At 45.0% G+C, this 288,358-nt stretch overlaps 4 protein-coding genes and 1 non-coding gene across 7 annotated transcripts; 1 reads left to right on the forward strand and 4 right to left on the reverse strand.

The window, feature by feature from the left end:
• Positions 1 to 11,646: 11,646 nt before the first annotated feature.
• On the reverse strand, positions 11,647 to 21,522 carry LOC143961413 (uncharacterized). The gene is made up of 3 exons (XM_077470695.1): positions 21,437 to 21,522; positions 16,799 to 17,307; positions 11,647 to 12,990 (listed from the first exon to the last, which is right to left on the reverse strand). The coding sequence occupies exons 1-3, from the start codon at positions 21,459 to 21,461 to the stop codon at positions 11,740 to 11,742; spliced, it is 1,785 nt and encodes a 594-aa protein (XP_077326821.1). The 5' UTR covers positions 21,462 to 21,522; the 3' UTR covers positions 11,647 to 11,739.
• A 41,151-nt stretch (positions 21,523 to 62,673) lies between these two features.
• LOC143961416 (acetylcholine receptor subunit epsilon-like) lies at positions 62,674 to 156,168 on the forward strand. 2 transcript variants are annotated; one of them, XM_077470697.1, is made up of 12 exons: positions 62,674 to 62,877; positions 75,122 to 75,258; positions 85,607 to 85,651; positions 101,637 to 101,746; positions 136,773 to 136,928; positions 142,389 to 142,489; positions 142,609 to 142,809; positions 147,144 to 147,258; positions 147,653 to 147,767; positions 149,382 to 149,640; positions 153,516 to 153,649; positions 155,456 to 156,168. In XM_077470697.1, the coding sequence occupies exons 1-12, from the start codon at positions 62,832 to 62,834 to the stop codon at positions 155,633 to 155,635; spliced, it is 1,599 nt and encodes a 532-aa protein (XP_077326823.1). In that variant the 5' UTR covers positions 62,674 to 62,831; the 3' UTR covers positions 155,636 to 156,168. The 2 variants fall into 2 exon arrangements, with proteins under 2 accessions (XP_077326823.1, XP_077326824.1); XM_077470698.1 differs by having other exon boundaries at positions 62,675 to 62,877; positions 149,382 to 149,586.
• LOC143961417 (eukaryotic translation initiation factor 4E type 2-like) lies at positions 155,774 to 174,233 on the reverse strand. 2 transcript variants are annotated; one of them, XM_077470699.1, is made up of 6 exons: positions 174,010 to 174,233; positions 170,688 to 170,822; positions 168,904 to 169,008; positions 164,753 to 164,905; positions 161,103 to 161,239; positions 155,774 to 156,134 (listed from the first exon to the last, which is right to left on the reverse strand). In XM_077470699.1, exons 1-6 carry the CDS (start codon positions 174,091 to 174,093, stop codon positions 156,095 to 156,097), a joined length of 654 nt encoding a protein of 217 aa, XP_077326825.1. In that variant the 5' UTR covers positions 174,094 to 174,233; the 3' UTR covers positions 155,774 to 156,094. The 2 variants fall into 2 exon arrangements, with proteins under 2 accessions (XP_077326825.1, XP_077326826.1); XM_077470700.1 differs by having other exon boundaries at positions 174,031 to 174,232.
• A 10,034-nt stretch (positions 174,234 to 184,267) lies between these two features.
• Positions 184,268 to 184,341, reverse strand: TRNAT-AGU (transfer RNA threonine (anticodon AGU)). Its single transcript has one exon. It is a non-coding gene; the product is annotated as a tRNA-Thr (tRNA).
• A 12,708-nt stretch (positions 184,342 to 197,049) lies between these two features.
• LOC143961418 (very-long-chain 3-oxoacyl-CoA reductase-like) lies at positions 197,050 to 283,278 on the reverse strand. The gene is made up of 11 exons (XM_077470701.1): positions 283,077 to 283,278; positions 234,422 to 234,468; positions 234,268 to 234,343; positions 230,297 to 230,407; positions 228,441 to 228,505; positions 227,058 to 227,102; positions 225,974 to 226,008; positions 224,535 to 224,616; positions 205,778 to 205,843; positions 199,416 to 199,565; positions 197,050 to 197,205 (listed from the first exon to the last, which is right to left on the reverse strand). Exons 1-11 carry the CDS (start codon positions 283,234 to 283,236, stop codon positions 197,095 to 197,097), a joined length of 948 nt encoding a protein of 315 aa, XP_077326827.1. The 5' UTR covers positions 283,237 to 283,278; the 3' UTR covers positions 197,050 to 197,094.
• Positions 283,279 to 288,358: the final 5,080 nt, after the last annotated feature.

The following is a 288,358-nucleotide window of genomic DNA, read 5'->3' on the forward strand; positions in this document are numbered from 1 at the left end:
TGGTGATGAATACAAATGAGTAAAATGTCTCACAGAGTGTATGTAAAATATCAAAACAAAACTCAATAATAGTGAATCACTCAGTGCAATTCAAAATAGATAAGTCTCTTAAACTGCAGAATAAATTAAAGGTGACATAGGATCCATAAAGTGCTTCTCGTAGTAACAGGTGCAACAAAACGCAAACGGTGCACACTCTGGTGTCTCTTCAGTGTCCCGCACCTAACAGTTAGGGTGGCCCCTTACCTTACTGCTGTAAGGTAAACAGCATATGGAGACCAGGGTCTCAGATGGTAAAAGCGGTGTACCCTTAATTCCAAATGGGAGGTCTTATCCCCACATCAAGGTGTCACAATGGCAGGATCTCACAGAGAGGGAAACAGGAGGGCTCCAAATAGTGAAGTATGTATACACTCTTTATTAATACAAATCAATCAAAGTGGAGAGGTACTCACAAACAATCAGTTAAACAAGCGCAAGATATGCAGCTGAGTATTCCATTCGTTTCTCAGACGTGACTTCCGGTATCCACAAACGCTTCCTATTCCGACGCGTGTCGTCATGTGTCACATGACTTCATCAGGGAAACTTCCTGCAGTCCCGGCTCAGCGGGGACGACGGAGCGATCCCCACTGAGCGAGTGGATCATCACAGGCGGATCATTACTGATCCGTCCTGTGTGAAAGGGGCCTTAACTGACCCGATAATCGCTCAAGAAATCTCATCTCACCTTGAGCAGTACTTCACACTCAACATGGCACCAGACATGCCACCCACAACTTTATGGATGGCTCATAAGGCGGTCAAGAGAGGCCATTTGATAAATATTGCCTCAACCAAAAACAAATCTAAACTCGCTGATATAAGATCTCTGTCAAGAGATCTAGATCTCTTGTATCATAGGAACAACCAAAACCCCTCTAGCGATCTTTTCAAACAAATTCAAGAAAAACGCACAGCCTTAGACTCATTACTTACCTTCAGGGCCGTCTTTAAGGCAGGGCAAAAGGAGCAGCTGCCCTGGCCCTGTTATTGTTGTGGGGCTCAAAGCAGCTGCCTCATACTTGCCAACTATCCCAGTTTAAATTCCCTTGTCTTCTGAAGTTTTAGTCATGTGCTGTGTCCTTAATGCCTTATTGTTGTGTACAGGAGACTCATCTGCAGACCCTGTGTTTACATGTAAATAACCAGCATTCATATGTAAATAGCAGCGGCATTGATAAATAAATAGCTGCGGCTGACAGTATTGATATGTAAATAAAGGTGGCATTCATATGTAGATCATGCCCCCCTGCACTGATGTGCTGTAACCTCTAGCAACCAATCAGTGAGCAGTAATACTGTACAGTAATCTCTAGCAACCAATTAACAAGCAGAAATCATTTGCTGTAACCTCTAGCAACTAATCAGTGAACCGTAATGTGTAATATGTGCTGTAACCTCTACCAACCAGTCAGTAAGCAGTAATGATATGCTATAACCGCTGGCAACCAATTGCTGCCTGATCTGATACAGTAAACTGACTTTAAGTCTAGCTGCTATTTATTGTATGTCTCAGGGCATGTGGAGAGCGAAACTGCATGGGGGGGGGGGGGGCAAGAAAAGTTTTTGCCCAGGGTCCAATCAATATTAAAGATGGCCCTGCTTACAATAGATACAGAAAAAGCCCTCAGATGGTCTAAAGCTAGATTTTTTCTCAATAGCAATTCTTACTCAACCATGTTCGCCAGAAAACTAAATCAATCAACAAAACCTCCTCATACCTATAAATTAAGGAACTCAGCAGGCAACTTAGTTTCCCATCCCAAAGAAGTTATTAACATATTTTTAGATTTCTACAAAAAGCTTCTCTCTACTCCCCCATCCCCACCCAAACAATCTTCCCTGAACTGGCTTAATGATATCACACTACCCAATCTATCTAACCAACAAATAGAGATGCTCAATGCTCCCTGCACAGACATAGAAATTAATAGAATTATAAGCTCATTAAAAACCTCCACAGCTCCAGGCCCTGATGGATACTCCTCATCCTGTTATAAAAAATTTGCCTCAACATTAACCCCTCACCTTACAAAATTATACAATCATATCCTACAAGGAAACCAATTCCCATCAGAAATGCTCCTAGCAAATATGTCCTTTCTCCCCAAACCAAATAAAGATTCCACCCCTCAAAATTATTGCCCGATTGCAGTCATTGATAACGATCTAAAAATATTCGGCCAAATGCTAGCAGACAGACTAGCTGCAGTTATTCCCCCTCTAATAAATCCAGACCAAACAGGATTCATCCCTAACAGACAAATAACGGATAACATAAGACTGACTACAAACATTATTCAAGATTCTAACCTACACTCTAAATCTACACCCCTACTCAGTCTTGATATCCACAAAGCTTTCGACAGCGTCAGCTGGTCATACTTAGACATACTACTCCCTAGATACGGCATAAACAGAGAATTCTTTCATGGTTTCAAAGCCCTCTACCATAACCCACAAACACGCATCAAACTCCCCGGCAACAACTCTAACTTTTTCCCTTTGAGCAAGGGCACCAGGCAAGGATGCCCACTTTCTCCGCTCCTCTTTGCCCTGGCTATAGAGCCCCTTGCCTCTGAGATTAGAAATAATACAGATATAAAAGGATACACTAAAGGGTCCAAGGAATTCAAACTAAGCCTCTATGCCGATGATGTCCTTCTCTTTCTAACAGATCCCCTCATCTCTTTACCAAATCTGAACAAAACACTGGACATTTTCCACGACCTGACTGGCTTAAGTGTAAACTTGTCTAAATGCTCAGCCCTACCCATTAATATCCCACCAGCCCTAATAACAACACTCAAAGACAATTTTCCATTCAATTGGTGCATGAATTCATTTAAATACCTAGGAATTCATATTACACCCTCTTACAAAACACTATTTCACGCAAATTACCCACCAATATTTAATAACATCAAAAATATAATGCAATTATGGTCATCATACCAAATATCATTCTCGGGAAGAATAGTGGCAACGAAAATGGTTATACTACCCAAACTCCTATTCTTCTTCAGAGCCCTTCCTCTCACATTGCCTAAAAACACATTAGACTCTCTCCAAAGAGAAATCAACAAATTCATTTGGCAAAACAAAAAACCAAGGTTTAGTTACTCCTTAATGTTTAGGCCCTAACTAAAAGGAGGTCTAAACATCCCAAACCTATGGATATATTATCTGTCAGCCAGATTCACCCAACTAGCACAATAGTATGCCCCAGCCTCCCAAATCCCCTGGCTCCTGTTCGAAGAACAATCAGTCCTCCCATACCACCTATGCCGCGTACACACGATCAAACAATCCGGTGGAAAAGTCCGGCAAACTCAAGTCCGCCAAACAATCCACCCGTGTGTAGCCTCCGGCATACTTTTTTGACCCGACAGTACGGCGGACTTAGAATTCTGGTTTGCACAACAATCTGCCCGCCGTACTCGCATTTCGGCGGACAATCCGGCCGTGTGTATGCCAGTCCGCTGTACTTTTGAAATGAGCGGACTTTTCCCGCCCGGAGAAAAGTCTGCTCATTTCGAGCGGGTCTCCAGGTAGGCGGGGCCCGCGAAGGAGACGTCGCTGGCCCCGCCGCCTGGTATGGACTTAAAGGGGAACCCCAACGCCGAAAAAAATCGGCGTGGGGGTCCCCCCCAAGTCCACAACAGACCCTTGTCCGAGCACGCTACCCGGCCGGCCAGGAAAGGGGGGCGAGCGAGCGCCCCCCCCCCCTCCTTAGCCGTACCAGGCTGCGTGCCCTCAACATGGGGGGTGCCTTGGGGAAGGGGGGGGGGCCGCGCGGCCCCCCCCACCCCAAAGCACCTTGTCCCCATGTTGATGAGGACAAGGGCCTCTTCCCGACAACCCTGGCCGTTGGTTGTCGGGGTCTGCGGGCGGGGGGCTTATCGGAATCCGGGAGCCCCCTTTAATAAGGGGGCCCCCGTATACCGGCCCCCCACCCTATGTGAATGAGTATGGGGTACAATGTACCCCTACCCATTCACCTGTAAAATAAAAGTACAAAAAAAAACACAACACACAAGATAAAATACTTTATTGCACAGCTCCGGGGGTCTTCCGTCTTCGGGGGTTTTCTCGCCGGACTCCTCCGCTATCTTCTTGTAGCTCTTTTTCTAGCGGAGGAGTCCGGCTTTCTTCCTCGCCGCCGGCCTCTTCTCCCGACTTCGGGGGTCTTGTCCCCCTCTTCGGTTCTTCTGCCGGGCCACCGCGCCTTCTTATAGCTCTTTTACAGGCGGTGGCCCGGTCTTCTGTCGCTGCTGCCGCCTTCCGTTCTTCTTCTTCCCCTTCTTCTCCTGGAGATGTTGACTCAACACTCTCTCCGGCCACAATGCCAGGGACGCGCTGCGCGGCCACTTATATAGGGACAAGGGGCGGTGTCACATGGCTTTATGTCACATGGGTTGGTCACATGGGTTGATGTCACATGGGGACTGTGACATCGTAAGGGGGCGAGGTCACCATGTGACACCAACCCATGTGACATAAAGCCATGTGACACCGCCCCTTGTCCCTATATAAGTGGCCGCGCAGCGCGTCCCTGGCATTGTGGCCGGAGAGAGCGTCGAGTCAACATCTCCAGGAGAAGAAGGAGAAGAAGAAGAAGAAGAAGAACGGAAGGCGGCAGCGGCGACAGAAGACCGGGCCACTGCCTGTAAAAGAGCTATAAGAAGGCGCGGTGGCCCGGCAGAAGAACCGAAGAAGGGGACAAGACCCCCGAAGTCGGGAGAAGAGGCCGGCGGCGAGGAAGAAAGCCGGACTCCTCCGCTAGCAAAAGAGCTACAAGAAGATAGCGGAGGAGTCCGGCGAGAAGACCCCCGAAGACGGAAGACCCCCGGAGCTGTGCAATAAAGTATTTTATCTCGTGTGTTGTGTTTTTTTTTGTACTTTTATTTTACAGGTGAATGGGTATTCACATAGGGTGGGGGGCCGGTATCCGGGGGCCCCCTTATTAAAGGGGGCTCCCGGATTCCGATAAGCCCCCGCCCGCAGACCCCGACAACCAACGGCCAGGGTTGTCGGGAAGAGGCCCTTGTCCTCATCAACATGGGGACAAGGTGCTTTGGGGTGGGGGGGGGCGCGCGGCCCCCCCCTTCCCCAAGGCACCCCCCATGTTGAGGGCACGCGGCCTGGTACGGCTAAGGAGGGGGGGCGCTCGCTCGCCCCTCTCTGGCCGGCCGGGTAGCGTGCTCGGACAAGTGTCTGTTGTGGACTTGGGGGGGACCCCCACGCCGATTTTTTTTCGGCATTGGGGTTCCCCTTTAAATCCATACCAGGCGGCGGGGCCAGCGACGTCTCCTTCGCGGGCCCCGCCTACCTGGAGACGCGCTCGAAATGAGCGGACTTTCCTCCGCGTGTGTGGGCGAGTCCGTTCATTTCGAAAGTACGGCGGACTTAGTACGCCGTATTAGTCCGCTGAAAAAGTGCCGTGTGTGGGCAAGTAGCCCGTTCGAAAATTCCGACGGACAGTTTGGCGGACGTCCGCCAGACTAAGTACGTCGGACAGACGGCTACGTGTGTACGCGGCTCTACAAGTACTACTCTGGTCCAAGTCTATTTTACCACAGAAAATAAGACCACTAAATGTAATTGCAACACATACCCTACAACTGTGGAACAGTCATAATAAATTTAACATGTCCTCTGACATCCCTCCCCTAGCATCCTTTCTAGGAGACCCTCACTTCACTTCCTTACATAATAACCAAAACTCATTAACATTATGGAAACGACATAATCTAACAAACTTAAAAGCACTTACCCATAACAATACATTTTACTCTTTCACTGAACTACAAGCAAAATATGACCTAGCACCGACAGAACATGAAAATTATACGAAGATAAAACACTTCTACCAAAAATACTACTCACTCACTCTACGTACTCCCCCTCACAATTCAAACAAATTTGTTTTTCCTCCCCACGTGACAAAGGATTAATTTCCAAAATGTATAAAAATCTTAACGAGTTCAATATGCGTGAAAAATCACACCCAATGCTTCAATGAGAATCAGACTTAAAAGTTTTGTTTTCCCCCAAACAATGGGATATCATATTTGAAAACTTACACAAATGCACCAAAACTACCACAATTAGGGAATCTGCCATCAAACTGCTCTATAAGTGGTATCTTACTCTCCCAAACTCAACTCATTGTACCCATCAACATCTCCACTCTGTTTCAGGGGCTGCCCCACTCATGGGACACTACTACACATATTTTGGGACTGACCCCATCTAAAAAACATTTGGCACAATGCTAATCTCATGATTGATCAAATTTTAGGCAGAAAGATCCTATTATCACCCCAAATGTGCATTCTAATCTTCCCCTTACAGGATATACCTATAGCCACTTCTAGACGAATCCATACTCTACTTAGCTCTATCCACTGGACCATAGCTCTCAATTGCCGTTCATCCAACGTACCATGGCCACAGGTTCTCAACCGTATGGCAAACATCAAATTATCAGAAAGAATACACCATACGTTATATGACACCATGCATATATACCAAAAAAAAAACTGGACTCTATGGGAACCTTCACTTTTGGTGTAATATTCTCTACTGTTATTTTACTTAAGCACACCTACAGTTCCTTCCCTACATTTGCTATATAATTTTATAATCAAATGTGTATATTTTGTCCTATGATATGTCATTACCTAGTTATAAGGTATTACCTAATTGAACCTTTCACTTGTACACCTTCTACTATTGTCAAAATCTTGTATTATGACCTTACCCATAATAAAAACCATTTGCAAACAAAAGAAAGTCGCCAATTTTTAATAACCCCTTATTGAGCCACCATTGAAAAAAATCTTGGTACCAAGCCAGGTGGAAAATCTGGGTTACAAAAAATGTGAGCTAATGGTGTATGTGGGGATGATAAAGGGCTGCTGTGATGTGTTCTGTCCCAAACTGCTAAAGAATGTGATAGAGAGGGACATAATATAGGGGGGCGTAAATGGCTAGGAAGTCACATTAATGATCCTATGGCAAATGGATGGCAAGAAAGTGCCTCAATAGAGGCCCAATGGGGGACTCAGCCTTTAGCGGTAGTGTAGACTAATCAGGCAATCTGGGATGCTTAGAAATATGCCTGTAGATTAGAAAAACCAGGCCCACCCCCATATTTTGGGGTATAAAGTGTTTGTTTCTGCATCCGAGGCCTCTTGTTACCTCACACAAAGCGCAGGACTTCAGCTTATAGATGTTGTAAATCTCCCCTCAGGATTGCCACCGGTAAAGTAGTGAAGGAGTCTGGGTAAGAGCCCATTCACACAGGGGCAACACGACTTGTAGGCGACTTGATCAGGCTACTTGGACACGACTTGACAGCGGCGACTTGGGACGACTTCAAAACGACTTGTGATGACTTCAAGCACGACTTGGGACGACTTACAAGTCGCCCCAGGCCAGGCGACTTTTGCCGCGGCCAAGCAGAGAATGAGCTCAAGGGGAAACTCCACGGCAAATTTCTGAAAAAAAATTGGCGTGGGTTCCCCCTCCGAGAGCATACCAGGCCCTTAGGTCTGGTATGGATTCCAAGGGGAACCCCCTACGCCGAAAAAACGGCGTGGGGGTCCCCCCCAGATCCACACCAGACCCTTATCCGAGCACGCTACCCGGCCGGCCAGGAAAGGGGGTGGGGACGAGCGGGCGGCCCCCCCCCTCCTGAGCCGTACCAGGCCGCGTGCCCTCAACATGGGGGGGTGCCTTGGGGGAGGGGGGGCGTGCGGCCCCCCCACCCCAAAGCACCTTGTCCCCATGTTGATGAGGACAAGGGCCTCTTCCCGACAACCCTGGCCGTTGGTTGTCGGGGTCTGCGGGCGGGGGGCTTATCGGAATCCGGGAGCCCCCTTTAATAAGGGGGCCCCCGGATACCGGCCCCCCACCCTATGTGAATGAGTATGGGGTACAATGTACCCCTACCCATTCACCTGTGAAATAAAGTACAATAAAACACACAACACAGAGAAAAAGTATTTTATTGCACAGCCGGGGGTCTTCCGTCTTCGGGGGTCTTCTCGCCGGACTCCTCCGCTATGTGTGTGTAGCTCTTTTGCCAGCGGAGGAGTCCGGCTTTCTTCCTCCCCGCCGCCGGCCTCTTCTCCCGACTTCGGGGGTCTTGTCCCCCTCTTCGGTTCTTCTGCCGGGCCACCGCGCCTGGTCCGGTGGCCCGGTCTTCTGTCGCCGTCTTCCGTTCTTCTGTCGCCGCCTTCGGTTCTTCTGCCGGGCCACCGCGCCTTCTTATAGCTCTTTTACAGGCGGTGGCCCGGTCTTCCGTCGCCGCCGCCGCCGCCGCCGCCTTCCGTTCTTCTCCTTCTTCTTCTCCTGGAGATGTTGACTCGACGAGCTCTCCGGCCACAATGCCAGGGACGCGCTCCGCTGCCTCTTATATAGGGACAATGGGGCGGTGTCACATGGGTTGATGTCACATGGGTTGGTCACATGGGTTGATGTCACATGGTAAGGGGGCGGGGTCACCATGTGACATCAACCCATGTGACCAACCCATGTGACATCAACCCATGTGACACCGCCCCATTGTCCCTATATAAGAGGCAGCGGAGCGCGTCCCTGGCATTGTGGCCGGAGAGCTCGTCGAGTCAACATCTCCAGGAGAAGAAGAAGGAGAAGAACGGAAGGCGGCGGCGGCGGCGGCGGCGGCGGCGGCGACGGAAGACCGGGCCACCGCCTGTAAAAGAGCTATAAGAAGGCGCGGTGGCCCGGCAGAAGAACCGAAGGCGGCGACAGAAGAACGGAAGACGGCGACAGAAGACCGGGCCACCGGACCAGGCGCGGTGGCCCGGCAGAAGAACCGAAGAGGGGGACAAGACCCCCGAAGTCGGGAGAAGAGGCCGGCGGCGGGGAGGAAGAAAGCCGGACTCCTCCGCTGGCAAAAGAGCTACACACACATAGCGGAGGAGTCCGGCGAGAAGACCCCCGAAGACGGAAGACCCCCGGCTGTGCAATAAAATACTTTTTCTCTGTGTTGTGTGTTTTATTGTACTTTATTTCACAGGTGAATGGGTAGGGGTACATTGTACCCCATACTCATTCACATAGGGTGGGGGGCCGGTATCCGGGGGCCCCCTTATTAAAGGGGGCTCCCGGATTCCGATAAGCCCCCCGCCCGCAGACCCCGACAACCAACGGCCAGGGTTGTCGGGAAGAGGCCCTTGTCCTCATCAACATGGGGACAAGGTGCTTTGGGGTGGGGGGGGCCGCACGCCCCCCCTCCCCCAAGGCACCCCCCCATGTTGAGGGCACGCGGCCTGGTACGGCTCAGGAGGGGGGGGGGCGCCCGCTCGTCCCCACCCCCTTTCCTGGCCGGCCGGGTAGCGTGCTCGGATAAGGGTCTGGTGTGGATCTGGGGGGGACCCCCACGCCGTTTTTTCGGCGTAGGGGGTTCCCCTTGGAATCCATACCAGACCTAAGGGCCTGGTATGCTCTCGGAGGGGGAACCCACGCCAATTTTTTTTCAGAAATTTGCCGTGGAGTTCCCTCTTGAGAGCTGATAATTCTGTCAAAGTCGCCTCCGTATAGACGGAGATCCGACTTGGAGGCGACCTCCATTGAAATCAATGGGTACCGGTCGCCTACAAGTCGGATAGAAGTAGTACAGGAACCTTTTTTGAAGTCGGAGCGACTTCAGTAGCGTGCATTAACACGGCTCTCATTCACTTACATTGCTTTTTAAATGTTGTCCGACCTGAGGCGACCTGAGGCGACTAGGGGCGACCTGAAGTCGGATCAGGAGTTGCCCCTGTGTGAATGGGCTCTAAGAACGTAATTTTGATTGAGTTGATTCTGCCAAACAATGAAAGGGAATAGTCTGCCCAACAAGGAAAGGTCCTTCCTAGGTTTTTCAAATAATGGGGGATAATTCGCCTTATAGATAGAGGTTCAGTTGACATCTTCTATTGAAACTTAAGGCCCGTACACACGATCGGACTTTTTGACAACAAACATGCAAATTAGCTGTTTTGGAGCAACATCCGACCATGTGTACGCTCCATTGGACAAACTTTTTCTGTTTTCGTCGGACTTTTGTTGGCTGTGCGAACGGACAAACTTTCTGGCAACAAAAGTCCGATGGAGCAAAGTCCGATCGTGTGTATGAGGCTTAAGTATACCTTAGATCAGGGATAAGCAATTAGCAGACCTCCAGCTGTTGCAAAACTACAAGTCCCATCATGCCTCTGCCTCTGGGGGTCATGCTTGTGGCTGTCAATGTCTTACTATGCCTCATGGGACTTGTAGTTCCGCAACAGCTGGAGGTCCGCTAATTGCATATCCCTGCCTTAGATTGTAAGCTCCTTGAGGGTAGGGACCAACGTGAATGTACAATGTATATGTAAAGCGCTGCCTAAATTGACGGCGCTATATAAGTACCTTAAATAATAATAATAAATATGGTAGGGAGTGGTGGGTTCACTTAAAACTATAAGTATTCTGAAGGGTCTGTACTATAGCAAAACATTAAATGCCATTGTTTTTTGAGAATTTAGAGACAGGCCAGAGAGTTGTGAGAAATGGTCCAACAAAGATAGCAAATTAGGTAGTCACTTGAGGGTTAGTGATATACATAATGACATCATCGGAAAATAAAGTACATTTATGTTCCTGTTGTCCACAATGAATACCTTGAATGTTAGGGTGGGAACGAATCGCCACAGCCAGGGGTTATATTGCCAATGCAAAGAGCAAAGGGGAGAGTGGATAGCCCTGTCTTGTGCCCCATTTAATAGGGAATATTGATCATTTATGACCTCTAATGGAGAATTGGGCTACTGGGGAGCTATATAACGTCTTCAGCAAGGAAAGGAATGTAGAGCCGAAACCTAGGGTCTCTAGAGTAACAAAAAGGTACTTCCAATTTAAACTAGCAAAAGCCTTATTGAGGTCTAATGAAAGGAGCAGAAGTTCCCAGGTGAGATCAGGGTTATGGATATACGAATTTGATCTAGCGCCTGGTGCCCTGCTATAAATCCCGACTGATCCTTATGGATATGTTGCGCTAAAAAGGTATTAAGGCGAGAGGCCAAAAGTTTCGTAAGGATCGTTAAATCGCAATTTATCAGTGAAATTGGGTGATAATTAAGAATGCCAGTAGGGTTCCTGTTAGGTTTAGGAATAACACTAAAATGGGCCTTATTTTCATCCAAAGAGTCTGCACCTCCATCCCACAGGGAATTAAAGTAAAGAGCCATGTGTGGAGCCTGAAAAATAAATTTTTGAGGAACATCATTCAATGTAAAATCATATTATTGGGTACACAACTTATCCATTCACCTAGAAACCAGTGACATCACTGACCCTTCATACTCATGAGAACACAGCCCGCCCAATCACTAGAGACAAGTGAAATCACCACTACTTCATGAAAACAGCTCACCCAATCGCTAGAGACCAGTGACATCACCGAAACGTCATAGTCACGAGAGCACAGCCCATCCAATCATTAGAGACCAGTGACATCACTGACACTTATCATGTGACCTAACTAGGACATTTCATATGGTTAACGATGGAAGCCTTTATTTATGAATCAATTCACAGCTCAGGCCATAAAATAGTTCATGTGCGGTAACATTTTTAATAAGTAGTTGTGTTTTCAGCATATATAAACCTTTTGCTATAATACAGCATAGTATACTCCAATCACTACAAAATGGCAGAGGTGTATAATCTCTCTTGGTCCCTGGTATTGGCCTCCAGCACCAACATTCTTGTTACCCCAGAGAATGACTGGTCACTGAAGTTGGATTCAATAGCCTTATCGTGGACAAGCAGTATTGTACCCTCACTCACTGGGGCCCGCAGGCTGTACCGGATCAGCCGTATGTTTGGTAATTTCTCTGTGAGGGCCTGATAATGCCTATAGAGATGTGTATGGGTCCAAACCAACAGGCATGCTGATAGGATCATCTGGGCTATAAGTAGGAGTATACCAAAAATATAGATGATAAGGTGGAGAAAGCAGCAGTTTTTTAGAATCTTGTACTCCAGCCATGACATGCCGTGGGCTTCTGCTCGGGAATCTTCTGCTGGTGGCATGGTGTATAATAACTGATTCTCAGTAGACATCAGCAATGTTTCTGTAAGATGCTTTTGTGTTGACACAATGGAGGTGGTTAGCATTGTACTGGGTTCCACCTTCACTGTGGTGGGAAGAGTAGAAGTTGGGTGCAAAGTGGTCGTTGAAGAAATAGAAGTTGTCACCTCTGTGGTTTGTTCAGCAGTTGTCAACAAAGTAGTTTTATATGTTTTTGTGGTCATTTTTCTTGTTGTCAAAGCTGGCATGGCTGTTGGAGTTGTCTCTGCATATTTTGTTGAAGTCATGATTGATGTTGTTAGTCTTCTGCTTTTTTTAGTTGTTGCAACTGATGTTGGATGCTCTTCAGTGGTCAGCACAGGTGTAGTTTTTGCGAACGACACCATTGTAGTCTTCTTTGTCGTTATCCATGGTTCTGTTGTCTTGGCGGTGGTTGGCAGCGCTTGTGTGACTTTACTTTTTTGTGTCATTATATGTTGGTCTGCATCACCAAGGTTCCCGCCATTACATGAATCCAAATTATATTCAATGAGTGGCGTCTTGTCAGAGCAGAGTATACTTTTCTCATCATTAACTGGAGTTCCATCAGACAGTTTAGTATAGATAGCATGCCCATTATCTTCCACCCATTCCTTAAAATAGTGGAGGGTACAGCTGCAGGCCCACGGGTTATTGTCAAGATATACATAACCAAGATCATTCGGGCCATGAAAGAAATTGTCTGGAATGTTTTTTAGTAGGTTTCCTGTCAAGTAAAATTTGTTGAGATGGATAAGGTTGAGGATGAGCTGCTTTGGAAGTTTCTGCAGCTGATTGTTTGATAAATCCAGAAGGTCTAGGCTTTTCAAGTCATCAAAAACCTGTTTAAAGAAATAAACAATCATGTTTGAAAACTTTTTCCTTAGGAATATTTTACAACATATTTCTTCATTCAGTCGCTACACAAACATAAGCTGAATTTACCTAAATATACATCACTTTTTTTTGTTTGGCACCTCATTTTGTGAAATCTTAGTGGTGTCAGCATTTGAACTAAAGGTGGAAGGAGATGACACATGGGCCAATTATTGGCCTTATGTTAATTTTATTGCAAATAATTGGCCTTTATCTGGGTTGCGTGGCAGATAACTATTCAGATATACGTAATGGTTCAGATGGAAGATTTAGTAATACAAAGCTGCAACGGCACACAAATTATTGCTTTGTTGAATCTGCTGACCCTCACATGCTATGGGGGATCCCAACCTTGGCTAAAAGCCTGTATTGATCAAACTTACCACATTAGTTTGGATGGCCAAATTTGTTACAGATTAGCCACTTGACCACCGGAAGATTTACCCCCCTTCATGACCAGGCAATTTTTTTTGTGATACGGCACTGCGTTACTTTGCTGACAACTGCATGGTCATGCAACGCTGTACCCAAATCAAGTGTATGGCATTTTTTCCCACAAATAGAGCTTTCCTTTGGTGGTATTTGATCACCAGTGTGTTTTTTTTTTCTTTGTGCTATAAACAAAAAAAAGCAGACCATTTAAAAAAAAAACAGTTTTTTACTTTCTGCTATAAAACATATCCAATAAAATAAAAATAAAAATCTAATTTCTTCATAAATGTATTTTAATATGTATGCTGCGATTTTGTTATTGGTAAAAAAAAAAAGTCAAAATAAGCGTATATTGATTGGTTTGGTTTGCACAAAAGTTATAGCATCTATAAACTACGATGTATATATACTGATTTTTTTTTTGCTTTACTAGTAATGGTGGCGATCAGCGACTTATAGCTGGACTGCGATATTACGGCATTCAATCGGACACTAACTGACACTTTTGACGCTTTGTGGGAACCAGTGACACTAATACAGTGATCAGTGCTAAAAATATGAACTGTCACTGTATTAATGACACAGGCTAAAAAGGGGTTAACCACTTCCTGCCCGGCCGATGGTTCAGTTATCCTGACTGGGCGTCATATGACATCCTGCTGGATAACAGCCGATGCGTGCCCAAGGGGGCATGCCTCGCGGCAATTGGTGGTGCGGTGTGTCAGTCTGACACATCGCTACACTGATCTCAGTAAAGAACCTCTGACGGAGGCTCTTTACCACGTGATCAGCCATGTCGAATCACGATGTAAACAGGAAGAGCCATTGATCGACTTTTCCTCACTCGCGTCTGACAGATGTGATTAGAGGAGAGCCAATCGACGGCTCTCCTGGTGGTGGGGGGGGGGGGGGGGGCTCTGTGCTGATTGTTTATCAGTGCAGCCCCCCCTCGGATGCCCACAATGGATCACCTGGGAAGCCGCCAGAACCACTAGGGAAGCACCTAACATGTGCATGGCCAGGTACATCCCCCCATGGCCATCCACATGTGCAAATGAATGCCCAACATATGCCAATCAGTTCCCACAAATGGGCACTGACTGGCACCTCTCTGGCACAAATAAAATCAGTGATGCCCAGCAATACCACCCATCAGTGCCCATCCGTGCCACCTATCAGTGCCACCCATAAGTACCCATTAGTGCTGCCTAGGAGTGCCCATCAGTGCCGCCTATGTGCCCATTAGTGCCACCTATGAGTGCATATCAGTGCCCCCTTATTGGTGCTGCCTTATCAGTGCCTGTCATTGAAGAAGACAACATACCCATTTACAAAAAAAATTGACAGAAACAAAGATTTTTTTTTATTTTTTTCCAAATTTTCGGTCTTTTTTTATTTGTTGCGCAAAAAATAAAAAATCGCAGAGGTGGTCAAATACCACCAAAAGAAAGCTGTATTTGTGGAAAAAAATTAGAAAAAAATTGTTTGGGTACAGTGTAGCAGGACAATTGTTATTTTGTGCAATTGTTATTTAAATTGCCACAGCGCTGAAAGCTGAATATTGGCTTGCGCAGGAAGGTGTATAAGTGCCCGTTATTGAAGTAGTTAAACATCAGGGGCGATTAAAGGGTTAAATGTGTACCTAACCCGTGTTTGTGAGCACTATGTCATGTGCTTTTACTAAGGCCCCTTTCACACTGAGGTGGTGCGGACGCTGGCGGTAAAACTGCGATATTTGTAGCTCCACTTTACCATTGTTTTAGCGGCGCTATTCAGCCACTAGCAGTTTTAAACCCCGCTAGCGGCCAAAAAAGGGTTAAAACCACCCGCAGAGTGGCACTGCAGCGGTGCTTTGCCAGCGGTGTAGCCCTGCTGCCCCATTGATTTCAATGAGCAGGAGTGGTTTAGAAGCTGTGTATACTCCATTCCTTCACCGATCCAAAGATGCTGCTTTCAGGAGTTTTTTTAATGTCCTGCAAGCGCACCGCTCCAGTGTGAAAGCCCTCGAATTTTCACACTGGAGACACAGGAGAGGCACTTTACAGACACTATGCAGGCGCCCCAGTGTGAAAGGGGTCTTAGGGAAGTGATGGATTTTATTCCCTTTGCAGGGAAAGGACATCCATCCCTTCCCCCCTGTCAGAACGAAGTTCTGCCTTGTTTACAAAGTGTCACAGCAGAAGCGGCACATGCCCCCTTACCCGACAGAGCCAAACTTGCCACTGTACATCCTTGTGATGTGGTCAGCAAGCTGCTTGCAGCCAAACAGAAGTACTGAACAGCCCACTGTAGAAAAGTAGGGCTAGGTTAATCCCACCTAAAACATATTTTATCTCTTGGAGCCTATGAGATTGAATCTCCCCATCAGAGTTTATGCTTATGACACGTACACACGATCGGAAATTCCGCCAGCAAAAAACCGATGTAAGCTTTTGGTCGGAAAATGTGACCGCGAGTAGGCTCCATCGGACTTTTGCTGGCGAAACTTCAGCCAGCAAAAGATTGAGCGCATGTTCTCAATTTTTCTGTCAGAAATTCCGATCGGCTGTGGCAATTTCGAGGCACAAAATTCTGACGTTTGTTCGGAAGCATTGAACTTAATTTTTGAGTCTTGTCTTGTCGTACGTCACCGCGTTCTTGGCGGTTGGAATGTGGTGTGACCGCGTGTAGGCAACACAAGCTTGAGCGGAATTCCGTCAGAAAAACCATCCAAGGCTTTTCCGACGAGAATTCCGATTGTCTGTACACGGCATTAGGCTGGGGTTGGGCTTTAAAGCAGAACTCTGCTCGTTTTGTCTAGGGGTGAACACAGAGCTTATACTCACCTGATCCTTCGATCCTCTAGAAAACAGCACTTACCCACGTCTGACGGTGGACTGTTTCTGCCGTCCAGAGCCAGTCTATGGGTGTGATTACATCAGGAACAGTCCACCGCACAAGTCTGCTAGAACATTGAAGGAGGGTGCCGGAGCGGCAGGGATCGGTCTTGTGCTGGAAGGATCTGAGGGTTAGGTGAGAATCTCAGCAATCCTCTATCCTAGACAAAAATGAGCAGCTAACCCGTTCAGTGTGGGCACAGCCCCACTGTGTTGGGGAAGAAAACAATTATTCCTTAGTTCTGCTTTAAGTGAACCTATTACATTACATTATGAAGTTACATTTCACTTCCCTACATTGGCCCCTGCAAAACACATTATATATTCATTCTGCAGAAAACTATACACTTCAAATCAGAAGACTTTTAAGGTTTTATAATTGACAGGTTTGCTTTACTTTGCCATGTAAGAGTGAAGCAAACAGAAACTAGGAAAGGGTCATCATATTATAAATACATGTTTGCACCTCTTCTGAAAGCGAGTTGATGGTATTTTTCTGAAGCTCCAACGTCTTCAGGTTATTCAGCCCTTTAAAGGCCAAGTCAGGGATGGTTGAAATGTGATTGTTGGACAGATATAGCATTTGTAAACTGGACAGTTGGGACAGATCTGGGATACTCTTCAATGAGTTATTGGCTAGATTTAATCCTACTAACATAATTGGAAGGTCCACCGTAAAACTAGTCAAAGCATTGTCTGATAAGTCCAGATCCATCAGCTGTTTCATCCCTTTGAAGGTTGAGGTAGAGATGGCCTTCAGGTTATTAAAACTCAGAATAAGAATGCCGGTATCTTGGGGTATCTCCTTCATGGGGACGTTGGTTAAGGAAAGTTGAATGCAAGACGTCTCTTTCACACCCCTGCTTTGATTATCCTCTGTGACACAGGAAGAGGAGACTTGGCTGGCAAAAAGGAGACCAAAGATTCCGAAATAAAACAAAAAACTTGTAGCAACCATGGTGAGGCTAAAGTGAGCTATAAAATGAAGAGGGAATAAAAATAGACCATGTTAACGATTATGACAACTATAATTTTTAAAACTAAAAATTCTATCACATCATTTTTAAGGGACCATTTACACTGTTGCACCGTGTTAGCGCATGCGCGTTAAAATCTGCTGTGTTAAGACAGGTCATTCATTTATATTGCCCGCCTAAAATACCAAAATGCACCAAAAAAGGTGCATGTACTATTTTGTTTGGGGACATGTAGGGCAATACTGTGCATTATCATGTTCTGTAATGCATGTCTGATGTTAAGGTGCATTAGGATATCATTCAGAATGAGTGGCAGCACAGTGCACCAACACATGTAATGCACATTACTGCAACTCAATGGTGTGACCGGGCCCATTGAGTAGCTATCAACAATGAATGAAATTGTTTTAAATTTTCCCCGAATTTTAAGTCAAAATTGGGAGATTTCATCAAAAAGTTTGCCGAACTTTTGTCAAAATGCTTTGGAGTGGACTGGGAAGAAGAAATCAATGTTTTTGGTCTTTTTCTTTTTTTTTTTTAAAGTGTGTAATGGATGATAAATGGTCTCTGAGGACATTCACGTATCCTGGTCCTGTTTATGTTCCATAAAATGGTTCCACAGCCTCATTATTTCATTTTATTTTCACAGAAAAAAAATCTGTAAAAAAAAAAAAAGAAAAAAAAAGAAGCTACAATAAGGGCCCTTTTGTGCGATCGGCCCGATCAGTTCCACCTGTCCGTTTTTCAGGTGGATCCGAGCAGGCCATCCATTGACTTCTGTGGGCAGGCCTATGTCAGCGGAGATGTGTCCACTGACACCCGCCTGCCATCCGATACGACAAGATCAGCTCAAAACAGACGGATGGTGATATACCTTATCCATCCGTCCAGCAGATCGGATGAAAACTAGGAAGCAGTCCATTTTCATCCAATCTCCCCATAGAGGAGAGTGGGACTCTTAACAGGTCTGTCCCTGCACAGTGAGCGGAGACATACCTGTCATCCACCTGCTCAGCAGGGATCAACGGAGCGATCTCCTTGCTGAGCAAGGGGAGTCTGTCCATATCCCGTGTGAAAGGCACGTTATTAAACTATCCTAAATACAGCCATACAAGAAAAAACACACCCTCTGAATAAAGTGGTTGTAAACCCTTCCATATAACCAGTGAAGTGACTTTCCTCAGGTGATACACAGAAATGAAACAAACCCTTCTGCATACGCCGTCTTCTCTTCTCTACATTTGTTCAAAGTGAGAATAATTAAAGCTTGTCTGAGCTTCCAAAACAAACAAAAAAAGGGGGTGAAGAGCTAAAATTACACTCTCCAGAGCTCAGCTGGGAGAGCTCTGAGAGTTGATTGGAGGGAAGGGACACACCCCCTTCACACAGCACACAGGAACACAGCTGCGGATGTCAATCAGCTAGAGGTCTCTCCCTGTCACCATTTTCTCTGGTTGTGACTAAGGCTTTATAGGCTGAAACGCATCAACTAACTTAATCTGCGTTTGTTCACTGTGGCTATTTAATACAATTAAGAATTTTTAAGAGCAACAACTGGAGTGCGGATCATTTTTTCTACATTACTCTACTCAGCCAGCGAATGTGGATCGAGCATCTGGGAGCTCTGCTCTCTATATGTTGTGTGGGTAGTAGCACTGCCTTTTCTGTTTATACCATATTTCTCTTGGTGTCAGCAAAACTTGTCAGAAGTGAAACCTTATTTTTCCTCCCCTCTGGCTCCACCCCTGACAAATGCAGCCTCACCAGGGCCCATCAAATACAGCCCCACCAGCACCCATCAATGCAGCCTCACCAACGCCAATCAATGCAGCCTCAAGAGTGCCCATCGGTGCAGCCTACCAGCGCCCACCAAATGCAGCCTACCAGCGCCCATCATAGCAGCCTCACCAGCACCCATCAAATACAGCCCCACCAGCACCCATCAATGCAGCCTCACCAACGCCCATCAATGCAGCCTCAACAGCGCCCATCAATGCAGCCTACCAGCGCCCATCAATGCAGCCTCACCAGCACCTATCAAATACAGCCCCACCAGCACCCATCAATACAGCCCCACCAGCACCCATCAATGCAGCCTCACCAGCACCCATCAAATGCAGCCTCACCAGCGCCCATTAATGCAACCTACCAGCACCCATCCATTCAGCCTCACCAGCACCCATCAATGCAGCCTACAAGCACCCATCAATGCAGCCTATGAGCACCCATCAATGCAGCCTACCAGCGCCCATCAAATGCAGCCTACCAGCACCCATCAATGCAGCCTACCAGCGCCCATCAATGCAGCATACCAGCGCCCATCAAATGCAGCCTACCAGCGCCCATCAATGCAGCCTACCAGTGCCCATAAATTAATGTTTGCTTGCTTCTATTCCTTTGGGAGTAGGGACACAGATACAGTCCTCCGTTGCACCTCTGACACTAGGTGCGAAGGGAGCTGCCTGCTGATGCTGGGACTTAGTTGCTTGATGTAGAGAGAAGAGAGTAGGAAGACCAGTGGCCGGGCACCCTAGGCAGCAGCGCGCCTAGGCAGCTGCCTAGTTTGCCTAGTGGTAGCACCAGCCCTGCTCATGCTTATAGAGGAAGGAGGCAACAAACAGAAATTACATTTATGCCTCGTACACACGATCAGATAGTCGTACGACTTATCGTTTGCATTTTGTTGTGTAGCTACATATCAGAAATTATGTGAAATATGTGTGACCCCTGTATCTGCCACGCCTTTTGGCTATTTCCGTTCATATTGTTCTCCCATCTGCTTCCGGGTTATTTTTGTGTTTCCGATCATGCATGGTGTTTGTCTAACGGTTTTTAGCAGGCGCATACTATACTGATAAAACGATTGTCGTTCGCTGGATTATCGTCTGAGCAAAGTTTTCACGCTCGTCCCTTCAAATATTGTTGTCGTGATTGGCAGTAGAAAGCTAACGATACCAGCGATCAGACTATCGTGCGGTCAATCCGAAAGTGATTTTTATCATCCGATTATCCGATCGTGTATATGAGGCATTAGTGCTCCGGATTGAGACACGTACACACTATAGAGGGATATGCTTTATTCATATTTTATGTCTGAGGTTTACAACCACTTTAAAGTGAATGTATACTGTATGTGTTTACATTTTTTTATGCAAATTTCTCATAAGTAGAATAACAAGCAAAATTGAAAGTTTTTGCTTTGGTGTAATTTTGTAAGTGCCAAAATCAGTAATTCTTCATCAAAATCAATTTTTCAGAAATCTTTCTACTCATTTCTATTAGCTATCGATCACTTAATGCATGAAGCAAATGGACCTTTATCCCTTATGGAGTAAACAACACTAGTAGTGATCCTACTTGTGTAGCTGTCACCATAATCAGCCATATTTCCATCGGTTTAGTGTTTGATTAGTGATCAATAAGTATTATTAATACGTTTTTATTTCCTATGATTACCTTTTCATCTAGTGCCTACAATGCAGTGTCGGGACTCACTCTAATCTATATGAGTGAATTACAGTAGACCTAGAGAGAAAATAGCCTTGTAGTAGTCCCCTTTCTCACGGTATGAATGTATAGTGGAACCTCGGATTGCGAGTAACGCGGTTTACAAGCGTTTCGCAATACGAGCTAGTTAAAAAAAAAAAAAATTCTTACTCAATTTTCGAGCATCATATCGCAAAATGAGCAGGATTCAAGCCGCTGGGGTGTGCCGCATTTGGCCAGAGGTGCGGGGGGCACGGGTGACACTCGGAGACATTCAGAGACACTTAGAGATTTTCGAAAAGACTCAGAAACACTCCATTCCAGAGTGTCCCCGAGTGTGTTCGAGTGGTCTCCGAGCATCTCTGAGTGTCTCTGGCGCCCCTGCACCTCTGGCCACATACGGTACTGCATAGACAAGCAGTGACTGTGGAACGAATTATCTGAGTTTCCATTGACTCCTATGGGGAAACTCGCTTTGATATACGGGTGCTTTGAATTACAAGCATTCTTCTGGAACGAATTATGCTCTTAATCCAAGGTATTACTGTATATGCGGTTTGGTAAGACTAATAGTCCTGCAATTTTTTAAATACAACCCTCAGTTTATCCCAAAAACAAAAATGTACTATATTGCAGCTTACCAGTGCTCAGATGTGTTGGCTGCATTTGTTTTCTTTTTTTTCTTTCACTTTTATTTTCACCTGATGGTAGTCCAAAATACACCTCCTGTCCTAGAAAAAAAGTGAAACAGGAAAGAAGCTCAAGTATCTTTTTTTTCTTATTTTTTTTTAGATGCACATAAAACTGCATGTCTTGTTTATTGAGTTTGGAAAGCCATCAATAGCACTGCAAGAACTGCATGTGTTTTTTACGCATTTTGTGAATGTATGCAAAATCGCATGGTCCTGAGCACGGTCACGCACTACACAAGTGTGAATACAGCCTCAGAAAATGTGTCTTTATTTGTTAATTTTTTGATGAAATGCGAACATTTGGAATATTTGATTCAGTGTCATGCTTCACCAAATCCAATCCTCTTATCTCAAAGGATTTTTCTTAAAGTACCTTTTACTTTATAAGTACAGTAAAACCTTGGATTGCGAGCATAATTCGTTCCGCAAACATGCTTGTAGTCCAAAGCACTCATATATCAAAGCGAATTTCCCCATAAGAAATAATGAAAACTCCACTGATTCGTTTCCACAACCATTTATTCACAGGTCCTTCAGTTTATACTCCATATAAAAAGATTATAGCGATGTGATAGAATGTGTAACCATAAAATGTCCATCCACAAATGGAAGCCTCCACAAGGGGATTAGACGCAAAATCCAGCAGGAGCTACAGAGTATAAAAGAGAAGACAATGGCGACAATGGCACCAACCTCCTCTCCGCCCTCCAACAGAGACACTTCACCCATATGCCCTGTTTGGCTCATGTCCTTAATTTGGTGGTGCAATGGTTCTTGTGCAGGTACCCGGGTTTAAAGGATATCCTGAGGCAGGCCAGGAAAGTCTGTCTGCATTTCCGCCAGTCATATAATGCCAGTGCTCAGCTGGTCGACCTTCAAAAGGAATGCAACCTGCCCAAGAACCACCTCATCTGTGACATGCCCACCAGGTGGAACTCAACGTTTGGCAATGCTGCAGCGGCTGCACATGCAGCAGAGGGCCATAAACGATTACCTGTGCGAGTATGACATTAGGACAGGGTCAGGGGAGCTTGGCTTTTTTTCACCACACCAGAGGCTTATGATCAAGGATACATGCACTGTCCTGTCACCATTTGAGGAGGCCACGAGGATGGTGAGCAGTGATAGTGCATGCATCAATGATACTGTCCCTCTTGTCTACCTATTGGAGCACATGTTGCGTGGAATAATGGACAGGGCACTGTCCAGAACAGAGGGAGGAAGAGGAGGACTTCCTTACCTCTCAAAGCCTCCTTGCCTATCCAGACAGTATTCCTGTGGGCCCGCCAATCTCACAGGAAGAGGAGGAGGATGAGCATTGTGTCAGGATGGAGGTGGAGCCTAGCACTCAGCATCAGCAGCAGTCTTCAAGGGATCGTTTACAGTCCCCAGAAACCCATGGACTTGTATGTGGCTGGGAGGAGGTGGCTGAGCTACTGGCCTGTCCTGCATCCAGCGTTCTTTCATTTAGTGCTGCTGGAGGCTTTGTAACCGAACACAGAGTGCGCCTGTCCATCGACTCGGTTGATCGTCTCACCTTCATAAAAATGAATCAGTCTTCGATCACCAGCTACCAAGCTCCTTAACCACTTTCAGACCGGACCAATTTGCTGGTCAAAGACCAGACCACTTTTTGCGATTCGGCACTGCGTCGCTTTAACTGACAATTGTGCGGTCGTGCGATGTGGCTCCCAAACAAAATTGACGTCCTTTTTTCCCACAAATAGAGCTTTCTTTTGGTGGTATTTGATCACCTCTGCGGTTTTTATTTTTTGCGCTATAAACAAAAATAGAGCGACAATTTTGAAAAAAACGCATTATTTTTTACTTTTTGTTATAATAAATATCCCCCAAAAATATATAAAAAAACATTTTTTTCCCTCAGTTTAGGCGGATACGTGTTCTTCTACATATTTTTGGTAAAAAAAATCGCAATAAGCGATTATTGATTGGTTTGCGCAAAAGTTATAGCGTTTACAAAATAGGGATAGTTTTATAGCATTTTTATTAATAATTTTTTATTATTTTTTTTTTACTAGTAATGGCGGCGATCAGCGATTTTTATTGTGACTGCGATATTGTGGGGGACCCATCGGACATTTTTGACACATTTTTGGGACCATTGTCATTTATACAGTAATCACTGCTATATAAATGCAGTGATTCCTGTGTAAATGACACTGGCAGTGAAGGGGTTAACCAGTGGGTGGCAGTGTAGGGGTTAAGTGTTCCTAGGGGTGTGTTACTAACTGTGGGGGGGTTGGGCTTTCATTTAGTGAACACTGATCTCTGCTCCAATCACATGGAGCAGAGATCAGCGTCACTAGTTGCTAGGCAGAATGGAGAAATGCAGTTTACTCGGCATTTCCTCCAGTCGGCCGTTCCGTGAGACGATCGCGGGGATGCCCCCGGCGATCAAGTCCGCGGGTCCCGCGACCGGACTCACGGGGGTCCCGACCAGCGCGGGAGTGCGCCGCTGCCGGCGCGCTCCCGATGGCAGGGCGGCATTGAATATTGGACGTACCTGTACGCCAATATGCCTGCCCGTGCCATTCTGTCGACGTACATCGTCGTGCGCTGGTGGGGAAGTGGTTAAGCTAATGTAACCAAATAATTTTTTTATGAATGTGAGATCCCTTGTAGACTGCCTTTGATGATGCTGACTGACTATCCTGTTATGCCTAGGAAGGGAAATTCTCTCCTGTAAGAGTTAATATGGCAAAAAGGTGTCCCCTCCACTGATTTATCACCAATCCTTGTTTCCCTAAAAAAATGAAATCTTCTGAACAGGGGCACAGACAACAAAACAAATGTTACAGGGGTGATAACCCTTCCCTATGTTTTTCAAAAAGCTTTAAAATTTATTTTTTTGGCTGGAGCTACACTTACAAAATGTACCTGTTCCAAATTACAAACAGATTCTACACAAGAACAAACCTACAGTCCCTGTCTTGTTTGCACCGCCTGTATACTGCTGTTCAGTCTATATAGGGCCTGGGGGCCCCAACACCTTTTCTTTTTTTTAAATTTGGGTGCGAAGTTCTCCTTAATATTCATACAAGACCCAAAGGGCCTGGTAATGGACAGGGGGGGGGAGGGGGGGTACCCATGCTTTTTGTCTCATTGATTTTCATCCATATTGCCGGGACCCGACATTACATTAAAGCCGCAAACAGTTTTAAATGACTTTTATTCCTTTAAAAATTTCATTTTGTGCAGGGACTGTTCTAAGCACAGGAAACATGTGCCACTTTACAGGCATAGTATAGATACCCCCCGGGTACGATATTTAAAGGAATATTTCACTTTTATTTTTTCCCTTTCATCATTAAAATCAGTGCTCCCAAAAAAATGGCAATTTTTAAACTTTCTTTTGCATTGATACATGACTTCTGGGGCAGGACCCAGGTCCCCAAACCCTTTTTAGGACAATAACTTGCATATTAGCCTTTAAAATTTGCACTTTTGATTTCTCACATTTGAGTCCCATAGACTTTAACGGTGTTTGAATGTTTGCGCGAACTTTCGGTCCGTTCCATGTTCTGGATGCGAACTGAACTAGGGGGGTGTTAAGCCCATCCCTAGTCACCAGTATGGTATTTGTAAATTGAAATCATATCCCTCTCAAGCGTCTCTTCTCCAGAGAGAATAAGTTCAGTGCTTGCAACCTTCCTCATAACTAATATCCTCCAGTTCCTTTATTAGCATTGTTGCTCTTCTTTTTACTCGCTCCATTTCCAGAACATTCTTCCTGAGAACTGGACAGCATACTCCAGGCGTGGCCAGACTAGAGTCTTGTAGAGCGGGAGAATTATCGTTTTATTTATGGAGTTAATCCCCTTCTTAATGCATGCCAATATTCTGTTTGCTTTGTTAGCAGCAGCTTGGCATTGCATGCTATTGCTGAACCTATCATTTACTAGGACCTACAGGTCCTTTTCCATCCTAGATTCCCCAAAGGTTCTCCCCCCAGTGTATAGATTTCATTCATATTTTTGCCATCCAAAGGCATTATTTTAAATTTTTTTTACATTAAACCTCATTTGCCATGTAGTTGCCCACCCCATTAATTTGTTCAGATCTTTTTGCAAGGTTGCCACATCCTGCGGAGAAGTTATTTCCTTTCTCAGCTTAGTGTCATCCGCAAATACAGAGATTGAACTGTTTATCCCATCCTCCAGTCGTTTATGAACAAATTAAATAGGATTGGTCCCAGCACAGAACCCTGGGGGACACACTACCCACCTCTGACCATTCCGAGTATTCCCTATTTATCACCACCCTCTGAACTCGCCCTTGTAGCCAGTTTTCAATCCATGTACTCTCCCTATGGTCCACGCTAACAGACCTTACTTTGTACAGTAAACATTTATGGGGAACTGTGTCAAATGCAAGGTTTCCACATCCTGCGGAGAAGTTATTGCCCTGTTCAGCTTGGTGTCGTCCGCAAATACAGAGAGTGAACTGTTTATCCCATTCTCCAGTCGTTTATGAACAAATTAAATAGGATTGGTCCCAGCACAGAACCCTGGGGGACCCACTACCCACCGCTGACCATTCCGAGTATTCCCTATTTATCACCACCCTCTGAACTCGCCCTTGTAGCCAGTTTTCAATCCATGTACTCTCCTTAGGGTCCACGCTAACGGACCTTACTTTGTACAGTAAACGTTTATGGGGAACTGTGTCAAATGCTTTTGCAAAATCCAGATACGCCACGTGTACGTGTCCCCATAGAAGTCCCAGATACGCCACGTGTACGTGTCCCCATAGAAGGCTAATAGATTGGTTTGGCAAGAACAATTCTTCATGAATCCATCCTGATTACTGCTAATGATACCGTTCTCATTACTAAAATCTTGTATATAGTCCCTTATCATCTCCTCCAAGAGCTTGCATATTATTGATGTTAAGCTAACTGGTCTGTAATTCCCAAGGATGTATTTTGAGCCCTTTTTTTAAATATTGGTGCTACATTGGCTTTTCTCCAGTCAGCTGGTACCATTCCATTCAGTAGACTAAGAGAGAATAAGTAAAACTTAGGAACAATGGTCTGGCATTTACTTGACTGAGTTCCCTAAGTACCCTTGGGTGCAAGCCACCTGGTCCCCGTGATTTATTAATGTTAAGTTTCCCAAGTCTATTTCTAATTCTTTCCTCTGTTAACCATGGCGGGGCTTCCTGTGATGTGTCCTGAGGAGTTTTGGTTACTGAAGCCCCCCCGATTCCCTTGTGAAGACTAAGGAGAAGAATATTATTAATATTATTATTATTATACACGATTTATATAGCAGTTTACGCAGTACTTTACAGTGTATAGGGGGGACAACACAATTACATTATAGTTCAATACAGGAGGGCCCTGCTCATAGAGCTTACATTATAAAGGGAGGTGGTGGTGGTACAAAAGGTAATAGCTGCAGAGAATGATTTGATGGGGGTGGCTCGGGGACAGTTGTTGTTAGGTGGGTGTGGGATAGGCTTCCCTGAATAAATGCGTTTTCAAGGATCTCCTAAAGGTGGACAGGGTAGGGGCTGATCCGAGGCAAGCATGGGAGGAGGTAACAAGGGAGCGAGAGAGCAGGAGGTCCTGGGAGGAGCAGAGGGGACGATTTGGGCGATATCTGCAGATGAGTTTGGTGATGTAGATGGGGGCGATGTAGTGGATGGCTTTGTATGTTATGGTTAGTATTTTGAATTTTGCACGGTGGCGTAGGGGAAGCCAGTGAAGGGATTGGCAGAGAGGGACGGCGGTCACGGATCGATTAGTGAGGTGTATTAGTCTAGCAGCAGCATTCATAATAGACTGAAGGGGGGATAGCCTGCTTAAGGGTAGGCCATTAAGGTGAGAGTTGCAGTAGTCAAGGCGGGAAATAATCAAGGAGTGAATGAGTTGCTTTGTGATGTCATGGAAGGGTCGAATTCTGGAGATATTCAAAGCGGTGAAGGCGGCAGGATTTAGCCAGTGATTGGATATGGGGGCTGAAGGAGAGGTCAGGAGTGAAGGAGGAAATATAACAAGCTCAGTTTTAGAAAGATTGAGTTTGAGGAAGTGGTGTGACATACATACTGATATGTCATTCAGTAAGTTGAGATCCGTGAGGAGATTGTGGGGCTGAGTTGAGGCGTGGAGAGATAGATCTGGGTGTCATTGGCATAGAGGTGGTATTGGAAACCATGGGAAGTTATCAACTGGCCCAGGGAAGAGGTATAGAGCAAGAATAGAAGGGGCCCCAAGTGACACTGAAAGTGCGCTGAGTAGGGATAAGCTAGGTGTTCGAGTCGAGCACATGGTGAATTCAAAACTTTGTGGACCGTTCGCACCATATTCGTGTGGCGCAAACGGCCCACAATGCACTACGCCATCACAGTGCATTGCTGGCTCATGATTGGCCAAGTATGCACTGGGACCCCGCATGCTTGGCCAATCACAGCGCCTGCAGCGAGGAGAGCCATAATTGGCCACAGGCAGGATGCCTGTGGCCAATTATAGCTCAGGGGGTTTAGTACACGCCCCACACTATATAAGGCCACCAGTGCGGCGGCCTTGTGTAGTGTGTTGTGGCAGGGAGAGAACAGGATAGGCAGGGACAGTATGTTATTTTCTTGTAAACTTAGCGCTGTTAAAGTGGGTGTTGTGTGCCTCCAGCACAGTATACACATGAAGCTATCCTTTATTGCTGGTGTTCTGTAATACAGGCAAGTGGGTGTTGTGTGCCTCCAGCACAGTATACACCTGAAGATACCCCTTATTGCTGGTGTTCTGTAATGCAGGCATCTGCAGCAGTTAAAGTGGGTGTTGCGTGCCTCCAGCACAGTATACACCTGAAGATACCCCTTATTGCTGGTGTTCTGTAATACAGGCATCTGCAGGAGTTAAAGTGGGTTTTGTGTGCCTCCAGCACAGTATACACCAGTGCCCAAGGCCTGATTTTTAAGCCCCTGTTTAACAGGGGCATGTAATTGCAATTTTTGATGCAATGCTTTGCAGCAGGGCTCATTCCTGCACTCCAACTAGAGTATCTGGGAGAGGTTGCAGTGTCGTGGCACCAGCACCAGTGCCTAAGGCCCAATTTTTCAGCCCCTGTTTAACAGGGGCATGTAGTTATAATTTTTGATATAATATTTCACAGCAGGGCCTGTTCCTGCGCCCACCGAGAGTAACTGTGAGGACTTACAGTGTTGTGGCACCAGCAGCACCACCGCTACAACCACCAAAGGCCCAATTTTTCTACCACTGTTCAACAATGGCATGTAATTACAATTCTTGATATAATCGTTCACAGCAAGGTGCTCCAGCGCCCACCAAGAGTCACTTTGAGGGCTTATAGTGTTGTGGCAAAACCAACACCTTAGGCCCACATTTCTGCAGAGCATATAGGGCAGGCCCCTACTTTCAAACATCCAACTTACAAACGTCTCCTACTTGCAAACGGAAGGAGACAACAGGAAGGGAGATGAAAAAAGACGGACGGGCCAAAAAATTTGGCTCATCCTTAGCGCTGAGATAGGTAGGAGGAGAACCAGGATAAAGCAGAATCACGGAGGCCAATGGAGTGTAAATTGCTGAGGAGGAGCAGGTGGTCGACTGTGTCAAAGGCAGAAGAGAGCTCTAAAAGTATGAGTATGGAGTAGAGGCTGTTGTTTTTAGCAGTTAGTAGGTCATTGGTGTGTTTTAGTAGGGCAGTTTCACTAGAATCCTGTGGGCTGAAGTCAGACTGTAGGGGGTCGAGAAGGTTGTTCTCCATGAGGTAACGACTCATTTGGTCATGGACAAGGCGTTCGATGAGCTTGCAAACGGGACCAGGGAGATGGGTCTTAAGTTATTCAAACAGGTGGGGTCTAGTGAGGTAGTGAGGGTTTTTTGAGTATGGGGGTAACCAGTGCATGTTTGAGCGGGGGAGGAAAGGTACTGGAGGAGAGAGGGGTTGAAGATGTGGGGTAGGGAGTTGAGAATAGAGTGAGAAGGTGGTCGCAGTAATTGTGAGGTGACAAGGTCCAGGGAACAGGTAGTGAGGTGGGCCATGGAGAGGAGAGCAATAAATTCAATACCTTCACCATCTCACCATCCTTTGTAACCAGATGTCCTTCCTCATTCTTTATGGGGCCAATATGGTCTGTCCTCCCTTTTTGTAATAAGTCATCTTTATTCCCCTTCATACCTGAGTACATAGGTCATTATGGGGCTTGTGAATTGGTTGAAACTGGGCTCTAGCTACTTTGTATGTGCCAGTAAGATATTACTGTTTGTTTGCTGCAAAAAGTATTTCAGTAAAATACATTTGATGCACTATAGCTTGTTGTCCTTTTACCACTGTGTCTGCAATAACATTTGTTTACTAGGTGTGCCAGAGGGACCGAGGCTGTCCTTTTGGTTGAGAGGCAGAGAACACGGTGCCTTGAAAAAGTATTCAAACCCCTTGAAATGTTCCACATTTTGTCACATTACAACCAAAAACGCAAAAAAAATTTTTGGGTGGGATTTTATGTGATAGACCAACACAAAGTGGCGCATAATTGTGAAGTGGAAAGAAAATGATAAATGGTTTTCAAATCCTTTTAGAAATAAATATATAAAAATTGTGGGGTACATTTGTATTCAGGATTTAGGTCTGGACCTTGACTGGGCCATTCTAACACATAAATATGTTTGATCTAAATGTTTCCATTGTAGCTCTGGCTGTATGTTTTGGGTCGTTTTCCTGCTGGAAGGTGAACCTCCGCCCCAGTCTCAATTTTTTTGCAGACTCTAATGCCCTGTACACACAGTCTGACTTTCTGACGACAAAATCCGTCTGATTTTTTCAGACGGATTTTGGCCCAAACTTGTCTAGCATACACATGGTCGCACAAAGTTGTCGGAAAATCCGATCATTCTGAATGCGGTGATGTACAACACATACGACGGGACTATAAACATAGCGTTTTGCTTTAAGGCCAATAAGTTTTGGTCTCATCTGTCCAGAGCACCTTCTTCAACATGTTTGCTGTGTCCCCCACGTGGCTTCTCACAAACTGCAAACGGGACTTCTTATGACTTTCTTTCACCAATGTCTTTCTTGTTGTCACTCTTCCATAAAGGACAAATTTGTGGAGTGCACGACTATTAGTTGTCCTGTGGACAGATTCTCCCACCTGAGCTGTGGATCTCGGCAGCTCCTCCAGAGTTACCATGGGCCTCTTGGCTGCTTCTATGATTAATGCCCTCCTTGCCCGGCCTGTCAGTTTAGGTGGACGGCCATGTCTTGGTAGGTTTGCAGTTGTGCCATACTCTTTCCATTTTTGGATGATGGATTAAACAGTGCTCTGAGATGTTCAAAGCTTGGGAGATTGTTTTATAACCTAACCCTGCTTTAAACTTCTCCACAACTTTATCCCTGACCTGTCTGGTGTGTTCCTTGGCCTTCATGTTGCTGTTTGTTTACTAAGGTTCTCTAAAAAATCTCCAAGGGCTTCACAGAACAGCTGCATTTATAATGGGATTAAATTATACACAGGAGGACTCTATTTAATAGCTAGGTGACTTCTGAAGGCAATTGGTTCCATTAGATTTTAGTTAGGGGTATCAGAGTAAAAGGGGCTGAATACAAATGCACGCCACACTTTTTAGATATTTATTTGTAAAAAAAAATTGAAAACCATTTATCATCCTTTCACTTCCACTATAAAATCCCAATAAAATACGTTTACATTTTTGGTTGTAACATAACAAAATGTGAAAAACTTCAAGGGGTATGAATACTTTTTTAAGGCACTCTAGAGCCTAACATTTTCAAGCGACTCGTTTGAGGGTGGCGCTACACTATATATTAAGAAAGTTGACCACCACTGTTGTGGGACCATTGAACCTTTTTTAAAAGATTCTTCATCCTTTTTTTTTTTTTTTTTATACATTTTCTGTTGGGGATATCAACCAACAATAAACACACACAGAATGTCCTTCCAAATATACATCCTGTAAATCCTACAAGTTTCGTCATTTACATGACTTCATCAGATGTGTATATACAAAATGCCAATGAAATGAAAGTGCTAACAAAAATGACAGCACAATCTCCATTTGCCAGTCTCTCAGGTGTCTAAATGAAATTTGCAGTTCCAGCATCTGGTCACTAGATGTCATTATTGTACTAATAAAAGAACAAGCTGTTCATTGAACTGTCCCCTTTTTAGCTTTTCTTTTCACTTTTTACATTTTTTAGAAAGTTTTGCAGCAAAATAATACTTTATAAGGTTACCTTTTTAAAGGGGTGTTCCAGCGCAAAAAAAAGTAAAAGTCAGCAGCTACAAACACTGTAGCTGTTGACTTTTAATAAGGACACTTACCTGTCCAGGGTGCCTGCGATGTCGGCCCCCCTCTGAGGCCGATACGTCCCTCGTATCATGTCCCGGTGCCGCCATCCTCACTAAAGGAAACAGGCAGTGGAGCCTTGCGCCTTCACTGCCCGTTTCCCTACTGCGCAAGCGTAAGTCGCGTGGCGCTTAGTGAATGGGGCGTGCTGTGTTCTGGGACACACACAATTCCCAGAACACACCGCGCCACCTTCGCCAGAAGACAACGCGAGGAGGAGAGAAGACTGAAGATCACCACGGAGTAGGAAGAGGCAGATTAAGAAGACTAGTAACAGGGGTTTCTGGTAAGTAAAAAAAAAAAAAAAATTCTAATTTTTTTACATTTTTTGAAGAATATTAATGCTATTTTCTTTTTCTTTTTTTTTTTTTTTTAGGGTGGTCCTCCACTTTAACTTTCCTTCTGCTATTTTGGGAATCGCATTCCCCCATGTTCCCACTGAAAAAAAAGATTTGTCCATGGCACTTTCAATGTCTGCCCAGGGCACCCTGCAGATATGATCCCTCCAGACTTTGGTGCACATTTGGAACATTGTTTGTCTCCACCGAACACAGGAGAAAAATATAAAGGGATAACAACATACTTTGTATTTGGGAAGAGAGGAAATGTATTCAAAAGTGTTTGATGACGGACACCCTTGAAAGTCGCAGCCAAAATGTTTTACTCCCAAAGAACCTAAAAGCAGCCCCATTATGCAGCAGATGTGCAGACCCAGGAACCAGGGGCAGATCCAGAGTCTAGTCTCGGGAGGGGCACTGCCAGAAAATATATATTTTTTTACGGCCAATTTATCTGGGGAAATGGCTGGTGTTAGTGCTTCAATCATCCTGGCACCATGGTTAATATGGTGTCAGGATGATTGAAGCGCATTATTTCTATTATTACATTATTATATAAAATGAAATGGTCCAACTCACCATAATGCACCTGCCACCAGATGCGGATTGTCACTTGCCACATCACCTGCCACAAGTTGCAGACTGTCACTTGTCACATCACCTGCCACACGTCGTGGACTGTCACTTGCCACATCACCTGCCACAAGTTGCGGACTGTGACTTGCCACGCGTCGTGGACTGTCACTTGTCACATCACCTGGCACACGTTGCAGACTGTCACTTGCCATGTCACCTGCCACCAGATGCGGATTGTCACTTGCCCCATCACCTGCCACACGTTGCGGACTGTCACTTGCCACTTCACATGCCACACGTAGTGGATTGTCACTTGCCACAACGCCTGCCACAAGTTGCGAACTGTTACTTGCCACGTCACCTGTCACACGTTGCGGATTGTCATTTGCCACATCACCTGCCACACATTGCGGACTGTCACTTGCCATGTTACCTGCCACCAGATGCGGCCTGTCACTTGCCACGTCACCTGTCACATGTTGCGGACTGTCACTTGCCACATCACCTGTCACATGTTGCGGACTGTCACTTGCCACGTCACCTGCCACAAGTTGCGCACTGTCACTTGCCACGTCACCTGTCACATGTTGCAGATTGTCACTTGCCACATCACCTGCTACACGTTGCGGACTGTCAATGTGATTGCTCTGTCAAATGAAGGAGCGATCACTTGGAAACAAACCGGCGTCATGTCATGCCGGTTCTTCACTCCCCTCTGTGTACTGATCTGTACAGTGGAGGGGAGAGATCGAACGGAAGCAGCGCTGTGGGCTGGACCTGTAGTGCCCACAGCACTGCTCTGTGAAAATTGCAGTCATATCCATCCATACTCTGCCAATACCCTGCCATACTCTGCCAGTACCCTGCCAATACTCTGCAATACCCTGCCAATACTCTGCAACACCCTGCCAATACTCTGCCATACTCTGCCATACTCAGCCATACTCTGCTATACCCAGCCATACTCTGCAATACTCGGTAATAACCAGCCATACTCTGCGATACCCAGCCATGCTCAGCCGTACCCAGCCATACTCAGCCAATATTACAGTGGGGGAGATGATGTGGATATTACAGTGTGGGAGATGTCCATTACAGTGATGGAGATGACGTGGATATTACAGTGGGGACTATATGGTGGTGGAATTTTCATAGGTTTTTGCAAATTCAATTATTATTTGCTGATCCGAAAAATGATCCGATCCGTGACTGATCGGAGGAACGATCCGATTCGTGAGTTTTTTGATCTGTTGCACCCCTACTGTCACACCTTGTTGGACATCACATTCTAAAACTATGGGTCCTAAAATCCAGCTGACCGCTCCCCTATTTTGCAGCTATAATTGCCTCCACTCTTCTAGGAAGGCTTTATTTTAGAGCGTGTCTGTGAGAATTTGTGCACATTCAGCCAAAAGAACATTTGCGAAGTCAGGTCCTAGAGTTGGATGAGAAGACCTGACTCACAATTGGCATTCCAATTCATCCCAAAGAAGATCGGTAGGTTTGAGGTCAGGGCTCTGTGCAGGACACTCAAGTTCCTCCACACCAAACCATGTCTTTATGGAGCTGGCTTTGTACACAGGGACACAGTTATGGTGGAAAAGAAAAGAGACCTTCTCGAAACTGTCACCACAAGTTTGGAAGAGCACAATTGGATACGCCTGGATTCAAGCATTTTGAGGGGTGCCCAAGTGCTTTTGACCCCCCTGTGGTAGGTGTAATGGTCCGGTGTCTATGTTAATTTTGCCATATAGTGTATAAGTAACTCTTATTTCGTTTAGCATTCCAGCATTTACCTAAAATTATGAAATATTTGTTTTGTGAAGACTGACCCAAAAAAACAAATCAATAAAACGTTCCATGAATCAGCAATGTATCTCTAGGTACTCACCTCCCAGAGAGAATTCTATGAAGGATCTGATGGTCTTTCTTCCTCCTTATGTTTTTCATATAGCGTTGTGTCTTATCTTGACTTCCAACTGTTTCCTGGACCTAATTTAACTTCATATGTAAGGGAAATGGCTTAAAAGTTTAGTCCTGTGGAATTTGCTTGAAAAACCACATATCTCTCGTCTTTTTCACAGAATATTCTTTATGCCACACATACTAAGATGTATACTGTCATATGAAAACAAAATATTCAACCCAATGTAAAATGTTGACTTTTTCAACACATTAACAGGCAAACATCAGATCTTCATTCAAATTGTGCCTACATTAAGGCTCGATGCACATCTATGCATGTTGCTTTTGAGCGTTTCTGCAGTGCTTTTTGCGGTGCTTTTTGGACACACGTTTGTTTTGTTTTTTTTGTTTTTTTGCATGAAAAAAAGTCCCCGACCCTTTCCAAAAATGCAGAGGCTAAAAAATGCATTGATGTGAACATGTTCCATAGGATCCCATGTTAAAAATTTTTCCTGCATTTCTGCAAAATGCATCAAAAAATGCATTAGTGTGAATCAAGCCTAAGGATGAGCTCAGGCGTGTTCGCATGCTCCACATGCAGAGCCCGCCAGGAAGTCGGCGCGGCTCTGCGCTAATCACAGGCAGTGAGACATTGCCCCGATGCGTGGCTGCAGAGATCAGTCAATGTCTCACTGCCTGTGATTAGCGCAGTGCTGTACCGACTTCCTGGCGAGCTCTGCATGTGGAGTGTGTGAACACACCGGAGCTCACCCTTAGCCCTTGTACACACAGTCGGAGAATCTGTCGGAATGTGTCCTATCGAACCGTGTTGTCGGTAATCCAACTGTGTGTGGTATGCATCGGACTGATTCCGTCGGAATATTCGTCCGACCCAATTTTCCAACATGTTGGAAATATTTTCCGACCAACTGGTTCGATCGGACATACTCCGATCATGTGTAGAGAATTCCGATCGGACCAAGTGCCACGCATGCTCAGATCAAATTCCTACATCAATGCTATTGGCTGCTAGTCCCATCGTAACTCATCACATTCTGAATGATCGGATTTTTCGACAACTTAGTCCGACCATGTGTATGCAACAGTTTCGGACAAGATCCAACAGGCAAAATCCGACGGGTTTGGTTGGCAGAATGTCCGACCGTATGTACAGGGGCTTAGTCTACATATAAAGATGATTTACTTGCATAGGAACACAAGATACATTTGGCTTTTGAATAATTTATTCCCAAAAATATTAAAATATCTAATGTTGTTGTGTACTGAGATTAAAATAAGTCCACCCTCAGCATCAAAATCCAGTATTTCCCCCTACAGCCGGCATGCTTTCTTGTAGACATTTTATATAACTGGCCACCACTCTCTGACATTGACTCACTGACATTTTTGACCACTTCTCCATGCAAAATTCCTTCGGTTGCAAGATGTTTGTGAACTTCCTGATTACAAATACCCATGCAAAATTTCAATGGGAACAAAATTAGGGCTTTGACAAGGACAGTCCATAACCCTCTATTTCTTCTATTTGAGTCATTCCTTGGTGGAACTGCTAGTGTGCTTTGGAAACCTATTGTGTTGCAAGATACATTTTTGGTTCAACTTCCACTTTTGGACAGATGGCCTCATTCACATCAAGCACACTTGTATACAGAAGGTATAGTTGACTTGATGACTGCAAGCTGCTCAAACCCTGAAGTGCAAAGCCATCCCTAAGTATAGCATTTCCACCACCATGTTTCACAGTTGTTATGAGATTCTTTTGAAACACTATCTCTGGTTTGCAGCAAATATGTCTACTTTTACTCTGACCAAACAAACCTATCTTTGTATGATCAGTATTCAGCATATTGATATAGAACAGGGGTAGGCAACCTTTGGGTGAAGATCTACCTTGACAACATGGAGCAGATCAAAGATTCCTGGGGGCGGGCACCCCTAATAAAAATACAACATAAAGAACACATAGTGTATTACAGTAGTGTTCTCTGCCCCCCTTCACATCACCCCCCCACAATAGTATCCTCTGCCTCCTCACACATCACCCTCCACATTAGTGTCCTCTGCCCCCCTTCACATCACCCCCCCCACAGTATTGTCCTCTGCACCCCTTCACATCAACTCCCACAATTTTGTCCTCTGCCCCCTTCACATCACCCCCCACAGTATTGCCCTCTGCCCACTTCACCCCCACAGAAGTATCCTGTGCCCCCTCACCTCATCCCCAAAATGAGTGTCCTCTGCCACCCTCCACATCACCCCCAGAGTTTAGTTCTCTCCCCCCTTCAAATCATTCCCCCCCACAGTAGTGTCTCCATAGCAGCGTCCTCTGCCCCCTTCACATTAACCCACCCCCCCGCAATAACGTCCTCTGGCCCTCCCCTGCAATAGTGTCCTCTGTCCCTGCCGCCCTTCACATTACTCCCCGAGGGTGGTGTCATCTGCCCCTTCACATCAACCCACCCCCCACAGTAGTGTCCTCTGCCCCCCTCACACACACAGTAGTGTCCCCTGCTCCTCCCTTTCAATAGTGTCCTCTGCCCCCCTTCAAATCACCCCCCCCCCACAGTAGTGGCTTCTTCCCCCCCCATAGCAGTGTCCTCTGCCCCCTTCACATCAACCCACCCCCCACAGTAGTGTCCTCTGCCCCTCCATTGCAATAGTGTCCTCAGCTCCCCCAAACAGTCGAGTCCTTTGCCACCCTTCACATAATCTCCTCACAGTAGTCTCCTTTGCCCCTCTGCCCCCCCTCCACAGCAGTGCCCTGTGCCCCCTTCACATTCCCCCTCCCCCCGATGGTAGTCTGCATACTTTGGTTGTAATGAGTGGTTATTTGAGTTACTGTTGCCTTTCTATCATCTTGAACCAGTCTGCCCATTCTCCTCTGACCTAGAGCGGAGTGGAGGTACAGACACAGCAACTCAGTGCAGGGATGGTGGGAACCCCTCTTAATGGGCACAGCAACTGTGTGGACCTAGAAACTGAAATATGGTAGGAGTCCCTCATAATGGACACAGCAGGTGTAAAGACCAAGAATCTCGATGCAGGGATGGCGGGAACCCCCCATAATGGGCACAGCCAGTACAGATCCAGGAACTCAATGCAGGGATGCTGGTAACCCCTCATAATGGGCACAGCAGGTGTACAGACCCATTAACTCAGCACAGGGATGGTGGGAACCCCTCATAACGGGCAAAGCAGGTGTACAGACATGGGAATTTGTTACAAAGATGGTGAGAACACCTCATAATGGACACAACAGGCACAGACTAGGAAACTTGATGCAGAGATGGTGGGAACCCCTCATAATGGGCACAGCAAGTACAGACCTGGGAACTCAGTACAAGGATGGTGGGAATATATCATAATGGACACAGCAGGAATACAAACCAGGGAACTCAATGCAAGGATGGTGGGAACCCCTCATAATGGGCACAGCAGATGTCCAGACCAGGGAACTTGATGCATAGATGGCGGGAACCCCCCATAATGGTCGCAGCAGGTGTACGGACTCAGGAACTCAGCACAGAGATGGTGGAAACCCCTTATAATGGGAACAGCGGAGGTACAGACCTGGGAATTCAGTGTAGGGATCTAACCAATAGAACTCCTAAGAACCAGAAGAGATTGTGAGGGAGATTACCTCTCTAACATCCAAATATCAATTTTGGGTGGACTGGGCCTTTAGATTGTGGACAATTGACATGTAAAAGAGTTGAAAAAGAACATTTGCGTCTGTGTTCTCCAGCCATGTATGGCATCTTCTCAAGGGGGGGGCACTTAGAACCTTGAAGGAGTCACGGCTGAGACGCGATAAGATTCTCAATTCCCCTGTCACATTATATCTTAGACAGCATCCCGCTTGCTGTGCCCGCTGGCAACTGCCCATATGGTGCTGTCAATCAAGGAGTGGAAATAAATTCCATGGGTCACATTCTGTGTCCTTTGTAAAAGTAAATTGGGAGGAACAGAAATAGTTTGTTGTCCTGAGGATCAAGAGAACAGAGAGCAGTTAAATGAGTCCTCTAACCGGAGCCAAGGCTATTAGTGTCCCCGATACCAGGAGCACACTCTACATTGCAGAGCGTGCTGACATTGAAGTCAAAGAAATAAAACGTATGTATAGCCAAAACTGGCAGAATTCAGGCCAAAAATAAAAGGATAAAATTGAATAGCCCATTAAAAGATGAAATGTCAAATCCAGCTTTTGATGTAACATGCACCTTCAATCCAGAGACTTTCCCCACAGTACTTTTTTCTGCCATTAGATGTCCTTGGTATGACAGCCAGCATCATTCAACACACCTTCTCTGAGCCCAGGTTATCCTGGACCTGGTCCCCAATGTGACTGGACAGTAAAAGGAGAAGCAGCACAATGATGAGCTCATCTCTCTGTCACTCTGCTCTCTCCTCCTATCAGCATGCTTCCTGTACGCATAGAACATTTTTGGAAACTTGTACTGCTTATTCCTCTCACACTCCAGTGCTGCTTTACAAGGGCTGCAAGAGGCTGATACCAGGTTTACACTGCTTGCATTTAACAAATACATTTTCATGGAAAATAATAATAAAAATAGTTATTATTATACAGGATATATACCGTATAATGCCAAGTTTGTACAGTGCTTTACAGCATTAGGGGAGACAGTATACACTAAATATAACTTTAGTGCAAACAATCAAAATCCAATACCCATATTTTTTGGTAAAATATAAAAGATGAGGTTGTGACCAGTAAATACAGTAGATACCAAACATATCATGTCTTAAACCCTTCCCGCTGAGGGCAAAAATATATGCGGCTTTACAGAAGTGGATCTTTATCCATGGGGCCACACATATATATGCTACTGTGTTTGTGCTGAGAGTGCGCTCCACAGGCTGCTCCCAGCACAGAGACCGAGCTACAGATTCAGGTCTCCTACTAATGATTGGGAACTGGGAGGACCAGTTCCCGATCACGTGATTGCTTTGATAGATTCTGATAGGCTAACACTGTTGCTGCACACCATACAAGCCCAGCATGTAATAATTGATAACAGCCTCAGCCTAACTTCATCTAGGCCACACCCTCAACATGTTTCACCCCACCCACAGGGTTTAGTCATGTTAGTCTCTACTTCTGTTCTGTGGCGGACTCCTAGCCTAACCTGCACCTTCATAGGAACACACCAAATGGGGGACATAGATGCTGGAGCTGAGACCCTAAAATCGGTTTAGGGTATCACCAGGGCCGATGCTACCACTAGGCAAACTAGGTGGTGTAAACAATAAAAGCCATGTATCGGACGCGAGTAGAGGAGAGTCGTTTGACTGCTTCTCTGGGGGGGGGGGGGGGGTCCTGCGCTGATTGATTATCAGCACAGCCCCCCTGAGGATGCCCATCCAGGGCTGCCACCAGGACCACTAGGGATGCCCACCACTTGTGACCACCAGGTATGCCTCCCATGGCCTCCAGGGATGCCAATCAGTGCCCATCACTAATGCCTGCCAGTTTCTCCTTATCAGGGGTGCCCATCCGTGCCCATCAGTGCTGCCTGTCAGTGCCCACCAGTGCCGCCTTTCAATGCCCATCAGTGCCTTCTGAGTGCCCATCAGTGCCACCTATCAATGCCCATTAGTGCTGCATATCAGTGCCACATATTGGTGCCCATTAGTGCAACCTCATTGATGTCCTCCCTTTGGGTGAAACCTCATCAGTGGCCATCAGTGCCGCGTTATTAGTGCCCGTCTGTGAAGGAGAAAACACTTATTTACAAAGTTTTGTAACAGAAACAAAGAAAAACTTATTTTTTTCAAAAATGTATTTTTTATTTGTTTAGCAGAAAATAAAAATCCCAGAGGTGATCAAATATCACCAAAAAAAGCTCTGTTTGTGAGAACAAAATGATAAAAATTTTGTTTGGGTACAATATTGCATGACCGCACAATTGTCATTTTGAAAAGCGACAGCGCTGAAAGCTGAAATTGGCCGATATTGAAATCGTTAAAGCATAACTCTCAGCAGAGGACCACTTGCTCAGTATGGGTACTAGTTTTTCATGATTTCATAGGCATGTGCAATTTTAACCCCTTCAGTCGATACTCCGAGCCTACATATAAGTAGGGGATATATTCCCCCCTCCTGGATTCTTTTGCTCCTTTTCTTTTCTTTTTTTCATCTTCCCCGTTATTGGTGTTAATATTAGATCACATTGGTTTTATATATATTTTTTCTACAGATATGTTGTATGCATTTGCTCCTGATGAGGTAGAACAACCCCCGAAACAACCCCCGAAACGCATCAAGGTTTTCAAAATGCATACATATATATTTTTAACATACAATGTAATTTACATTTATATTTTTGTCTTTCAAGTGATCCTTTATAATGGAGCAACATTGGTTCATGGTATCATATATTGTATAGTGTCATGTTCTTACCTTGTTTTATAGATTTAATGCATTGGGCCATGGTTATTATACCAACAAACCATTCACATTGTAGCATTCAAAAAATTGGATATGCTATGTTGTGTATACTTGTGTAGCAAGGTCCCGGAGAGCTGACATCCTTCCTTGTAGAGTGGGTTACTAGGCATGGTGAGTGTGATGCAAGAAGAATGGTGGGCACCAGTCACTTTTTGAATGCGAACAAGAGATTTATTGTCTCTTAACTGAACTTTGGGAGAGGGAGTTAGGACCAGGACACCTTTGAGTAGATGCAATGATAATTTGCAGACTCTGAGACTTCTATAGGCAGACAGCTATACATTGGAAGGCTTCCAGCCGGATAACACTTCTGTATAGGTAGGACCGCTGTCTCCTATATCAACTAATCTTGAAACAGTCACTAACGGTAGTTGTACATAACTCTTGGTAACACAGAACAGTCAATTTCTTATCTCACAGTATCCCACCGTAGATCTTCACTCACTGAGCACCCAGTCTGTCACTAGACTTCCAGATCCCAGTCGTCACTGGATCCCCTGCTCTCTTCTACAGCTATCCGGCTGTATACTTCTTCCTCAAGTGTCACCCTTGCTATCCTGCTGGGTCCCTGGCTTGGCACTTGCTGGTGCTTTCCCACTTTTTCACCATCCTCGGCTGGTGAGAATACTGCTCTGGTACTAGCCTCAGCTTACTCACAGTGGTCTCCGGTAACAAGGTGGATGGTTCCTTAGTGGCGACAGCTTCCCCTCCACCTCCGACCATAACTGGTTCCCTGTCCAGCGGATCCTTCGCAACTCAGTTGGACATCAATCCTGCAGCCCCAACCCTACGCTGCTTCTCCTGCTCCTGGATAGACCTCAGGCAGCCTAGCAGCCAGGTGCCCCCGGGATAGGCATTAGGCTTCTGGCCTAGCAGCCTGGGGCGACATAACACACATCCACCCAGACAGCCGTCCAGGTGGCACAGAACCCCAATCACCTGACTCCACCCAAATAAATAGGCTCTCCCAGCAGTCCAAGGAACAAAAGAAACCCCCGCCAATTAGCTGAGAGGCTGTCCTCGCTAGCAGCGAGCATCCATCTTCACCCCTCTTCCTTTCGGGGCCGCCAGTCACGCCATGACTCCTTTTAGAAAGGGCATGATCTGCCCTTTCCAAAGTGCGCATGTGCCGTAGACATTGGTGCACATCTTTTTTGTAAATATCTCCTAAACCGTGGAGGTTTAGGACATATTTCCAGCACCTACAGGTAAGCCTTAATATACCTGTAGGTAAAAGTGGTTGTACAGGGTGTACAACCACTTTAAAGCTTTCCATAAGACCCTTTCTGGTGGCCATTTTGAAGTTGACACCACAGCAGGTATGAGGAAGGCAGAGGGAGGGGCAGAGAAAAGCTGCTCTCTTACCCCTTAAGATGACATCAGCATTGTCAGTGGTACAGTCAGAGTTACAGGTCTCTGATGTTTTAGGATGGACCTTATGCAGCATACACACGAGCGGACATTTCAGCGCAATAGGTCCGACGGTCTTCCCGACGGACTTTCAGTGGAGTTCCAATGGACTTCCCGAATGAACAGGCTTGGCCACACACAATCACACCAAAGTCCGGCAGATTCGAACGTGATGACATACGATCAGACTAGAATAAGGAAGTTCATAGCCAGGAGCCAATAGCTGCCCTAGCATCGTTTTTTGTCCATCGGACTAGCATACACACGAGTGGATTTCTTGATAGGAACTGGGTCCGGCGAAAAAATGTTAAACATGTTCTATTTCTAAAGTCTGTTTAGATTTTTGGACAGCAAAGGTCTGATGGAGCCCACACACGATCGAATTGTCTCACGGATTTGTTCCGTCGGGCCTTTGCTGTCGAAAAAGTCCATTCGTGTGTACACGGTATTAGTCTGTCTGTGGATCTAGCAAATCAAAAATACAATAAGTAAAATGACTAAAGAGACAGGTAAAACTTGAGTTGAATGTTTTGGCTATAGTGTTATACTCTTGTAGCACCACCACCCCCCCCCCCCCCCCCAAGGAGCTGCTTGGTAATTTTGGGTTCTCTGTTCTGTGGCTGGACTACAAGAACAACCTCAGACCCTCTGACACAAATGGTTGAATAATAATCACTGAAACTCTAGTTCGAGTCCCATAGACTTTAATGGGGTTCTAAAGTTCGTACGAATTTTCGGTCTGTTCGAAGGTTCTGGTGCGAACCAAACTGGGGGGTGTTCGGCTCAACCCTATAGAGGAACCAAAACCTTCCTCCTGCTGGTGATCCCTCTAGTAATAACTAAAGATCTATGGAGAGGAATCAGGTCCTCCTTCCTCCTTCTGGTGACTCCTCTGGTGATATAAAGATCTATATAGAGAAATCAGGACCTCCTTCCTCCTGCTGGTGACCCCTCTGGTGATAACTAAAGCTCTACAGTGCCATGAAAAAGTATTCATACCCCTTGATATTTTGCACATTTTGTCATGTTACAACCAAAACCATAAATGTACTTTATTGGGATTTTATGTGATAGACCAGTGATGGCGAACCTTGGCACCTTAGGTGTTTTTGAAACTACATGGGAAATGTAGTTCCATAACATCTGGGGTGCCAAGGTTTGCCATTACTGTGATAGACCAACACAAAGTGGAACATAAAGACAAAAATTTTTTTGCGCTTAAATAATGATACTCTGTACAAATAGCTGCTAACACTAGATTGCTGGACACAATAAGCATAATATGGGTAAACGGTGTAGCGCTCAAAATAATAAAAAGACATAAAGTTCATGATAAGTAATTCATCTGTATGAGCAGAAGGACTAGAACCAATCAGAGCAATGTCCACAATACAGAAAATATCTAATGATCAGGATCCAATGTGGGAGAAAGAAAGATGATATAGAGCCTGTCACCTTCACCCAATATAACTGACTCTTACCATCAGTGTATGAGTTATACACATTAAATGCACTCAAGTGATGACAAAAGCGATCCAATTATCCACTGCACACATGTATTCCAAAGAGATCCTTTCTTACAATAGACTCAATGCCAGACTGAAAAAACCCTTCCTCTCTGCTAAGTGTACTCCAGGGCTCAGATAGTAATTCGATCATCATATTAATGCGTGGAGTAAAAAAAGGAACTCTCATTGCGCAGGCATCCAATCAAAGGACATTTATTAAACAACAGAAGTAATAAAATAAACTCACATTTTACAAGGTGTTCAGCAAGCTTAAAGGAAGAAGTGACCAGCGCTTCTAACCAACAAGATGGCCGCCGTCCGTGTCCTATGTCACACGTCCCGTAGCTCAACCCAAATCTAAGCTATGGGACGTGTGACGTAGGACGTGGGCGGACGGAGATTCGGCGGCCATCTTCTAAGATTGCGCTGTATTTGGCTCCATCCATCTTCCCATGAACTCTGACCAGCTTCCTTGTCCCTGCTGAAGAAAAGCATCCCCACAACATGATGCTGCCACAACCATGTTTCACGGTGGAAATGGTGTGTTCAGGTTGATGTGCAGTGTTAGTTTTAGCATTTTGCTTTTAGGCCTAAAAGTTCAATTTTGGTCTCATCTGACCAGAGCACCTTCTTTCACATGTTTGCTGTGTCCCCCACATGGCTTCTCACAATCTGCAAACTGGACTTCTTATGGCTTTCTTTCAACAATGGCTTTCTTCTTGCCACTTCCATAAAGGCCAGATTTGTGGAGCACATGAATAATATTTGTGCTGTGGACAAATTCTCCCACCTGAGCTGTGGATCATCTCCAGAGTTACCATTGGCCTCTTGGCTTCTTCTCTGATTAATGCATTACTTGTCCAGCCTGTCAGTTTAGGTGGACGGCCATGTCTTGGTAGGTTTGAAGTTGTGCCATACTCTTTCCATTTACGGATGATGGATTGAACAGTGCTCCATGAGATGTTCAAAGCTTGGGATTTTTTTTTATAGCCTAACCCTGCTTTAAACTTTTCCACAACGTTATCCCTGACCTGTCTGGTGTGTTCATTGGCCTTCATGATGCTGTTTGTTCACTAAGGTTCTCTAACAAACCTCTAAGGGCTTCACAGAACAGCTGTATCTATACTGAGATTAATTTACATACAGATGGACTATATTTACTAATTAGGTGACTGCTGGAGGCAATTGGTTCCACTAGATTTTAGTTAGGGTTATCAGAGAAAAGGGTCTGAATACAAATGCACGCCACACTTTTCAGATATTTATTTGTAAACCATTTATCATTCTCCTTCCACTTCACAATTATGTGCCACTTGTGTTGGTCTATCACATAAAATCCCAATAAATTCCATTTACATTCTTGGCTGTAACATGACAAATTGTGGAAAATTTCAAGGGGTATGAATACATTTTCAAGGTACTGTACATAGAGGAATCAGGACCTCCTTCCTCCTGTTGGTGATTCCTCTAGTGATAACTAAAGATCTGTAGCGTTGGTACTCCTAATGAGTACGCGCTATGCATTTAAATTTAGTTTTTGCCCAAAACCGTAGTTGAGTTTTGGGGTTAATGGTTCTAAATTATGGTTTGGCATCAGTTTGGCTGGGCTGTATAGAAGTTCTGCCTGGTCATAGGTGGGGTTGTACACCGGTGAGGGGCCATAGAACCCACTCTGGTTGGACGCATTGGGTACCAATCTCTCTCGGAGCCAATAAGTGGGCGCGTTTGTCTCGCTGTGTATTCCGGGAGAGGGTACTTAAGGTGCCGAAGTCACGAGGTTCTGGGTTCTGGCCCAGCAACTCTACATGTGACCAGGGGAGGACTCTTCAGTAGGGGAGCCACGCACATGGCTGGCTGCTCGGTAAGAGCCTGGAAGCAGAGCTGCCATGGACATTGACTGAATCCAAAATTCTTACGGTATCGCCGGACTGGCTGGAAGATTCTGGTACAGTAAGAAAAGTTCCTACCTCTACCCTTCCTGTTACAACTAAGTTATTTAACCGAGTCAGTGTGAGAGACTTTGCAAAGTTAGAATTACTTGTTGGCTGCTAGATCCAAGCTCAAGGATTTATCCAAAAGTTAAAGAATCCAGTTGCGAGTGGCTATTCCCTGGATTGTGTACAGAGAGAGACTTTTATTGAAGTCAGCGGTTCCAAGTACCTGAGCTAAACTTTACCCTCAAGCCCTCTATTCCCAACTTAGAGACTGAGTTTGTTCAACTGTTTTTTTTATCTCTTTTCCCCCCAAAATCCATTATACAAAACGACTTGTAATAAAATCTTACATTTATCATCGTCATCAACCAAGCAAATAGACAACATTTTACACATTCTCCTTTTATCCCCACCCCCCCTCCCGTATTAATTTTCATTAAACTCTATATCTACTATTTTTACCCTCGCTATTTATGTACTATTTGGGGATTTTCCTTCAATTTTGAGCATTCATCTTTTACAACCACAGGCTCCACATTTTTATAAACTTGTCATTTTTTTGCCTTTTCTTGTTTGGTTAAAATTGCTTTTTCTGACCATACTACCTCGTTCATAGCTTTCTCCCAATCTTCCGAAGTTGGAGGGATCGGTGATTGCCACTGTTGTGCAACTAATTTTCTTGCCTGGTACAGGCCTCTTATTACCGCTGTCAATATGCATGCTGGACCAGCCCCTTTTCTGACGAGGCCCAATACACATGTTCTGGGATCCAAATCAATATTCACCCTAAATGTTGTGTTGATTATTTTTACGATCTCAGTCCAATATCGATGCAGCTTTGGTCATTTCCAAAACATGTGTATAAGGTCACCCGTCCCAGTACATCTGGGACATTTGTCATCCACACGGCGGCCAAACATGCACATCTTCATAGGCGTGTAATTCACTCTGTAAAAGAGGAAGAGGTGAGATACTTTTTGCGAGGGAGACACCGATACTAATTGTCCCAACTCTAAAATCCTTCCCCATTATTCTGCTGTTATTTCTCCCACATCCCCTTCCCATCTTATTTTTTTTTTTTTTAAATAGACTTTCATTCTTATTTTTTTTTTCCCCATTAATTGCCGATACGCCATTGATATCAATCCCTTATTAGAGTCAGCTTTAATTATTCTCTGGAGGAGGGGGATCTCACACTGTTGGAAGGAGCTGTTATTAAACTGTTTTCGTGTCTTATCTGTAAATAACTATAAAACACCTTATTTGGTATCTCATATTCTCATCTTAAATCTATAAATGCTTTTAGGGTACTCCCCGTATAAAGTTGAATTACTTGGCATACGCCATGTTTTTCCCACTTCTTATTCTTTTCTACATTGAGGAGTTCTTGCAGGTTTCTATTGTTCCATATAGGTGAGTATTCGATTAAACCCTCATACCCCATCAACCTCTTAACTGTTTGCCATGTTTTTATCATTCATTTTAAAGTTGGTCGCCTACAGTCCAAGGACCCTGCCTCTAATGCCTCCATTATCAAGCTGTGTGGGGAGTCTAACAACAACAATTTGTTATTCCACTCCCCCCCCCCCTCCAGTTAGCGCATACTCCCAGATTTTGCAACTGGGCAGCCAAGTAATAGATATACGGTTGGGGGACAGCTAAACCTCCCTGACTTGTTGGACTTTGTAGAGAATTTAAACTGATTCTGGACTGGCCTTTCCTCCAAATTAGTTCTCTGAACAGAGTTTGTATCTTCCTAAACCATTTTTCGCCGATTAAAATTGGGGAGTTATGGAGTAAGTAAAGCAATTGTAGCATCCAGATCATTTTGACCAAATTGGCCCGACCGGCCACTGATAGAGGAAGCTTGCTCCAGATGTCACATTTCTGTCAAAATTTTTGAAGTAGGGTGACCAATTATAAGTAATATATTGATTCGGGTCTCTTGACATCACTATCATAAGATATTTCATTTTGTCAACTATTTTTAACTGAGGTATTCCTATAGAAATATGGTTAACTGGTATATAAACTGGCATAAGAGATGACTTCTCCCAGTTAATAACCAGTCCCGAAAATCTACTGAACTCTTCCACTATACGCATTACCTCCATTAATGACCCTTCAGTATCCCCTAGAAAGAACAGGACATCATCTGCGTACAGGGCTATCCTTTCCTTCCCGCACTTCCTTTGAAATCAGCGCATCTCATCTCCTTACTGTGCATGTGAAGGGTTCCATCGCTAATGCGAATAGCAAGGGTGACAACAGGCACCCTTGCCTCGTCCCTCTCTCCAACAGGATCCTTTCCCGAGAAATAATTATTGATTTTTAACTTAGCACTTGGATTTCTATATAGAATTTTTAATAATTGGATAAATTGTTCGCCGAACCCACACTTTTCCAGGACCCGCCAGAGGTAGCCCCACCCGAGGCTATCGAACGCCTTGGCTGTATCCAAGGTAAGGACGGCTCTCGAGCCAGCGACCTCTGACGGGACCTGGAGGTTCATGTAAACCCTTATATTAACACTTGTGGATCTGCCCAGAACAAACCCTGACTGATCCTCATGAATAAGTTTTGATATACATTTGTTTACCCTAGATGCCAGGACCTTTGCCACTATTTTAACGTCAGAGCACAGTAAGGATATTGGTCTGTATGCTGATGTTTCCAAGGGATCCTTCCCCTCCTTCTGTAAAACTGTAATAATAGCTTTCGACATCGATAGTCGCAACCTTCCCCCATCAGCTACCCACCTGGGAGCAAAACTCATATAAGAAAATAAAAAATAAATAATAAATAAATAAAATACAAAATTGCTTATAAATTTCCAGCGGCAGCACGTCTGGTCCAGAGGCTTTGCCATTGGACATACCAGCTAATGCCTGTGTCAATTCCTCCAACTCCATTGGGGAATCAAGCATGTTCCTGTCGCTCTCCGAAAGAGTAGGTAGTTCTATTTTCCCCAGGAACCTCTCCAACTCACCAGTATCTGGCCTCTGTCATGATTTATATAGTTCCCCATAGAACTCCGAAATTGTTTCCATAATCAACCCAGGGTCGGATGTAACTTCTCCTCTGGGAGTCCTAATCAAGGAGATACCAGAAGGAGTAGAATTAGTCCTCAGCAAGAGTGCCAATAGGCGGCCCATTTTTTCCCTGTCTTCAAAGGCGTTCTGTCTTCATAGGAGTCTCTTATTTTCCACACTTCTTGTTACGGCCTCCCTATATTCCTGCTTCTTCGCCAGCCATAATTTTTGCTTCTCTAAAATTGGGTCTGATACATAGTGTCTCTCTAATTCCATTACTTCCTTTCTTAGATTTTTCTTCCCAGGCCTTAGACTTCTTCTTAATTCTTGCAACCTGTTCTATTAGTAACCCCCTAAGGAAGGCTTTAGTTGTATCCCATGTCACCCCCCACTGACGCTGTCCCTTCATTAATTTCCACAAATTCCTTTAATCTCAGTGTAATTTCTTCAGCCCTGATGAAGTCACGTGTTTGACGTAACGCGTAGGGAGTGGCTGTGAGTCAAGACGTAATACCGGAAGTGACGTAAGGCTGGCGGAAGACGCCAGGAAGTCGTTTTTCTTATGTGCTGTTTTCATTTCTTTTAATGTGAGAGTTATTTTAATAAATTGAACCATCCGTTTTTTTAAATACTACACTATTGGAGCCTTTCTCTCTTCTCCCTATATTTATATTGAGTGGCATACATTTGTGGAGGTTGCTGCCTGGTTCCTAATATAGCTGATACAGGGATGAACGGCCCCTGGTGGTCCAGTGTGGATGTCCACAATTTTCAAGTTGCTAACAATAGAAGACCCCCTTGTGGTAAAGGAGAGAACGGATACAAGATTCATTATTTACTTCACTTGATGTGCTGTTTAATCAAGGAGTGGAGGTGAGAGTTCTGAGAGCCCATATCTTTCTGTGCAATATTTTTTTCACCTTCTGTTTCTCTGACGGGAATTCATTTGAGTACTTCTGGTGTCGTTTAAATCATCTAGAGACTTATTATATGCACATACTAATGGTGCCTGCTTTCTAATTATTTATTATATATATTTATTTAGTTTTTAATAGCACTTTGCACTTTATAGATCTATCATTATTTTATACACATATTATTTGCGCAGGATCATTGTGGATTTTATTTTTATTTTTGGTATTATGTGAATACTATCAGATCCAGCTGCATTTACTAGCACCTTGTTTGCAATTTGCACGTGTATATTTTTTATTTATAGCACTTATTCTAAGCACTTGTTTGCTATTTTTAGTTTTCGTATAAGAGATTTACTATTATTTATACCATACTCGTAGTTTTCACTTTTAGGTAGTAGCGCAAAGGACTTTTTATATTATAGTCCCTCATCTCACCCTATAAAGTCCCAGAGAATTAGAAAAGAGAGTCAGGGGTGCTTAATTCTCCAGCAACCACCAAACACTAACATATCATTTTTGTGTGGACTGAGCCTTTAATGGTAACCCCTTATCTCCAAAATGTAAAATGTTATGAAGGATTGTAAACAAGACAATTACATGTAAAAAAAAAGAATACTTGTGTTCATGTCCTCATCATGATGATGTCGCCTTCTTGCCCCCACCTTCAAGCAGAGGGCACTTCCAACCTTCCGATATTTAAGGACTCCATTAACCTTGAAGGGGACATGGCTGAGACACGATAAGACTCTCATTTTCCCTGTCACATTATATCTTAGACGGCATCCCGCTCACTGTGCCCTCTGGCAGCTGCCCACATGGTGCTGTCTATCAGGGAGTGGAAATAAATTCCACAGGTCACATTCTGTGCTCTTTGTAAAAGCGATTTGGGAGGAACCAAAATAATTTGTTGTCCCAAAGATCATGAGAACCGAGCACAGTCAGAGTTAAATTAATCTTTTAACTTGAGCCAAGGCTATTAGCGCCCCAAATATAGGAGCACACCCGATGAGGATTTAAAATAAAAAATAACAAGATAAAAATAAATAGCCCATTTAAAGTAAAATAAAACTAGATTTTCTGAGAATATTCACCTTCAATTCAGAGATTCCCTCTGCAGTACTTTTTTCTGCCACTAGATATTCTCAGTGTGATAGCCAGCATTATTCAACCCACTTCACAGGCCCGCCCCAACCTGTGACTGGACAGTGATGAGCTCATCTCACAAACTGATTCGCTCCTTTTCACACTCCAGCTCTGCTGTACAGGGAATGCGAGAGGCTGACACCAGGTAATTTTCAGGTGATTACATTGCTTGCATTTAATAAATACAGGTAATGATGTATTATTGATTACAAAGTCGCCTTAGGTTGTCTTTTATATCTGCATGGAGTTCAGCTTTCATTTTTTTGTGTGTGTCTACAGATAAGGACTCTTGTCAGGTTTTTATTTCTCTTTGTACACCCCAAAATTCAAATTTTTTTGTTTACTTGCAATGTGAAACTTTCTAGAAAACTTAACAAATACAGGAAGAGTAAATTCCTTAGAAATTTTTTATAAAGAGTGCCCAGCAGAAGCGGCTTACCTTCAGACTCTCTGTCTTTGATTGTAACTCCATACTCCTTATTGGTATGGATACAGTTGACCCATAGAGCAGTAAATTCCCAGATACAGACATTACCCCTTCTTCATTTTATTTTCCCCACCTTCCTCTTTACATTTATTTTTGAGAGCCCAGCAAAAGCTGCTTGCCTTCAGACTCTCTGTTACTAACTGAAACTCCATTGCCCCCCCCCACCTTTATGCTAATTTTGAGAGCCCAGAAAAAGTTACTTGCCTTCAGACTGCCTTCAGACTCGCTGTCTCTGATTGACACACTATACTCCATAATGGTACGGATGTGCTTGATGACCCTTTGAGAACAGAAAACCTCTAGTCGTGGGTATTTCCCCTTTTTTCTTTTGATCTGCCCCACCTTCCTTTTATATTGAGAACCCAGCAATAGCTGCTTGTCTTCAGATTCTCTCCTCCCACCTTCCTCTTTATTTGTTATTTTTTCTTATTTATTTTTTGTAACTTTATAATATGAGTTATGTTGGAAATCCACACTGAAAGACACAGAGGTGTAGATTTACTAAAACTGGTACACACAGAATCTGGTGCAGCTGTGCATAGTGGCCAATCAGCTTCTATTTCAGCTTGTTCAATGAAGCTTTGGGAATAAACCCTGGAAGCTGATTGGTTTCTATGCAGAGTTGCACCAGATTTTTCAGTTTTATTAAATAACCCCCAAGGACACATGACAGAATCCAACAATTATGGAAGAATAGATGGTGACATTTACATAAACTGCTTTATTTATTCTCCCACCAAGCATTTATAAGTTATAACTTACAAACAATGCTGGAGTGGAGATAGTTATGTCAAAAAGCTATATTTTGTATTAAAAGAACTACAGGCCACACACCGATGAGGGCACTGAAGTGAAAACAACGTCATTGCGGACGAACTAACTGCCAAACATTCTGCCATCAACGCGTTTCACCCATACGCACTTAATTGTATTGACCTTTGTCTCTATAATTAGGCCATGGATGAAACACGTAAGAACAAAGTGGCTTCATGGTGGGATATGTGGCAATTTGTTTGACCACAATAAAGTTACTTTTACTTTACTGATGTCATCAGTGTGTGGCCCATCATTCTTTTGATACATCATGGTGGATTGAGCACGGTCGCGTTCACGGGAAAGCACCTGGGAGATCTAGGACTGCACTGAGGTTATGAGCATTTGGAGCATTGTTATCTTCTATACCTAAAGCCTGATACACACCTGGTACACACCACACCCGCTGGATTGAATGAAAAATACTGACAGCTCTGGTCTGAGCCTCTGTACTAACAATCCGATGTTAGTACAGCGATCTCCCTCGCTGAGCTATTATGTTCTGACCGGGGGATGGCCTTCCTGCCAGAGCACAGGTGGCTGCTGGTTTTCCAGCATGCTCGTTCGACAGAAGCCAGGCTGTCAGACCGGCTGCCATACACAGAGGGACGAATGTCGGCTGTTTTTTATTGAACTGGCCCATGTTGCCCAATATTTGACCCGTGTGTACTAGGCTTAACCGCTTGCCAATCAGCAGCCTTCATTATACCGGGGCAGGTTGGCAAGGCTGCGCGATTTGCCGTAGATGTACGTCCGCAGCTTTAAGAGCAATAGCAGTCCTGTGCGACGCCAGAGTCAATGCGTGTGGCCGGTGGCCCCACCATGTTCGACGGCCACCCGCAATCGCTCCTCAGAGAGCCAGAACAGGGATCTGTCAATGTAAACAAACAGATCCCTGTTCTGACAGGGGAGTAGAGAGAGATTGTCTGTTCCTAGTGATCAGAAACAGCGACCTCTTTCTACTCCCAGTCAGTGCGTCCCCCTGACAGTTAGAAACACATCGCTCAGGGAACACATTTAATCCCTTCATCGCCCACTAGTGTTAAGCCCTTCCCAGCCAGTGACATTTATACAGTAATCAGTGGCTATTTTTAGCACTGATCGCTGTATAAATGTCACTGGTCCCAAAAAAGTGTCAAAAGTGTCCGATCTGTCCGCCGCAATATCACAGTCCTGCTAAAAATCGCTGATCGCTGTCATTACTAGTAAAAAAATATATAAGCAAAATGTCATAAATATATCGCCTATTTTGCAGACACTAAATTTTGTGCAAACCAATCAATATACTCTTATTGCGATTTTTTTTTTTATACCAAAAATATGTAGAAGAATACATATTGACCTACACTGATGAAGAAATGTGTTTTTTGTATTTTTAATTTTGGGATATTTATTATAGTAAAAATGTAAAAAATATTGTTTTTTTTTTTCAAAATTGTCGGGATTTTATTTTTTATAGCGCAAAAAATAAAAACCGCAGAGGTGATTAAATACCACCAAAAGAAAGTTCTATTTGTGGGAAAAAAAGGACATACATTTTTTCTGTGTACAACGTTGCACGACCGCGCAATTGTCAGTTAGAGACGCAGTGCCGTATCACAAAAAATGGCCTGGTCGTTAAAGGGGTAAATCCTTCCGGGGCTGAAGTGGTTAATGCTATACCTTGTTTACTGACTGTAACACAAAGACATTATTTTTACACAATTGAATTTATCAAAACAAATCAAAATATGTCACGATCTTAACACTGTGAATAAAATAAAAATTTTAAAACATTTTTGAGCAAGAAACTCTGAACTGCCCCATCCAAACAAAGCAGGCAGGGGACAAGGAAGCATTACCCCTTTCAGTTGTGTTTATAAATCTTAGAGCAAGCTATCTAGATTTGTAAACAGCAGACATTTTGTTTTTCAACAGAGCAGCTTAGAATAGACAGGTAAACATTGGGAAATAAAACTTTGTGCCTTCTGGCTGTAAATATGAAATATTGTCCTGCAAAAGTTTCCATTAACCTAGCTTTAAAAATGAATTATAAAAAAAAAAAAAATGTCTAGCTAATAGTCCCGGTTGACTGACATGGTCTATAATGTCATAGATGTTTTGCTGCTTATCCACAAATCTTCTTTGGTTCTAATGAGCTTCAGGAACATATGTCAGCATTTATATCCACAAAGATAATTCAGTCACATTAATCCAAACCCAGAGACGGTTTGTGAAACAATTCATACCACGCCAGAAGGATCAGTACAATCCACTCCTCTGCAGAGACTAGGTGTGAGGTTTGGCTCATTTCACCCGACTGATGTACAACATGTATTGAAGGACTGCAGAAAAAATATTTGTCATGGCAAAGAGAACATTTTTCTGCCATGGGTGCAGCACAAAACAAGTAATGAGGTTTTTCCTGTAGTCTAGGTATGTGAAAATCCTTCATGTTGTACAAGCTGGGGGTGGCTCCTAAAACAGCCCAGAGGAAGCCAGTTGGCCATATGGGCAAATGACTCAGACATTGCAGAACAATTGAATCTGACTAGCTACTACTAGATATACCATGACCTGAGAACCTTCATAGACTATGAAAATGTACTCATTATAATTAGTTAAGGAAGAAAACAATACACATACTGTAATTGCTAAACATTCCTTTTAGGTTGACGTTCTTTGCTCCCTGGACAGTTGACTTTTGTGTCCTAGCAGTTAGCATGAAGGGTTAAACGCACTAGCTGTAGAGGGGTAGCCCAAATCATAAGCTTGGACAACTGATCTTCTGAGAGAAGTGATGGCGGTGACTGAAACTGATTCCGGACACAGAATGCCACTAAGATTCCAGAAACGGAAGAGGACTTGGCTTCATTCTTCGGCTGCTCATCTCTTCACTGCGCCTTCTACACTACCCACTGAAGTGTAGGTGGTCAGATAGTTACTGTTCTTATTTTCTATTTATGTCATTTTGACATTTTGTGTCTGGTGGCTTTTTTTTGGACTCCATATTAGACCACACTAAAGGGTCAGTGTTGCAATTTCATGTTTCGTGATTATGAGGTAAATTGAAAGGGCTTAGCCCATCTGAAATGAGTATTTCAGCATTCAGTAGATGTCGAACAATGAAACCCCCATTCTCTTCTATCGCTCTAGAACTCTGCTGGAAGGATCCCAGGTCTGCACACATGTTCCCGCCATCTTTTGGGTGGGGGGGTATGCGAAACGGCCCTCCCCAGTGTCTCCACTCAGGAGAGAGGGAATTCCCTTCCTGGAAAATTAATCAGTAATCTAATCAAGGTAATTGGGAGCCAGTAAACTACTGCAACCAGCATATAATATTACCATAAGTATATACAGTAGATGCACACCAGCATGCAAATAATACTTATAAAAATAACTCTCATATAAATAAGAAAAGATTAATAACAGTACATACATTCAATGTACAAACAGATATTACCAGCAAAGAGCCTGATAGGGGTCCTGGTGGAATTGTGCACATATATTCAGGTATATATATTTGTTTATAGAGATACCTCTAGATGAATTTAGCAGCAAAGTCCCATTGCAGAAGTCCTGAGGATAATGCAGCATCTGCCTTTATGTTATAGACCAGCCTTTCTCAACCAATTCAACACGGGGGAACCCTTGAAATAGTTATCCGGTCTTGGGGAACCCCTGCTAAAAATTAGAAATTTACAACTCATGATACAATAGTGTGATGGTCAGTGGGAAGAATGGTCCTTACACGTATGTTCATTGGGAAGAATTACCTCCTTGCAGATAGCTAAAAAGATCAATGGTGTCAGTGGAAACTTATCCGAGAGACAGAAATTGCCCAGAAATTGCCCAATGCTGGAGGAACCCCTAGCAACCTTTGGAGGAACCCTGGTTGAGAATCACTGTTATAGACCTTAAGACACAATCTGTGGTGATGAGGAGACCCTCCAGCTGTTACCCAAGCAGCCTGGTATGCAGTACTAGTTATCAGGCAATAATTGTCTCTTCTGATTAGTAGCAAGGACAGGACATGTAGTTGTGTGACCTTCGATCTCTCCACTCCTTCCTTCCAGGATCTTTTACAACAACCTCAGAGTCAGAAAGGGGGAGATTTACTAAAACTGGTGAACACAGAATCTGGAGCAGCTGTGCATAGTAACCAATCAGCTTGTAACTTCAGCTTGTTCAATTACGCTTTGACAATAAAACCTGGAAGTTGATTGGTTACAGGGCCAGATTAACATAGGGGCTATTGGAGCTGCAGCTCCAGGCCCCTTTCTCAAGATAGGCCCATTTGCCCAAAAAAAAAAAAAAGATCGACTTCAAGGATTGTAGCTCAGCGATCGGGAGTCACAGAGATCCCAAATTTAGGGGGTATTTTGGGGCTGCTATCATCTATGGTTCTGGAGATACGGGGCTCCTTGCACAGCCTGTCAGAAGCTACATACCCACTTAAGGACCGCCGTTTTGCCATTGTACGTCATCGCAATGGCACAGGCAGGCACAAGCACGTACATGTACGTGCCTGCCTTCCAGCGGGTGGGGGGTCCGATCGGACCCCCCACTGGATACGGCAGTCCGGTTCGCTGCAGGAACGATCTGTGATGAGGGGATGGCCTTTGGTTTCTGGCCACCCCCTCTCGATCGCTCCTGGCCAATGAGAAGCTTCCTCCCACTGTGTATTGTATACACAGGAAGGAGGAAGTGATGTCATTCTCCTCGGGGCGGTCTTTTTGACCGGACTACGAGGAGAAGACAGAAAGTAAGTGTGCACCAACACTACACTGACATGTAGGTACACACAGGCACACAAACCCCCCCCCCGATCGCCCCCCGATGTCACTAGTGCCGCTAGGTAGCTAGTTATTTTTTTAGGTTCACCGCCAGGTTTTTATAGCGCTAGGTACCCCGATATACTACCCAATAATGGTTTTAACCCCCTGATTGCCCCTAGTTAACCCTTTCACCCCCTTTTGCCAGTGTCACTAAGCGATCGTTTTTCTGATCGCTGCATTAGTGACGCTATTGTCGCTAGGTAGCTAGTTCTTTTTTTAGGTTCACCGCCAGGTTTTTATAGCGCTAGGTACCCCCATATACTACCCAATAATGGTTTTAACCCCCTGATTGCCCCAGTTAACCCTTTCACCAGCGATCACAGTATAAGTGTCACTGGTGACGCTGGTTAGCCAATTAGTTATTTAGGTTCCCCGTCAGGTTTTTATATAGCGCCAGGGACCCCCATATACTACCTAATAAAAATTTGAACCCCCTGATTGCCCCTAGTTAACCCTTTCACCAGTGATCACCGTATAAGTGTTACGGGTGACTCTGGTTAGTTTGCTTTTTATAGCATCAGGGCACCCACCATTTATTACCCAATAAAGGTTTAACCCCCTGATCACCCGGCGGGTGATATCAATTAGGTTTTAGGGTCAGGGTCTGCGTCGCCCCAGGCAGCGCTAGGTTAGTGCCAGTACCGCTAACACCCACACGCAAAGCATAAACCTCCCGTAGTGGTATAGAATCTGAACAGATCAATATCTGATCTGATCAGATCTATACTAGCATCCCCAGCAGTTTAGGGTTCCAAAAAAACGCATTGTTAGCGGGGTCAGCCCAGATACCTGCTAGCACCTGCGTTTTGCCCCTCTGCCCAGCCCACCCAAGTGCAGTATCGATCGATCACTGTCACTTACAAAACACTAAACACATAACTGCAGCGATCGCAGAGTCAGGCCTGATCCCTGCGATCGCTAACAGTTTTTTTGGTAGTATTTTATATTTAACTCCGGAAGGCAGTGCTTGGTTTTCGGGGTCCCGTATGTGGCTAGGCTCCCAAAAAGTCCCCCACATGTGGTATCCCCGTACTCGGGAGAAGCAGCAGAATTTATTTTGGGGTGTAATTTGACTTATGCCCATAGCATGTATGAGCAATATATCATTTAGTGACAACTTTGTGCAAAAAAAAAAAAATTGTAAAATTCCTGCAACTTGTGGCAAAATATAAAATATTTCATGGACTCAACATGCCTCTCAGTAAATAGCTTGGGGTATCTACTTTCCAAAATGGGGTCATTTGGGGGGGGTTTGTGTTATTTTGGCATTTTATGGCCATCGAAACTGTAATAGGTAGTGAGGAGTGAAATCAAAAATTTGCACCCTTAGAAATCCTGAAGGCAGTGATTGGATTTCGGGGTACCGTACGCGGCTAGACTCCCAAAAAGTCCCACATATGTGGTATCCCCGTACTCAGGAGAAGCAGCAGAATATATTTTGGGGTGCAATTCCACATATAACTATGGCATGTGTGAGCAATATATCATTTAGTGACAACTTTTTGTAAACTTTTTTTTTTTTGTGTCATTATTCAATCACTTGGGACAAAAAAAAAAATTCAATGGGCTAAACATGCCTCTCCACAACTTCCTTGTGGTGTCTACTTTCCAAAATGGGGTCATTTGGGGGGGGGGGGGGTTGTACTGCCCTGCCATTTTAGCACCTCAAGAAATGAGATAGGCAGTCGTAAATTAAAAGCTGTGTAAATTCCAGAAAATGTACTCTAGTTTGTAGACGCTATAACTTTTGCACAAACCAATAAATATACACTTATTGACATTTTTTTTTACTAAAGACATGTGGCTGAATAAATTTTGCCCTAAATGTTTGACTAAAATTGAGTTTATTCGATTTTTCTTATAACAAAAAGTAGAAAATATCATTTTTTCTCAAAATTTTCGGTCTTTTTCCATTTATATCGCAAAAAATAAAAATCGCAGAGGCAATCAAATACCATCAAAAGAAAGCTCTATTTGTGGGAAGAAAAGGACGCAAATTTCGTTTGGGTACAACATTGCATGACCACGCAATTACCAGTTAAAGCAGCGCAGTGCAAAATTGTAAAAAGACCTCTGGTCCTTAGGGTGTTTATTGGTCCGGGGCTGAAGTGGATACAGAGCGGCAGCATAAATACAAGCTGGAACACTCTGCAGACTGAGAGGATGAACTCACGGTGCTTATAATAATTATTTGTATATTACTTATGATAATTAACCCCTTGCCACCCAGGCCCATTCTGAGACTTCGCTCCTACATGTAAAAATCATCATTTTTTATGCTAGAAAATTACTCAGAACCCTCAAGCATTTTATATTGTTTTAGCAGACACCCTATGGAATAAAATGGTGGTCTTTGCAACTTTTTATGTTACACGATATTTGCGCAGCAATTTTTCAAACTTTTTTTTGGAAAGAAACTGTTTCATTCATAAAAAAAACACTAAAGTTAGCACAATTTTTTGTTGTATACTAAGCGATGCTTTACATTTTTTTTACAGGTTACATGTTTACAGTTACAGAGGAGGTCTAGTGCTAGAATTATTGCTCTCGCTCTAACAATCATGGCGTATGTAACCTGTGTGTATCTGGCTCTGATACCTACCAGTGCCTACCCAGGGACTGACTAGTATCTCTCCCCAGCCTGTCCCCACATACCCTCTCACCTGCTGACCTGTGAATGGGGCAATCACTCCCGCAGTGTTATTGTGTTCTGCCAGTGAATACAATGATTAGTGTTGCTAACTATAGCTGGCAGCACTGATTGTTTTGGGGAAAACTTGACAGGCTGGTTGTACTCAAGTCGGTTAATAGGTTGACTTCTGTAAAACCAGCTAGCCCATTCATAGATCGACTATGGCTGGTCTCTGCTTAAACACCCTTCCACAAACCTTTAAATTTTTCCTTCCCAGATTACTTCATCCTCCTCTCCTATACATAGTGCCCACTGTCATACTCTCCACACTTCTCTACTATACATAGTGCCCACTGTCATACCCTCCACACTCCTCTCCTAAACATAGTGCCCACTGTCATACCTCCAACACTTCTCTCCTATACATAACGCCCGCTGTCATATCCTACACACTCCTCTTCTGTACATAGTGCCCGCTGTCATACACTTTTCTCCTGTACATAGTGCCCACTGTCGTACCCTCCACACTCCTCTCCTATACATAGTGCCCACTGTCATACCCTCCACACTCCTCTCCTATACATAGTGCCCACTGTCATACCTCCAACACTTCTCTCCTATACATAGTGCCCACTGTCATACCCTCCACACTCCTCTCCTGTACATACTACTCACTGTCATACCCTCCACACTCCTCTCCTATACATAGTGCCCAATGTCATACCCTCTACACTTCTCTGCTGTGCATACTGCCCACTGTCATACCCCTCACACTCCTCTCCTGTACATAGTGCCTTCTGCCATACCCTCCACACTTCTCCCTCACCTGCACATGCACTTCCTGTACATAGTGCCCACTGTTAGACCTGCACTTCCTGTACATAGTGCCCACTGTTAGACCCTCCACATTCTTCTCCCTCACCTGCACATACTTCCCACTTTTATACCATCCATACTCCTCCCCTATGCCTCTTACCCACAAAAACTGTTCTTTAAAATTATACTGAATATCCTCAATGTTACCAGCTCTAGAATGGGCACACTTTTGTCAGTTCAACTAAAGGAAATCTCACAGTCCTCATATTTGTTCTGCCCCATTATTAGTACTTATTTAAATTTTGTAATTACTGTTGTGATGTATAGAGGAACATAGGGGATGTCAGCTACTCTAAATATAGCACTAAAAAAAAGAGTCCCTGCAACTATTTTTGAAATGTTGACAACTATGCACTTAGGCACTGCCCAAGGGCCACAGGGTAAGAAGGGGCCCCATGATAGGCTCCTGTGATATTCAAGCAGTAGTAAACTTTTCTAACATTACTACTTTTTAGAGGCCCTGGGGTAGGTTATGCCATAATGTACAAGTATGCCCAGCATATTAGCACATTAGGGTACACTTAAATTGTCAGACTGAGCCCTCCAGTGCTGTGCTGTGATCAATCCGGCGGGGCCCGAGCACTTTCATCTTCACCCGGTCTTCCTTCTGGGTTCTGTGCCTTCGGTGACTTGCCTTGGCCAGGCTGCGTTGATGTCACTCCCACACATGCTCATGTGCATCCTCTTTCTCTCATCCCCCCTTTCTCTCTCATCCTCCCTCCCTTACCCCTCACACCTCTTTCATCCCCCCCCCCTCTCTCTCTCTCTCTCTCTCTCATCCTCTCTCTCTCTCTCTCTCTCTCTCTCTCTCTCTCTCTCTGTCTTTCTCTCTCTCTCATCCTCCCTCTCTCTCTTTAATTTAATTTGTTATAACAAAAAATAGTTAGCATTTTTATTTATTTATTGTTCATAAAAGGCCCCACCAAAATCCTCAGCACCAGGCCCATGATGTTCTTAATCTGGCCCTGATTGGTTACTGTGCACAGCTGCACCAGGTTCTGTGTGCTCCCGGTTTAGTAAATCTCCACCAAAGGGACATACATTATCCATTACAGTGTGATACTAGCAGCTGACAGTACAGGGCAGGGGACCCCTACAAATGTAACAGAAGGTGGGTAAGAACACCTAAAACTTCCAATTGAACAAGAACAGAAATCAGAATTATGGCAAAGAGATTGCAGTATTCCAAGGCATGCAAGAGGCCAGGGGCTAACTTAGTTCATTAGGCTCCATCTATAACCAGACCTGTGGACTGTGCCATGAGGGCAACCTTCTACAGAGCAGACGACACATGGAATCTCTGTACATTTCATAAATACTCAGTTTAGGGTAACTAAGCACTCTTCTAGTTTCTCAAGTCCCCAACCAGGGATGAAATACCCTGCTCAAACAGGGTCAACTAGTAGTGGGCACAGAGAATGTGTCCCACACCCTTAAGCACGGAAACGTAAAGCCTGTGACTTCACAGAACCAGGCTAGTCTAGTTACAACGACTCCATTAAACAGGTGCCCACTTCACTCATTCTTGTACAGGACCCTCCAGTGAGAGAACTCCAAAGGATTGGAATGTTTGGACCAGCAAATGATAAGTAGGGTTGTCTTTACTCAAGGCATATCCATTAAACTGATGGTTAACACTGCCACAATGCAAACAACACATTTCTTCAACAGTGCAACATAACATATATCCACAAAAAGGTAATATAGTTCTACTTCTTCGCCTTGTGTAAAGTTTTATGAAGTAACTAAGCAAATTGTGTATATATGATATTCAGAAGCAATTTCCCATATTTTTTTTAGGCTGGAAAAGTCTGAGGAATCAGTAGACCAATTACAATAAGTTTCAACAGCTTTATAAACATAGACAGTCTGTGGACAGGCCAACAAACATGTAACCATGAAAAGGTTAATAGTGGGGTCTTTAACTGGCAATAATTGGTGACAGCTGCATGTGATCCTTGTCAGTAGGGACGAGCTCTCGGAGGGAGACTCTGAAGATGATACTGTCTTCCATACGGAAATAACACATCCCATCTTTAAATATCTCCAAGCTTAGGAGGCTTTCTTTGCTGCTGGCCCTTTGGAAAGAGACTCTCTGGAGCTGACAGTCTAAAGATGGGCGTCCAGCTTCCCTTCTGGTTTCTACTTTCTCTCCTGGGCTGTAAGTCTGCCGTTTACCTAATGCATGTCTGTCTGTTTGTGTCTTAGTCTAAGGTTCTGGTTTGTGGTTTAGTGAGCCGTTGGCTTGTAGATTAAAGGATCAGTCTGCCTAAAACTGACACTTGTGCTGTGGGCAGCAGCTGGGGACATAAACTGCCTAACAATATGTTATGGCTGTGAGCTCTCTGGATTCGCGTCCTTGTGTCCAAACACATAAAGTGACCGCTATGACTTTGCCTGGTTGTATTTGTAGTACTTATGTTGAGTGCAACAAGAAACTCTACAAGGTGGGTGGGAACAGCCAAATTGAGAGCACAGCCAGGAATCACAGCAAGGGGGTCTTGCCACAAGAGACAGAAGAAGAGATCTATACCTTCTTCCCATCGATTCCATCTGTAACTGAAGTATCTTTTTTCTGAAGTGACCCGTTCAAACTCAATGCAACCCTTTTAAAGTAAGAAAATGGAGACTGCCCACTGACCTGGCTGCCATTCTAATTCTCTGGCTTTGATACTTTGAGTTACAGGTCCTGAAGTAGGCAGATAAGAACTTCAGAATTTTCTCAGACTTTCCTGATCTGTATAATAGGTCCTGGTCAGTGACTTCAAGTATTGAAACCAGTGGGGTCAGCATTGCACGCCTGGCAATTAGGATAAACGGATACCAGGCCTTCACACCTTGTTGGACATCACTTTCCAAACACATGGACATTAATATTAAGTCAGTCCATCCTTTGCGGCTATCATTGCCCCCACTCTTCTGGGAAGGCTTTCCACATGTTGGATGAGAAGACCTGACATGTCATATGTGGTTCAATCCATCATACAGGTCTTCGTATTAAGGTCAGGAACTTGTGCAGACCACTAAAGTTCCCCTACATCAAACTCATCCACAGATGTCTTTATGAAGTTGGCTTTACACACAGGGGCACAGTCATGCTGGAACATATAAGGACCTTCCCCAAACTGTTACCACAGTGCGGGTAGTACACAATTATCAAAAATGTCTTTATGTACTATATTTGGTCAAACGAGATTGCTTAACTATGTGCTTGGTGTCCAAAAGTGATCTCCAACTTGTTTGTGTAACCTTTAAGGTCATAAACTTTAAGATTGGTTCACTTCACCCTAGGTGTGCACCAAGGGGAAATACTCTGCAGGGAGCACAGAAGCTGCAATGTTCTTCCAAAGGAAAGACTAAAGCCCCCATAGATGGCTCAAAATTAGAATGTTTAGCTCGAGAAAGAGAGAGAGAAAAAAAAAATTGATTTCCCCATCTACGCTAACAGTGTGGATCAAGGAAATATACATTTTATGTATTCCAGCAGCCGTGGCACCCATGGCTGCTGGTACTGACAAACAGGGACGGCATCTGATAAGATGCAGTGACAGTTCACCCAATAATTTTTAAATCCGACCGTCAATTTTTCAATCAACTTTTGGCAAGCTGGGGGTATTTGCAGGACCAGCCATGGCTTGAATTTTGACTGATTTAGCAGAATTTGCCTGCAATTCAAGCCTTCTATGGGAGCCATAAGTCCATGATCCCAAAAACGTCAGCCAAGGGTTGGAAAGGAGAGTCCCAGAGTTTTTTCTTCATACCAAAATTAATGCACTAAAATATGCATTGTGCCGATAAGCTTGCACTGGACAATGCAACGTGAAAGAGTCGTTGGTTTAATACATCATTCAGATGGTTAGAGAATTATTCAGAATTTTATATGGGATGTAGAGATGAGCAGAGTGTCTCGCCTAGTGTAACGTTTCTTTCATATTTTGGATATGGAAAAAATCATTAAAGAAATTGAAAAAAAAAAAAGAAGTAGCGGGGGACCGATGCTGCATCCACCTAGGTGACCATAAAATGTTTGTTTTTTTTAGAATCCCAAACTACTCTTTTAAACCATCAGGGTCTTCAGGATAGTCCTGTTTCCTCTGCTAAAAACATAGTAATAACTACTTTTCTGCACTATCCTCCTTTTCCAAAAACAAGAACAGTCTTCAAGCATTTGCCCTCCATTCTCACCATGTTGTTGTGGGGTTTTTCAACTCAGGTACAGATACCTGACCTCTGTTAGTCAGTGATAGCCAAGTATGATAAGTAAGGATGAGCTTCGTGTTCGAGTCAAACATACGTTCCACTCGAACATCGGCTGTTCGCCCGTTCGGCGAATTCCGAACGTTATGGGCCGTTCGCGCCAAATTCGTGTGGCGCTCACGGCCCACAATGCACTGCGTCATCGCAGTGCATTGCTGGCTCATGATTGGCCAAGCATGCACTGTGACCCCGCATGCTTGGCCAATCACAGCGCCAGCAGCGAGGAGAGCCATGATTGGCCACAGGCAGGATGCCTGTGGCCAATCATAGCTCAGGCTGTGCAGTACACGCCCCACACTATATAAGGCCGCCAGCGCGGTGGCCTTGTGTAGTGTGTTGGCGTCTGAAGGAGTTAGTGGGTGTTCTGTGTACCTTCAACACAGTACACACCGATCGTTATTGGCCGATTTTCGATCTTGCTCTTCTGTAGTGGTTGTTGTATGCTTGCCCTGACCGCAGTATACACCGCTATATTCACCTCACCTATATAGCTAGTGATCTATATTTTATAATATAGCTTGCAGTCAGTAGTGTTAGGAGCTTATGCGTGCTGTCTGCATGCTCTGTACCCAGTACACCCCGCTATATCCACCTACATAGCTCTTCTCTATTTGGGCCCACTTGCCATCTGCAGGAGTTATTGGAAGTTGTGTGTGCCTCCAGCATAGCACAGTATACATCTGTATATACCCCTTTATCTCTGGTGTTCTATAATAAAGGCATCTGCAGGAGTTAGTGGGTTTTTTGTGCCTCCAGCACAATATACACCTGTATCTACCCTTTATTGCTGTTCTCTAATCTCTGGTGTTCTATAATAAAAGCATCTGCAGGAGTTAGTGGGTGTTGTGTGACTCAATTACAGTATACCCCTTTATCTCTGGTGTTCTATAATAAAGGCATCTCCAGGAGTTAGTGGGTGTTTTGTGACTCCAGCACAATATACATCTGTATCTATCATTTATTGCTGTTCTCTAATAGAGCCATCTGCAGGGCTTAATGGGTGTTGTGTGACTCCATTACACTGCTGTTTTACCCAACTCCCTTCAGGCCATTACCATGTCTGGAAGGCCAGCAAGGAGAGGCAGACAGGTGCGAGCCGATAAAAGAGGGCAAGCAGGCTCTGTGTCTAGAGACAACAGTGCTGGTCATGGACGCGGTGCATTGTCATCAGCACGTGGCCATGGGACACGTTTGTCCTTCTTTTCGGCAGCTGGACATGTTGAACCGCAACATGCCAACGACTTGGTAGAGTGGATGACCAAGCCCTCTTCATCCTCCTCATCCTCTCCCACCCAGTCTCAGGGTACTAGCAAAGCAGCTGCCAACGCATCCTCTTCCCTCCTCTCAATGTCATCATCAGTGACTCCTTCCCTAGACCCACCACGTCCTCCTGAGGAGTCTCCTGAACTCTTTGAGCACAGTGTTGGGTACATGCTGCAGGAGGATGCCCAGTGTTTTGTAGGCTCTGATGATGACACTCAGCTAGAGGAAGGCAGTAGCGTGAGCGCAGAGAGAGGGGATGCCCAAGAAGGACAGCAATCTGGCAGTCATGTTCCACAAGCTGCAGCATACTGCCAGGTTTGCTACAGCGATGAAGAGGGAGGGGATGATGAGGGCATTGACTCCACCTGGGTGCCTGGTAGGAGAGAGGAGGAGGCACATGTCCAACGAGGCAGGATGCCCTCCGGGGGCCAGCTTAGGGGCAGCACACCGACTGAATCACACCGCAGAGCTCCGCCTGTGCAGGGCGCTGCCTCTGCGCGTTATTCTAAAAGTTCTTTGGTGTGGGCCTTTTTTGAGACGAGTGCATCAGATCGCACCGCTGCTATTTGCAACATATGTCTCAAGCGTATCTCGCGTGGCCAAAACATCAGCCGCTTGGGCACCACATGCTTGACCAGACATATGTACCTCAAAGACCCACACCAAAGAACAAAGCGGACCTTTCCTTGCTCCTCATCAGCTGGCATCTCCAACCCCACTAGACCTTCAGTCCTCTCTGAAACCTGCTCTGAGAGGAATGAAAGTGTAGAATTAGGTGTGTCACAGCCAAGTGCTTCCGGGCACTCTGCTAGCAGTACACCCACGTCCGATTATAGCAGGCAAACGTCCCTGCCCCAGCTGCTGGACCGGCGAAAGAAGTTCACTCCCAGCCATCCACATGCCCAGCGGTTGAATGCTAGCTTGGCTAAATTGCTAGCACTTCAACTGCTGCCTTTTCAGTTGGTAGACTCGGCCCCCTTCCGTGAGTTTGTACAATGTGCGGTTCCTCAGTGGCAGGTCCCCAAACGCCACTTTTTCTCACGGAAGGCGTTTCCAGCTCTCTACCGGCATGTGGAAGGCAATGTCCTTGCCTCGCTGGACAGGGCGGTCAGCGGTAAGGTGCATATTACCGCTGACTCATGGTTCAGCAGGCATGGACAGGGACGTTACCTGTCTTTCACGGCCCATTGGGTCACTCTTCTGGCAGCTGGGAAGGATGCAGGACAAGGTGCAGTAGTGTTGGAGGTTGTTTCGCCACCACGCCTCCAAAATGCTACTATTGGTTGTGACACACCTCTCTCCTCCACCCCCTCCTCTTCTTCTTCCTCCATGGCCTCTTCCAGTGCTCTGTCCTCAGAACCAGTGGTGCTCCGTAGGCGTTCCAGGGGCTACGCAAGTACGCAGGCAAAGCGATGCCATGCCGTGCTTGCGCTGGTTTGTTTGGGAGACAGGGGCCACACTGGGGCGGATGTTTTGTCAGCTCTGCAGGGGCAGGCCGAGAGGTGGTTGACGCCACGCCAGCTTAAGCCAGGAATGGTGGTTTGTGACAATGGCACCAACCTCCTCTTCGCCCTCCGACAGGGACAACTGACCCATGTGCCCTGTGTAGCTCACGTCCTTAACCTGGTGGTGCAGCGGTTCTTGGGCAGGTACCCCGGCTTACAGGATGTCCTGAAGCAGGCCAGAAAAGTCTGTGTGCATTTCCGCCGATCATTTAATGCCTGTGCTCGGCTGGCTGAGCTCCAAAAGGAGTTGAACCTGCCCAAGAACCGCCTTATATGTGACATGCCCACCAGATGGAACTCAACATTGGCCATGCTGCAGCGGCTGCACACGCAGCAGAGGGCCATCAATGAGTACCTGTGCGACTACAGCACCAGGACAGGGTCAGGGGAGCTCGGTTTTTTCTCACCACGCCAGTGGGGCATGATCAGGGATGCATGCACTGTCCTGTCACCGTTTGAGGAGGCCACAAGGATGGTGAGCAGTGACAGTGCATGCATCAGTGACACTGTACCTCTTGTCCACCTCTTGGAGCATACGCTGCGTGGAATAATGGACAGGGCACTTGAGGCAGAACAGAGGCAGGAAGAGGAGGACTTCCTTGCCTCTCAAGGCCTCCTTTATCCAGACAGTGTTCCTGCTGTGCCACCTATCACACAGGAAGAGGATGAGGAGGAGGAAGAGGAGGAGGAGGATGATTGTGTCAGCATGGAGGTGGAGGCTGGCACTCAGCATCAGCAGCAGCAGTCTTGTAGGGATGATTTACAGTCCCAAGAAACACGTGGACTTGTACGTGGCTGGGAGGAGGTAGCTGCAGATCATGTTGCCCTTAGTGACCCAGAGGACTCCGGACCGAATGCCTCAGCTAACCTACGCTGCATGGCCTCCCTGATCCTGCAAAGCCTGCGGAAGGATCCTCGTATTCTTCGGATCAAGGAGAGGGACCATTACTGGATGGCCACTCTCCTTGATCCACGGTACAAGGGTAAGGTTGCTGACCTTATCTTGCCATCGCAGAGGGAGCAGAGGATGAGACATCTCTGGGAGGCCTTGCAGAAAGGTCTGTGCAACGCGTTCCCAGAGACTGGGAGGTTACAAACTTATGGTCCTGGACAACGTGTTGCTGAGGCATCGGTCAGAAGGAGCGGTGGAGAAGGTGGCCGTCTGATGCTTTCAGACAATTTTTTAGTCCGCAGCCCCAAGGTATGATCGGTTCCAGCAACCATCGCCAGCGTCTGATTTACATGGTGCAGGAATACCTAGGGGCAAGGTCAGACTTGGACACCTTTCCCACCGAAAATCCTCTGGCTTACTGGGTCTTGAGGATGGATCACTGGCCAGCGCTTGCGCAGTATGCAATTGAGCTACTGGCCTGTCCTGCATCCAGCGTTCTTTCGGAACGCACCTTCAGTGCTGCTGGTGGCTTTGTTACCGATCACAGGGTGCGCCTGTCCACCGAATCAGTTAATCGACTGACCTTCATCAAGATGAATCAGTCTTGGATCACCCACAGCTACCAAGCACCTGAAGCTGATGTAACCGAATAATTTTTTTTTAAATATCACATCCCTTCAAGACTGCCTATGCTGATGCTGAGTGACTGTCCTTTTATGTTGATTGTCTATCCTCTTCCTCCTCCGCTGATATGTTGGAAGAACATTTTTGGTTCTGGGTGATGCCATCAGCCCAATTTTTCTGCCCCTGTTTAACAGGGGCGTCTAATTACAATTTTTGATGCAATGCTTTGCAGCAGGGCTAATTCCTGCAATAAAACTAGAGTATATGGGAGAAGTTGCAGTGTCGTGGCACCAGCACCAGTGCCTAAGGCCCAATTTTTCTCCCCCTGTTTAACAGGGACATGTAATTACAATTCTTGATATAATATTTCACAGGAGGGCCCGTTCCTGTGCCCACCCAGAGTAACTGTGAGGACTCTTGTACAGTGGTAGAAAAATTGACCTTTGGTGGTTGTGGTGCTGGTACATCGTACCCCTACCCATTCACCCGAGGGAAAAAAGTGTCAATAAAAAAACACACTAGACAAGTTTTTAAAGTCATTTATTAGGCAGCTCCGGGGGTCTTCTTCCAACTTTGGGGGTTTCTTCCGACTTCTCCGATCTCTCTGGCCTCTTCTCCGGCTCTCTGGCCTCTTCTCCAGGTCTCCGGTTCTTCTCCCGCTCTCCGGTTCTTCTGCTGGGCCCCCCCACTATCTTCTGCTCTTTTGCTAGCAGTGGCCCGGTCTTCTCCATCGTCTTGATCCCTCTTCTCTTCTTCCGATGTTGACACAACGTTCTCTCCCACTCTAATGCTGTGTGTGAGTTGCGCAACGACTTATATAGGCATGGGACGTGGTCACCGGGTGATGTCACACAGTGACCTCGCCCCTTATGATGCCACTGTCCCCTCCCTTACTTAGGGTAAGGCAGGACCTCTAGGGGGTTGTGTTCACCGGTTAAGCAGGATACCCGAGTTGAAAAATCCCACAGCAACCACTAGCTGGGGACCTTGCGCTGATTATAGTTATTTGCTCCATGCAGTGATTCTCTTGAGGCTTACCTTTTGTACTTCTAATGGTTCCTATACATGCACAGATTTAACCCGTCCTCAGATTACCAATTCTGTAGGCAAAATCAAATTCAATCAAAATCATGAATTTTCAGGCATATACAGTGGGTATAGAAAAGAATCACCCCCTTTAAAATAATCACATTTTGTTGCTTTGCAGCCTGAAATTAAGACAGATATAGTTTTTGTTTATCCAGCTGTATTTACTAGTGCAACTTATAACATCCAAGTGAAAAACATAGTACCAACAAGTCAGAAAAAATATGTAAAAAAATTCAAACACCAAATCACTGAGTTGGAAAAAGGATCACCCCCTTATGTCAGTAGTTTGTTGAACTACCTTTTGCTTTAATTACAACCTTTAGTCTGTTGGGATATCTATTAAAGTGGTTGTAAACCCTGTTACACCACTTTTACCTACAGGTAAGCCCATAACAAGGCCGCCATCACTGATGAAATGGGCCGCTGGTGCTGTTTCTTCAGGTGTCGTGCTGTGACCGTCAGTTTCTGTGTGCATGCGCGGGAGTGACGTCATCGCAACTTCGGCCAATCACAGAAAGTAACTCCGGTGGAAGATGTCCACACTGTACTCGGAGGGCCGACGCCAATCCAGGGCATCGTTCTGTTGGGGAAGGGGAAATCTTTTATGTAAGGGGGAACTAAGATGGGGAGCCAGATGCAAGGGGGACTGTGATGGTATTCTGATGTAATGGGGAACTCTGATGGGCACCCTGACATAAGAGAGATCCTGATGTAAGGGGAACTCTTATGAAAGGGGAACTATGATGGGGACCCTGATGTAATGGGGAACTCTGATGGGGATCCAGATGTAAGGGGGACTGTGATGGGGATCCAGATGTAAGGGGGACTGTGATGGGGATCCTGATGTAAGGGGGAAATCTGATGGGCACCCTGATATAAGAGAGACCCTGCTGTAAGGGGAACTCTTATGTAAGGGGGAACTGTGATGGGGATCCTGATGTAGGGGGGGATCCGATAGGGAACCTGATGTAAGGGGGATTCTGATGGGTACCCTAATGTAAGGGGGACTCTGATGGGGATTGAAATGTAAGAGAGGTATTTTGTGCGGACTTGTGTGTAGGGAAGCCCTTATTATGGACTCTGACGTAAGTAAGGCCTCTGATGGGGACTATGATGTAAGGGGAACTTTTGATGGGGACACTGACCCCTCTCTTTCTCTTACCCCCTCTCATCCACATCTGTCCCACCCCCCTCTCCTAGAAAGAGGGGGTGAGAGGGGGTGAGGGAGAAGATCAGAGAGAGAGGAGAGGACTTCCTTATCCCACCATACTACACCAGGAGACCCCCCCAAAATTACTGCTTTCAAATGCCTGTAATGTACCTGGATGCTATCAGCAGGGTTCCCTGATCCCTGCATTATTTGTGGTGAAGGAGTCAGTGCTTTGTCGTGTCATGTAATATTACAGATTCCTTTCACCTTCCCGCTGCCTGCTTCGACCCTGGCTGTGTTGATGGGGAAATCAAGCAATTTTCTTTCCTTTCGCTACAGGTGGATGGAAAGCAAATCAAATCATCTATGGGCTTCTTTAGAGGGGACACCTATGTTGACTCTGATGGAAGGGGGGACTCTCATGTAAAGGGGACTGATGAGGCCTGGCATTTCTTTGCTTTGTTCTACTGAAGTTCTTTCTCTGTTGCTCTGAATAATATGATGCTGATTACAAAAAAAGCCCCAGGTAAAATATATTGATACAATTTTATTCATTCATTTATAAATCTGAGTTTTTTTTTTTGGCCCATGAACATTTGTAAAATCTATGATGTGGCCCTTGTACTGGAAAGATTGGAACCCTCTATTGCACACGCTGAAAAAAATCTAATAAGAAAGAAACCTTGCTGCAAATATAACCAAAAATCGAAAAAGGAAAACTGCCAAATGCCAAAGCCCACAAATAAAACTCTCACCCCGCGCTTAAATATAAATCATTATAAATAGCCATATCCTTCCTCATTAAATAGTAAGTGAGGCAATTGCAAGCATACAAATAACAATTGCATACTAAGAGGAGTATTTTATAAATAATCTGCATAGCTGTTCATCCATCCAAACAGCATGTAAATTCCTTTGTGCGAATGAGACAAAATCAAATATTCTCCTGCTATATTCTCTGCAGATCGAATATGTGAGTGGGGAAAACATTGCGCTATGGCCACTAGATAGCACTGCCCATGATAGGAAACAAGTATGTTCCTCAGCTCCACCTAGTGGCCATAATGCAGCCTTTTCTCCATTCACACATTCGATCTGCAGAGTTTGAAGACATTTGATTTTGCTCCATTCATATGGATTCAATTTTCAATGCAATTTTTTGTTTTTATAAAAGCTGGCAAAAACTATGACCTGTAGGTATTGGATGAGGTCTACTTTGCTGTGTCAGTATGAAAATATATTTGGGGCAAAAAAAATACCTCTACCCAAAATAAAAAAACAAATGCATTCAATCTTTGCAGTATTCACATTCTCCCATGTTTTGTCTATTTAAAATGCTAATCCAAAAAAAAAAAAAAAAAAAAAACAATAACTCTCGATCTGTCAGAATATAATGAGCTCTTAATGTCCTGTTTGGGCTGACAACCCAATCAGCATTGTCAGCCCTGCCTGCTGGACTACGTAGCACATAACCCCCACTCTCTGTCCCTCTACACATTTGTACAATCTTAACTTCAATCTTAACTTCTAATTTCTACAGTCTTAACTACCAATAGCCTTTACTTACTGTGTGTTCTGGGGAGTCTTCATCAACATAAATTGACCTGCTGCTGCAAGAGTTTTACAAGCCTGGTTCTCAACAACCAGGCCATTGTCCACATCTGGGCCACCGCTTCCCTCCTCATGGGACTTCAGCTAGCTGCCGATCCCCTAATCTCCCACAATGCCTCCTAGCTTTCATAGTGCCATCCAACCTCTCACCAGTCAGCCCCTTGACCTTCTAGGAGCCTTCAGTGCCCCCCAGCCCTGGGCCAGGGCAAGGGGTGGGCAAGAGGGGAAGATTCCCTGGGCACAGGAGAGCAAAGAGGCAGAGATTGGACATAAGGTAGTAAACCCTTTCTACAGCATGCTTCAACTGTTGACAATGTTGCATGGTTCTTTTTCCTTGCTCTGGGCGTTAGATGGACCTGTCTTGTTACTTCTCCAACCTCCCACAGAACCCCACAGTTCCCCACATACCCTCCAGCTTGCTGCAGAGCTTCCAGCCCCCCAATATGCCCCCAACAGTGTCCCACAGTGCTTCCCAGCCCCCGCAGTGCTCTCCAGTCTCCCAGATTTTCCCTGCAAAGCCAGTTCCAGAGAAACCATCCCACATAGTTGCTCCCTCCAGAATCCTCTTCCTCGACAGGTCCAGCAAGTCATCTGCAGAGTCCTAGACCCCCTCCCAGAACCTTCATTCCCCCAACAATGACATCCAGCCCCATCCAGAGCTTTCTAACCTTTCAATGGACATTTATCATACCCATATTTTTATTTTGAGTATAAAAATTTCCTAAAATGTTGGGGCATTAGAGGTTTGGAAAGAATTTACTGGGCCATGGTCTCCATAAAGTATCCCATAAGGGTGAGAAGCACTGATCTAGTAGGAGAAAGGAAGGCTCCAACATATGTTTGGCCCATGGCTTGACATACCTTTTAAGAACCAGGGGCTGAATGTTTTAAGATGTCAAGTGGTTTAAGCACAGCCTTGGTCCAAGATGGCCTCATGTTTTGGTGGTGAGAAGCCAAGTATATACTTGAAGGGATAGATTTAGTGTTAAGTGTGGTAAGTTTTATCTTTATACCTTTGAGTGACGGTAAATGTCTTGCATTGCCTCAAAAGAAGGGTTCATGTCTGTTTTCCAGTCTGTTGGCTGCCCATTAAAATTGATGGTTTGCTTTAATGCAATGCATGTTATCCTGCAACATGAGTTAACGCAACCCAAAAGATAAGATAGGTGGGAATTCCCCAACGAATCAGATGGCTGGGAGGATCAGCCTGTGTCCCCTACAGAAGATCACATGACCAAGGACCTGGGACTTGAAATGTGTAGACAGCAATAGGAAGGGCCCCAGATCAACATCCATATCCATTTTGGCTGAAAAAATACTTTGTAACCCATAAAATACAAGTGAATATGCATTCACATTTGCCTGGAGTTTGGTATTCTGGGTATACCCCACTCTACCCCACTACCAATCTGCAACAGTTGAAGAAGGATATGTCATCTCCTATGAACTCCCAATGGGTACCTTATCAATTGCCACTAATGCTGCGTACACACGATCAGACTTTCTGGCAGACTTGGTCCGGCAGACCGGAATCTGTTGGACAATTCGATCGTGTGTGGGCCCCAGCTACCTTTTTTTTACCAAAAGTCCGGCGGACCTAGAAATAAAACATGTTTCAAATCTATCCAACGGACTAAAAATCTGGAAAACCGTTCATCTGTACGCTGGTCCGACGGACCAAATACCACGCAAGGGCAGCTACTGGCTAATGGCTATCGAACTTCCTTGTTTAGTCCCATTTATGTCATCACGTTCAAAACGAATGGACTTTTGAACAGACTTAGTCCGGTCATGTGTGGCCAAGTCCGTTTTCGTTCAGAAAGTCCATCAGACCTCCGCCAAAAGTCCGTCGGGAAGACTGTCGGATCTAGTCCGTCGAAAAGTCCGGTCGTGTGTACATGGCATTAGTTTTACAAAATATTAGCTTCATTTAACAGCCTTCTTGCCTTTCTCTGCCTAGGGGGTGGAGCTTTGTACATTATGCCTGCTGATTGGCTGTTCCTTTTTCTATTAGATTCACTGGCCAGTGAGGAGCTTCAGCTGGTAAAGGACTTGTTTTCAAACTACGACAAAAAAGCTCGTCCCGCAAAATCCATCCATGACATCATCGAAGTTCGTCTGAAACTCACACTGACCAACCTCATCTCCCTGGTAAGTCATCTGCAAGGTTAAAAAAAGTGTGTGTGTGTGTGTGTGTGTGTGTGTGTGTGTGTGTGTGTGTGTGTGTATCTGTCCAACTGTCCCCTAATCTATCCATCTTTAGACGATCCCTGAAAACCCTTCTCTTCAAAGAAGCCTATCCTGCTTCTAACTAACACTGTTTTACTTCCTCCATCAGCTCACCCCCCCCCCCCCCCCCCACAGCTATTACCTTTTATATCAATTGATCCTTCCTTTTTAGATTGTAAGCTCTAACGAGCAGGGCCCTCTGATTCCTCTTGTACCAAATTGTAATGTAACTGTAATGTCTGCCCTCGTGTTGTAAAGCGATACGCAAACTGTTGGCGCTATATAAAACCTGAATAATAATAATAATATATGTGTAGCGCTGCCCTCTTGAGGGTCGCAGGTTATATCAGTACCGCCCTGGTTGCCCTGACCCTGTGAGTCCTCTGACACCCTGGGTTCATACATTTTCTTTTCTCAAATAACAACAAAAAGGAAGTAAATACACCAGAATGGATTAAACCAGTAGCTTGTTTACTTAAAGAAAAAATAAATTAGTGAGTCAATTTAAGTTTACACTCTAAACTGCTATTTCCTGTAGGAATGTTATCAGTAACTAAATGACAACCACCTATCAGGTTTAAACATTTAACAAAGAATACTATAATTTTCGTATATGTAACAAGGTCCCAAGTCCCCAGAGGCCTAATGATGACCTCCAGAGTTAGAGATAGCGGACATCCTTCTGTGTAGAGTGGGTTACAAGACATGGTGGGTCTAATGCAAGGTAGATCAATGGGCATCAGACACTTCTCAAATGCAAAGAGGTTTATTGTCTCTTGAACAGAACTGTTTGAGAGAGGGTTAGGGCCGGGACACCCTTAAGTAGTTGCAATGTTATTGGCAGACTCCCATTTACAGGCAGCCATGCAGGGAAAGGCATCCAGCAAGATACCGCATATGCATGAGTAGGCTCGCTGTCTCCTATGGCAACAATCTTGTAACAGTTTCTAACACAGTTTGTAATGAACTTCCTCACGTCCTCTACAATCACTTCTTGTAGCTCTTCACTCCAGTGAGCTCCCAGTCTCTCTCACTAGACTTGCTGAGCCACTGCCACTGGATCCCCTGAGCTCTTCCAACCCTTCTCACTCAGTATTTTCCTCAAGCATCACCCTGGCTTCCCTGTTGGGTCCCTAGCTTGTCATTTACAGATGCCTAAACATCAGAGTGCTACATACAAAACAATTCAATGTGAATAGGCTACAGGAGAGCAGAGGAATGGCCCTTATGAGTGCAGGACCCCTCTCTACTGCTCCTTCACACATAAATGCAGAACAGTAAATAACAAATAATACGTTATAGTTTTTAGCAATGAGAAACTGTATTCGAATTTGGTGATTTATAGCTCTAGGAGCTCAGTAAAACAAATCCCTGATGTGGGGAAGGAGGTGAAAAGTAGTCCTGTATTGCTGTGCGGCAGTCCAGTTGATCTTCAGCTAGCCCTTGATGTTTGATTGCATGCAAGGAGTTTTTGATTGACATAGCAAAGCAAACTAAATCTATAAGTTGTGAATAAACAGCAAATAATTTTCCTGTGTAAAGAATTCAGTTATCACTGACTTACCCACTTCAGCCCGGGAAGATTTGGCTGCTCAATGACCAGGTAATTTTTTGCGATTCGGCACTGCATCGCTTTAACCAACTATTGCGTGGTCATGTGACGATGTACCCAAACAAAATGCACTGATTACTGTATAAATGTCACTGGCAGTGAAAGGGGTTAACTCTAGGGGACGATCAAGGGGTTAACTGTGTTCCCTCAGTGTGTTCTAACTAGGGGGGGATGGGACTGACTAGGAGAGATGACAGATTGCTGTTCATAATCAGTATGAACACACGATCAGTCTCTTCTCCTCTGAGAGAACACTCTGTCACGAGTGATCGCGGGTGCCTGACAGTCAATGCACCCCCGCCGGGTACTCGCATCTGCTCCGGTGGCGAGCCACGGGCGCGCATGCCCCTGGGCCGATTGTGCCCCCTAGTGGGCAAAAAGGCAAAGTGCCATAAGGTAACATAATTTAGCCCAGGGGAGCCAACCTGCCGCAGTAAAACTGCGGCGGATGGTCCGGAAGCGGTTAAAGCTGTTGCTCTCTGTGGAACTATAAGTAACAGCAGATGAAAAAACAAGGTTATATATTTCTGCTTGGAAAGGCCACATCCCTTGTATGGATAAAGATTAGAATCTCCCCTCAAAAGATTGGGACTTTTTGGGCTCAACGAATTTACAAGGTCAAATAGACATAGTTTTAAATATATTGTATCTATTGATATTAAAAAGAAATTGCAGTATAAAATGTACATACAAAAAACATGAAAGATGTGTGGTTTGTAGCCACAAGGAAAAAAAAAAACCACTAAATATCAAGTACAGAATTTATACATAAACCAATCGCCAAAAGGTTTTAGCAATCATAAGGACATATGGACAAGTAGCAAGTAGGGATGAGCTTCGTGTTCGAGTCGAACGTACGTTCGACTCGAACATTGGCTGTTCGCCCGTTCGGCGAATTCCGAACGTTTTGGCCGTTCGCGTCAAAATTCGAGTGACGCGCGCGCGGACCACAATGCACTGCGTTGGCGCAGTGCATTGCTGTCCGATGATTGGCCAAGCATGCACTGTGACCCCGCATGCTTGGCCAATCGCAGCGCCGGCAGCGAGGAGAGCCATGATTGGCCACAGGCAGGATGCCTGTGGCCAATCATAGCTCAGGCTGTGTAGTGCACGCCCCACACTATATAAGGCCGCCTTTAAGGCCGCCTCCTGTAGTGTGTTACTTTGCATCTGAAGCAGTGGGTGTTCTGTGTACCTTCAACACAGTACACACCAATCGTTTTTGGCTGATTTCCTATCTTGCTGCTGTGTAGTGGTTGTTGTCTGTGCCCTGACTGCAGTATACACCACTATATTCACCTCACCTATATAGCTAGTGATCTAGCTTTAACCACTTAACAACTGCCCATTGCCGATTAACGGCTTCAGGGCGGTTGTTTAACTCAGAGAGGCCGTTAATTAACGGCCTCCCAGAATTCTGCTCTCGCGTGCCCCGAGGTGTGCGCACTCGAGAGCATCCGTGACCGCCGGGTCCATAGGACCCGGCGCATCACGGTAAACGGCCGCTCATAGCGGCCGTTTACCATGTGATTGCTCCGTCAAATGACGGCGTGATCACTTGGAAACAAACCGGCGTCATGTTATGACGCCTGTTCCTCCCTCCCCTTTCTGTACCGATCGGTACAGCGGAGGGGAAAGAGATCGGTGTCAGCAGCGATGTGGGCTGCATCTGCAGTGCCCACATCGCTGCTCACCGAATTTAACCCCTCAATTCCCTGCCAATACTCTGCAATACCAGTGCATACTCTGCAGTACCCTGCCATTACTCTGCAGTACCCCCCATTACTCTGCAGTAACCCCCATTACTCTGCAGTACCCCCCAATACTCTGCAGTACCCGCCATTACTCTGCAGTACCCCCAATACTCTGCAGTGCAGTACCCCGCCATTACTCTGCAGTGCAGTACCCCGCCATTACTCTGCAGTGCAGTACCCCGCCATTACTCTGCAGTGCAGTACCCCGCCATTACTCTGCAGTGCAGTACCCCGCCATTACTCTGCAGTGCAGTACCCCGCCATTACTCTGCAGTGCAGTACCCTGCTATTACTCTGCAGTACCCCCAATACTCTGCCGTACCCTGCTATTACTCTGTAGTACCCCGCCAATACCCCGCCAATACTCTGTAATACCCTGCCATAAATTGCCATACCCAGCCATACTCAGAGATACCCAGCCATACTCGGTGATACCCTGAAGTACCCAGCCATAGACACCCCCCACCCCTCACCGCCCTCCGGTGCTTCTACCAACTCGCCAGTACGATCAAAGCCAGAATCTTTTTTTTTATTTTTTATTTCAGGCTTCCCAGCCTAGAGGTGAGATGTGGGGTCATATTGACCCCCCAGATTTCACTGTAAAGAGGACCTGTCACCCCATATTCCTATTACAAGGGATGTTTACATTTCTTGTAATAGGAATAAAAGTGATCAAAAATATATTTTTGGGAAAAAAAATGTCAAACTAAAATAAAGTAAAATGAACAATAAAAAAATAAAATAAAAATTAAAGCGCCCATGTCCCCATGTGCTCGCATGTGCCACACATGTGAGGTATCGCCGAGAATGTTAGAGCGAGAGCAATAATTCTAGTCCTAGACCTCCTCTGCAACTCAAAACATGTAACCAGTAAAAAAATATTTAAAGCGTCGCCTATGGGGATTTTTTAAGTAGCGACGTTTGGCGCCATTCCACGGGCATGTGCAATTTTGAAGAGTGACATGTTTGATATCTATTTACTCAGCATAACTTCATCTTTCACTTTATGCAAACATTTGGCTAACAAGTGGTTAATAATAGAGCTTGCAGTCAGTAGTGTTAGGAGATAGTGCGTGCTGTCTGCGTGCTCTGTACCCAGTACATACCGCTATAATATAGGGCAGGCCCCTACTTTCAAACATCCAACTTACAAACATCTCCTACTTGCAAACGCAAGGAGACAGCAGCAAGTGAGATGAAAAAAGATGGACGACAAAACAAATTATACAGGGGTGATAACCCTTCCCTATATTTTCCAAAAAGCTTAAAGATATTTTTTTTGACTGGAGCTACACTTTAAAAATGTACCGGTTGAAAATGACAAACAGATTCAACTTAACACAACAAACCTACACAGTCCCTGTCTTGTTTGCACCGCCTGTATACTGCTGTTCTGAGTATATAGGGCCTGGGGGCCACACGCATTTCCTTTTTTTAATATGGGTACGGGGTTCCCCTTAATATGTTACAAGACCCAAATAGGCTGGTAATGGGCAGGGAGGGCTACCCATGCCATTTTTCTGAATGATTTTCAACCATATTGCAGGAACCAGATATAACATTAAAACCGCAAGCAGTTTTAAATGGTGTTATTTCCGTTTAATGTCATTTTGTGCAGGGACTGTTCTAAACACGGGAAACACGTGGCACTTCACAGGCATACTATAGACACCCCCCAGGCACCATATTTAAAGGAATACTTCACTTTTTTTTTTCACTTTAATCGTCATTAAAATCAGTGCTCCCGCCAAAACGGTAGTTTTTAAAACTTTTTTTTGCAGTGACCCATGTCCCCTGAGGCAGGAGGCAGATCGCCAAACCCTTTTTAGCACACTATCTTGCATATTAGCCGTTAAAATTAGCATTTCCCAATTCGAACGTTCGAGTCCCATAGACTTCAATGGGGTTCTAATGTTCGTACCGAACGCGGGGGTCGTTCGCAAGTTCTGGTGCGAACCGAACCGGGGGGTGTTCGGCTCATCCCTAGTAGCAAGTAGCAGCAGTACCATAGGAAGTAAAAATGGATGTCTGTATATAGTGTCTATGATGTTTGGTTCAGATCCTTGGCACTAAAGATTATAAATTGTGTAGGAGACAATAATGTCTATATACAGTGTCTATAAGATTGGGCTATCGCCTACTCACCACACTGGAACAAGAGATGAGGATGATGATGATGATGATGATGGCTGTCCCTAAGAAATGTGGCTCAGGGCATGTTGTCTAGCCTCCACCGCACCGCGCTATGGCTCACCCGAATCTGGTATTACTGCAGGATGAGTGGAACAGGAGCGGCCTCCAGGCTGCCACTGGACAGCTAAGGGAAGCTGCCCACAGATGTCCCTCCGGATATCTGCTGGATAGTTCTGCTGGAGCATGCCTTGACTCAGCAGCACACAGATCTATGCCAGCTTCCAAGAGCGCACTAGGCCTCAATCCACCCAGGGCCGTCTTTAAGGCAGGGCAAAAGGGGCAGCTGCCCTGGGCCCTGTCATTGTTATGGGGCCCAAAGCAGCTGCCTCATACTTGCCAACTATTCCAGTTTACATTCCCTTGTCCCTTGAAGTTTTAGTCCTGTGCTGCTACTAATGCTGCCCAGCTCTGCCCTATTGTTGTGTACAGATGACTCACCTGCAGACCCTGTGTTTACGTGTAAATACTGGCATTCATATGTAAATAGCAGTGACATGCATATGTAAATAGCTGAGGCCAACGGCATTGATATGTAAATAAAGGCAGCATTCATAGGTATATCATGCACTCCTGCAGTGAGGAGAAGATGTGCTGTAACCTATAGCAACTAATCAGTGAGCCTTAAGGAGTGCTGTAACCTCTAGCAACCAGTCAGTAAGCAGTAATGATATGCTGTAACCTCTGTCAACCAATCGCAATCGCTGCCTGATCTGATACAGTAAACTGATTTTAAGTCTAGCTGCTATTTGTCTCAGAGAAGGCGGAGAGCGAAATTGCATGGGAGGAGAGGGGCCCTAAGAAAATTTTTGCCCAGGGTCCAGGCAATCAATATTAAAGACGGCCCTGAATCCACCCCCCCTCTTATAGTCTCTCCCGGCGGCATAGGTGTGCGCAGTCTATTGCATTAGGGTGTGCACCCCAAAGCTCAAGCATATATGCATACGTGTGCATGTGTATATCTACTGACGGTGTCAGTAGAGCAATAGACGGTGTCAGTCGTTTTTATAATTTTTTTTATTTTTTACAATTTTTAGGAACCCTATTAGAAGGCTTTGGTGAATTTTCAGGGGTCTAAACAGGGGGAATCTGCGCCACACGAGGTGATTATGGTGTGCCAAGGCACACCAGGTACACCCTGTGCACACGCCTATGCCCAGCGGTCTGTTCTTCTCCATAAGTCAACTGGTAGTTGTAGTTCCTAATGATTCAGCCAGGGGGCAAATCCCATCCATACGGACTACATATCCCAAGATGCTTTGCTCTGCCTTTTCTCTGAATAAGAAGGTAATAGGTCAGCAACACACTCAACACTAGAGGGAAACGGCTCCCCCTGCAACAACCCCACACAGTGTCTCCTGATTGCAGGAATATGTATACATCCATCTCCTGGCTACAGCATATCTATATACACACACACACAAATGTGCAATAAATGTAGCCTATAAGACAAATATGTTTCCTTCTCCTTATTTAGCTTGTTTAACTTACTGGGGTTGATTTACTAAAGACAAATGAACAGTGCCCTGCAAGGGCAGTTGCTCCAGAGCTTAGTAAATTAGGTAAAGCTTCCCTTTGCAAAGAATACCCAATTACATGCAAGGAAAAACAAAATTTTTGCTTGCATATGATTGGATGATAGAAATCAGCAGCGCTTTCCCTTATTTCAGAGCTTCCCCCTCAGACCTAGAGCAACTGCTCTTGCAGTGCACACTATATTTGCTTTAGTAAATCGACCCCACTGAGTCTGAGGCCGCGTACACACGTGGGAACTGTCTGCCGAAACTAAGTTCGTCAAACAGTCTGCTCAAACTTTTGAATGAACGAACACGCCCAGACATGGCACTTTTTGAGCGGACAAATACGGCAAACTTTGTTCGTCGTACTAAGTCCGCGCAACTTTTGAAATGAACGGACTCGCCCACACACGAGGCAACAGTCCGCTCATTTCGAGCGCGTGTGCAGGTAGGCGGGGCCCGCGACGGAGACGTCGCGGGCTCCGCCGCCTGCAATGTACTTAAAGGGGAACCCCAATGCCGAAAAAAATCGGCGTGGGGGTTCACCCAAAGTCCACAACAGACCCTTGTCCGAGCACGCTACCCGGCCGGCCAGAAAGGGGGGCGAGCGAGCGCGCCCCCCCCTTCCGAGCCGTACCAGGCCACGTGCCCTCAACATGGGGGGTGTATGGGGAAGGGGGGGCCGTGCGGCCCCCCCACCCCAAAGCACCTTGTCCCCATGTTGATGAGGACAAGGGCCTCTTCCCGACAACCCTGGCCGTTGGTTGTTGGGGTCTGCGGGCGGGGGGCTTATCGGAATCCGGGAGCCCCCTTTAATAAGGGGGCCCCCGGATACCGGCCCCCCACCCTATGTGAATGAGTATGGGGTACAATGTACCCCTACCCATTCACCTGTAAAATAAAAATACCCCAAAAAAAAACACAACACACGAGATAAAATATTTTATTGCACAGCTCCGGGGGTCTTCCGTCTTCGGGGGTCTTCTCGCCGGACTCCTCCGCTATCTTCTTGTAGCTCTTTTGCTAGCGGAGGAGTCCGGCTTTCTTCCTCCCCACCGCCGGCCTCTTCTCCCGACTTCGGGGGTCTTGTCCCCCTCTTCGGTTCTTCTGCCGGGCCACCGCGCCTTCTTATAGCTCTTTTGCAGGCGGTGGCCCGGTCTTTAATAAGGGGGCCCCCGGATTCCGATAAGCCCCCCGCCCGCAGACCCCGACATCCAACGGCCAGGGTTGTCGGGAAGAGGCCCTTGTCCTCATCAACATGGGGACAAGGTGCTTTGGGGTGGGGGGGCCGCGCGGCCCCCCCTTCCCCAAGGCACCCCCCATGTTGAGGGCACGCGGCCTGGTACGGCTCGGAAGGGGGGGGCGCGCTCGCTCGCCCCCCTTTCCTGGCCGGCCGGGTAGCGTGCTCGGACAAGGGTCTGTTGTGGACTTTGGGGGGACCCCCACGCCGATTTTTTTCGGCGTTGGGGTTCCCCTTTAAGTCCATACCAGGCGGCGGGGCCCGCGACGTCTCCCTCGCGGGCCCCGCCTACCTGGAGATGCGCTCGAAATGAGCAGACTTTCCTCCGAGCGGGAACAGTTTGCTCATTTCGAAAGTGGCCTACACACGGGCGGACTGTCCGCTGAAGCCCCACACACGAGCGGACTGTCCGCTGAAACACTGTTCAGCGGACAAAGTTGAGCGAACAGTCCGCCCGTGTGTACGCGGCCTTAGGAGGTCAGAGGTGAAAGGTAACCCATAGTCATGCATAACAATGTCAAGTATCAGAGCTCTGTATAGATGTGATGGGAACAGCTACAGGACAGTTTGATATTGTTATGGTTGCTTTGGAGTTGGGAGACAGTTAAGTTTGCCACTCTTTTCTTCAAAGCCGAACACTTTAGTATACGCTATAGGATTGTAACAGACCTGGGACATGTTTTGGGCAATCCAAAGAGAATATTAATGCGGTACACACAGTGTCCCATCACCCTCCTGTCACCCTCCATCACCCTCCTGTTCCAAGCCACATTCCTGTCTGAATAATGTGTCCAGGTTTCAGGCAGACTGGTCTACAGGTTACCCTCAGTTGGTCTCTCATCTCACAGAGTCATCCCTAGACAAAATGAACACAACTGTGCATAAGGCTGGTCATACACTAGTAGATTTTTTAATTAAAGTTCATAAAAAAACTCTCAGTACATTCAACTACTAGATGAGTGTGGTTGGAAAGTACTTCAAAATGTTGTTTGCTTTTTAACATTTTTAGAGTGAATGGACTTCCCCAAACGAGAACCACATTGACTCTTATCAACTGGACTTTCTGGCAGACTAGGTCCGACGGTCTTCCCAACTGATTTTTCGACCAGACTCGAGTCTGTCGGAAAAATATGAAACATGTTCTAAATCTAAAGTCCATCTGATTTTTCGACAGAAAAGGTCAGATGAACCCCACACACGATCAAATTGTCCGCCGGATTCGTTCCGTCGGACCTTCGCTGTCACAGTCTGGCTATGTGTACACAGCATTAGAAATGTGTTCATTAGAGAAAAAGTCTCCATCTTGCTCCTTCAGATATCCTGGTCACTACATTCCAAAAAGAACAAAAAAACGTTGATTTGACTCCACTAACAATTCGAAAATCAAATGAATTCATTTAAAATAAAACATTTTGAACACAACTGGACTAGCACATGGCCATTTCTTTTTTTTTTTTATTAAATCTTTTTATTACGTTTCATAACACACAAATAAAACAAAACACAACAAGACATCATACACACTGAACCAAAAATATAATAATACGATTTCAAAGTCCAGTATATCAATTATTAATCCACAAGTAAAAAAAGAGAAAAAAAAAGAACATTTTTAAAGTAAACATTAGTTTCTACTTTCCCCAATGACCCCCGACATTTCTCTTATAGGAGCATACCTATTATAAACAATGGCCCCCATGGGCATTCAATGCTGTGTACGGTTTGTCACCGTATACAGTATGGCCATCCGTAGATGGCCGTCTTTAGATTGTAAACTTCTCAAGGGCAGAGATTGATGTGATTGTGCAATATGGAAAGTGCTGTGTAATTGGTCACCACTATATAAATAATAATAAAATAATTAAAAAGAAATGATTATTAGTAATAAAAATATAGAGTATGTATATATAATTTGCAACATTGCTAAACTTTTTTCTGGTTTTATTTCTATTGACAGAATGAGAAAGAGGAGACTATGACAACCAATGTGTGGCTCCAGCTGGTAAGAGGAAGACTCTGGAATGAGGGCAGGGCCTGATGTGAATGTAATGTAATATACACACACACACACACACATATACATACATATATATATATATATATATATATATATATATATATATATAATATGTGTGTGTGTGTGTGTGTGTAAAGTGATGTGTAAAGTGACGCCGCTATATAAGTACCTGTAGTAAATAAATAACTGCACTTTACATTTTATTATCAAACATTATTATTCTGCTCAAATAATGCATAGTAAAGTTTAAAAAAAAAATGATATTATTGTAGCTCATTAAATATCATTATAGTCTATATACTGTATATATTTCCAACGCATGTAAAAAAGTATTCTTTGCAAAACTAGATGCGAACAGCGATCATGCTTGACCTCTTTTTCCGTTTCTGAGTGGAAGTTTACCAGTGTGTTCTTGATTGGTTGAATGCGTGCAGAAATGTGTAAAGTTTCCAAGATAGCCACTTGCCAACCTCAATGCGTATATAAACAGTTAGGTCCATATAAATTTGGACACGGACACAGTTTTAGTATTTTTTTTCAGGTATTTATCATAATATATTCAAGCTATAGTTATGGATATGGGCTGAAAGTGCACACTCTCAGGTTTAATTTGAGGGTATGTACATCCTAATCGGTAATTGGAGGAAAGGTTTAGGAATTACAGCTCTTAAGAATAGCCACCCCCTTTTTCAAGGGTCCAAAAATAATTGGACAATTGAATGAAAAGCTGTTTCATGGCCAGGTGTGGGCTACTCCTTCATTATTTCTTCATCAATTAAGCAGGTAAAAGGTCTGGAGTTGATTCTAAGTGTGGTATTTGCATTTGGAATCTATTGCGGGGAACCTACATCATGTGTTAAAAGGAGCTGTCCATGCAAGTGAAACAGGCCACTGTAATGCCGCGTACACACGATCGGAAATTCCGCCAGCAAAAGTCAGATGAGAGCTTTCGGTTGGAAAATGCGACCATGTGTATGCTCCATCAGACTTTTGCTGGTGGAATTCCAGCCAGAAAAAGTTTGAGAGCAGGTTCTCAATTTTTCGGTCGGAAAAAGTTATGATCAGAAATTCCAATCGTCTGTACCAATTCAGACGCCCAAAATTCCTATGCATCCTCAGAAACCATTTGACGCATGCTCAGAAGCATTGAACTTAATTTTCTTGGCACGTCGTAGTGTTGTACGTCACGAGTTCTTGATGGTCAAAAGTTTCATAAACTTTTGTGTGACCGTGTGCATGCAAGCCAAGCTTGAGCGGAATTCCGCTTGTGTGTACGCAGCATAAGACTTCAAAACAAATCTATCAGAGAGATAGCATCAACATTAGGAGTGGCCAAATCAACAGTTCGGTACATTCTCAGGAAAGAAGAATGCACTGGTGAGCGCAGCAACATAAAAAGGCCCGGACGTCCACAGAGGACAACAGTGGTGGATGATCGCAGGATGCTCTCTATGGTAAAGAAAAAACAATTCACAAAATCCAGACAAGTGAAGGATACCACCAGGAAGTGGGCAGATCATTGTCCAAGTCTACAATCAAGAGAAGACTTCACAAGAGCAGCTACAGGGGGTTCACCGCACGGTGCAAACCATTCATAAGGCTGAAGAATAGAAAAGCCAGATTAGACTTTGCCAAAAAAAAATCTAAAAAAGCCAGACCAGTTCTGATAAAGCATTCTTTGGACAGAGGAAACTAAAATTAATCTGTACCAGAATGAGGGAAAGAAAAAAGCGTGGAGAAGGCTTGGAACAGCTCATGATCCAAAGCACACAACGTCATCTGTAAAACATGGTGGAGGCAGTGTGATTGCATGGGCATGGATGGCTTCCAATGGCACTAGGTCATTGGTGTTTATTGATGATGTGACAGAAGACAGAAGCAGCCGGACAAACTCTGCAGTGTTTAGAGATATACAGTTAGCCCAGATTCAGCCAAATGCAGCAGAGTTGATTGGACGGCGCTTCACAGTACAGATGGGCAATGATCCAAACACACTGCAAAAGCAACCCAGAAGCTTTTGAAGGAAAAGAAGTTCTGCAATGGCCAAGTCAATCACCTGATCTCAAACCAATTGAGCATGCATTTCAATTGCTGAAGGCAAATCTAAAGGCAGAAAGAACCGCAAACAAAGAACAACTGAAGACAGCTGCAGTTAGAGCCTGGTAAAGAATCAGAAAGGAGGAAACCCAGTCTTTGGTAATGTCCATGGGTTGCAGACTTCAGGCAGTCATTGCCAGTAAAGGATTCTCAACAAAATATAAAAAATCAACATTTTATTTATGATTACCGCATTTAATCATAAATCGGCGTATAACACGCACGTTTTTCCCCTTAAAATCAGGGGAAAATGTGGGGGGGGGGGGGGATCCCCGCCAATCTCCGCTGATTGTAAGTGGAGCAGCGCTGACATACACAAAGCCCGGTGTACTCTGCTAACCTCGGCTCCTCTTGGCTCACAGTCATGCCCAGACCCGCCATTGGACCTGTGTTTTTTCCATCATAGGGGCGGGACATGACAGGACTGCGAGAGGAGTCGAGTCTAGCTGAGTACACTCGGCTTTGTGCATGTTGGCAGCACTGGTTCCTCTCCGCTCAGTCAACGTAGAATGGCGCCAAATTGAATTAGCCAGCAATGCTGCAATGACGCAAGGCTGCAATGACACAAGGCTGCAAAGACACTGGGCAAGGCTGCAGATGGACACTGGGCAAGGCTGCAATGATGGACAAGGCTGCAGATGGACACTGATATGGCTGCATTGATGGGCATTTAAATGTAAGTTTTTTTTTTTGTTAAACTTCCCTCCTAAAAGTTTTTTTCCTTAAAATTCCCTCCTAAACTTGGGGTTCGTGTTATACGCTGATAAATATGGTATATTCATTTGTCCAATTACATTTGAGCCCTTGGAAATGGGGAGAATGTGTATAAAAATGGTTGCAAAATTTGTACTTGATATTTATGTTCAACCCCTTGAATTAAAGCTTATGCCCTGTACACACGGTCAGAAATTCCAATGGAAAAGGTCCGATCGGATTATATTGTCAGAAAATCCGATAGTCTGTGGGCTCTTTTTCCGTCTGAAAAAAAGTGAGAGCAGGATCTAAAATTTTCCGACAAAAAAATCAGATTGGACATTTTCCGATCGTTTGTAGAGAATTCCGACGAACAAACTGCCACGCATGCTCAGATTAAATTACGAGACCAAAGCTATTGACAACCAGCCTCTACGTAGTCCGGTCGTACGCAACGGACGTCACCTCGTTCCGAATGATCGGATTTTCAGACAACTTTGTCCAACTGTGTGTATGCAACACCAATTTCGGACAAAATCTGTCGGAAAAAATCTGATGGATTTTGTGGTCGGAATGTGTGAACGTGTGTACAGGGCATTAGAGTCTGCACTTCAAATTGATTTGGATTGTTTTGTTTTAATTTTATTCTGGTGGCATACAGAGCCAAAAGTATGAAAACTGTGCCTGATTCCAGATATATATGGACCTAACTATATGTTGTAGTTTGCAAGTGGTTTACCAGGGTTATGGCTGAAGCTATCAACCATAACCCTGTATTGTTTTTTCATCCGGGGGCTGGCTTTCTCTTGAAAGCATTCCAGGCATCTCATGATGGAATGCTTTCAGAAGCAGTGGAAGGTGACGTCCCCCCTCCCGCCTCTGGCCGGTGTTTCTCGGGCTTACCGTTTATGCCGCTTCACCCAAGAAAAGATCTGACGGTGCTGCCCCCATAGGTGATCAAAGAGTAGATCCTCTTTGATCGATTCTATGGCCTTGGAGGACCAGAGCAATGTTTTTTAATCTTTTGCTTAGGTAAAGAAGAGATTTGGCTTCTTTTTGACTGCAAATCTCTCCATTAAGAGGACTTATCATCCTTACCTCTATATAATAGGAATGAAACTTCTAAAAAAAAAAAAAAAAAAAAAGACAATATAAAAATAAGAAGTAAAATAAATAAGAAAAAAATTAATTTAAAGCACCCCCATTACTCACGCACAGAATCGAACGCATGCGTAAGTCATGCACACATATGTTCACACCACACATGTGAGGTATTGGCGTTAACATTACAGCGGAAGCAATAATTTTAGCGCCGGACCTTCTCTGTAACCCTAAACAAGTAACCTTTAAATAGGGATGAGCTATCTGTTTGAGTCGAACATGAATTCATCTCGAACATTGGCTGTTCGCCGAACAGCAACAATTTGGGATGTTTGCGGCACATTCGAAAAGCCGTGGAACACCCATTAAAAGTCTATGGGAGAAATTGCTAATTTTAAAGGTTAATATGCATGGTATTGCCATAAAAAGTGTTTGGGGACCCGGGTCCTGCCCCAGGGGACATGTATCAATCCAAAAAACTAATTTAAAAGTACTAGCGCTAGTGCCGGTGTTCTGCCGAGAAAGTTCCCCCCGGTCGATAAGGCCCCCCCGTACTGCGCAGGCACAGCACTTGTGCATTACGAACCACAACGCAGCTGCAGAGAATAGACGAAGCTGAACACAGTGAGTCAGCTGTACACAGGACCTGCGCCCCAACACTATTGTAAAAAACGACTTTGTAACAGGGCCCCTCGCGGGCTCGCTTCGCTCGCCACACTTCAGGCACAGCCTCGCTGCGCTCACCATATTTTTATTCTAACTCTATGTCCACTTGCATGAAGCCAGCTTCATCCTGGTGAATAATAGATTACACTATCCCATTGACATGAAGTGCCAGGACCATAGCAAGGATTTTTGTATTGCTTTGAAGCAATGAAATAGGCCTGTAGGAGCCTGGGTCAACCGGATGCTTCCCTGGTTTTAGTAACAGGATTACATTTGCTCTAGCCATAGATTCTGAGAGTTTACCTTCATCTAGACATGTGTTAAATACCGTTACCATTTCTGCCGCCTTACAGGTGGGAAAAAAGCAGGCCGCCATTTGAAGCTCTTCTAATGTGATCGGGGCCTCTAATTGTTTTTTAGCCTCAGCAGAGAGCGAGGGTAGATCTATATTGGACACATAGGTGTCTAGGTTTTCGTCTGAGTAAGCCTCCCTTGACCCGTATAGGTCTTCACAGAAGGATGCCAACTCGCATATAATGGCTTCTGGGGAATTAACCACTTTGTCAATTGAGGCGTGAATGGCGCCAATGGCCGGTGACTGTTGTTGGGATCTATTTGCTATTTTGGCAAGTAGGTGGGCCGTCTTTTCCCCCTCATAGAACGCCAGTTTTGTAAAACACCTTATACGTTCTGCATTGGAGTATCTCAGGCGGTCCAGTGAGTCCTGAGCCGACATCCATGCCTCCCTTGCAGAATCAGTAGGATTAGTCATATATGTCAGTTCCAGTTTTCTTACCAGGTTCCCCGCCTGCTCCATCAGAGCAGAGGAGTTCCGTTTAACAATTTGTATCTTCTGTATAAATACTCCCCTAAGATATGCTTTAAAGGTTTCCCATTTCATCAGAAAAATACCTGAATTTGGGTGGTTATTCATTCCTGTGAAGTAAACAGCTTAAGCCAAAAAGCGTTTAACTTCCATGGGGCCCTGGTTAATGAACTTGGCGGTTGGGTGGTCAGCCATAAAGCCAGTGGAGAGTGGTCCGATATTCCCCCTGTGAAGTATTCTACCTTAGAGGTGTAACCGGCCAAGTGGTGGGTACCCACACATAAGTCAATACGGGATAGTGAACCATGGGTCTTGGAAAAACATGAGAATTGTTTACTGCCTGGGTTGCGGATGCACCACAGGTCAGTCCATCCCACCTCTGCTAACAGGCGGCTAAGAGCAGGGGGAGACACGGGGGGGGTGTCTGTCTAGTCTGGGGTCTAAATAATAGTTGAAGTCGCCCATAATCAGAACGGGGATATCAGGCTTGTTAGTCAGGTAAGACAGCAGCAACTCTAGCAACTCTAGCACCTCCCGTGAAAACGGCGCGGGGGGGGGGGGGGTATATACATAAAGGCAGGGGTCAAATCCTGGGGAAATAAGTGTGGGAACTCCCACCCAAGATCCACTCCCCCACCAAAAAAAAAATGATACGCTCATATGCACAAACATTTTTCATCCAATTTTCGGTATTTTTCATCCAATTTTCGTATTGTGTGTATGAAGCTTAAGTGTTAGTACATAAAAAAAACAAAAACAATCCTCAATAAACATAAATACGGTAATTCTCTGAATAATCAGCGTTCATTCAATTGTGCTTCCATGCTTTGTTATTTATTTATAAAGATAGAGGGCCGGCGGGGAGGAGCGCTTTACAAGAGGTCTGACTAAATACAATCTCTTAGCAGCAGGGACCTGATCTACCCGTCAGCTAGCTGTGATTGACAGGTAGATCGAAGAGGAAGCTGTCATGGGGCCCCCTACTGGCAATGCCTGAATGGTCAGTCCACCCCTGGTGTGCGGCACTTACTATTGCGAACTGTATCTGTGGCTGCTGGTGTAGCACCTGCCACACAGCTCCCATACTTCAGTCTTGCAGGATACGATACGGCTGCTAACGGCAACTGAGTTCCTGTTGTGGAAAAAGTACAGGAACTCCATTCCCATGCGTTCCCGCAGGCCTTGAGCCCTGCATAAAGGCCAAAATGATGGTAATTGTATACAGTTTACAGTACAGAAACACAAATCTACCAGATATATCAACGAGGGAATCCAACTCCTGGTATGCCAGTGCTTTATGTATCAGTACACTTACTCCACGAGAAAAGGCGGAGTAAGTGGAGTGATAGGCCTTTCTGACCCATGCATACTGTAAGAACCCAACCGTATCTCCCTGCAGATGGGTCTCTTGCAAGCCAATTATGGCTGGATGAAACTTTCACATACCTGCAGAAATCATGGTCCTTTTCAGTGGATCATTTCCCCCCCCCCCCCCCCCCGGACATTCCATGACACTATAGGTGTAGAAGACATAGCAAACATACATGTATACACTTAAAAATATGGGGGAGTCTCTTGACCACCTCAATACAGTGCACTTACACCCCCTTCCTGACCAGACCAATTTTCAGCTTTCAGCGCTCTCACAGTTTGAATGACAATTACTCAGTCATGCAACACTGTACCCATATGAAGCTTGCGTCCTTTTTTCCACACAAATAGAGCTTTCTTTTAGTGGTATTTAATTACTAGTGGGTTTTTATTTTTTGTGCTATAAATAAAAAAAAACGTAAATTTTGTGAAAAAAATGCCCTTTTCTTTGTTTCTGTCATAAAATTTTGCTAATTAGTAATTTTTCTTCATAAATTTTGGCCAAAATTTATACTGCTACATATCTTTGGTAAACATAACCCACATTAGTGTATATTATTTGGTCTTTGGTCTTTGTGAAAGTTATAGAGTCTACAAACTATGGTGCCAATCACTGAAAATTGATCACATTTGACCAGGCCTTCAGTACATCAGGTGTATCTCATTTCTTGAGACACTAACAAGTCAGGAAAGTACAAATACCCCCCAAATGACCCCTTTTTAGAAAGTAGACATTCCAAGATATTAAGTAGCATGGTGAGTTTTTTTAAGTTATAATTTTTTCCCACAATTCTTTGCAAAATGAATATTTTTTTTTTTTACAAAATTGTCATATTATCAGGTTATTTCTCACACACAGCATATGCATACAAAAAAATTACCCCAAAATACATTCTGCTACTCTTTCTGAGTACGGCGATACCACATGTGTGAGACTTTTACACAGCATGGCCACATACAGAACACCAACATTGAAGTGGCACTTTCAGACGTTCTACGAGCAAAAATTACACATCTTATTTCACAGCCACCTATTACACTATTGAAGGCCCTGGAGTACCAGGACAATGGAATTGCCCATAAAATGACCCCATTTTGGAAAGCTAACATCCCAACGTATAATCTGTGAGGCATAATGAGTCTTTTGAGCAGTTTATTTTTTTTCCAGAAGTTTTTGGAATATGTGGAAAAAAATGAAAACACATTGTTTTTACACAAAGTTGTCCATTTATAAGATATTTCTAACACATAGCATGTATATAGCAAAAATGGCACCCCAAAACACATTCTGCTACTCCTCCTCAGTATGGCGATACCACATGTGTAGGACTTTTACACAGCCTGGCCACATACAGAGGCCGAACATTGAAGTAGTACCTTCAGGCATTCTAGGAGCATAAACGACACATCTCATTTCATTCCTACCCATCACACTTTTGAAGGTCCTGGAGCACCAGGACAGTGAACTTACCCACAAAATGACCCCATTTTGGAAAGCAAACACCCCATCGTATATATTCTATGAGGCATGGGCTGCAAATAGGTACTCGGGTACTCTGATGGGCTGCAGAGAGGTACTCTGGTACTCTGATGGGCTGGTCACAGGTACTTGAGTACTCTGATGGCCTGGTGACAGGTACTCGGGTACTCCGATGGCCTGGTGACAGGTACTCGGGTACTCTGATGGCCTTGTGACAGGTTCTCTGGTGGGCTGGTGACAGGTACTTGAGTACTCTGATGGCTTGGTGACAAGTACTGGGGTACTCTGATGGCCTGGTGACAGGTTCTCTGATGGCCTGGTGACTGGTATTTGGATACTCTGAAGGGCGGTGATAGGTACTCCGGTACTCATATGGACTGTGACAGGTACTCGGGTACTCATATGAACTGTGACAGGTACTCGGGTACACAGATGGACTGGGACAGGTACTCGGGTACTCTGATGGACTATGACAGGTACTCGGGTACTCTGATGGACTGTGACAGGTACTCGGATGGACAGTGACAGGTACTGGGGTACTCTGAATGGCTGTGACAGGTACTCGGATGGACTGTGACAGGTACTCGGGTGCTCTGATGGGCTGTGACAGGTACTCGGGTACTTTGATGGGCTGTGACAGGTACTCAGGTACTCAGATGGACTGTGACGGGTACTCGGGTACTCTAAAGGGCTGTGACAGGTACTCGGGTACTCTGATGGACTGTGACAGGTATTCGGATACTCTGATGGACTGTGGCAGGTACTTGGGTACTCTGATGGACTGTGAGTGACAGGTACTATGATGGGTGGTGACAGGTCCTCTTTATGGGGGGGCAATCAGTGTGATTTGTGTGTACTGTAAGCGGTAACGAGATGTTACCGCAATCTCCTCCTCACACACGATAGTTGTGTGAGGAGGAGAACCCGGTAACATCTTGTTACCGCGGTTTGTTTACATTTAGTGATCGGCTGTGAAAGGATCATAGCCGATCACGTGGGTAAACAGCCAGCCAATGGCTGTTTACCAGCGTCGGTGACGAGCAGTGTTCCTGGGAACACGCCGCCACCGACGTGCACGGACAGCTCGCACACGCGCCGTGCACAGTTGGGGTGTAACCATTTGTGATCAGCCGTAACTTCATCACGGCTAATCACTTGGTAAACAGCCATGCCCAATGGCTGTTCACCCACCTCGGTGGCGAGCGGTGTCTCCGTGACCCGCCGCCACCAAAGGAACAGGGATGCGCACGCACGATTGCGCGCATTCCCTGTTTAAATGGGAGGATGTCATATGATGCCCTCCCGCCACAAGAGATGCGCCGCCTGGCCGTCATTTGATGCCTGGCAGTCAGAAACTAGTTAAACATAGTGTTTTCACATACCATCGGGGGCTGGCCAGTGAACAGTCTGGAGTAGTCATCAAATAGTGTAGCACATATGAGGTGGCATTGGAGTAGCATGTACATTGGAGAGGTATCATGAAACTGAGGTAGAACTTCATGCGCGACTGCACAGTAAGACAAGCAGAATGGCAAGTGTAGGAGTGGCATTTAGCCTGTGACCCACTCCATGCCAACAGGGCACAGCACTAGTACTTTTAAATGACTTTTTTTTCCTTTAGAAATGTCATTTTGCTCTGGGACTGTTATAAACATGGGAAACATGCACCACTTTACAGGCATACTATAGACACCCCCAGGTACGAAATTTTAAAGGAATAAAAAAAAAAAAAAAAAATTCTGGGAATATCCCTAGAATGTCTGATGAAGTCCTGCCAAAAAAATTAAACTTAGTAAGTAAAAAATCCCAGAAAAATCAGGGATACCACCAACCAAATAAGGGATATAGGGACCCTCGCCCGGTATATAATCAACAAGGGCCTTATCAGGTTGACACATACAACCGATTTACACCATTAATGAGATCATCCTCACCTCATAATACTCAGAGGCCCCCTTTTTTAGGGAGAGGAGGGAGAGGGCAATGGAGAGGGAGATCAAGAGGGGGACGTCCATGGAGGGGCCGACCGCCGTACCCTCCAACCACTCAGAACACTCAGGAATGGAGGCAACCCCAAGATTGGGGAATACCATACAGCCCAATCAGGCAATTAAAAACCATCACAAAAGAGGCTGCAGAGCCGGTAAGCGCCTCAAGCAAAAAAAGACGCAGGGAGACGGAATGACAGGGATTTACAATCTGACCCAAGCAATTTTATCCCAGAAGGAGAAGAACATTTTGAACGCTGGTTTAAAATGCTCTGTTCGGCAGACTATGAACAAATTTAATGTCTATATTGACGTACATAAATATGTACGTAAGATTAATATTAAGAAATACATGCTTTCAAACAATAGCATGATAATGAATAATAGGAACAGTGAGACAATAGGCATTAATAGTGGACTCAGGAACAAGTCATTGTTTAATCCTTCATTACCTTCTAATCATCAGGTGGAGGTTTTTAAGCAATCAGTGCTCAGAGACTTGAATATCCTTCCTTTGAAGAAAAATCTCTGTCCCAAACACATTAAAGAAGGGATTAAAGCCCTAGAGGAGAGGAAGGATATAATAGTCCGACCAGCTGACAAAGGGGGAGGTGTGGTACTTCTTGACAAGCAGTTTTATCATACTCAGCTGATTAATATGCTGTCAGACCAAACAACGTATACACCATTAGTTAAAGATCCCACAAAGTCTTATCGTAAGGATTTGACGAATCTGGTGAATTATGGGTATTGTATGCGTGTTTTAACGAAGAAAGAACAATTGTTTCTGGTACCGAGTTATAACAGAATTCCTAACATCTATACACTACCCAAAATTCATAAAGATCAGAGTGACCCCCCGGCCAGACCAATTGTCAATGGAATTAACTCAGTGACGGCAAGGATTGGACAATATCTAGACCACTTCTTGCAGATGAGTGTAGTCACTACACGTTCCTATTTGAAAGATACCACTAGTTTTCTAAAATTGCTACGGGAGGTTGAGTTCCCTGCAGAAGCTGAGATTTATCTGGTAACGGCGGATGTAGCCTCGCTCTACACTATTATACAACATGAGGACGCTCTGTTGGCTCTCAACTGGGCTTTCTCCCAGAGAGATGATTTGCCTTTTATCCAGAAGAAATTTTTGAGTATGTCTCTTGAGTTTTGCCTCTCTCACAACTACTTTTGGTATAATGACAAATTCTATAACCAAAAGAAAGGGGTTGCGATGGGTTCAAAGTTCGCACCGAGTTTGGCTAATTTATTTATGAGCCAATGGGAGGATTTTCGCATTTTTGCAAACCGAAGAAGTGAACTATTATTTTATCAAAGGTATATTGATGATTTGTTTTTCATTTGGCAGGGCACTGAGGATTCCTTGATGAGCTTCTCCGATAGTTTAAATAATAATAACAACAATATTAAATTAGAGTTCAGTTGGAGTAAACAAACTATTAATTTTCTCGATGTAACAGTAATGAGAGAGAGGACTAACCTATCCACAAAGGTGTTTTTCAAACCCACGGACAGAAACAGTTTTATCCCCATTCATAGTGGTCATCACCCCCTTTGGTTAAGGGGGATTCCAAAGGGACAGTTTCTCCGTGTGAGGAGAAACTGTACTTCTGATGTTGATTACCTGACACAAGTGTCCCTAGTTAGAGACAAATTTGTTGAAAAGGGTTACCCAGCTGAGATTTTGGACCAAGAGTTACAACGGGTTCTTCGGGTTCCTCAGGAACAATGTTTACGACCCAAAGAAAATAAAACTGGAAACACACAGGAATGGAGTTTTATTAGTACTCTACATACTCAATATAAAGAGGTGGAGGGTATTATCCAAAAATATTGGAATATTCTTAAATTGGATAAGACTCTCAGGGACGTCATTCCGGATAGACCTAGGTTTATATATAGGCGGAACTCCTCCTTTGGGGATAAATTAGTTAAAAAGGTACTGGATCCTCCCTCTAAACCGCTTATGTTTTGGGATAGAGCTGGCTTTTATGCCTGTCGCAACTGCCGGGCTTGCAAATCAGTTTGTAATCATCTAAGAGGGTTGGTCCAGTTCACCTCCACTGGTAATGGACAAAATTTCAAAATCGATCAATTCATTACATGTGTTACCACGCATGTAGTATATGTCCTTCAGTGCCCATGCGGGCTTATGTATGTAGGACGTACTAAAAGAAAGCTATGCACCAGGATAGCAGAACATATTTATAACATCTCCATCGGTTATAAAGAGCATAGTGTTTCCCTACATTTTAGACGTGAACATGGTAGGGACCCAACTGGACTCAAGTTTTGGGGAGTGGATAGGATCTTTCCTGATTGGAAGGGCAGCAACCTAGTCCGGGAGATATCCAAGCGAGAAACGGAATGGATTTTCCGTACAAATACTTTGAGTCCTTTTGGTTTGAACATAGAGTTAGATATTAACTGCTTTATTAGTGATTACTGATTTTATCTATTATAGAACAGTTGGGATTTGAGTTTGAGTGTATTTTATTTTTATTTTTATTTTTATTTTTATTTTTATTTTTATTTTTATTTTATTTTCATATTTATTTTTATATTTATTTTCATTTTTAATTTTATTTTTATTTATTTTTATTTTTTATTTTATTTATTTGTCTTATATTTTCTTTCTATCATATTATTTTATTTTCATTTTCATTTTTTCTCACCTCTGTCATCTAGACTGGATAATTGGGATTTTGTGCTTATTGGTCGATCAGTGAATGATAATTTTGATCACTTATAGTTTGCACATAGGTGACTTTGGCATATTGTAATATGGTTTAGTGTAGACTCATAATATCTACAGCAGTATGCCCCGGATTTGTTATATCATAGTAATGATATGCCCTGTTTAAACTAATATAGGTGATGGGGTAGGCATACAGGTATTTTAGATAGGCAATAAGGATAAGGTTTTGTTATTAGTATCCTGGCCGGTATGCTGATGGCTTGCACGGCGGGACCTAATCATGTAACAATAAACAAAGCAGAAGGTTTTCTTCATTTCCTTCCCCTTAAGCTAGATAGTGATTTTTAGCAGGCCGTTGTTATGACGATCGCTTATACGGCGATGTCATTACATTGTCACATCGAATGCGAGGAGAGGGGGCCGGACGTGGGCGTTATTTTGATCTGGCTTCCCGCCCCGCAAGGTATTTAAATTGACTAGCTGCGTTGCCTGGCCACGCCCACGGACGAAGACGTGATGACGAAACGCGTATGGGCGTGACCAGGCAGCTATACGTCACCAGAGCAGGCTATTCGGAGTGGTTACCCGGGACCCGCCGTGGAAGCTGAGGCAGTATTCGACCAAACGCGCTCAGGACTGCGGTGAGACCACCTCGTTATCGCTGCAAGTGACATTTTAAATGTGACATTTTGCTGTGCACATTGTGTACGTATGATTTTAAGCGCATGAGTGTTTTTAATGAATAAAGCTGTGTTGCACTATGGAATCTATATTTTATTGTTTTCTATATGTGGATCTGGAGCTGTGAATGAGAATTAAGTGAACTCTTATCGGTGAGAGAGCAGGGAGCCCGAGAGAGAGGAACCTATGGTGTTATGATAAGACGATTTTCCGGAGGGACACTAGTGGGACTACTTCTGCAGCCGTAGTGAAGTGCCTGTTAACCCTTTGGGTTCTGGTGAGTGAATTACCATAAGGGGTGTCACCGGCCGTCAGACCCTTCGCACACTGGTGTTTTCTTCTTCGGAGATGGATCTGCTTTTCTGAACTTTTTTCCAAAGTGTGATAGCTCAATTGAATATTGAGTCATATATGTTTGGAGATATTATGGACACTTGCTAGTGACTTTTTTTAGACACTGAGTTATTATCCTCCATATATTTATTATATTTTATCCTCTATATATTTATTATATTTTATTTTTTGATTATTTCCCCTTTTTTGTTTTAGCGCTGTCAATATAGTATATGCGGGGTAATTAGGGTACGGATACGGTATACTATATATTTTTGTAATATTTCACTTTTATTGTTTCACTTTAGGCATTATTAAAATCACTGCTCCTGAAAAAAATGGCTGTTTGTAATCCTTTTTTTGCATTGATACAGGTCCCCTGGGGCAGGACCCGAGTCCCCAAACACTTTTTATGACAATAACTTGCATATTAACCTTTAAAATTAGCACTTTTGTTCGTGTCCCATAGCCTTTAATGGTAATTTTTTGCCTGTTCGCATGTTCTGGATGTAAACCGAACAGGGGGGGTGTTCGGCCCATCCCTACCTGTAAAGGCGTTTAAAACATTGCCTACGTCACCATTCCAGGAGTGTGCACAATTTTTAAAGCATGACATGCTAGGTATCTATGTACTCGGCGTAACATCTTCATTCCCATTATGAAAAAAAATTGGGGTATATATTGTGTTTTTTGTTTTCTTTTTTTAATTCATTAAAATGCAAAGTGACATAAAAAATTGCAAATATCATGACATAAAAAATTCCAACGATCGCCATTTTATTCTATAGGGTCTCTGCTAAAAAAAAAAAATGTATAATGTTTAGGGGTTCAACTTCTAAGTAATTTCCTAGCAAAAAAAATGATAGGGGGACACAATTTCAACCTTTAAATATATAAATGGTATGAATGAGGTTTAAGGTAGGTAAGGTAAGTAGGGCAGTATGTTCAATATAAAGCTGAGCTCAGGAACACGGAGACATGACATCAAGCTAGCAGAGGGAAAGTTTAACACTAACTTTAGAAAATATTATTTTACCAAAAAAATCGTTGATGCTTTAAATAGATTTCCAGCAGAGGTAGACAGACAGTCGATCAACAGTAAGTGAATAAAAACATGCTTGGGACAAACCTAGATCTATAATCAGAGAAAAGGGTAAAGAAGAGCATTATTACACATGCATTAAAGGGTATCTCCACTTTCATGGAAAAAAAAATAGCAAATAAAAAAAATATATTTTTTTAATAGTGTATACAATTGTAACACAACTCATATTGTAATTGAATGTTATGAAAAATTATCTTTCCTTTTGATTCTGCAGCTGCTGTCATTTTCTGTAAAATGCAATATGGCCGCCTGGAGGCGTTCCGTGCACAAAAGTTGTACAGAACGCCCCTTAGAAATGTAATTTCCTGCTTGCGTGATTGATTCACTGATTTTCCCAGTCTACACTGATATGAGTCCGATTTTTAGCATCCCCTGCAGCAAAAATTTCATTTTTGGTGAGATACTCCAAAAGGGAAATCACGTCTAAAGGGACGCAGACCCTTGCAACTTTCCTCATTAGAGCTCTGCAGGTGCAGCAGCAGAATGGTAATTATAAAACTACTTCCATACAGATTAATTGGGCACATGGACACAAACACAGGGATTTCTTCAGAATAACAAAAGGTAGGGATCTGCAACAAAGTTTGTTAAAATGCTTGCAATGAACATAGATCACCCAGAGGGGGGTGTAGTTACTCTTTAAACACCAATATCTATTTGACAGTGAATCTCCAACCTGCGTATGGAATACCAACATCAAAACACTAAACAGCAAGTGCATAAAAATGTCCAGGTAACGTCAGAATTTATTTCAGGCAATCCTTACTCAAAATGTTTAATTACTATAAGGGCACCATTGCTTCTCTCAGTCCTTTCAGTATGCTCTGACCCTTGGACCTTCCGTGCATCATACCTGATTGTCGCACAGTTTGCAGTATTTTCCAGAAGTATCAAATATCTTGATTTGTCCTAGGAATGGGATGACTACCGCCTCACGTGGAATGAATCAGAATATGGCGGGATACAAGTATTACGGGTTTCACCTGACATGGTCTGGTTGCCTGACATCGTTTTGGAAAACAAGTAAGTAAAAATAAAAAGGTCTTCCAAAGCAACTTGGTTCTCAAAATGTTCAGCAGAAGGTCCTTCAGGACAGGCTGTCTGCTTTGGCTTCCAGATTTATTTTCAGATTTACTGAAAAGCCAATAGCAAACACTGGCTCCAGAAAAAAAAAACGAGGAATGCCACCAAGGCTGCTTGTTAGTTGTGGACTCAACCCTGTAAGGTGGAAGTTCTCAATCAGAGTTCAGTGGAACCCTACGGTTGTTAGGGGTTCCTTGAGCAATGAGCAATTTCTTCCTCTCAGGTAAGTTACCACTAGGGATGAGCTTCGAGTCGAAACTCATGTTCGACTCGAACATTGCCTGATCGCCTGTTCGGCGAACAGTGAACAATTTGGGGTGTTCGCGGGAAAATTCGAAAAGCCGCGGAACACCCTGTACAAGTCTATAGGAGAAATCTAAAGTGCTAATTTTAAAGGCTAATATGCAAGTTATTGTCCTAAAAAGTATTTGGGAACCTGGGTCCTGCCCCAGGGGACATGTATCAATGCAAAAAAAAGTTTTAAAAACTGAAGTTTTTTCGGGAGCAGTGATTTTAATAATGCTTAAAATGAAACAATAAAAGTGTAATATTCCTTTAAATTTCGTAACTGCTGGGTGCCTATAGTATGCCTGTAAAGGGGTGCATGTTTCCTGTGCTAAGAACTGTTCCTGCACAAAGTGTAATTTCTGCAGGAAAAAAAGTCATTTAAAATCACTCGCAGCTATAATGAATTGTCGGCTCCCCATAATACATAGAAGTCATTGATAAAAAAAAATAAAAAAAGTGGGGGGGTTCCCCCAAATTCAATTACCAGGCCCTTCAGGTCTGGTATGGATATTAAGGGGAACCCCGCGTCAAACTTAAAAAAAAAATTGACGTGGGGTTCCCCCTAAATATCCATACCAGACCCTTCAGATCTGGTAAGGATTTTAAGGGGAACTCCACGCCAAATTTAAAAAAAAATGGCATGGGGGTCCCCCTAAAATTCCATACCAGACCCTTTATCTGAGCACGCAACCTGGCAGACCACAGGAAAAGAGGGGGACGAGAGAGCACCCCGCAGACCCCCACAACCACCGGACAGGGTTGTGGGGATGAGGCCCTTGTCCCCATCAACATGGGGACATGATGCTTTGAGGGGTCACAGACCCCCAAAGCATCCTCCCAATGTTGAGGGCATGTGGCCTGGTATGGTTCAGGGGGGGGCGCTCTCTCGTCCCCCCTCTTTTCCTGCAGTCTGCCAGGTTGTGTGCTCGGATAAAGGGTCTGGGATGGATTTTTAGGGGGACCCCCTTTCCATTCTTTTTTTTAAATTTGCCGTGGAGTTCCCCTTAATATCCATACCATACCTGAAGGGCCCAGTAATTGAATTTGGGGGAACCCCACACTTTTTTTTTTTTTTTATCAATGACTTCTCTGTATTACGGAGAGCCTACAATTCATTGTAGCCGCAAATGATTGTAAATGACTTTTTTTCCTGCAGAAATGACACTTTGTGCAGGGACAGTTCTAAGCACAGGGAACATGCACCCCTTTACAGGCATACTATAGACACCCCCCAGGTACGAAATTTAAAGGAATATTATACTTTTACTGTTTCACTTTAAGCATTATTAAAATCACTGCTCCCGAAAAAACTGACGTTTTTAAAACTTTTTTTGCATTGATACTTGTCCCCTGGGGCAGGACCCAGGTCCTCAAACACTTTTTAAGACAATAACTTGCATATTAGCCTTTAAAATTAGCACTTTCGATTTTGAACACTCGAGTCCCATAGACTTTAATAGGGTTCTAAAGTTCACATGAAGTTTAGGACTGTTCGCAGGTTCTGGTGCGAACCGAACCGGGGGGGTGTTCGGCTCATCCTTAGTTACCACTGACACCAATTGTCTTTTTAGCTATCTGTAAGAGGGGCATTCTTCCCACCAACCCATAATTTAAGGAGCATTCTTCCTACTGTCCACCACTGTTAAAGATATTCTTCCCATTGGCCAACAATGTAAGGAACATCACTTCCACTGGTCCCCAATGTCAGAGACATTCTTCCCACTGCCCACTAAGGTCAGGGACATTCTTCCCACTGATGATCAATGTCAGGAACATTATTCCCACTGGCCATCAGTGGGAAGGAGATTCTTTCCACTGGCCAACAATGTCAGGGATATTATTTCCCCTGAACAACACTAAAATGGACATTTCTTCCACTTGCCATCAACATAAGGGGCATTTTGCCACCTGACCACTAATGACAGGGTGTCATGAACTAGATCCCCTGCTAGTAGCATCGGTGGCTGGTTTTGGTTCCTGGATCTGAAAAGTGTCCAAGAGTAGGTGACTCCCAGTAGCCAGCAGATCCCAGCAATTACAACGTAGTTCCGACCCGATGCTGGCTACTGGGAGGGTATTTAGCCACTCCTCTAACATTCCACAGTGCCTCAGTGTTTTGCTTGTTTTCCCTTGCTTGTTCCTGCTCCCCATTCTGGCCCATTCCTTGCTCCTCAGATTGATCCTGCTCTGCCCTATTTATTCTGCCATCTGTACTAGTTAGCTAGTTAGTTAGGTAATTTTTTTTTAGGGATTAGGTTCACTTTTGTATAGTTGAGCCAAGTTTTATATTCTTTTGTATATTTGGATGTTTGTATTTATTGTTGTTCTTCTCACTTGTGTTGTTTCAAATGAATAAATGAATCAAATTTACTTTCATTAAAGGATACTTTCACCTTTGTGACAATTTTTAAAAATTGCAGCCATGCAGGGCTCCGCCAGGACCCACCCGGTCATTCATTCACAGAGTTCTCTGAATGGGAGAACTACAAGTCTCAATGAACTACCAGGGCGCTGTTGAGTGCTCTAGGTCAGTGGTTCTCAACTCCAGTCCTCAAGACACCCCAACAGGTCATGCTTCTAGGCTTTCCATTATTTTGCACAGGTAATTTGATACGTTTCATAGATACATAGTATAGTTACAAAGTAGGTGAGGTTGACAAAAAGACACAAGTCCAACCTATGTGTGTGATTATATGTCAGTATTACACTGTATATCCCTGTATATTGTGGTCATTTAGGTGCTTATCTAATAGGTTTTTTAAACTATCGATGCTCCACGCTAAGACCACCGCCTGTGGAAGGGAATTCCACATCTTTGCTGCTCTTTCAGTAAAGAGCCCTCTACATAATTAAGGTTAATCCTCTTTTATTCTAATTTTAATGAGTGGCCACTCATTAAAATTCTCCAGAGCGAATAAGTTCAATGCTCTCAACCTTTCTTCATTACTAATATCTTCCAGTCTCTTTATTAGCTTTGTTGCCCTTCTCTGTACTCGCTCCATTTCCAGTACATCCTTTCTGAGGACCGGTGCCCAGAACTAGACATTATTGGTATTGTCAGCAGCTGATTAATAGTTACATATTTACTTAGTAGGTGAGGTTGAAAAAGACACATGTCCATCAAGTCCAACCTATGTGTCTGATTATATGTCAGTATTACATTGTATATCCCTGTATGTTGTGGTCGTTCAGGTGCTTATCTAATAGTTTTTTGAAACTATCAATACCCCTCGCTGAGACCACCGTCTGTGGAAGGGAATTCCACATCCTTGCAGCTCTTACAGTAAAGAACCCTCTACGTAGTTTAAGGTTAAACCTCTTTTCTTCTAATTTTAATGAGTGGCCACGTGTCTTGTCAAACTCCCTTCCACAAAAAAAGTTTTATCCCTATTGTGGGGTCACCAGTACGGTATTTACAAATTGAAATCATATACCCTCTCAAGTGCCTCTTCTCCATATTGAATAAGTTCAGTGCTCGCAACCTTTCTTCATAACTAATACCTTCCAGACCCTTTATTGGCTTTTTTTGTCCTTCTTTTTACTCACTCCATTTCCAGTACATCCTTCCTGAGGAATGGTGCCCAGAACTGGACAGCATACTCTAGGTGTGGCCGGACCAGAGTCTTGTAGAGCGGGAGAATTATCGTTTTATCTCTGGAGTTGATTCCCTTTTTAATGCATGCCAATATCCTGTTTGCTTTGTTAGGCTCAGCAATGGTATCACCTACTAGGACCCCCAGTCCTTTTTCATCCTAGATTCCCCCAGAGGTTCTCCCCCCAGTGTATAGATTGCATATTTTTGCCACCCAAATGCATTATTTTTCTTCATTAAACCTCATTTGCCATGTAGTTGCCCACCCCATTCATTTTTCAGATCTTTTTGCAAAGTTTCCACATCCTGCGAGGATAAGTTATTGCCCTGCTTAAGCTTAGTATTGTCCACAAATACAGAGATTGAACTGTTTACCCCATCCTCCAGGTCCTTTATGAACAAAATAAATAGGATTGGTCCCAGCACAGAACCCTGGGGGACACCACTACCAACCCCTGACCATTCTGAGTTCTCCCCATTTATCACCACCCTCTGAACTCACCCTTGTAGCCAGGTTTCAATCCATGTACTCACCCTATGATCCATGCCAACAGACCTTATTTTGTACAGTATATATTTATGGTGAACTGTGTCAAATGCTTTTGCAAAATCCAGATACACCATGTCTAAGGGCCTTCCTTTATCTAGATGGCAACTCACTTCCTCATAGAAGGTTAATATATTGGTTTGGCAAGAACAAATGTTCATGAATCCATGCTAATTACTGCTAATGATACTGTTCTCATTACTAAAATCTTGTATATAGTTCCTTATGATCCCCTCCCCTCCAAGAGCTTGCATACTATTGATGTTAGGATAACTGGTCTATAATTCCCAGGGATGTATTTTGGACACTTTTTAAATATTGGTGCTACAATGGCTTTTCTCCAATCAGCTGGTACCATTCCAGTCAGTAGACTGTTAGTAAAAATTAGGAACAATGGTCTGGCAATTACTTGACTGAGTTCCTAAGTACCCTCGGGTGCAAGCCACCTGGCCCCGGTGATTTATTAATATTAAGTTTCCCAAATCTAATTCTAATCCTGTTCTCTGTTAACCATGGAGGTGCTTCCTGTCATGTGTCATAAGGATAAACACTGCAATTTTGGTTATTGAAGCCCCCTGATTCCCTCGTGTAGACTGAGGAGAAGAATAAATTCAATACCTTCGCCATCTCCCCATCCTTTGTAACCAGATGTCCTTCCTCATTTATGGGGCCAATATGGTCTGTCCTCCCTTTTTTACTGTTTACACACTTAAAGAATTTCTTGGGATTTTTTTTTTTGCTCTCCTGTGCTATGTGACTTTCGTGTTCTATCTTAGCTGCCCTAATTGCACCCTTACATTTCTTGTTGCATTCTTTATAAAATCTGAATGCTGATGATGATCCCTCAACCTTGTATTTTTTGAAGGCCTTCTCCTTTACTTTTTATGCATTTTTACATTAGAGTTAGTAATTACCACAGCCGTTTCACATGAGGGAAATCCTGAAAACATGACCTGTTGGGGTGCCTTGAGGACTGGAGTTGAGAAACACTGCTCTAGGTAGTGCATTTTTTCTTCCTGTCATTGTGTAACTCCCTGCCTGTATAGGGTACAGCTTACATTCACAGTCTGCAAGAGACCTGCATTGCACCTGCAATCTTCTGATCATGGGTGCAATGCTTTGCAGGCTCCTAGTAGAAAAAATAATAAGTGTAAAGATGTAAATTTAAAACGTAAGGTGAATTTATCCTGGTCTAGTCTGATGTTCTTTGTGCAGATTCACACATATCTGCTCAGTCTACAGGATACAAGCACTTGATATCATAACACAGGGACATTCTTCCCACTAACCACCACTGTAAGGGGCATTCTTCCCACTGACCACCAATGTAAGGAGCTTTCTTCCCACTGGCCGCCAATGTAAGGGGCATTATTCCTACTCGCCGCCGATGTAAGGGAGAGGCATTTTGTCAATAACCACCAATGTCAGGGACATTCTTCCCAATGGCCACCAATGTAAGGCGTGTTCTTCTCCCTGACGAACAATGTGGGACATTCTTCCCAATGGCCATCAAAGCGAAGGGCATTCTGCCAATAACCACCAATGTCAGCAACATTCTGCCCACTGCCACACCACACTAATGTACCGTGAGGCCGCGTACACACGCGCGGACTGTTCGCCCAACCTTGTCCGCTGAACAGTGTTTGGGCGGACAGTCCGCTCGTGTGTGGGGCTTCAGCGGACAGTTTCAGCGGACAGTTGGCCGAACAAGGTCTTACGGAAATTCCGAAAAACTGTCCGCTGAAACCTTGTTTCAGCGGACTGTTCGCTCGTGTGTAGGCTTGTTCGGCCAACTAAGTCTCGCGCATGCTCAGAAAGGATTTCCACGTCGGAAGGTTGCATTGCAGTGTATAGGACGTCGTATTTTTCGTCCCGTCGTACGTGCCGTTCACGTCATCGCGCACGGTTTCAGCAAACTGTTCGTCCGTCGTGTGTGGCCATGTCCGTCCATGCTAAGTTTGAGCGGACTGTTCGCTCAAACTGTTGGACGGACAAAGTTGGGCCAACAGTCCGCGCGTGTGTACGCAGCCTGAGCTATAGATATGGTAATTATCGATAAGGTTCGCTGAGATCTGAACATTTCTTTTAATGGTTGTTCTGTGTTTAAAAAGGTTGAAAAGCTGCGATAGGGCCTTGCCTTGGTGGCAACCATGAGTGCCTCGGACCATCAAAAGCATTTGTTGCCAGATTTAGGGGTTTACCATTTTGCTAGCAAATCTTGAGGTGAACAGCCAGAAGAGCAGAAATTGTAAGTCACAAGTGCTCTGCTTTTATTCATTGACTGATTCACACTGAAGACCATGGTGAATCTCAGTGGGTTCAAGAATGAGCAAATGTCTCACGCTTGTTTTTCTGAGGAGAGCTCTGATTGTCCAAGAGCAACCATAGATCTTCAGTGGAAGAAGAGGATAAGTAACAGCAGGAGTTTCTAGTGGTGGGTTCTTGGCACTAGTATCTTTATGTGCAGGATAGTTAGTCTATGGCTATGAGCAGAAAAGAGGAGCATACAGACTAGAACTTATTTGAGCAAGGGCTGGCCCTAGGGTTAGTGTTAGGGTTACAAGTATGGTTAGTGTTAGGGTTACAAAACAATAATAATCTCCTGCGCTCCGGGGTTTTGCTATACACGGGTGGTGTGATCCACTCTCTGGTAAAGGCAAAGTCTATGATCTTGCAGCCCTCCTCGGTACAATGGTTCATACAACTAGAAGAAAAAAAAGGGAAAAAAAGACGGCGCACCGACCTAGGCTCTGAAGAAAAGGGTATGCCCCTGAAATGAGTCAGCCGTTTGGAGTACCATCTGATCTTCCTGTCATCAGGTCTTGCCTGCAGGTGCTAAGGGATGAAGTCCGATTGATGAGAAAAGCCTGTATATATGCTCATTTGTGAGTAGTACCATTGCTTTTATATATTTATAATGTAGCAGATGACATTTTGGACGTGTCATTCATGTGTAAATTTAGTTTTTGCCTTAGAACAGTAGGGGTTCTGAGGGTTAATTATGTAGGTTAACCTTGACATCAGTTTGGCTGGGCTGTGTTAGAAGTTCTGCTTGGTCATGTGAACAGTGAGGTGCACATGGCAAGCCAGAACCAGGCCTGGTTGGATGTTTTAGGTATCAGCCTTCTAGGAATTAATGGGTGGGTGTGCCGGGCCCCGCTGAGGAGTCTGGGAAGGGGTACTTAAGATGTTGAGGTCACGTGTTTAGGAGAGGAGTTTGTGAGGACCGTGTGGTCTGTTCTTATTTCCAGGACCGGGGTAGCCCCGTGAGGGGTCCCGGTCACAGGGCGTTCGACATCCCACAACATGCTTCTGTTGATTACCCCCAATAGACCCGACTGTTCTGGGGTAGGGATCCGTCTGTTCCTTTAAGAGATATACAAACAGAAGACAAAAAACAGCGCCAACCTAAGTGCAGTATTTCAGATCACAGGTATTTAATTGTAAAGTAATACACTCACTCTCTGTCAGAATGGTTCAGGCACATCACGTTTACGTGGAAAAGAAGTTTGTGGGGGACATCACAGGGCTCCCGGGGAGAGGCGGTCCTCTTTTTGCTGTTGGTTCCCGTCCGGTGGCGCCGGTGGTTCCCAGCGTCTCCGGCCCGGTGTCGCAGCGTCACGGAGGTCAGCTAGTTGGTCATACAGGGTCGCGCTGTGATGACGTCGTTGCATGCGTTCGGAGCATGCGTTCTCCTTCCTCAGGCATATCGACCACCATGTTGGAAGTGGTCAAATAGGGCAAGGGCGGTGTTGATTGGTCAGAATGGCTAGGGTACCTCCCCTCTGTGGGGTGGGGTTATTGCGGCCAGAGCCTGGTGTTGATAGGCTGTGTGTTAGAGGCTGGCTGTGTGACAGGATATATGTGTACCTATGTGTAAGACATTGTTTGTAGAGAGTTTTTAGTATGAAAGCCTTTTAAAGGATGGCATTTTGTGGAGAATAAAAAGTTTTATTTATAAATATATATAAAAAAAGGATAATAAAAACAATAGATAGTGCATGGTTAGATATACTAAAAAGAAAAACAAAACTAGATGAAGAAAAACTGATAAAGATAAAACTTCAAAAAATGAGACGAGATGTAGATGACTATAACAATAAAAGGGTCTTCCAGTGGAAAACCAAAAACTCTGCCCCAGTGCTCCTAATGCAGATCCAATTCCCTCCTTCTTTTCGGCCCTTCAAAACATATCACCCAGTCGCACACCCCTCTCAACATCCACACTCAAAACAGAACAACCAATCAACCGAGCACAGATTAGTCCACTGCTCAGAGCCCACAAGGGAAAATAGCTCCCACATTTTACAACCAAAACCTAAACGGTACAGAAAACCAAAAAGAAATATCCAAATCACACAGAATAAAAAATACACCACGACTCCTACTGACAGTGCAGCTGACAACAATTCAGTAAACATTCCCAACCTAAATAAAAACGGAAACAAAAATAATTCTATTAGAGATAAAAGCATCCCTACAGGACACACAAAAAAGAACAATCAGGTTACTTCAAGCATAACAACCCCACAACCCCCTACAGAACAATCTCTCCAAGGTACACAGGACGATAACATTACAGTTGTTCAGCAAAAAACCCATTCCCAATTACTTAGTAACCATCCTCTCGACTTCTCCACACTAACTGATGATCAGTCTTTTTTAGTCCTAACCCCTCAACCTGCACAAAAAAGAAAACTAGACGAGGCAGAAGAGGGGGTAGAAGAAACAAAACCCAAAGAAACTATAAAAATTTACAACCTCTCCTCACATACCCTGGTTCCAGATGAGATCTCCCTGTTAAAGGACTCAATTTTGCACCTACCACAAATCCCAACCCTTTTACTTTATTTGTGTATCTAAATAAATTTGTACGAAATCTTACAGTAGAACGCTTCTTCAATATCAAATCCAATAAAGAAAATCCCAACAATACTACAAAATCCAGTGTTAATAATATTTCCCCCCTGTGTACAACAAATGCAGATCAAGATGATCCTTGCTTAGCCATTTTGGAAGAATTATACAATATGAATGAAGACCCTGCCACTACTACCTATGTTACACATTATCAGTTAGATTTCCCCCCAGTGAAGCACACCCCATTTAGGCCAAAATCCATATTCAACCCCAGCCAGACCAAAGGCCCATACATACAAAGTTTCTACCAGGTTGTATATGCAGATATAAAACGTCTTTGTAAATCTACCCCCACCTCTTCCCTACAGCGTCGTAAAAACCTCACTCCCCAAGAAACTCGGGCCCTCCAGAACTTAACAAAAAACAACTCCATTGTCATTAAAACAGCAGACAAAGGGGGTGGTGTAGTAATTCAGAATTACGATGATTATATAAACGAAGCCAACAGACTACTTTCTGATAAAAATACATACAAACCCTTAAAAAGTGACCCACTCCCCCTCTTCTCTCTAGAAGCTGAAGCACTTATAAAGCAAGCCCTTAGGGATCAAATTATCACGAAAGTAGAAGCTTCCTTCTTATCCAAAACATATTAGAACACCCCATACTTCTATCATCTCCCGAAAATACACAAAAATTCAGAAAATCCCCCAGGTAGACCTATTGTAGCTGCAATGGAAAGTATAACCAGCTCTTTTTCCATCTATATTGATCATTTCTTGCAACCTTTGGCACAAAATCTTCAAACCTACATACGTGATGGTACACATTTGCTAGACATTCTAAAAACCTACCCCTGGGAGCCCACCTATCAGTGGGTTTCTTTGGATGTCAATTCTCTATATACATCAATCCCCCATGATGTTGGCCTTCGAGCAGTAAAACATTTTCTAGCCCTAGACCCATCCCTAAAAACTGCGCAAGCAGAGTTCATCCTAGACTCCACAAATTTCTGCCTTACTCACAATTACTTTTCCTTCAATAAAAAATTCCATCTACAAATCCAAGGGACAGCTATGGGCGCTAATTTTGCACCTAGCTATGCAAATCTGGCAATGGGCCTCTGGGAACATCTATACATCTGGAACAACAATCCCTATACAGAACACATAATTTACATAGGCCGTTACATAGACGATATTATCATCATATGGGACAGTACCGGACCACCCATAGATGACTTCGTATCCCATTGTAACGCCAATAATCTGGGTCTATCTTTTTCTTTCGAATTCATTTCGGATAGTTTACCCTTCTTGGATCTTGAACTTTGCCATACTGACAAAAGCATTTACGCAAGAAACCACATCAAACCCACTGCAGGAAACTCGTATCTACATTTCCAAAGTTGCCACCACCCGAGGTGGATTACTAGTATTCCAAAAGGTCAATTCAATCGTCTAAAATGAAATTGCACCCACAATTCAGATTATATAGAGCAAGGCACCCTGTTTAAAAGAAAATTTGAGGACAAAGGCTATCCCTCCACCCTAGTAGGAAGCCTTTGCCAAATTCCTGGACACCCAGTCAGAAACACCCCATGACTTACCCCAGCAACACGAAACCATACCGAACAAACAGACTGCCCATTCCCAAACTCATATCACCAGATTTATCACCCAATATCACTCTCAACATAAAAAAATGGAAAGGATTTTCCAAAACCATTGGGGTATCTTTCTGGAAGACCCCTTACTAAAAACCTCCATAACAAATACCCCCAGGATCACATACCATAGAGCCCGAAATGTAAAAAGTTTCATCGCCCCGAGTAAACTGAAAACAACTAACAACAAATCTAGACCACCCAGGACGTTTCTTACCCTGAAGGGCATGTATCAATGTAAAAAACTGAAGTGTTTGACCTGTAAATTCATTCACTATCGTCAAAAATCCTTCACCACTAAGGGCAATACATATCAACTTAAAGAATTCTACAACTGCTCTTCAGAATTCGTAGTATATGCGATCCGTTGCCCCTGCAATCTACTCTACATTGGATGTACCACTCGAACCCTGAGAAAGAGGTTCGGTGAGCATCGCAGATCGGTGGAAGGAGACTCCAATCTAACCATCCCAGGACATTTTAAGGAACATCACCAAGGTTCCACTGAGGGCATGCAGGTATGGGCCATTGAACAGGTACCTGGATCTTTCTCCCTCGCAGAGCGTTTTAAACGTCTCTGCGAGAGAGAAACCTTCTGGATATACACGCTAGACACCCTTACGCCTGGAGGCCTCAACGAATAGAAATAAACTCAGTTGTGTAACCTGGGATGCCACTACGAGAGATACATAATCTTCGTTCACCATACCTTCTTATCACATCTCCCGTCCCTTTCCTTGTCCCCTTATGGCCCCACCTGCCCCCCCCCATCAGTTCGTCATTCTGTTTTCTGGTTCCCCCCCCCCCTTGACGCAGAGTCACACATCCATTTGGATAAAACATAATTAAGATCGACGTGCTTTTTTAGAACCTCCTGTCCATATTTCATATCTGATTCTATACAGGTGTGCACACGTGTACATGCGCAGATGCCTGTATGTAGGAGCGCACTGAAGCACACAGTATATATCCCAGGCATGTATTCCATACATTCTCTATTTCTCTTTTTCTTTTTTTCTTTTTTTTTCTTTTCCTTGTTTATGCACATGAGTGTATATTTTCCCCCTCCCCCCTTTCATCCTAATTTTATTTTTATTTTTATTCTTATTTTCACCAACTTTATTTTCATATATTTTCATTCAACATTTTTTTATATATATATCACCTGGTCCTATTTATTATCCATCATTTGTTTACTATCAAAAGTGCCTCTTTTCTCCCATATATATACATATATGTGTATTTCAATTTTTTACCATTATCAATCAATTTTTTACCATTACCAATTAAATCAATTATTAACATCATTTTCCATTCATATTTCATATATAATCTTTTTGTTTTCCTTTTTTCTTTCTAAAATATAAAAAAAAAATTTTAGATTATCAATCTTTGTATATCCCACAAAGAAATACATTCTTGGAGGCTCTTTCTCACATTTTTTATTTTTATTTTATTTTTACATTTTTATTTTCCTTTGCCAAAATCCTTTTGTTTTTAAAAATATATTTTTTATTTTTTCCCATTTGTTCTCGCGACATTAAAATCCATATTTATTGTTTTTATTATCCTTTTTTTTTTATATATATTTATAAATAAAAAATTTTATTCTCCACAAAATGCCGTCCTTTAACCACTTGACCACTGGGCACTTAAACACCCTTAATAACCAGACCAATTTTCAGCTTTCGGTGCTCTCACATTTTGAATGACAATTACTCAGTCATGCAACACTGGACCTATATGAAATTTTTGTCCTTTTTTTTCACACAAATGGAGCTTTCTTTTGGTGGTATTTAATCACCGCTGGGTTTTTTATTTTTTGTGCTATAAAAGAAAAAATACAGAAAATTCTGTAAAAAAATGAAATTTTCTTTGTTTCTGTTATAAAATTTAGCAGATTAGTAATTTTTTCTTCATAAATTTTGGCCAAAATTTATACTACTACATATCTTTGGTAAAAATAAGTACAAATTGGTGGATATTATTTGGTCTTTGTGAAAGTTATAGAGTCCACAAGCTATGGTGCCAATATCTGAAAATTGATCACACCTGAAGTACTGACGGCCTATTTCAATTCTTGAGACCCTAACATGCCCACTGCCAACCCCACTACCAACCCCTGACCATTCTGAGTTCTCCCCATTTATCACCACCCTCTGAACTCACCCTTGTAGCCAGGTTTCAATCCATGTACTCACCCTATGATCCATGCCAACAGACCTTATTTTGTACAGTATATATTTATGGTGAACTGTGTCAAATGCTTTTGCAAAATCCAGATACACCATGTCTAAGGGCCTTCCTTTATCTAGATGGCAACTCACTTCCTCATAGAAGGTTAATATATTGGTTTGGCAAGAACAAATGTTCATGAATCCATGCTAATTACTGCTAATGATACTGTTCTCATTACTAAAATCTTGTATATAGTTCCTTATGATCCCCTCCCCTCCAAGAGCTTGCATACTATTGATGTTAGGATAACTGGTCTATAATTCCCAGGGATGTATTTTGGACACTTTTTAAATATTGGTGCTACAATGGCTTTTCTCCAATCAGCTGGTACCATTCCAGTCAGTAGACTGTTAGTAAAAATTAGGAACAATGGTCTGGCAATTACTTGACTGAGTTCCTAAGTACCCTCGGGTGCAAGCCACCTGGCCCCGGTGATTTATTAATATTAAGTTTCCCAAATCTAATTTTAATCCTGTTCTCTGTTAACCATGGAGGTGCTTCCTGTCATGTGTCATAAGGATAAACACTGCAATTTTGGTTATTGAAGCCCCCTGATTCCCTCGTGTAGACTGAGGAGAAGAATAAATTCAATACCTTCGCCATCTCCCCATCCTTTGTAACCAGATGTCCTTCCTCATTTATGGGGCCAATATGGTCTGTCCTCCCTTTTTTACTGTTTACACACTTAAAGAATTTCTTGGGATTTTTTTTTTTTGCTCTCCTGTGCTATGTGACTTTCGTGTTCTATCTTAGCTGCCCTAATTGCACCCTTACATTTATTGTTGCATTCTTTATAAAATCTGAATGCTGATGATGATCCCTCAACCTTGTATTTTTTGAAGGCCTTCTCCTTTACTTTTTATGCATTTTTACATTAGAGTTAGTAATTACCACAGCCGTTTCACATGAGGGAAATCCTGAAAACATGTTGGGGTGCCTTGAGGACTGGAGTTGAGAAACACTGCTCTAGGTAGTGCATTTTTTCTTCCTGTCATTGTGTAACTCCCTGCCTGTATAGGGTACAGCTTACATTCACAGTCTGCAAGAGACCTGCATTGCACCTGCAATCTTCTGATCATGGGTGCAATGCTTTGCAGGCTCCTAGTAGAAAAAATAATAAGTGTAAAGATGTAAATTTAAAACGTAAGGTGAATTTATCCTGGTCTAGTCTGATGTTCTTTGTGCAGATTCACACATATCTGCTCAGTCTACAGGATACAAGCACTTGATATCATAACACAGGGACATTCTTCCCACTAACCACCACTGTAAGGGGCATTCTTCCCACTGACCACCAATGTAAGGAGCTTTCTTCCCACTGGCCGCCAATGTAAGGGGCATTATTCCTACTCGCCGCCGATGTAAGGGAGAGGCATTTTGTCAATAACCACCAATGTCAGGGACATTCTTCCCAATGGCCACCAATGTAAGGCGTGTTCTTCTCCCTGACGAACAATGTGGGACATTCTTCCCAATGGCCATCAAAGCGAAGGGCATTCTGCCAATAACCACCAATGTCAGCAACATTCTGCCCACTGCCACACCACACTAATGTACCGTGAGCTATAGATATGGTAATTATCGATAAGGTTCGCTGAGATCTGAACATTTCTTTTAATGGTTGTTCTGTGTTTAAAAAGGTTGAAAAGCTGCGATAGGGCCTTGCCTTGGTGGCAACCATGAGTGCCTCGGACCATCAAAAGCATTTGTTGCCAGATTTAGGGGTTTACCATTTTGCTAGCAAATCTTGAGGTGAACAGCCAGAAGAGCAGAAATTGTAAGTCACAAGTGCTCTGCTTTTATTCATTGACTGATTCACACTGAAGACCATGGTGAATCTCAGTGGGTTCAAGAATGAGCAAATGTCTCACGCTTGTTTTTCTGAGGAGAGCTCTGATTGTCCAAGAGCAACCATAGATCTTCAGTGGAAGAAGAGGATAAGTAACAGCAGGAGTTTCTAGTGGTGGGTTCTTGGCACTAGTATCTTTATGTGCAGGATAGTTAGTCTATGGCTATGAGCAGAAAAGAGGAGCATACAGACTAGAACTTATTTGAGCAAGGGCTGGCCCTAGGGTTAGTGTTAGGGTTACAAGTATGGTTAGTGTTAGGGTTACAAAACAATAATAATCTCCTGCGCTCCGGGGTTTTGCTATACACGGGTGGTGTGATCCACTCTCTGGTAAAGGCAAAGTCTATGATCTTGCAGCCCTCCTCGGTACAATGGTTCATACAACTAGAAGAAAAAAAAGGGAAAAAAAGACGGCGCACCGACCTAGGCTCTGAAGAAAAGGGTATGCCCCTGAAATGAGTCAGCCGTTTGGAGTACCATCTGATCCTCCTGTCATCAGGTCTTGCCTGCAGGTGCTAAGGGATGAAGTCCGATTGATGAGAAAAGCCTGTATATATGCTCATTTGTGAGTAGTACCATTGCTTTTATATATTTATAATGTAGCAGATGACATTTTGGACGTGTCATTCATGTGTAAATTTAGTTTTTGCCTTAGAACAGTAGGGGTTCTGAGGGTTAATTATGTAGGTTAACCTTGACATCAGTTTGGCTGGGCTGTGTTAGAAGTTCTGCTTGGTCATGTGAACAGTGAGGTGCACATGGCAAGCCAGAACCAGGCCTGGTTGGATGTTTTAGGTATCAGCCTTCTAGGAATTAATGGGTGGGTGTGCCGGGCCCCGCTGAGGAGTCTGGGAAGGGGTACTTAAGATGTTGAGGTCACGTGTTTAGGAGAGGAGTTTGTGAGGACCGTGTGGTCTGTTCTTATTTCCAGGACCGGGGTAGCCCCGTGAGGGGTCCCGGTCACAGGGCGTTCGACATCCCACAACATGCTTCTGTTGATTACCCCCAATAGACCCGACTGTTCTGGGGTAGGGATCCGTCTGTTCCTTTAAGAGATATACAAACAGAAGACAAAAAACAGCGCCAACCTAAGTGCAGTATTTCAGATCACAGGTATTTAATTGTAAAGTAATACACTCACTCTCTGTCAGAATGGTTCAGGCACATCACGTTTACGTGGAAAAGAAGTTTGTGGGGGACATCACAGGGCTCCCGGGGAGAGGCGGTCCTCTTTTTGCTGTTGGTTCCCGTCCGGTGGCGCCGGTGGTTCCCAGCGTCTCCGGCCCGGTGTCGCAGCGTCACGGAGGTCAGCTAGTTGGTCATACAGGGTCGCGCTGTGATGACGTCGTTGCATGCGTTCGGAGCATGCGTTCTCCTTCCTCAGGCATATCGACCACCATGTTGGAAGTGGTCAAATAGGGCAAGGGCGGTGTTGATTGGTCAGAATGGCTAGGGTACCTCCCCTCTGTGGGGTGGGGTTATTGCGGCCAGAGCCTGGTGTTGATAGGCTGTGTGTTAGAGGCTGGCTGTGTGACAGGATATATGTGTACCTATGTGTAAGACATTGTTTGTAGAGAGTTTTTAGTATGAAAGCCTTTTAAAGGATGGCATTTTGTGGAGAATAAAAAGTTTTATTTATAAATATATATAAAAAAAGGATAATAAAAACAATAGATAGTGCATGGTTAGATATACTAAAAAGAAAAACAAAACTAGATGAAGAAAAACTGATAAAGATAAAACTTCAAAAAATGAGACGAGATGTAGATGACTATAACAGTAAAAGGGTCTTCCAGTGGAAAACCAAAAACTCTGCCCCAGTGCTCCTAATGCAGATCCAATTCCCTCCTTCTTTTCGGCCCTTCAAAACATATCACCCAGTCGCACACCCCTCTCAACATCCACACTCAAAACAGAACAACCAATCAACCGAGCACAGATTAGTCCACTGCTCAGAGCCCACAAGGGAAAATAGCTCCCACATTTTACAACCAAAACCTAAACGGTACAGAAAACCAAAAAGAAATATCCAAATCACACAGAATAAAAAATACACCACGACTCCTACTGACAGTGCAGCTGACAACAATTCAGTAAACATTCCCAACCTAAATAAAAACGGAAACAAAAATAATTCTATTAGAGATAAAAGCATCCCTACAGGACACACAAAAAAGAACAATCAGGTTACTTCAAGCATAACAACCCCACAACCCCCTACAGAACAATCTCTCCAAGGTACACAGGACGATAACATTACAGTTGTTCAGCAAAAAACCCATTCCCAATTACTTAGTAACCATCCTCTCGACTTCTCCACACTAACTGATGATCAGTCTTTTTTAGTCCTAACCCCTCAACCTGCACAAAAAAGAAAACTAGACGAGGCAGAAGAGGGGGTAGAAGAAACAAAACCCAAAGAAACTATAAAAATTTACAACCTCTCCTCACATACCCTGGTTCCAGATGAGATCTCCCTGTTAAAGGACTCAATTTTGCACCTACCACAAATCCCAACCCTTTTACTTTATTTGTGTATCTAAATAAATTTGTACGAAATCTTACAGTAGAACGCTTCTTCAATATCAAATCCAATAAAGAAAATCCCAACAATACTACAAAATCCAGTGTTAATAATATTTCCCCCCTGTGTACAACAAATGCAGATCAAGATGATCCTTGCTTAGCCATTTTGGAAGAATTATACAATATGAATGAAGACCCTGCCACTACTACCTATGTTACACATTATCAGTTAGATTTCCCCCCAGTGAAGCACACCCCATTTAGGCCAAAATCCATATTCAACCCCAGCCAGACCAAAGGCCCATACATACAAAGTTTCTACCAGGTTGTATATGCAGATATAAAACGTCTTTGTAAATCTACCCCCACCTCTTCCCTACAGCGTCGTAAAAACCTCACTCCCCAAGAAACTCGGGCCCTCCAGAACTTAACAAAAAACAACTCCATTGTCATTAAAACAGCAGACAAAGGGGGTGGTGTAGTAATTCAGAATTACGATGATTATATAAACGAAGCCAACAGACTACTTTCTGATAAAAATACATACAAACCCTTAAAAAGTGACCCACTCCCCCTCTTCTCTCTAGAAGCTGAAGCACTTATAAAGCAAGCCCTTAGGGATCAAATTATCACGAAAGTAGAAGCTTCCTTCTTATCCAAAACATATTAGAACACCCCATACTTCTATCATCTCCCGAAAATACACAAAAATTCAGAAAATCCCCCAGGTAGACCTATTGTAGCTGCAATGGAAAGTATAACCAGCTCTTTTTCCATCTATATTGATCATTTCTTGCAACCTTTGGCACAAAATCTTCAAACCTACATACGTGATGGTACACATTTGCTAGACATTCTAAAAACCTACCCCTGGGAGCCCACCTATCAGTGGGTTTCTTTGGATGTCAATTCTCTATATACATCAATCCCCCATGATGTTGGCCTTCGAGCAGTAAAACATTTTCTAGCCCTAGACCCATCCCTAAAAACTGCGCAAGCAGAGTTCATCCTAGACTCCACAAATTTCTGCCTTACTCACAATTACTTTTCCTTCAATAAAAAATTCCATCTACAAATCCAAGGGACAGCTATGGGCGCTAATTTTGCACCTAGCTATGCAAATCTGGCAATGGGCCTCTGGGAACATCTATACATCTGGAACAACAATCCCTATACAGAACACATAATTTACATAGGCCGTTACATAGACGATATTATCATCATATGGGACAGTACCGGACCACCCATAGATGACTTCGTATCCCATTGTAACGCCAATAATCTGGGTCTATCTTTTTCTTTCGAATTCATTTCGGATAGTTTACCCTTCTTGGATCTTGAACTTTGCCATACTGACAAAAGCATTTACGCAAGAAACCACATCAAACCCACTGCAGGAAACTCGTATCTACATTTCCAAAGTTGCCACCACCCGAGGTGGATTACTAGTATTCCAAAAGGTCAATTCAATCGTCTAAAATGAAATTGCACCCACAATTCAGATTATATAGAGCAAGGCACCCTGTTTAAAAGAAAATTTGAGGACAAAGGCTATCCCTCCACCCTAGTAGGAAGCCTTTGCCAAATTCCTGGACACCCAGTCAGAAACACCCCATGACTTACCCCAGCAACACGAAACCATACCGAACAAACAGACTGCCCATTCCCAAACTCATATCACCAGATTTATCACCCAATATCACTCTCAACATAAAAAAATGGAAAGGATTTTCCAAAACCATTGGGGTATCTTTCTGGAAGACCCCTTACTAAAAACCTCCATAACAAATACCCCCAGGATCACATACCATAGAGCCCGAAATGTAAAAAGTTTCATCGCCCCGAGTAAACTGAAAACAACTAACAACAAATCTAGACCACCCAGGACGTTTCTTACCCTGAAGGGCATGTATCAATGTAAAAAACTGAAGTGTTTGACCTGTAAATTCATTCACTATCGTCAAAAATCCTTCACCACTAAGGGCAATACATATCAACTTAAAGAATTCTACAACTGCTCTTCAGAATTCGTAGTATATGCGATCCGTTGCCCCTGCAATCTACTCTACATTGGATGTACCACTCGAACCCTGAGAAAGAGGTTCGGTGAGCATCGCAGATCGGTGGAAGGAGACTCCAATCTAACCATCCCAGGACATTTTAAGGAACATCACCAAGGTTCCACTGAGGGCATGCAGGTATGGGCCATTGAACAGGTACCTGGATCTTTCTCCCTCGCAGAGCGTTTTAAACGTCTCTGCGAGAGAGAAACCTTCTGGATATACACGCTAGACACCCTTACGCCTGGAGGCCTCAACGAATAGAAATAAACTCAGTTGTGTAACCTGGGATGCCACTACGAGAGATACATAATCTTCGTTCACCATACCTTCTTATCACATCTCCCGTCCCTTTCCTTGTCCCCTTATGGCCCCACCTGCCCCCCCCCATCAGTTCGTCATTCTGTTTTCTGGTTCCCCCCCCCCTTGACGCAGAGTCACACATCCATTTGGATAAAACATAATTAAGATCGACGTGCTTTTTTAGAACCTCCTGTCCATATTTCATATCTGATTCTATACAGGTGTGCACACGTGTACATGCGCAGATGCCTGTATGTAGGAGCGCACTGAAGCACACAGTATATATCCCAGGCATGTATTCCATACATTCTCTATTTCTCTTTTTCTTTTTTTCTTTTTTTTTCTTTTCCTTGTTTATGCACATGAGTGTATATTTTCCCCCTCCCCCCTTTCATCCTAATTTTATTTTTATTTTTATTCTTATTTTCACCAACTTTATTTTCATATATTTTCATTCAACATTTTTTTATATATATATCACCTGGTCCTATTTATTATCCATCATTTGTTTACTATCAAAAGTGCCTCTTTTCTCCCATATATATACATATATGTGTATTTCAATTTTTTACCATTATCAATCAATTTTTTACCATTACCAATTAAATCAATTATTAACATCATTTTCCATTCATATTTCATATATAATCTTTTTGTTTTCCTTTTTTCTTTCTAAAATATAAAAAAAAAATTTTAGATTATCAATCTTTGTATATCCCACAAAGAAATACATTCTTGGAGGCTCTTTCTCACATTTTTTATTTTTATTTTATTTTTACATTTTTATTTTCCTTTGCCAAAATCCTTTTGTTTTTAAAAATATATTTTTTATTTTTTCCCATTTGTTCTCGCGACATTAAAATCCATATTTATTGTTTTTATTATCCTTTTTTTTTTATATATATTTATAAATAAAAAATCTTATTCTCCACAAAATGCCGTCCTTTAACCACTTGACCACTGGGCACTTAAACACCCTTAATAACCAGACCAATTTTCAGCTTTCGGTGCTCTCACATTTTGAATGACAATTACTCAGTCATGCAACACTGGACCTATATGAAATTTTTGTCCTTTTTTTTTCACACAAATGGAGCTTTCTTTTGGTGGTATTTAATCACCGCTGGGTTTTTTATTTTTTGTGCTATAAAAGAAAAAATACAGAAAATTCTGTAAAAAAATGAAATTTTCTTTGTTTCTGTTATAAAATTTAGCAGATTAGTAATTTTTTCTTCATAAATTTTGGCCAAAATTTATACTACTACATATCTTTGGTAAAAATAAGTACAAATTGGTGGATATTATTTGGTCTTTGTGAAAGTTATAGAGTCCACAAGCTATGGTGCCAATATCTGAAAATTGATCACACCTGAAGTACTGACGGCCTATTTCAATTCTTGAGACCCTAACATGCCCACTGCCAACCCCACTACCAACCCCTGACCATTCTGAGTTCTCCCCATTTATCACCACCCTCTGAACTCACCCTTGTAGCCAGGTTTCAATCCATGTACTCACCCTATGATCCATGCCAACAGACCTTATTTTGTACAGTATATATTTATGGTGAACTGTGTCAAATGCTTTTGCAAAATCCAGATACACCATGTCTAAGGGCCTTCCTTTATCTAGATGGCAACTCACTTCCTCATAGAAGGTTAATATATTGGTTTGGCAAGAACAAATGTTCATGAATCCATGCTAATTACTGCTAATGATACTGTTCTCATTACTAAAATCTTGTATATAGTTCCTTATGATCCCCTCCCCTCCAAGAGCTTGCATACTATTGATGTTAGGATAACTGGTCTATAATTCCCAGGGATGTATTTTGGACACTTTTTAAATATTGGTGCTACAATGGCTTTTCTCCAATCAGCTGGTACCATTCCAGTCAGTAGACTGTTAGTAAAAATTAGGAACAATGGTCTGGCAATTACTTGACTGAGTTCCTAAGTACCCTCGGGTGCAAGCCACCTGGCCCCGGTGATTTATTAATATTAAGTTTCCCAAATCTAATTTTAATCCTGTTCTCTGTTAACCATGGAGGTGCTTCCTGTCATGTGTCATAAGGATAAACACTGCAATTTTGGTTATTGAAGCCCCCTGATTCCCTCGTGTAGACTGAGGAGAAGAATAAATTCAATACCTTCGCCATCTCCCCATCCTTTGTAACCAGATGTCCTTCCTCATTTATGGGGCCAATATGGTCTGTCCTCCCTTTTTTACTGTTTACACACTTAAAGAATTTCTTGGGATTTTTTTTTTTTGCTCTCCTGTGCTATGTGACTTTCGTGTTCTATCTTAGCTGCCCTAATTGCACCCTTACATTTATTGTTGCATTCTTTATAAAATCTGAATGCTGATGATGATCCCTCAACCTTGTATTTTTTGAAGGCCTTCTCCTTTACTTTTTATGCATTTTTACATTAGAGTTAGTAATTACCACAGCCGTTTCACATGAGGGAAATCCTGAAAACATGTTGGGGTGCCTTGAGGACTGGAGTTGAGAAACACTGCTCTAGGTAGTGCATTTTTTCTTCCTGTCATTGTGTAACTCCCTGCCTGTATAGGGTACAGCTTACATTCACAGTCTGCAAGAGACCTGCATTGCACCTGCAATCTTCTGATCATGGGTGCAATGCTTTGCAGGCTCCTAGTAGAAAAAATAATAAGTGTAAAGATGTAAATTTAAAACGTAAGGTGAATTTATCCTGGTCTAGTCTGATGTTCTTTGTGCAGATTCACACATATCTGCTCAGTCTACAGGATACAAGCACTTGATATCATAACACAGGGACATTCTTCCCACTAACCACCACTGTAAGGGGCATTCTTCCCACTGACCACCAATGTAAGGAGCTTTCTTCCCACTGGCCGCCAATGTAAGGGGCATTATTCCTACTCGCCGCCGATGTAAGGGAGAGGCATTTTGTCAATAACCACCAATGTCAGGGACATTCTTCCCAATGGCCACCAATGTAAGGCGTGTTCTTCTCCCTGACGAACAATGTGGGACATTCTTCCCAATGGCCATCAAAGCGAAGGGCATTCTGCCAATAACCACCAATGTCAGCAACATTCTGCCCACTGCCACACCACACTAATGTACCGTGAGCTATAGATATGGTAATTATCGATAAGGTTCGCTGAGATCTGAACATTTCTTTTAATGGTTGTTCTGTGTTTAAAAAGGTTGAAAAGCTGCGATAGGGCCTTGCCTTGGTGGCAACCATGAGTGCCTCGGACCATCAAAAGCATTTGTTGCCAGATTTAGGGGTTTACCATTTTGCTAGCAAATCTTGAGGTGAACAGCCAGAAGAGCAGAAATTGTAAGTCACAAGTGCTCTGCTTTTATTCATTGACTGATTCACACTGAAGACCATGGTGAATCTCAGTGGGTTCAAGAATGAGCAAATGTCTCACGCTTGTTTTTCTGAGGAGAGCTCTGATTGTCCAAGAGCAACCATAGATCTTCAGTGGAAGAAGAGGATAAGTAACAGCAGGAGTTTCTAGTGGTGGGTTCTTGGCACTAGTATCTTTATGTGCAGGATAGTTAGTCTATGGCTATGAGCAGAAAAGAGGAGCATACAGACTAGAACTTATTTGAGCAAGGGCTGGCCCTAGGGTTAGTGTTAGGGTTACAAGTATGGTTAGTGTTAGGGTTACAAAACAATAATAATCTCCTGCGCTCCGGGGTTTTGCTATACACGGGTGGTGTGATCCACTCTCTGGTAAAGGCAAAGTCTATGATCTTGCAGCCCTCCTCGGTACAATGGTTCATACAACTAGAAGAAAAAAAAGGGAAAAAAAGACGGCGCACCGACCTAGGCTCTGAAGAAAAGGGTATGCCCCTGAAATGAGTCAGCCGTTTGGAGTACCATCTGATCCTCCTGTCATCAGGTCTTGCCTGCAGGTGCTAAGGGATGAAGTCCGATTGATGAGAAAAGCCTGTATATATGCTCATTTGTGAGTAGTACCATTGCTTTTATATATTTATAATGTAGCAGATGACATTTTGGACGTGTCATTCATGTGTAAATTTAGTTTTTGCCTTAGAACAGTAGGGGTTCTGAGGGTTAATTATGTAGGTTAACCTTGACATCAGTTTGGCTGGGCTGTGTTAGAAGTTCTGCTTGGTCATGTGAACAGTGAGGTGCACATGGCAAGCCAGAACCAGGCCTGGTTGGATGTTTTAGGTATCAGCCTTCTAGGAATTAATGGGTGGGTGTGCCGGGCCCCGCTGAGGAGTCTGGGAAGGGGTACTTAAGATGTTGAGGTCACGTGTTTAGGAGAGGAGTTTGTGAGGACCGTGTGGTCTGTTCTTATTTCCAGGACCGGGGTAGCCCCGTGAGGGGTCCCGGTCACAGGGCGTTCGACATCCCACAACATGCTTCTGTTGATTACCCCCAATAGACCCGACTGTTCTGGGGTAGGGATCCGTCTGTTCCTTTAAGAGATATACAAACAGAAGACAAAAAACAGCGCCAACCTAAGTGCAGTATTTCAGATCACAGGTATTTAATTGTAAAGTAATACACTCACTCTCTGTCAGAATGGTTCAGGCACATCACGTTTACGTGGAAAAGAAGTTTGTGGGGGACATCACAGGGCTCCCGGGGAGAGGCGGTCCTCTTTTTGCTGTTGGTTCCCGTCCGGTGGCGCCGGTGGTTCCCAGCGTCTCCGGCCCGGTGTCGCAGCGTCACTGAGGTCAGCTAGTTGGTCATACAGGGTCGCGCTGTGATGACGTCGTTGCATGCGTTCGGAGCATGCGTTCTCCTTCCTCAGGCATATCGACCACCATGTTGGAAGTGGTCAAATAGGGCAAGGGCGGTGTTGATTGGTCAGAATGGCTAGGGTACCTCCCCTCTGTGGGGTGGGGTTATTGCGGCCAGAGCCTGGTGTTGATAGGCTGTGTGTTAGAGGCTGGCTGTGTGACAGGATATATGTGTACCTATGTGTAAGACATTGTTTGTAGAGAGTTTTTATTATGAAAGCCTTTTAAAGGATGGCATTTTGTGGAGAATAAAAAGTTTTATTTATAAATATATATAAAAAAAGGATAATAAAAACAATAGATAGTGCATGGTTAGATATACTAAAAAGAAAAACAAAACTAGATGAAGAAAAACTGATAAAGATAAAACTTCAAAAAATGAGACGAGATGTAGATGACTATAACAATAAAAGGGTCTTCCAGTGGAAAACCAAAAACTCTGCCCCAGTGCTCCTAATGCAGATCCAATTCCCTCCTTCTTTTCGGCCCTTCAAAACATATCACCCAGTCGCACACCCCTCTCAACATCCACACTCAAAACAGAACAACCAATCAACCGAGCACAGATTAGTCCACTGCTCAGAGCCCACAAGGGAAAATAGCTCCCACATTTTACAACCAAAACCTAAACGGTACAGAAAACCAAAAAGAAATATCCAAATCACACAGAATAAAAAATACACCACGACTCCTACTGACAGTGCAGCTGACAACAATTCAGTAAACATTCCCAACCTAAATAAAAACGGAAACAAAAATAATTCTATTAGAGATAAAAGCATCCCTACAGGACACACAAAAAAGAACAATCAGGTTACTTCAAGCATAACAACCCCACAACCCCCTACAGAACAATCTCTCCAAGGTACACAGGACGATAACATTACAGTTGTTCAGCAAAAAACCCATTCCCAATTACTTAGTAACCATCCTCTCGACTTCTCCACACTAACTGATGATCAGTCTTTTTTAGTCCTAACCCCTCAACCTGCACAAAAAAGAAAACTAGACGAGGCAGAAGAGGGGGTAGAAGAAACAAAACCCAAAGAAAAGTTTGCCAAACTATAAAAATTTACAACCTCTCCTCACATACCCTGGTTCCAGATGAGATCTCCCTGTTAAATAAAGGACTCAATTTTGCACCTACCACAAATCCCAACCCTTTTACTTTATTTGTGGATCTAAATAAATTTGTACGAAATCCTACAGTAAAACGCTTCTTCAATATCAAATCCAATAAAGAAAATCCCAACAATACTACAAAATCCAGTGTTAATAATATTTCCCCCCTGTGTACAACAAATGCAGATCAAGATGATCCTTGCTTAGCCATTTTGGAAGAATTATACAATATGAATGAAGACCCTGCCACTACTACCATGTTCTCAGACACTTCCTATGTTACACATTATCAGTTAGATTCCCCCCCCCAGTGAAGCACACCCCATTTAGGCCAAAATCCATATTCAACCCCAGCCAGGCCAAAGGCCCATACATATAAAGTTTCTACCAGGTTGTATATGCAGATATAAAACGTCTTTGTAAATCTACCCCCACCTCTTCCCTTCAGCGTCATAAAAACAACCTCAGTCCCCAAGAAACTCGGGCCCTCCAGAACTTAACAAAAAACAACTCCATTGTCATTAAAACAGCAGACAAAGGGGGTGGTGTAGTAATTCAGAATTACGATGATTATATAAACAAAGCCAACAGACTACTTTCTGATAAAAATACATACAAACCCTTAAAAAGTGACCCACTCCCCCTCTTCTCTTTAGAAGCTGAAGCACTTATAAAGCAAGCCCTTAGGGATCAAATTATCACGAAAGCAGAAGCTTCCTTCTTATCCAAAACATATTATAACACCCCATACTTCTATCATCTCCCGAAAATACACAAAAATTCAGAAAATCCCCCAGGTAGACCTATTGTAGCTGCAATGGAAAGTATAACCAGCTCTTTTTCCATCTATATTGATAATTTCTTGCAAAATTTGGCACAAAATCTTCAAACCTACATACGTGATGGTACACATTTGCTAGACATTCTAAAAACCTACCCCTGGGAGCCCACCTATCAGTGGGTTTCTTTGGATGTCAATTCTCTATATACATCAATCCCCCATGATGTTGGCCTTCGAGCAGTAAAACATTTTCTAGCCCTAGACCCATCCCTAAAAACTGCACAAGCAGAGTTCATCCTAGACTCCACAAATTTCTGCCTTACTCACAATTACTTTTCCTTCAATAAAAAATTCTATCTACAAATCCAAGGGACAGCTATGGGCGCTAATTTTGCGCCTAGCTATGCAAATCTGGCAATGGGCCTCTGGGAACATCTATACATCTGGAACAACAATCCCTATACAGAACACATAATTTACATAGGCCGTTACATAGACGATATTATCATCATATGGGACAGTACCGGACCACCCATAGATGACTTTGTATCCCAGTGTAACGCCAATAATCTGGGTCTATCTTTTTCTTTCGAATTCAGTTCGGATAGTTTACCCTTCTTGGATCTTGAACTTTGCCATACTGACAAAAGCATTTTCGCAAGAAACCACATCAAACCCACTGCAGGACACTCGTATCTACATTTCCAAAGTTGCCACCACCCGAGGTGGATTACTAGTATTCCAAAAAGTCAATTCAATCGTCTAAAACGAAATTGCACCCACAATTCAGATTATATAGAGCAAGGTACCCTGTTTAAAAGAAAATTTGAGGACAAAGGCTATCCCTCCACCCTAGTAGAGGAAGCCTTTGCCAAATTCCTGGACACCCAGTCAGAAACACCCCATGACTTACCCCAGCAACACAAAACCATATCAAACAAACAGACTGCCCATTCCCAAACTCATATCACCAGATTTATCACCCAATATCACTCTCAACATAAAAAAAATGGAAAGGATTTTCCAAAACCATTGGGGTATCCTTCTGGAAGACCCCTTACTAAAAACCTCCATTACAAATACCCCCAGGATCACATACCGTAGAGCCCGAAATGTAAAAAGTTTCATCGCCCCGAGTAAACTGAAAACAACTAACAACAAATCTAGACCACCCTTGACGTTTCTTACCCTGAAGGGCATGTATCAATGTAAAAAACTGAAGTGTTTGACCTGTAAATTCATTCCCCATCGTCAAAAATCCTTCACCACTAAGGGCAATACATATCAACTTAAAGAATTCTACAACTGCTCTTCAGAATTCGTAGTATATGCGATCCGTTGCCCCTGCAATCTATTCTACATTGGACGTACCACTCGAACCCTGAGAAAGAGGTTCGGTGAGCATCGCAGATCAGTGGAAGGAGACTCCAATCTAACCATCCCAGGACATTTTAAGGAACATCACCAAGGTTCCACTGAGGGCATGCAGGTATGGGCCATTGAACAGGTACCTGGATCTTTCTCCCTCGCAGAGCGTTTTAAACGCTTCTGGATATACACGCTAGACACCCTTACGCCTGGAGGCCTCAACGAAGAAATAGAAATAAACTCAGTTGTGTAACCTGGGATGCCACTACGAGAGATACATAATCTTCGTTCACCATACCTTCTTATCACATCTCCCGTCCCTTTCCTTGTCCCCTTATGGCCCCACCTCCCCCCCCCATCAGTTCGTCATTCTGTTTTCTGGTTCCCCCCCCCCCCCCCCCCCTTGACGCAGAGCCACACATCCATTTGGATAAAACATAATTAAGATCGACGAGCTTTTTTAGAACCTCCTGTCCATATTTCATATCTGATTCTATACAGGTGTGCACACGTGTACATGCGCAGACGCCTGTATGTAGGAGCGCACTGAAGCACACAGTATATATCCCGGGCATGTAGTCCATACATTCTCTATTTCTCTTTTTCTTTTTTTTTTTTTCTTTTCCTTCTTTATGCACATGAGTGTATATTTTCCCCCTCCCCTTTCATCCTAATTTTATTTTTATTTTTAATTTTTATTTTTATTCTTATTTTCACGAACTTTATTTTCATATATTTTCATTCAACATTTTTTTTATATATATATATCACCTGGTCCTACTTATTATATATATATATATATATATATATATATATATATATATATATATATATCTCTATATATATATATATATATATATATATATATATATATATATATATATCTCTATATATATATATATATATATATATATATATATATCACCTGGTCCTATTTATTATCCATCATTTGTTTACTATCAAAAGTGCCTCTTTTCTCCCATATATATACATATATGTGTATATCAATTTTTTACCATTATCAATCAATTTTTTACCATTACCAATTAAATCAATTATTAACATAATTTTCCATACATATATTCCCTCATATATTTTCTCTTATTTCATATATAATCTTTTTGTTTTCCTTTTTTCTTTCTAAAATATAATTTTTTTTTTTTTTTAGATTATCAATCTTTGTATATCCCACAAAGAAATACATTCTTGGTGGCTCTTTCTCCCATTTTTTATTTTTATTTTATTTTTACATTTTTATTTTCCTTTGCCAAAATCCTTTTGTTTTTAAAAATATATATATTTTTTTTATCCATTTTTTTCCCATTTGTTCTCGTGACATTAAAATCCATATTTATTGTTTTTATTATCCTTTTTTTTATATATATTTATAAATAAAACTTTTTGTTCTCCACAAAATGCCGTCCTTTAACCACTTGACCACTGGGCACTTAAACACCCTTAATAACCAGACCAATTTTCAGCTTTCGGTGCTCTCACATTTTGAATGACAATTACTCAGTCATGCAACACTGGACCTATATGAAATTTTTGTCCTTTTTTTCACGCAAATGGAGCTTTCTTTTGGTGGTATTTAATCACCGCTGGGTTTTTTATTTTTTGTGCTATAAAAGAAAAAATACAGAAAATTCTGTAAAAAAATGAACTTTTCTTTGTTTCTGTTATAAAATCTAGCAGATTAGTAATTTTTTCTTCATAAATTTTGGCCAAAATTTATACTACTACATATCTTTGGTAAAAATAAGTACAAATTGGTGGATATTATTTGGTCTTTGTGAAAGTTATAGAGTCCACAAGCTATGGTGCCAATATCTGAAAATTGATCACACCTGAAGTACTGACGACCTATTTCAATTCTTGAGACCCTAACATGCCAGAAAAGTACAAATACCCCCCAAATGACCCCTTTTTGGAAAGAAGACATTCCAAGGTATTTAGTAAGAGGCATGATGAGTTTTTTGAAGTTGTAATTTTTTCCCACAATTCTTTGCAAAATCAAGATTTTTTTTACTTTTCTTTTTTTTTTTCACAAAATTGTCATATTATCAGTTTATTTCTCACACAGCATATGCATACCACAAATTACACCCCAAAACACATTCTGCTATTACTCCCGAGTACGGCGATACCACATGTGTGAGACTTTTACACAGTGTGGCCACATACAGAGGCCCAACATGCAGGGAGCGCCATCAGGCATTCTGGAGCACCCAGGACAATTCTGACATTTCTCTCCTACATGTAAAAATCATCATTTATTTGCTAGAAAATTACATAGAATCCCAAAACATTATATATGTTTTTTTTAGCAAACACCCTGGAGAATACAATGGTGGTCGTTGCAACTTTTTATCTCGCACGGTGTTTGCGCAGCAATTTTTCGAATGCTTTTTTTTGGAAAAAAAACAGTTTTGTGCTTAAAAAAAAAAACACAGTAAAGTTAGCCCAATTTTTGCATAATGTGAAAGATCAAGTTACACCGAGTAAATAGATACCTAACATGCCACTCTTCAAAATTGCACACGCTCGTGGAATGGCGCCAAACGTAGCTACTTAAAAATCCCCATAGGCGACGATTTTTTTTTTTACTGGTTATATGTTTTGAGTTACAGAGGAGGTCTAGGGCTAGAATTATTGCTCTTGCTCTAACGTTTGCAGCGATACCTCACATGTGTGGTTTGAACACCGTTTTCATATGTGGGCGGGACTTACATGCGTTCACTTCTGCAGGCGAGCACATGGGGACAGGGGCGCTTTAAAAAAAATAAAAAAATTATTGTTCATTTTACTTTATTTATTTTAGTTTGACATTTTTTTCTCCAAAAATAATTTTTTTGATCACTTTTATTCCTATTACAAGGAATGTAAACATCCCTTGTAATAGGAATATGGCATGACAGGTCCTCTTTACAGTGAGATATGGGGTCAATATGACCCCGCATCTCACCTCTAAGCTGGGAAGCCTTAAAAAAAAAAAAAAAAAAGATTCTGGATTTGATCATATTGGCGAGTCGGTAGAAGCACAGGAGGGCGGCGGGAGGGGGGGGGGGTGTCTATGGCTGGGTATTGCAGGGTATCACCGACTATGGCTGGGTATGGCTGGGTATCTCAGAGTATGGCTGGGTATCTCAGAGTATGGCGTTGCAGAGTATTGCATTGCAGAGCATTGCAGGATATTGGAGGGTGTTGCAGAGCATTGCGGAGTGTTGCACGGTATTGGCGGGTGTTGCAGAGCATTGCAGGGTATTGGTGGGTGTTGCAGAGCATTGCAGAGTGTTGCAGGGTATTGGCGGGTGTTGCAGAGCATTGCAGAGTGTTGCAGGGTATTGGCGGGTGTTGCAGGGTGTTGCAGAGTGTTGCAGAGTATTGCAGAGTATTGCAGAGTATTGCAGAGTATTGCAGGGTAATGCAGAGTATTGCAGGGTAATGCAGAGTATTGCAGGGTAATGCAGAGTATTGCAGGGTATTGCAGGGTAATGCAGAGTATTGCAGAGTATTGCAGGGTAATGCAGGGTAATGCAGAGTATTGCAGGGTAATGCAGGGTAATGCAGAGTATTGCAGGGTATTGCAGGGTAATGCAGAGTATTGCAGAGTATTGCAGGGTAATGCAGGGTAATGCAGAGTATTGCAGGGTATTGCAGGGTATTGCAGGGTAATGCAGGGTAATGGCAGGGTATTGCAGAGTATTGGCAGGGAATTGAGGGGTTAATTTTCGGTGAGCAGCGATGTGGGCACTGCAGATGCAGCCCACATCGCTGCTGACACCGATCTCTTCCCCCTCCGCTGTTCCGATCGGTACAGAGAGGGGGAGGGAGGAACCGGCGTCATCACATGACGCCGATTTGTTTACAAGTGATCACTCCGTCATTTGATGGAGCGATCACGTGGTAAACGGCCGCTATGAGCGGTCACGGATGCTCTCGAGTGCGCGCCCCAGGGGGGGCGCGTGAGAGCGGGATTCAGGGAGGACGTCATATGACGGCCTCCCAGAGTTAAGAAACCGCCCTGTAGCCGTCATTCAGCTATAGGGCGGTTGTTAAGTGGTTAAAAGGCTCTCATACTAAAAACTCTCTCCAAACAATGTCTTACACATAAGTACACATATATCCTGTCACGCAGCCAGCCTGTAACACACAGCCTATCAACACCAGGCTCTGGCCGCCATAACCCCGCCCCACAGAGGGGAGGTACCCTAACCATACTGACCAATCAACACCGCCCTTGCCCTATTTGACCACTTCCAACATGGTGGTCGATATGCCTGAGGAAGGAGCACGCATGCTCCGAACGCGTGCAATGACGTCATCACAGCGTGACCCTGTACGACCAACTAGCTGACTTCCGTGACACTGCAACATCGGGCCGGAGACGCTGGGAACCACCAGCGCCACCGGACGGGAACCAACAGCAAAAAGAGGACTGCTTCTCCCCGGGAGCCCTGTGATGTCCCCCACAAACTTCTTTTCCACGTAAACGTGATGTGCCTGAACCATTCTGACAGAGAGTGATTGTAATACTTTACAATTAAATACCTGTGATCTGAAATACTGCACTTAGGTTGGCGCTGTTTTTTGTCTTCTGTTTGTATATCTCTTAACCACTTCCCGACCAGCGCACGACGATGTACGTCGACAGCATGGCACGGGCAGGCATATTGGCGTAGATGTACGTCCAATATTCGTTGCCGCCGTGCCATCGGGAGCGCGCCGCCGGCGGCGCGCTCCCGCGCTGGTCGGGACCCCCGTGAGTCCGGTCGCGGGACCCGTGGACTCGATCGCCGCGGGCATCCCCGCGATCGTCTCGCGGAGCGGCGGAATGGAGGAAATGCTGTATAAACAACATTTTCCCATTCTGCCTAGCAACTAGTGACGCTGATCTCTGCTCCATGTGATTGGAGCAGAGATCAGTGTACACTAAATGAAAGCCCAACCCCCTCACAGTTAGTAACACACCCCTAGGAACACTTAACCCCTACACTGCCACCCACTGGTTAACCCTTTCACTGCCAGTGTCATTTACACAGGAATCACTGCATTTATATAGCAGTGATTACTGTATAAATGACAATGGTCCCAAAAATGTGTCAAAAATGTCCGATGGGTCCCCGACAATGTCGCAGTCACAATAAAAATCGCAGATCGCCGCCATTACTAGTAAAAAAAAAAATAATAAAAAATTATTAATAAAAATGCTATAAAACTATCCCTATTTTGTAAACGCTATAACTTTTGCGCAAACCAATCAATAATCGCTTATTGCGATTTTTTTTTACCAAAAATATGTAGAAGAATACGTATCGGCCTAAATTGAGGGAAAAAAATGTTTTTTTATATATTTTTGGGGGATATTTATTATAACAAAAAGTAAAAAATAATGCGTTTCTTTCAAAATTGTCGCTCTATTTTTGTTTATAGCGCAAAAAATAAAAACCGCAGGGGTGATCAAATACCACCAAAAGAAAGCTCTATTTGTGGGAAAAAAAGGACGTCAATTTTGTTTGGGAGCCACGTCGCACGATTGCGCAATTGTCAGTTAAAGCGGCGCAGTGCCGAATCGCAAAAAGTGGTCTGGTCTTTGACCAGCAAATTGGTCCGGTCTGAAAGTGGTTAAAGGTGCCTTCTACCCTTGAACATGCTGCCTACCTGCTTGCGCTAAGAAATCCTCTTTTCCCTATGGCTATAACTAACTATTTTTATATAAACTGTTGACTATTGGCTATAACCTATTATTTTTATCAAAACCTGCACAGTTACCTATTGACTACTATCTGCCATACTTATTAAAAACTGCAGAATTCTGTGGAGCAGCAGATTCGAAACCAACCCTAATACTGCTATATACCAAAGCCACAGCATATACCCCTTATCCCCCCATCCCATTTCCCCCCCTCCCTTTCCCATAAGCCTCCCCCCATCCTGGATATACATAACCCAGCAGCGCAACACGAAAAAATGTTTTGTCCGTCTGTTCCTGAGTCTCGGAACCGGATGGTCTGAGGCGCAGTAACTGAGGGAGGATTCAAGGTGTCCGGGTGTGCTCTCGGCTTGGAGGGGCACCACAGCTCGTGAAAGTGACCGGGAGAGGACTCTTTGGAGGAGGGCTGACAAGTGGCATCCTAAGAAGTGCCTGGTTACTGAGTTGGGAAGGACATTGACGAATCCACGCTTTTTCCAGTACTTTCTAGAAGACCGAGAACGTTCCAGGTACTGAGGAAAAAGGTTCCTGTTCACTTTCAGTTTTAAATTGTACATGTTCAGAGGATTTGACAAGTTCTGAATCAACGTGCTAATTGCCATGATCTGTGGCTAGAGATCTGTTCAGCCTTGAAGTGCCCATCTGTGAGTGGCTACTCTCTGGGTGGTATTAGAGACTTTGTTATGTCTGCAGTTCAAGGTGCCTGAGTTCTTCGCCCTTGCCCTCTGTTCCTACATGAGACTGTGTTATTGGATGTTACCCCTGCAAAATAAAAGCTTTCAAAAGGACTTTATTGGTGTCAGCGTCCAAGTTGTTGGGTATCAACCCTGGAAACCCCTAGACGTGGAAGAACAAGCCAAGCGAAAGTAACTGGTAAGCCCAATAAGTCAAGACCGCCCTACAAAGGGTTATGGCCGCTACAATAATAAAACCTTTATATTGGTAATGCACTAGGTCGGTGCGCCCTCCCTTTTTTTCTTATTTTTCTTCTAGTGTTAGGGTTACAAGGAGGGTTAGTATTAGAGTTACAAGAAGGGTTATAGTGTTAGGGTTACAAGAGGGGTTGGTGTTAGGGTTACAAGGGGGGTTAATGTTAGGGTTACACTGAGCACTAAAGTACTAGAAAATGTACATCACTACTACGTAGGAAGGATAGTTTGCATAAATGTATTAAGCTGTTTATAACCTCATATAAATCTAAAAGATTTGAAAAGCAAATTTATTCTCTGAAAAGGCACCACCCTGCTCTATAACTGCCCTATATATTGTCTTTCAGCGTGGATGGCCAGTTTGAAGTAGCATATTACGCCAACGTCCTGGTCCATAACACCGGCTACATATCTTGGCTCCCGCCGGCCATCTTCAGGAGTGCGTGCCCTGTGGTGGTCACCTACTTCCCTTTTGATTGGCAGAACTGCACACTGGTGTTCAGGTGAGCAATCAATGTTTGTACTTTGTAGACCGTTGAGCCAGGGACATTTCTGCACCAGAGGAGATTACATTACAATGCCTCCACCATGGGTATGATCAGTCATAACATTGTGACCACTCACCTAATATTAAGTAGGTTTCCTATTTGCCTCCAAAACAGCCTTGACCTTTTGAGGCATGGACTGCAGTAGACCTTTGAAGGTATGCTATTGTATCTGTTACCAAGTTGTCAATAGCATTACACTACCTCTGCCAGTTTGTCTTCTTCCATAGTGCATCCTGGTGCCATGTCTTCCCTAGGTAAGCAACACACACGCACCATGCCATCCACATGATGTAAAAGAAAATGTGATTCATCAGACCAGTTACCTTCTTCCATTGCTCTGTGGTCCAGATCTAATGCTGATATGCCCATTGTAGATGTTTGTGGCTGTGATCGCGGGTCAGCATGGGCACCCTGACTGGTCTACAGCTACGCTGCCCCATACACAACAAACAGCAATGCTCTGTGTGTTCTGACACATTTCTATCAGAACCAGCATTCACTTTTTTAGCAATATGAGCTACAATAGCTCTTCTATTGGATCAAACTACTCAGCCCAGCCTTCGCTCCCCACATGTATCAATGAGCCTTGGCTGCCCATGACCCTGTCGCCAGTTTGTCAGTTTTTCTTCCTTGGATAACCTTTGGTAGGTCCTGACCACTGCAGACCAGAAACATCCTGCAAGAGCTTCAGTTTTGAAGTGCTCTGTTGTCTAGCCCAGTGTTTCTCAACTCCAGTCCTCAAGGCACCCCAACAGCTCATGTTTTCAGGATTCCCCTCAGATGAAACGGCTGTGGTAATTACTAAGGCAGTGAAACTGATCAAATCACCTGTGCAAAATAATGGGAAGCCTGAAAATTATACCAGTTGGGGTGCCTTGAGGACTGGAGTTGAGAAAAACTGGTCTAGCCATTACAATTTGGCCCTTCCTTCTGCTTGCGAGGTGAATGATGTGGAAGGCGGGGAGAGGCATAAATGGAGTAGTTTGGGCTGAAGATGTCCTGGGGGGGAGGGGATTCTGCTGTCAGGATTGTCAAGTGAGGTAATGGACTGGTTGGAGGCTAAAAGGAAAATAGGTAAGAGGAGGAGGAAGAAGTGCTCCTAAAACAGTGAGGGTGGAGTTGTCAAATCCATTTTAGGTGTTTTCTGAGGTGGAGGTTAATTTTTCACCTGGTGAGGAGTCTGTGATGTCTATAGAAGTATAATTACAAGGAATATTGAAGTGTAGGGTCTCCAAGTAGAGAGCGGGGTAAGCAGGCTAAGAAATGTGTACCTCAATCATCCTGATGGCGGTTTCCACTCCTTTGAAGGTGGCGATCATTAATGTCGAGCATCATAAAATCTGTAAGTGCTCGTAACATGGCCTTATTTCTGCTAAGCAGGTTTGATGCTGATATTTTCTTTTGCAAGAGACCAGGTTGTTTAGCTTGGCTGATATTCATCTGGCGAAGGAGTGGGGGAGTGGCCCTTCCTTCTGGTCTCTTGTGGTGGATTATTGAGGTAGAAATGGGGAGATGCTTGGTCTTGGACATCTCCATGGGGGGGAGCAGAACCTCAACATCTATGGGCCCGGACAAAGTGGGATAGGAAATGCCTCTTCATGAAGATCAAACCTTTTTTTTTTTACAGCCCAACAAGTTGTCTTAAGTGGTGATTTTGAGAGGCTTGTTTTGAATGAAGTAGCTAGACAGGCAGGTCTGGTTGAAGTGTATATCCATTGCTGCCCAGACGACATAGGTTTCACTTTTCAGAGAGGTAGTAGTCAGAGTAGAATAGATAGGATTTTTTTTTTTGGGCACAGGTATTGATCATGGACTTTTGCAGCAGTAAGTGAAAGTGGTGGGAGATTACAAAACGAAGAATCGTTGGGTTTTTAAGGTCATAGGAAGACATAAACAGCCTGAAGTATGTCACCTACCAGCGTCTGCAGAGGAAATTTATTAGGCTTCTCTCCAATAATGGAGATCTGGGGATAACCTCTGAGGTTAAACTCTTATTCTGGAAGTGTAAGTATGACAGGCATGCCTCTTTGGTTCCAGAAAGGGATTGTGGGAAATATCACTCACTCAACCCTTACCAGAATTGCAAACAAGGTAGCGCAGTTAAATCAGTTGTAGGCCTGGTTGACAGTAAAGGTTCCTTGACAAAGTCGGAAATCCTGGAAACCGCCAGGTCATATTATGCTGACCTCCTGGGTAGGAGAGACCTTGATCAGGCTGGCATGTCAAGTTTTCTGGATTCTACTCCAGGACTGGAAAATAGCAGTTCTCTTGTGAGTTTGACAGAAGACATCACGGCAGATGAGGTGGTTAAGGTTATTGATAAGCTTGCCATTAAAAAGTCGCCTGGGCCAGATGGATTGACAGCCAAAATGTATAAGCACTTTAAGTTTACTCTGGCCCCATATTAGGTGGAGGTTTTTAATTTTTAATCTGAGAGGGTTCACTCTCACCCTCCATGTGGCAATTTGCAGTAAATAGTCTGTCAAAGGGTAAAGATTCTTAGAGAATTGGTGGCCCATTAGCCTTCTCAATGTCAATAGGAAGATACTGGCAAAAATCTTTTTCTTGTCTTTTATTTTCTGTAGCAAGCAATTTACTTTATGGCCATCAACACTGTTCAGTTTAGGGTAGAAGCACTTTTTTTGTGGTGCTAGCTGTCTGGGAGCTCTGGAATGGTGCCAGGCTTCAGGCTGGTGAAAGTTTCTGCTGGCATTCATTCAGGCTAAAGCTTTTGATTGGTTCAATCATGAGTACCTATGGCTACTTCTTGGCAAGTATGGTCTGGAGGGGGGCTTTATCGATTGGTTGAAGACCTTATACAGGGGGGCTGAAAGCTTTATGTATGTGAATGGTTGGATTGGACGGCCCTTTTAGGTTGGCTCAGGTGTGCTCCAGAGGTGTCCTTTGAGCCCTCTACTGTACGCATTTGCAATTCATCCCTATGTTAAAAAGCAGACCGTTATGTGGAGTGCCTTTGGGCATTCTTGGTGAGCCTCCTCTGAGGGTTGAGGCCTATGCTTATGACATGTCTTTAAAGTTACCACTAATATAAAATGTCAAAAATTTATTATACAAAAGTTTAAAAACATGTACACAAAACATAAAGATACATAATTAAGGCAAAACAAAAAAGCAAATGTGTGTTATAATGCTCTATATATTTCCGTCAACAAAACAGCTAAAGCCAGGTGATGAGTGGCTCACTGCGACTTCGACGCAGGTGCATTTTATGGGTTGCTGCCCGCTTCTTCAGGAAGAGAACTACAGCTGAGCTCTACAATAAAAGATATACAATTACCATTTTCCATATTGTGTGACTATGTTAAGCCGTGTACACACGGGCGGACTGTCTGTCCAACTTAGTCCGCTGAAACACATTTCAGCGGACAGTCCGCTCGTGTGTGGGCTTCAGCGTACTTTTTCAGCGGACAGTCTGGCGGACTAAGTCTTTCGGAATTTCCGTAATATTGTCCGTCCAACTTTGGTTTCAGCGGACAGTCTGCTCGTGAGTAGGCAAGTTGGACGGACTAAGTATGGAGCATGCTCAGAAAGGATTTACACGGAGAAAGGTTGCATTGCTGTGTATTGGACGTCCTCTTTCTAGTCCCGTCGTACGTGCTGTACACGTCATCGCGCAAGCTTTCAACGGACTGTTTGTTCATCGTGTGTGGTCAAGTCCGTTCATTCGAAAGTAGAACGGACTGTCCGTCAGATTGTCTGACGGACTTAGTTGGCCAGACAGTCCGCCCGTGTGTACGCAGCTATAGAGTGTATATGACCTTGATTGAGTGATACTACATACCTCAAAGTATATGGACAACCACATACATAAAATCAGAGTTAAACAAAATAGTCATCACACGACCAATTGTTGCCAGTTCCCTTGATGGATGGCATAGTCCATATGTGCTTCATCCATAAGATATAGGAGACCCAGTTGTGTCAATATCAATGCTTAAATAAGCAAATATCTAAAAATAGTTGCATAAGGAGGTTGTTAAAAATGTATAAAGTAGGTTAGTCTGGCAGAAAGGGGCAGTAGAAAGTGCAATATTAGGGCAGAGAATCACAGTGCTGGTATGGGGCCTTAAATTCCCAACTAAAACCCTACTTGGGAATTTAAAGGGCCCCATACCACCACTGTGATTCTCTGCTTGTGGGCTTGTGTTTTTGTGTTGGTGTTTTTGGTTTGGTTTTTGGTGTCCTGGTTTAGGCCTTTTCTGCAACGTTGGGACAATGGTAGGCCCATGAAAAGCCTGAGAGTCTGACATGGTAAGCTCCCAGCTTATGTTGTCCCGTGCCTGAAAATGCTCCGGCATTGGTGAGTGATGGTGGAGGAAATTAAGTCTCTTCCTTGGAAAGTCCTATATGGAGGGTTGTTGAATCTGTCTTTAGCAAGCCATTCACCTTGAGGGATTGCCCTGGCTCTGTTATGAGGGAGGGTCTGCTTTTGATTAATCTGGAGAGAATCCCTTTAAAGTTTCAGGATTTAGCCTGGTGCTCATCCCTTGGCATACTCTATGTGAAGGGCAACCTGAAGCATCACTCTGTGGAAAACCATGGTTGTCAAAGAATGCAGTGTGGTGAGGTGGCGGAGACGATGGACCATTTTTTGCTTCAGTGCCCCTTCAATATAGAAGTCTATAAGTGGGTGGGTGGGGCTCTGGGTATCCCTTTCCTTTCCCGCTTGGTCATACAGGGCCTTTGAAACTCACTGGGATTTTGATTTTGAGACACTTTTTCTAGTTAGCTTAGTAGTCCGTTACTACACATGGAATGCAAAGTGTCAGGTTTCCACTGGGAAAAAAGTCCTTCTTGTCGGGGTGGTGCACAATATTCTAGGTGAGGTTTGTAAGATCCGGGGTCTTGAGGACAGGTGGCGGTCTAAGGCCTGGACAAAGATGTGGAGGAATGTTGGGCCTCTGTAGCTGCTGTCTGTCAGTCTCTGGGTCAGTGTGTGGCTTTTAATTTCTATCCTTTCACGTCCCTTAGATTTTCAGATTATTGGAAAAAGTCTGCATGCATGGGATCAAGGTTTAATGTTTTTTTTTTTTTTTTTTAAGAAGTTTTCTTTTCTGTAATTTGCTGATGTCAGCTTGTTTGTTTTTGTTCATTTGTGTATATATATAAAAATTTTTTTTTTTTTTTTTGTATATATGTAAATGTCTTTAATAACAAGCTGTATGTTTGCAACATTTTAAATAAAAAAATGCACACTCTAAAGTCCCGTCTCTGACATGTGCTGCAGTACTGTACAGAGAATACTGAGTGAGTCACATCAGTCTCTGAGCCAGAGGAGCTTACACTTGTAACACACAAAGCATTTTAGGTAAAAACAGATAACAGAATGCATTAATTTGTAGAAACAACATTGTGTATTTCTTCACAAACCTAATGGACGCCCCCTCCTCGTAGATCAAAAACATACAATGCGAAAGAACTCACTCTTCTTTTGTCTGTTGCGGAGAACGGGGAGCTGTTGGAGCGGGTGGACATTGACCCTGAGGCTTTCACAGGTAATGCAACACTATTTTCTTTTCCCATCTTCCACCATTATTCCTCAAGTTGCCACCAATGGTTGTCTATCCACTAACTTTATTTTGTGTCTTGCACTACCGCCTCCTTCCACATTCAGAAAATGGTGAATGGGCAATAAAGCACTGCCCTGCGTGGAAGAATGTGAATCATCGCTATACGGAGGACGACCTTCAGTATCAAGAGATTAATTTTGGGCTTATTATTCAAAGGAAGCCTCTTTTCTACATTGTCAACATCATCGTACCCTGCGTCCTCATCTCCTCCCTGGTAGTGTTGGTTTATTTCCTGCCAGCCAAAGGTGAGATAATCATCAGGTTGAGGTGAGATGGAGTAAGCAATGTGTGGCAAAAATACAGCTCATAAAATTCAGTGGCAAGGTTCTCAGGTCATCAAAAGAGAAACGAGGAGACCCTTTGAAATAGGAGGAAAATACACTAGTATTGCCAACATCCCCTCCAAATTATTGCGTTCAGGTGTTTCCAGTGAAGGGTCCTGTATTATTACTACAACATTTTAGTTTTGTACACTTCTAAACTTATGCCAACAATGTGAGGAAAGACCTTTACGGTTTTTCAGCATAACTTTGCTCCAGCTTATGGGATAGCTTCATAAGTTTGGTATGGAGGAACCTGAGTGGTCCTCAAAGCCCTAACCTCAAACCTACAGAACACCTTTGTTATAAATTGTAATGCCAATTGGGAGCCAGGTTTTCTCCAATATCAGTACCCAACCTGTGGAGGCTGCTGTAGCAACAATGAGAGGCCAATTCCATATTAATGCTGGCCTGCTGATAGGGGGATATAGCCAGTACTTGACCTCACAAATGCTATTTCGGTTAAATGGCCACTAATCCCACAGACACACTCCAAAATCTTTAAAGTCTTCCCAGAAGAATGGAGACTGTTATACTCTAACCCCAAGGGGGAGGCCAGCTTTATATTGGTCATAATCGCCATGGTTTTAGAATGAGATGCCCAACAAGCTCATATGGGTGTCATGGTCAGGTGTCCCCAAACCATTAGATGCATAGTAGAATAACTGTTTTCACACAATTTAATTTTAGTTTAGGTTATATACATCTTTAAATAGTTGTTTTATCTGTTTGTTTGTTTTTGAACATTCAAACTTTGTTGTACAAATAAAAAAATAAACACATGATAGAGGATTTTCTAGAACGACAGGTTTTATAGAGAAACCACAGCAGATAAAGCTTCTGAAAGAAATACTGAGCTGTCTGATAAGGGAGGAGCTTCTGCCATGACAAATCCTTGAGTTCTGCAAATAGCAGGTGTAACACCCTCTAGTGTGTGCTATTAGTAGTGAGAGTAGGTAAACTATACTCTGACTCATGTTACATGAAGAGTTTGTAACTGGGTCAGGATTACAAGAGTTCAGGGGTGGATGACTCATCCTGGCAGATCTCTGGTGCCCCCCATCAGTTTCTATAATGTTGGCGAATATTATAGAATATAGTGGGAGGAGGCTATGAGTGGCTGCCTTGAATATTTATGGGCTCTCAGCCAATCTCCAGGAGTGGGCCTGGCAGGGGACTGGGAAACCCATAAATAGACATGGACCATGCCAGCAGATGAAAGATGAAGAAGCAGTACTGAGGAGAGGCTGTTGATGGCTCTTGAGGGACCCCCACTGAGAGTTTACCTCAGGCTGGACCTCGGGAGGCTGGCCTGAAAGGATCCAACCACAGAAGGCAGTCGAAGGGATTGAAGCCAGAGAGGCAGCAGAGAGCAAGGAAAGACAGTGAGTAGATCAACACTGGGCAGTGTCAGAAACCATGAACCAGACTGAGACAGAAGTACAATTAAATCACACTTGTTTATTAATAAAAAATAAAAAGGTAAATAGAGTAAGCATAGTCAAAGCATAGCCAGAGTCCAGTAACTGGATCGAGCAGTCAGCCAGTCCAGAGTTCAATAACCAGATCGGGTAAACAGCCAGGCCAGAAGTCAGGGATCCAAGTAGAGCAACAGCAAGCAGGATAAGGAGCCAGATGGGATGCCAGCAAGTCTTTAAACAGAACCGCAGGAGATGGTTTCTTGTGATGTGACCAAGGCGAAGGCAGAGATGAAGTGAGCTGGACAGCTTTAAGTAGGCAGGTCAGACAAGCGGGATCAGGAACAGCTGGTGACTGTGGAGAGAGAAGAGAGCTGGCAATTAGCCGACAGCTGAGCAGCCAGACCAGAGAAGGAAGGACTAAGCCAGCTCTGACATGCAGGGACAGACAAGGGGAGAGACTGCCTGCTGCAGCAGTGCTCTCTTGCAGAGTGTGGTGTGCCAAGTCTTCATCTGACCTTGCCTGAGGAATCTCCATGTGTGTGTGTCAGTTGGGCAGGACTGGTGCAGAGAGTCAGTCAGGGGGACTGGGAAGAGAAACAGCCAGGTGGGCTAGCATTCTGCAAGCAAGCGAAAACAGGATCAGTGGCCATAGGAAGCAGAGGAGGATGTGTAATGCTTTTAACTCCAATGTTGTACTTTGTCAAACGACTGAGAGTTCCTGCTGTTCCTGAGAGTTCCAGAACTAGCGATATACTGTTCCCTCAGGAGTGAGCCAGCAGGTCTGTACATAGAGGAACCAAGTATGTGCAGGAGGAACTAAAAAGAGGAGTTTGTATATAGGGAGACAGTTGTCCCTGTAGTTCTGTTTGTTTCCACCTTGGGGATCCGATAATCCCATACCCTATCCAAGTTATCATTCCCTAATAAAATAACAAAACAAGCCAAAGACTGATTTTCCTGTGTCCGGATGCCAGATGAAAGAAGGAAATGCTGTGTGACTAGCTGTGCATCAGTGGGGAACCCTAACTTCAGCAACTCCTACGGGGATAGTGCTACACAGGTTTCTTTCAGTATAGCTGAAAGTTAATACAGCTAAATATGTAAAAATTTGACAACATCAACATCTGCTGGCTGGATGAAGGACTACACAATATCAATGTGCTATATTTTATATTTACCTGAGCAGAAAAAAAATAAACGAAAACAATTTTTTGCCCTGACCCTAATAAAAAGACAAAACCACTATAAATTCTATTTAACCTACAGTTGTGCGTAGTTCCCAGAGACTAGACAGTCACATGAACTGACTTTAGCAGGTATAGTTTCAAAAAAGGTTGGATGCTTTTACATATAAGGGGAATTGTTTTTTTCCAAAAATACATACAGTAATAGAATGATGATCTGTGTCCGGATGCCAGATGAAAGAAGGAAATGCTGTGTGACTAGCTGTGCATCAGTGGGGAACCCTAACTTCAGCAACTCCTACGGGGATAGTGCTACACAGGTTTCTTTCAGTATAGCTGAAAGTTAATACAGCTAAATATGTAAAAATGTGACAACATCAACATCTGCTGGCTGGATGAAGGACTACACAATATCAATGTGCTATGTTTTATATTTACCTGAGCAGAAAAAAAATAAACAAAAACAATTTTTTGCCCTGACCCTAATAAAAAGACAAAACCACTATAAATTCTATTTAACCTACAGTTGTGCGCAGTTCCCAGAGACTAGACAGTCACATGAACTGACTTTAGCAGGTATAGTTTCAAAAAAGGTTGGATGTTTTTACATATAAGGGCAATTGTTTTTTTCCAAAAATACATACAGTAATAGAATGATGATCTAGGGATCTATGGATGGATCACCCCCGCTGATCAAAACGGTATTAAAAAAGGGGGGAAATTGTATTTTGTTTAAAAAAAAATGGCAGTTGTCTATACACAGTGTCATCTGGGGTTGTCAGGGGTGCTATTATTTTTGCACACCAACACCATGGACGCACATGACGCTAATCCAGGGCGGGGGCTTTCAGGGCAGCCCCAGCATTCAGAAGTGGTTGGATATCTGCCTCTGTTTAGACCTGCTCTGCCTCCCACCCATTGCCATAATGCAACAGCCATGTTGTAGCTAAAATTCGAAAAGTGGGGCTCTCTTGTGAAAAGGTTGGGGGATGACTGAGGACTTTGATGTTTAAGGTTAGGGGAGAAAACAGAGGACTCTGATGTGAAAGGGAGTCCCTGATGTGACAAGGCCCCATTTAGACAGGGGGGCCTTATGGTTTTGCATACTCTGAAAGAGTGCCATGGTTAAAAAAAATTTGAGAAATGCTGCTTTAGCATTCGGTTAGAGTTTTTATATCTGCAAATCACAAACCATTATAGTCTACTTAAGGCATTAGTAGAGTTTTACTAACATGTTTAAAGTGTTAATCCAAGTTTAGTTTACATGTTGAAACTGTATTCTGTTGCAAGTCTAGGTCTTGTGTATGGTACATGAGGGCAAGGGTATTAGAGAATCACCAGTGGTGGAGACACTAAACCTAAGTTCCCAGGTCCATCTACCTACTGCCATCATTGCAAATAATTATCATTCTACCTGTTTGACTTTGATTTGATGTTTCTGAGGAGTTTCTATGTTGTTGGAGAGAAAATTCTAATTTTATTGTTGAGTTCTCTTAAAAAGTTGAAATCCAGAGCATAAGTAAGCTCACCAGAATTCATTCCTAACCAAAATAATTATTTTGGGGTTACTAGCCCAGTATAAGTGCTAAGCTGATCATCTGAAAACAGACGATTAGTTATTTCTACTCACTGTCCTATCTTTGTCTACTTTTAGCCGGTGGTCAAAAATGTACCACCTCTATCTCGGTTCTCCTTGCTCAGGTTGTGTTCCTGTTCCTGATTGCTCAGAAGGTTCCCGAAACATCTCTAAGTGTCCCACTTATTGGCAAGTAAGTAACTTTACATTGATCACCTGATTGTTCTAAGATTTTGCCCAGGACCATCTTCACTATCAGCTCAAATGTATTTTTTTGTTGTTGACACTATTAAGATTGAGGGTATAAATGTGCATGAATAAACAAATTACACAGGCAGTTCAGTCATGAAATGGAGAATAATGAAGGGTTATAATGATGGCTTTGTTGGGGGAGGGCCTAATCCATGGCATCAAACATGTGGTAGTAGGCTGCCATGTTGGTGTCAGGAAAAAAGGTTTTGGCTTTAGCTACACCTTTAATATCAACTACTGGACTGATTTATATACTTAGCCTTGCTTTAAATGGGTTGTTGATGGCATGAGAACCTGTCCAGAACTGGATCATGACCCTTTTGTTTCTTTTATAGATATCTGATATTTGTGATGATCGTGTCAACACTTATTGTGCTCAGTTGTGTCATTGTTCTGAATGTGTCTCTGAGGACTCCCAGCACGCACAACTTGACTGCCACCATGAAACGGGTGAGCCAATAATTCTCCCAATCAGAATGCTCAAATATTGACCTGACTCATCTCAGAGACAGCTATCCCGACTCCCTTGATGGGGAGTTGGATGCTGCGCAAGGTCAACAACAGACTCTACAGCCTGTGAAATGTATCAATAGTTCTGACTAGTTCTGCCATCTGTGACCTCCACCATTGAAATTGCTACGTCACTAGGGTGTCCCTGCAATCCTATATGGCGGGCTAAATAGAGCAGGAAGTGTGAGGAGGATCTTTAATGGTCCATAATTTGCATCATCCAGCAAGATCAGCTGGTCAGTAACAATGGTGGAATGTGTAGTCCAAAAACAACTGGTGCGTTTCGAGGGGGTCCCCCCTTCCTCAGAGGCCTAAGGAGGAGGGGACAACCTTGAAATGTGTCAAATGTTGTTGGACTACACATCCCACCATCTTTACTGGCCAGCTGATCTTGCTGGATGATGCAAATGATGGACTTTACATTAAATGCTTAATTTTATTACTCGTTTGTGAGTATGCATTTTCTCTCTTATACATTAAAGTGTTGCGAAGGTAATGGTCAGAGACTGCAAAGTTACTACAAGAGATGGTCAGAGACTGCAGACTTACTACGGCAGATGGTCGGAAATTGCAAAAATACTACATGAGATGTCAAAGAGAGCAGACCTAATGCCAGGAGATGGTCAGAGATTGCAGACATACTACAGGAGATGATCAGAGGTACTATGGTAGTATGTACTGGGTACATACTACAGGAAATGTTTAGAGACTGGGTACATACTAGTGGAGATGGTCGGCAACTGCAGACTTATTACTGGAGATGGTCAGAGACAGCAGATATACTACAGGAGATTGTTGGCGACAGCAGACTTACTACAGGAGATGGTCAGAGATTGCAGACATGCTACAGGAGATGGTGGGCAACTCCAAGTTTACTATGGGAGATGGTCAAAGATTGCACACATACCAGAGGAGATGATCAGAGACAACATACATAATACCAGGAGATGGTTAGAGACTGCAGACTTACTCCAGGAGATGGCCAGAAACTGCAGACTTAGAAACCATAGACTTAATACATGAGATGTTAGACACTGCAGACTTAGTACAAGAAATGGACAGAGACTGCAAACATACTACAGGAGATGATCAGAGCCAGCAGACATATTACTGGGAGATGATCAGAAACTGCAAACATATTGCCAGGAGATAGTCAGAGACTCCAGGCATAATACAGGAGATATTGGAGACTGAAGACTTACTACAAGAGATGGTCAGAGAGTGCAGACAAACTACAGGAGATGTTAGACACTACATACTTACTACAGTAGATTGTCTGAGGCTGCAGAACTACTACAGTAGATGGTCAGAGACTGGAGGAAGCTGTAAGGAGCACAAATGTGGGAGCCTTCATTTGTAAAGGGGCTGTAGAGGCCATGGTCTCTAGCAGTCTCTTGTAACAAGCCCCCAATCTCTGGCTCACTCATCTGTCCGCCTCAGGTTGGGCCAAGGGCTTTAGATTAACCGCCATATTAACAGCCAGACAATTAGCCTTTTCAAGGCCCAGCATGGTCTACAGCCTTGTAAATTCCAGTTTCCTGGTCTCTCTTGCAGAGGCTCCTGGAGGTCTTACCTCGATACCTCCACATGAAGGTCGAGCCGTGTGAAGAAGAGACAACACCAAAGGAGAGGAGGAAGAGCTCCCTGGGGATCATGCTGAAGGCCGAGGAGTATGTGCTGAAGAAACCCCGGAGTGAACTGATGTTTGAAAGGCAGAGGGAGCGACACGGGCTGAGCCGGGACTCCCGGGGCCACAGAGGTGAAGAGGAGGGCGAACCCAAAGGCAAAAAGGGGCAGTGGAGGTGGCGGATAGGTAAGGACAGGGCAGAGAGGCAGCCATTTTGTGCAGAATTGGCCATATTTGGGCTGACCAAAAATACACCCCAACAAAACCTACAGAATGAATTCATTAAGAACTAGCCACATTGAGGGGCCATTATACAAGAACTGGAGCAAATGCGGAGCAGGGACCAAACAATCGACCATTCTCTTACTTTTCAAAATTGAACCTGACTGGTCGCTTAGCATACCAGTTTTCTTTGCTGCAGTTTTTGTACTTTTTTCCGTGAACCGACGGTTTGAAAATTGATTCAGGTGACAAAATGGCTGCCTCATTTTATATCTACAGTGGTACAGGTACACTTGGCAACATAACAAGTAGGGTTCGGGAAGGCCACAGCCCACTGAGTGTGGAAATTTAGCGTATTATTGAAGAGAACATATTTTGGATTACTATTGCTGTGTTCTTAGACCCAGTCTGTGTGGAAAGTAGGACTACCTTCCTGACTTGGCAGAATCCACAGACAGCCTAATGTCACGTACACACACTCGGACTTTCCGACCGGCAAATGTGCCATCAGAGCTTGTTGTCGGAAATTCCGACCATGTGTAGGCTCCATCTGACTTTTTCCATTGGAATTTCCAACACACAAAATTTGAGATCTGGATCTCAAATTTTCCGACAACAAAATCTGTTTTAGTAAATTCCGATTGTGTGTAGCCAATTCCGACGCACAAAATCACACTCATGCTCGGAATAAAGCAGAAGAGCCGCACTGGTTATTTAACTTCATTTTTCTCGGCTTGTCATACGTGTTGTACGTCACCTCGTTCTTGACCCTTGGAATTTCCGAACAACTTTATGTGACCGTATGTATGCAAGACAAGTTTGAGTCAACATCCGTCGGAAAAAAAACATGGATTTTGTTGTCAGGAAGTGCGATCGTTTGCACGCGGCATTACTCTTCAAAAACATGCAGAAGTTAAAGAGGAAGTAAACCCTGATGGGTTTACTTCCTCTTTGTCTCCCTGCAAAGGTAAAGCATAATGGGCTACTATGCATCACATAGTAGCCCATTATGTGTCACTTACCTGACACAGGAGCCAGCGATGTCACCGCTGTCCCCTGTAGTCTGGAGCATCCATCTTCTTTGGGGTATCGCTGCTCCGGCCACTCACAGCGCCGAAGCAGCGTTGATGTCACTCCCGCGCATGCGCACAAGAGCCGCCACTAACGGCATATCACCGTTAGCAGCGGCATGCTGCTAACGGCGATAGTGCGCCTGCGTTCCGCTGTCTACGGCACATGCGCCGTAGACAGCTGTCACTGTCTTTTACTAAATATCTCCTAAACCTAAACATATGCGAACTGCTGAGGAGTGTCATCATATGTTAATGACACCCCCATTTCAGCTCGCATATCGCATTGCGAACTGACAGTTAAGACATGAATCGGATCGCATATATGTGAACACACATGCGATCCGATTCTGGTCCAAACAGAAAAAAGGGTCCTGTGCGTGTTTTGACCGAATGCGGTGCGATATTAGCCATACTATCTATATGGCTGACATCAAACCGCACACACATCGCATGTAATGTGAACAGCAGTGGCACTGCAAATTATATGCGATGTCTGGCATACGATTTTACGAATTTTCAGAACTCCTAGTTCAAATATTTGCTATGGTAGAGAGCAATTGATGGACTAGCCACCAGAGGGAGCTGTGGATATGTCTCTTTCGGTCTCCCCGATAACCATTGCGCTGTCGGCCACATATGGGGTGCATTGTTTTCAATGAGTAGGCTAACTCATTGACATGTTATGGCAGTAAAGCACAACCATTGTGTAGCAAAAGTTGACCCTGTAGATGTAGACATGATGGAAACATGAAGGAAATTCTTCCATATTGATGAATCCAACAAAGCCAATAAACTTCATCCATTTTTTGTTTTTAGGATGTTGGTCGGCTTGGTAGTATTAATCAGCTGGGTAGAACTTTCTCAGCTATTGCCCAAACAAGGCTATTGCTCTTAGTGCTCAGACATGCAAAATTGTAAATAGTTGTACACTTACTGGGGACTCAGAAGATCGCTCTGAGGTCCGGTTGAGTGCACCGTATGTCTCTTAAGGGGATATCCTCTTGGATATTGCACTGTGCTAAGAGAAGCTCTTAAGGAGTGATTCATAGTTTCCAACTGTTCCTGATTTCGAGGGACTGTCCCTGATTTGGAACAATGTCCCTCATTCCTCCTTATCTGTCCCTCATTTTGGTCTGATCTATATCATTGTATATAAAATGCACTTTCAAAAAGTGTTTCCCAGATAAACCTTTCATACAAATCCTAAATTAAATGTTAAAAGCCAATATAAAGGAATAATAGTGGTATAAAAAGAGCACTTAATTAACCTTTTTTTGGTTATTTCTCCTTTAAGGGGGTGCGACAGGGGGCGTGTCCTATGCCTACATACGTTTGCTAGTAGGTGTCCCTCATTCCCATCTCAAAATGTTGGGAGGTATGATGATGATCATCATGAGAATTAGTGATTTGCAAACCTTTGATTTGATATTATAGTTGCCCTCAAAAGGGCCGGTTGTATCTGTAAGACTAGATGTCCAGAGCACCCCACCCCCCTCCTTACAACAGATGTCGAGCCCCTCCACCATCAGAACACAAGTGTCCCCCACTATCCCTTCCATCACTGTGCACCCCCTAAGCTCCTGCTTCTACCAGGAAGAAACTGAGGGGCGGAGCTGGAAAGCAGAAAGTGCACGGTCTGTAGGAGGACCAGAGGAGGGATGGAGTCAGCTGCCATTGTCTGCTGAATGTTGAGACCAGGGGAGGTGGAGATGAGGGGGTGCTGTGGCTGCACAGAGGGAACAGGAGGTCTGTCCTCCTTTCCGCTGCCAAATGCTGAGACTGGGGCAGAGACGAGGGGAGTGCCACGGTTGCAGGAGAGGTGCAAGGGCCACCTGAAATGGCTTGGAGGTGACACATGAGCCTTAGACAATTCTAGATATAGGACTTCAGCAAATGGTGGGGAAAGAAATGGGATGCACAAGAGTAAGGGGAAGCAATTCCCAAGCTTGAGGAGTTATTTAAAGGGGAGGGGGCTGAAGTTCAACTTCCTGCAACAAGGTCTCCCAGAAGAAGAAAAAGGGAAAAAAATAAACTGCGCTTCCACTTTTGAGTGGAACTCGGCTTTAAAAACTGGATCCGCCTAGCAGCAGTTAAAAATAAAAAAGCATCTCCTGTTGCAGCGCTCACATCCTCTCCGACGCTGTCCTTCGCAGACTTAATTGTACAAGCCCTTTTCTATGTTCAGTGACACCCATTTGACACTTACCCTCCCTCCGTTTACAATGAATGTGTCTTTGAAATCAAACTACCTCAGCGCGATTCCAAAGCAGCAGGACAGTGCGATTTCATCTGCGGCTTGCCGACATTTGTGCGATTTCCTGCACAGATGTCAATACAAGTCGCCCTGGTGTGAACGGGGGCTGAATCCACTTCCTGTAGGCCCACAAGGTGCCAAGAGCCCATCCCTTGCAGGAGAATTGTACAGGAGGACCGCACTACGATATTATAAGTGCCAGAAAAAGAAGAAGACCTGTGCTGTTGCTCAACTGGATCAAAGACACCTAGGGAAAAGGTAGGGTTAATGAATTTGAAGGGTCAGGGGGGCTTCTATGAGGGGAAGGTGGCAATAATGGAAGGGATCTAGAATCCAGAGTTGGCTTTAACAGATAACAGAGGAGGACTCTATATCGGAGAGCTGAGCTAACGTTCACAGCTACCGAAGGGAACGAGGAAGGTTACAGAGTATAGACTTCTAGTGATGAACATGGACTCTGTAATGGTCTATTTAGGTCAATAACAGTAACCGCTCATCTTGCTCTGTTGCAGTTGATGGATTTGATGTCGGGGTGACTACACCCCTATTTAAGAATCTGGCCCAGTGTGCCCCAGAGATAAAGGAATGTGTGGAGGCCTGCAACTTCATCACCTCCAGCACAAAGGACCAGAACAAGACCAGTGCGGTAAGTCCTGTGCACACTAACAGTTTCCCAATAATACCTTGCATAAGATTTATGGAACATTTTATTGGCTCGACACATCAACACATTAAACTTGGAATATGTTTTAATATTTTTCTTTATAATACATTGGAGATCTACTAAAACCTGTGCACGTAGAATCTGGTGCAGCTGTGAATAGTAAGCAATCAGCTTCCAGGTTTTAGCCCTGGTTCACATTGCAGCGATTTGGCATGTCAAAAAGGCAGCTATTGCTGGCAATGGCCACGTCCGAATCGGCGTGACGCTGCATTGATTCCCAAAAGTAGTTTCTGTACTACTTTTGGCGACTTCGGGGTGAGATTTCAATAGACATCAGTGCAGAAACCCGCACAGATATCTCTGAAATCGCCCCCAAAGTCGGGACCGTCATGCGGGAATGAAATCGTGCGAGTTCAGCTGAACGCACACAATTACATTCCCGCTGTCAGTGTGAACCTGGGCATATTGTCAAAGCTTAATTGAACAAGCTAAAGTTAGAGAAGCTGATTGGTTACCATGCACAGCTGCACCAGTTTTGCCTTTTAGTTATCCTTTAGCCCACATCCACATTGCGCAGATCTGGCATGCGATTTGACATGTCAAATCGCATGCCAAATCAGTGGCTATTGCCGGCAATGGCACAGTCTGAATCTGTACAAAAAGTGTTGCGGATATCAATACCATATCCGGCGCCTTCTCTGTCTCTCCCCCCCCCCCCCCCTCCTGTCTTCTGGGAGACACACAGGTCCCAAAAGAGAGCAGGGACCTGTGGACTCGCGTAGGGAACCAGGCTGTGAAGCTGCAAGGCTTTACTTCCTGATTCCCTTACCGAAGATGGCGGCGCCTCCACCCGAGGGACAGATCGGCTTTGGGTGCTGACATCGCGGGCCCCTGCACAGGTAAGTGTCCATATTTTAAAAGTCAGCAGCTGCAGTATTTGTAGCTGCTGACTTAAAAAAATAAAAAATAAAAAAATAAAAGTCGGCAGGACCTCCGCTTTAAACTATGCATTAAACTAGTTAAAGTTAGCTTCTGCCAATAGAACCAAATACAGAAGCATTGTAGTGCGACACAATGCACAAACAAAGATGCCGAATACCTCTTTGGTTGGCTGGTGCCAACTCAGATGTTGGCTCTATGCAAGAGCCCAAGGAATTTTCAGCATTCAAGGCTTCCAAGTTTTTTTGGCACCACCCACCAGCCCCTACCATCACTACTGGTGATTGGTGGGAGGAACCACTGAGCATAGCGAGGGACAACAGATCTAAAATCCTGGGACTGTTAGATTCCGAAGAAATGCCAATGACTCCTCTTTATCATATCAGTGTTCAGAGGCGTGGGAGAGGGAAGGATCAGAGGTGCTTCTCCCCCCCCCCCCCCCCCCACCAGATTTGCACTTTCCAGTTTCAGTAAATCAACCCCACAGTTTGTTATTGTTCTCTGTCTCCCTATTAGGAAGACTCACCTAGCTGTCCCCTCTTTGGCGCTAAGACTGAAAACTGAGTGATCACATGACTACGGATCGTTCAGTTCTCAATCTGCAATGAGCAAAGTGCGGTGACTGTTAGTCTGTAGAGGGGGAGACTAGCTTAAGCGTTTAGTAATGTGCTGACAGGCTGAGCCAGCTGCTGGTCAGGCATGTGGGTGGATCCCGACATTAAAATCGGCCTAGAGCGGCTCTGTGACACTGTGAAAGCCCGCTGTCGGCTGAATCTGGATCACAGAAAAGCTCTGGCCATACTTTAGGAAGTAGCACAGCTGTGATGAGTTTCTTCTCTTCATCTCTAGGAAATGGAAAACTGGATCTTGATCGGGAAAGTTATAGACGTCTTGTGTTTCTGGGGAGCTCTCCCCCTCTTCGTGATGGGCACCCTCGCCATCTTCTTCATGGGGCACCTCAACAACGCACCAGACCACCCCTTTAAAGGCGGCGGACGCCTGTTTCCCCCGTGTACAACTTCTAGTTAACCACCCCTACCAGGTATTCTGCTGTGTGGGCGTCGCTGGTAGAACATCGAAGACTGACATTCTTGACCGTTCCCAAAGACGTGGGTCATACGAATTATCAGTTTTAAAAAGTTCAAAGTCAAGAAACATGCCCGTAAATGTTGTGGAAAAATCGCACAAAAATATTTTATTGTAAATTATTCTTTTACATTTGCAAGAAAAATATCAGCTTAATATTATTCACCTATGAACACTTCTGACAATCCAGCTGACAGTTTTGCTTTGTTGAGTTGACACTGATGGGGTTTTTTCCCAGTTCAGACCTGGTGAAGACTTGAAGAACCGCCAAGATTTTCTGAAATGGCCTGACCAAAGCGCTACGTTCTGAGTCCAGGTCTGGGTACGCCAGGATCTAATATGACGGATCTTCCCGGACAGTGTGTGGTGAAACGCACCCGTGTACAAGACGAAACGACGTTGCTATAGAGTCAGTTTTGTATTTCTGAAACTTGAGTTGTCTCTGGTAAAGTAAATAAAATCTTTATTAAAGTGAATGTCTGAGCAAAAAAACAAAAAACAAACACATTCAGTAAATCTCTGCAATACATTCACACCCCTCCATCTCTTAGTGCTGCAACTGCAAAAAAAACAAACAAAAAAAACCTGTTGATCCTGACAGAATTCCAGTGATCTCCTAACTTCCTGTGTTCTCTGCTGCACTAAAACCTCCAGCAGTGTTATCAGTCCTGCCCAGGTTTCCTTTATGTATAACTACTCTATGTCATTGAGAGGGACCGGTGTTCTGTAGTGCTGTTTCATAGGGGGCAAGGCTGCTGCTTCATAGATACAGTACAGTGAGGGAGCATTGTCACCCTAGGCCAGGAAGTGTGTCACTTGCAGGATCAGCGGGTGAAAAGAAAGGAATAAAAGTCTGAAAGAAGAAAACTAACAAAACCACCACATCTAAGGACTAGTACACTGTCATGCATCAAATATTTGTTGGGTTTAGATAAACTTTAAAACCGCTTTCCAACCACCACATACAGATGTACGTCAGCAGAATGGCACAGGCAGGCACATGGGCGTACCTGTGCGTCCCTTTAAATTTGCCCCCTATTGGGTGCGCACACGGGTCCTGGGAACTCAATGTTTGCCGAGATTGCGGTGTGGTAGAACGGGGAAATGTACACAAGGCATTTCTCCCGTTCTGCCTAGTGACATGACAGGGATCTACTGCTCCCTGTCATGTCAGTGGTAGCCCACTCCCTCCACCCCCCACAGTTAGAACACCTCCCCAGGACACACTTAACCCCTTGATCGCCCCCTAGTGTTTAACCCCTTCCCTGCCAGTGTCATTTACACAGTAATCAGTGCATTTTTATCGCACCGATCGCTGTATAAATGACAATGGTACCAAAATAGTATCAAAAATGTCTGATGTGTCCACCATAATGTTGCAGTCACGATAAAAAAAAAAAAAAAAACACAGATTGCTGCCATTACTAATAAAAACTAATTATTAATAAAAATAAAAATGCCATAAGTCTATGCTCTATTTTGTAGCAGCTATAACTTTTACGCAAACCAGTGAATATACGCCTATTGCGATTTTTTTTTTTTTTACCAAAAATATGTAGAAAAATGCATATCGGCCTAAACTGAGGAAAAAAATATTTTCTTATATATTTTTTGGGGTATATTTATCATAGCAAAAAGTAATAAAAAAAAAAAAAAAATAGCTTTTTTTTCAAAATTGTCGCTCTTTTTAGAGCGCAAAAAATAAAAACCGCAGAGGTGATGAAATACCACCAAAAGAAAGCTATATTTGTGGGCAAAAATAACATCAATTTTGTTTGGGTACAACATTGCACGACCGCGCAATTGTCAACTAAAGCGACGCAGTGCCAAATCACAAAAAACGCTCTGGTCAGGAAGGGGGTAAAATCTTCTGGGAGACCTGTGTGTTGGATATAGCAGGAGGTGTCGGATAGAGCATAGATATCCGCAGATACTGTGGCTATCTATTCCCGGAAGTGGGAGAAAATACCTGGATTATACAGGTATCTCCTCCCCCCCCCCCCCCCAAAAAAAAAAAAGGTGCCAAATGTAACACTGGAGGATTCCGAAAAGCAGAAGTTCCATTTTTGGGTGGAACTCCACTTTAAGTTAAAAGCACAAGAAAAAAAAAAAAAAAGTGTTTTATTCTTTCCATAACCATTTTTTTACTCACTCGAGATGTGTCTTTGAACTTGCTAGAAAATGTCATTACTACAATCAATATTCCAGCAGAACCCCCCCTTGTATGTCACTGTCCTCTCCTATTCTGGGAGTGTATAATTATGTCTGTGATGGCCTAGCTCCTTTGCCCCCCCCCCCCCATATAAAACATCTTTCTCAACCGAGGTTCCGCGGCATCCTGGTAGAAAAAAAAAAAGCCGACAGATGAAACCGAACGAACTCTCGATCCCCAGCCGAACTGTGTATCAGCAAAGTGAAAGCAAAGGGAAGGGGAGTGTGTGTTGTGCTCCCTGGCTCCCCCTACAGTGCAGTACCCAGCTCTGAGTGAAAGGATAACTAAGGGCCGGTTCACACAGCGAGGCGCGGCGAGGAGTCTCCGACTTGCCTCGCCGCGACCTGCGGGGACCTCAGCGGCGACTTGCAGAGGACTTCTGTATAGAAGTCAATGCAAGTCGCCCCCGAAGTCGCCCAGAAGTAGTACAGGAACCTTTTTTCTGAGTCGGAGCGACTCGAGTCGCTCCTCTCAGAACGGTTCCATTGTACTGAACGGGGGCGACTTGCGGGAGCGAGGCGAGGCGAGCCGTGTCGCCTCGCATCGCCTCGCTGTGTGAACCGGCCCTTAAGGTTTGTGTTTTTTAAAAACAAAAATGTCATACTTACCTTCTCTGTGCAGTTGGTTTTGCACAGAGTGGCCCCAATCCTCCTCTTCTGGAGTCCCTCAGTGGCGCTCCTGGCTCCTCATCTTCTCGAGTGCCCCGTTGGAGAGCCGCTCTTCCTGGGGGCACTCGTGTGAGCATGCTCTCGTGTCCTGCTACTGCGTCTACTGACACAGACAGCAGGACTCAGCCCCACCCCCCTACGTCATTGGATTTGATCGACAGCAGCGGGAGCCAATGGCTGCGCTGCTATCAATCTATCCAATCAGGACATGAGACACCGGCTGGAGCTGGTGTGCACGGGCTGCAGCACAGGAGGTTTTACAACCCCTTAAAGGTAAAGTTTTAAAAGGCTGTTTGTGCGTTTGTGTACGTGTGTGTACGTGTGTACACGTACATGTGCTTGTTTACATGTGTGTCTATGTATCTGAATGTGTTTGTGTCCATGTACACATGTGTGTGTACACATGTTTGTATGCGTTTGTGTACATGTGTGTCTATGTATTTGACTGTGTTTGTGTCCATGTGCGTGTACACGTGTTTGTGTCCATGTGTGTGTGTACATGTATTTGTATGCGTGTGTGTCCATGTGTGTGTGTACATGTATTTGTATGCGTGTGTGTCCATGTGTGTGTGTACATGTATTTGTATGCGTGTGTGTGTGTGTGTGTGTACATGTATTTGTATGCGTGTGTGTGTGTGTACATGTATTTGTATGCGTGTGTGTGTGTGTGTGTGTACACGTGTGTGTGTGTGTGTGTGTACACGTGTGTGTGTGTGTACACGTGTGTGTGTGTGCACACGTGTGTGTGTGTACACGTGTGTGTGTGTGTGTGTGTGTGTGTGTGTGTGTGTACACGTGTGTGTGTGTGTGTGTGTGTGTGTGTGTGTGTGTGTGTACACGTGTGTGTGTGTGTGTGTACATGTGTGTGTGTGTGTACACGTGTGTGTGTGTGTGTGTGTGTGTACACGTGTGTGTGTGTGTGTACACGTGTGTGTGTGTGTGTACACGTGTGTGTGTGTGTGTGTACACGTGTGTGTGTGTGTGTGTGTACACACGTGTGTGTGTGTGTGTGTGTGTGTGTACACGTGTGTGTGTGTGTGTGTGTGTGTACACGTGTGTGTGTGTGTGTGTGTGTGTGTACACGTGTGTGTGTGTGTGTGTGTGTGTGTGTACACGTGTGTGTGTGTGTGTGTGTACACGTGTGTGTGTGTGTGTGTGTGTACACGTGTGTGTGTGTACACGTGTGTGTGTGTGTGTGTGTGTACACGTGTGTGTGTGTGTGTGTGTGTACACGTGTGTGTGTGTGTGTGTACACGTGTGTGTGTGTGTGTACACGTGTGTGTGTGTGTGTGTGTACACGTGTGTGTGTGTGTGTGTGTACACGTGTGTGTGTGTGTGTGTACACGTGTGTGTGTGTGTGTGTACACGTGTGTGTGTGTGTGTACACGTGTGTGTGTGTGTGTGTGTGTACACGTGTGTGTGTGTGTGTGTACACGTGTGTGTGTGTGTGTACACGTGTGTGTGTGTGTGTGTGTACACGTGTGTGTGTGTGTGTACGTGTGTGTACGTGTGTGTGTGTGTGTGTGTACATGTGTGTGTGTGTGTACATGTGTGTGTGTGTGTACATGTGTGTGTGTACGTGTGTGTGTGTACACGTGTGTGTGTGTGTGTGTACACGTGTGTGTGTGTGTGTGTACACGTGTGTGTGTGTGTGTGTACACGTGTGTGTGTGTGTACACGCGTGTGTGTGTGTACACGCGTGTGTGTGTACACGTGTGTGTGTGTGTACACGTGTGTGTGTGTGTGTGTACACGTGTGTGTGTGTGTGTGTACACGTGTGTGTGTGTGTGTGTACACGTGTGTGTGTGTGCGCGTGTGCGTTTTAACCCCCTAAATGCAGCATCACCACACAGAAACCACATGCAATGCACACAGTTGCAGGGTGGTTGCAGTACAGCCTCATTCACCTGGCAGTATACTTCCAGCTGAGACCACAGCATGTGTACATCCCCAGCTAAAGGGAGAACATGTGAACAAGCTGCGTGTAGGGAAGCCCATTTATTTTAATGGGCTGCCCTACTTGCAGAAATACAAAGAAAGAAGTCCCCCCCCCCCCCAACCCTTTTTAAAAAATGGACAGAAATTAGCCCTTTTTTTGTGCATGCACCGTGACACGCAGTAACGTGAAGCAAGCCTTAGATTGGGGTGTCTCGAGACTGAAAATACTGTTCAGGGGCACTCCAACTGGAAAAGGGTGGAGAAAAGGTGCTATATAATGTAATTTGGCAGTCTGCTGACATCACATCCAAGATGGCAAACCCCAGCAACACTCAGGGTTCTTGGAATTCTAAGTAAGGGGGGAATTTTACAGGTAGATAACATTCATAAAATGTTAAATACACATATTATCTTATGGGAAGATTGTTATTGGGATGAGGAGTCTGGTGACAGGTTCTCTAATTCTGTGGTACAAAGCACTGACAATTTCTAGACAATGGCCACATATTAGGGCAGATATGTTAATTTCATAATGGGTGGCACAGAGCATAGACATCTGGATCATCCCAGGATCAGATCCGTCCTAACTTACTTCAGACTGTCGTTGTGAGTTTTGTACTCCATGATGGTGTTTGGCGGGAGGTTGAGGACTCTCCGTAGGGTGTCTCGGATGCGGACTGTACTCAGCTGATCGTTGGCTGTCTTATTCCAGATGGAGAGGATGTCCTCCTGTGGGGGTCATATAAAAGCAAGCTCTAATCTGTCAATGCTCCAAGTGTATGGAGAGCATCAGAAACCGCAAAAAAAATAAAAAATTAAAATCATACAGACATACAAAATTAGAATAGTAAATAAATGACATTTGTTATGGGGGACATTATACTGCAGTATAAGAGTTATTAGAGTACACTGAGAATTATGTACAGGTATAGGCCAAATCTGAACAAACAGGCTGGTCAGTGATCACTCAGAACAACCTAAGATGGTATGCAGCTTTGAAGGGAAATTTATTTGCCCATGAAGAGCAAGGGAATGAAGGACCGGGCTGTAGAGGGGGCCCAATCTGTTAGAAGTCAGGGGATCACACAGAGGCAGCCCATGCAAAGAAAGAAGGAAGTGGCTGGGTGTGCAAGGAGAAACGCATCAAAAAGTAGAAAGTAAAACGTCAAGATTTAAATTTCATTTGGACTCTTGTATCATAAAAGACCATGTAAAAGGGGGTTCATCCCCTTTCATCAGGACTTGCTACAGTTGAACAAGAGCATGTAATGGACTTAAAAATAAAAGTTGAAGTGATCCTTTTAATTTTTTTATACATTTCAGAAGAAATGTAGCTGGCAACTCCAGTAATCCAAATAGAGTCTTTATTGCTACATACCAGGTACGGTATTGCTACATACCAGGTACGGTACAGGAACAGTAAGAAAGCTAACGCGTTTCAGCACAAGGGCCTTGATCACGGCATACTAGACATTTCTTATGAAACGTCTATTACGATGGATGGATACATCTTCAGACTGAGCACCCAGTGAGAAACTCCACTCCAGATTTAGTAGGAGCTTCCCCTGCTGAGAGTGCTGAGAGTATTGGAAAATAAAAATTGGGAGTGATCCTGAGGGCTAAATAGCATTCATACTAATTAGCCTTCACGATAACTCAGATTTCATCAGTTCAGTAGATGTCTTGATGAGGAATCCTTTAAACCCCATTGGTTTGTCATACTATAAGAGTCTGAATAAAATAAAATGTGGACTGTGCATGTTCTGCATTTTGCCCTTTCATTCCTAAAAAGTAAATATACGGTATATATGACCGCTCCAGGTAGTCTTACAGTTCATCCACCCACCATCAGTGCATACCTACCTCCTCACAATATCCAGATACAAACAGTACGTACTTTTGCTATTTTCTTGTGAATATCCAACAAACTTTATTGCAAATAGTGAAGACTAACAAAGCCAGAATCTAGCACATTAGTCACCACCAGACCCTCTGCTGTGATGTGTTTCTCCCAAAAAGGGGTTTAGTTATAAAAGGTTCCTCCTTGCATACACTGTCCCTGCTAGTGCAAAGAGCCATCATTCGACCACCACTGGGGAAGTCCCTTTGCACACAGGTAAGGATGAGCTCAGGCGTGTTCACATGGTCCACGTGCAGAGCCCACCAGGAAGTTAGCGCAGCGCTGCTCTAATCACAGGCAGTGAGACATTGCCCCGATGTGCGGCTGCAGAGATCAGGCAATGTCTGACTACCTGTGATTAGCGCAGTGCTGACTTCCTGGCGGGCTCTGCACGTGGACCATGCGAACATGCCCGAGCTCATCCCTACACACAGGTCCGTCCAGCTGCAGTGCATTTTAGTGTGCCTCAGAGCCCACCGACAGGCCAGGTTTGCAAGATAACTGAAACACATCACAGGTGATAGTATTTGCTGCTCAGTGATTGCAGTATTCTAGTCTGCATCTCCCCAAGGTAATACATAAAACCTGGCCTGTTAGTGGGCCCTCAGGAGAGGGTTGATGACCACTGCCTTACGATTTTGACAGGCTGCCTGCAGCGGAGCTGTATGCCGAGTCTCTCTCTCCCTCTAAAGTGCACTGAAGTGGTGGGATGAACGTACTGCAGATACACAGCCCTGTGTGCAATGGGTCTAAAGGAGCCAACTTCCTCTACATTGCTTAATACATGAATGGAAAAACCCTCTGCTATAAGAGATCCGGTGCCCGCACCCTTTTTCTATTTCCCAAAAAAGAGGGATGAAGTCTGTAATAATCATAAAATTTCAAAACTCTGATCAGAAACTAGCTAAATCCCACTCAAAAATAAGTGTGTGTGTGGAAAATACAAAATACTGTGTATATTAATGCAGGACATACCTATTACCTGCTATCACCTAAAAGGCAGGGGCTATTAAAACAGAACTAAAAGTTCTGCTGTTGTTCACTGCAAGCAGGCTGGTTTCTTATTTCAGAAGAGATATGCAACATCTCTTCTGCAATAAAATACGCTTACCTGCCTGTTCACAGCATCCCTTCTCCCCACATGTAAACTGAGCTGTGCATATGCAGCTCAGTTTACAATAGACAAGACAATCTCTGTGTAGCAGAATGATGGCCTCCTGCCCATGCGCAGTAGTGACGTCATCTCACGCTGGCCCATAAACATGGACAAAAAAAACCTACATATGAAGGGCGGGACGTTGCTCCTTCCGGGTAGAGCGATTTGACATCGCTCATGTGTACCTCCCATAGGCAGGCAGCAGGGTGATCGGTGGTGATCCATGTCCCTCAGACACAGCGCATCACCAATTAGGGTAAAAAGCCAATGACATTTACCATGTGAACAGCTGTGTCCAATCACTGCTGATCCCATGTAAACAAACCCCAGTTATCAACATTTCCTTTCCTCATCGCTGTCAGTGTCTAATAGAAAGAAAGCCAATAAATGGCTTTCCTGTGACAGGGGACATTTACACTAATAATCAAGGCACTGATCATCAGTGCAGCCCCATCAGTGTAGCATATCAGCAAAGAAGAAAAAAAATTTTAACAGAAAAAAAAAATGTTCAGTTTATTTTCATTTGTTTAGCAAAAAGTGAGACCCCTGGGTTAAGCTGGGTGTCTGCCTGGAATATATCAAGGCACCTCAAGCAAGTTTACAAATATAATCTTTCACCTTCCTTCTGCTGTACCCTGAAAATACTATGAAAAGATCAAAATTGCCCTGCAAGGTGAAATTTCCTGTTTGATGATGGATAAAGTAGACTGCGCGAACCAAACACTGGATCAGTTAGATCAAAAATAAGTGTCTTCTGGTGTGGTGAGTGATGACAAAGTACACAGCGTACAGCGATGTCCTTCCTCACACTACAGAACTCCACCAGGCTTGCCTGTCTCTTTCACTCTTCTACGTAAGATTTTCCTTCTGCAATCTGTAGAACAAGTCACTGGTATTTCCAGGACTAGAGCAGCACTCATTCACAGAAATGATCATCTCACAGTGGATCAGCAGCTTGCCGTAATTAAATGATCAGTGTGTGTATATTATATCGGGATATATATATATATATATATATATATATATATATATATATATATATATATATATATATATATATATATATATTATATATATATATATATATATAATCTCCCAAGTCAGTTCTATTTTCTGTCCTTTCTAGCAGAAGGAACTAAACCCAACACCTACTGTGTAGCCATAGGTCATAGGGAGATGTGAATACCTGGAATCGAATAGATACAACCACTCCACAGATCTCTTCTCCCACCATGAACTGCTCCCCCACCATAGCCAAGATGATGTTCTCCCAGAACCGAGAGGCCAGACCTTTCCTTAGGCGTATGATCCATTTACCTCCATTTTTATTGGCTTCATCCTGCAAATAGATATAAAAAAAAAACAAAAAAAAAAAAAAACACGTTACTTAGAGCCTGATGAGATGTAAGTGTTTTTTAAATTATTATTATTAGAATAATAATATGGGATTTATTTAGCACCAACGGTTTAGGCAGCGCTTTACAACATGAGGAGTACAAGTAGGAGATAGACAGATTGGGGTAGAGCATTCCAGAGGATGGGAGAGGCTGTGGAGAAATCCTGGAGGTGAGCATTGGATGAGGTGACAAGGGAGTTAGAGAGCAGGAGGAAAGGAGCGAAGAGAACGATCAGGCTGATATTTTGAGACCAAGTTATTGATGTATAATGAATTTCCTCCTATTCCAGAACACTTCACATCTCTGTACTGCAATCCTTAACGAGACTACATTGCCACAACTTACTTTAAACTCTTTCGCCAGCCTCAGCTGCTTTTTAATTTTCTTTTAAGTGCTTAGGAACATTTTTTGTATTTTATTTTTTAACTAAAACTGCATATTCATATCACATAAAGGACAAAAAGTCCCCTTGTTGTGACATTCTCTTTAATGAGACACCAGGGGGGTATTAGACTCCTTATTTCTCACCTGCCCTTCATTAAAGCTAATGGAGTGCAGATTTTGCTCTATTAGCTTCTTCAACAGCCACAAGGTAAAGGAAAATGACACAGCGGATGTTCACGGGGGGTTGGATATGGGGGGCACGGAGATATAATCAGGTGGGCTCTTTGCATGCATCAGGAAAATAGTATCTCCATCTTATTTAGTTGCATTCCAGCAGTTCCAAGAGCAGCTACAGTTTAAAGTGATTCTAAAAAGGAAAGAATTTATATATTTTTTTAAACAGCATACTGTTGTCATACTTACCTGCTCTTTAATTTTCTAATTTTGCACAGAGCAGCCCTGATCCTCTTCTTTTTGGGTCCTCCCATCCAGTCCTGGCTCCTCCCCTGTCAAATGCCCCCATAGCAATCTGCTTGTCCGCTCACACGCAGGTCGTGGCTCAGCCGCTCCCCCCCCCCGGAGGGAGTGTGCGTGGGCCAGGCAGAAAATGGTACAGTGAGGCAGAACGGAGATCTGCACATGTATACAAGGCCTGTTCTGATAGTGGACAACATGGAGATCTGCTGTTCCTAGTGATCAGGAACAGCGATCTCCCGTGTTGTCCCAGTGAGCCCATCCCCCACACAGTTAGAACACACCCAGGAATCACAGTTAACCCCTTGCTCGCCCCCTAGTGTTAACTCCTTCCCTGCCAGTTTCATTTATACAGTGGAACCTTGGTTAACGAGTAATGCGGTTAACAAGTATTTTAAAAGACAAGCAAGTAATTTTTATTTTATTCTGACTCGGTTTGTGAGTATTGTCTCGCAAAACAAGCAAAATTCAAACACATTTGGCCAGAGGTGCGGGGGCGCCGGTGACACTCGAACGGTTTGGAGCCGTTCGGAAATACTCACACTCCGTTCCCGAGTTCAGCCAGGCTGTCCCTGAGTATTTCCAAGGCTCTCCGCCCCCCCACCCCCTGGCCACATGCGGTATTGCATGCAATAGAAGTCATTGCGGAACAAATTATCTTCGTTTCCATTGACTTCTATGGGGAAACTTGCTTTTGCGAGTGCTTTGGATTACAAACATTCTCCTGGAACGGATTATGCTCGTAATCCAAGGTTCCACTGTACATTGATCAGTGCATTTTTTAGCACTGATCACTGTAATGTCACTGGTCCCCAAAAAAAGTGTCACCTGGGGCTGCAACGTCGCAGTTCCACTTAAAATCGCAGCCATTACCGTTAAAACAATACAAATAAAAGTTCATTGCAATTTCCTTTTACCAAAAATATGTAGAAGAATACATATTGGCCTAAACTGATGAATAAATATGTTTTTTTAGATATTTTTTTGGGATATGTATTGTAGCAGAAAGTAAAAATTGTCAATCATTTATAGCGCAAAAAATAAATAAAACACACAGAGGTGATCAAATACCACAGAAAGAAAGCTCTATTTGTGGGGAAAAAAGGACAACAATTTTGTTTGGGTACAACGGCGCACGACCGCGCAATTGTCAGTTAAAGTACCACAGTGTCGTATCGCAAAAAAAAGACCTGGTCATTAAAATGGAAGTAAACCCTTCCAAACAACTTTGACCTACAGGTAAGCCTAGATTAAGGCTTACCTGTAGGTCCAAGTAATATCTCCTAAACCTATATGGTTTAGGAGATATTTGCCCGAAAATGGGCACCGCTGTCTACGGCGCATGCGCCGTAGACAGCGGCGCGCATGCGCACTAAATGCGGCAAGTCCAAGAATGGATTTGCCAAATTTGTCGACTCCCGTGCGCATGCGCGGGAGTGACGTCATCGCGGCCTCGCCGTATGACAGCGGCGGAGCTGCGAGGCGCGACTCCCGTGCGCATGCGCGGGAGTGACGTCATCGCGGCTTCGCCGCTGTCATTGGTCGGAGCTGCGAGACGCCACCAGCAAGATGGACGCGGCGGACTACAGGGATCAGCGGCGACTTCGCTGGCTCCTGTGTCAGGTAAGTGACACATAATGAGCTACTATGCGATGCATAGTAGTCCATTATGCTTTACCTTTGCAGGGAAAAAAAGAGGAAGTAAACCCATCAGGGTTTACTTCCTCTTTAAGGGGGTTAAAAAAAACCTTGGGCCTTTACAACCACTTTAACTGTGGCTTCCAGCAGGAGCTTCATTGTCCAACTCCAGGATCAGATTAAATCTACCCTTAAAGCAGGATCCACCCCCCACAGCAAGGGTTAATTGCATGTTAGGTCTAGGTAAAGATAAAAAGGCTGCAACCTTACGACCCCCCCCCCTCCCCCCCCCATGGCTTCAGCGCTCTTCTTCCTCTAGGGTCCCTCAGCGTCATTACACACAATATAGGACTAAAACCTCTGGAGTAGGGATGAGCTCAGGCGTGTTCGCATGGCCCACGTGCTGAGCCCGCCAGAAAGTCGGCGCAGCGCTGCGCTAATCGCCGGCAGTAAGACATTGCCCGATCTCTGCAGCCGTGCATCAGGGGGCAATGTCTCACTGTCTGATTAGCGCAGCGCTGCGCCGACTTCCTGGTGGGCTCAGCACTTGGACCATGCGAACATACCTGAGCTCATCCTTACTCTGGAGCGACCCTGCTGGAGTGAGGGATAAGGTAAATTCCTTATTCCTGCACCCCTAGACTGAACATACATTTAAACCTTGCTGTGCAGGGAGGCCCACAGGAAGGCTAGATTCTGCCTAATTCCTGGAGTGGGGCTTTAATCAATTAAAGGTATAAAAAACCTTCTCTGTGCAGCAGCCAGCCCCCCCCCCCCCGACCAATATTTACCTGTGCCCCATCATGATCCAGTTATGTGCAAGAGAGCCTAGGCTCTCAGGGGGACTCTCCCTCCTCATTGGATGAGACCAGCAGCAGGAGCCATTGGCTCCCCCTGCTGTCAATCACAGCCAGTGAACCAATGAGGGAAGAGAGGGGGCAGGGCGGAGCCGCAGCTCTGTGTGTGAACGGACACGCAGAACAGCAGCTCGGAATCGAGCATGCATGAGTGCTCCCATAACAAGCTGCTTGCTCTGGTGGCACTCGGCAGAAGGGAGGGGCCAGGCGTGCCAAAGAGGGACTGAGGAGAAGAGGATCGGGCCGCTCTGTGCAAAGAAGGCAAGTATAACATGTTATTTCAAAAATATTTTACAAATTTTTTTCCCCCTCTATGGAGGTACAGGGAACAGTGGCATGGCCTTATACCTAAGAGTGTGGACAGTCGCACGTTTCTAAAACAGAATACAGATTAATGATGTCTTGGAGGCCATTCTGAGGAATATGGCTATTTCCGACTAAGTGCCAGGTGTTAAAATTCAATAGGGTTTTACCCCCCGCCCCCAAGGAGCTGTAAGTGTTTAGAAGAGACATATTCTATTGCGCATTACAGCAAGTTTTGAAATTACATTCCATCACCTCACAAAACAGTCACTTGTTCCACCTACCTCCCACATGGGCTTGATTCCCTCTTTAAAGAGGTGAAAGTCGCTGTACCCACTCAGGTCTCCGGGACGCACCAGATGGCTGTACACCCTCCAGAACTGCTCCACCTGCAGAAGACAGACACACCAGTCTTTTTTTTTTCCACTCAGTGATCCTGCCAGTAACACGGTTCCTGTTCTAAGGTGAGAGCACTCACTATATTGTATCCATGGGAGGAGCAGCACTCACACCCTGGGCTGCTCTCCGGGTTTGGACTACAAATATGGCACCATATCTTCATTATGTGGTGTGGAGGGTGAGGGAATTAGTAGTTTACAGAAGATGACTTGGAATGAAGATGAGATTGTTTGTGCCATCAGTGGAGCTCACAGAAAGTGACAAGATGTGGAATTTCTGGATCAACTAAAATGCTCTGTACTTGCTAAAAATGTTCTCGGCATGAAAATAGAAAGTGAATGCAGCCACTGTATCGAAGGCCTAGTAAGCTGAGATATTTTATGCTTTAAAACATTTTTTTTAGCCTTTTGCAGAACCTGTAATGCATGTATGTGGTGGCAAGAAAAGTGGGCTTTAACGCCCAGCCGTCGCCATGATGCACCCCCAAGCAGCTTGAGGCTCTCTTCACACTGTATGGACTGTCACCAACATCTCCCGGTTGCGGCTTCTGATCAGGAACCAACGGCATGGGCTCCTGATTATGCGACAACGGTGAGAGAAAATCACAGTGGTCACATGATGCAGAAGCGGGCCACACCACCTCCCAGGCATTAAAGGGTCAGTTGATCTTTTCAGAAAAAAAAATTAAAAATTAGGTGAACACGGTACACGCTAACCGCCTCCCCCCCGGTCCCCACTTACCTCTGTGGGTGGTGAGCTGTCACTGCTTATGCAGCTGGTGTAGCAGCCTAGGGATTTCCTCCCCCCCCCCCTTCTTTCTTGTAGGATTTCTGTGACTGATCAGAGCGATTCTGATTAGTCAGTGCTGGCACATGACTGCTCTGACCAACCAGAATCAATCTCATCTGTCCTTGAGGACCTACAGAAAAAAGTGGCAATTTCAAGTCCATGGATCGCTACATCAGCTATGTAGGAAGTGACAGCTCATCACCCACAGAGGTAAGTGCAGCGGGGACTGGGGGGTAGAGACGGTGTAGGGTGTTTTTTCAACTTTTTTATTTTTTCTGAAAGGGTGAACTTATACTTTAAAGTCCTCTGAAGATTCAAATCATTTTTCACCAGTGTTTTATTCAGAATTTCTAGGCAGCCTTCCAACAATCACTAATTAGAGACACCTATAAGGACACTGTACATGCATGAAAAGTAATGGAAACTGATGGGAAAACTGTGCAGATCTCACTTGCAGAGATATCAGTTGTCCTCAGTTTTCATGCACAATGACATCAGTTGTCATGCACGTCAGTTATGTGACTGATTCACACCAGCCATCATTTTCTACGTTGCAGATTCCTGCACAGAAAAAAATCTGCACGTTGTGGTGTGAACAGGGCACAAAGAGAACCAATGTTTTTTTTTTTTGTTGTGCCCTTGCAGAACGCATGCAGAAAAACTGGCCTCTCTGCACCATGGTGTGAACCAAGCCTAAAACATGGCGTTGAAATTAAGATTTATGGTGTTACCACTTTGTCATGCTCAATGGTGTGATCACCCTGAGCATGTTGAAGTCCCAGAAACGAGGCAAGTTTATTATTATGTAATCACAATGTGCACTCATCCCCGAAAACACACCAAACCTTGTAGCAGAGGAAGTATAAAAGGGAGGTCTTACTGTGGCCACTGTGCCAAACGGACGGATGTTCTCTGCATAGTTCAGAGTGCTTGCTGGCCGGGAGGGAGTCCTGCGAGAATACCAGAAGGTATAGCGGTACTGGAGAGGGTGCTCACCGAGGGGAATAGCAATCTCCTAAAAAAAAAAAAAAAAAAAAAAAAGAAAAGAAAAAAAAAGACCCATCATCGGGATAGATAACAATACAGAAATATTATTGTATACAATAAATATTCAAAAAATATAGCTGCGCTAAAACTTATAAAACAAAATTATAAAGTGACATAATTTTTTTAATTTGCAAAAAATCCCAAAAACATGCAAAAATAGTGCCAAAATAATGATTTCCAGGCATATAAGCAGTCCAAAGAAAAGGAAAGATGGATAGGATGCTGAATCTTAGTCCATTTTCGGTGACTCTCAAAAACCACCCTTTACACACGTAGCAGGTGCACCCAGAGTAGAAAGAGATTATCCACCACCAAATTAGAGGAGGCTTACCAGCTGTCAAGATCTCTTTTTAAGGAGATCATACGGGCTTGTAAAATGTTACGTTCCTGGTCCCCACACTGGGCTCTGTTGGTAACACCAATCTATCTGCTCCCTCTTTATGGTATATCTCGTTCCACCACAATCATTTAGTACGGCAAAGAGAGAAGAAAAAAAGCTCCCATAGCATAATTCCGTAAAGATTTATTAAAATATAAAAAGTAAAGTAACAACTCACGAATTCCCAGCAGAGTGTAAGCGTATAAAAAACACCCCAGGAAGAAGTCACTTTTGACGAAACGACGTAGGGTGAGCGGCGTGCTGACGTCACCGCATTTCCACGTTAATCCGGAAGGGCGGGCAGTGCAAACAAGAGAGAGCCGGCCGGCTCGTTTTTTATACGCTATACGCTTACACTCTGCTGGGAATTCGTGAGTTGTTACTTTACTTTTTATATTTTAATAAATCTTTACGGAATTATGCTATGGGAGCTTTTTTTCTTCTCTCTTTGGTTTTTGAGAGTCACCGAAAATGGACTAAGATTCAGCATCCTATCCATCTTTCCTTTTCTTTGGACTGCTTATATGCCTGGAAATCATTACTTTGGCACTATTTTTGCATGTTTTTGAAATTTTTTGCAAATTAGAAAAATTATGTCACTTTATAATTTTGTTTTATAAGTTTTAGCGCAGCTATATTTTATGATTGTTGTATATTGTGTGTGTCTCGCATTGGGTTGCAGCAAGAACTTACTACTGTCAGTATTAACACTAATATCAAGTTTTTGTTTTATTTACACTTGATTTTTTCATATATATTTGTCTAGCACTTTATTTATACCAGCGCTGTTTTTCGAAGGTTTTATGTATACAATAAATACCCTATTACTGTCTAGATCAGGGCTCTAGAAACTTTCTAAGCAAAGGGCCAGTTTACTGTCCTTCAATCTTTGGGGGGGAGGGGGGGTGGACTGTGGCCAATGGGAGCAAATAATGCTCCATCATTAGTATTAGGGGCAGTAAAAGTGCCCCCACCATTGGTTTCAGTGGGTGGAAATCAAAAAGGCCAGGCTGGAAACCCAATCAACGAGAGGGGCGGGCCAGTCAGGCTGGAAACCCAATCAAGCGAGAGGGGCGGGCCAGTCAGGCTGGAAACCCAATCAAGCGAGAGGGGCGGGCCAGTCAGGCTGGAAACCCAATCAAGCGAGAGGGGCGAGCCAGACAGGCTGGAAACCCAATCAAGCGAGAGGGGCGAGCCAGACAGGCTGGAAACCCAATCAAACGAGAGGGGCGGGCCAGTCAGGCTGGAAACCCAATCAAACGAGAGGGGAGGGCCAGTCAGGCTGGAAACCCAAACGAGAGGGGAGGGCCAGTCAGGCTGGAAACCCAATCAAACGAGAGGGGCCGGCCAGTCAGGCTGGAAACCCAATCATACGAGAGGGGCGGGCCAGTCAGACTGGAAATCCAATCAATGAAAGGGGCGGGCCAGTCAGGCTGAAAATAAAAGTGCTAAATAACGGTGGGAATGGCAGTGATGCGATGGTGTCGGGGGATGTACAATGGACATGTGTGGGTAAGCGGCAACCTGAGCTCGGCCGCCTGCAGTGTAAATGAGAGTCAGGGAAAATGGTGTCCTCGCTGATTTCCTGCTGTCACGGAAAGTGATGCGACATCTCTCCACTGGGGATACAGACCGCAACAATCAGCACAAGCATGGGTTAGACCCTCAGCCATGTTCTCATTGCCGTGTCTCCTGCCCTGGTGTCATAGGGACAGGGAGGGAGGTGAAATCTACCCAAAGCGGTCATCAGTAACAGAGCTGGCCTGTCACAAGGCTGGAGACAGGGGCGGATCTGGGGGGGGTGGCAAAGGGGCAATTGCCCCCCTCCGAGAATACGGCCAGAGGATGACAGGGCGGCCGGTTCCGCTGGTGACTGCGCTGAGTGGACAGGTGAGGGGGCAGTTTAGGAGGGCTGCTGGCCAATCAGGAAGCCAGCGTGCGGGGGAGCAGGGAGAGGACATCATCTCTCACTGCCCTGCATTCCTCCAGTTCCGCCCTCAGTGTGCGGGAAGCTGTGTGCAGCAGAGAGATTACATCTTCACTCTGGGACTCAACAAAAGAACACCTTAGCAGAAAAGTGACACAGTAGGTAACAATCCGCAATGTGTGGCAGGCTACGTGGCAATCCGTAATGTGTGGCAGGCTACGTGGCAATCAGCAATGTGTGGCAGGCTACGTGGCAATCCGCAATCAGCAATGCGTGGCAATCCGCATCTGGTGGCAGGTGACAATCCACAATGCGTGGCAGACGACGTGGCAAGTGACAATCCGCAATGTGTGGCAGGCGAAAAGGCAATCCGCAAGGTGTGGCAGGTGACGTGGCAAATGACACCCTCAGGGCTCCCACTGATTCTGCATTATGGTGAGTTGAACCATTTAATTTTATATTACAATGTATTAATAGAAATAATACACTTCAATCATCCTGACATCATAACAGCCATGGTGCCGTAATGATTAAAGCGCCAATACCCATATAAATTGCCCCCAAAAAAACATATTTTATAGCAGTGCCCCTCTTGAGACTAGACTCTGGATCCGCCCCTGGCTGGAGATGGGTTTATATACAGAAACACAGCAGCTGCCTCTGTAGAGGGGAGAAGTCTGGCCTGGTTCTCCGCATTCCCTGGTCTGTACACTGACTCCAGGGTGGAGGGACAGCTACATCTCCCCCCCGGAGAAGCCTACACCCAAATACACCGCCATGTTTAATCCTACACACGGTGCACATGGCAACAGCAACTTCCGGCGCGCGGACTGACGTCACAAATCTTACCGGAAGTAAGCCGGTTTGTACCTTTGACTTGATCTCCTCCTCGCCTTCCCGAGCATTAACGTCGTCACTGCCCGACAGCCCCATGAGCGCTGCTATGAGCGGCCACCACCCGGCTCTTCCGGCTACACTTCCGCCTTCTCCGCTCACTGCGGCGCGCCTGAGACCGGACAGCGCGCTGGCGTCACACGTCTGCCACTGGGCGGGACCTGACTGAAAAAGCAGGGGGCGGAGCCACCGCGAGAGGGGCGGGAGCTAAACTGGGAGAGATGGAACACGTGACCAACGCTGGCGTGCAGCGACGCTTTGAGAGACGGGACCTGGCCTGTCTGAAAGTGACATTAAAATAATATATGATAATAATTGAATAACTATTTGATTTTATAGATATAATACATTAATATATTGAAATTGCGAATAAAATAATATTCTGTATTAATAAATATATGAGAAAAATAAATGAATAGTAAATATCCGATTATGTATAAAAATATAGTCTGTATGATGATATAGAAACAATAATAGTAATAAGTATATTCTTAAATAAAATAATAAAAAGTCAGCTCTGACTATAAAACTCAGTTTCGGACCAGCACTGTGCTTTGCAGTAATCCTATTCTGCCACTAGGTGTCCTCGGTCTTCTTGGTTGGCTGAAGAGCTCTGTTCAGCACTGTGCTGTGCAGTAAACCTATTCTGCCACTAGGTGTCCTCAGTCTTCCGGGTTGGATGAAAAACAGTTTCTGAATAGCCCTGTACTGTGCAGTAATCCTATTCTTCCACTAGGTGTCCTCGGTCTCCCTGGTTCGACGAAGAGCTCACCTTCTGACCAGCACTGTGCGGTGCAGTAATCCCATTTTGCCATTTGGTGTCCTCGGTCTTGGTTGGCGGAAGAGCTCTATTCAGTGCTGTGCAGTAATCCTATTCTGCCACTAGGTGTCCTCAGTCTCCGTGGTTGGCTGAAGAGCTCACTTTCTACTCAGCACTATGCGGTGCAGTTATTCCATTCTGCCACTAGGTATCCTCGGTCTTCTTTTTTGGCTGAAGAGCTCTGTTCAGCACTGTGCTGTGCAGTAATCCTATTGTGCCACTAGGTGTCCTCCGTCTCCCTGGTTGGCTGAAGAGCTCTGTTCAGCACTGTGCTGTGCAGTAAACTTATTCTGCCAATAGGTGTCCTCGGTCTTACAGGTTGGATGAAAAACTTACATTCTGACCAGCACTGTGCGGTGCAGTAATCCCATTCTGCCACTAGGTGTCCTCGGTCTTCTTGGTTGGCTGAAGAGCTCTGTTCAGCACTGTGCTGTGCTGTGCAGTAATCCTATTCTGACACTAGGTGTCCTCCGTCTCCCTGGTTGGCTGAAGAGCTCTCTCTGAAGAGTTCAGCATTGTGCGGTGTAGTAATCTTATTCTGCCACTAGGTGTCCTCAGTCTTCCAGATTGGATGAAAAACTCAGTTTCTTACTAGCCCTTTGCTGTGCAGTAAACCTATTCTGCCACTAGGTGTCCTCAGTCTCCCTGGTTGGCTGAAGAGTTCACCTTCTGTTCAGCACTGTGCTGTGCAGTAATCCTATTCTGCCACTGGGTGTCCTCGGTCTTCCGGGTTGGATGAAAAACAGTTTCTGAATAGCCCTGCACTGTGCAGTAATCCTATTCTTCCACTAGGTGTCCTCGGTCTCCCTGGTTGGCTGAAGAGTTCACCTTCTGTTCAGCACTGTGCTGTGCAGTAATCCCATTCTGCCACTAGGTGTCCTCGGTCTTCTTGGTTGGCTGAAGAGCTCTGTTCAGCCCTGTACTGTGCAGTAATCCTATTCTTCCACTAGGTGTCCTCGGTCTCCCTGGTTGGCTGAAGAGTTCACCTTCTGTTGAGCACTGTGCTGTGGAGTAATCCTATTCTGCCACTAGGTGTCCTCAGTCTTCCAGGTTGGATGAAAAACAGTTTCTGAATAGCCCTGTACTGTGCAGTAATCCTATTCTGCCACTAGGTGTCCTCAGTCTTCCAGGTTGGATGAAAAACAGTTTCTGAATAGCCCTGTACTGTGCAGTAATCCTATTCTGCCACTAGGTGTCCTCAGTCTCCCTGGTATCCAACCAAGCGCTAACCAAGAGCTAACCTTCTGTTCAGCACTGTGCTGTGCTGTAATCCTATTCTGCCACTAGGTGTCCTCAGTCTTCTTGGTTGGCTGAAGAGCTCTGTTCAGCACTGTACTGTGCAGTAATCCTATTCTGCCACTAGGTGTCCTCCGTCTCCCTGGTTGGCTGAAGAGTTCACCTTCTGTTCAGCACTGTGCTGTGCAGCAATCCTATTCTGCCACTAAGTTTCCTCAGTCTCCCAGGTTGGCTGAAGAGCTCTCTTTCTGTTCAGCACTGTGCTGTGCAGTAATCCTATTCTGCCACTAGGTGTCCTCAGTCTTCCAGGTTGGATGAAAAACAGTTTCTGAATAGCCCAGTACTGTGCAGTAATCCTATTCTGCCACTAGGTGTCCTCAGTCTCCCTGGTATCCAACCAAGCGCTAACCAAGAGCTAACCTTCTGTTAAGCACTGTGCTGTGCAGTAATCCTATTCTGCCACTAGGTGTCCTCGGTCTTCCGGGTTGGATGAAAAACAGTTTCTGAATAGCCCTGTACTGTGCAGTAATCCTATTCTTCCACTAGGTGTCCTCGGTCTCCCTGGTTGGCTGAAGAGATCACCTTCTGTTCAGCCCTGTACTGTGCAGTAATCCTATTCTGCCACTAGGTGTCCTCAGTCTTCCAGGTTGGATGAAAAACAGTTTCTGAAAAGCCCAGTACTGTGCAGTAATCCTACAGTAAACACCTATTCTGCCACTAGGTGTCCTCAGTCTCCCTGGTATCCAACCAAGCGCTAACCAAGAGCTAACCTTCTGTTCAGCACTGTGCTGTGCAGTAATCCTATTCTGCCACTAGGTGTCCTCAGTCTTCTTGGTTGGCTGAAGAGCTCTGTTCAGCACTGTGCTGTGCAGTAAACCTATTCTGCCACTAGGTGTCCTCAGTCTTCCGGGTTGGATGAAAAACAGTTTCTGAATAGCCCTGTACTGTGCAGTAATCCTATTCTTCCACTAGGTGTCCTCGGTCTCCCTGGTTGGCTGAAGAGTTCACCTTCTGTTCAGCACTGTGCTGTGCAGTAATCCCATTCTGCCACTAGGTGTCCTCGGTCTTCTTGGTTGGCTGAAGAGCTCTGTTCAGCACTGTGCTGTGCAGTAATCCTATTCTGCCACTAGGTGTCCTCCGTCTCCCTGGTTGGCTGAAGAGTTCACCTTCTGTTAAGCACTGTGCTGTGCAGTAATCCTATTCTGCCACTAGGTGTCCTCGGTCTTCCGGGTTGGATGAAAAACAGTTTCTGAATAGCCCTGTACTGTGCAGTAATCCTATTCTGCCACTAGGTGTCCTCAGTCTTCTTGGTTGGCTGAAGAGCTCTGTTCAGCACTGTACTGTGCAGTAATCCTATTCTGCCACTAGGTGTCCTCCGTCTCCCTGGTTGGCTGAAGAGTTCACCTTCTGTTCAGCACTGTGCTGTGCAGCAATCCTATTCTGCCACTAAGTGTCCTCAGTCTCCCAGGTTGGCTGAAGAGCTCTCTTTCTGTTCAGCACTGTGCTGTGCAGTAATCCTATTCTGCCACTAGGTGTCCTCAGTCTTCCAGGTTGGATGAATAACCGTTTCTGAATAGCCCTGTACTGTGCAGTAATCCTATTCTGCCACTAGGTGTCCTCAGTCTTCCAGGTTGGATGAATAACCGTTTCTGAATAGCCCAGTACTGTGCAGTAATCCTATTCTGCCACTAGGTGTCCTCAGTCTCCCTGTTATCCAACCAAGCGCTAACCAAGAGCTAACCTTCTGTTCAGCACTGTGCTGTGCAGTAATCCTATTCTGCCACTAGGTGTCCTCAGTCTCCCTGGTATCCAACCAAGCGCTAACCAAGAGCTAACCTTCTGTTCAGCACTGTGCTGTGCAGTAAACCTATTCTGCCACTAGGTGTCCTCAGTCTCCCTGGTTGGCTGAAGAGTTCACCTTCTGTTCAGCACTGTGCTGTGCAGTAATCCTGTTCTGCCACTAGGTGTCCTCAGTTGGCTAAAGAGCTCTCTTTCTGAACAGCACTGTACTGTGCAGTAATCCCATTCTGCCACTAGGTGTCCTCGGTCTTCTTGGTTGGCTGAAGAGCTCTTTCTGTTCAGCCCTGTACTGCGCAGTAATCCACTTTTACCACTAGGTGTCCTTGGTTGGCTGAAGAGCTCTCTTTCTGACCAGTACTCTACTGTGCAGTAATCCCATTTTGCCACTAGGTGTCCTCAGTCTTCCTGATTGGCTGAAGAGCTCACTTTATGTTCAGCACTGTGTGGTGCAGTAATTCCATTCTGCTACTAGGTATCCTCAGTCTTCTTGGTTGGCTGAAGAGCTCTGTTCAGCACCGTGCTGTACAGTAATCCTATTCTGCCACTAGGTGTCCTTGGTCTTCCAGGTTAAATGTCCCCCCCTCCTCCCCGTATGTTCTGGCACGTGTTCTTCCAACGTTCACCAAACACTCTCTCTCTGGGTATTGGGTCTGAAAATCGTCTTAAATAATAATTCTTTGGTTTGGATCCACCATTCTGAGAGCAGGCAATGGTTGGAATTTTCCAATGTGGATTCTTCATTTACTTTCTTTTTGGGTATATGAGTTGTGATGATAATAAAAGTGGTCCAGCACAGCTGAGATTCAAACTCAGGATCTCTTGTTTACTCAACAGGCGCTTTAACCAAATAAGCCACTGTGCCACATGTTACCTAAAGGGGCCCTCTGATCTGAGCATGTGTGTAAATACTAGGGTTGAACCGATACTGATTCTGGTAATCTGTATCAGTGCCGATACTGAGTACTTACACAAGTACCTGTACCTCTGCAGATCCTCCTAGTACCAAAACCGATACATTTTAGGTGCGTTTTGACCCTATACAAAATGAATGGTCTCAAATCACACTGCAAAGAATTGCATGCGATTTGAACAGGAATGCAGTGCGATTCTTCTTTGAACGGCATGTTGTTTCCCACACAGCTCCTATTTGAACCCAGGCTTATCATAATTACTTTGAGCCTGGGTTCACACGCACGTGAAACCTCCCTGCATGATGAGTTCCACCATCTCCGGTTCCCAATCCCTCTCTGGACTTCATTTTTAAAAAAAAAACATAACATACTGTCACTGGTCAGTGTCCTTGATCACCTCCACACCAGTTATATGATGATGCTGTACTGTACTGGTGACAGTATATAAAAAAATAAACAAAAGAATACAGTTACATTTCTTCATTTTCCAAAAAAATACAAGTTCAAAAAACTCGCCATGCTCCTTACTAAACACCTTGGACTGTCTACTTTCCAAAAAGGGGTGTTCTGGAATTTTCAGACCTCAAGAAATGAAATAGGCCATCTGTATTGAGATTATATATATATATATATATATATATATATATATATATATATATATATATATATAAATATGTGATATCAACACAAATCAGTGTTTATTATTATTTAGTCTGTAGGAAAGTTATTGAGTCCACAAACTAAGGTATATACAGTGTGTGTGTGTGTGTATGTATGTATATATATATGTATATATATATATATATATATATATATATAAAAATCTCTCTCTCTCTCTATCCCAACTGTCCCTAATTTCAAGGGACTGTCCCTGATTCGGAACAATGTCCCTCTGTCCCTCTTTCCCCCTCATTTGTCCCTCATTTTGGTCTGATCTATATAGTTGTATTGTATATAAAATGCACTTTTTATCTTTCAAAAAGTGTTTACCAGTGCTAAACCTTTCATCCAATTTCTAAACTGCTGCATTTGTAAATATTAAAAGCCAATGTAAAGGAATAGTGGTGGTAAAAAAAAAATCCCTTGTGTATTTAATAAACATTTTTTTTTTTGCTAATTCTCCTTTTTAAGGCAGTGTGGCTAGAGACGTGTCCTATGCCTACATAGGTTTGCTAGTAGGTGTCTCTCATTCCCATTGCAAAATGTAGAGATTCAGCCCTACATCGAGCCCTAATTGAAGAAGGGCTAGTATGTTGGGTACTTGTGGTTTCTCTAGATCAGTGGTCTCCAAAAGAATGTGGCCCTTTGCATGCCTTTATCAGGCCCTTGGGACACTATTCCGCCCACTCGTACAAGGCATAATTCCTGTCACTGACCTCAATAGGGTACTATTCCTACCACCGACTCCAAAAAAGGGGGCATTATTCCTCCCACTGAAACCAATGATGGGGCACTATTCCTCACACTGACACCAACTGCAGGGCCTTATTCTTCCCACTGACACCAATGATGGGGCACTATTCCTTCTGATACTAATTGCAGGGCCCTATTCTTCCCCATTGACACCAAAGATGGGGCACTATTCCTTCCCCTGATGCCAACAACATGGCACTATTCCTCCCAAAGACACCAACAATGGGGCAATATTCCTCCCACTCAGACCAATGATGAGACATTCTTTACTCCCATTGATGCCAGGGTATTTTCTTCTCCCACTGGTCACAGTCTGACCCCCTAAGTATGAAGGACAGTAAGCTGGTCCTTTGTTCAGAAAGTTTGGAGACCCCCTGCTCTAGATGAAAGTTGGATGCTACTGCAAACCCATCTAATTGCTCCCAGATCTCATTGTCCACTCCTTTCCTTTTGTACCGAGGGTTCTGGTTTTAAATAAGGTTTTTGTGAAGCAAATCACCGAAATGTTGCTGCAGTGAATAAAATTGAATGAATTGTCAATGTTGACATTTCAATAAAGTTTTGAAAAAAATAAAATAAAATGGTGACCTTCGATGATGGGTTTGCCACTCACAATTTGCATGAAGGGGTGCTGTCACTGAATAGGGATTGACACCTTTGGAAGTTCTTTCTGGGGTACTGGAGAACCTGAGCATTCTACCACCATCAGATGACACGCCATATTGTATGTTCTCATTTAACAACCAGGCTTCCCAAACTTCTTGTTTTATGTGCAGTTGATAGGATATTGATTGGCTGTACAAGGTGATTACTTTTACAGCTTGCCACCCGCCTAATTTCGATTTATGCTGGCGTTGCTGCCACTCTGCGCTGGATCACTTACCTAGTACTTTATCTGTGTGCCCGGGCAGGGGGCGTCGGCTGGCGTGCCCGTTGGCCCGGCATGCCTGCTGGCCCAGCTGTGATTCATTATAGCACAAGCTGATCAGCAGGTTCTGGCCAATGATAGACCGCCGACACCTGCTGATCAGCTCAGTGTTTCAAAAACAGCTCTGTGATTGTAAACAATACAGAGCTCAGTTCACCGACGGGATCTTGCTGTTTTTTTTATTCCCTGCCAAGCAGGGAAAACATAAAAGTACACACATTACATATTGTTAGACACACAATTAACCCTTTGATTGCTCTTAGATGTTAACCCCTTCCCAGCCAGTATTAGTACAGTGATAGTGTATAGTATTAGCACTGATTACTGTATTAGTGTCACTATGGATGTCAGTGTCAGTGTAACACCTCCCCCTCCCCCCAGCCAGCGTCAGCTAGTGTCAGACTGCTCACTATAAGTTGCTGATTGCCCCCATTACTGAAAAATAAATAAATAAAAATTCCAATATATACCAGTTTGTGGATACTATAACTTTCATGCGAACCAAATAATATACACTTTATTGGGATTTTTTTTACCAAAGACATTATTATTACTATACAGGATTTATATAGCACCAACAGTTTGTGCAGTGCTTTACAACATTGGGGAAGACAGTACAGTTACAGTACAATTAAATATAGGAGGGATCAGAGGGCCTTTTATGAAGAAATGTGATTTTTAAATTATTTTTTACTGGATATGTTTTATCACAGAAAGTATAAAAAAAAAAAAAAAAAAAAAAAAAATATATATATATATATATATATATATATATATATATATATATATATATATATATATATATTTATAATATAAGTTATTATGTTACATTAATTACAGTATCTCGCAAAAGTGAGTACACCCCTCACATTTTTGTAAATATTTTATTCTATCTTTTCATGTGACAACACTGAAGAAATGACACTTTGCTACAATGTAAAGTAGTAAGTGTACAGTTTGTATAACAGTGTAAATTTGCTGTTCCTTCATAATAACTCAACACACAGCCATTCATGTCTAACCCACTGGCAACAAAAGTGAGTACACCCCTAAGTCAAAATTTCCAAATTGGGCCCAAAGTATCAATATTTTGTGTGGCCACCATTATTTTCCAGCACTGCCTTAACCCTCTTGGGCATGGAGTTCACCAGAGCTTCACAGGTGGCCACTGGTGTCCTCTTCCACTCCTCCATGATGACATCACGGAGCTGGTGGATGTTAGAGACCTTGCACTCCTCCACCTTGCGCTCCTCCACCTGAGGATGCCCCACAGATGCTCAATAGGGTTTAGGTCTGGAGACATGCTTGGCCAGTCCATCACCTTTACCCTCAGCTTCTTTAGCAAGGCAATGGTCATCTTGGAGGTGGGTTTGGGGTCATTTTCATATTGGAATACTGCCCTGCAGCCCAGTCTCTGAAGGGAGTCTCTGCTTCAGTATGTCACAGTACATGTTGGCATTCATGGTTCCCTCAATGATCTGTAGCTCCCCAGTGCCGGCAGCACTTATGCAGCCCCAGACCATGACACCCCCACCACCAAGCTTAACTGTAGGCAAGACACACTTGTCTTTGTACTCCTCATCTGGTTGCTGCCATACACGATTGACACCATCTGAACCAAATACCTTTATCTTGGTCTCATCAGACCACAGGACATGGTTCCAGTAATCCATGTCCTTAGTCTGCTTGTCTTCAGCAAACTGTTTGCGGACATTCTTGTGCATCGTCTTTAGAAGAGGCTTCCTTCTGGGATGACAGCCATGCAGACCAATTTGTGCAACGTGCTGTGTATGGTCCGAGCAGTAACAGGCTGACCCCCTACAACCTCTGCAGCAATGCTGACAGCACTCATATGTCTATTTCCCAAAGACAACCTCTGGATATGACACTGAGCACGTGCACTCAATATCTTTGGTCGACCATGGCGAGGCCTGTTCTGAGTGTCCTGTTAAACTGCTGTATGGTCTTGGCCACCGTGCTGCAGCTCCGTTTCAGGGTCTTGGCAACCTTCTTATAGCCTAGGCCATCTTTATGTAGAGCAATTATTCTTTTTTTCAGATCCTCAGAGAGTTCTTTGCCATGAGGTGCCATGTTGCACTTCCAGTGACCAGTATGAGAGAGTGAGAACGAGAACACCAAATTTAACACACCTGCTCCCCATTCACACCTGAGACCTTGTAACACTAACGAGTCACATGACACTGGGAGGGAAAATGGCTAATTGGGACCAATTTGGATATTTTCACTTAGGGGTGTACTCACTTTTGTTTCCAGCAGTTTAGACATTAATGGCTGTGTGTTGAGTTATTTTGAGGGGGCAGCAAATTTATACTGTTATACAAGCTGTACACTCACTACTTTACATTGTAGCCAAGTGTAATTTCTTCAGTGTTGTCACTTGAAAAGATAGAAGAAAATATTTATAAAATTGTGAGGGGTGTACTCACTTTTGTGAGATGCTGTATAGCTATATATCTATATTCCAAACTATATATTATAATTATTATAATATAGTAATAAAAAAAAAAACAGTGGTAATCAAATACCACCAAAAGAAAGCTCTATTTGTGTGTTTTTTTTTAAAAATAAATTTAATTTGGGTACACTGTTGCATGACTGCACAAATGCAGGTTAAAGTAGTGCAGTGCAGAATAGCAAAAAAAATGGCTTGGTCATGAAGGGGGTAAAACCTTCCAGAGGTCAAGTGGTTAATGTTGGCCCTAAATCTATGCAACTTTTATTCTCTCATAGTTAATAGTGTCATATGGATGTGCCTGGTATGCATTCCTCCAACATCCATCGGGCTGTCTCTGGACTCCAACTCTAAAGCCCCATACACACTATCAGATTTTCTGCTGAGTTTTTCCTTCAGATTTACCTAAACCATGTAGTACAAGGGCCTGCCTGATTGCATACAAATTGAAACTCCTAAGGTTTGACCTCATATTATATGTCTTTGAAGCAGAAGAACTGATAGTGTGTATGGGGATTAAATACTGGGTCTGGTTTGGATCCACCATTCTGGGGGGGGGAAGCAATGGTTGGAATTTTCCAGCATGGATTCTTTTGTTATTTTTTAGGGTAGACTTCTGATGAAGACAAAATAGGCACTGCTGAGATTCGAACTCAGGATCTCCTGTTTACTAGACAGGCGCTTTAACCAACTAAGCCACAGCGCCACTTGTTTAGCAAAGGCGGCCTGCATTCTAATCATGTAAATACTACTGATGTTTACACACTACCTGTGATATCTGTACAGTCACCGTATATTTGTCGTCCTGTTGGATTTCAGCTCCACCCAACATTTCAGCACAGGCCCAGACCGAGACAAAAGATAGACCAACTTTTCCTTGGACTGGGGGGGGGGGGGGGGGGTTGGCTGGTGTTGGTCCTGATGTGATAATGTGATATAAAGGGGATTGTACTGTAAGGCTCGTTCCACACAGGGGCAACACGACTTTCAACACGACTTTTGGAGGCAACTTGGACACAACTTGAGCACGACTTGGACAGGACTTGGGGCAACTTACAACACGACTTTAAGTCGCCCCAGGCCAGGCGACTTTTGCCGTGGCCAATCAGAAAATGAGCTCTCAAGGGGGAACTCCACGCTAATTTAAAAAAAAAAAAAAACGGCATGGGTTCCCCCTCCAAGAGCATACCAGACCCTTAGAGCCGGTTCACACAGGGGCGACTCAGATCCGACTTCAGGTTGCCCCTAGTCGCCTTAAGTCGCGCTACATTAAAAAATAAATGTAAGTGAATGAGAGCCGTCTTAATGCACACTACTGAAGTCGCTCCGACTTCAGAAAAGGTTCCTGTACTACTTCAATCCGACTTGTAGGCGACTGGTACCTATTCATTTCAATGGAGGTCGCCTCCAAGTCGGATCTCCGTCTATGCGGAGACGACTTTTACAGAATCATCAGCTCTCAAGAGGGAACTCCACGCCAAATTAATTAAAAAAAATTGGCGTGGGTTCCCCCTCCAAGAGCATCCCAGGCCCTTAGGTCTGGTATGGAGTTTAAGGGGAACCCCCTATGCTGAAAAAACAGCGTGGGGGTCCCCCCAGATCCATACCAGACCCTTATCCGAGCACCCTACCCAGCCGGCCAGGAAAGGGGGTGGGGACGAGCGAGTGCCCCCCCCTCCTGATCCGTACCAGGCCGCATGCGCTCAATATGGGGGGTGCCTTAGGGAAGGGGGGGCGCGCTGCCCCCCACTCCAAAGCACCTTGTTCCCACGTTGCTGAGGACAAGGGCCTCTTCCCGACAACCCTGGCTGTTGGTTGTCGGGGTCTGAGGGCGGGGGGCTTATCGGAATCCGTGAGCCCCCTTTAATAAAGGGGCCCCCGGATCCCGGCCCCCCACCCTATGTGAATGAGTATGAGGTACAATGTACCCCTGCTCATTCACCTGTGAAAAAAAAAAAAAAAAACACAACACACAAGGGTTAAAATAGTTTATTGCACAGCTCTGGGGGTCTTCTTCCGGCTCCGGGGGTCTTCTAGCCGGACTCCTCCGCTATCTTCTGCTAGCTCTTTTGCTAGCGGAGGAGCCCAGCTTTCTTCTTCGCCGCCGCCCTCTTCTTCCCGACTTTGGGGGTCTTGTCCCCCTCTTCGTGGGTCTTGTCACCCTCTTCGGTTCTTCTTGCCGGGCCACCGCGACTTCTTCAAGCTCTTTTACAAGCAGTGGCCCGGTCTTCTGTCGTCGCTGTCTTCTGTTCTTCTCTTCTCTTCTTCTCTTCTGGAGATGTTGCCTCGTCGCTGTCTCCGGTCACAATGGCAGGGACGCGGCATGCAGCAACTTATATAGGGACATCACCAGATGATGTCCCTGCCGATTATATTGTCACAGTCCCAGAGGATGCTGGGACTGTGACATCATAATGGGCGGGGACATCATCCGGTGATGTCCCTATATAAGTCGCTGCACGCCGCGCGTCCTGTCATAGTGACTGGAGACAGCGACAAGACAACATCTCCAGAAGAGAAGAACAGAAGACAGCGACAGCGGCAGAAGACCGGGCCACCACTTGTAAAAGAGCTAGAAGAAGGTGCGGTGGCCCAGCAAGAAGAACCGAAGAGGGGGACAAGACCCCCGAAGTTGGAAGAAGAGGGCGGCAGCGAGAAGACCCCCGCAGCCGGAAGAAGACCCCCGGAGCTGTGCAATAAACTATTTTAACCCTTGTGTGTTGTGTTTTTTTTTTTTTTTTTTTTTACATTATTTTCACAGGTAAATGGGTAGGGGTACATTGTACCCCATACTCATTCACATAGGGTGGGGGACCGGGATACGGGGGCCCCCTTATTAAAGGGGGCTCACGGATTCTAATCAGCCCCCCGCCCGCAGACCCCGACAACCAACGGTCAGGGTTGTCAGGAAGAGGCCCTTGTCCTCATCAATATGGGGACAAGGTGCTTTGGGGTGGAGGGGCCACGTGACCCCCCCTTCCTCAAAGCACCCCCCATGTGGAGGTACGGCTCGGGGGGGGGGGGGGCACTCGCACGCTTTAATACACACTTTAATATATGAACACTTACCTGTCCAGGGCTCCTGTGATATCGGCACCCAAGCTGATTTTCAGATCGGCTGTCGGGTGCTGCCGCCGCCGTTCATGGTGAGGGATACCGCGTTTTGTAATTGGCCTGGCGGCGGAGAAAGGAGGAGGGGGGGCGAATTTCCGAGGGATGGCATTGTGGCGCCGTCTCTGGGAAGTGGGTAAGGGTACCTGTCAAAATGTGGCACCGGGGGGGGGGGGGGCAGATGAGCGGAAGTTCCACATTTGGGGGGAACCCTGCTTTAAAGCCTTACTCTGGGAATACTATGATTTTAAATACTTTGTTTGGACCAAGTTGTTCCAAACTATTTCCTTTACTAATCAATACAGTGGCTGTCGGCGCTGCATGGTACCCCTGCTGCCTGTACCATGTGATCGCTGACGCTGTGGCCAATCACAGCAGATAACATGACAATTGTACACAATAAAATGCTTTCTTACATGCTTTTCATTGTATACTATTGTGATGAGCTCTGTGATTGGTCACAGTCATCACATGGTACAGACAGGGCCAATCACAGCCCATCTGTTCCATGTGATTAGTTGTAGCCAATCAGTAAAAATGGTTGCTTATAACTAAAATGCAGTTCTATCCAATCATAGTGTGTAAAAACAAAAAGGAAAATAAATGGATCACCTCCCCACTGTATGTTAAAAAAGAAAAGTGAAATAAAAGTAATACAAATATTTTTTTAAATTTAAAAAGATTCTATATTTTTTTTCTTTTACATACTTTTTTACCAGTTTTTTTTACCAGAAAAAACTTGCAATACAAAAAAATTTATTTCTTCATTTTGCAAAAAATTGTGACAAAAATGACAATTTCAAAAAAATTCGTCATACTCTTACTAAATACTTTAGGGGGTATTGCTACTCTTCTGACATTTTTAGGCATCAAGAAATTAGATAATCCATCAGTACATCAGGATTGATTGAAATTCAGATATATACCTTAAAATGTAGACTCTAACTTTCCTGCAGACTAAATAATATACACTGATTTAGGTTATTTTCACCAAAGAAATTAAGCAGAATACACTTTGACCTAAATTTATGAAGAAAGATTTACTTTATAGTTTTTTTTTTTAATACTTTTTTTGCTTAATATTATAACAAATAACGAAGGAAAACATGCTTTTTGCCTCTGCAAAAAATAAAAAACCAGTGGTACTTTAATACCACCGATAGAAAGCTCTATTTGTGTGAAAAAATTCTAAAAATGTAATACGGGTACAGTGTTGCATGATTGTGCAATTGTCATTTAACCACGTAAGCCCCGGACCATTTGGCTGGCCAAAGGCCAGAGTGTTTTTTGCAATTCGGCACTGTATCGCTATAACTGAATCACGCGGTTGTGCGTCGTGGCTCCCAAACAAAATTGACCTCCTTTTTTTCCCACAAATAGAGCTTCCTTTTGGTGATATTTGCTCACCTCTGCATTTTTTATTTTTTGCCCTATAAACAAAAAATGAGCGTCAAATTTGAAAAAAAGCAATATTTTTAACTTTTTTCTATAATAAATATAGCCAAAAAATATATAAAAAAACATTTTTTTTTCCTCAGTTTAGGCCGATATGTATTCTTCTACATATTCTTGGTAAAAAAATAATTGCAATAAGCATTTTATTGATTGGTTTACGCAAAAGTTATAGCCTCTCCAAATAGGGGATAGTTTTATGGCCTTTTTATTTATAATTTTTTTTCTTAGTAATGGCAGCGATCTGCGTTTTTTGTCATGACTGCGACATAATGGCAGACACATCGGACACTTTTGGCACTATTTTGAAACCATTCACATTAATACAGCGATCAGTGCGATTAAAAATGCATTGATTACTGTGTAAATCCAACTGGCAGTAAAGGGGTTAACCAGGAGGGGGCGCTGCAGGGGTTAAGTGTGTCCTAGGGAGTGATTCTAATTGTGGGGGGAGGGGCTATTTGTGACACGACACTGATCACCGCTCCCGATCACAGGGAGAGCTGATCAGTGACACTCACTAGGCAGAACGGGGAAATGCTTGTTTACATCAGCATTTCCCCGTTCTTCCTCTCTGTGAGACGAACGCGGGTATCTCCGCAGAAATCGAGTCCGCGGGACCTGCAATCACACTCACAGAGCTTGCAGCGGGGTTCGGTGGTAAGTTAAAAGGGACGTACCTGTATACCCATTTGCCTGCCCGTGCTATTCTGCCGACGTATATGTACACGCAGTGGTTGGCAAGCACTTAATGTGAGTGTGACAGCGCTGAAAATTGGCCTGGGCAGGAAGGGGGTGAAAGTGTCCGGTATTGAAGCGGTTAAAATCCATAGCAGACCCCCTATCTAGGATAAGGGTCTGCTATGGACATTCAAGGGGAGTGCCCATGTTTTTATCAAGTCATTGTTATGGTGTACCACAATTTGTTGTAGGCGGATTCCAGTTTGCGGTAAAATAACCCTCATCGGTGTCAGTCTTTGTAAAAAAAAAAAAAAAAAAAAAGGAACTGGTTTAGGGTATTGATATGTCCATAGTTATAAGTAGAAGAACATTTCTAATTTGATGATCAGATTATACATTTGCTGCAATGAACCATGAACAGGCTTTATATTTTTATATTGAATGAATAGGAAATCTAATACTTGGGATCCAGTTCACTAAACATTACTGATATATACTTTTAACCAAACACTACATTTCAAAACACGTTTATTAACATGTAAATGCAATTTTAAAGGCTTGATTTAATTTAAAAAAAATAAAAATAAACAGTAGACTGAATATTCCCTGGTGATCCCGCCATTAAGGTCCATGTTCAAGCACTTCCTGGTTTGAAATGACAACCATCTCCCAATTATGAACCTGCATTGTCACTCCCTTGTGGGGACTAGAACGCAACTGTGTTAACATATGGCATGGTCCACCATTGTTACTATCAGGACGTTCATAGCAATGATGTGCAGTCAACACTGGAGGCTTGGCAGGAAATATTAAAAAAGGCTACAGGAGATTGGCAGTACAGAGAAACTATATAAAATGTAAGAACCGTAATAAACAAAAGAAAAGATAATGACAAATGTTTAACCTGCTCCCACCCGACATTCGTTTAGCTGGGTTATTACGCTTAGGAAACAGGAGCGTGTATACAGGGGTCGCAGGGGTTGCCATTGCGACCCCGACCCCCTGTACACCTGGATAGGAGGGCAGCAGTATGTAGAGCAGGGATATGCAATCAGCGGACCTCCAGCTGTTGCAAAACTACAAGTCCCATCATGCCTCTGCCTCTGGGTGTCATGCTTGTGGCTGTCAGGGTCTTGCTATGCCTCATGGGACTTGTAGTTCTGCAACAGCTGGAGGTCCACTAATTGCATATCCCTGGTGTAGAGGAACATATGCCTCCTGCAGCTACTTCTCCTCCTCTCCCTCCTGCAGACATTCAGCAGCTGCAGGAGGGAAATGGAGGGCATCAGTACCTCTATATGCCGCTCCTGCCTTCTCCCTATCCCTGTCCTGCTGCTGCGGGCTGCTGTGTGCTTCCCTGGCCCTCACTCTGCCCCCCCCTCCAGGTGTCCCCCTCCCGCCAGCTGCTGTGGGGGATCTGTCAGGATGGAGAGCGGAGAAGGGGCCGGTAAATGTTTCACTTACCGGCCCCTTCCTTGCCTTAATGAATAGAGACAGGGCTCAGTACTGATCAGGCATAGTAAAATGTGTTACTGTGCTTTAGTTTATGAATGAACAGGAAGCTCTGTACAGAGCTATTCCTGTTCATTCATTCTGTACTGCTGAGAACCTGAAACTGTCCTCAGTCCCTTCCTCTGTCTCAAAAGTGAGACATCAGGAGTCAGTTTAGGCCCCTGATATTTCACCAAAACCCCCCATCGGGGGTTCTAAAAAATATGTATAAAAAAATTGTTAAAAATTCAATAAGAAAAATAAAAAATTACTGACACCAATGGAGGAACTACCAGGGTCGCAAAGGTGGGACTGGGCTCTGGCGTTCCACCACCATGGGAGACCCCAAGACAGCAGGAAGGTAGCCTGCTGCAAGACCTTAATAAAGGGTCTTATGATGGGAGTAAAGTGCTCTGGACTCAGTGGGCTCTGGTCAGGGGCCCTTCATGTTTTTTTACACCAGGGCCCTGAAGGTTCTAGTTAAGCCTCTGCCGGGAAGGTTTGCCTAATCATGTGACCACTCTAATTGGCTTTTACAGCGGTCACATGATAAGAAGTTGGTCCCAGCGGTTCATTAGTACATGCCAAGAGCTGTCTCAGTGCTGGGAGTATGCAGTGTGCGCACTCTCAGCACAGAATCCTATGCCACCCATAGACGCATACAGTATCTCCATCTTTTTCACCCCTCGCCAGAATCATCCTCATCCCTCTCCACAATATAACTCCATCATCCTCATCCCTCTCCAGAATTATCCTCATCCCTCTCCACAATATAACTCCATCATCCTCATCCCTCTCCAGAATTATCCTCATCCCTCTTCACAATGTAATGACATGATCTGCATACCCCTCCAGAATGTAACTCAACTCCATCATCCTAACCATCTTCATCCCCAACTTCACTCTCCATCATCATCATCCTCATCCCTGGATTCTTATTACACATCTATCCCTATCTCCAACTTCCCTCTTCTTCTCACTGCTGCTGGTGCCCAGGCCCTTCATAAAAGTGTATGGGCTGCCCCCCTGATGGCAGCCCTCCTGGTGGCCCTGCCTAATGCGGCTGGATCCCAGGCCCCATACAAGTGTATGGGCTGTCCACACTGATGGCAGCCCCTCCTGGTGACCCTACCTTATTCTGCTGGTACCCAGGCCCCATACAAGTGTTATTCATTGTGACCATTTGTCACTGGGGCAGTGAATGATGGGAAATGCCACATTTTATAGTTGTCACATGAACAGGAAAGGAGGACAAATATTTCATTGGGGACACCCATACAGGTGACAGCTGCCTAAGGGCTCCATCACATGCACGACAGGTGCTTTTCAGAGGTGTTTGACACCTTGGACCCTACACTAGTGCGATGAAACCACGTGCATTGCGTCGGGGGAATCACTGGAAGGAAAAATGTCCCTGCATTGATGGTGTCACTGGAAGGAGAAATGTTCTTGGGTCAGTAGCATCACTGGGAAAAAAATATCCTTGCGTTAGTGGTGTCACTGAAAGGAGAAATGTTACTGGTCACTGACAGGAAAAATGTTCCTGCATCATACCTGCATCCGTGCTGTAACTGAAAAGAAAAATGTCCCCGCATTGGTGTTGTCTCTGAAAGGCCTGGATTATTTCCTAAATGTACATAATATAACTGGGTACTAACATTTATAGGTAAAGTTGATCCGGCGAAATTCTGATTCCCTCCCGGGGGATCGGGAAGGAAATTTTCCCCTGCTTTAGCAAAAATGGATCATGCTCAGCTGGGTTTTTTTTGCCTTCCTCTGGATCAACTGTGTGTGTAGAATTGGGTATATGGGATTGTATGATATTTTTTTTTTTTGTGTGGTTGAACTGGATGGACTGGTGTCTTTTTTTTCAACCTGACTAACTATGCAACTATGACTAACTATGTAACTATGAAAATATTGTCCTTCCTTTGGTGAAGTAATCGAAAGGAAAAATTGTCCTTGTATTGATGATATATCTGGAAGGGAAAATGTCCCTGCATTGGTTGTGTCGCTGGAAAGAAAAATGTCCCTGCATTGGTGGTGTCACTGGAAAGAAAAATGTCCCTGCATTGGTGGTGTCACTGGAAGGAGAAATGTCCCTGCATTGGTGGTGTCACTGGAAGGAGAAATGTCCCTGCATTGGTGGTGTCACTGGAAGGAGAAATGTCCCTGCATTGGTGGTGTCGCTGGTTAGAAAAATGTCCCTGTATTGATGGCGTCACTGGAAGGAGACATGTCCCCGCTTTTGTGGTGCCACTGGAAGGAGAAATGTCCCTGCATTGGTGGTGTCACTGGAAGGAGAAATGTCCCTGCATTGGTGGTGTCGCTGGTTAGAAAAATGTCCCTGTATTGATGGCGTCACTGGAAGGAGACATGTCCCCGCTTTTGTGGTGCCACTGGAAGGAGAAATGTCCCTGCATTGGTGGTGTCACTGGAAGGAGAAATGTCCCTGCATTGGTGGTGTCGCTGGTTAGAAAAATGTCCCTGTATTGATGGCGTCACTGGAAGAAGACATGCCCCGCTTTTGTGGTGTCACAGGAAGGAGAAAAGTCCCTGCATTGGTGGTGTCGCTGGTTAGAAAAATGTCCCTGTATTGATGGCGTCACTGGAAGAAGACATGCCCCGCTTTTGTGGTGTCACAGGAAGGAGAAAAGTCCCTGCATTGGTGGTGTCACTGGAAGGAGAAATGTCTCTGCTTTGGTGGTAGAATAGGGATTTGGTAGTCTGGACCCCAACCAAGACCCACCAAAGGGAAAGAAGTACTATCTCGATACAGAATAAAGTGGTGGGAAAAAATATATGTTTCACGGTGTGACCGCTTCATCAGGAAATACATCTGTGAAGAAATATAGAGAGTTTTTTTCTTTCACATAACAAAGTAACATTTATTATTAATGGTGCAAAATAGTATGGTGGGGGGAAAAAAAGAAAAAAAGGGGGGGGGGGGGGGGGAAGGTCACATTACAAACTGCTTAAGTCACTGGAAGGAGAAATGCCTCTACTTTGGTGTCACTGGAAGGAGAAATGCCTCTACTTTGGTGTCACTGGAAGGAGAAATGTCTCTGCTTTGGGGTTGTCACTGGAAGGAAAAATGTCCCTGCATTGGTGGTGTCGCTGGAAAGAAAAAAGTCCCTGTGTTGGTGGTGTCACTGGAAGGAGAAATGTCCATGCAATGGTGGAGTCACTGGAAGGAGAAATGTCCATGCAATGGTGGAGTCACTGGAAGGAGAAATGTCCATGCAATGGTGGAGTCACTGGAAGGAGAAATGTCCCTGCTTTGGTGGTGTGACTGGAAGGAGAAATGTCCCTGCTTTGGTGGTGTCACTGGAAGTAGAAATGTCCCTGCTTTGGTGGTGTCACTGGAAGTAGAAATGTCCCTGCTTTGGTGGTGTCACTGGAAGTAGAAATGTCCCTCCTTTGGTGGTGTCAGTGGAAGGAGAAATGTCCCTGTATTGGTGGTGTCACTGGAGGGAGCGATGTGTGGTGTCACTGGAAGGAGAAATGTCCATGCAATGGTGGAGTCACTGGAAGGAGAAATGTCCATGCAATGGTGGTGTGACTGGAAGGAGAAATGTCCCTGCTTTGGTGGTGTCACTGGAAGTAGAAATGTCCCTGCTTTGGTGGTGTCACTGGAAGTAGAAATGTCCCTGCTTTGGTGGTGTCACTGGAAGTAGAAATGTCCCTGCTTTGGTGGTGTCACTGGAAGTAGAAATGTCCCTGCTTTGGTGGTGTCACTGGAAGTAGAAATGTCCCTGCTTTGGTGGTGTCAGTGGAAGGAGAAATGTCCCTGTATTGGTGGTGTCACTGGAGGGAGCGATGTGTGGTGTCACTGGAAGGAGAAATGTCTCTGCTTTGGTGTCACTGGAAGGAGAAATGTCCCTGTATTGGTGGTGTGACTGGAAGGAGAAATGTCCCTGCTTTGGTGGTGTGACTGGAAGGAGAAATGTCCCTGCTTTGGTGGTGTGACTGGAAGGAGAAATGTCCCTGCTTTGGTGGTGTCAGTGGAAGGAGAAATGTCCCTGTATTGGTGGTGTCACTGGAAGGAGCGATGTGTGGTGTCACTGGAAGGAGAAATGCCCCTGTATTGGTGGTGTCACTGGAAGGAGAAATGTCCCTGTTTTGGTGGTGTCACTGTAACCAAAAATGTGCATTCTTTTGTCACATTTCTTTTGCTGCACACTTTGCCCCTCCAATCTGTATCTATAAAGTTATTAGTGACTCCCCCAATAGCTCCCATGTGATAGTCCATGTATTTGTACTGGCCATTGCATTGTGGGATGGGGTGGGCAGTACGCCTGAGTTACTCTATGAGGAGGGGAAGTGGAGGATCCTCAGGGGAGTTCACATTGCACATTGTTGTGCTAAAAGGTCACAGCTACCTAATAAAGCTATTACTTTAGTATTTTGGCTTTGAATAAGAACTCCGCATTTGAGGCTTGAGATAGTGACGGCCCTCCACCTTGGCCAATAAAAGAACTCCTAGCATTCGTAGATGCTCATATAAAGCTCTTCCTGAATGGCCAACATGCGGTGTAAGCAATTCTTTTTCATTCTGGCGGCGGAGGGGACGTGGCTTTTACCAATGCAAGAAGATATCTGCATATTGATAGGAGAGAGCAGAGTGACAGCGCGATGAGCTCAAAAGTCTGCTGCTTCTCTTTTTGCTGTCCAGTCACAGGCTGGGGGAGGGAAAAGACCCCCCCCCCCCCCACGTTGCATTTGGTGGTCAATACACAACTTGTTCACGGGAATGGGGCCACACCTGAACCTAGTGTTGCCACCTTTTCTTCAATTCAAACCCGAACACTTTAGCGGCGCACAGAAATTTGTTTTTATACATATATTTTGCTATTAAAGGGGTTGTAAAGGTTCGTTTTTTTATTTTCTACATAGGTTCCTCTAAGCTAGTGCATTGTTGGTTCACTTACCTTTTCCTTCGATTTCCCTTCTAAATGTTTTTTTTTCTTTGTCTGAATATCTCACTTCCTGTTTCTCCTCAGTAAACTTCTCACCATCATCCGAGCGGTGGTTAGTCAGCCAGAACAGCTTACTGAACAGCTTACTGAGGAGGAACAGGAAGTGAGAAATTCAGACAAAGAAAACAAAGAAAAAAAACTTTTATAAGGGAAATCAAAGGAAAAGGTAAGTGAACCAACAATGCACTAGCTTATAGGAACCTATTTAGAAAATAAAAAACGAACCTTTACAACCCCTTTAAATAACATTTCTAATCATATGAAGTTAATAACAAGGGCCCCCTTTTACATCTGAACTCGCAGAGTTTCCTTTCACTATAAGGGGGACTCTGCAGACTCTGATGTAAGGGAGAACTCTTGGGAGTAAGGGATGCTTTGGGAACCACGATTCAAGGGGTAACGCAGAGAACTCTCATGTATGGAGAGGACTCTGATGTAAGGGGAAACACTGTGACCTCTGGTGTAAAGGGGTGATCTGAGAACCCTGACACTCTCAGCTTAGACAACTGCACGCAGCAACCCTGCTAGGAAGCCATAGTCTAAATAATGTGTCCGGGTTTCAGGCGGTCTGGAACCTGGACACATGATTCCAAACCCAAACTGTCCGGGTGAATCCTGGACAGGTGGCAACCCTACCTGAACCACAAGCTTAATCACTTAAGGACCGGAAGGATTTGTCCTTAATGACCAGGCCATTTTTTGTGATACAGCATCACTTTAACGGACAATTGCGTGGTCGTGCGTCTACAAAATAGGGGATAGATTTAGGACTTTTTTTTTTTTGTAGCGCCCCCTACCTTTTTGTTAGGTGCTTAGTGGTGTTTTTTCATAGTGTAGGAAGTTGAGATAGGTAAATTTGGCCAGGGCCATGTCTTTTTGTCGGGCCTGGTTGTAGATTTGGGCTAAGGTAAATTAACTAAATCAGCAGCCCCAAGGGACTAGTGCGCTACACTGGTAAAGGCGGTGATCAGCGATTTTTAGAGGGACTGCAACATTGTGGCAGACCCTTTTTTGGGACCAGTGAAATTTATACAGCGATCAGAGCTAAAAATAGCAACTGATTACACCGTAAATGTCACTGGCAGGGAAGGGGTTAACACTAGGGGGTGATCAAGGGGTTAAGTGTTCCCTAGGGAAGTGTTTCTAACTGTGGGGGGAGTGTACTGACTGGAGGAGGAGAGAGATCGCTGTTCCTGATCACTAGGAACAGCAGCCACACTCATCGGCCCCAGCGTCGCGCCGCAGGATCTTAAAGTGTTCGACGTACACCTACGGTGATTCGTGCAGCTGTGCCAACCTGCCGCAGTATAATGACGGCGACTGGTTGGCAAGTGGTTAAAACTAGGGATGGTTTTGGCATGGTATACCCACCGAAAAATCACATTGGGCTGGTTTAAAAAAAAAAAATGCTGCCTTCTTGCTGCTCTGAGAAAAGTGATCCACTACAGATTATTTTTCACAGGCGACCGCAAAGGTAAACGAGTCCTTTAGCAAACAAAAATCAGATCTACACCCCTCCCAGGAAGGACTTGTGTTGTGTGACAGAGCTGTGTAAATTTCAGGACTGGATGGACAGAAACACAAATCTCTTGGCAGGTACAATCTCTCATAGAAGTATTTCTTCTGTGTATTTAGCAGTTTTCCTGGAGTTCAGGTTTCATTTATTATTGCAGAACAGCATTTAAAAACTTAAAAAAATATATTTGTAATATTCCACTTTAATAAATCTGTATCTGTGTAAATTATCAGTCTGATTTCTGTATTTTCATAATAATACGAAGGGTGTGATGGGCGATCCAGGCCATCATTGTGGAACTCATGACAGTCTCGGTGAGAAACAAATCCAACAGGAAGCTCTGCAAAGAGAAAATTGGCGTGGATCAGAGATGAGATGAAGAGTACCTGTCACCTGCACACAGGAGAGTCGCTGTATTTGGACTCAATGGATAATGCAACACTGCAGCATGGGTATGGCATGAGCAATAATCCCAACCAGTTCAACCCCCACACTCTACACCTCCTATGGAGCCACATCCTTAACCACTGAGGCATCAGCTGTCAGCGGGATTCCCTGCTGACAGCTGAATGTAAAAAAAGAATTGCCAGTAATGCCTGCCTATTAAAAGCCAGCAGCTATAAATACTACAGCTGCTGACTTTTAATAAATGGACACTCACCTGTCCCGGGTTCCAGCGCTGCCGAGGCCGATTGATCGCTCGGCCCTTGGCTGCTGCCGCCACCATTCTAGGTGAGGGAATCAGGAAGTGAAGCGAATCGGCTTCACTTCACGGTTCCCTACTGCGCATGCGTGAGTAGCGCAGCGCAATAGGAAATCTCCGCGCTGTCACTGGGACCTGTGTGTGTCCCAGCAGACAGTGCGGCAGGGCAGGAAATGGCGTAGACTCCCACGGGAGTCTATGCCCGGAAGTGGGTGTAAATACCTGTCTTTGACAGGTATCTCCACCCCCCTCCCCCCTGAAAGGTGTCAATTGTGACACCGGAGGGGGGGAGGGATCCGATCAGCGGAGGTTCCACTTTAGGGTGGAATCCCGCTTTAACAATGCGACATTTACTAATGGTAGTAGATATGCCAGCTACCACCAGGCATTCAATTACAGGCAATTCTTTTTTTATATTCAGCTGTCAGCAGGGAATCCCGCTAACAGCTGAATGTAAAAAAAAAAAAGAATTAGGGTCTGGTATTGATTTTTGAGGGGAACCCCCACACCATTTTTTTTTTTAAATGGCATGTCCCCCTCCTCACCTTCCCCAAAATCCATACTAGTCCCTTATCCAAGCATGCAGACCGGCAGATCATGAAAGGGAGGGGTCAGCGAGCGCCCCCTCAACATTTGAAACAAAGTCCCACCTCCTGGACCAGCTCCTATGATAGACGGCATACCCTATGCCAGATAATTCAAATAGTGTGAAGTCTCGCAGGAGCCAGTCGAGGAGGCGGGACTTTGTTTGACAGTGGCCGGCGTTTCAGATACAAGGTGTGTCACAGCAGGAGATCCTTTCTGTTATTCAGCCGGCTCTCCTCCCCGTGATCCCCACTCAGAGATAGGCTCCATTGATGATCACTGATGGACACTGATGAGGCTGAATTCATGGGCACTGATGAGGCTGCACTGAGGGGCACTTATGAGGCTGAATTGATAGACTGCATTGATGGGCACTGATATGTTGCAGTGATATGCTGCAGTGATGGGCACTGATATGTTGCAGTGATATGCTGCACTGATGAGGCTGCATTAATGAACACTGATGGGCACTGGTAGGTTGCATTAATGAGCACTGGTAAGCTACACTGATGAGCACTGATAAGCTGCATTGATCGGCACTGATGAGACTGTGCTGATGGGCACTGATGAGGCTACATTGATGGGCACTGACCTGCTGCACTGATGGGCATTGATGAAGCTTCACTGATGCCGCGTACACATGACCGGACTTTCCGGCAGAAAAGGTCAGACAATCTTCCCGAGGGATTTTCTATGGAGTTACGATGGACTTCCGAACAAGCGGACCTGCCCACACATGAACGGACTAAAAGGTCCGTTCATTTTGAACGTAATGACATACGACGGGACTAGAAAAGGAAGTTCAACAGCCAGTAGCCAATAGATTCCCTTGCGTCGTATTTGGTCCGTCGGACCAGCATACAGATGAAGGCTGAATAAAGACTATATTAAATTTTTTCATTGCGACACAAAAAATTAGTAAACAAAGTGGATAAAAACAAGTAAAAAAAAAAAACACGAATGGTTATAAAAATAATAAAATGAGGAAAATGAAAGTTAAGGGGACAAGGGGAAGAAGGAGTTAATAAGTGCTGATTAGACAAAACTATTTGGTAATAAGGGGGCATCCCACCTATGTATGAGGAGGTGTTACTGGGGCTCCCCTACTGACAACCAATGTAAGGAAAGCATCACCTGGGAAGGGAGGGGGGCTTCCCTAAGATTTTTCTTATTTTTTTTGTATCTAGTCTAACTTACTATGAGGTTTAATTTCCCATTTCTTAGAAATATGGAGGAAGATAAAGAAGGCGGTTGCGGTGTACCTGGATGGAGTGGGATAGGCAGCCGCTGGTACGACTGGTCAGCCCCGCGGTGTTCAGAGCCTCCCGGGCGAAATCGTCAGACGTCTTCACCAAAAGGTTCTTCTTCACATTTTGGGTCATGTTGGTGGAGACAATTAGCGGCATCACACACTGTAGGGACAGACTGCAGTGAGAAATGAATTCTGATCATATAAATAGGCGGATTTCTACAAGGGGAAATGGCAGGATCTTAATGGTGCCGGGAATGCTGTAACTTTAAAGCTGAACTCCAGGATAAGGAAATGCTGTCTAAATACATTCATTATGTGTGTTTTTCCTGGAATCTCAGTGTGATTTATGTGTTTCTTCCAGATCTGTGCAGTAACCCAGTGTGGGACTTCCTGTAACAAAGACCCCTCACTGCTCCTCACTCTGCTTGTGCAGGGTGACTGGTCTTGTCTCCGCCCCCTCCTGTAATAAAGACCCCTCACTGCTCCTCTCTCTCCTTGTGCAGGGTGACTGGTCTTGTCTCCGCCCCCTCCTGTAATAAAGACCCCTCACTGCTCCTCTCTCTCCTTGTGCAGGGTGACTGGTCTTGTCTCCGCCCCCTCCTGTAATAAAGACCCCTCACTGCTCCTCTCTCTGCTTGTGCAGGGTGACTGGTCTTGTCTCCGCTCCCCTCCTGTAATAAAGACTGCTCAATGCTCCTCTCTCTGCTTGTGCAGGGTGACTGGTCTGGTCTCCACCCCCTCCTGTAATAAAAACCTCTCACTGCTCCTCTCTCTGCTTGTGCAGGGTGACTGGTCTGGTCTCCGCCCCCTCCTGTAATAAAAACCTCTCACTGCTCCTCTCTCTGCTTGTGCAGGGTGACTGGTCTGGTCTCCGCCCTCTCCTACTGTGTTCTGTAGGGAGTGGCCCCACCCACAGCTCTGCTCTCTGCACAGGCTATGCACAGCACAGAGATGATGTCACTGCTGCTTTTACATCTGGGTTTGTAAAGGCATTTGAAACACACAAAGGGGATTTATATCCTTTGTAACTATTGAGTAGGGTTTCCAAATGAAGGTTTAATGCCCAGAGTTCATCTTTAAAGCAGACCCTGATCTTGATATGGACCTAGCAATTTTTCTGTAGCTTATGAATAAAAAAAAAAAAAAGGAGGACATTCAGCAAAAGTAAGTAGAGTCCATAGAGGACTAGGAATGCAGAGGATGAAATATAGTTTATAAATAAATTAAGGAATTTATTAATCTACATAATAACTAAAATTAAGCTCACAAATCGATGGGTGGAAATGACAGCTGCAACATTTTGGTTTAGTTTTTGCTATGAAAGGTTAGCACCCCCTGCGGGTATTTATTGCTGTTTGTGTTCCTATTGGAGGGGTGTCACCAAACCAGGAAGTGTGCGAAAATCTCACCAATGGGGACACAGATAGCAATAAATACCTGATAGGGGTCCCAACCTTTCCCAGTTATATACAAAAAAGAAAAGAAAATGTTTTAGCTGGAATCCGAGTTCAACCCCCAGTGTAAAAGATTAAAGTGGTTGTAAAGTCTCCACCTTAGGTGAAAAACCTTCTGTGCTGTAACTACGAGCCCCCCCCCCCCCCTTTTTCTTACCTGAGTCCGTCCTTTCCAGCGATGTGTACTAGCCCAGCGACTCCAGGTCTCGGGTCCTGATTGGATATATTGATAGCAGCAGGAGCCATTGGCTGCCGCTGCTGTCAATCATATCCAGTCACATGGAGCCGAGTTCTGCTGTCTGTGTTAATAGACGCAGCAGCGGGACTCTGGAGCTCGCCCGCACGAGTGCCCCCCCATGGAAAAAGGCTCTCCGTGGGGCACTCAATGAAGAGGAGGAGGAGCCCAGCCAGGGGACCCCAGAAAAGGAGGATCAGGGCTGCTCTGTGCAAATCCCTTGCACAGCGCAGGCAAGTATAATTTGCAGGCAATACGCACTGCAGCCGCTCCAGAGATGTGTGAACCGGCTCCATAGAGAGCCAGTCCCAATCTCTTGCTATGCGAATTAGATGCAGAGAAATCCACATCCAATTCGCACTAGTGTGAGCTCAGCCTAACACTTCCAGACATGACGCCTGTGTGGATAAAAAGTTAAAGCCCCACACTGGTCAAAAACTATTTTTTTTCCTAGTCCTTCCCCCTACACCCCTCTAATCCATGCTGTGTCCAGGTGAAGCTCGACTGCAGCGGCAAGGCAGGTAGGCGAGGGGAGGTTGAGAGGAGCTTGGTTCCTCTATGACTTCCTCAGTCACAGGGAGGCAGCTTTCCGATTGGATGCTGACATCCCATGTGGCTGGCAGCCATTTTGGGTCAGGCTCCCAGGCTTGGCTCACTTTTTGCTAGTGGCTAGTGTAGGGAAAGGATGCCTGTCTGTCAGGCACAGTACTAGAGATAAGAAAAGGTTCTAGAGGAGTAGGGACATTGCGGGACCTTCCAGAAAGCTTTCACTGTTGGGTGTGGACCGGCCAGGCTGCATTTTCCTCCTCCGTAGCAGATGCTGTCGGCATCTTCCATTCTGCATCTCGGTCCACCGCTGTCTCAGTGTAAGTGGCTCCTGTTGGGTGTGCACCCTGCTGGGCCTTTTGCTCTTGCCGACCTGTTCTACAATACACTGTTACTTTTTTTTCTCAGAGAATAGATGCAGGAACTAACCCTCCCCAGCCAACTCTCTGCCCCCAACACTGTCGTTCCATGGGAAGAGAAGTAAAGCGGCGCCAAATCTGCGTATTGCTCAAGGCCCACAAAGGCACAAAACACTGCACTTAGTAGCGCATAACACAGAGCTCAAGAAAGTGTACTCTGCATCAATGAGGTGTGTGTATCACACAGGGCACAAGGGACAGTACTTGCATATCTACTCCAATTTAACCATCTATCTTCTTTCCCCCATCCGCAGCTTACCACTTCTTTCTCCCATCCGAAGCTTACCACTTCTTTCCTCCGTCTGCTGTACACCACTTCTTACCCCTGTCCCCCTGCTTACCACTTCTTACCCCTGTCTGAAGCTTATCACGTCTTACCCCCATCTGCAGCTTACTACTTTTCCCCTCTCCACAGCACACCACTTGTTTCCCCCGTCCGCAGCACACCACTTGTTTTCCCCATCTGCAGCTTACCGCTTCTTTTGCCCGGCCGCAGCTTACCGCTTCTTTCCCCCATCCGCAGCTTACCGCTTCTATCCCCCGTCTGCAGCTTACCGCTTCTATCCCCCGTTCCCAGCTTAGCGCTTCTATCCCCCGTTCCCAGCTTAGCGCTTCTATCCCCCGTTCCCAGCTTAGCGCTTCTATCCCCCGTTCCCAGCTTAGCGCTTCTATCCCCCGTTCCCAGCTTAGCGCTTCTATCCCCCGTTCCCAGCTTAGCGCTTCTATCCCCCGTTCCCAGCTTAGCGCTTCTATCCCCCGTTCCCAGCTTAGCGCTTCTATCCCCCGTTCCCAGCTTAGCGCTTCTATCCCCCGTTCCCAGCTTAGCGCTTCTATCCCCCGTTCCCAGCTTAGCGCTTCTATCCCCCGTTCCCAGCTTAGCGCTTCTATCCCCCGTTCCCAGCTTAACGCTTCTATCCCCCGTTCCCAGCTTAGCGCTTCTATCCCCCGTTCCCAGCTTAGCGCTTCTATCCCCCGTTCCCAGCTTAGCGCTTCTATCCCCCGTTCCCAGCTTAGCGCTTCTATCCCCCGTTCCCAGCTTAGCGCTTCTATCCCCCGTTCCCAGCTTAGCGCTTCTATCCCCCGTTCCCAGCTTAGCGCTTCTATCCCCCGTTCCCAGCTTAGCGCTTCTATCCCCCGTTCCCAGCTTAGCGCTTCTATCCCCCGTTCCCAGCTTAGCGCTTCTATCCCCCGTTCCCAGCTTACTGCTTCTTTCCCCCATCTGCAGCTTACCGATTCTTTCCCCTGTCCACAGCTTACTTACTACTTGTCCCATCCTGCCTCGCCTGTCAGACCAGGTGTAGCACAAAGCCAAGGAGGAGTTTTAGAACAATTTACTCGGCTCTGAGCTACACAGGTGAGGCGGGACTAGTCAGGACAGGAGCCGGCTCTCGAAGCTCCAGAGAAACTTAAAAAATATGCAGTGGTCGCAGTGTGGGGACTTGGGGCCCCCACTGACACATGTAATGCTCTACACATGTCCTGAGTGCCTGACACAGAAGCCGGTGCAAATACTTCCTCTACTGCCTTCTGTGTTCAGTGGCAGGATTGAGGGAAGAGGGCTGCCAGAGGTGGTGGAACGCTGTTCCGCCATGTTCCAGCAGAAAAAAAGCCTTGGCTGTACCTAACCCACATACTCACCTAAGCTCCCCATCCAGGTCCAATACTGCCACTGTTACGAGCACGGAGACCCCCTCCTGAGATCGCCGGTCCCCCTGCCTCCCCCCCTCTGATGATGTCACCCTCTTCTGGATCCTCACTGCACCCTGCTGCAGCCCATCTATTAGGAAGTGCCTGCCTGATGTGGACACCTGAAGAACAACCCAAACCAGAATGTAAACAGAAGAGGAGAAGACTCGGGCCAAATTGTCATCAGTAAAAGGGGCTTATAGATAGAAGTATGATTTTTTATTTTTATTTTTTAAACAAGGCAATTAGCTAAAGGGGGAATAGATGGGAGAATTAGGAGATGAGAAGGGTTTTATCCAGGAGGAGAAGCTTTAATCTATATTCCATTTTAGAACCAGGAGCGTTCACCACTGCATACTCCTAGTTTTGACAGCTAATGGTCTCCCACTAATGAACGGGAACAAGATCAGGGTGTTTCCCAATCATTGTGAACACATGAGGTTTGTATACAAACAAACCTATCAGCTGGAGCTTACACTGAGGATCATAGTGTGTAAAAAAAAAAAGAAAAAAAAATAGTTTGACAAGCAAAATGGTACTGGAGTTATTAAAAGAGATTTTTATTTTTTAGCTCATCATACTTACCTAGGTGGATGCTGCATCTGTCCCCGGCGTCTCTACACTGAGAACCGAGTGATCAAACATTGCCGATGGCTTGGTTCTCTCAGCTCCCCGAGCAGAGAGCTGGTGACTGTCAATCAGTAGCTCTCCTCTCTGCTCCTTCACGCTCATTGGAGTGCTGAGCTGTGGAGGGGAGGGAAGAGGCCGTCTCAGCCTCTCAGCGACCCGCTGAGAGGCTGAGACATGTCCAGGCACCTGGCGGATCCCAACTTCCATTTCATGATGACGCGGTGCCTTTACTGATCTATGTGACGTCAGCAGAGAGCGGATTTCAGGCTGCTCTCTGCTGAAAACCGGGTCACAGGAGTGCAAAATGAATTTCACTCCTGTGACCCATAGGAGAAGGCCAGCCAAACGAGCTTAGGCTGGGCTTCTCCTTTAAGTTTCCTGACTCATACTATTAAAACATTTTGACTGGGCATCTAGGTTTCAATGACCTTCCAAAGGGTTTGATGCACATAAAACTTTTAAGAGCACTTTCACACTTGTGACAGTGTCTACTGCACTCTAAAAAGACAATAGAATAAAATAAAATATAACCATTTCCCAAAATTTGAATATAATAAATTTGAATTCTAAATGAAAAGAATAGATTCAAGTAAAATAGAAAATAAAAGAATAGGATAGAATAAAATAGAAAGAATATAACCATCTTCCAAAATTCAAATTTCAAATAGAATAAATTTGAATAGAATACATTTGAATATAAAATAATAGAAAAGAATAGAAAAAAACAATAGAATAAAATAGAAAGAATATAACCACCTTCTGAGATTTTAATAGAATAAATTCAGATTTCGAATGGAGTACATTTAAATAGAATAAAAAAGAATAGAAAATAAAAAAATAGAAAATAAAAGAATAAAATAGAATTTAACCATTTCCCAAAAGCTGAATAGAATAAATTTTTAATTTTGAATAGAATAAATTTGAATAGAAAATAAAATAAAAGAATACATCAGAATAGAACAGAAAATAAACAATCGAATAGAATAAAATAGCATATAACCATCTTACGAAATACAAATAGAATAAATTTGAATAGAATAGAAAATAAAATAGTATAAAATAAAATAACAGAAAAGAACTGAATAGAAAAAAACAAAAGAATAGAATAGAAAGAATATAACCATCCTCCGAAATTTTCAAATAGAAAAGAATAGATTTTAATAGAAAATAAAATAATAGCATAGAAAAGAGTAGAATAGAAAAAAAAAACAATAGAATAGAATAGAAAGAATATATCCCTGTTTCAAAATTCAAATAAATACATTTGAACTTGAATGGAGTAAAAAAATGAAATGAAAGAAATGAAAAGCACCAACATTTGTGGAAACCTGTACAAGGAACACGAGAGTCCATAGGCAGACTCGGAATCAGAATTCTCTAGGGGCACATTCTAGCGATGTACCTGCACAGTGACACCTTTTGGTTGGTAGTCGATGTTGAGGCTGCGGGAGAAGAAATCTACAAAGACCTGGTAAGAGACAGATAACAATATTAAACTGAGACAGATACAACATTAATAAAAACATTGCCCTATAAAATTGCCAATAGCGTGACTTTTTCTTCACTTTTCCTGGTGTTCATTCTGCCTGGGCCCTCTGCCATTTTCAACATTCATGTCATGGTACTGATAGCAGTATTATTGTACTACACATGCATGAGATGGAGAGCATGATGTCCTGAGCCTCATCTTGTGCATACTCTACGACATTACATGCATCTGTTAAAAAAAAAAAAAAAAAATCTTTCCTGAGATCTCAAACAACAAAGAAATGACAGCACACGATCCTCATTAGAATGATAAAGTCATTTATTCCATAAAAAACAAATAGTACACTTACATGAAATCTTGGTAATCAGCATAGATGGCAGATGAACACCACAGTGTGGTCCACAGTGTAATGGACAAAGAAGCCGCAAGGCTGTCAGTGTATGAGCCTGGCATATCCCTCTAGCCGGCATGCAAGATCATGACCAGGGATAGGCACGGACCAAGGCAAAGCACAGACCTTAGTGAAGGACACAAAGGTACATTTCAAATTAAAACCATCAAAAACTCTACTCTCTGGCCTATCTGTGCCCATCAGTGCCACTTGTCTATGCCCATCAGTGCCCATAAATGCAGTCTCATCTGTGCCCATCAGTGCAGCCCATCTGTGCTCATCTGTGCAGCCTATGCCCATCAGTGCCCATAGGTGCAGTCTCATCTGCTCCCACCAGTACAGCTTATGAGTGCCCATCAGTGAAGCCTATCTGTGCCCATCAGTGCAGTCTCATCTGTGCCCATCAGTGCAACACATGCCCATAGGTGCAGTCTCATCAGTGCCCACCAGTGCAGTCTCATCTGTGCCCACCAGTGCAGCCTATCTGTGCCCATCAGTGCAGTCTCATCTGTGCCCATCAGTGCAGTATGTGCCCATAGGTGCAGTCTCATCTGTGCCCACCAGTGCAGCTCATCAATGTACACCAGTGCAGCCTATCTGTGCCCATCAGTGCTGCCTATCTGTGCCCATCAGTGCCCATAGGTGCAGACTCATCTGTGCCCACCAGTGAAGCTTATCGGTGCCTCCTATCTGTGCCCATCAGTGCCACCTACCTGTGCCCATCAGTGTCCATAAGTGCAGTCTCATTTGTGCCCACTAGTGCAGCTTATCAGTGCCCACCAGTGCAATCTATCTGTGCCCATCAGTGCTGCCTATCTGTGCCCATAAGTGCAGCCTGTGCCCATCAGTGCAGTCTCATCTGTCCCCATCAGTGCCCACAGGTGCAGTCTCATCAGTGCCCACCAGTGCAGTCTATGCCAACCAGTGCAGCCTATCTGTGCCAACAGTGCCCATAAGTGCAGTCTCATCTGTGCCCATCAGTGCAGCCTATCTGTGCCCATCAGTGCCCATAAGTGCTGCCTATCTGTGCCCATAAGTGCAGCCTGTGCCCATCAGTGCAGTCTCATCTGTGCCCATCAGTGCCCGTAAGTGCAGTCTCATCTGTGCCCACCAGTGTAGCCTATCTGTGCTCATCAGTGCCCGTAAGTGCAGTCTCATCTGTGCCTACCAGAGTCCCAGTCTCTCCCTCCTGTGACTGTCCTGGCCTGCTTCCTCAGAACTTCAGAAGTCAGAACAACACACTCTGGAGTCCACACTGTGCATAGACGTACTCTGCTCCATTTTAGAGTCAGTCTCAGACAATCACTCAACTTCTTGGGCCCAAGCTGCCTTCCTCCTGTCCTGTTCTCCAGTTCTCCCGTGGCACGCGCTGCCTGGGCTGCCGCTGCAGAGTCCCAGTCCCTCCCCCACTGAGAGATAACTCCGCAGTAGGAGTCAGGAGACTCAGAATTCCACTAGAGTGCACCACACCCCAGCCAGATCTACAACACGGTACACAGACACGTACAGGAGGAGAGAGCAAAGCAGTGAGTCAGTGCCGGTTCACACTAGTGCGATGCGAGAACCCTGTGAATCAACTGCAGGTTCCCGCATCGCACTGCCATATGCGATCTGATGGGGAGTGTCATTATATGTTAACGACACCCCTATTTCAGCTTGCATATCGCACTGCGAACTGACAGTTCGGACATGAATCGGATCGCATATGTGTGAACACACATGCGATCCGATTCTGGTCCGAACAGAAAAAAGGGTCCTGTGCGTGTTTGGACCGAATGCGGTGCGATATCAGCCATACTATCTGTATGGCTGACATCGCACCCGCAGAGACATCGCATGTAATGTGAACAGCAGTGCGCTGCGAATTACATGTGATGTCTGGCATCGCACCAGTGTGAACCGGCACTCAGGCTAGGTTCACATTGCAGCGATGCGGGAACGCCGCGAATCCGCGGCGGGTTCCCGCATCGCATACCTCCCGGCGGCAGTTCACACTGCCCTATGCGAACTGCTGGGAGTGTCAGTGAAATGTTAATGACACCCCCCAGATCAGTTCACATATCGCAGTGCGATCTGCAAACTCGGACAGGAATCGGATCGCATGGTGTGAACACCCATGCGATCCGATTCTGCTGCGGACCAAAAAAAGGGTATTGTGCGAGTTTGGGGCGGGTGCGATGCGAATTCAGCCATACTATCTGTATGGCTGAACTCGCATCGCACAGAGATCGGATGTGATTTGCACTGCAGTGTGGTGCGAATCACATCCGGTTCTCGTCACCGCTGCAGTGTGAACCCAGCCTCAAAGTCCGTTATTATTAAAACAAAAGTCTGCGGCGGCCGTGGACATTTCAAGTGGACACCTTGCCGATCGCTGATCATGACAGCTGTCAGAAAGCCCGCCAATCCTCATCATTCTGCACAAGAACAAGTCTACCTCATGCCAAACCCTTTGTGTCTGTGAGAAGTGTGTTTGTGTGTGTGTGTGTGTGTGTGTGTGTGTGTGTGGGGGGGGGGGCGGTTACGCGTTTCAGAGGTTCACTCCTCCTTTGTCAAAAGACACCCCCCAATGTATTAGTGTTTGTGGGAACTTTGTTCCCACAAAGTGTCAAAAGTGTCAGTCAGTGTCCGATTGTCCACTGTAATATCCCAGTCCTGCTATAAGTTGTTGATCACCACCAGTACTGGTATAAAAAATAAAATAAAAACTCCAGTATATATACACACCATAGTTTGTAGATTTGTAGCACCCTCCTAGATGGGTGCTAGTACTGTATGTAGATAGTTTAATATAGCGTGGTCTTCTTCCTAAAAAGAGATTGATAGGTAAAACATAGCAGCTTGTCTGACTCAGTGCTGTTGCGATTGGCTCCTCTGTATCCAGGCAGCCTCGGAAAGCTTCTGGGTGAACAGGAGTGACCCATGCAGATCAGCAGCATGAATATAAATGCCCTCCCAGCCAATTACAGAGAGTCGTGACCCCGAGCATGCTGGGAGCTGGTATTTATATTTGGTGAGCACATGGGATCGAGGTCTTCTTTCTTCTGAGGAGAGGTCCAGTTGGGGAAAGGAGCCTATTGCCTCTACCCAGCACAGGCTGCCATGTGGCCTTAGGTGGGTGACCTGAGGGCCTGAACAGTGAATGTTGGCTTCTAGGGGGGTAGCGCTACAGACACTATACATTTTGCTCAAACCAATCAATATACGCTTACTGGGATTTTGTTACAAAAAATATGTAGCAGAATACATATTGGCCTAAAATCTATGAAGACATTCGATTTTTTAAATTTTGTATTGGATGTTTTATAGCAGAAAGTATAAAAATATATATATATTTTTTTTAAATGGTTGGTCTTTTTTGTTTATAGCGCAAAAAAACCCCAAAAAAACACAGAGGTGATCAAATACCACCAAAAGAAAGCTCTATTTGTAAATGTAGCAAGATCTTTTACATCTTTTGGTATAATGAGAACCTCCAAGGCCAACGATAGCTGACATCCTTCAATATGTGGTGGGTTGTGAGGCATAGTGGGTGCAAAGATGGTGAAAGTCATTGGGGCCAGACACTTCTTGGATGTAAAAGAGGTTTTATTTCTTTTGGCAGTCTTTTTTATATATTTTTGGGGGAAAGAGGGTTAGGGCCAGGACACCCTTAGATAGTTGCAAACTCAGTCGGAACAGGAGGACAGCCGTGCAGGGAAAGGCCCCAGCAAGAAGCCGCATCTGAAGGGATGCTGTCTCCTATGGTAACAGTCCTTTAACAGTTTCTAACTCAAACTTAACAGTTCTCTCAGCTCCACTACAACTGCTCCTCCTAGTTCTTCAACACTGAGCTCCTGGTCTCTCACTAGACCCACCGATTCACTGACTCTGAATCCCTTGAGCTCCTCCAAGGTTGGTGGTGGTATTTGCCTCAAGTGTCACCCCCGTTTCTCTACTGGGTCCCTATCTTGGCACTCCAGATACTTCTCAAGCTTCACCCCTGTTAACCGGCTCAGTCCCTGACTTGACTCACAAGGCTGCTCTGCAAGCGTCTCCTCCTCTGGTTGGGTCCCTGACTTGATCACCACCTGAAGTTTTCCGATGCCCTTTTTGCCACCGTGTCCTTTTTCGGTGAGAATATGGTTCCGGTACTTGCTTCAGTTACTCACTGTGGTCCCTGGTAAAGGCAATTGGTGCCTTCGTGGCAACAGCTTCCCTACTACCTCCGACCACTGACAGGTTCTCCGGCCGGCAGAACCATCACTTCTGGTTGAACTGCAAGCCACAATCCCAACCCTGCGTTGCTCTCTCACTGTTGGATAGGCCCTCACACAGCCTGGCAGCCAGATGCCCCTGGGATAGGCCCGATCTCCAGCCTAGCAGCCTGGGGCGTACGACACACGTCCACCCAGACAGCAGTCCAGGTGACACAGAACATACAGTATCAAAAAAGTGAGTACACCCCTCACATTTTTGTAAATATTTTATTTTCATGTGACAACACTTAAGAAGTGACACTTTGCTACAATGTAAAGTAGTGAGTGTACAGCTTGTATAACAGTGTAAATTTGATGTCCACTCAAAATAACTCAACACATGGCCATTAATATCTAAACCGCTGGCAACAAAAGTGAGTACACCCCTAAGTGAAAATGTCCAGTTTGGGCCCAAAGTGTCAATATTTTGTGTGGCCACCATTATTTTCCAGCACTGCCTTAACCCTCTTGGGCAATGCGTTCACCAGAGCTTCACAGGTTGCCACTGGAGTCCTCTTCCACTCCTCCATGATGACATCACAGAGCTGGTGGAAGTTAGAGAACACGCACTCCTTTACCTTCTGTTTGAGGATGCCCCACAGATGCTTAATAGGGTTTAGGTCTGGAGACATGCCTGGCCAGTCCATCATCTTTACCCTCAGCTTTAGCAAGGCAGTAGTCACTTTGGAGGTGTGTTTGGGGCAGTTATTATGTTGGAATACTGCCCTGCGGCCCAGTCTCAGGAGGGAGGGGATCATGCTCTGCTTCGGTATGTCACAGTTCATGTTGGCATTCATGGTTCCCTCAATGAACTGTAGCCCCCCCAGTGCTGGCAGCACTCATGCAGCCCCAGACCATGACACTCCCACCACCAAGCATGACTGTAAGCAAGACACACTTGTCTTTGTACTCCTCAACTGGTTGCCGCCACTCATGCTTGACATCATCTGAACCAAATAAGTTTATCTTGGTCTCATCTGACCACAGGACATAGTTCCAGTAATCCATGTCCTTAGGCCGCGTACACACGGGCGGACTGTCTGCCCAACTAAGTCCGTCAGACAATCCGACGGACAGTCCGTCCTACTTTCGAATGAACGGACTTGACCACACACGATGAACAGACAGTCCGCCGAAAGCTTGCGCGATGACGTGTACAGCACGTACGACGGGACTAGAAATACGACGTCCAATAAACTGCAATGCAACCTTCGGCCGTGTAAATCCTTTCTGAGCATGCGCCATACTTAGTCCGTCGAACTAGCCTACTCACGAGCGGACTGTCCGCTGAAACCAAGTTTGGACGGACAATATTACGGAAATTCCGAAAGACTTAGTCCGCCAGACTGTCCGCTGAAAAAGTCCGCTGAAGCCCACACACGAGCGGATTGTCCGCTGAAACACGTTTCAGCGGACCAAGTCCGTCAGACAGTCCGCCCGTGTGTACGCGATCTTAGTCTGCTTGTCTTCAGCATTGTTTGTGGGCTTTTTTGTGCAATATCTTTAGTAGAGGCTACCTTTTGGGACTACAGCCATGAATTCCAATTTCTTGCACTGTGCGGCGAATGGTCTTAGCACTAACAGGCTCAGCCTCAACCTCTGCAGCAATGTTGGCAGCACTCATACATCTATTTTCCAAAGAAAACCTCTGGATATGACGCTGAGCATGTGCACTCAACTTCTTTGGTCGACCATGGCGAGGCCTGTTCTGAGTGGAACTTGTCCTGTTAAACAGCTGTATGGTCTTGGCCACCATGTTGCAGGGTCTTGGCAATCTTCTTAAAGCCTAGGCCATCTTTATGTAGAGCAACATTTATTTTTTACGGATCTTCAGAGAGTTTTTTGCCATGAGGTGCCTTGTTGAATGTCCAGTGACCAGTATGAGAGCGTGAGGGTGATAACACCAAAGTTAACACACCTGCTCCCCATTCACACCTGAGACCTTGTAACACTAAGGAGTCACATGACACCAGGGAGGAAAAATGGGCCCCAATTTGGACATTTTCACTTAGGGGTGTACTCACTTTTGTTGCCAGCGGTTTAGACATTAATGGCTGTGTGTTGAGTTATTTTGAGGGGACACCAAATTTACACTGTTATACAAGCTGTACACTCACTACCTTACATTGTAGCAAAGTGTAATTTCTTCAGTGTTGTCACATGAAAAGATATAATAAAATATTTACAAAAATGTGAAGGGTGTACTCACTTTTGTGAGATACTTTAGATCACCTGACCTCACCCGAATATATAGGCTCTCCCAGCAGGCCAAGGGATTCAAGAAAACCCCTGCCCGTTGACTGAGATACCCCATACACCCATAACCTGATTCTGAGTTGTCCTTTTTATATTTAGTACCACCAAGTGCCCGGCCACCTAGTGGAAGAGAAAAGTGCAACAAGGCCAAACTTAGGGAGAAATCAATAGATCTCTATCAATCAACCAAGATTACTACTCTTGGCAAGTAAATTTGTGAGGAGCTCCCTGACTAAACTCCAGGGTGCTACATCCTCCCCCTGACCAAGAAACTACGTCTCAGAATTTGCAGAAAAATATAATTTGAGCTCCCAAGCCTGAGAGCGAATGTCCTGGCAAAAACAGGATTAAGTGGGGAAACAGGGAAAGGATTAACAGTATAACAGTAGAATAACATATATGTTGTGTGCCACATAAATAAACATTGGTATCACAGGAAAACAGTTAGTCACGTACAGGGGCGGACTGACCATTAGGGCACTTGGGCACTGCCCGAGGGCCCGGGGCCAGCAGGGGGCCCCATGAGAGGCTCCTGGTAGTCTGTGTTGATCATGGAGCCCAGTGCTGTAACAAATTCCAGCACTGAGCTCCGGTATCTGTTCCGACAGGGGCACGCTAGCGTGAGCACTGAGAGTCAGGACACCTCCCCCACATGTGTTTCAGGGTGCCCGGGTTCCCCACACAGCGATCATTCCTCTCCAGCAGCACTAACAGCTGACACTGGCATCTCTCCCCACTGAGCCCACACATCACACAGAGAGCTGACAGAGGATCCTCCTCCTTGGCTCCGGTAAACACAGACAGGAGGTGGGAGGAGCCGGGGAGGAAAGACATCCACTGCAAGAGCTGTACTGGTCATCTGCGGTGTGTATATAGTTTGATAGGGGAGGGGGACACACTGTGACCGTCCCAGTAACCAAGAAGGGGGGGGGGGGTCAGGATGCATACACTGAGAAGTGATGGTGGGGGTTGCTTTTGGAGAGCAGCAAACTTGTGCTGCAAGGTGGGGTGGTGTGGGGAGATTACAAATCCGATCCCCCTATTAGGACAAGTCCTTTACCCAATCCCAATCCAAAAGTATCCCGCAGCACATATCCTGTTAAACTCCCCAAAACCAAAGAGATGCTGCTTGCCTCTTGTCCCAGGACCCCCCTCTCTGCTGTCATACAGGGCCCCCCTCTCTGCTCTCATCCAGGACCCCCCCCCCCTCTGCTGTCATCCCAGGGCCCCCTTTCTGTTCTCATCCCAGGAACCCTCTCTGCTCTCGTCCCAGGACCCCTCTCTGCTCTCGTCCCAGGACCCCTCTCTGCTCTCGTCCTAGGACCCCTCTCTCTCTGCTGTCATCCCAGGACCCCCTCTCTGCTGTCATCCCAGGACCCCCTCTCTGCTGTCATCCCAGGACCCCCCTCTCTGCTGTCATCCCAGGACCCCTCTCTGCTCTCGTCCCAGGACCCCTCTCTGCTCTCGTCCCAAGACCCCCTCTCTGCTCTCGTCCCAGGACCCCCTCTCTGCTCTCGTCCCAGGACCCCCTCTCTGCTCTCGTCCCAGGACCCCCTCTCTGCTCTCATCTCAGGACCCCCTCTCTGTTCTCATCCCAGGACCCCTCTCTGCTCTTGTCCCAGAACCCTCCCTCTCTGCTCTCATCCCAGGACCCCTCTCTGCTCCCATCCCAGGACCCTCTCTCTTCTGTCATCCCAGGACCCCCTCTCTGCTGTCATCCCTGGGCCCCCTTTCTTCTCTCATCTCAGGACCCCCTCTCTGTTCTCTTCTCAAGACCCCCTCTCTGCTGTCATCCCTGGGCCCCCTTTCTGCTCTCATCTCAGGACCCCCTCTCTGCTCTCATCCCAGAACCCCCTCTCTGCTCCCATCCCAGGACCCCTCTCTGCTCCCATCCCAGGACCCTCTCTCTGCTGTCATCCCAGGACCCCATCTCTGCTGTCATCCCTGGGCCTCCTTTCTTCTCTCATCTCAGGACCCCCTCTCTGCTCTCTTCTCAAGACCCCCTCTCTGCTGTCATCCCTGGGCCCCCTTTCTGCTCTCATCTCAGGACCCCCCCTCTGCTCTCATCCCAGGGCCCCCTCTCTGCTCTCATCCCAGGGCCCCCTCTCTGCTCTCATCCCAGGACCCCCTCTCTGCTCTCATCCCTGGGCCCCCTTTCTGCTCTCATCTCAGGACCCACTCTCTGCTCTCATCTCAGGACCCCCTCTCTGCTCTCATCTCAGGACCCCCTCTCTGCTCTCATCTCAGGACCCCACTACAGTTTGGGGGTGGTAAACCCTCACAGTTGAGCCCTGTTTTTTTTCTCACCTCCAACCACACCCCCTTTAACTGTAGTGGCCAGGGGTTTACACATGTTGCATTTGCAGCAGGAATTATACACCCTGTCACACTTAACCAGTGTAGTGCCTGCCAAGCGTAACTCATTCAAGTGAATGGGGGTGCTTTGCAAAAGGCCGTGCAACCTTGTGCAGTACAGCGAAAAAAAGGGTTAAAATTTGTATTGCCTCTTTATCACCTGCTTTAACCACTTGGATCCCACACTAGCATGCTGCAACTTCGTGCATTGCACAAAGTTGCAAGGTGTTTGCAGAGTGGTCCTATTTACTTGAATGGGTCAAAATCACCCACCAAAAGCAACAGGAGGTATAATTCCTGCTGCAGCATGTGTACATCCTTAGCTGCAGCCACTGTAGCTAAAGGGGAAGGGACTAATGTATGTAATGTGGGCGCTGTGCAATAAGTTGGTGTTTTGTGTGGTTTGCGTATGGACAGGGACACAGGGGGCCCCATGATCTCCTATTGCCCGGGGGCCCCATAAGTTGTCAGTCCGCCCCTGGTCACGTATGACATTCAAGTATCAAAAATAGTTATGTACATTTTAAAGCAAGCAAGTAATAATGCTATCACCTAACTATCTATCTAATATATAGAGTCGTAGCAAATATATGGAGAGTTAAGCCGCGTACACACGGGCGGACTGTCTGGCCAACTAAGTCCGTCAGACAATCCGACGGACAGTCCGTCCTACTTTTGAATGAACGGACTTGACCACACACGATGAACAAACAGTCCGTTGAAAGCTTGCGCGATGACGTGTACAGCACGTACGACGGGACTAGAAATAGGACGTCCAATACTCAGCAATGCAACCTTCCGCCGTGTAAATCCTTTCTGAGCATGCGCCATACTTAGTCCGTCGAACTAGCCTACTCACGAGCGGACTGTACGCTGAAACCAAAGTTGGACGGACAATATTACGGAAATTCCGAAAGACTTAGTCCGCTAGACTGCACGCTGAAAAAGTCCGCTGAAGCCCACACACGAGCGGACTGTCCGCTGAAATGTGTTTCGGCGGACTAAGTTGGACAGACAGTCCGCCCGTGTGTACGCGGCTTTAGTGTTATCCGGCTAGATCCCTATCTCTCCTTAGCCAAGGTAGACGCATCGACACAGCGACACCTGAAAGAGAGAAATCAGAACAATGCAGAATGCATCCTACCCTATAAGAACTTGGTGCAATATGTACACAGTGATTTGAACGGCTCCTCAGCCGAAAGCAGTATGAAAATGTATAACCATCCTATACACGTCTACATTATTTACATTTCTGAAAGCAGTTCCCATTCTCTTTAAGAATGCCACCTCCTTTCCTAATCAGTACAGAACTATAAAGCCTTGTACACACGGTCGGAGAATCCGTCGGAATGTGTCCTATCGGACCGTGTCGTCAGATAATCCGACTGTGTGTGGTATGCATCGGACTGATTCCGTCCGAATCTCCGTCGGACCCAATTTTCCAACATGTTGGAAATATTTCCCGACCAACTGGGCCGGTCGGACCTAATCCGATCATGTGTAGAGCATTTTGATCGGACCAAGTGCCACGCATGCTCAGATCAAATTCCTACATCAAAGCTATTGGCTACTAGCCTGAATGTAGTCCCATCGTAACGAAATTACGTCATCACGTTCTGAAAGATCGGATTTTTCGCCAACTTTGTCCGACCGTGTGTATGCAACAGTTTCGGACAAGATCCGACGGACAAAATCCGACGGGCAGAATCCGACGGATTTGGTTGTGGAAATCTCCGACTGTGTGTACAGGGGCTAAGACTTCAGCAATACCTTAGTTCAAAACAGTACTGAAGGATATGTATGAGTCCATTATTTAACCTCTAGAGATCCGCGCTATAGCCGAATGACAGTTACAGCGCAGACCTGCTTTGCCGGGACGACGACAATAGACGTGCACGAGCGGCCTGCGTGCCCCCTGAGGGGCGCGCGCGGCGCACTCTGTGATCAGCGAGTCTGAGACTCGCCTGATCACGGATCGGAGCAAGGGGTCGATCCCGACCCCTTACCACGTGATCAGCTGTCAGCCAATGACAGCTGATCATGTGACACAACAGAGCCTGTAATCGGCTATTTTTCCTCCTCGCGCTGACATTTGAGGTTCCTATCACCAAGTGACCCCAAGCAGTGGCGTAACTAGAACCTTCAGGGCCCCGATGCAAGAAACCATGAAGGGCCCCCCTGAACCCCAGCCAGGGCCCTTCCCTCCGAGTCCGACGGTGGAACTCCAGGGTGTGGTCACAAGTATGACCTTTGTGAGCCCTGTAGTTCCACCACTGGTATCAGCAGTTTTTATTTATTTATTTTTTTACATTTTTAGATGCCCCATTGGGGGACTGTCCTTAGGCAGGATGGAGTCCCCGTCCCCAGAAGAGATGAGGTCCTTTTCTCCAGGGCAGATGAAGTTACTGCCCCCAGGTGAGAAGGGGTCCCTGTCCCCACGTGAGAAGGGGTCCCTGTACCCAGGGGGATATGGAGGGGGGTATGTAATAGTGTGTTCTAGCTGCCTTTGCTGCTGCCGACTATATGTAGAGGGGGCTGCATGGGCCCCCTGCATCACAGGGCTCGGTTGCGGTTGCGACTGCTGCACCCCCTATAGTTACGCCCCTGACCCCAAGATATGGGCCCCCAAAATCGGGTCACAAAATTTCATTCTCTGATGCAGAAAAGTGCATGACATTTTGCGACCAGAATTTGGGGCCCCCTATCTCGGGGTCACTTGGTGATAGGAACCTAAAATTTGGATATGTTGTAGTGCTAGTTCCACAGTGTCTGCATACCAAATGTGGGGTTCCTGGCAATAAGTGGCCCCCAAGATATGGGCCCCCAAAGTCGGGTCGCAAAATGTCATTCTCAGATTATATTTCTGAGTTTTCAGGTCCAAAAAATTGGGTTCCTTTAACCACTTCCCACCCGGCCAATGCATATATACGGCCGGGTGGGAGCCGTCTACTTCTGATAGGACGTTCAGGAACGTCCATCAGAAGGAGCGGGATCGCGCGCGTGCCCGCGCAGCGGCGCGATCCCGATGCGCCCGTGTCACCCGGACACGGCGCATCTCAGATCGGCAGGAGGGCTCTCTGATTGGCCCTCCTGATCACATGACGGCCGTGTCCAATCACGGCCGTCATGTGATGTAAACAAACAGCCGGTTGCTAGGCAATCGGCTCCTCCTCTCCTCACACAGAAGTCATCGCTGAGGAGAGGAGAGCAGATCGCTGCAGCCGGCTGATGATCAGTGAGTATGAGCTGTTTTTTACAGCTTTTTACTCACTGATCACCAGTCTAGTGTAATACACAACACACCACACAGTGTAAACACAGTCCCCACATATGTCCCCATAACACACATGTCCCCAAAACATACATGTCCCCAAATAATAAAAACACATGTCCCTAATAATAAAAACATGTCCCCCACATATGTCCCACTAAAATCACATGTTCCAATAATTATCTGCACACATATATACGTGATCACCTGCACACATATGTACACGATCATTTGCGTACATATGTCCGTGATCACACAAACCAATTATTATACACTTAACGGATTTTTTTTTAACAAAAACATGTAGCAGAATAAATTTTGGCTTAAATTTATGACAAAATTAGATTTTATTGGATTTCTTTTAAAATAGAAAAAAGAAAATATTGTTTTTTTTTCCAAATTTCCGCTTTTTTGCGCTTATATCGCAAAAAATAAAAAACGGAGTCGTAAATAAATACCACCAAAATAAAGCTCTATTTGTGCGAACAAAATGATAAAAATGTCATTTGGGTACAGTGTAGCATGACCGCGCAATTGTCACTGAAAGCGCTAGAGCGATGAAAGCTGAAAATTGGACTGGGAAGGAAGGGGGCGAAAGTGCCCTGTATTGTAGTGGTTAAAAACGCTTATAAACGCAAATGCGGCTAAACGCGGGTGCCACGTTTAGCTGCGTTTTGCATCTGAAACGTGGAAATTATTGCGTCTGAACCCATTTTTTTGCTTCTGGAAAAACTAGGTTAAACGCAACTGCATAAAAACGGCAAAAAACTAGACTGTGTGCATGGACACATAGGATAACATTGAATGAGTTCAGGGGTTGTTGAAAAAAGTGTCCAACTGCATCTGAACACGCGTTTAACAGCATCTCGTGTGCATGAGGCCTAAGCCTTATTATAGGCTTACCTATAGGAACAAACATTAGAGGGAAATTTACTTCCTCTTTAAATATTTAAACAACTGGGCTGGGCCTAGAGCTCCAGCTCCAAAAGCCCCTATGTTAATCTGGCCCTGGGTAAAACGGATAACAGGTTGGGACCAACTGCACAGTGCAGGAGAGCGAACTTTGTGATATTCTCTGAAAGGAGTGAGATACTGGCTGGAAAGTGCACGAAAATCTGGCAAACAGAAAGTGCAGAGACATGCCTTTAAATCAGGAAGTTCATGGGAGGAACAAAGAGTTCAGGGTTCAAGAAAAACAAGGTTCAAGGCTAGAGGTCGACCGATATATCGGCCGATATTTGACGTTTTTTAATTAATCGGCATCGGCCGATTGTGCTGATAAAAAGCCGATTTAGAACTACAGCGGGACTTTGAAATGACTTCTGTAATAGAAGTCAGTGTAAGGCCGCGTACACACGGGCGGACTGTTTGCCCAACTTAGTCCGCCGAAACACATTTCAGCGGACAGTCCGCTCGTGTGTGGGCTTCAGCGGACTTTTTCAGCGGACAGTCTGGCGGACTAAGTATTTCGGAATGTTGGAAATACTGTCCGCTGGACTCGCATTTCAGCGGACAATCCGCCCGTGTGTGTGCCAGTCCACCGTACTTTTGAAATGAGCGGACTTTTCATGCCCGGAGAAAAGTCCGCTCATTTCGAGCGGGTATCCAGGTAGGCGGGGCCCGCGACGGAGACGTTGCTGGCCCCGCCGCCTGGTATGGACTTAAAGGGAAATCCCAACGCCGAAAAAAATCGGCGTGGGGGTCCCCCCCAAGTCCACAACAGACCCTTGTCCGAGCACGCTACCCGGCCGGCCAGGAAAGGGGGGCGAGCGAGCGCCCCCCCTCCTGAGCCGTACCAGGCCGCGTGCCCTCAACATGGGGGGTGCCTTGGGGAAGGGGGGGCCGCGCGGCCCCCCCACCCCAAAGCACCTTGTCCCCATGTTGATGAGGACAAGGGCCTCTTCCCGACAACCCTGGCCGTTGGTTGTCGGGGTCTGCGGGCGGGGGGCTTATCGGAATCCGGGAGCCCCCTTTAATAAGGGGGCCCCCGGATACCGGCCCCCCACCCTATGTGAATGAGTATGGGGTACAATGTACCCCTACCCATTCACCTGTGAAAAAAAGTACAAAAAAAACACAACACAGGGTTAAAATATTTTATTGCACAGCTCCGGGGGTCTTCCGTCTTCGGGGGTCTTCTCGCCGGACTCCTCCGCTATCTTCTTGTAGCTCTTTTACTAGCGGAGGAGTCCGGCTTTCTTCCACGCCGCCGGCCTCTTCTCCCGACTTCGGGGGTCTTGTCCCCCTCTTCGGTTCTTCTGCCGGGCCACCGCGCCTTCTTATAGCTCTTTTACAGGCGATGGCCCGGTCTTCTGTCGCCGCCGTCGCCTTCCGTTCTTCTTCTTCTTCTTCTTCTTCTTCTTCTTCTTCTCCAGGAGATGTTGCCTCGACGATCTCTCCGGCCGGAATGCCAGAGCCGCGCTGCGTGGCCACTTATATAGTGACAATGGTGCAGTGTCACATGGTATATGTCACATGGGCTGGTCACATGGGTTGATGTCACATGGGGACTATGACATCGTAAGGGGGCGGGGTCACCATGTGACACCAACCCATGTGACATAAAGCCATGTGACACTGCCCATTGTCACTATATAAGTGGCCGCGCAGCGCGGCTCTGGCATTCCGGCCGGAGAGATCGTCGAGGCAACATCTCCTGGAGAAGAAGAAGAAGAAGAAGAAGAACGGAAGGCCACGGCGGCGACAGAAGACCGGGCCATCGCCTGTAAAAGAGCTATAAGAAGGCGCGGTGGCCCGGCAGAAGAACCGAAGAGGGGGACAAGACCCCCGAAGTCGGGAGAAGAGGCCGGCGGCGTGGAAGAAAGCCGGACTCCTCCGCTAGTAAAAGAGCTACAAGAAGATAGCGGAGGAGTCCGGCGAGAAGACCCCCGAAGACGGAAGACCCCCGGAGCTGTGCAATAAAATATTTTAACCCTGTGTTGTGTTTTTTTTGTACTTTTTTTCACAGGTGAATGGGTAGGGGTACATTGTACCCCATACTCATTCACATAGGGTGGGGGGCCGGTATCCGGGGGCCCCCTTATTAAAGGGGGCTCCCGGATTCCGATAAGCCCCCCGCCCGCAGACCCCGACAACCAACGGCCAGGGTTGTCGGGAAGAGGCCCTTGTCCTCATCAACATGGGGACAAGGTGCTTTGGGGTGGGGGGGCCGCGCGGCCCCCCCTTCCCCAAGGCACCCCCCATGTTGAGGGCACGCAGCCTGGTACGGCTCAGGAGGGGGGGGGGGGGCGCTCGCTCGCCCCCCTTTCCAGGCCGGCCGGGTAGCGTGCTCGGACAAGGGTCTGTTGTGGACTTGGGGGGGACCCCCACGCCGATTTTTTTCGGCGTTGGGGTTCCCCTTTAAGTCCATTCCAGGCGGCGGGGTCAGCGACGTCTCCTTCGCGGGCCCCGCCTACCTGGAGACACGCTCGAAATGAGCGGACTTTCCTCCGCGTGTGTGGGCGAGTCCGTTCATTTCAAAAGTAGGGCGGATAGTATGGCGGACTTAGTCCGCCGTATTAGTCCGCTCAAAAAGTGCCGTGTGTGGGCAAGTCCGTTCATTCGAAAGTATGACGGACTGTCCGTCGGATTGTCTGACGGACTAAGTTGGCCAGACAGTCCGCCACGTGTGTACGCGGCTTAAGTTGCCATAGAAACATCTTTCCTCCTCTCTGGGCAGGCTGCCAAGAAAAGAACAAAATGATACAATGTTTACACTTGAATGAATGAAGTAATCTCAGTGTGTAGAAGTTCTCAGTTTAACCATTTAAAGACTAAATCTTTTCTGACACTTGTTGCTTACAAGTAAAAATCCTGTATTTTCTGCCAGAAAATCACTTAGACCCCCCAAAAATTATATATATTTTTTTAGCAGAGATCCTAGGGAATAAAATAGCGGTTGTTGCAATATTTTATGTCACACGGCATTTGCACAGAGGTCTTTCAAATGCATTTTTTTGGGGGAAAAAATACACTATTTAAAAAATAAAAATAAAATAAAAACAGTAAAGTTAGCCCGTTTTTTTTTTTTTTGTCCAAAAGTTTTGACTACCTGTTTTTATTTAATACATAGGTTTTTTTTTTTTTTTTATCTAAATCATACATACAAGTAAACTGATTGGAGGTTTGTTTTGTTTAATAAATGTTTAAATGTAAGAAATTTTCTGTATCACTTATGAAGGCTGCTCTCACACTGGAGCGGGCAGGCGTTGATGGTAAAACGCAAGTTTTAGCGGCTCTTTACCATCATTTTAGCGGTGCTATTTGGCTGCTAGTGGGGCACATATAACCCAGCTAGCGGCCAAGGAAGAGGTTAAATGCGCCCATGAAGCACTGCTGCCAAATCGCATTGCATGCGCTTCGGCAGTGGTGCCCATTCATATCAATGGGCAGGAGTGGTGGAGGAGCGGTATACATCACTCCAAATGTGCTGCTTGCAGGACTTTTTTTTAAGATCCTGCCAGCGCATCGCCTCAGTGTGAAAGCACTCTGTCTTTCACACAGACTGCAGGGGAGCCATTTTGCAGGCACTTTACAGGCGCTATTTTTAGCCCAAAAGCGCCTGAAAAACGCCCCAGTGGAAAAGGTGTGTTAGATCAAGGGGGATTACAAAAAAAAATAATAATATATAAAAAAAGGAAAAAAATAAAGAAATAAAATAAAATCGGCCTAACATATCGGCCCAAAAAAATCGGCATCATATATCGGCTATCGGCCGCCATGATTTCTAAATATCGGCATCGGCCAGAGAAAAACCCATATCGGTCGACCTCTACTCAAGGCAGGATCATTCATGGAATTGTCCAGGGAACTGTTCAGCATTCCAGGTAGCTCAGCGATCAGAGCCATTACCTGACAGCAGAGGTTCTGGTTCAAATCCAGGCCCTGACAGGTATGCTGTTAACACAAGGTCATTACCCCTGGGTCTGGACAGGCTACAGAGCGAATGTGCTCCCCATTACACATCGGTTACGCTCCTGTTTTTGCATTGCAGCATGCTGGTATAAGTCCCGCATCCTGATTTTTTTTTTTTGCTTTCATTAGGCTCAATTCACAAAATGAATACAGCGGGATAAGAACACTTATTTACAAAGTAACAAGTATTTCTTAAAGAGGAAGTAAACCCTGATTTGTTTACTTCCTCTTTGATTTCCTGCAAAGGTAAAGCATAATGGACTACTATGCATTGCATAGTAGTCCATTATGTGTCACTTACCTGACACAGGAGCCAGCGATGTCACCGCTGTCCCCTGTAGTTCCGAGCGTCCATCTTCTTGGTGGGTCTCGCTGCTCCGCCTGTGATTCGCCGGAGCAGCGATGACGTCACTCCCGCGCATGCACATGGGAGCCGACACACGCGGCATATCGCCGCAATCTGCGGCTTACCCAGTGCGCCTGAGCGCTGCTGTCTACGGAGTGGTGGCTGTCTTCAGGTAAATATCTCCTAAACCATGTAGGTTTAGGAGATATTTCTTGGACCTACAGGTAAGCCTTAATCTAGGCTTACTTGTAGGTCAAAGTGGTTTGTAAGGGTTTACAACCACTTTAATTGGTTCCAACAGGATATGAAAATTGCAGTCACACGGCTAAAACAACACATACTTATTTCTGTGCTAAAGTGAATTGAGCCTACTGTGTATTGAAGGGAATCCTTCATTAACACATTTAAAATCCATAATAAGACTCATTACCACCAACTTTGCTGTGTGAGTTGGAGCCTTTAAAGTGAACCCGTGTTTTATTTTCAAGTTCTAAGAGGTCTATGAGCTGACGCCACAAGATACCTGTTTTCACTTTTATCACCCAGGAAAGCTTCTTCAATACCCCTCTGAGGTTTAGTTATAGACTTCCTCTAACTTCAAGGCTAACCTCAACCGCCACCTGTTCCTCTATCCAAGATGGCAGAGCCCTCTCAGTGGACATGGGTGAAAGTTGGTAAAGCTAAGCCATGAAGACAGGTCAAAGTAACAATGTGACACCAAACCAGAAGGGGCACAGAAGAGGCTCTTCTAATAAAGTTAGGTGGGCATCTTGTGGTTTACTTTTGGACATCCACTTTTTAAAAATTTGAAATGATGTAAGGTTCCGTTTGATTTGAATTTGACATTATAATCTTTTTTTATATGAACGTGTGTATCTGCATAAAAGTATTGTCCATACCTTGGTGGCAGTGTAGAGGTTAATTCTGGGATAGGGACGAGTGCCAGCCTCAGAACTTATGTTTATTATGAGACCTTTCTTCCTAGGAAGAGAAAAACAAGAGTCATAAAAAGAGTAGAAAGCAGAAAACAAGGATATAGAAAGTGGAAAGAATAAAGAGAATAGAGGGAGAGAAAAGAGCACAGAGGAAAAGGATTGGCAAAAGACGAGAGACAAAGAGAGAGAGAGAGATTGAAGAGAGAACAAAAAAAGGAAGATGGAGAGCAGAGAGAAAGAAATGACAGAAATGATACAAGAGAGATGTGAGAGAGATGAAAAAAGACAAGAGAGAGACTGAGAGCAGAGAGTGAACAGAAGAGAGAGGAAAAGTAAAGAGAGGAGAGGGGGAGAAGGCTAGAGAGACATCATCACAGAGAGGGAGAGAGGAGAGAGAAAAGAAAGAGATAGTGGAGATGAGAGAGAGAGAGACAGAGAACAGAGCAGGGAGGAGAAAGAGGAGGAAAGGTGAACAAGCGAGGAAGAGCAAGAGATTCGAATTAAGAGAGAGGAAGAGCAGGTAGATAGTAGTAAAAAGAGAGAAGGAGGATTGAGAAAGGAAGAGAGTGGAGAGAAGTGATGGATTAGCGAGAGAAGAAAAATACCTGGTGGAAACAAGAGAGAGACAAAGAACAGACAAAAACAGGGTGTAGAGAAGAGTGGAAGAGTATGGAAGAGAGAGAGGGAGAGAGAGAGAGAGAGAGAGAGAGAAGGAGAGAGATAGGAGAGGAGAGAGAAAGAGGGAGGAGAGAGAGCGAGAGAGAGAAAGAAAAGGGAGAGGGGGAGAGAGGAGGAAATAAAGATGGAGGAGGAGAGAAAGGAGAGAGGAGGTGAAGAGAGAGAGAGAGAACGCGAGAGAGGAGGAGAGAGGGGAGGGAGGAGAGAGAGAGAATAGAGAGAGAAGAAGAGAGAGAGTGGGGGAGAGAGAGAGAGGAGGAGAGAGAGAGAGAGGAGAAAGGGGGAGAGAGGAGGAGAGAGAGAGAGGAGAGCAAAAGGGGGAGACAGGAGGAGAGCGAGCGCGAGAGAGGAGGAGAGAGAGAGAAAGAGGGAGGAGGAGGAGAGAGAGAGGATGAGAGAGAGAGAGCAAGAGAGAGAAGAGAGAGAGAGGAAGCATGAGAGAGGAGAAGAGAGAGGGGGAGGAGCAGGAGGGGGGGAGTGGGAGAGAGAGGAGAGAGGTGGAGAGAGAGGAGAGAGAGGGGAGAGAGAAGGGGGGGGGTAGGGAGAGAGAGAGGCAGAGAGAGAGAGAGGAGAAAGGGAGAAGAGAGGGGAGAGAGAGGTGATAGAGAGGATAACTTGGGCAATACCTACACATGACAGTAATACAGGCGTTTGACAATCAAAGGAATATACAGTATAGGCAGATTAATAGCATGACCTTTAATAAGATTGAAGTTATGCTTTACCTTTCCAGCATTCTTGGAAGTAGAATTCGAGTCATCTGAAAATATAACACAAATAGTATTGTTGTAGTAAAACTGATGTAATGAAAACTATTTTTATATCTCCCTTCTGTCTGTATCACCCTGCAGGAGGAGGACAGACTCATAGCCCCTTATGTCTGTATCACCCTGCAGGAGGAGGACAGACTCATAGCCCCTTATGTCTGTATCACCCTGCAGGAGGAGGACAGACTCATAGCCCCCTTCTGTCTGTATCACCCTGCAGGAGGAGGACAGACTCATAGCCCCTTATGTCTGTATCACCCTGCAGGAGGAGGACAGACTCATAGCTCCCTTCTGTCTGTATCACCCTGCAGGAGGAGGACAGACTCATAGCCCCCTTCTGTCTGTATCACCCTGCAGGAGGAGGACAGACTCATAGCCCCTTATGTCTGTATCACCCTGCAGGAGGAGGACAGACTCATAGCTCCCTTCTGTCTGTATCACCCTGCAGGAGGAGGACAGACTCATAGCTCTCTTCTGTCTGTATCACCCTGCAGGAGGAGGACAGACTCATAGCTCTCTTCTGTATCACCCTGCAGGAGGAGGACAGACTCATAGCTCCCTTCTGTCTGCAGGAGGAGGACAGACTCATAGCTCCCTTCTGTCTGTATCACCCTGCAGGAGGAGGACAGACTCGTAGCCCCCTTCTGTCTGTATCACCCTGCAGGAGGAGGACACACTCATAACTCCCTTCTGTCTGTATCACCCTGCAGGAGGAGGACAGACTCATAGCTCCCTTCTGTCTGTATCACCCTGCAGGAGGAGGACAGACTCATAGCTCCCTTCTGTCTGTATCACCCTGCAGGAGGAGGACAGACTCATAGCTCCCTTCTGTCTGTATCACCCTGCAGGAGGAGGACAGACTCATAGCTCCCTTCTGTCTGTATCACCCTGCAGGAGGAGGACAGACTCATAGCTCTCTTCTGTCTGTATCACCCTGCAGGAGGAGGACAGACTCTATCTCTGCTACTAACTTTGAAATGTGCACCTATAAAGCAAACAGCATCATTCATATACATTACATAGAAATAAATGATGGACGTACATGTAGCATTGACATTACATTGCAATTCATCATGTCCGTAATGTCCTGTAGTAGGAAAAAAAAAAAAAAAAAACTTCATGAGTTTGTTTTTTTAAATTCACAAAATTCCTAACAAAAACATTTATCATCATTATACTATGATTTTCCAAAATTTCCAAAACGACTTTTTAAAATTTTTTTATTAATAGGCAAAAATAATCTGTACGACAGGGCCCTTGTGGTCAATGTTATGTACTCAGAGCAAGCCAAGCCATCACCTACCTATGTAGTTTTTCTAAAGCTATCAAAGTAATTTCTACTGCTGTCTTACAGATCTGTGAGAGCTCAGAGCCCAGTGACCATGACTAAAGCCCATACACACTATTCGATTTTCTGCTGATTTTTGCCTTCAGAATTACCAAATCATATAATATGAGGTCAAACCTTAGGAGTTTCAATTTGTATGCAATCAGGCAGGCCCTTGTACTACATGTTTTTGGTAAATCTGATAGTGTTTATGGGGCTTAAAAGAAACAAAAGGAAGGTTTAAAGTAGGCTGCAAAGTAAAACTTGGGTGGTTGATGGGGAAATTGCATATTTCATATTTCCCTTTTAATAATGTGACTCACTAATGTATTTTAAGCCTCCAAATGGTTTTTTGAGGAGGCCATATAAGGACATAAGCATGGCTTTACCTTATACCAAAGGAAGGTTATTTATAACTGATCAAGTCCTTGAGGGGTCATATTGCAAAGGGAATTGGATTGAGGGTTGTCTATTCCACAGCCCAAACTGAAACAGGTTGGTCTCGTAACAGCCCTTCTATTAGGTATGTGTCTGTCTGATTACCTGGCCATGGTGTATGAAAAGCAGGGGGGACTCCGTGGCAAAACAGCATCTTTAGTTAAGTATCCTTGTCATATTTTCTTTATCTTTATCTGTATCTCCATCCCAGAGGAGGAGGTTGGGGGCCACATCAGAGGGTGCCACGGGCCAGCAGTTGGGCACCCCTGGCTTAGACAAATTGTTATCTTGCTGTAATCAGGGCAATGTAGTCAGCCCTACTTTTTTGACAGGGTGCACAGTGCATCCTGCATGACATTTGGATCAACATGCCTCTCTTTCTCAAGTGTTAAAGTTGGGAGGTATGGGTGGAGGTTCCATCAACTTCAGCACTGGTGACAATTGTCAACAAGACAAATTCCCCCCCCCCGGGGATACAATTTTCACAATAAAACCTGACAGGGCCCCAAACCCTTCTCCACTATACAACACTAAAAGATATGTCTTACTGTTAGTAACACTAACATTAAGAAAGAGTGTTTACTTAGTTTGTAATTCTCAAAATTATAATTGCGAAGGCTTTAAAGGTCAATGTGTATAAAAAAAAAGAATCACGCTCACCTTGCTTTTGTTATCAGAACTGATAAATTCTAATGAACCCTTGTAGGCCATACCAACATTATTTACTGAAACAGAAAAAATCATTCAATCTTTATCTGCATTGTAGATCATAGTACTTTCTGATCCTGTCCCAATTGTATGCAATCACATCTTTCCACATTAGAGATCACAGACCACTCTGATCCTGTCTTGATAATATCAAATAACCAATCACATATCTCTACATTTAATATCACAGATTTCTTGAACCTGTGCAGATATCATATCAGATCTCTACACATTATACAGTAGATCCTAACTCTGTCTGATCCTGTCCTGATATTATCCAATCATGTACACTATATTACCAAAAGTATTGGGACACCGGCCTTTACACACACACATTAACTTTAATGGCGTCCCAGTCTTAGTCCGTAGGGTTCAATATTGAGTTGGCCCACCATTTGCAGCTATAACAGCTTCAACTCTTCTGGGAAGGCTGTCCACAAGGTATAGGAGTGTGTCTATGGGAATGTTTGACCATTCTTCCAGAAGCACATTTATAAGGTCAGTCACTGATGTTGGACAAGAAGTCCACTCCAATTCATCCCAAAAGTGTTCTATTGGGTTGAGGTCAGGACTCTGTGCAGGTCAGTTAAGTTCCTCCCCCCCAAACTCGCTCATCCGTGTCTTTATGGTTCTTGCTTTGTGCACTCATCCAAATCATTTGGTGGAGGGGGGATTATGGCGTGGGGTTGTTTTTCAGGGGTAGGGCTTGGCCCCTTATTTACAGTAAAGGGAAATCTTGAGGCATCAGCATACCAAGACATTTTGAACAATTTCATGCTCCCAACTTTGTGGGAACAGTTTGGGGATGGTCACTTTCTGCTCCAACATGCATAAAGCAAGGTCCATAAAGACATGAATAAGCAAGTTTAGGGTGGAGGAACTTGACTGGCCTGCACAGAGCCCTGACCTCAACTAGATAGAACACCTTTGGGGTGAATAAGAGCAGAAACTGCGAGCCAGGCCTTCCCATCCACATCAGTGCCTGACCTCACAAATACACTTCTGGAAGAATGGTCAAACATTCCCATAGATACACCATAGAAACCTTGTGGACAGCCTTCCCAGAAGAGTTGAAGCTGTTATAGCTGCATGGACCAAAGCAATATTGAACCTTAGGGACTAAGACTGAGATGCCTTTAAAGCGGGGCTCCACCCTAAAGTGGAACTTCCGCTCATCCGAACCCTCCCCCCCTCCAGCGCCACAATTGGCACCTTTCAGGGGGGAGGGGGGTGCAGATAACTGTACAGTACAGGTATTTACATCCACTTCCGGCATAGATATCTGCAGAAGAAAGATATTTACGCCACTTCCTGCGGGTCCCCCGCTGTCCGCTGGGAAACACACGGATCCCAGGGACAGCGGGGACCATCCTTATTGCGCAGCGCGACTCGCGCATGCGCAGTAGGGAACCGGGAAGTGAAGCCGCAAGGCTCCACTTCCTGATTCCCATACCCAAGATGGCGGCAGCAGCACCCGAGAGACGATCGAGAGATCGGCTTCGGGTGCCGACATCGCGGGCGCGCTGGGCGGGTAAGTGTCCTCATTTTAAAAGCCAGCAGCTGCAGTATTTGTAGCCGCTGACTTTTAAAAAAAAAAAACGTCCGAACTCCCGCTTTAAAGTTCATGCGCGTGTAAAGGCAGGTGTCGCAATACTTTTGGTAATACAGTGTATCTTTACATTATAGATCCCACCTCTGACTGATCCTGTTCTGATAATATTCAATCACATCTCTCCATATTATAGCTTCCATCACTGTCTGATCCCATCCTTATAGTGATATGCTGTCCTCCCATAGACTTTAATTACCCAGGATTCCAATGTCCAGGTCCTTCAAGCCCTCGTCAATATTTGGGTAAATTTCAGCTCCTCCTGTAAAATCCGCCTGGATGATCTTGGCTTTGCGTCCACTCTCTTTCTCTATGGAAGTAGAATAAACCAGTCAAAGATCTGGGTAATTCAAAGCAAAATATAATATATCAAATATTTAAAATAAGATATAAAAATGTGTATGCAGATGAGACTAATGAAAACCACAAATCAGGCTGATCAGTACACATGTAGACATCAGTTGCTGAAATATACATTTTTCATCATATGCTCAATTTGAAATGGTCACATATTCACCATCAATACACTAGTATATATCCTTTACTTTGGACTTTGATTGACAGCAGGCTCCATTGGGCAGGAAAGGGTTATATAGAACATCATCTGTTACTTCTTTTTTTTTTTCAAAGCCACTGCAGGAACAACTTTTTCCATCCAGCAATGATATGCTAAACGGCACAGAAGTCTTCAGTAGGAAAAAATCTGGTAATGACCCAGACCATGAGAACAATTAGTGTTTAAGATTAAAGTGGTTGTAAACCCTTACAAACCACTTTGACCTACAGGTAAGCCTAGATTAAGGCTTACCTGTAGGTCCAAGCAATATCTCCTAAACCTATATGGTTTAGGAGATATTTGCCCGAAAACGGGCACTGCTGTCTACGGCGCATGCGCCGTAGACAGCGGCGCGCAGGCGCACTGAACGCGGCAGTTCCAAGAATGGAGCTGCCGCATTTGTCGACTCCCGTGCGCATGCGCGGGAGTGACGTCATTGCGGCTTCGCCGAATGACAGCGGCGGAGCTACGAGACACCACCAGCAAGATGGATGCGGCGGACTACAGGGGACAGCGCGACTTTGCTGGCTCCTGTGTCAGGTAGGAAAAAAAGAGGAAGTAAACTCATCAGGGTTTACTTCCTCTTTAAAGGGTTTAGACTTTTGTTTCTTTTCAGAAATATTAGGACATTTGTACAAAATAGGCACATTTCTTTAAACGGCTGGTTCTTAAACAGGGTTGCCAGTGTCCCAGGAGGTAGTTCAGATGAGCCTAGGGGGTACATCTGATGTTTCCAGGGGATACTTTAGATGGCTCCATGGGGCTACTTTAGATGACCCTATGGGGCTACTTCTGATGAACCTAATGCCGTGTAGACATGATCATAATTCTCGTCGGAAAAAGCTCTGATGGTTTTCCCGACAGAATCCTGACGGAATTCCGCTCAAGCTGTCTTGCCTACACACGGTCACCCCAAATTCCGATCGTTTAGAACGCTGTGACGTACTGATGGGTCAAGCATATACTTCTGATGAGTCCAGAAGGTACTTCTGATGGGTCCAGGAAGTATTTCTGCTGGGTCCAGAAGATCCTTCTGATGGGTCAAGGATGTACTTCAGATGAGCCCAGGGGGTACATCTGATGTTTCCAGGGGATACTTTAGATGGCCCCATGGGGCTACTTTAGATGGCCCCATAGGGCTACTTCTGATGAAACTAAGAGGTACTGCTGATAGGTTGAGCATGTAATGTTGATGACTCCAGGGTGTACTTCTGGTCCAGGAGTCACCTCAGAAGGGTCAAGGATGTATTTCTGATGGGTCAAGCATGTACTTCTGATGGGTCAAGCATGTACTCCTGATGGGTACATTCCTACTTATTTGTAGCGGCGGCTCCTGAAGAGCATGCGCTATGCGGTTTTTCTAAAATTAACGTTGCCTAAACTGCAGTTTGGTTTGGGTGTAATTGTCTAAATTGGGCTTCAGCATCAGTCTGACTGGACTGTGAAATGTTCAGCCTGGCCACGAGGGGCACTGTCTCTTCTGGCAGGCATGGAACTATGGTCTGGTCAGGTGCTTAAGTTACTCTCTCTCTGAGCCTGCCCAGTGGGAGGGGCGTTCTCGCTGTGCTTTCTGGGAGAGGGTTCTTAAGGTGCACAGGTCACGTGGTTCGGGGTTCCGGTCCAGTATCATGTGCTGACTAGATGGTCCAGGTCCTCCTGACCAGCCCCCAGGAAGGCTATGGCCTGGGGTGCGGATCCACCCAACTTTAATGTCTTGGGGCTGACTAGCCCGAGGAAAGGAAACTAAAGGAGGATTCTGAGGTGGATGGGTGCCATCTCCGGTTCGGGAGAGACCCAGTGTACTACGAGCATTCCAGGGGAGGACTCTTCAGAATAACACCACGTACGGGTTGGTTTTCTTAGCAAGAGCCTGGAAGGGCTGAAGTAACCGAGAGAATCCGGTCTTGTGGATATCGCCAAGCAGGCTGAAAGATCCAGGTATCCTACAAGTGTTCTCAAGCTTAGTTTTCCTACGGGTTTTACAACAACGTCTGTGGCAGATACATTATCTTGTATATTTTTACAACAACGTCTGTGGCAGAGACATTATCTTGTACATTTCTACAACAACGTCTGTGGTAAAAACTTGTTCCTAAGTAAGCACCAAGTTGGCTGCTAGGCCTTGTGAGAGAGGGACTGTCCAACCTGAGTGACCATCCAGCTGCGAATGGCTATTCTCTGGATGCAGTCAAAGGAAGCAAGTTCTTAAATGTGTTTTTGACTTTGACACTAAGAGTACCTGAATTTCCCTTCCAACCCTCTGATCCCAAGTTGAAAGACTGTTCAATTATCTGAGTTTTGCAAGTAAAATCCATTCAAGTGGATCTATTGTCAGTCTCAAGTTACTGGGTCATCTACCACGGGACATCACCTAGACGTGCAACAACGGAGGGTAACGGTAAGCCCAAAAATATCCAGCAGCTCCTTCGGGGGTTAGTGCTACATATTTAAAAAGATGATTGTTTAGTTAGGAAACATTTACACACAATTATAGTACGCATGCATGGGACAATTTAAAGTTTTAACTATCCACCATTTTCAACCAACTTTCAATCATAAAAAACCCAAAGAATACCTTCCACCAAAAATGTCCAACCAAATCTTGAAGCAAAATATTGGCAGATGGTTGTCTTGATCTGTGTGATTGTTTTCAGACCTCAAATTTCCTGAATCTAGTACCTAGGTTAATGCTGGCTATATATGTAGTACATTTTAGTCAGTTTTAACCACTTTCAACAAGGTTTTGATTGCTAATATAATTGAAAGCAGTTGAACAAACCAAGGTGACCTTCCATTAACATATTTCATTGACCAACAAAGGGTTATATATTTAAAGGAAAAACTCTCTCTTTTGTTTTGGACAAAATTTTTTTTTTTTCAGTCAGAGGAAAGAAAAAATCCCAATCACTGCACACCAATAAGACTCAAGTGTACTATGGACAAAATCGGCTTCAGCCAGGCTGAAACCACTTTCATCCATTTTATACTTGGGTCTGGTTGGTATGTGGCAATTGGGGCTTTTTCTTTCCTCTGACTAAATGCATTGAGCCGGTGTTCTGGCAGATAGTGTCCTGGCATCATACAGTGTCCGCTCCGTACTGCGCATGCGCAGTATGGAGCAGAAGAAGCTTCGGAAAAACTCTGAAGATGAACGGCGCCTGCACCGTGAGTGGAGGTGGTAGCCACACCATCCAAGTGGACATAGGGCTGGAAAAATTGCCACGCCACGCTTCGGGCTCAGCCTTGCTGCTCTCGGCTCTTTTATATTCCAACTCTATGTCCACTTGGATGGTGGGGCTAGAACCCAGACTCACGGCGCAGGTGCCGTTCATCTTCGGGTATTTTCAGAATCTGTGTGTGCTGTGTACTGCGCATGCGCAGTACACAGTGGACACTATCCGATGGGGGACTTTATATGATAGGACACCGGGATGGTCTCTTTCCAGGCCAGCCTTTTCCTTTTGTGTGAGCCACCGGAATTAGTGATGGGAACCTTGGGTGGCACCTGAAGTTTTCTTAGTTTATGGTCTCAGAGGTTCAAACTCTTCCCCTATGCTATCCAAAACTCAAAATTTTACCTTTTGGGAAAACATTATTTGACCACAATGTCTTACCAATCTCTGCTGCAACTTTCTGAAGCTTTTCCAGAGTCCGACTAATCAGGACAACGTTGAATCCCATCTTGGCTAACTATTGACAAGAAAAAACGTGTGATAGGGATAACATAAGTGAACAGAAATACAGACTACACCAACATTATACCCATACCTCCTTAGCGTAGGACTTCCCTATTCCATCTGTAGCTCCAGTTACCACTAAAGAAGAAAAGAGACAGGTTTGTAAGTTTGTTTAGAAAGCTGTGATGAATATTTGCAAAGTGAAAAGGCTGAAAGATGTACTTCTCCCAGAGAAAATGCTGCACCATTCTTAGTTCAGTATGGGTTACATTACAAAACCTAAAGTGTAGATCTTAGAACACAAGATCTTTGCTGAAGGCGAGAATTTGTGAACCTCTCAGCCCTTGTACACACTGTCGGAGATTCAGATGGAATGTGTCCTATCGGACCGTTTTGTCGGATATTCCGACTGTGTGTGGTCTCCATCGGACTGTTTCCGTCGGAATATCCAACGGACCAACTTTTCCAACTTGCCGGTAAAATTTTCGGATAAAATGCTCCGATCGGACATACTCCGATCATGTGTAGCCTACTCCGACAGACAAAGTGCCACGCATGCTCAGATCAAATTCCTAGACCAAAGCTATTGGCTACTAGTCTGAACGTAGCCCCGTCATAACGAAATAATGTCATCACGTTATGTACAATCGGATTTTCCGACAACTTTGTCCAACTGTGTGTATACAACAGTTTCGGACAAAATCCGTCGGACAAAATCCAACGGATTTGGTTGTCAGAATGTCCGACCGTATGTACAAGGGCTCAGACCGAAATCAAGTAACCAAATATTAAACCTTTGATCACAAGACATTCACTGGAGGGGCATAGAGCGACATTTTCTTCAGCAAAGTCAATTTAGCAAAACCAGAACACTAAATGGCTAAAGCCATTGTAAAACCCATGGGTATTAACATTGCACTGCCCACTCCCTTTCTGTAGTTTTAACAACCTCAATTCTTCTGGGAAGGCTTACCACAAGATTTTGGAATATGTGGGAATTTTTGCAAATTCAGCCAAAAAAAAGCATTTGTGAGGTCGGGTACTGAAGTTGCTTTAACTGACAAATGCGCGGTCAAGCGACGTTGTACCCAAATAAAATGTATGTCCTTTTTTCCCCTCACAAATAGAGCTTTCTTTTGGTGGTATTTGATCGCCTCTGCAGTTTTTCATTTTTTTTTCGCTATAAACAAAAAAGGAAAAAATAAATAAAAAATTCTTACTGCTCTGCTATACCACACATCCAATAAAAAAATAACAAAAAAAAAGAAACAAAAAAAAATGTCTTTATCAATTTAGGCCAATATGTATTATGCTACATTTTTTTGGTAAATAAGTGTATATTGATTGGTTTGCACAAAAGTTATAGCGTCTACAATCTATGGGATAGATTTATGGATTTTTTTTTGTTAACTAGTAATGGCGGTGATCAGCGACACTTTTTGGGGATCAGTGACACTAATAGAGTGATCAGTGCTAAATATATGCACTGTCACTGTACTAATCACACTGGCAGGAAAAGGGTTAACATCAGGGGCAATCAAAGGGTTAAATGTGTGCCTAAAGTAGTGCAAGCTTCCCTTCTCACAGAGTGGCGATCTGCCTTGTTTTACATAGGTAGACCACTGTTCTGCCTGTGTCCCGAATGATCGGCAGGTCCTGGTGGACATTGCGTCTACTGGATTCGCTGATTGGCTCCCATTGTGTCCAATCACAACGGAAGCGGGTAGCCAACGGCATGCGTATGCGCCCCCCCCGGACCCAAAAGTGCAGGATCACGTATAGGGATATGATCCTGCCCAGGGGAGCTGCCTTGCCGCCATATATTTACAGTATACAGTCAGCAAGCAGTTAAAAATACCCAGACCATAGGTGGCATTCCAGTTTATACCAAAGGAGTCCAAAAGGGTTGAGGTCAGGGCTTGGTGCAGGTCACTCCAACTCTTCCACACCAAACTGATCAAACCATGTCTTTATGGTACTGGCTTTGTACACAGGGACACAGTCATGCTGGAACAGAAGAGAATCTTCCCAACTGTTACACCAAGGATGGACATGCACAATTGTCAAAAATGTCTCTGTTGTAACATTAACAGTAGTAGTCTTCTCTGGAAACACCTAAACTCAGTCATCTGTAGGAGTCCCCACATACTTTTGGCCTTATAGTGTAGGTGAGATGGTTAGGTGTTGTGATATGAAAATATCGAAGTGAGTTAATATCACAGAAATGTTATATATTTTATAAAAGTAGACGGTAGATATGTTAAGCCAATAGTCAGAAAGCTTGGACAAATGTTCACAATTTAGAATTTGAAAAGATGGCTCCGTCCTGCAGACTTAATTTAAAATCTGGCTAAGTGTCAGAAAGTTTCTAAAAAAAAGTTTTTGTTGATAGGTAGTTTCTTGCCGTTTCTTTCCTGGGAAGGAAGCGGCAAGCCATCAAAGGGTCTGTTGAGAATTTGCTGCTGCTGATCTCTGAACTGTCAAAAACATTTGTAGTCAGAGTCTTCAAGCGGGAAATGCGATACTCCTGAGAACCTAGGCCTGAGGTGTGCCTTGGCCTAGCTGGTCAGTATGCCTGAGAAGAGGGCATACCCTGAATGTAAGAATAAGTACAAAAATACTAAGAGAATGTATGAAGCTGGGGAACGGGTGGGTGGGAACCCAGAAAACCTAGCGACACTGGCCCTGACAGAGGAGGAGGTTTAAATAGCCCTCTCAGGCTCCTCCTACAAATACAGGCTGGCCTGCGGCCAGCCTTACAACTTGTAGTCAGAGTCTTCAAGCGGGAAATGCGATACTCCTGAGAACCTAGGCCTGAGGTGTGCCTTGGCCTAGCTGGTCAGTATGCCTGAGAAGAGGGCATACCCTGAATGTAAGAATAAGTACAAAAATACTAAGAGAATGTATGAAGCTGGGGAACGGGTGGGTGGGAACCCAGAAAACCTAGCGACACTGGCCCTGACAGAGGAGGAGGTTTAAATAGCCCTCTCAGGCTCCTCCTACAAATACAGGCTGGCCTGCGGCCAGCCTTACAACTTGTAGTCAGAGTCTTCAAGCGGGAAATGCGATACTCCTGAGAACCTAGGCCTGAGGTGTGCCTTGGCCTAGCTGGTCAGTATGCCTGAGAAGAGGACAAAAAGACACAAAATTTAGGTGAAGAAGGGAAGGTAAAGAACCATCATGGATAAAGGTGTGCTCCCGGATGGCAGCAGTACGTATCCAGCAAGTAACCGGTAAGTGTTCGCAGTGGCAAGAGAACACACCGACTCCTGACTTGGCGATGAGAAGGAACCACCTATCAAACCTTTGACGCTTCCCCGAACCCATGACGCTTCCCCCGAACCCGTGACGCTTCCCCAAATCCAACTGAACATCCCCTGAAAGATTGAATTGAGCCGGATGCCCGTGACACCCAGACCCGAGAATGAACTGCTTGTGAAATGAGAGGATACGTGGGGGGAAAGGAACAAGGCCTGGCCCAAGGAAAACCCCTGCAAAAGATGGCAAAATACCTCAATGAACACCAGTGAAATAGCCCAGAGACATACCCCCCAAGAGGGTGAGTGGCAAAAAGATCACTAGCAGGAGTGCTAAAAGCTAGAAACCTGATGGATGTGACGGAGTAAGTGGATAAGGCCCATGCCCATGGCAATAATACCGTCAACCAGGAGAAACCATACCGGACGCAGGACCCCGGTCCCACCGGATACGATCGGGTCATGCTACAGCCTGAACCCAACAGCTGGGACAGAATCCTGAACCAAGGAGGGCCAGACTCCCTCCCGGGGAAATAGTCCCCATGGCATGATACAGACATACCCAAGCCCCCCCTACTTGGAACAAGCTGGGGATCGGAAAAGACGACTGGACTGATGTCCCTAAATGGAACTACAGGCAATAAGTTCAAACAAGATCAGAGCGAGAGTGGAATCCAAAACCATTAAGACATCTACCCAACCTACCCCCCCCCCCAAGGCCGTCACAGGGATGTGGCTTAACAAACACCCTGAGAGACTATACACCCCTGGGCAGTAACCAGGGCCTCAACACAACAGGACATCAACTGAAGGAAATTTTGTTTTTGACTGCTTCTGACCCAAGGGTGAGCCCAGTGGTGAAATGACATCAGCACCAATCAACTAGCCTCCAACAACGACCGGGCTGAAGGAAGTGATAGCAAGCATGGATGACATCGGTATGGATGCCAAGACGGCCCGACCTGAAACACAAACTAGAGAAATGACAGACAACCAGACATGAGAACAACAATACCCCCCTGCCTAACTAAGAATGAAACATGAGCAGAAAATTAAGACCACTGCGCGTAAAAGAACCTGACGGACGGACCCCCCCACCCACATGTAAGTGGTAAGTGAGCCCGAGTAACCTGCAGTGCAGAGACAGGTAATCAACTGAAAACTCAGGGCTAGTGTACCCACAGGCAATGGTGGGTAGTCGTATAAATGTGGTGAATGAACATGCAACGTATGACGTATGGTATACGGGCGAGAAGATTGTGGACAACAACCAATTAATAACGAAACCTCAGCCCGTATGGATCTATAGACGTGACAGATCCTGACGTGTGAGCCCTAACTACCTAACCCAGGAACAAAACATGACACAGACACGATGGGACATGACAACCAACAAAGACGAGCAACACTGAGACAGAAAACGCTGAGACAGAAAACGCTGAGACAGAAAACGCTGAGACAGAAACACAGCACGCCATGATGAAAAACACCATGCCAGAAAATGCTGAAACTTAATGCAGAAGCAGAAACGTAGTGACAAACAACCAAGACCGATACGCTGAGGCATAACTGAAATGCCAGAAATCCTGGGGCAGAAATGCTATAAAAGAAAAACTGAGACAGTGAAGCAACAGCAGAATCCTGGCCAGTAATGCAAAGCCCAAAAACACGCTGAGACTGAATGCAGAGACAGAAACGCCATGACAGAAATCTTGGTCCAGAAACGCCATGACAGAAACCCTGGTTCAGAACGCCATGACAGAAATCCTGGTTCAGAACGCCATGACAGAAATCCTGGTTCAGAACGCCATGACAGAAATCATGGTTCAGAACGCCGCAGATAAACCATCTATAAACCAAAAATCGTGCAAATAGCAAAAAATAAATACATATATACATATCTAATATATATATATATATATATATATATATATATATATATATATCCATACACACAAACACATGTATCTGTGCAGACAACTATGCAGTGTACTATGCAAAAAATTTAAAATCAATTTATGGCCACAGATTAGCATATACAATAGTCGCTTCATCCATATCCATATGCAGCTTCAAATGCAGTTGGATCATGATCAAAAGAAGGTGCCACTACTACCTTCACAATAGCTCTCCCAGTAATATTACTCACGATCGTATCATTCGAAGGTATGACGACTTTCCGAATGATTATTAAACACAATCATATACTCCCAGGTCTGAGCACCAAATCAAGAAAACTTTCATTGCGCAATGATTACCATTCCTGCGTGCTACACACATAACCATGACTGCCAAGTAACGCATTCAAACAATCAGCTGGAAGGAGGTGTTCCCCACACAGGCTTCCCTGCCAGCTGTGATCACGAAGGTTCCAAACGGGTAACGTCACTGGCTCCAATCATACATTGAGCAGTCACTGCAATAGAAAACAGAAGTCCTGGGGCAGAAAGCCACGACAGACATGCCGGGGCAGAACGCTAAGACAGTGAGCCTGCAGCAAAAGACAAAAAGAATAGGCGCAGGGCGGGCATGACTGGGTTAACAGTGGAAGAATGGAAAGCAAGAGGAGGGGCTTAGGTGCCGAGGGGGACGGGCTGGGGCAGAGCTAATTTATACTCCCGCTGCATCATGGGAGTTTAACAGAAGGTCAGGGGAAAAAGTTCATACAGCATGGCGTCGGTGGAGCTGCTCATGGCGCGGCTGAGGGAACAAGCGGCGGAGCGGGGGGATGGATGGTTGCAGGACACCTTGGGGGGTCTATTGCGGATGCCTGCAGAGGAGCTCGACGGGGAGGTGAGGAGCGGCACTAGGACACGCCGCTCGCGGCCGCCCGTACGTTTTTCTCCGGCCCGAGAGGGGGGGGGGCAGGGCGGGTGGCGGGCGGCGGTTCTGCGGCACGGGCGACAGCGCCCCCGGCCAAGCGGCAAGCGGCGGACTTTAACAGCTCCCCTATCACTGATCCCAGGATGGCTGGGGTGGCCACGCGGGGGAGGCGAGGTGCGGAGGCAATGGCGGCCATGAACAGAAGGAGGGGTGAGTCGCAGAGCGCTGGCTCCGCCCCCCCGGACGAATTCCAGAGCGATGGTGGAGGGTGTCAGCAGAGAGAGAGCTGGGGTCCCTGGGCTTGTTGCTGCAGCGGCAGGGGATGCTCCACGGATGGCCAGAGGACGGATGGGACCGGCGGAGACCAGAGCGGAGGCAGCCAGGTCCGTGGCACCATGCGCCAGATCTGGCAAAGCTGTCCACAAGTCGCTGGGGGGGCACGCAGCGCGCAGGAGGAGTCGCATGACCGCGGCTGCAGCGGCATCCAGGTCCGAGCTACCTGGAGGGCCGTCGTCTTCAGAGGATAAGGAGTTGGAGCTGCGGGACGAGGATGACTCGGCGGGGGTGGACGAGCCGGCCCCCACTTCCAGGAGTCGGCTGATGGGGCGTCACCTGTGCAGCCTGGTAAGTCCCCTATACATGTGTCTGTTGCGTGTGATTCGGGTGCTACGAGGGGTGGGGGACGTGTGTGTGGGGAGGCTGGGTGTGATGGTACAGCGGGGCTTGGGGGTGACTCTGCGGGTTTGCTGGGGTTTTTGGCGGGGATTAAGGATTTGGTAACCAGGTTTGAGCAGGGTGCGAGGGCTGTGGCTGGGCCGGCGGCTGCGTGGGTTCCGGAGTCCGTGGGGGCGGTCGGGACAGGCGCTACGGTGGCCCCGCCGGTTGTGGAACCTTTGCCTGGTGGAAGCGCGGCGACTGGGGTGGTGGGGGCGGCGACGGCGCCCCCGGTTGGAGAGAAGGTTGCAAATGCGGCCGAAAAACCCGGTCGGCGGGACATTACGAGGTTGGCGGACGCGGCCAGTTGTGAGGTCTACGTTTGTTTTGAGGGGCCGTTGGGGGCTCATCTGAAACAGGAGGTGCAGGAGAAGTTGTGGAAGGGTGAGTATGTGGAGATATTCTCCCTTCTGCCTCTGGAGAAGTTCAACCTGGATAGGGTGAAGCCGGATGACTCCAAGAAGGAGGATGAGGAAAAGTGTAGGTATAGGTTGATACCGCGAACGTTTTCCAATTGGCTACAGGCGTTCGCTATCATGGAGAGTGTCATAGGCGAAAAGCACCCCGAACATTGTTCGGCGCTTTTCTGTTATCAGGATGCCATAGGGGAGGCCTACCGGGTCTATGGTGGAACGGCTTGGCTTCGTTATGACGAACAGTTCAGGCAGCGGCGAGCCGTGCGACCGGCGCTTCGGTGGGACCACAAGGACATCAGCTTGTGGATGCGATTGATGACGACAGCGAGGGCCCCGGGGCAGTTTTTTCAGGGGGGGGGGGGGCGGCGGACCTTCGTCCCCAGGACAGTCGGTGTGTTGGCAATACAACTCCGGGGTGTGTAAGTTTGGGAGCAGCTGCAGATTTAAACATGAGTGTTCTGGATGCGGCGGATCACACCCGGTGTAGTGTCACATTTTGCTGCCTATCACAGGATGCTGCGGAAGTGACGTTGCCGCCAGAAATTGCGTACTGCGCATGCGCGATGCGTTCCAAACACTCGCGCCGTGCGTTCCAACATAGTTTCGGCAATACAGTTAAGCGAAACCATCACATAATGTTACGGAAGTGATGTTACACACAACACAAACACTGGGCCGTACGTTACAACACTAATACTTCCCTTGTTACCTAGTAGGTTTTGCATTGCTGGGACTTGTAGTGCCTATCCTGAGCTACATTCTTCATTGAAGCTCGGGGATAGGGATGAGGACACTGAAAATTGAAGCTCGGGGATAAGGATGACACTGAACATTGAAGCATGTAGCTCAGGATAGGCACTACAAGTCCCAGCAATGCAAAACCTACTAGGTAACAAGGGAAGTATTAGTGTTGTAACGTACGGCCCAGTGTTTGTGTTGTGTGTAACATCACTGCCGTAACATTATGTGATGGTTTCGCTTAACTGTATTGCCGAAACTATGTTGGAACGCAAGGCGCGAGTGTTTGGAACGCATCGCGCATGCGCAGTACGCAATTTCTGGCGGCAACGTCACTTCCGCAGCATCCTGTGATAGGCAGCAAAATGTGACACTACACCGGCGTCCAGATGCTTTAAACAAGGGAAGGGCTGCCCTGGAGAAGCTAACAACAAGAGGGAGGACCCCGGTGATGGTGGAAAGGATGCGGCCATTTCTCGGTAGGTATCCCAATAGGGCGGCGGCTCAGATTTTGGAATTGGGTTTTGCGCAAGGTTTTCGGATTCCTTGTTCGCTGGCAGTAGTTCCCCCGTTGGCACCCAATCTAAAGTCAGCGCTGCAACATTCGGAGGTGGTTTCTGAGAAACTGCGGAAGGAAGTTGCGTTGGGTAAGATGAGTGGCCCCTTTTCAACCCCTCCTTGGCCGGACTTGGTGGTGTCTCCGCTGGGTGTGGTGCCCAAGAAGGAGCCTAATAAGTTTAGGCTCATACATCACCTATCCTTTCCTAAGGGCGGGTCGGTTAATGATGCGATCGACCAGGAGGCGTGCTCGGTGTCATATACGTCGTTTGATGCGGCGGTGCGCTGGGTGCGAAAGTACGGAAAGGGGGCGCTGATGGCCAAGGCAGATGTGGAATCGGCCTTTCGGTTATTGCCGGTTCATCCAGACAGTTTCCGTTTGTTGGGGTGCCATTGGGCTGAACGGTTTCTACGTTGACCAATGCTTGCCGATGGGTTGTTCGATTTCGTGCGCGTTGTTCGAACAATTCAGTTCCTTCGTGGAATGGGTGGTGCGGGATGTGTCCGGGGTGAATTCAATCATTCACTACCTGGACGATTTCTTGTGTATAGGGCTGGCGGGTTCTAAGCTATGTGCGATTTTGTTGGCAACATTACAACATGTGGCGGGCAGGTTTGGCATTCCGCTGGCCCCGGACAAGATGGAGGGACCTCGCTCGGTCATCACGTTCTTGGGCATTGTCCTTGATTCCGAGGCCATGGAATGCCAGTTGCCGGAAGGTAAGCTGGTGGACTTGCGAAGGAAGATTGCTGGGTTGTTGGGTGCGAAAAAAGTTCAGTTGCGGGTTTTGCAATCAGTGTTGGGCAAGCTCAATTTTGCTTGCCGTATTCTGCCGATGGGGCGAGTTTTTAGCCGTAGGTTGGCGGCTAGTACTGCGGGTGTTCGGTCTCCTGCGCATTTTGTGCGTTTGGTGCGGTCACACAAGGAAGACTTGCAGGTGTGGAACACCTTCCTAGAGTCTTTCAATGGTAGAGCTATGTGGATGTCAGGTCCGGTCAGCAATTTTGACCTGGAGCTTTTCACAGATGCTGCAGGTGCTTCGGGTTTTGGTGCCTTTTTCCAGGGATGCTGGAGTGCTGGCCCGTGGCCCCCTTCTTGGGTGTCTGCGGGATACACCAAAAATTTGGTTTTACTGGAACTGTTCCCGGTGGTTCTGGCGGTGGAGCTGTGGGGTGCAACGTTTAAGGCCTTGAAGTTACGTTTTCATGTAGACAACATTGGGGTGGTGCAGGTTCTCAACAGGACTTTGTTATCGTCACCGCCGGTTGTGCGGTTGTTGCGACATTTGGTGTTGCGTTGTCTCCAAATGAATATTTCCCTTATGCAGTGCACCTCCCGGGTGTGGAGAATGTGGTGGCGGATGCTCTTTCACGGTTCCAGTGGGAGAGATTTCAGGAGTTGGCGCCAGCTGCAGATCTGCATGGCAGGGTTGTGGGAGATAGCTGTGGGTGAGTCTCTGGAGGGGAGTTGAACGGTTTTAGGGTTGGTGGCTGCAGGTGTGCTGACCGGGGGGGGGGGAAATTTCCCGTCCTTGGGAGTGGTATGGGGGAGTGACGTAGGTATGTCGTAAATCAAACTGCAAACTCTTCGTTTTCGGTTGGTGTTTGTTTTCGGGCATTGGAGGCGATAGTTGGAGTTTCGTTAGCTGCTACCGGATGCTGTTTGTGTTGGCGTATGGAAAACTTTTGGGTTGGGTTAAGTTGTCATGGCCAGTGGGGTGGTCTCGGGGAGTTTGGTGGATGGTTGCAGTGCTGGTACACACTACAGGGTGCATAGTTATGCAAAAAAAACAAAACAAAACAAACAAAAAAAAACCATGGCTGGGAAACTGTAGAGGGATTGTCCTTACTTAATGGTTGCATGGGGCTGCACTGGGGCGGGGTATGGTTGGTGTGTTTTTTTTGTGTTTGGGGATCGTAAGGGGTTTAAGGCTAAAATGGTTTGGGAGTTGGAGTGGTTTGTCATGCATGGTTTCTCTGTTTTCTTCTATTTTCAGATTCAGCAAAGGGTTTGGTCTGGATAATGGGCCATTCCTATGTTTGCTGGGGGGGCACGGAGGGGTGATGCCAGGAGGGGGGGGCAGACAGTTGGGATTTGCACGGCGGGAGGTCTGCATCAAATGGTTCGGCTTTCCTGGTATGTTATGGGGGAGGTTGGTTTCGGAGGTTCACCGTTTTGCGCTCAGGGATAGGCCCCCGGATGTTTTAGTCATTCATGCCGGGGGTAATGACCTAGGGTCGCGATCTATGATTGACCTTACTAGGGACATTAAAGTGGATGTGGGGCAGTTGATGACCGATTTTCCTAAAACGGTCATTGTCTGGTCGGACATGGTGGCCCGCACGTCATGGCGGTTTGCCAGGTCCGTGGAGGGAGTTAATAGGGCAAGGAAGAAGGTGAACAGAGCGGTGAGCAACTTTATGGTTAGGAACGGAGGTCTGGCCATCCGCCATTTGGAGCTCGAGTTTGAGACCTGGAGGTATCTGCGTGCTGATGGAGTACACCTGAATGATGTGGGCATTGACCTATGGACTCTGGGCCTGCAGGAGGGCATAGAAAGAGCGCTCCGGGTGTGGCAGGGCATTTGGGAATAAGTAGGTTACTCCCTCATGATGTGGCGGGTGTTGGTCTGTGCAGGGGAAGGATATATGGCAAAAGAAAAGTTTAGGAACTATCGCTGGATGGCTCCTGATGGTGGTTTCCGGACAACTAAGGTTAGACGGAAAGTGTTATGGGGCACTGCGGACAGTGTTTGTCTCTGAGCCTGCTTGTCGGCTTGAGGCCTAATATTACACTTGGAGAGGGACCGCAGTGCCAGTTGGTTATTTGTTTTGGAGGTTACAAAAAGTGCCTGCACAGACCAATGCCAGATAGTATTTATAACTGAAGTTTTATATTCATACAGAATTTTATTGGATTTATTTGTTATTTGTTATTTAAATAAAGTAGGCCGCTACGGCCTTTGTTACTCCAACTCGGTGTTGTCTCAAGTTAATGGGTGAAAAAGAGGGGTAAGTTGGGGGTTGGAATGATTCGTATCTGGTATACAACAGTCAAGGCATCCAGGGACATAACACTATTCCAGACATGCTGGACAGAATGCTGTGACTGAAAAGCTACAGGAGATGCTGCACAAAATGCTGTGATGGAAATGCTGCAAAGAACGCTGTGACGGAAATGCTGCACAGAACACTGTGACAGAAAAGCCGCACAGAACGCTGCGACAGAAAAGCCGCACAGAACGCTGCGACAGAAAAGCCGCACAGAACGCCGTGATGGAAACGCAGCACAGAACGCCGTGACGGAAACGCAGCACAGAACGCCGTGACGGAAACGCAGCACAGAACGCCGTGATGGAAACGCAGCACAGAGCGCCGTGACGGAAACGCAGCACAGAACGCCGTGACGGAAACGCAGCACAGAACGCCGTGACGGAAACGCAGCACAGAAACGCCGTGACGGAAACGCAGCACAGAACGCCGTGACGGAAACGCAGCACAGAACGCCGTGACGGAAACGCAGCACAGAACGCCGTGACGGAAACGCAGCACAGAACGCCGTGATGGAAACGCCGCACAGAACGCTGTGACGGAAAATCCAGACAGAACGCTGAGACAGAACGCTGGACAGAAACCCGTGACGGAAATGCTAGACTGAGCGCTGTGACAGAAATGTCACGTGGAGCTCAGATGGGGGGGGGGAAAGACCCGCCACGTGGAGCTCAGGCGGGTGGAGAGACCCGCCACGTGGAGCCGGCGCGGCCGATTACCCCCCCACCCCCACGAGGAGAAACGGCGGGTGCTCCGTACCTGCGAGGGGAGAGGGGGAGCTGGCGGCGGCCGACTATCTCCACCTCCCCTCACCAGGAGAAATGTATCTGAGACCCACCAAGCGTGTGGCTCCCTGAGGGAATGAAGGATGGAGAGAGGAGCTGGCGGGCGAACCCCAGGCGGGTGGCTCCCTCGTGCAGCCACACGCAAGGGGAGTAGGTGAACAACCCCCCTCCTAATGAGAGGTGGAACATGACGGAAGGACGCCCCCCCTCTCCCCCCGGCATGAGCACCAGAACTCCTTAGGGGACCATCAAAATAATTATTTAGACCTCGCCCACGTCAGTCATGCAGTGTTATAGCCTGATGCGATCAGGATGATAACCCTGACGAGCCATCAGAACAGACTGCGCCATATGACCTATGACCAGTGGCGGCTGGTGGTATACTTTTTTCGGGGGGGGGGCAGCATTCCTTCTTCCCCCTCCCCCCACCTGGACAGTCTGTCGGGTGGTCTTCCGCACCCACCCTAGACGGTCGATTGATCGATTGGTCCCTGCACTTACCCCATCTAGTTCATAGACTTCCTCCGGGTGGCGTGCTTCTGCGTCTCCTCCTTCCTCGGCTTCACAGCAGCTTCCCCTGCATCTTCTCGCTCCTCTTCCGCAACGGCCAATAGGATCGCTTCTCCCCAGCCAGTCAGGTCTCAGGACCTGAGCCGGGATGGGCCAGGAGGAGAAGCAGGAAGACAATAGTGAATATAAATTTGCTATTGTCACACACTGGAAGAGCCCACTCATTTTTTAAGCCAATTAGAGCCCAGGTTCTAATCATGTGCTTCTAAAAAAAAACAAAAAAAACCCTCTTAATGGAATCCATGCATCCGACGCCCTGCATGTAAATTAGGGGCCGGGCACAGGGATTAAGATGGCAGCGCTCCTGCACCTCATATGGAAGGGCCACCGCTGCCTTTGACCACTTCAGGAGGCCAGAGCCATCCTCACAGCAAGTGAGGTAACACCTCCAAAAGTGATTGATCAAAGGGGATAAGTCCAGCCAAAATCCAAACCTTTAGAAATGGAGCATTTATTTTGGTGGTATTTAATCAGTGCTGGGTTTTTTATTTTTTGCTAAAAAAAAATGAAAAAAGACCGAAAATGTTGGGGGAAAAAAAAAGGGTTTTCTTAGTTTATGTCAGTAAATTTTGTAAATAAGTAATTTTTTTTCCTTTACTGATGTGCGCTGATGAGGTGGCACTGATGAGGCGGCACTTATGGGCACTGATTAGGTGGCATTAATATGCCGCACTGATAGAGGGCACTGGTGGGCAATGGTAGGCAGCATGATTGGTGTCACTGATGGACACTGATTGGCATTTCTGGGGCTGTACTGTAATTAGGGCACTGATGATCAGGGCATTGATTACCTGTACAGGTCTCCCCTGTGAGGAGATGCCACTGATTGTCTCTCATCGCAAACATGCTCTGTCAGTGTGAGGTGAGGAGAGCTGATAAATGGCGCTTCTTTGATTACATGTGACACAGTTGATCACATGGGTAAAGAGTGAATTTTTACTTTTTTTTAACTGATTTATATGCAGTGCAAGTTTATGCGCCTTTGTGTACAGGCCTTTTAAAAATAATGTGCAGAATTTAGATCAGTCAAAAAAAGCCTGAAGGCCTAAAAAAAAGTAGCATTTTAGGCATCCTTTGTGCAAGAGAACTAAAGCCTGGCACACACCACTATTTTTTTTTTTCGTTCAAAAACAACAGCACTCACCCTTGGTGTTGTTTTGTGTTCTGACAGGGGGTTGGCCCCTGAACAGAACACCCTGGTCAGTGCTTCCAGCCATTAGCTGAGAGCGCTGATCGGGTGCCGGTTGGCTGCTGGTTTTCCAGCATGCTCGTCCGACAGAAGCCTGCCAAACGGCCAGGTTCTGTCACACCAGCTGCCTTACACAAGGGTTGAATGTCGGCCAGTGTGTATGGGGCTTTAGGCATCCACCAATCATGTTATTCAAGGATTTGTGTATTTTCAAAGTAGTCCTTTAAGTCACATGAACAGACCCTATCTAAGCCGAATGTTAATTTTTACGATTTTGTCTTTTTTTTTTTTTATTGGTTGATTCCCCCGTAACATACTTAGCTCTCCATGCCCCTTTTATTCAACAATAGCTTAGAATTAGCCTTAAAAGATGGGCAGGAAAAAAAATAGCTAGTTTTACCTCCCATAGATTTGAATGGCGTTCAGCGCTAAGTTCAGGGTTTGTAAACTTCCTGCTGGGTTTACCGAATATTGATTTATCACTAGTTCTAACCCTTCTCCAAAACTTAAAAAACAAGTTTTACCTTTCCCTACACTTTAACGAGGTGGAAAAAAAAGGACACGTGTTCATCTAATTCAACCTCGTAAATTATGGCAGTTTTGTGGCAAGCAAAAAATAAGTCATTATGTAAATCTGGCAATTCAGTAGGATTTATTGGCGTCACACGCTATGCTTTCTTAAGATCACAATAACTCAGAATGTTAAAGAACTGGAATTATTATTTCCAATGCGTATAGTGTGTTTCTGCAGGTACACTGTGGAGTTAATGATTCGTGAGTAATTCTACACTACCTGGACTTTAACCCATCAGAATCTCCTAAATTGCTCTAGGTTAGGTTATCATTCTGGCTGAACTTCAGGTTTGTACACACTTCCGAGGAGAAGTGGTGTCTCTTGGGTGAATGTGGGTCAAAGTGAAGCAGTATTATAGGAAGGATTCTGTCATTTGGCCTCAACCTCATCTTTGCTCCATCCTTGTTTTAGGTTCTTTACTGAGGAACTTATGTTTTCATTCATGAGAAGATACAATGAAGAGGGAATATGATCACTTTGTATAAATACATTAAGAATGTCACATAGCACATCTGTGTACTCAGTAGACTGGGTGCACATGCCATGGCCTAGCAATGCCCAGATGAATGCTAAAAGGTCCATCAAAAATACATAAAAGGTCCATTTATGCCCACTTACAATCAATAGTGGTGTCTCTCTCTCCTGGGTGAATGTGGATCACAGGGAAGTGATGTCATAATGCCATGTTATGTGAAATAAGGAGCTGCTCTGCTATTTGGTATTTACTACACTGGACCTCCTCTTTGCCCCATACTTGTCCTGGGTCCTTTACTCAGGAACTCATATTTTCAGCCTGGTGGCAAAGAGCCATTCAAGGGGGAATATGGTGGTCACCTTGTATAAATACATAAAGGGTCCATCAGGGGCATTGCTAGACCATGGCATGTCCACTTGATTTACTGAGTACCCAGATGTCCTCTGGAATATTTTTCATCATTCTGGGAATGCACATTTCCCAAGAGTAGTTGTGTTTATCCTCGGTAGATGTGGGTCACAGTGAAGTAAAGTCATAGCGCCATGTTATGTGGTATAAGTAACTGCTCTCCTATTTGGTCTTTACTACACTGGACCTCATCTTTGCCCCATCCTTATTCTGGGCCCTTTACTAAGAAGCTGATATTTTCTTGTCTGAGAAGAGGAAATCAATAGATGGAATATGATCACATTGTATTAATACAGAAACAGTCCATTGGGGCGTTGCTAGACCATGGCACCCAGAGCATGTGCCCCAGGTCTTCTACTGAGTGCCCCAGGTGCCCAATGCAATAGTTGCTATCATCCTAAGTATGCCCATTTCCCAGAAGTGGTGGTGTCTCTCCTAGATGAATTTGGGTCACAATGAAGCAATGTCATAGTGTTGTGTCATGTGGAACGCCTTTGCCATTTGGTCTTTACTACACCAAACCTCATCTTTGCCCTAACTTTGTTTTGGGTGCTTTACTCAGCAATTGATATTTTTGTCCTAAGAAGAAGCAATCAAGGTGAGATATGGACACCATACACAAATGCATAAAGGTTCATTAGGGGCAATGCTGGGCCCAAATTCGCAGGGCATGAGCCCAAGATCTTCTACCAAGTGTCCCAGGTGTCCTCTGAAATAGTTTCTATCATCCCAAGTATGCACATTTCCAAGAAGGAGTGATGCCTCTCCTGGGTGAATTTGGGCCGCAGTAAAGCAATGTTATAGTGCCATGTAATGTGAAACAAGGAATCACTCTGCCATTTTGTCTTTACTACACTTGACCTTGTGTTTGACCCATCCTTGTCAAGTACCCATCATGGGAATTGCTAGACCATGGCACATGCCCCCATTCTACTAGGTACCCCAGATGTAATCTGTAATAGTTTCCATTGTGACGGACTCTGGACACCTGGACTGAGTATCTCTGGCAAGAAGCTGCTTCCCAAGCTCTGGAACACGAGACCCATGAATCTGGCTATAGTTATCCCAAGAACTAGGCAACACCAGTTTTGGAGAAAATCTGAATAAGAACTTGAGAAGAACACCCCCCCTCCTGATCATATTACCCTAATAATACAAACTGCACACATAGTTACAAAATTACATAATAGGTGAGGTTAAAAAAGTCCAAGTTCTACCTATATGTGTGATTATATGTCAGTATTACATTGTATATCCCTGTATGTTGTGGTCGTTCTAATAGTTTTTTAAACTATTGATGCTCCCTGCGGATACCACTGCATGCGGAAGGGATTCCACATCCTTGCTGCTCTTACTGTAAAGAACCCTCTATGTAATTTAAGGTTAAACCTCTTTTCTTCTAATTTGAATGAGTGACCACTTCAGCCCCGGAAGATTTGGCCGCTGAATGACCGGGCCATTTTTTGAGATTCGGCACTGCATCGATTTAACTGACAATATCACGGTCTTGCGACACTGTACCCAAACAAAATTGACGTCCTTTTTTCCCCACAAATAGAGCTTTCTTTTGGTGGTATTTGATTGCCCCTGTGGTTTTTATTTTTTGCGCTATAAGCAAAAAAAGAGTGCCAATTTAAAAAAAATAACAAATAATTTTTTACTTTTTGCTATAATAAATATCCCCCAAAAATATATAAAGAAACATTTTTTTCCCTGAGCTTATGTTGATATATATTCTTGTACATATTTATGGTAAAAAATAAATAAATATCGCAATAAGCGTATATTGATTGGTTTGCGCAAAAGTTATAGCATATACAAAATAGGGGATAGTTTATGGCATTTCTATTATTATTTTTTTTTTTTACTAGTAATGGAGGCGATCTGCAATTTTTATTGTGACTGCGACATTATGGCGGACACATCGCACAATTTTGATACATTTTTGGGACCATTGGCATTTATATAGCGATCAGTGCTATAAAATGCATTGATTACAGTAAAAATGTCACTGGCAGTGAGGGGGTTAACACTAGGGGGTGATGAAGGGGTTAACTGTGTTCCTTGGGAGGTGATTCTAACTGAAGGGGACTGACTAGAGGAAGTGACAGATCGTGGTTCCTAGCTAATAGGAACACACGATCTGTCACTCCTCTCAGAACAGAACATGGATTTGTTTGTTTACACACACACACACTTCCGTGTTCTGTCCCTCGTGATCACGATCGCTCGTGACCGTCGGCCACGAGCATCGGCACTTCCGTTGTGCTGCGCGTGCGTGCCTGCTATTCCAATACCACAAGCCGACGTATAGCTACGAGCCTACGACAGTTCGCTGGATCATGCTGAACTGCTGCAGTAAAATGACAGCGGCTAGTCGGCAAGCGGTTAAACTCCCCTCCACAAAAAAGTTTTATCCCTATGGTGGGTGAATGGAGGCACTCGCTGAGATTTTGGAATTTAGGAATTTAGGACTTGGCAGGGTGTGGTCAAGCGTTGAAGCTTTGACACACACAACCCTGGCCAGATAAATTTTAGTTAAGAGAATTGTGAGACGGACCGGGCTGTTAAGAAGTGGCTTATGAGAAGCCTGTGTGTGTCCTTGGTGGGACTCTGTTTAACCACTTACAGGCCGGACCATTTTGCTGGTCAAAGACCAGACCACTTTTTGCGATTCGGCACTGCGTCGCTTTAACTGACAATTCGTGCGAAGTGGCTCCCAAACAAAATTGACGTCCTTTTTTTCCCACAAATAGAGCTTTCTTTTGGTGGTATTTGATCACCCCTGCGGTTTTTATTTTTGCGCTATAAACAAAAATAGAGCGACAATTTTGAAAAAAACGCATTATTTTTTACTTTTTGTTATAATAAATATCCCCCAAAAATATATAAAAAGCATTTTTTTCCCTCAGTTTAGGCCGATACGTATTCTTCTACATATTTTTGGTAAAAAAAATCACAATAAGCGATTATTGATTGGTTTGCGCAAAAGTTATAGCGTTTACAAAATAGGGATAGTTTTATAGCATTTTTATTAATAATTTTTTATTATTTTTTTTTACTAGTAATGGCGGCGATCAGCGATTTTTATTGTGACTGCGACATTGTGGGGGACCCATCGGACATTTTTGACACATTTTTGGGACCATTGTCATTTATACAGTAATCACTGCTATATAAATGCAGTGATTCCTGTGTAAATGACACTGGCAGTGAAGGGGTTAACCAGTGGGTGGCAGTGTAGGGGTTAAGTGTTCCTAGGGGTGTGTTACTAACTGTGGGGGGGTTGGGCTTTCATTTAGTGAACACTGATCTCTGCTCCAATCACATGGAGCAGAGATCAGCGTCACTAGTTGCTAGGCAGAATGGAGAAATGCTGTTTACACGGCATTTCCTCCATTCAGCCGTCCCGTGAGACGATCGCGGGGATGCCCATGGCGATCGAGTCCGCGGGTCCCGCGACCGGACTCACGGGGTTCCCGACCAGCGCGGGAGCGCGCCGCCGGTGGCGCGCTCCCGCCGATGGCAGGGCGGCATTGAAGATTGGACGTACCTGTACACCAATATGCCTGCCTGTGCCATTCTGTCGACGTACATTGTTGTGCGCTGGTCGGGAACCGGTTAAAAACCTAATATTAGGCTCCTTTAGGGAAGGAGAAAAGAAAAAAAAGGGTAATGGGGCAATTACCAATTTTTACCAAAGAACCCACAAAACTGCTACAAACTTTTGCTCTATCTGGCTTTTCTTGTCTATCGCATTTGCATTAAAGTAATAAGATATGTGTTGTGTGAAACATGGTTGGAAGGTAAGACAGCCCCTGTTTTCACTGTTATATGATGTCCCAAAAGGGGAAAATTAGATTCGAGTGAAGTAAATTTTAGAAAACTCTGAAATGATAGGTGCTTGATTCTGCTTGAGAAGTGCATAATTTGTTTGCACATGTTTAACATGTGTTTTGGTAACTCTTGGAAGGGTATGGGAATGGTATTTTTTGCAGGTTGTAAAATGTATGTGTTAGGTGGAAGGGGGTTGAAGACAGGTGGGTATTTTGGAAGAATGCCCAGGAGTGATGAGATTTAAGTAAGTGAGTAGGATGTTAATTAAGAATATCCTACATTTGTTGAGGGTAAAGTAAGTGAAGTTAGAAGGTAAAGGAGAGATTTGAGTTATTTATTAAAGGAAGGTGTGCATTTTGCAAGGTTTTTCAATGCATTGTTCTTTTTATATACAAGCCGGGTTTCAGAGCCATTTTAGAACTGACATAAAAGAAAGAAAAAAAAAAGTGAAGGAAAGTTACATTTAAAAACGGGAAGTTAGCAGAGCTTGTTTTGAGACTTAAAGGGGACATTCTATTTGCGTTGAGGAAATGATTTTAAGGCTGGGTTCACACCGCTGCGATGCGGGAACGCCGCGAATCCGCGGCGTTTTCCCGCATCGCATTACTCCCGCCGGCAGTTCACACTGCCCTATGCGGACGGCTGGGAGTGTCAATGATATGTTAATGACACCCCCAGATCCATCCGCATATCGCAGTGCGATCTGCCGACTCGCACAGGAATCGGATCGCATGGTGTGAACCCCCATGCGATCCGATTCTGTTGCGGACCAAAAAAAGGGTCCCGTGCGAGTTTGCTGCGGGACCGATGCGAATTCGCATCGCTACGGAGATCGGATGTGATTTGCGGTGCGAATCACATCCGGATCTCCCCCCGCAGCAGTGTGAACCCAGCCTAAAGGACAGCCGGGATGGGAGGTTTTGGGCAGGTAAGGAAATTAACACAGAGAGAGTTTTGTTTAAAATAAGGATTTTTAAAGTGTCACAGCTAGTTTTATTTGGATTATCAGATAAAAGGTGTTGTTAAACTCAAGATGTTTTAGTGTACTTACCTTGTTTGTTTATTTGTGTGTCTGTTCGTTGATTATTTGTTTATTGTTGTTTGCTAAAGTTATAATGAGTCGGTACAGGTGGGTTGGTGGGATGTGCAGATCAGTGCAGATCCCTGTTTGGCAACGGGTACGGGAAAAGGGTTCAACCAAGGGTAAAAAGAGAGAGAGCTGGTGGGGAGGCTAGAAACCTTGTTGAAAGCACCCCACCCTGTGAAATGAGCAGCCCTGATGCTGGGGTCTCGTGAGACTTTTGCGGGATTACGGTACCAGAGATTCATAGAGACATCCAGATGTTGGTTTATTGGGCAGTGATTAAAGTGCTGCTAGATGCACTGACAGGGGGACATGGTTACTGTTTTGGGGGGTCTGAGTTAGGTAGAGGGAGAATATGAATCTTCCTGCTTCCCCCCTCGGATTCCCCCAGATTCCCTCATCGCTCTCCGATTTTCCACCTCTGAGCTGGTGGGTTTGGGGGTGTGAATTCTGATATGGATCTCCGGTGAGGCACTAAGGTTGCAGTTTTATGGACTGACTGTTTCTGTCGGAGGGAGAACATGTTTAAACACTTCTCCCACGACTGTCTCTGCTTCATGGACTGTTTGTGGACGGTGGTTAGTGGCAGTCCTTGGGTCGCCCTGTTCGCAGTTTCATAAGACGGACACCTGGGTAGAGGGAACTGGTTAATGGAGAGAAATGCTTAATTTTATGTGTATGTGAATTTTTGTCTTGTCTTGGAATTCCAATTTAGAGTATAAGATTGTTTTTGTTTTCTGAATTCAGATAGATGGTTGGGTAGTTGATATATGTCCTATGATCCTGCTAAGACAGAGAGCGTTGCTAAAGTGGGCAGGTGAAAGGGACAGAGTTTCGGGTGGAAGAGGGGAACAAACTTCAACTATATTTTCACCATGGGTTTTGTGGGGAGTATATTTTTATATTTGTATTCCATAGTCAGCGAGTCAGGGACTTGCTGAAGTGGAAAATGAATGTTAAAGAAGGATCTGATTCAGAAAAGTTATCTATAAAGGTACATGTTTATTGTTAAAATGTTGCAACTAGTGTCAGTCTATTCATGAAATGTGTTGGGCATATACTAAACCGATATTTACTCCATAGTAAATTGGGAACATTAAAAGGGGAATGTGACATGTCACTGATAAAATTACCAAATGATTTTTAAAGGAATCTGATCAGATGCAAATTTTTAGAGTCTGAATTTAAGACTATTTTGGGTGTGGTTGCCTATCCTTACATTATTAGAGTTAAAGTGTGTTTTTTTCTGATAACAGCAAATGTGCTATATTTGTGCAAATTGTTAAATGTTTAAGCTGTATTAACAATGATTTATTTGAAATATTGATTCTGACAGGGTTGAGAATATTATAATTAAGAAATCCAGAATTCAAAAGTAAATAAAAGGGAAGTTGTATATTCCAGGCGCTACGCCAGAGGAATTGTGGTTAGTAAAGAAAAAGAGAAGTAACTGTGTTGCGTAATCTCGGACACTAGAGAGAAAAATATTAAGGTTTAAAGGTGTTATAAATGAAATGAAGAATGAATGGAATGGCCAGATGAATGTGGGATGAGAGAGAATTGTATGTGTGTCTGGAACGGGCACAACAAGGTGTCTCATATTGTGTTTAGGCCCATGTTATACTTTCCTTAAAAGTTTGGGGTTAAATTAAATTAAAAGAATTGATAAAGGGATTTTGGTAAAGGAAGGGTGAAAATTTTAAAAATGTTTGAAGAAATTAAATGACTGTAATCAAGATACATTGCTGCGTATATTGAGTCCATGGGGTACTAAAATGTGATGGGAAGGATTTATTTGAAATAAGCGATCAGAATGACTATTCTGGATATTTACCTTCTCAATTACCAGGGTGTCAGTCATAGAGTGTGGGTGATGAAATGTTTATCCATCAATGTTTTGTTTGTTGCTGATGATCAGACATATTTGCAAAGTTGGGAGACTTCTGAGTCAGAATATGTGTTTGGGTAAAATGTTCTGTCCTAAGTCCCTTGGGTCCACTTGGATCCCGGGAATAGAAGAAACTAAAGAGGTTGAAGTTTTGTTGAAGTTCTGCTATAATACTGGATTTGGAAAAATGTTTAGTTAAATATATTGAATCTATATAATGAAAACCCTTGCTGAGAAACATTTTCATTCCTGCATGTTTAACTTATGTTTGAGTCAATTAAGAATATTATTTTTAATATCTCCAATGGTTAAGGCCTGAATTGATCAGGTAGATTCTGTGACTACTCATGTCGGATGAGGAGTATCTGCCCCAGCCAGCCTGCATTCACCCACAGCCCTATTCACATGAAGAAATGCCCACCCCAGTCATACCCTACACCCCATCCATACCCTGCCCTATATCCTATCCTAATGAAGTGATGACTACAGCTTTAACATGGAAATCTTTGTTGTTCAAATATCATAGGAGGTGCTCAGGTAACTAAAGGCGGACTCCAGCTGGAAAATGTTCCTGTGAATGATACCTCAAGGGGGAGCCACATGACGCAAACCTGGGGTACAAAATTCCTGTGAGTACCACATGAAAAAGATCCAGATGTGCCAGCCGAAAGTCCCCGGTCTTGCCCAACGCATCAGTTCCAATCTGTCTGTGGATATCAAGTTCTGTCCTTACAAAGAGGCAGTGTTTTGGGGTAGAGAATTCCTGTCTGTACATATGAGTGATCACAGAATTGAACCAAAAGGTTTTGGAAAAAGTTGAGCAGAATGAGAGTTATAATAATGTGGACATTTCCTTTTCCTTCCTTTTCTGCAAATATAATGGACATTCAGAAGCCATCCAAGAGACTTTTCTTTTTGAGTATTTCTTTGGGACTATTTTATTTGGCCTAAAGGCTATCATGCCCCTCCCACTTGTTTCTATGGACTGCCACGCCCCTTCCTCCCTTTTGCATTCCATGGACAATTGCTATGCAGCTGAGATTACATGTTTGTTGTTTCCTATTTTTGTATGTTTAGAAGGTGGTCCGGGTGAGGGTCAGGGGGTAATATTGGGATTGTTGTTGTAGTGTGTCCAGGACATGCTCGACCATTTCAGTGTATACTGTTTGAAGAGATGCTGGCATAGGCACTGTATTGTATATGTATTGGTTCACATGTCATCTACCATCCTCTGTGTTCTAGGGGGAGCCTTAAGGTTATATGTGGCCTACCCGATAAAATCACTAGTAACACACTTATTGGACATAGAGGGGATGTGCGTTCAGAGTCTGCAGGAACTCCACAGTGCTTGACACCTTAGATCATGCCCTACGTCACACACTTCATGTATGCCTCTGGCCCCCATACTAAGATGGCCAAGCTACTTTCACAGCTTGCTTTTGCAGGATTCTCTGAGGGTGCCCAACAGGTCCTTAAGCAGACAGCCACTGGCCTTGGACAACAGCACGTACATTTGTTGTGGAAGACCATGCCATCCATGGATTCTGAATGATTCCAGGGGATGGTGTTTCTTGGCCTCATTGGTTCTGATAGTGGTTATTCTCGGGGACAGTGAGGAACGTCACTTGCTCAAGGCTAGTGTTCGTCCTGGACGGCCCCTCTAACACTGTTATGCTAGGTTATTGTTTCTGGAAATGAACATGACCTGGGCATGGTTCCTCTCAGGAGCCTGAGGGGGTATTGACATGATGAAAAAGCAAAATAATTGCTTGGGAGCCCCCTGGGTAAAATGGGGGGTTTGGTCTCAATGCTGAATCCTGGATTAATCCTGGATTAGGGATATTGCAATCTGTGTTGTACTGATTTTGCTTATGGTATTATTTTTATATGCCTGCTTCAGGTTTATTATGTGCATGGTTTCCGAGGTACTTGACCTTCCAACCCAGCTGCAGCTAATAGAATATATCTTAACTTTTACTATGGCCACCGGGATGAGTATGTCACCTCGAGAAGAAGTAAGTCATGTTCGTGGTTTGTCATGACTTAGAGGGGATTGTAGTAATATGGCTGAACCAGAGTGACTCCATCTTTGTAAGTTTATATAGGATTAACCTGGTTAACTTTACTAGCTGGCTTGGATTCTGTATCTGCAGACTGTAGCAGTTTTTCTGTAAACATGCACATAAGGAAATATAGCTTGCATAGGCAGTCTCGTTCTATGCTGTCTAAATAAAGAGATTGTGTCACAATATGTCTGGGCCACATATCCCATGACTGTGATTCAGAAGCAGATGACATGAGTAATGATATGTAATGAACATCTCTGTATTAACCACACCCATGTTCTATGCAATGATTGGCTGATAAGGGTGCAGATAACGTGCAGCCCCTCCCACAATAAATTAGACAACTGCTATAACTGTAACATCGGCTGGGCTATTTCCTCGTTGTCTCCTAATGCTGCAGCGTTAGTATAATGGGTTTTCGTGAGTATTGTAATTGCGTTAGTTACACCTAGCTGGTATTTGTCCGGTATATAGAAATACCATTTTAATCACAACAGTGGGGTCACCAGTATGGTATTTGTAAATTTAAATCATATCCCCTCTCAAGTGTCTCTTCTCCAGAGAGAATAAGTTCAGTGCTCACAACCTTTCCTCATCATAACTACCATCCTCCAGACCCTTTATTAGCTTTGTTGCCCTTCTTTGTACTTGCTCCATTTCCAGTACATTCTTCCTGAGGACTGGTGCCCAGAACTGGACAGCATATTCTAGGTGCGGTTGGACCAGAGTCTTGTAGAGTGGGAGGGAGTTTAACAATTATACACCTGGATGACTCAGATGTCTCATTGCAGGTCAGACTTGCTGGCTCCAAGCTCAGAAGGTACAATACACAATAACATAAGTAAAAACACAGACCACCTTCAGACAATAGCAGGAGACCTACTTTCAATGAAACACATTATGGCCGAGGCCCCAGAGAGGTGGTTTGCTGATGACATCAACATCAGCTATGAGTCCCAAGCTGGCATAGACCATCATGGCCTTTTGAATAACATCCTTTTGCATTACATAACAGAACATCTTCCTAAATGCCAGGGCCCATAGCCGGTAGGCCAGAGGCTAGCATTCAGTCCCCTCCAAAAGCCTCTGTCCTGGGTGAGTTTATCACATCCATTATTCCAAGTATGCACATTTCCCAAGAGTAGTGGTGTCGCTCCATGGTAAATGTGGATCACAGTGAAGCAAATTCATAGTGGTCATAGTACCATGTTGCATGGAATAAGGAATCACTATTTACTACAGTGGACCTTGTATTTGCTCCATCCTTGTCCTTTAACCAGGAACAAATATTTTTATCCTTGAGAAGAGGCAATCAAAGGGGAAATATGATCATCTTGTATAAATACATACATACTTCTACTGAGTGTCCCAGGTGTCCTCTGCAATAGTTGCCATCATCCCAAGCATGCACATTTCCCAGAAGTAGTGATGTCATAGTGCCATGTTATGTGAAATATGGAACTACTCTGCCATTTGGTCTTCACAACATTTGACCTTGTTTTTGCCCCATCCTCATCCTTTTACTATAAATTATTAATTTCATCCTTGAGAGGAGGCCAGGGGTGGGGGATAGGATCACCTTGTATAAATACATAAATGGTCCATATGGGACATTGGTAGACCATAGCACTCAAGATACATGCCCTAGGTCTGCTATTGAGTGTTCCAGGAGTAAGTGTGCACATTTCCCAGAAGTATTGATGTCTCTCCTGTGTGAACTCGGGCCACAGTGAAGCAAAGTCATAATACCATGTTATGTGAAATAAGGAATCTCTCTCCCATTTGGTCTTTACTACACTGGACCTTGTCTTTGCCTCATCCTTGACCTGGGTCCTTTACTTAGGTAATAATATTTTCATCTTTGAGAGGCAATAGGCGGGGGAATATGATCACCTTGTATAAATACATAAATGGTCCATCAGGGGTGTAGCTAGACCCTGGCACTCGGGGCACATGTCCCAGGCATAAGGTGTCATCTACAGTAATTGCCATCATCCCCAGAATGGTCCTTCGGTTTTGGTCATCTACTTCCATCCCCACTAGTAACTGCATTTTCTCCTTACAATTCTTTAGAATTATGTTGGGTGAATAATTATAGAACCCGCAGCTTTAATTAAAGTGTATCCAAACCAAAAAAAGCCCAAAAAAACAAAAAAGGAATTTGTTGTACCTTACCTATCCTTAGAGGTAGTGGCTGCATTTGTTTTCTTTCTCTAATGCCCCATACACACAATCGGAATTCCCGCCAGCAAAAGATTGAGAGCAGGTTCTCTATTTTTCGGTCGTAAAAAGTTCCTATCCGAAAATGCGTTTGTCTGTAGAAATTCCGACGTGCGAAATTCCTACACATGCTTGGAAACAATTGAACGCATGCTCGGAAGCATTGAACTTAATTTTCTCGGCTCATCGTAGTGTTGTACGTCACCGCATTCTTGGCAGTCGAAAGTTCATAGAACTTTTGTGTGACCATGTGTATGCAAGCCAAGCTTGAGCGGAATTCCGTTGGAAAAAACATCCAAGATTTTTCCAATGGAAATTCCGCTCGTGTGGACAGGGCATAAGCTTTTTTTCCCTTTGTTTTCCCCTGGTTAATCCCGCCAGCAACACACATCCTGTCTAAGGGTGGCTACACTCGCTCCTACTCTTCATCTACTGTATGGAAGAGAAACATAGTCACTCTTTAACAGCATAATTTTCAACCCGTGGAGGGGGAAAGTATCAGTGGACTAGTGGATTTATATGGACTTTACATAAGCAACTAACAAATTAAAGCTTGGATTGCAGACAACACGTTTTAAGCAGTTACAGAATTTTTTTTTTTTTCCTTTTTGGGACAAATATTTTACATACATTCCTGCCTTCATTTAATTTCTTCTTCATTTGCACAGTTGTCCAGGCTCCTCTCCTGTACTGAAATGTGTTACTTAGGGCAGTCTACATGCAAATGCTTAGGGTGCAGTACGTACAGTCTACTTTCTCCACTGCACAGGGCGCCTAACTGTAGCGGCATTGCAGGGAAAGAGAAAGTCAAGAGGAATGTGGTTCCTCTATTGTTTGCTGAGTCACTGGGGAAGCTATCCGATTGGATGCTGCCACCCCATGTGACTCTAGTAGCCATCTTGGGTCAGGCAGAGCCTATTTAAGGCCCTGGCTCCAAGCTTAGCACGCATTTTGCATATGGGTAGTGCAGGAACAGGTCACCCTTCTAAAAGGTAGAGTGATTAGCGTCAGGGAGAGGTTTCAGACGAGTAGTGAAAGGATAGAGACATGCCATCCTTTAGGAAACCACCCTATTTGGGTATGGACCAGCCTGGCTGCATTCCACCCCCCCCCCGAGACCATGCTGTTAGCACATTGGGGACCTACACACCATTGTAACATCTGTGAGTGTTCCCAGTTGGGTGCCTTGCCAATCAGGTTGTTGTGAATTACTGGATTTATTATGCATTAGTAAAAGTTCTGTTTTCTGCAACTGGACTCTGTGTGGTTACTGCCACAGCACCCCCTCTGCACCTCCCCACACATCCACTCCTATAGACTGATACCCATCCATCAAGGTATTTTGGTATTTACCCTGTGAAGTGCCAGCCCACTGCTTGCATCAGGGCTGAGGGCTCTTTGGAGGAGTACTGAGACAAGGGTACAAATGTGTTTTTAGGAAATTACAGTGAGGGGAAAAAGTATTTTATCCCCTGCTGATTTTGTATGTTTGCCCACTGACAAAGAAATGATCAGTCTATAATTTTAATGGTAGGTTTATTTTAACAGTGAGTGACAGAACAACAAAAATATCCACAAAAACGCATTTCAAAAAAGTTATAAATTGTTTTGCATTTTAATGAGTGAAATAAGTATTTGACCCCTTCGCAAAACATGACTTAGTACTTGGTGGCAAAACCCTTGTTGGCAATCACAGAGGTCAGACGTTTCTTATAGTTGGCCACCAGGTTTGCACACATCTCAGGAGGGATTTTGCCCACAAAAATATCCAAAAAAACACACTTCAAAAAAGTTATAAATTAATTTGCATTTTAATGAGTGAAATAAGTATTTGATCCCCTATCAATCAGCAAGATTTCTGGCTCCTGGGTGTCTTCTATACAGGTAACAGGAGTGCTCCTAATCTCAGATTGTTACCTGTATAAAAGACACCTGTTCACAGAATCAATCAATCAGATTCCAATCTTCCATGGCTAAGACTAAAGAGCCATCCAAGAATGTCAGGGACAAGATTGTAGACCTATACCAGGCTGGAATGGGCTACAAGACCATCGCCAAGCAGCTTGGTGAGAGGATGACAACAGTGCACTTATTCGCAAATGGAAGAAACACAAAATAACTGTCAGTCTCCCTCAGTCTGGGGATCCATGCAAGATTTCAGTGATCATGAGAATGTTGAGGAATAAGCTCAGAACTACACGGGAGAATCTTTTCAATGATCTCAAGGCAGCTGGGACCATAGTTACCATGAAAACAATTTGCAACACACTACTGCGTGAATGACTAAAATCCTGCTAGCTTTATCCGGTCTCCCTCGAGGAGGAACGCCGGCCAGCTGGCCACTCACAACAGGGACTTTCCACCTATTGACGAGCATTGTCGACCACAATCTTGTAAGTTGCCTTACTTATTGTGCCCATTAAAACTTTTTACTGCTACACTTACAGAGGAGATCGAAAGCTTGGGCACCCCAGGTAAAAATGTGTATTAATGTGCATAGCGAAGCTAAGGAAAGATGGAAAAATCTCCAAATGGCATCAAATTACAGATTAGACATTCTTATAATATGTCAAAAAAAGTTAGATTTTATTTCCATCATTTACGCTTTCAAAATGACAGAAAACAAAAAATGGCGTCTGCAAAAGTTTGGGCACCCTGCAGAGTTAATATCTTGTACTGCCCCCTTAGGCAAGTATCACAGCTTGTAAACGCTTTTTGTAGCCAGCCAAGAGTCTTTCAATTCTTGTTTGAGGTATCTTTGCCCATTCTTCCTTACAAAAGTGTTCCAGTTCTTTGAGATTTCTGGGCTGTCTGTCACGCACTGCTCTTTTAAGGTCTATCCATAGATTTTCAATAATGTTGAGGTCAGGAGATTGTGAAGGCCATGGCAAAACCTTCAGTTTACGCCTCTTGATGTAATACCCCGTGGATTTTGAGGTGTGTTTAGGATCATTATCCATTTGTAGAAGCCATCCTCTCTTTAACTTCAGCTTTTTCACAGATGGCATCAAGTTACCATCCAAAATTTGCTGAAATTTTATTGAATCCATTTTTCCTTCTACTCGTGAAATGTTCCCTGTGCCACTGGCTGCAATACAACCTCAAAGCATGATTGATCCACCCCCATGCTTAACAGTTGGATAGAGGTTCTTTTCATTAAATTCTGTGCCCTTTCTTCTCCAAACATACCTTTGCTCATTCCGGCCAAAAAGTTATATTTTAACCTCATCGGTCCACAGAACTTATTTCCAAAATGCCTCAGGCTTGTCTATATGTTCATTTGCAAAGTTCAAATGCTGATTTTTGTGGTGAGGACGTAGAAGAGGTTTTCTTCTGATGACTCTTCCATGAAGACCATATTTGTGCACGTATCTCTTTATAGTGGAATAGTGTACCACAACTCCAGTGTCTGCCAGATCTTTCTGGAGGGGTCGTGCAGTCAAACGTGGGTTTTGAATTGCTTTTCTCACAATCCTACGAGCTGTTCTATCTGATATTTTTCTTGGTCTTCCAGATCTTGCTTTAACTTCCACTGTTCCTGATGATTACATTCAGAACAGAGGATATTGACATCTGAAAATGCTTTGCGTCAACTATTTTCAGTTTCAGTTTTCTAGACAACTGCTTAGAACATGGGTGCCCAACCTTTTGAAGAGCGAGGGCCACTTGAGCGACTTGGTAACTGGTCACGGGCCACAATGAGCGGAGAGGGTGGATGGCATGTCCGTGTCCGCTCTGCATTTGAAGAGCGGACATGGACGCAGCCCACAATATTTTTTAGCGGATCGTATTTGGAGGTAGAACACAAGTCGGTTTATGTCTGCCACTACTTAGAGGTGATTGGAGGGTCCAGTTGGTCGGACTGTCGGACTGACCGCGTGAAAGGGGTCCAAGGCTGCTTTCACACTGATGCGCTGCGGTTTACACTTGTGCAACGCAGTGTACCTTTGGCTTTTCTGCAGTTTGCAATAGTCTTCTATTATATTCTGCAGGTTTGGTGCACTTTCAGAAAGCTCACCAAACTCACAGGTAATAATAGAAGTCTATGGCTCAGTGCACCTCCACCAGTTTGAAAGAAGCCCAGTAACCACTGCAGAAAAGATATGCCCATGTATGTACTGTGATTTTAGCAATAAACTGACCTTTAATAACAGTATTCTTTCAATTCTATCCCAGAGCAGGAGGTCGTGGGCCACATCAGAGGGCTCCGCGGGCCACTGGTTGGGCACCCCTGCCTTAGAAGAACCCATGGTGCTGATTGTTGGGGCAAGGTCAGATGAGTCTGGCCATTTAAAATCTTTGAGATTGACATCACCTGGTCTTCCCAGACGATGATTGAGAACAATCCATGACACTGGCAGGTCTCGGCTTTGCAAAGGGGGCAGTGCGTGCTATAAATTCTGCAGGGTGCCCAAACTTTTGCAGGCGCCATTTTTTTGTTTTCTGTAATTTTGAAAGTGTAAATGATGGAAATAAAATCTAACTTTTTTTGACATATTATAAGAATGTCTAATCTGTAATTTGATGCCATTTGGAGATTTTTCCATCTTTCCTTGGCTTCGTTATGCACATTAGTACACATTTTTACCTGGGGTGCCCAAACTTTCCAACCCATACTGTAGTTTGTGCTGCTCTCCCTCTTGTTTGCCTGCAAGGCCCCCCTGCTCAAGAAAGCACATGTACAGGCCCATCTTTGCTAATGAACATCTGAATGATTCAGAGGAGAACTGGGTGAAAGTGTTGTGGTCAGATGAGGCCAAAATCAAGCTATATGGCATCAACTCAACTGCCCGTGTTTGGAGGAGGATTGCTGCCTATGACCCCAAGAACATTATCCCCACCCTCAAACATGGAGGTGAAAACACTATGCTTTGGGGATGTTTTTCTGCTAAGGGGACAGGACAAGTTCACTGCATCAAGGGGATGATGGACGGGGCCATGTACCATCAAATCTGGGTTGAGAACCTCCTTCCCTCAGCCAGAGCATTGAAAATGGGTCGTCCGGCATGTCATTCTAGCGTTACAATGACCCAAAACACACGACCAAGGCAACAAAGGAGTGGCTCAAGAGTGGCCTAGCCAGTCTCCAGACCTTAATCGCACAGAAAATATGCGGAGGGAGCTGAAGGTTCAAGTTACCAAACATCAGCCTCAAAACCTTATTGACTTGGAGAGGATCTGCAATGAGGAGTGGGACAAAATCCCTCCTGTCATGTATGCAAACCTGGTGGCCAACTACAAGAAACGTCAGTGTTGCCGCCTTCGGCGATGAGATTGGTACGTTGCTGGCCCGTCACCTGGTATGGACTTAAAGGGAAAGCCCTACGCCAAAAAAACGGTGCAGGGGTCTCCCCCAAGGTCCATATCAGACCCTTATCCGAGTACGCAGCCCGGCCGGTCAGGAAAGGGCCCCCCTCTAAGCCATACCAGGCCATGTGCCCTCAACATGGGGGTGTGCTTTGGGGAAAGGGGGGCCGCACGGCCCTCCAACCCCAAAGCACCTTGTCCCCATGTTGATGAGGACAAGGGCACAGCTCCGGGGGTCTTCGTCCGTCTTGGGGGGGTCTTCTCACCGGACATCCTCTGGGACTGTGACATTATAAGGGGCGGGGACATCACCCAGTGACCCCGCCCACTGTCCCTATATAAGTCGCCGTGCAACACGTCCCTGTCATTACGGCCAGAGACAGCGAGGAGTCAACATCTCAAGGAAGAAGAAGAGAAGAACAGAAGGCGGCGAACGAAGACATCAGCGACAGCGGCGACAGAAGACCGGGCCACTGCCAATAAAAGAGCTGGAAGAAGGAGTGGAGGCCCGGCAAGAAGAACCGAAGAGGGGGACAAGACCCCTGAAGTCGGAAGAAGACCCCCGGGCAGCGGCGAAGAAGAAAGCCGGGCTCCTTCGCTAGTAAAAGAGCTAGCAGAAGATAGCGGAGGAGTCCGGCGAGAAGACCCCCCCAAGACGGAATAAGACCCTCGGAGCTGTGCAATAAATTATTTTTAACCCTTGTGTGTTGTGTTTTATTTACATTTTTTTCACAGGTGAATGGGTAGGGGTACATTGTACCCCATACTCATTCACATAGGGTGGGGGGCTGGTATCCGGGGGGCCCCCTTTTTAAAGGCGGCGACATTGACTTCTTTCACTAGTCCCATCTACCTGGAGCCGCGTTCAAAATGAACGGACTTTCCTCCGTGGGTGGGAAAGTCCATTCATTTCAAAAGTATGGTGGACTAGCACACACACGACCAGATTGACAGTTTTTGAGTCAAAACTACTTTCTAAGTCCACCGGACTTTTGAGTAAAAAAAGTCCGCCGGAGCCCACACACGGGCGGATTGTCCGGCGGACTGTGGTCCGCTGGACTTTTCCGCTGGATTGTTTGATCGTGTGTACGCGGCATAAGAAGGGGAAAGGCGGACATGTTGTTACACCCACTGAAGTTTTGCCTTTTAGACGTTAGATTTATAACAGTGAAGTAAGTTTCTATAGTGAAATACAGTACTTAGAACTCCGTCTGACTGCTTAGATGTTGAATTTTAAAGATGGCAAGATAACGGCGACGGAGCGTCACTTCCGTAGCAAACTGTGATGGGTCGTCCGAATATGTTGTTACACCTGCATTGCATAGGAAAGCACAGAGACACAGTGTTTGAGTCCAAACAGTTTAATTCTAAAATGTCATCACGTTGATTAGGGGGAAGGAGAAAACAGAGAAGTAAAATATAAGCAGATTAAACTTCAGCTTGTTATAAAAGACAAGGTGGCACTCTTTGCACCTGCAGGAAAGGAGGTTTTAATTCTGCATTCTTTACAGTAGAAGCTATGAAATTGTGAAATAGACTTCCATGGGAGCTCAACTCAGATAATAATACTTAATATTTCTAAGAAATAACGCCCTGCATTGTTTATCCAAGGAGTATCCGTCTGCCTCTGGGGATTAGGAAGGATTTTTTTCTTCCATATTTATAATGGTTCCTTTGCCTTCCTTTGGATCATCTGCAGGTTTACGGGTTCTGCATATGGAGGTTTTATAATTATGTATCTTCTTCTCTTGGTTAAACTCTATGGACCATGTGTCTTTTTTTATCAATCTAACTCCAAGGATCAGCATGTTGTAGAACCATCAGTGTTACAGAGTAGGTACATTTAACCACTTGACCACTGGGCACTTAAACCCCCTGTCTAACCAGACCAATTTTCAGCTTTTGGTGCTCTCACACTTTGAATGACAATTACTTAGTCATGCATATCAATATGAAACGTTTTTCCTTTTTTTCACATAAATAGAGCTTTCTTTTGGTGGTATTTAATCACCGCTGAGTGTTTTATTTTTTGCGCTATAAATCAAAAAAGACTGAAAATTCTGTAAAAAAAATAAAAATTCTTTGTTTTTGTTAAAATTTATTGGAGAGTATTGCAAAGTATTGGCAGAGTATTGCAGAGTATTGCAGAGTATTGGCAGAGTACTGCACAGAATTGACAGAGTATTGCAGAGTAAGGGAAGAGTATTGCAGAGTAAGGGTAGAGTACTGCAGAGTATTGGCAGAGTATGGGCAGAGTACTGCAGAGTATTGGCAGAGTATTGCAGAGTATGGGCAGAGTACTGCAGAGTATTGGCAGAGTATTGCAGAGTATGGATATTGAGCAGCGCTGTGGGCACTACAGATACAGCCCACAGCGCTGCTGCAAACGATCTCTCCCCTCTCCGCTCGCACTGTAAAGATCCTTTACAGAGAGGGGAGGGATGGAGGAACCGGAGTCATGACATGATGCCGGTTTGTTTACAAGTGATCACTCCGTCATTTGACGGAGCGATCGCGTGGTAAACGGCCGCTACCAGTGGCTATTTACCATGATCCGTGATGCACCGTGTCTTCCGGGCCCGGCGGTCATGGATTTTTCCTGGAGTGCACCCCAGGGGGCGCGTGGGAGCAAGATTCTTGGAGGATGTCCCACGAATGTCCTCCCAGAATAAGCCGACCGCGCTGTAGCTGTCTTTCGGCTATGTCCCGGTCAGCAAGTGGTTAGTTTGGCTTCCCAATAGGCAGGAGAGCTGGGGTTAAAGTGGTTCTAAAGGCAGTAGGTTTTTTTTTTATCTTGATGCATTCTATGCATTAAGATAAAAAAAAAACTTTTGTATGCAGCAGCCCCCTCAGAGCCCCTAATACTTACCTGAGCCCCATCTCGATTCCAACGATGTTACACAAGATGTTACACAAGAGCCTCGGCTGTCGGGGACTCCCATCCTCATTGGCTTAGACAGCAGCGGGCGCCATTGGCACCCGCTGCTGTCAGTCAAAATCAGTGAGCCAATCAGGAGAGGGGGGGCGGTCCAAGCCATGGCTCAGTGTCTGAATGGACAGATAGAGCAGTGGCTCGGCTTGGGTGCCCCCACAGCAAGCAGCACTCGGCAGGAGGGGGGGGGGGGCAGAAGCACAGAAGAGGGACCCGAGAAGAAGAGGATCTGGGCTGCTCTGTGCAAAACCACTGCACAGAGCAGGTAATTATAACATGTTTGTTATTTTCAAACAAAAGAACCCAAGACTTTAATATCACTTTAATATGTTTGTGCTTATCTGTGCAGAGCACCAAGGGCTGGGTCTCTGTTGTCTCCCCTGGCTTCTGGGATTGCTGGATAGTTCTGGAACTTAGAGGGTGGCTAAAGCCTGAATATTTATAGAGTTTTCACCAATCCCTGGTCAGGTAAGGCCCAGGATGTGGGAAATAGGAATTGAATGTTCAGGAGCCTGGTTGTGAGGGAGCAAAGTCCAGGGTCCAGTTGCCGGGGGGGGGGGGGAGGGGGGGCTTTGCCCCTGGGCAGAAGGAAGATGCCAGAGAGAAAATGGGAAAATAGCTGAAGCCATCCTGATAGACAAGATTGAGCCTGTGTAGCAAAAAGCTGTACAGCAACCTCTTGAACTTCAGGAATCACCAAAAGAGGGACTGAGTGAGTAACTTCTGTTTTGTACCACACCCCAAGCTTGGATAGACGGGACAGAAAGATGTAATATTTTGCTTGGCCAATGGCCATAACCGAGGGACCACTTAAAGCCAATACAAAGAAGCCATCCCACACCTTCCACAGCTTGTGTGTTTAACAGCCAGGGGCATTGGCATTTCTCTAAAGAGCAGCACCTGCACCCATTCCTGTCCCTTTTTTGCTGTGCCAATAATTCTACGGGTGGACAGCGTTGTTGATGTTTGATACCTAGAAGCCAGATAGATTAGCAAAGTCTTCAAGATTTCAGCCAAGTTCTACAATACCAGGCATCCCATGCTTCTCCCCATCCAAGTGTAACCCCTAAATAAACAAAAGGGAAAAAAAATCCCCTGGACTGGTTCTTGAGCCTGCGAAAAAGTTGCAAAATTCCCGTTGCATGGCTGTGTGTCAAAGGAAGGCCTGAAAATCTAGCAGGTCCTACGAAGGACTTTTCACCACTATTCTGGTGGTCAGATCCAGCTTGATAAAGGGTCAACGCAGACCCCAAAATGTTGAATATATGGTCTGCTGATTTTGCGATTTTAAGCCATAAACTTGCTGGAATAAAAGACCATTGATTAAAAATCCTTTATACAGATCCCTGCTTGATGAAAGTAAAGGGTTACCTAAATACAGTTGGGGGCATGGACCATGGCACAAGACAGGAGAATCTGTAAGTGCACAGACTTTGAATTAACACACAGCACAGGCTCAGGAATAGGGTTGCCACCTGTCCTGGATTCCCCCGGACAGTTCGGGTTTGGAATCATGTGTCCGGGTTTCAGACTGCCTGAAACCCGGACACATTATTTAGACTGGACTATGGCTTCCCAGCAGGGTTGCTGGCTGCAGTTGTCTAAGCTGAGAGTGTCTATTGCACTCTCTTTCATGCTGCCCAAAGCCAGAACTAACAATCCCCCCACATATAGATGGGAGAGGAGAGAGGGCTTGATCTGCACCTCTTCCTCCCGGCTCTAGCCCTCTGGGTCTGCCCACACTTCTCAGAAAAGGAAAGTGTGGGTTGGAAATTTGAAGTTCAGCAGCCTCAGATACACCTGGATGAGAGGTTCTGACTGCCAAGGGGTGAGGGAGCTCACCATCCATTCCCGTCTGTGACTGAAGTCTCCTCCTTCTATCTCCTGCCTCTGAGTGGGTACACTAAGGTAAATTGGGGTTCTCAGAGCACCCCTTATATCAGAGCTCCCTTTTACACCTGAGGCCACAGTGTTCCCCCTTCAATCAGAGTCTGCTCCATACATCAGAGTTCTCAGTGTCCCCGCTTAAATCAGGGTTCCCAGAGGATCCCTTATGTCAGATTCCCCAGAGTTCGCCCTTACATCAGAGTCTGCAGAGTCCCCCTTACAGTGAAAGGAAACTCTACAAGTTCAGATATAAAAGGGGGAACTCTGTGGACTCTGATGTAACTTCATATGATTAGAAATGTTATTTAATAGCAAAATATATGTATAGTTTATTCTACAAAAAAAAAAAAGAATGCCCATAAAGTGTTCGGGTTTGGCTTGAAGAAAAGGTGGCAACCCTACTCAGGAAACCCACCATGAGAAATGCCATGGAGTGCAGGAAGTGGCTGCAAAATGCTACATGAGATCAGCGACACTGAGATGTAAAAAAAAAAAAAAAAAAAAAAAAAAGGATGAAAAATAGGTGAAAACATGAACTTTATTTAACCCCACCACCCAGCACAAAACGCACATGCGCATATACGCACGTTGGCACATTTGTGTCCTTAAGCAGCAAAGGTTTCTGTGCTGAGAACAAGCGCACTGCGCACCCAGCACACACAGATCCCAGTCTCAAGTAATCACCAGGAGTCAGCGTGACTGGGCACTTGATCATGAGACCACTGTGACAGCCAATCATAGTGCTCACATGACTGGGTGGTCCTTCCCACCCATGGGCATAAGCAGCTAGCTAAAGAGTCTGGGTGGGAAGGGGTGAAAAATAATGGAAATTGTTTATGTTACACAGTAAGAGCCTTCGCAAACTAAATACCATTCAGTAAGGCTAGGTTCACATGACAGCACTCTCTGAAAAGCCATCCACAATGGATCGCTCTTCAGAGATCATTTGCAACTTGCAGAAGGCAAACCCGCTGCCTCATGAATGCCTGCTTTTTTAATGCGTCAAGCACAAATTCTGAATAGGGCTAACACACAGCAACCGCAACCAAAGCATTTGGCTCCTGGTTGCAGCGCAGTGCCTTTGACTCGAATGTGCGAATTTGACAGGCAGTGCCGCCTGTCAGTTGGACAAGCTTGGGTAAATTTTCCAAGATGCAAAGCATCCCGGCTGTGGCATGTTTACAGCCCCTCTAGCTGTATGTTAGGTTTCAGATGGGTGGTTGGGGACTACCCCCTGGCCCCCATGTAAAAGGAGCCTGGTTTACATTTTTTAAAATGTTATAATGCATCTATAAAGTGAAAATGTGATGGTATCTTGTGCTGGGACACATAGCCCGTGCCATCCCATCCTAAATCCATCTTTCCTGGTTGCCTTACTGATGGAGACATTCCATATTATGTGGTGCTTCACACAAATAATTTGATTCTGGTCTTGACTTTATGGGTCACTTAAAGCGGTTTTAAACCCAAAAGCAAACTTTTATTATATTGCGGCTTAACAATTATTAGATGTGATGGCTGCATTTGTTTTCTTTTTTTAGGCTTTCTTTCCTTTATTTTTGACCTGGTGATTAGAGTTCTGAACCACCACACGTCGTTATACGTCCCTACTTTGGGGACGGATATCATTGTTATGGCAGCAGCTAGCTGCCATAACCCCAGTATGTTCAACTGGCGGTCCGGTACAAGATAAAAGTTGTCTCTGCGGTGGATTCGCCGCAAGATCACTTTTATCAGCGGTGGGAGAGGGCCCTCCCGCAGCGATCCGGTGCCCTCAGCCGCTTACTGGAGCCCTCGGCAGTGGCGGAGGCGATCAGATCCTTCTCAGGGCTGTGCATGGGGACAAGTGAGGAGAAGATGTCCCCCACCATCTCCATGACACTGCAGGGTGGAACGACGTCAAAACGTCACTTCCGCCCATAGCTCTTAAAGGGCCATTTTAGTTTTTTAATTTTTTTTAAAGGACCAAAAAAAATTTTTTTTTTATAGCATTTTAGTGTAAATATGAGATCTGAGGTCTCAAGAGGATTAGAAGCAAAATCCAGCAGGAGCTACAGAGTATAAAAGAGAAGGGAGGCGCCGCTAAGTGTAGCAATATAGTTACATTTAATGAAGGCACAACATTTAGCAACTCACCTGGGTGATGATTAAAAGACTCACATCTAAGTATGCCGGCATCCGTGGTAAGCTGTCCACATAGACCATCCTCCACACCGCAGACTCTCACCGATGTCAGCCTGCAATCATGACCGGGAAGACTACCTTGCAGTAGAGTGATTTAAAAGCAAGGCATGGAAGGAATGATGTGGATGGAGGTGCAGAGGACGGTCTATGTGGACAGCTTTACACCAGATGCCTGCATACTTAGATGTGCCTGTTTTAATCATCATCCATGTGAGTTGCTCAATGTTGTACCTTCATTAAATCTAACCATATTGCTACACATAAAGGCACCTCTGTTCTGTTTTATATTTGGTTGTGACATGACACTACTTGTATATCAAGTGAAAATGTATTTAAAAATGTTGCTTGTCTTGCAAAATGCTCTCAAACCAAGTTACTCTCAAACCAAGGTTTTACTGTACTCACATTTGGACTTCTGCCACCTTTCTAGGCGACCTTGATGACCCCCTTCCTGGATCAATTTTACCAATGGGTGTCCGCAGAACTTTTTTCGGGGGGGGGGGGGGGGGGGGCATAATTTTAGGGTCATGCACCGAACCTTTTGGACAATGTCATTAACACATTATCATGGTCAGAGTCTGCGGCCCTCTTACCAGACCCAGCGAAACTACAGCAGTGATCCCTCCAGCTGGACGATCGCTCACTCTTGGTTCCCCCGGGGGCGACTCTGGTCAGTAATTTAGTATGTTTGTACCCTGGTAGTGGCTTAGCCTTTCTCTCTCTGGTGGTGCTGGACAGCATGGCTCTCTCTGGTGGTGCTGGACAGTGTGGCTCTCTCTGGTGGTGCTGGACAGTGTGGCTCTCTCTGGTGGTGCTGGACAGTGTGGCTCTCTCTGGTGGTGCTGGACAGTGTGGCTCTCTCTGGTGGTGCTGGGCAGCGTGGCTCTCTCTGGTGGTGCTGAGCAGTGTGTTTCTCTCTGGTGGTGCTGGACAGAGTGGCTCTCTCTGGTGGTGCTGGGCAGCGTGGCTCTCTCTGGTGGTGCTGGGCAGCGTGGCTCTCTCTGGTGGTGCTGGGCAGCGTGGCTCTCTCTGGTGGTGCTGGGCAGCGTGGCTCTCTCTGGTGGTGCTGGACAGTGTGGCTCTCTCTGGTGGTGCTGGGCAGCGTGGCTCTCTCTGGTGGTGCTGGGCAGCGTGGCTCTCTCTGGTGGTGCTGGGCAGCGTGGCTCTCTCTGGTGGTGCTGGACAGCGTGGCTCTCTCTGGTGGTGCTGGGCAGCGTGGCTCTCTCTGGTGGTGCTGGGCAGCGTGGCTCTCTCTGGTGGTGCTGGACAGTGTGGCTCTCTCTGGTGGTGCTGGGCAGCGTGGCTCTCTCTGGTGGTGCTGGACAGTGTGGCTCTCTCTGGTGGTGCTGAGCAGTGTGTTTCTCTCTGGCGACGCTGGGCAGCGTGGCTCTCTCTCTCTGGCTTCCACACAGCACACTCCTTGTTCTTTGCCCTGTAGCACTCTCTCCCTCAGCTTTTTTCCAGGCTGCAGTCACTCAATCTCTCTCTTGATAGAGCTGTAGCCTCCTCCCTGTGGAAAATGGGGCCGCCAATCTTTGGGACTATAGGTCTCATGAGGCTCTCCTCTCCTAGTCTCCTTTGATTGGCCCTCAGTTATGGCCAGTAGGGAAGGAGCGGGCAGGAAGCTGGGCGGGAAACCTGGTGAGAGACGTTGTCTCTTCTCCCTGACAGGAGAAAGGAGAGGAGAGCAGGGGAAATTTCTGTCAACACGCAGCTCACCTTTCTCCTGTCACAACGCAGCAGAGGTCTCTGCTGGACTGAGCAGGGAAAAGAGCCAAAGTCACATTACACTAATGGGGGGATTGACAGCACCTTGATAGTGTCACAACACTGGTTGCCCTCACCCCGATAGCGACGCAACTGTGCTGAATTTAAGATCCAATTCCTGATTCCGAGGGGGGGGGCACTTGACCCCCCTTGCCCCTACCTGCAGCCGCCCATGATTATACCTACTCATGTATGAGCTGTTATCACTTCTCTGATAACATTTCTCCATACTCGGAAACCATGAATCCATTTCTTCTACTTACATATAGACTTATGTAACCTCTCTGAGATCCAGAATGAACTATCATCCCTTATTATTGCACATATCCATTATAATTACCCAAGTACGAATGTGTCCCACCTCTGAGGGACCTGGACATCTTGGATTGATCACAGCTACCCGTGTATGAGCTGTTATCACCTCCCTAATAAAAATGACTTGGACTAATGCATGGAAACCCTGAATCTTTTACATCTACTCTCGTATGGTACCTAAAATGAGCTATTATCCACTATCATTGCACGCATGCAAAAATTCCTTCATACTTGGCAAGATGGGATCCATTACACCTACTCACGTGCATGTCTGCCTCCTCTCTAATTTAAAGGAACCCAAAATTAATTATATTAATTTTTATGGCCCTCAAGCAAAATTCCTTCATACTTGGCAAGATGGGATCAATTACACCTCTTCATGTTTGGACTTCTGCCACCTCTCTACAGGACATAGACTTCCTGGATGGATTACACCAACTCACATTAACTATTATCACCAACCTTATAAAAAGGGACTCAAAATTAGCTATTAACCATTATTATTATTGCACTTGCAAAATTACTTCCGGACTTGGCAACCCTGAATCCATTAAGCCTGCCAACATATAAACTTCTGCCCCCTCTCTAAGAGACCGAGATGACCCCTCCTGAAACAATTACACCCACTCATGTATGAACTGTTATCACCTCCCTGATACATTTACCTCATACTTGAAAACCCTTGATCCATTTCACCTACCCACGTATAGACTTCTGCCACCTGATTAATAAAAAGGAACCTAAAATTAACTATTATCCATTATTTCTGCACTCCTACAAAATTCCTCAATACTTGGCAACCCTTTATCTACCCACATATGAACTTGTGTGATCTCTCTAAGGGACCTGGACTTCCTGGGATTGATTATACTCACTCATATGCACTGTTATCACCTTCATGATAAAAAAAAGGGACCCAAAACTCACTATTACTATTCCACTCATGCAAAATTCCTCCATACTTGGCAACCCTGGATCCATTACATCTACCAATGTATAGCCTTCTGTCACCTCTCTATGGGACCTGAGCATTTTGGATTGATTACACCGCCTCATGTATGAACTTTTATCTCCTCCTTTAAAAATATCCTCCATACTTGGATACCCTGTATCCATTATGCCTAATCACGTATAGACTTCTGTTACCTCTTTAATAAAAAGGGACCCATAATTAAATATTGTTCATTAATATTTCACTCATGCAAACTTCCTCCTTCTCAGGAACCTTTTATCTATCCACGTATGAACTCCTGCAAACTTTCTAAGGGTCCTTGACTTTCTGGAAGGATTACACTCGCTCATATGAACTGTTATCAATTCACTGATTAACAGGGACCTGGAATTAATTATTATCCAATGTTATTGTTATTGCACTCAAGCAACATTCCTTCATAGTTGGAAACCCTGGATCCATTACACCTACTCCTGTATGGAATTCTGTTCCCTTTGGCCGCGTACACACGGGCGGATTGTCTGCCCAACTTAGTCCGCTGAAACGTGTTTCAGTGGACAATCCGCTCGTGTGTGGGCTTCAGCGGACTTTTTCAGCGGATAGTCTGACGGACTAAGTCTTTCGGAATTTCCGTAATTTTGTCCGTCCAAACTTGGTTTCAGCGGACAGTCCGCTCGTGTGTAGGCAAGTTGGACGGACTAAGTATGGCGCATGCTCAGAAAGGATTTACACGCCGAAGGTTGCATTGCAGTGTATTGGACGTCGTATTTCTAGTCCCGTCGTACGTGCTGTACACGTCATCGCGCAAGCTTTCAGCGGACTGTCTGTTCATCGTGTGTGGTCAAGTCCGTTCATTCAAAAGTTGGACGGACTGTCTGTCGGATTGTCTGACGAACTTAGTTGGGCAGACAATCCGCCCGTGTGTACGCGGCCTTTATAATAAAAAAGGGACCCATAATTTAATATTCACTATTATTATTGCACTCATGACAAATTCTTCTAGGCTTGACAACTCTGGATCCATAACATTTTATAATGTATGAACACCTGTTACCTCTTTGATCAAAAAAGGGACCCGGGTGACCCCTTCCCTACCACAGTTGACATATGTCCTCCCTTCTGCAGGGTGGGTCTCCCCTTATTTTATAACTGCTCCGCCAAGTAGGCGGTAAGTACACACAGCACGGATATTATTTCCTATCACTAGAATAGTCCATTCCAGAAGAGTGATCCATTTTTTCCCTCTCTTGTCCTCTTTCCTTTCTCTTGGTAGGTTTGTTAGGTTTCAGGTAGGGATGCACAATTGCGTACCCCTGTTGCATGCCTGGATAATGGTCTAGTGTGTATTTTGAAAGGGACCTCACACAAAAAAGCAAAACCAAAAAAATGCTTGCTATCCACTCCCCAACCACCCAAAAAAATTCAAACCAGAGGCAGGCTGGCCAGGAAATGGAGAGTAGAGAGTTTCCCCTCTGCTGAGCCAAACCCAGCCATATATCCTAGACAATAGGAGGGGTACCATGCCAGGGCCCCTCACCCTGGCAGGGCACCTTGTCCCCACGTTGATGAGGAAAAGGGCCTGTCCGGGCTGGTGGATGTGGGGGTCATATCAGAATCTATTTCTTACATCTTGCATAGTACCTCTTGTTACAGCGCCTAGAGGCGATTCAGTTCGCATTGTGCGCTATATAAGTATTTCATTCATTCATTCATTCATTACTCAATCACAAAGAACATCAACATTTTCCTCTGATTTAAATCAAATTTCAATCACATTGTCCATGGATGAAGCTCCATGTCAATCACAGTGGGTGATGCCCCAATGACCTGTGGCAGAACCACCTACCGGTTTCTTGCACCAAATGACTGCTCTCTAGCTGGCAGTTGAATGTAAAAAAACGGGCCAGGGATGCCGGCTGATGTCATTGACCAAATATGGTCATCACTTTGTTGACAAACAGAAGCTGACGGGGAAGGAACTGTCATTTAGCGGCGATATTTTTTTTTAAAATATCACTTTTATTGAAATACGCTGTGCAGGTGTGCCATGTCATATGCAGGTTTGAGGCATCTTCCAGGCATTTTATTTAACCACTTCAATACCTGGTAATTTTACCCCCTTCCTGCCAAGGCCAATTTCCAGCTTTCAGCGCTCTAACACTTTGAATGACAATTGTGCAGTCATGCAACACTGTACTCAAAGTAAATTTTGATATATATTTTTGAGACCGATAGCACTTTGTTTTGCTGGTATTTAATCACTACTGTTTTATTTTTTTGCTAAACAAATTAAAAAAGCCTGGAAATTTTGAAAAAAAAGCAAAAAAAACATTTTTCTTCGTTTTCTGTTGCAATTTAGAAAATAAGTAATTTTTCTTCTTTGCTGATGTGCACTGATAAGGCGCACTGATGGACACTGATAGGCTGCACTGATGGGCACCAGTGGTGGCCGGTGGTATGGGTGGAGGGGCAAACAGTGAACAGCCGGCCCACCCCCATGGTTGGGTCATCTGCAGCACCCCCCCCCCCGGTCGGGCACCTGCAACACTTACCCCAGGCAGTGCTTCCCTCCATGCACATGGCGTTGTCCTCGCCGTGCATCTCATCCCTCGTCCAATAGGGTAGCTTCTCCTTTCAGCCAATTGGAAAATGGGTCTCAGGTCTCACCTCCTGATTGGCTGGGAGGAGGATCAATGTGGCAATAGCAAATATTAATTCGCTATTGTCACACAACCAGGTGGGCTCGGAGCACAGTGCCCTGTGTCCAAAGCCCACCCTTTTTTGAAGCCTATTAGAGCCTCTGGCTCTAATCACATGCTTCAAAAAAAAAACACCCCCTCATTGGAATCCATGCATCTGGTGACCTGCATGTAGATTAGGGGGCCTGTGTGCCCCTTATGGATGGGCCACCACTTATGGGCACTGATGAGGCTGCACTGGCGAGGCTGCACTGATGGGTAATGATGAGGCTACACCGGTGGGCACTGATGAAAAGGCACTGATGAGGCTGCATTGATGGGCACTGATAGGTGGCACTGGTGGCCACTAATATGCTGCCCTGATTTTCAGTGTAAATGCTCTTCCTAGTGTAAATGCTCCCTGTGTACAGAGCTGTGTTGTTTACCAACACAGAGCTCTAAGCTGTAATTCCACACAGGCGATCAGCAGGCTCCAGCCGTGAAACCTTGGCCAGGACTTGCTGGCAGGCTCCTGCTCTGTACAATCACAGAGGATGTCACGTGCCCTAAACCCGGAAGTAGGCAGTGACGTATGGTTATGTCACTTTGCCTACATCATCTGCCCGTCTGCATTACGTTGAGGGCGGGTGGTTAAAGGAATTGTGAACGTATTCTTTTTGCAATGGTAACCCCTCCCACATGGCAGTGCTCAGCTACACTCCTGTGTCCACTAAGCAGGGTCTTTAAAGTCTATCTTTTTTTATTTCTGTAGAACTACAAACCTGAGCTGTCTTGTAAGGTTTTAGCTGAGTAGAAACTCAGAGATTGTGGCTGCATTCGGCATACAGTGTTCAATCTGTAGCAGAAATGCAGAGGGCAATACATCTAAACTACTAAAACAGATAAGCAAATTCTTCTTACTGCACAGGGGAGGGGAGGGGAGTCTGTGCCTAGTTTCAGGTTTGACGTCAGCCCTACAATACTGGAAATCTCATAGATTAACAGCCTCCCTAATGAGGCCCCCCTTCCTACTCCGGGCCCCATAGTAGCAGTATGAACTGCTATGGCTATTGTTACACCACTGGTATTTGGACAGGACTCAGTGCCCAGATTAGTGGAATTAATTCTCCCTCTCTGACATGTGATATACTACAAGTCCAAAGCTTCTGTGATACTGCTGAGCCGAGAACATTTCCCATTAAACTTCGGGGACAGTCCCTGACTTCAATATGTTTCAAGCAACATTGTCACGGACCAGACCAGCAATGACCAGTCATTTCCATTTAATGTGACTGTCTCACAGGACGTATGACTGTGTCAGCAGACTTGGTAAGTGCTTATCACAGGGAGGGATCTGGCGTCTGGGAGGAATGTGAGATAAAAATATTTGGCATTGATTCAACTTTATCGGCTTTAATCACACCATGTGATCAGAGCGCCGGGTTGTGCAGGTGACAACTAAAAAAAAAAAAATTCATTCATGGGACATTCTTTACAGATCAAGCAGGTTCTACCGTCAGTCTGAAAATACGTGGTGGGGGTGACAATTTATGTATAAGGGCTTTAATGAAGAAAATATCTGTACTGTGTGTACAGGGTTTGGTGTAATAGTGTATTTGGATAGAAAACACAACTTAGCAGTGTCTGTGCATGAAGACCGCAACGTAGCAGTGTCTGTGCATGAAGACCGCTACGTAACAGTGTCTGTGCATGAAGACCGCTACGTAGCAGTGTCTGTGCATGAAGACCGCAACGTTGCAGTGTCTGTGCATGAAGACTGCAATGTAGCAGTGTCTGTGCATGAAGACCGCAACGTTGCAGTGTCTGTGCATGAAGACCGCAACGTTGCAGTGTCTGTGCATGAAGACCGCAACGTTGCAGTGTCTGTGCATGAAGACTGCAATGTAGCAGTGTCTGTGCATGAAGACCGCAACGTTGCAGTGTCTGTGCATGAAGACCGCAACGTTGCAGTGTCTGTGCATGAAGACCGCAACGTTGCAGTGTCTGTGCATGAAGACCGCAACGTAGCAGTGTCTGTGCATGAAGACTGCAACGTAGCAGTGTCTGTGCATGAAGACTGCAACGTAGCAGTGTCTGTGCATGAAGACTGCAACGTAGCAGTGTGTGTGCATGAAGACCGCAACGTTGCAGTGTCTGTGCATGAAGACTGCAACGTAGCAGTGTCTGTGCATGAAGACTGCAACGTAGCAGTGCCTGTGCATTAAGACCGCAACGTTGCAGTGTCTGTGCATGAAGACCATGCACAGACACTGCTACGTTGCGGTCTTCATGCACAGACACTACTACGTTGCAGTCTTCATGCACAGACACTACTACGTTGCGGTCTTCATGCACAGACACTACTACGTTGCGGTCTTCATGCACAGACGCTGCTACGTTGCGAAGACCAAAACGTAGTAGTGTCTGTGCATAAAGACCGCAACGTAGCAGTGTCTGTGCATGAAGACGGCAACGTAGCAGTTTCTGTGCATGAAAACCGCTACGTAGCAGTGCCTGTGCATGAAGACCGCAACGTAGCAGTGTCTGTGCATGAAGACCGCAACGTTGCAGTGTCTGTGCATGAAGACCGCAACGTTGCAGTGTCTGTGCATGAAGACCGCAACGTTGCAGTGTCTGTGCATGAAGACCGCAATGTAGCAGTGTCTGTGCATGAAGACTGCAACGTAGCAGTGTCTGTGCATGAAGACTGCAACGTTGCAGTGTCTGTGCATGAAGACCGCAATGTAGCAGTGTCTGTGCATGAAGACTGCAACGTAGCAGTGTCTGTGCATGAAGACCGCAACGTAGCAGTGCCTGTGCATTAAGACCGCAACGTAGCAGTGTCTGTGCATAAAGACCGCAACTTAGCAGTGTCTGTGCATGAAGACCGCAACGTTGCAGTGTCTGTGCATGAAGACCATGCACAGACACTGCTACGTTGCGGTCTTCATGCACAGACACTACTATGTTGCAGTCTTTATGCACAGACACTACTACGTTGCGGTCTTCATGCACAGACGCTGCTACGTTGCGAAGACCGAAACGTAGTAGTGTCTGTGCATAAAGACCGCAACGTAGCAGTGTCTGTGCATGAAGACCGCAACGTTGCAGTGTCTGTGCATGAAGACTGCAACGTAGCAGTGTCTGTGCATGAAGACCGCAACGTTGCAGTGTCTGTGCATGAAGACTGCAACGTAGCAGTGTCTGCACATGAAGACTGCAACGTAGCAGTGTCTGCACATGAAGACTGCAACGTAGCAGTGCCCGTGCATGAAGACGGCAACGTAGCAGTGCCTGTGCATGAAGACTGCAATGTAGCAGTGTCTGTGCATGAAGACCGCAACGTTGCAGTGTCTGTGCATGAAGACCGCAACGTAGCAGTGTCTGTGCATGAAGACCGCAACGTAGCAGTGCCTGTGCATGAAGACTGCAATGTAGCAGTTTCTGTGCATGAAGACGGCAACGTAGCAGTTTCTGTGCAGGAAGACCGCAACGGTCTCAGTGTCTGTGCACGAAGACCACAACGTAGCAGTGTCTGTGCATGAAGACCGCTACGTAGCAGTGTCTGTGCATGAAGACCGCTACGTAGCAGTGTCTGTGCATGAAGACCGCTACGTAGCAGTGTCAGTGCATGAAGACTGCAAAGTAGCAGTGTCTGGGCACAAAGACCACAACGTAGCAGTGTCTGTGCATGAAGACCACAATGTAGCAGTTTCTGTGCATAAAAATTGCTACGGAGCAGTGTCTGTGCATGAAGACCACAACGTAGCAGTGCCTGTGCATGAAGACCACTACGTAGCAGTGTCTGTGCATGAAGACCACAACGTAGCAGTGCCTGTGCATGAGGACCGCTACGTAGCAGTGTCTGTGAATGAAGACCGCAATGTAGCAGTGCCTGTGCATCAAGATCACAATTTAGTCCATGCATAGAGATCCCAATGTAGCATTGTTTATGCAATGTAACATTGTCTATGCACAGAGACCACAATGTATCATTGTTCCCTGTGCCCAGAGATCACAGTGTAGCATTGTACAGTGTGTGTACATAAACAGCTGTGAAGGGACACTTACCTGCCCATCCTCCGTACTTCCTAAGGTCCTTCCTCCACCATTGGGACAGGATGTGGACTCGGAACCCCTTCAGCAGCTTGAAGGTGTGTTTGAGAACCAGGTATCCGAGAGCCAGGAACCCCAGCAGGGTCAGTCCCTGGTAGAGCACCGAGTCTGACATGTCAGCTCTTTGCTCTCTGTCTCAGTACAGCAGGTGAATGTGACTGTCCCCTCCTACAAATAATAAAGTCAGATAACCGTCTACACCCATCAGATTTAACTCATGGGTGCACACTCTGCATATCACCATGACTCATCAATGTATCATCATCACATCACATAATCACATCACTAATATGCATAGTATTCAGATATTATATATATACTGAAGAAATGACACTTTGCTACAATGTAAGGTAGTGAGTGTACAGCTTGTATAACAGTGTAAATTTGATGTCCCCTCAAAATAACTCAACACACAGCTATTAATGTCTAAACCGCTGGAAACAAAAGTGAGTACACCCCTAAGTGAAAATGTCCAAATTGGGCCCAAGGTGTCAATATTTTGTGTGCCCACCATTATTTTCCAGCACTGTCTTAACCCTCTTGGGCATGGAGTTCACCAGAGCTTCACAGGTTGCCACTGTAGTCCACTTCCACTCCTCCATGATGACATCACGTAGCTGGTGGATGTTAGAGACCTTGTGCTTCTCCACCTTCCGTTTGAGGATGCCCTACAGATACTCAATAGTGTTTAGGTCTGGAGACATGCTAGTCCAGACCTTTACCCTCAGCTTCTTTAGCAAGGCAGTGGTTGTCTTGGAGGTGTGTTTGGGGTCATTGACATGTTGGAATACTGCCCTGCGGCCCAGTCTCTGCAGGGAGGGGATCAAGCTCTGCTTCAGTATGTCACAGTACATGTTGGCATTCATGGTCCCCTCACTGAACTGTAGCTCCCCAGTGTCGGCAGCACTAATTCAGCCCCAGATCATAACACTCCCACCACCATGCTTGACTATAGGCAAGACATGCTTGTCTTTATACTCCTCACCTGGTTGCCACCACACACACTTGACACCATCTGAACCAAATAAGTTTATCTTAGTCTCATCAGACCACAGGACATGGTTCCAGTAATCCACTTTTATTGCTGTCACAAGGAATGTAAACATCCCTTGTGGCAGTAATAGATGGTGACAGGTACTAAAAGACTCCATATCCTTCTTTGGACTTAAAAGATTTCAGATCGCCAAAAAACGGCGATTCTGAATACTGTCATTACATCGGTTGTCATCACTAAAGAGCCGACCGTCTGCTCTAAAAAACAGTATAACCCATCTTTCATGCCATGAATGCAAATTTACGTACGGTTGGCGTGAAGGGTGTAATGTTGTTAATAGGTTCATGGAGCCTGACTCCCAACTTTCTTGTAGTTCTCCTTACATAATGAAGTTTATTCTTCAAGCTTCAATATGTAGGGAGAACTACAAGAGATGGTCAGAGATTGCAGACATGATATAGGAGATGGTCCGAAATTGTGAACATGATAAAATAGATGGTCGGAGACTGTTTGCTGGCATCATAAAAGAGATTGTTAGAGACTGTAGGCATGATGCAAGAGATAGTCATAGACAATGGGCATGATACAATAGATGGTCAGAGACTGTGAACGTGATATAGAAGTTGTTGGAGACTGGGAACATACTTCATAGACTGAAGGAACATTACTCAAGACTGCTGTAGATCTCTGCCATAACAGGGCAATAGGGAAATACAGATGTCCTAAAGCAGGTGTCCTGAGGGCCACAAAAAAAAAATACTAAAGGGACGCAGGTTGGGCACCAGGGCCATAGGCTCCCTGCGGTCCCTTTGGCTTGTAGTGTAATGTAACAAAAATGTTGTTGAGATGCTGAAGAGCCTTGCCACTACTAAAAGGTTTTGAGATATGTCTTCCTTCCAAAAAAAGACAGTGGTATAATCCAAACCGTATCCAAAGTGTTTCAGGTTTTATAAAAACATCCCCCTTAATCAGGGCTTCAGATTGAAAACAGTGTGAATGGAGTAGAAGTTAACCAGACCTTTAATGGTCTTTCTTCCTGTGTGATTACAAGTGCAGGTCTTGTCAGCAACTGGTTTGGCTGGAAGAAATGCCCTTAAAAATCCAGTTCACTTCTAGTACAGTCACGTTTTTTTCAATCTCAAGCCCTGATGAATGGGGTGTTTTTGGACCCTGAAAAATGCATTGAATATGGTTAGGATTGCCCCCTTGACTTTTATTGGAATAAAGCTATATCTGGACCTTTTAGCAGTAGTATGGCTCTTCAATTTAAATTTTTTAGGTACATGGTAATGGAATCTGTGGGGAAGAGGTAGGTGGCCTGTACAAGGAGGTCAATATGTTGGAACCAAGTGTTGGGTCTTCCCATTATTTTAAGTAGGCCAGCCCCTTGAGTAGAATGTTGGTGCCTTGTACAGTGCCTCAAGCTTCCAGCAATAGAGAGACCTCTTGAGTCAAGGTGTTCCCTGCATAGTGTTGAACCATACCACACCACCATGTGTAGTAGTGAGCCATATGTTTATAAGTTATTGATCCTCCTATAACTGAGCTTCAATGTGCCCATGCAAGTTCCAAGGCTTAGATGAACCTGCTGAAGAGGAGGTACTACAAGGAGGAGTTGATAAATTTTACCTCCTAACAATTTATTTCCTAACAATGAACACAGCTCCAGAAATAGCATCTGTAACATGAAGATCAATCCAGTAGGAGTCAAGATATTCCATAATAATGAGGTCACACTGCAGTGACAAGAGTCACCTAATTAGTAAATAGAGTCCACCTGTGAATAATTTAATCTCAGTATTAATACAGCTGTTCTGTGAAGCCCTCTGAGGTTTGTTACAGAACCTTAGTGAACAAACAGCATCATGGAGGCCAAAGAACACACCAGACAGGTCAGGGATAAAGTTGTGGAGAAGTTTAAAGCAGGGTTAGGTTATATAAAAAAAAATCCCAAGCTTTAAACGGAATGACACAACTGCAAACCTACCAAGACATGTCCACCTAAACTGACAGGCCGGGCAAGGAGAGCATTAATCAGAGAAGCAGCCAAGAGGCCCATGGAAACGCTGTAGGAGCTGCAGAGATCCACAGCTCAGGTGGGAGAATATTTCCACAGGACAAGTATTAGGCTACTTTCACACTTTGGGCTGGCAGGAGTCGGCAGCAAAGAGCCGCTTATTTTAGCGGCGCTTTACCGTCGTTTTAGTGGTGCTATTTGCCTGCCAGCGGGGAGCTTTTAAACTTTTCGCTAGCGGCCAAAAAAGGGTTAAAACCGCTCTCAAAGTGCCAGATGGACAGGGGCGCTTTAGGAGCAGTGTATACTAAAGCAGCAAAGATGTTGCTTGCAGGTCTTTTTTTACCGTCCCGCAAGCGCACCACTCCAGTGTGAAAGCACTCGATTTTATACCGGAAAGACTTTTGAGGCTCTTTACAGGCGCTATTTTTAGCGCTGTAGCGCCTGTAAAGCTCCTCAGTGTGCAAGTAGCCTATGTCATGCACTCCACAAATCTGGCCTTCATGAATGAGTGGCAAGAAGAAAGCCATTTTTGAAAGAAAGCCATTAGAAGTCCCATTTGCAGTTTGTGAGAAGCAATGTGGGGGACACAGCAAACATGTGGAAGAAGGTACTCTGGTAAGATGAGACCAATATCGAACTTGTTGGCCTAAAAGTGAAATACTATGTATGGCGGAAAACCAATACTGCACATCACCCTGAAGACACCCTCCCCACTGTGAAACATGGTGGTGGCAGCCTCATGTTGTGGGGATGCTTTTCTTTCTATTTTTTATAAATTTTTTATTTTCAAAAAGATCATATTACATTTCACAGAGAACATATATCCTCTCTCTATAACATCTCTTTTTAATACTATCATCTATCTATATCAACATGTTACTTTACCATTCTACACTCCATATCACATGCCATCTATTATGATCAACTCGTTAACGAAATATGACTTCTTCCCCCCCCCCCCCTTTTTTTTTCTATCGCCTTCTTTAACCATAAGAACCTCATATTAATATCAAGGGAAGAAAAAAAAACACAACAAAAACAAAACAAACAAAAACAATCAAAAATGAAAAAAACTGTTTCTCTCTCTCCCTCCCCAACCCCCCCCCCCCCACCCCTCACAGCCGACTGCACAAACCACTTTATCTGTCTTCTCTACCCCCTTCCCTGTATGCCAGATAGGCCCATATCTTCCAATATTTCATCACATCTTGTTCTTTCAACAACATAGTAAGATTTTCCATTTGTTGAATTTCTGCAATTCTAGAAAACCACTGTGCTCTGAATGGGGGAATATCACTCTTTCCTTGAACAGGGATACACGCCCTCACTGCTGTAAGATGTTTCAGAAATGAATTTTTATACTTTTCCACAGCAATAGGTGTGTCTCCAAGAGACACACCTGTAATTGTTTTAACTGTCTCTGCAAACATTCTCCAGAACTCTTTAATTTTTCGCACAGTCCCCAAAAATTTGTAACATAGAGGGTTATTTACTAAAGGAAATCCACTTTGCACTGAAAGTGCACTTGGAAGTAAAGTCCCTGACTCCCTGTAGATCCGAGGGGGACATGCAAGGAAAATAAAAAACATCATTTTAGCTTGCACATGATTGGATGATAAAATTAGCAAAGTTTCCCCTCATTTCAGATCTACCCCTTAGATTTATAGCGACTGCACTTCCAAGTGCACTTACAGTGCAAAGTGGATTTGCCTTTCGTAAATAACCCCCCATAGTACCCGCCGCCTCCCGACACCGGCAGCATACATCTGAGACTTGGGGAAATATTCGATGCAATACTGACGGTGTTCTATACCATCTGGTAAGGATTTTATATCCTTCCTCTAGGTACTTACTCACCACTGAGGCCTTGTGGGTAGATAGCAAAATCTTATCATTCTGCTTTTGGGAGAATGTAACCCCCAAATCTCTTTCCCACGCCTGGATAAAGGTGAGGTCTTGTGGTGCTTCTAATCCTGTTAGTATGGCATAAAAATGTGACAGGGAATGCCCCAATAATTCCCCCTCTAAACATAGTTGGTCAAAACTATATAATATCCGTTCTTCTGAATATGTTTTTGATTGAATAAAGGCGCATTATTTCGTCATCCTGAAAAAAAAAAATCTAGTTCTGGTATTAGCTCAAATTCCATCTCCCTTCTTGTCATTAAATGATTATCTCTTGAAAAAAGTATAAGCCTATTTTTACCCCTTTGCCATATGGCCTCA

This window comes from Lithobates pipiens, unplaced genomic scaffold (assembly GCF_037356315.1).
Source record: "Lithobates pipiens isolate NorthernLeopardFrog02 unplaced genomic scaffold, aLitPip1_a1.2 Scaffold_8, whole genome shotgun sequence".
NCBI classification, from domain to species: Eukaryota; Metazoa; Chordata; class Amphibia; order Anura; family Ranidae; genus Lithobates; species Lithobates pipiens.

Excerpts from the sequence above, each read along its gene's own strand:
- LOC143961416 (XM_077470697.1), top strand. The coding sequence starts at position 62,832 with ATGGGCGTCCAGCTTCCCTTCTGGTTTCTACTTTCTCTCCTGGGCT. Across the intron at positions 62,878-75,121 it reads TCTACTTTCTCTCCTGGGCT|ATTCACTGGCCAGTGAGGAG; the intron begins GTAAGTCTGCCG and ends TTTTTCTATTAG. Across the intron at positions 147,259-147,652 it reads AGTGTCCCACTTATTGGCAA|ATATCTGATATTTGTGATGA; the intron begins GTAAGTAACTTT and ends TTTCTTTTATAG.
- LOC143961417 (XM_077470699.1), bottom strand. The coding sequence starts at position 174,093 with ATGGGGCTGTCGGGCAGTGACGACGTTAATGCTCGGGAAGGCGAGGAG. Across the intron at positions 161,240-164,752 it reads TTGTATCTATTCGATTCCAG|GAGGACATCCTCTCCATCTG; the intron begins GTATTCACATCT and ends TGACCCCCACAG. Across the intron at positions 156,135-161,102 it reads ACTCACAACGACAGTCTGAA|AGACAACTCAAGTTTCAGAA; the intron begins GTAAGTTAGGAC and ends TTACTTTACCAG.
- LOC143961413 (XM_077470695.1), bottom strand. The coding sequence starts at position 21,461 with ATGCAGCCAACACATCTGAGCACTG. Across the intron at positions 17,308-21,436 it reads GCCAACACATCTGAGCACTG|CTCACTTTAGCCTCACCATG; the intron begins GTAAGCTGCAAT and ends TTCATTTTATAG. Across the intron at positions 12,991-16,798 it reads TCAACTCGCTTTCAGAAGAG|GTTTTTGATGACTTGAAAAG; the intron begins GTGCAAACATGT and ends TTCTTTAAACAG.
- LOC143961418 (XM_077470701.1), bottom strand. The coding sequence starts at position 283,236 with ATGTCAGACTCGGTGCTCTACCAGGGACTGACCCTGCTGGGGTTCCTG. Across the intron at positions 199,566-205,777 it reads CAAAAGGTGTCACTGTGCAG|TGTGTGATGCCGCTAATTGT; the intron begins GTACATCGCTAG and ends CTGTCCCTACAG. Across the intron at positions 197,206-199,415 it reads GCCTATCCCACTCCATCCAG|AGCTTCCTGTTGGATTTGTT; the intron begins GTACACCGCAAC and ends TTCTCTTTGCAG.